Consider the following 288,358-nt stretch of genomic DNA (forward strand, 5'->3'; position numbering starts at 1 on the left):
CCATACTGATTTTACAGAGATGATTTTTACCTTTTTCTTTAATTAAAAGCCTTCTTTTTAAGAACCTGATTGATTTCTCCTTGTCTTAAGATCCAAGGGGGTTTGGATCTGTATTCACCAGGAGTTGGTGAAAGGAAGGAGGGGGGAAGGGTCAATTTCTCCTTGTTTAAGATCCAAGGAGTTTGGATCTGTATTCACCAGGGAATTGGTGAAAAGTTTCTAAAAGCTTCCCAGGGTAGGGAATGGTGGCAGCGGACCAGAACTAAGCTGGTAGTTAAGCTTAGAAGTCCTCATGCAGGCTCCTAAATTTGTACCCTAAAGTTCAAAGTGGGGATACAGCCTTGACAGTAGTACAGTAAGGAGCCCAATCTTTCTTTTCCTACATGGAAGAACAATACAAAACGTTATTGCCCTGTGGACTGCGCAGGTCACCTCAGAGCCCCCAGTGGGCTGTTCATATGGCTTCTCTGGCTGATCAGTCAGTGTTGCCAACTCTTATGATTGTACTGAGTCTCTCAATATTTGGTTTGTTTCTTAAAGCCCCAGCTCCTGGAATCCTTTGATTACATGAGAATCTCAACTTTCATTTTCTTTAAAAAGTGATTTTTTTCTAGCCCTCATGGTTGCAGAGAAAAGCCTGAAAACATGACTTGAAATCAAAAGGCAAATAAAAAGAACCCAAAATGTATTATTTTAAGCCAATCTCATGATTTTTTTTTGGGGGGGGGGGGGGGAGCCTGACTCATGATTTTTGAAAACTTGAGATTGGCAATACTGCAGTTCCATGGTAATGTCCCTAAAATGGAGCAATTTGCAACGGACACCACTTGCAGTCATAGGGTATGATGACTTGAGCTATCAGATACGGTAGAACAGTATTAGAGTTACGAATGCAGAGTTATGAACTGATCGGTCAACCACACAGCTCATTTGGCACTGGAAGTACAATCAGCTAAAAGCAGAGACAGAGAAAAAAAAAAAAAAAAAAAAAAAGGTAATACAGTACAATTCTGTTAAATGTAGACTACTTAAAAAAAAAAAAAAGGAAAGCAGAATTTTTCTTCTGCATAGTAAAGTTTCAAAGCTGTATTAAGTCAATGTTCAGTTGTAAACTTTTGAAAGAACAGCCATAACATTTTGTTCAGTTACATACATTTCAGAGTTACGAACAACCTTCATTCCTGAGGTGTTCATACCTCTGAAGTTCTACTGTAGTCAAAACATTGCAGTCATAGTTCATAAGTAGCTTTGCCTATTCTTTCCTTCTCTATGCCTAGTGGAGATGGACCCAATTGCCAACAAGTATTAGTGAAGAGTTTGCCTCTTGATGTTGTCATAGCCTGTTCAGATATCACAGTAACGGAGACTGATAGATACATAGATATCCTTAATTACAGAACGCTGACCCCTGTCCCTTGTAAGAAGGAAGAGATTAGTTAATACAGCATGAACACCACTAGAGACTGGTTAGTTGAAGGATGCACTGACCCAAGTGTAACAAACATAACACATGTGCCCTCAATACTGCCCAGGGCCTTTAGGCACTAGTGTAATACAAATAATAATCTCTTCCATAGTGGAGTAATACCTGCCCTAAAGCCATGGGACAAGAAAGTCCTTGGGTGTTGTGCACAATATGACCTTATTTCAAAGTCTATCTTCTCATTCCCTTTTGGATGGTAGAGATAAGTAAAAATGTGGCTAATTCCTATGGTTACCAGAACCACAAGGAGTCTGGTGGCACCTTAAAGACTAACAGATTTATTTGGGCATAAGCTTTCGTGGGTAAAAACCTCACTTCTTCGGATACCAGGTTTCTTCTAAAATGAGTAGCTGTGAACTGTGCTCAAGTCTGCTGATGGAAACAGTAGATAAATCGTTCATCAAGTATACATACAATAACCTTTCAAGTGAAAGTAGATGTATGTGTCAATGTCTAGCCAGAAATGATATCTTTGCAACACAGTAGGCTTGGTACAAGTCTAATGAAATCACCTATAAAGTGGGGAAATGGGAGCCTGAAAGATATAGAAAGAGACAGCCCTCCATCAGGAGAGCAGAAGACATTAGCTTGGTAAACTTCACTTAGGGTGACCAGATGTCCCGATTTTATAGGGACAGTCCTGATTTTTGTATCTTTTTCTTATATAGGCTCCTATTACCCCTCACCCCGTCCCGATTTTTCACACTTGTTGTCTGGTCACCCTAACTTCACTACTCACTCAAACATGGCAGTTCCTGGTTGCAGAAGGAATCTTTTTGATAGACCAGGATGTCAGAAATAGAAATCAAAATGGTCATGCACAGCTCCAAAAATGCCTGCGCTGTAAGAGATTTAGCCAAAGTATATATACACTAGAGCTGGTCAGAAAACAATTTCTGTTCTATGGGAAATTCTGACATTTGATTTAATTCCCAAACAGAACAAAAAGTCAAAATTTCATAATTTCTCACAGGACAGAAATTCTGAATAATTTTGATTGAGACATTAAAATATTTTGTTTTTAATATTTGAATCATTTTGCTTTGATAAGGTCAAAATGTAAAAACACTATAAAATTATACAAAAATAGATGAGTATAATCTATTACAATTGAGACTTTTATAGTATATTAAAATATTAATTAAATTTATCAAAATGATAGGAAAAAGTAAAAACAAATAGTTTTGACTATTGAAAATTTAATCGCAATTGACACATTTCCATTTTGATTTCAACGAAACTGCATTTTCTGACAGAAAACTATTTTGTTGAAAGTTTTTTGTCCTTTCATGAATCAGTTAGCTGTGGTGCCTCCCACAAGGGGTCTGCTGTTCTCATACTGCCAATGCATATGTAGGCAAAATACCCAGTATGCATAACAAGCATCTCTTTTCCTTATTTAGAAAGTGCATCAGGATTGCTTATTGACCATCATCTTCCCTGTTGTGGGCCCGCACAGGCTTCAACCATGGAATGGCTGAGCAAACACTCTGCAGCCGGGCCTAGTGTGCCAGCCTTGCTATCCTGAGTGTGTAGCACAGAGCTCCCATTGAGCAGCAGCCTCCATTCCTTTCTGATTTGGACCATAGAAGGAACAAGGAAGGAAGCTATGAATTATCATAGGGGGAGGTAAGCTATGTGTTTTATTGATGGCCCAAAGCCTTCTCTGCTCCTTGCCCCTCTGCTTAGCAGCCAGGTGGGATTAAGAAAGGGGGGAAGCTTTCCTATATAAAAGCATCTAGGAAGGGAAGCTGCCTGAGAAACCAGGCAAAGAGGGAGGGAACTAGGAATTTGTTGAACTAGTCTGACTGGGTGGAGAAGGGTGAACAAGTGTCCAGGGCTGGAGGAAGTGGGAAGCGCAGAAGGGGAAAGCATGACGTTCTTTTGAGAGGACTAGCTCTAGCTCATGCTAATTGCACCTTACATGCACAGAAGAAGTTGGTTATGTTTTTTGTACACAAAGAGCAAACATATATTTTTAGACTTTTTTTAGATTAGAAGAAACAGCACATAAAAAATAGAAGTTGAGTGTCCAGAATGGAGCACAGTTTGTCTCCTGTGTAACATGCTATCAATTCTGATGCACATAATGGCAACTACCCATGCAGACAGCAGATGCCTAGAAATTGTAAGGTGCATTATACAGAAATGCAACTGTTAATTATATAGCTACATTTATCACAGGTTATAGCCATGATTAACATAGCTGAAATGTGAACAGACTAAGAAAACTTCCTGAATCTCTGACGGGGCACAAGGGAAGTGTTTGTGTGTGTTTAGAGGGCACTGGAAGTGGGGAATTCCATTCCCAAACAAACAGCACTATAAATTGCCTTGGACAAAACTCCCTCTGGCCATTTTAGTTAACCAGGCAGAAATACGGAAGTGTCATTATGCAATCTTTCTGAATTCATATGGGAGGGGACAACATACAGATAAAGAAGGAAGGGGATGGCCCATCATGTTCTTCCAGTATGGCTACTAACACCCCCCTCACCCCTGGAAAAAGCTCATTACACCCATGACTAACACAGCAGAAATAGGAAGTGGCTTTTAAAAATCTTCCCCTTGCTTAATTTACCCTAGGGATTTCATGATTTAGTACAGAATACCACAGAGTGACCTACTTGAGAGCAAGTGGGTCATGATACAACTTTAAATCAGGAAGCCTAAAAACCACCCTTCTGTGCAAGCAAAGTTAGGTTTGAGTAAGAAACACTTTCTTCTTAGAGTGACACTTTGGCTTAAGTACAGAGAGATTTTTTGTAATGTGAACTGAACTGGTAGAGAGTTAAAGAGGTATGGGGCCTCAGGGGGATATTGCTCATTGTAGTTGCATTATTTCCCCCTCATACAGTCAAATTCAGTTGGGTCCAAGTGCTCTAGGTGTGTTTATTAAGCCTTTCAAAGGTTTTTAAATACTGACAGGTGACAAGGCTTATCAAGCTTTTTGCCTTTCCTGAAGCACTGCTAACACAGGCTAAAATGCAAAAGCCGTGCACAAGAAGTTAATCTTGCATGCTGATAATGTCAATACTTTTGATCTCTCTGCATAACAGCTGATCACTTCATCCATAGATTAAAACTAGTTCAAGGTTGTCTCAGCAGTGCAAACTTACTTCCAGTGTAGGTATTTTAAATTCCGAGCAATGTATGTGGGTCTTTTGAAACTGGCTTTATATACCAAGAGGCTCTCTGCCAGTGGTTCTCAAACTTTTGTACTGGTGACCCCTTTCACACAGCAAGCCTCTGAGTGTGACCCCCCCTTTATAAATTAATATATATATTTTTTAATATATTTAACACCATTATAAATGCTGGAGGCAAAGCGGGGTTTGGGGTGGAGGCTGACAGCTCGCGACCCCCCCCCCATGTAATAACCTTGTGACCCCCTGAGGGGTCCCAACCCCCAGTTTGAGAACCTCTGCTCTCTGCAGACACTAAAAACCCCATGGCACTGAGTTTGCCAAGTGTTTCTAGCTAATATTTCTCCTCATAATATTGTGCATTAGTTGGCTATTTCCCTCCACCCAGGGGTGAAAGTAAGGCGGTACGGGCTGGTATGGCGTATCGGTAAAAAGTGGTTGCCGCTCCCAGCCTGTACACAGCTGACATTTAAGGGCTGCCGTGGCAGTGCTTTAAGCAGGGTCCTTAAAGCGCTGCCATGGCAAAGGACCCTGCTTAAAGCGCTGCCATGGCAGCGCTTTAACATTGTTGTCCCTTTTGCCCCCCTGCCCCGGGGAAAGCAGTTACCCTGGGGCCAGCGATTTAAAAGGGCCTGGGGTTCCGGCTGCCGCTGCTGCAGTAGCAGTGGCCAGAGTCCCGGGCCCTTTAAATCGCCACTGAAGCCCTGGGTGGCGCGGGCCAGGCAACACAGATGGGCTGCCTGAGGCCCCACCTCTTCTGGGGCCCCAGAGCCAGTCCCCGTACCAGTAAGCGTTGAATGTTACTTTCACCCCTGCCTCCACCCCACAGGTGGCTGCATTTTTGTAATGCTATATGCATACAATACTGTCCCCAACACGAACTTCAGTTAGCTGAGCTGTGTGCTGGGAAGTTCCAGCCTGTGGAGTAGCAGTGAAGATGTTCCTGGTTAGTTAGGATTCTTCTAGTTACTAATGTTTTGTTTTGTTTTTCTCAGGCCAATCTAGCCCCTGATGCAACAAATCAACTATTCCATCTAGCTAATCTCCCTCAATCCTAAAACTTTAGATTGTAATACCAATGGCACTGAATCCCCTGCTAACTTTTGCATAGACATATGACACACAGCATCTTGAAACAAGCATATTTCTCAAGAATAACACAGTAATGAGGTGACAACAGAATGAGAATGATTCAAAAAAGGTCCGAGATGTTTGCATTATGTGATTTCAATGGAGTTCCAAATACTCCTGACTTACACCATTGGAAGAGAAGAATCAGGCCCTCAGTGTTAACAAATATGGGAGGTATCAATAAGGATATATAAGTGGGTGTGTTGGGGAGAGCAGAATGGGAGGAGTTAATCTGGGAAACTGTTGTTTATACTTAATATTGAACCAACATTTCTATTGAAAGGATAGCAAAAACGTTTAAATGTAAAAATGCAAACTTGGATAGAATGCAACTGAAAGGGCTGTTGAGAACCTAGGGGACATAGAGGCTGTTCAAAGAAAGTTCATTCTATACAGTTATGTGGCAAGAGTTAATTGGAAGGAGACTCTGCTTCCGATAAATCTAAAATTATTGTTTTTATTGAAATTATCTTCTTATCCACCCCACAATAAATGACTTTCTAAATACAAATAAGACAATGGAAAAAATTAAAAACAAGCAAACAAATCCAAACAAAAAGTAAAGAAACCCCAGGCACTCAAGTAAATCTGGAATTTGCTATTGTACCATATTTCCTAACTTTCATACAGACAAAGGACTGTCTTAAAAGGATAAACTGCAGGGAGCTGTAAGGATGTTTTGAAAAATTCATGGGTTATTGAACTCTGACCTATACTATACTTATGTTGACATATTAGATTGGCCTTTCATCTGCTATGAGATTTTTTTTAAAGCAAAACATGTCCACTGCTTCCCCCTGTTGATGCTCTGAGTTATTTCTGCATAACACTTTTACCATATTTACCATGAATCATCATCCTTTCATGACTCCTTGTTGATTACCTCTGTTCGTACTATATATTTTAAAGCCTTCCTCTTCTGTCTCTGACCAGGGTTTTGACTTTTGAGCTTTACTTAGTTTCTTAAATTACTGGCATTTTCTTTAGGCATTTAGTAGCTTCTTGGTTTCCAAGTAGCTTTTAAATATGTATTAGATTGGTGCTCCTGCCTCTTTAGAACGCAGAGCAACTGAAAAGTGATAAAAGTATCTAATTCTTCACCATCAGGACCCAATCCAGCAGCCACTATCGGAACAGTCCAATTGTCTTTAATCAATGCTTGTGTGAGTGAATGAGCTGTGAGGACTGGGCCCCAGTTCTGGTGTGAGCCTAAGTTCCGATTTCTCTTTCTTTTAAATTCATCGTTGTCCCTTCAACCTGGTGATGAAGTAGTGTAAGTATCACTCACTCTGGACTCATCATGATTAGGGGTATGGAACAGCTGCTATATGAGGAGAGATTAATAAAACTGTGATTTTTCAGCTTGGAAAAGAGACGACTAAGGGGGGATATAATAGAGGTTTATAAAGTCATGAGTGGTGTGGAGAAAGTAATATGGCAATAATAACAGGAGTACTTGTGGCACCTTAGAGACTAACAAATTTATTAGAGCATAAGCTTTCGTGGGCTACAACCCACTTCTTCGGATGCATTAGAGCATTTATTATTATGCTCTAATAAATTTGTTAGTCTCTAAGGTGCCACAAGTACTCCTGTTATTTTTGCGGATACAGACTAACACGGCTGCTACTCTGAAACCTGTTAATATGGCAATGTTATTTACTCTCTCTCATAACACAAGAACTAGGGGATACCAAATGAAATTAATAGGCAGCAGATTTAAAAAACAAAGGGAAGTATTTTTTCACACAACACAGTGTCAACCTGTGGAACTCCTTGCCAGAGGATGCTGTGAAGGACAAGCCTATAACAGGGTTCAAAAAAAACCTGGATAAGTTCATGGAGGATAGGTCCATCAGTGGCTATTAGCCAGGATGGACAGGGATGGTGTCCCTAGCCTCTGTTTGCCAGAAGCTGGGAATGGGCGACGGGATGGATCACTTGATGATTACCTGCTCTGTTCATTCCCTCTGGGGCACCTCACACTGGCCACTGTCGGAAGACAGGATACTGGGCTAGATGAACCTTTGGGGTGACCCAGTACAGAGCCGTTGTTATGTTATGTTCTTATCTAAAGTATCTGGTTTAAGCAACTGTAATTTTCTCTTTTCTGTGCAGGTTTACTTTGTTACATTGCCAACTACAAAATAAAACTGGGAAATTATTGAATACAATGTCCTGCATCCCTTTTAAATTATGACCAGTTCATCTATATTTTCTGCACTGTTATCCTCTTCTGTCCTTAAATTAGTTTTACATACGTTTTCACCCTTGAAGAAATGGTATAAACATATAGGACCCAATCTTATCCTTGGTTACCCAGTGACATCACTGAAGTCAGTTAGGTGTGTGGGGGGGGTGAAAGATGACAAAAACTGGCACACTAATTTCTATTATGCTCTTTTTTGTTTTTCTTACCCTTAATATGCTTTCCTATTTTTTTTTTTTTTTTGCATTAAGCACAAAGAAAGAGAGGGATCCTCTACAACCAGACTTCCCGGTAACTTTCGTACCTGGACAAGGCATCCTGTCTGAGCTTTTAATTTAGCAGGCCTTTATTGCCCTTAGTATTTTCTGTGCCCAAATGTCTTGGTGCAGAAAGACAGAGACTAAAAGCTGAACAGAAAATGCCCTTAAAGGTCTAACTAACCCCCCGGTGTATTAACACGACACTAGCCATAGCTTTGGGGACTGCTGGGGGCGGGGCTGCACTTTGGTACCGTCTGTGTCCTACAAGGAAAAGCTGCGGGGAGTCCGTGGATGTAGCGCTGGGGCTCACGGGCTAAGCTGGCGCACGCTGGGGCCCGTGTGCGCTCCCCGTGCTGCGCTGGGCGGCTCCGCCGGGGGGTGGCGCGGTGCGATGGGGCTCCTCTCGCTGCAGGACAACTCCGGGCTCGGCCTGGGAGCTGATGGGGAGCAGGAAATTCCCCACCGTGGAGGCCGGGCCCAGTGCCGCCCGAGGGCGTAAGCACCGTAAGGGCGGCTGGGGCTGGATCCCCGCCCCCGACACGCCTGTGGGGCAGAGGCGCGGCCCGCGGACCCCCAGCTCGTTGCTCCCCGGGCTCTGCCCCTCCCCTCCCGGATGTGTGCGTGCCCCGCGCGGAGCCCAGCGTCCCAGGCACAACCGCATGTTAACGTCCCCTGGCGCGGATCGGGGCCGGGAGGTGCCGCTCTAGTCCGGTCCCCAAAGCGCTCCCCCGCCTCGCCCCGCCTTTCCAGCCGCGCCTGCGCACTGGGACGAGTCTGTTTGGCTGGTTTCTATGGTAACGAAGCCGGCGCTTGGGCTTCGGCCTGTGGGAAGAAGATGAAGCTGAAGCGGCTCCTGCTGCGATATTACCCGCCGGGTGCGGAACGGGGCGGGGGGCAGAGAGGGGTGACTGGGGGGAAGGGCAGAGAGGGGTGACTGGGGGGAAAAGCCCCAGGATGGGGGGGGGGCAGAGAGGGGTGACTGGGGGGAAAAGCCCCAGGATGGGGGGGGGGAGGGCAGCGCAGAGAGGGGTGACTGGGGGGAAAAGCCCCAGGAAAGGGGGGGGGAGGGCAGAAAGGGGTGACTGGGGGGAAGAGCCCCAGAATGGGGGGGAGGGCAGAGAGGGGTGATTGGGGGGAAGAGCCGCAGGGTGGCGGGGGGAGGGCAGAGAGGGGTGATTGGGGGAAGAGCCGCAGGGTGGCGGGGGGAGGGCAGAGAAGGGTGACTGGGGGGAAGAGCCCCAGGATGGGGGGGAGGGCAGAGAGGGGTGATTGGGTGGAAGAGCCGCAGGGTGGCGGGGGGAGGGCAGAGAAGGGTGACTGGGGGGAAGAGCCGCAGGGTGGCGGGGGGAGGGCAGAGAAGGGTAACTGGAGGGAAGAGCCGCGGGGGGAGGGCAGAGAAGGGTGACTGGGGGGAAGAGCCGCAGCGTGGTGGGGGAAGGGCAGAGAGGGGTGACTGGGGGGAAGAGCCTCAGAGTGGCGGGGGAAGGGCAGAGAGGGGTGACTGGGGGGAAGAGCCGCAGGGTGGCGGGGGAAGGGCAGAGAAGGGTGACTGGGGGGAAGAGCCACAGGGTGGCGGGGGAAGGGCAGAGAGGGGTGACTGGGGGGAAGAGCCGCGGGAGGAGGGCAGAGAGGGGTGACTAGGGGGAAGAGCCGCAGGGTGGCGGGGGAAGGGCAGAGAGGGGTGACTGGGGAGAAGAGCCGCAGGGTGGCGGGGGGAGGGCAGAGAGGGGTGATTGGGGGAAACAGCCCCAGGATGGCGGAGGGAAGGGTAGAGAGGAGCTGACGGGGGGTGGGTCGGTGGGAACAGAGGAAGGGCTCAGTGTTTTTGGGATGGGAGGAGGAGATAGCAGATGGGAGAAGGAGTCAGGAATGAATGGGTAGCAGAGGAGGAGCACAGGACTGTGGCAGGGCTGTCCGGCTCCAGGCTGCCTTCACAGAAACCTTTGTACTTATCATCTCTCCTGCTATGAAGATGGTTTAGCTATTCCCTCTGCCTTTTATCTAAATCTCCTGAGCAATCATTTCTGTGCCTGTTCATGGGACTGTTATGTATTATTTGTATTGCTGTAGCAGTGGGACCCTTAGTCATGGACAAGGACCCCACTGTACATACGGAACAAAAGATGGTCCCTGCTCCTAAGAGCTTAGCCTGTCCTGTGTACCCTGACTCTCAGCAGCTTTGCTGTCTGATCATCTATTGCAAAATGTCTGAAGGGGAAAATCTTCTCAGTGCTGTTGGTTTTTTGCTTTTGCAATTAAAAATATTTGTATTACTGCAAATTTACATAATGTGCGGTTGGGGACATGTTTTCCCCCTTCCCTAAATATTTCCAATGACTGCATAACAATCCTGAAGAGATTTATTACCTTAGCTGCAGGAGGTTTTGAGTCATAACATAACTAAAGGGATGTTGTAGACTAAATACAACCCCCTGTTAATTCTGGTGTAAATATACCAGTATTAACTGGGGTTTATACCACTGAGCCCAGTGGAGTTACACCTGTGTCAAACTGATGTGAAAGAAGAACCAGCCCCCAGGGAAATGGCTGCAAAGTAAATGTAAACCTATTGTAGGAAATTCAATAATTACAAATTTTTGTGTGTCTTATCAAATGTAGTCATGACAGAAGCATTGAGGTAATATGCGGTTTACTATAGGAAACAATCTTGCCAGGAATTTGATAATAGAATAAAGTTTGGTGTCAGTCTGTTTAGGAACTTTCTTTCTTCTCTTTTTCTGGGATCAACTTTCTCTGATAAATAGTTAAAAATGAAAAATAGAGATAAGCGAGGAGGCTCAGAATGTCAGGAAAGGATAAATCCTTCTGCCAAATTAAACATTTGCTCGCAAACCTGGCAAAATGCCCAAGTAGATAAAAATTCATCTAGAATAGTCCTTCCTGCTGAATGCCAGACAGCAGCAGAATGCTCTAAATATCTTCTTTAAACAGGAAGTGATGTAGCCAAATATCTTAATTCTAAAGTTCAAAATACATCTTTTAAAAGTGCCAGAGTCTACCCAAACCTGGGTATGCAATTTTATATGCAGTTCTGCATGTAGACTTTTGCAAATAGAGAAGTTAACATAGCAGATTCACTCATGCACTCTGCCAATCCCAAAGAAATGATGTCATCCTGATTCTGATTTTGATAAGAATGATGTAAATCAGGAGTATCTCTATTGAAGTCAATGTGGTTATACCAATGTAAATGTCAAATAGTATGCACCCCCCCAAAAAAAAGCCAGCTGCCATGATGAACTTCTAATTTAGAATTGTTTATTGTTTCTTCAAAGGCATTATTTTGGAATATGTTCAAGGTGGTGAATTGAAGACCAAATCCATAGATTTACTTGATCTCAGTCCTGGGTAAGTATTATATTATTTTAGACAGCAGAAGTATACCTTATTTTACAGGACAACTTAATAGTAGGTTATGTACAACTCTGTTCAGTTGTTGTAAACGTGATTTGGGACAAACTTTTTATCTTATGGGTTAACTTTTGTTCTCTTAATATTTCTAATTATTTGAGGGCATTAAGAAATCCTACATTCTGACTGATCATTCTGCTGTTGCAATTCTTGGTGCAGTGTCAGGAGGTGGAGGTGGGAACTGCTTTTGTTTACAGACCTGTCACATCAAGGCACGTCCACAAACTGTGGTTACTAACCAGCAAAAATGCAGAATTTTCAGGTGGCACAAATTGTAATGTTGTAATTAATAACATTTAGCACTTCTGTACAGTAGCACCTTTTATCTTCAGAATGTTTCTCATCAATGGGCCTGATTCTGCTCTCAGTTACACTGCTTGAAATCAGCTGTACTGAAGACATTTGAATTACACTGGTATAAATGAGTTCAGATTCAGTCTCACTAATTAATTAATCCTCACAACAATACTGTGAGATAGGTAAGTAAAATACTATTAATAATCCCCATTTATCTAGATGGGTAAACTGAGTGCCTGCTCCTGTTGAAGTTAATAGGAGTTTAGCCAGTGGCAGTAGGTCCTATGGAAGAAAGATGTATGGCCTGATTTTCAGAAGTGCTGAGCACCCGCAACTCCCACAGAGGTCAGTAGGAGCTGTCAGTGCTCAGCATCTCTGAAAATAGGGCCATTGCTATGACTACAAAGGAAGTCTGTTTCACAGCCAAGTTTAGAGTGAAGATGGGGGGCTCTTGGGTAACACAGGGGACATGGATATCCTTATCAGAGGCCAAATGGAACCTAACTATGGGTAGACAGATCATCAGGAGCTGCAGCTCTGGTTCTCAAAAGGGTGGAAGACACCAGCCTGAAGATCTGTCTCTTCTGTGACGAATGTGACACATTCACCACAGTGATCAATTGAAGGAACATAATAGTCTGGCAAGGTATCAGTCTGCATTAGACGTCGTACTAACTGAGAGAGTTCTACTGGATGTGATTGTGAGGAGGTAGAAAGGTGCTCCACAAACCCATGTACGAGGGGCTATTCACCGTTCTGGTTGGTAGTTTTGCCCACTGACCTTCAGGTGATTTGTGCAATCTATGGTTGAGTGCTAGCACCTCTGTGTGCCATTGAGTCCTATAGAGAAGATAATCAGACTTCATGCTGATTTCAGCCATTTCCTCTCCCACCTGTTTCAGGTGCCTCAGATCATTGTTAAATCTGGTGGCTGCCAGGCACAAGAACTAATATATTATGAGAGCCAAGGGCCATATTACATTGCTGATGGTAGCTGTCAGTGAACTAACTGAAATCAGCTGACTCTGTCTGGAAGTGGTGCAGAGAGAGAAGTCAGATATGCCCCAGCACGAGTAAGGAGGACACCAAAATCCACAAGATTAATTAGATTTAGTCCACAAAGAAATAAGACATGACCAGTGCTGATATTGGTAGAATAGTGTCTCAATCGAAATACGTGAATTGATGGGTAGGGTAGCCTGCACATTCATAATTTTCACTCCAAACTCAAAGATAAGGCTGAGCAGATGACTGAACGTCTGGGAGCTTTTCTCAATACTCTGGATAAAATCCAACAAGTCCCATTGCTTACAGGAAGATATAGTTGTCTCATCTGAGCCAACATCAGCATACACATTGAATGGACAGTAGTCTAGAGAAACCCAGCTGCAAAATCTCCTGTAGAACCTGATGGTTTATACACCAAATACACCAACAGAACGTTAAGCCTACCCAGTAAGACTACCCATGGACATTTGGATTACTTACAGCAGTAAGAGCTGCAGAATTAGGCCTTAGATTTGTGAAAACATGTAAAAATAGTTAGATTTTATAAACATGATTTCTGTTTGTGAACTTTAATTTTTTGTTCATTTTGTTGCCCCTTTTTGACCTGAGTGACTAGTCAAAGTTTGGGGCCTTGTAGGTTATTCCAGATGAGAGAAGAAATTGATGATGGAGTCTGGTATTTTCTTTGGTGCAATCTTGTTTATTTACAAAGAATGTACAAAGTCCTTCTCCGAACACAGGAGGAATCAAACCCTAAAGGAATAGTTTCTTAGCATACAGGCCCAAGCTTCTTTCAGCCACCACCACCAAACCGGAATCTCTCCAGGCGTCTCCCAGGGCCTCAATGTGCTTAGAGACTGCTGCTTGGCATTTCTTGCTCTCAGAGATGGATTACAGTTTTGTGGGGCCCTGGGCCAGAGCAAGTCCCTCCCTACCACTTCTGCCTGCAGCCCCCTGCCCCCTTGAACCCCTCTTGTGCTTCTGCTGAGGAAATGGGGTTGGGGCGTGGGGTCTTGCCCCGCTCCGCCCACCTGGCGCTCCAATTGGCCGGGGCCCCTGGGCATGGGCTCCATTGGCTCAGTGGCTAATCTGCCACTGCTCTCTCTTCCTCTGAATCTCTCAGTTTCTTGTTGCACCCCAGCTAGTCTCTTCCACACCCACCCACAAACACTAAAACAATACCCAGTGGAACCCCGCACCCACATAGTGCTAGTTTCTGGTCAGGCTTCATATGCTTTGTTTTAGGTGTAGCCCTTTAGCTGTCTCTTACAGCTATCTTAAATGAAGGGCACACTCATATCCATCAGTTTCAAATGAGGATTTAACTCAGCCCATAACAAGGTTTAATCCTGTTCATAACAATATTGTTGCTGTTTGTTGGGCTTTTTACCTATCAAGAGGTTCTAGCTTCGATTTAAGACTAAATTAGTGTTAAAGGTTGAAAGTGTCATTTGGGTATTAGCTGTATTACACCCTCTGTGGAATCCTTTGAAAAGTGAAGGGTCTCTGCAAAACTACAGTTTTAAAAAGTCAAATGTAATTTTTTTTCTGAAAGATAAAAAATATATTAGAAACCAGTAAAACATATTTAAAAGTATTTATATTTTGGCTTTGCTTAAACTTATTCAGAATAAAATAGCAGTGTCGCATCTGACTGCTTATTTTCTCACTCTCTGTAAGTAAATAATGTGTTTACCATAACTGTTTGCCAGTGGATGATCATGTTTTTTCCATCCACTCTAGCACAGATGTAGGCGCCTTAGTAGAAGAAATCCGAAAAGCAGAACCTCTCATCACAGCTTCGCGCAAAGAGCAGGTCATACATTTAATACTAAGGTTACAAGAGAAGCTTGGGCAACAAGAGGACCACAAGTTCTACCTTTTTAAGGTACGAGGCATGTTGAAAATAATTTCTGGGTCTTTTCTGATCGCAGTTACACTGTTGTAAATCCAGAATAGCTGTGCATCAACATTAGCTTGAGGCCATGTCTACTCTGCAGCCTCTACAGCAGCATAGCTATGGCCCTGTACCTATGCTGCTGTAAGCCTGTGGTGTAGGTGTAGACTACAGTAATGGAAGGGGCTTTTCTGTCACTGTAGTGATTCCACCTCTCCAAATGAGTGGCAGCTATCTGACGGAAACATTCTTCTGTCGGTCTGGCTGTATTAATGCCAGGGGTTTGACTGGTGTAGGTATGGTACTCAGAGGTGTGGACTTTTCACATCCCTGAGTGCTGTAGCTATGTCATCTTAAGCTTTAAGTGTAGACCAGGTATAACTGGACAATTGAGAACAGAATTTAGCCCTACAGAATTCTCCACAACGTTTGCACTGCTCTGGCGGCGCAAACGGAACTGAATCTGGATCTGTCTTGCCTGCTGTGAGTTCTTAGAAATGATCTCAAAATTGTGATTATCCTGTTAACTTTCCCATTAATAATTAGTTTTAAATAATACCAGTATCTCCCAGCACTAGTGAAAATGTTATCTTTGCAGAAATCCTAAGGCTGGAGAGTAAACAGTTCTTAAGCTGCTCTTTCAGCCAGGTCTATTTTGAGGTACAAGAATTGTGGTTGCTAAGGCATAGGTCTTCTGTAGAAATTTAGTTTCTACGTCTCTCATGTTCCTCACCTCCACTTGGTCTTTTTTCTGAGTATTTGGAATTAGTAGTTTATTATTTTGATTTTTTTTTGGTATTGAATAACTTGTCACCTTTTAAATAGAAAAGGTTAGAACAATGTTTTTGTGCTTTTGCTACATACAGCACCTCGGTAAATTTGCTTTAAATAACCCAATGTTTTCCACAAGTCACAAGAAGAGGACTGATTTAGCTGTACTTTGTTGTCAATGAGAGTCAGTAATAGAATTTACTTCCCAAATGTTACATTTTTTCATCTGCAATAAGCTATAGTTGTATCTTCATCATATCAGCAGATGGCACTGTGCAACTACAAAAAGATGTTGGTCAGTCATATACTAGAGCAGGGGTCGGCAAACTTTTTGGCCCGAGGCCACATCGGGGTTGCGCAACTGTATGGAGGGCTGGGTAGGGAAGGCTGTGCCTCCCCAAACAACCTGCTCCCTGCCCCCTATCCACTCCCTCCCACTTCCCGCCCCCTGACTGCCCCCCTCAGAATCCCCAACCCATCCAACCCCCCCTGCTCTTGTCCCCTGACACCCCACAGAAAGAATGAATTTGGTCTTTGCTGGGGACAGATAGTGGTTGATTTCCCTTATTTAGCAATACAAGAGACAGGCAAATCTGATCAGCATTGGCTGATTTCCCATCTCTGTCTTCTTTGCTATTTCCTATAATTGTGATCATGACTTTGTGTTAGACAACCAGCAGAGTAGCATGCTACTTTAGCAGCTGGATAGGCATTTGAGATTGTTCTATGGCCGTGGCATGCTGCACTGTTCTGGAGATTTATCTCATGGACTGCTGTAGCCTATATTACAGTACTGATACACACATTCCCTGATATCACCTTAGGATTTGGCATTTTGCACAGGCAACTCTCATTGACTTCAGATAGGTTCTGCAGATGGAACAGTTACGTCTCTGGGCTTTTAACAAAAAAGGGCTTTGATACTTGAAAAAATGTTAGGATCTGAACTTGAACATAAATCTATCTAACATCCTCTCTCTCAGTTGCTAATTGTCAGATACATTTATGCTCTCACAAGGAGTTTATTTCTCACTACCAGTGCTGCCTGCATGGGGCCTTAAGAAAGCTTGAGATCAAATCTCCATATATTTCCATAATTATTTATGCTAATGTGCATATATTTATATACTTGCGGGTGTTTGAAAAAAAAAAATATTCTAATTTCCCACATCTTTATGGCCCATTTCCACTGCAGCAACTGTAGTGACAGCTCTCTCTACTTTCCCTGAAGGGCAAAATCTCTCTAACTTGTAAGTAGCCTCTCTCTCCCCCCTTGAGCAGTTCCAGAACTATTTCTCCTCCATTTCTGTCAGTTCCTCCTCTAAGATCTCTGAGCCCCCGTCTTCTCTGCTCTGTGACAATATTCTGCCCCGTCTTACACTGTTTTCATTTTTGCCCCTCTTTATCTCTGCCTCTCCATTTTCCCTCCTTAGCTGTTTGCAGTCAATGCTCTGCCCACAATTTCCTTATCCTGTTCCCTAATCTTCTTTTCTATATTGCTTCTCTTGGGGGCTCTCCCTTCTTCAGATGGCCCATTCATTCCCTGCAAGTGTCTATGCCATGGAAGGGGTGAGAGGGAATCCGATAACCAGCAGAGAAAAAGACTAGAGGCAACTGTGAGGAAAAGCTATTAAAAAACAAAGAAACCTATGGCTGGCTATTGAGATAGACAGAGGAGTTAGACAGAATCATAGGAAGCCAGAGATAACAGCAGGAAGCTGGAGGCTCTGCCTATATGCCAGAGATTAAGTAGCATTGCTTATTACGCATTTCTCCTCCTTGGTCCTGCAGTGACATTCTAATTGCTCATTTGTGACATCCCTTCATTTCAATGTCAACAAATGGTGTGGTTTTCACAAGTAAGGTTATGTGTAGACCCTACCTAATTCATGGTCCATTTTGGTCAATTTCATGGTCATAAGATTTTAAAAATAATAAATTTCATGATTTCAGCTATTTAAATCTGAATTTCATGGTGTTGTAATTTTAGGGGTCCTGGCCCACAAAGGAGTTGGGGGTTGCAAAGTTATTGTGGTGGTGGTGGTGGGGGGGGAAGAGGGGGTTGCGGTACTGCCACCCTTACTTCTGGGCAGCTGGAGAGTGGCGGCTGCTGGCCGGGAGCCCAGCTCTGAAGGCAGAAGTGAGGGTGGCAATGCCATACCATCCACCCTTACTTCTATGCTGCTGCCTAAAGAGCTGGAACCTCAGTCAACAGCTGCCACTCTCCGATCACCCAGCTCTGAAGGCAGCAGCATAGAAGTAAGGGTGGATGGTATAGTATTGCCACCCTTACTTCTGTGCTGCTGCTGGCAGATCACTACCTTCAGAGCTGGGCACCTGACTAACAGCCACTGCTTTTCAGCCATCCAGATGTGATGGCAGCACAGAAGTAAGGGTGGTAATACTGCGACCCCCCTAAAATAACCTTCTGACTCCCCTGCAACTTCCTTTTGGGTCAGGACCCCCAATTTGAGAAACGCTGGTCTCCCCTGCGAAATCTGTATAGTATAGGGTAAAGCACCCAAAAGACCTAATTTCATGGGGGGAGGCCAGATTTCATAGTCCATGATGAGTTTTTCATGGCCGTGAATTTGGTAGGGCCCTAGTTATGTTGGCACTATATAATAGGATCAAGCAGAAGCTGGCTTGTAAAGGATAAAAGTTTTATTGAAAGGTAAGTCATGTATAAGAATAGCCAGAGAAATGCAGAAAGTTGTTGGCAATGTAACTTAATTTATTCTTAAATATAGTGGCAGATTGATTTTAATTTGGCATTATTAATAATTAGGGCCCTACCAAATTCACGGCCATGAAAAATGCATCATGGAACGTGAAATCTGGTCTTTTTGTGTCCTTTTACTATATACTATACAGATTTCATGGGGGAGACCAGCCTTTCTCAAATTGGGGGTCCTGACCCAAAAGGGAGTTGTGTGGGGGGAGTCACAAGGTTATTTTAGGGGGATTGCGGTATTGCCACCCTTACTTCTGTGCTGCCTTCAGTGCTGGGTGACCAGAGAGTGGTGGCTGCTGACTAAGGGCCCAGCTCTGCAGGCAGCAGCGCAGAAGTAAGGGTGGCAATACCATACCATGCCTTCCTTACTTCTGTGCTGCTGCTGGCAGTGGCTCTGCCTTCAGAGCTGGGCTCCCAGCCAGCAGCCGCTGCTCTCCAGCTGCTCAGGTCTGAAGGCAGCACTACCGCCAGTAGCGGTGCAGAAGTAACGGTAGCAGTACCGCAACCTCCCATACAATAACCTTGCGACCCCCCCCACAACTCCTTATTGGGTCAGGACCCGTACAAGTACTACACTGTGAAATTTCAGAATTAAAGAGCTGAAATAATGAAATTCAAGATTTTAAAAATCCTATGACCGTGAAATTGATCAAAATGGACCGTGAATTTGATAGGGCCCTATTAATAATTATTACTTATTTAATAAATCTTTGCATATAGTGCCATAGGTATGTCTGACAGTTTATAGAAAGAATAAAGACAAATCGTCTCTGACCAAAAGATCTTACACGGTGTGTTTGAAAAGAGTTGGTTCCACAATCTAAATGATCCAGGCAGTGGTTATATTTGAAATCTCCTCTCTGAATTTCATCCTGATGAGTTTCTCCATTCTGACATCTGCTTTTTAGAGATTCCACCAGTGTATTTCAAATCAGCAGTGATAAGACTTTTATTGTGGTGAACCTTTGGGTGTGGAACTCTGGCATTGCCTCTCTCTCCCCATTTTTTTAAAACAATGTCTTACACTTGTTGAAAGCATCTCACAATGTAAAAGTTAAAATTATTTCTTGCAAGTGAATGCAGTGGTTTGTAGTATATGACTTAACAGCAAACACCAAAGAACAGTTGTTGGAGCACCTTTCAAGGAAGCCCTCACTCATGGTCCATAAGGGCCATTTATTTCTCCCACCCCTCCTGAAACTCTTAGGGTTCCTTCTCTGTTCTCAGAGAAGGCAGCACTCAATGAAATACAGAGAGAGGACAGCTCATTCAGGCCTTATGAACACTGAGGATCTGCTTCAATCACAGCCATTTGTGGCCAGTCAATCAGTAGCGTAGCTGCACCATTTCAATTCCTAGTGAAGACAGAAATTTTCTGCATGAATTCTACAGTGGTAATTGCTCACACATGCTTTCTTCTGGCTGGGGGTTAATGTATTACTGTCATAACTGCTCAGCTAGCATGACTAAAATGGGAAGAAAATATTGAGAAGAGTAGATATTAGGCTAATTCAAAAACTCCTAGTAATTTTATTTTATTTGAAAATGCACCAAATCTTAATTTTCCTGTATTTCAGGTGCTTAGGGCACATATATTGCCACTGACCAATGTAGCATTTAACAAATCTGGTTCCTGGTAAGTTTTCATTTTTAAATTCAAAATGCATAATTACTAATGGAAAATTTTTTTTAATGTGGAAATTAAATAGTGAATTTCAGTGCTCATATCTATCCTGCAAACAAAATCCTTTTGTGTTATGATTGTATCTAAGCAGATGTAAGCATTTCACGTACGTGGATTTCAGACTTCTAAGGAAAAACCCAGGGGGCTGCAAAAAATGGTGGTGTGATTCAATTGGTGGCACTCTCCCCTCTCACATATGTTGGTGATAGCTGCTGTATTCCAGCAGGATTAGCAGAAAGAAACACACATTATAGTAAAGTGAATGTACTGAAAGTGGGGTGAGGCTTCAATATAAGTGGAGTGCAAGTCCATTGAAATACATTTAAGCACTTTGGGACTTTCACTGTAAGTGAAGTTCAGTTGTAATTGACTTAATTGTTAGTTTATTAGGCTGTAACTATTTTTTCTCTGTAATCTCTTCTAAAGGAAAGCTTAGCTTTTTAGTAGCAGAGAATGCATTGAGCACTGGTAATGTTATCTTTTTAAAAATATAATATTTAGTAAAATTTTGGAAATTGCTTGATTTAGAATCTTTGCCATGATCAATAGTCTCATGGATGCCATGGAACGCGGGAAAAGCATTTAGGGCCTGATGCAAAGTCCACTGAAATCAATGGAAAGACTCCCCTTGACTTCACTAGGTTGTGGACCCAGGCCCTGAGAAAGTTTCTACTCTTCTGTAACTCATTTATCTTTCTTCATTTTAGCTTTATCACTGGAAGCTACGACAGAACATGCAAAATATGGGACACAGCATCAGGAGAGGAGCTACGTACATTGGAGGGACACAGAAATGTGGTCTATGCAATAGCTTTCAATAATCCCTATGGGTAAACAGGTTTTCAGAGTCTTTGAGACACCTTCTAATTGCCAACATTGCTATGTTGCAAATATAGTTATCCTATAAACTTTAAAATAAAATAGAGTAATGACAGCTTGTGTTGCTTTAGTTAGAATGATCAGCTTTTCCAGCATAACCACCTTTTTAAGTGGGTTAATCCATTTAGTACTACACATACATTATTATCAAGGGTCTGACTTAGAAACTGGTCAGAACTGGTGAGTAATTGATAGGAGATCTTGAGGGTGCTGCTATATCAGTGTCCAATGTGAATCTGCATATCTTTTATTTTCTACAGTCGTTGTCTGGGTTAGATCAGAGCTAGCAGCTGTAGTGTAAAGAGAATATGATGTCATGTACAGAGGTTTCAGAGGTTTACATTAGTCAAGAGCCGCCTTCTTTATGAGAGAGTTTTGTGCTTCAAAAAGTAAATTCTCTTCTCTGTTATGCTTTTGTCCACACTCTACAGAAGAAGGTAGAAAGAAATTCTTATTTCCATCATCAAATATATTTACAGTTAAAAGTACATATTAAAGATCTGTGTATATATCTATATCTATATATATGTTAAGGGCCCATTCTTAATGTGCTGAGCACTATTATTACTATTTCTATTACTTATTATCAGTTTGCATTGATCTGAATGAGAGTTGAGCCTACTGAGCACCTAGCAGTATTGTGATTTCTTACTTAAAACCACAAAGTGTAGGGTTATTTGATATTATCTATATGGACCAAAGTCTGATGCTAATCTTTGTAAAGAGTAATCAGTGACTGGATTCCAGATAGCACAAAACCAGATAATCAAGAAGTGGTAGATGGCAGATATTTTTTCATATTATAAGAGAAAACGAACCTGCTGATGACCTTGAGCTAGAGCTGAGCTAGAAATCTATTTCCAAAGAAAAATAACTAGTTTAACACCAATCATTAGGTTTCTATACTACGTCCATCACTGTGGTATGTGAGCACCTAATAGGATTCATTATGAGACTATTTTAACAATTATTTGTGGTGAGTAACTTCATTTGGGCAAAATGAATGGTTGTATAATTGCAAGTGGAAAAAGAAGGTTGAACAGACATCTAAAATATTTTACTCAGGAGAAGAGATTCCTGATCTCATAAGATATGTCTACACTGCAATTAAAAACCTGCAGCTGGCCAGTTCTAAGGAGCTCAAGCTAAGGGCTATTTAATTGTGGTGTAGACACTAGGGCTGGAGCCAGGGCTAGGATCCTGCATGGTGGGAGGATCCCAGAGCTCGGGCTGCAACCTGAGCCCAAAAATCTACACTGCGGTAAAACAGCCCCTTAGCCTGACCCCTGCAAGCCTGAGTTAGCTAGCACGGCCAGCTGCAGGTTTTTAATTGCAGTGTAGACATACCCATAGAGGTCAATGACAATACTCCCTTTGCCTTCAGTGGGAGGATAATTAGATACTTAATGTAACTTTGAGTGGTTTATCAAAGAAACAGACTTATATGGGGAGTTCCATGCTATTGGTCTTCCACTCTGTTAGGTTTAAATACAAATTGGGTATGGGATGAGTCCCAGGAAAGCCAGAGGGAGATGCTGTGTACACACATACCTACTATACCAGTCATCTAAGACAGCGTTTCCCAAACTTGGGACGCCGCTTGTGTAGGGAAAGCCCCTGGCGGGCCGGGCCGGTTTGTTTACCTGCCGCGTCCGCAGGTCCAGCCGATTGCGGCTCCTACTGGCCGCGGTTCGCTGCTCCAGGCCAATGGGGGCTGCGGGAAGCGGCGCGGGCCGAGGGACGTACTGGCCGCCGCTTCCCGCAGCCCCCATTGGCCTGGAGCAGCGAACCGCGGCCAGTGGGAGCCGCGATCAGCCGGACCTGCGGATGCAGCAGGTAAACAAACCGGCCCGGCCCGCCAGGGGCTTTCCCTACACAAGCGGCGTCCCAAGTTTGGGAAACACTGATCTAAGAGATCAGTGGTTGTTACTGAGGTGCAATGCCAATGTATATGAAACAACTTTGTAAGGCTGCACACATTTTGTGACTTTTAATAAGTCTGTTTGGATGTTCATCAGATAGTCTAGTCTGTGGTGTAAATTAGAGTGGTCAGCTTTGACAGCTTTGCATTGGTGGACAGGCACAAACCTGCCCCAATGTACTAGGGAATCTGGCTCTGTCTTTTTAATTTGAAAATTAAATAGGCTGCAAAGAAAGAATGGCGCACCAGCAAATTGTTTGTTTTTCCCTTAGTAAAACTTCAGTTTCTAAAAGGTGTGTTGCAAGATCAAATAATCTGGCAGAATGCATCTGCGTGCATTGAGGGAATTTACGCTAACACAGCTACTACATCATGTCCTCCCTCTCACATTGATTTTGGTCTGACGCCTGGTGTGGAAATGGGACAGAATGACTTTGTAGAGTGTTGTACAACTGACCCAAGGAATGCAAATCTCTACAGTGCCTGCCACAAATTTAGTCATAAAATATATTGCTAATCTCTAGGCTTGTTCATGAGATGATATGAAAAATATACTGCTTTGGTATATCAAGGATCATGTATTTTTGTGAATTCTTCAGTTTCTCCTTCTACTGCCTTTGAATTTTTTCTTCTTTTTTTCTAAATAAAAGTGACTATTTTTCCACTTAGTGACAAGATTGCCACTGGATCTTTTGATAAAACCTGCAAATTATGGAGTGCAGAAACAGGAAAATGTTATCATACCTTCAGGGGACACACAGCAGAAATAGTGAGTATCTGCATTACAATATTAAACCTTTGCATCCAATTGTATTTTCATATCCAGTACAATCTCGATTTTCCAGAACTTAATAAGTCAAACCACTACTACTTTATAAGAGGGTCGTTTCCTCTGATGTTTGTTAATTACACTGAAAAAAATTGCTTGATTATCCAAAAGTTCTCAGTGTCATCTAGGACCTTGGTATAATCAAGATTGTCTCATAATGGTGTGTCTTTACTAGGGTGGGGTGGGAGAGCTTCTGCTCTTGTATTCAAACTCCCATGATGCTAAAACTCTACTGTTTTAAAAACCTGCATCTAGATCTTTGTAATTAATAATGTTAACTTTCTCCCTATTCAACACAGTGTGTATGTAGCCTTTCTCTCTATGCAAGTTGTGGGTGTCTTGAGGCACTGGCTGCATGGGAGAATTGGATCCTAAGAGACTCTACTTATGTATGCTGGGGACTTATGGGACAGCTTGCAGCATAGAGAGCTAAAGCAAAGACGCACCCATCTCTTAGAAACATAGGAATTACCATGCTGGATCAGGTTTATGGTTTATCTAGTTCAATATCCTATCTCCAGCAGTGGCCAGTGCCAGATGCTTAAGAGGAAGATGCATGAAACCCAGCGATAGGTAGTTATGGGATAATCTGGCCCCCTGGGGAATCTCCTCTTAACCCCTATTATGTAAAGGTTGGCTAAAGCCAACCTAAAACTCTTGTTTAAAATATATTTACTACTATAATTTTGGGGGATATTCTCGATATCCAAGTAAATGTCCCATTGCTTTTTGAATCTTGCTAAATTCTTGGCTTCAACAACAATCTGTGGCAATGAGTGTCACAGTCTGATTATGAATTGTGTGAAAGTACCTCTTTATATCAGTTTTGAATTTTCAGTTTCATTGAATGTCCTCTTCTTTATGAGACAGGGAGAACAGAAGTTTCTGATCCACATTCTCTATACCATTCATTATCGGTACATTTTTTCCATCTTCTCTTGCATTCTGCTGTTGTCTGTTCTGGTCCTGTTGCTCTTCACTCCCTCTCTCCCATGACTCTAGCTATATCACTCTCCTAGTGGAGAGACAGATCAGGTCCTGCCTGGCCTAAGGACCTATTCTCTCTTTGTTCTACATGGCCCTTTAACATCATTCCTGCCTGAATGAATGTTTGCCCCTTTTGTCCCATTATTCCAGTGAACTGAAGTATCACATATCATGAATGCACTGCTTGATGTCTGTTATGCCTCCCATTGGAGAGCATTTCTTATGCCTTTGAATTCAGTGTAACCTCCAGGTATAGCTGTGTACTCTGGGAGGTCTGTAGAGCCTCCATGAACTAGCAACAACAGAGGCTACTTTTTTCCTGCACTGACCCATATTGATCAAACTATTTGAGCATGTACAAAAAGGCATGCCGTCAAGGAATAGAACAAAACACTTGGTATTCAATTAGCAGAATATAATTCAAATAATTTATTTTTATCTCTAATTGGTTACAGTTTCCCTCTTTTGCCAAATGTTAAGCATTATTTTTGACTATTTAAAATTTGATATTTTTAATTGATTGCATGTTAGAAAATTTCAGTTATGATTTCTCCCATAATTTGTTTACATTTTTGAAACAATACCCTTGTTTTTCTGGAGCATGATTTTTCTTTTTGATTCTTATGTTTGGCTTGTAAAATTATATGTACTAGAATACCACACTGAAACACTCAGATTATATTTTTCTATAAAAATTGCCTTTTGATTTGTCATTCAATAGAGTAAAAAAGTATAGAAACTATGTGTGCATTGTAGGTGCAGCAGTTTAATTTGTAAGTTGCAAAAGTGAAAACTGGGCCTGAGAAGTTGCTGCTTTGCATCAGTGTACAGTAGCATTGGTATGTCTTGAAGTGATTTGTTTGTTCTCTGAGTGTTTTGAAATGATTTCTCTTAACATGAACGATCTGATTTTTAAAAGTGTCTCAACTCTGTCTCTGTCTTTGTGCCTACAAATCAGGTAATTAGATGTCTTAGGGCTTGATCAGTTTCCACTGACTTCAGTAGTAGTTGGATCAGGCCCAAAGTGCTATGAACTGTACCTGCAAATAATTGATAAGAATTATACCTGCAATATCAGATGCTGTTTCTCAACTTCAGGCCCATAACCTTCAATAATTTCTAAAAGAGTAGATGTTTATTACACATGAACTGCTGCCACATGTCTATGCTATGTAGATTTGTTCAATAATGAAAAATGGAATATCATAATTGAAAATGCAACTAAGTTCCCAGCAAATGTTTTCCTTTTTCCAAAGACATTTGTGTTCCTCATTAGAAGAACAACCATATCATATAGTTACTGAGGACTGGAAGCTGGCTACATCAGTCATTAGTGTGAGGACTGAGTTGGGGACTTTGTTGCATTTTTGCTCAAATATATACCTGTAAAAAAATGAGGCTGTATGTAAAAAAAGCTGTTTGAATATAGGGTTGGCATATGTTCCAATAAGCCTTTTTTAACACACACAATCATTTTTAAAGCAACTAGTTAGTTCAGTCCAATAAGCTGTCCTCCAAAGCTTGTGTGGTAAGGATTTGTTGCTTCTCTAACGAAATGTCTAGAAGGCACTGCAGCTGTAACATTATTCAAGTGCCATGACTGTATTTGTAGGTCACAAACTGTTAAATTGTACTATTGCTGTGTTTTCAAATACAGATCCTGACCCCAGTTAGTTTTCAAAAAATTCATAGGAAGTTTATTGTTTTCCCAATGTTTGTGTTACAGGTTTGTTTATCATTTAATCTTCAAAGCACTCTGATAGCAACTGGAAGTATGGATACGACAGCCAAACTATGGGATATCCAGAATGGAGAGGAAGTGGTTATGTTAACTGTATGTTTGCATTCTTTATTGTTCTGAAGGTGTTTGGTGCTTTTTTAGTTTCTAATTGAATTAGATGGGGGTATAAATAGACTTCTTAATCATCCATTTCTGTATTTGCAGGCAAAGAATTTCTATTACTAGCTGAGTCACTTAGTGACTGTAGTTAAATAATTGATTAAGAAAACATAAAGGGAGTAAGAAAGCTATACTATTTTATTAAAATCATAAAAAACAGTTTAATCAAATGTCAGACTTTCCCAATTCAATGTCACTATTGTCCTAGGCCAGAAAATATTGCTGCTCTCATTAACATAGTTTATCATTATAAGTATTGAACTGTAATTCCTGTGCAACTCTGAGAGCTAATATAAAGTACTATAGTATAAAGTAACTTCAAAAGTGTTAATGCCTAGGATTATAGCTATAATAGCTGCATCATTCATCTTCTGCATGATGTATGTAGAGAATTCAGTTAAGTCACCAAGTGCATCAAGAGTGCGATTTCTATTCTCTGTATTTGGCTTGCTAGGATTCCACTGTTTAAATATTTCTGCCTAAATGTTTAAAGTCACATCCTCATCCCTTTCACAAAGACTAAGTAAGGGGCAGCGTGCAGGCTGCCTCTTTCGGTGTTCCTGGCCTATGGAGTAGACAAGGGACATTCTCCTCTTCACCCTTCTCTGCCTCTGAAGCATGCCTCAGGGTGGGGGAACACAGAGAGGGAGCAGTAGAGACTGCAGTTGTCCTTGGCCTATCAGCAAGAGGCTCCATATGCCTTTTCTCTCATGCACACACACAAGGAGAAGTGACAATTTGGCCCTTAGTTTATTGTAATGAAAGCATCCTCTCATTTAATGGTGAATAACTACTGTTCCATAGAAATTTGATATGAAAAAGACCTATTAGATCACAATTCTAATTCATTACCCTGTCATTGCAGGATTGTTCCCAGTGTTCTATTTGCTAGTACTGAAGTGGCATATGATATTAAATGTTATTGTAATATGGGCAGTGAGATTATACTGTGGAATAGTCAGTTATGCAAGACTAGACAAGAAACAAGAAAATTCACTACATTGTCAAGGAGGTGGACTATATGGCCTAATGGAAACAATCACTTCTGTGATTTTGTATTCCTACTGTACAAATTAGGTATTGGACCTAAATGTATCATTTATATTCTGAAGTACCTTTTTATTAATATTCTCTTAGGGACACGCAGCAGAAATTATTGCATTGTCATTTAATACCACAGGAGATAGGATCATCACTGGCTCCTTTGACCACACAGTTGCAGTGTGGGATGTTGGCACTGGCAGGTACTAAAGCATTCATAAGGTTGTTTTTGTATTGTGTGTTTTAATGACATCTTAAAGGGGCACTGTCAAATTCTAGGGCTTACAAATTCTAGACTTTCCAATTGGGCTTTGGTTTTTGGGCACACCTGACCTCACCTTTACTTTTTCTCCTGTGACCTTTGCTCTTCTAAGTAGCCAGGATACTGAAATATGCAAAAAACTTGCTCTCCAAATTCTTTAGTGTATAAGAGGCTTATATTTTTTTAAACTCCACCAGCTCACAAGAACTGAGCCATGCAGGCACAGTAAAGGGGCCCTATATTTGTTATTAATGAATCATCCAACCAGGAAAATATAATCTGTGTTGAAGCAATTGGTTTGGGAATTGCTACATTTTATAGAAGCAAGAGACAGTTTTAAAAAAGGAAAGGTGTTTTTAGGGCATGTTAAATTATGAGCAGTCAATCTTGCCAGTTTCTCCTTAATAAATATAGAGAGTGATTTTCTTCTCACTCTGGTTTTACACCAATGTAAATCTATTGACTTTCAAGGTCAGTTAAGTGAGAGGAGAATTTGACCCTCTAATTATGGAGTTCAAGATTTTAAGATTATCATGCCAGTAAGAAGGGTCACTTCTTCATTTAATAATGGCTAAAGTATTTGTGTAATTTAAATGTGAATGGCTGAATACTGGCTGGTTAATATTGTTCTCACAGGTCCTCTTGTTTTTTGAGCTGAGGACTCAGTATAAATAACATTATGAACCAGTTGTCCAGCTTACTGATAAAGGTGACTTGTTGTTAAGGTAAACATTCCATTCCATTTTCATGGGAGATTTCTCTCTCCATGAAGTTAGATGGAATATCTCTAAAATTAGCATGCTTTGGAATTATTAAAATGAAGGGCGAATGTGTACATCGTATGGATAGGGTTGAAATAACAAACATGATGATGTAACATCAAGAACACAAAGGCCATTTAATCTCTTCTGGGAGAAAAAATAATATGCATATACTAGATCATTTAAGGCCTGATCCTGCAAAGTGCTGAGTACCCTCTGCTCCCAATACTAAGAGTTGAGACTCAGTGCCTCAGGCTCAGATGCACTTAGCACCTCACCGGATTGGGCCCTTTGGCAGTAATGTTATTGTGTTCAGTTTGTTGTTATTGCAGATATTTTTTTGAACAGCTCTTTCTTCCATCTTCTTGTTTGATCCTGCACTGAAGTCAGAGTCTTAGTTTTTTAATGTTGCATTCTTTTTCTGCAGAAATGATTGAGATGTTACAGATTCAGCATTGTGACTTTACTTCAGGATCAAATAGCAGGAGATGGACTGTGAAGGAGGAAGCTCTTATTTAAACACCAGTAGTTCTGGTAATTAGTAGTGTGGAAAGAATTAAAAAATGTGAAAGTTAAATGGATTGTTTTAGTCTGATATGCTTGAAAAATTTCCCCAGGATATAAGTCACTTGTGAGCTTACTGAGTGCTCTCATATCTCTGAAACACATGCAGTCCCGCTGGATGTATCAGAGTAATTATTAACATTAATGATTGATCTCAATGGAATAACATCAGCAGAAAGCAGCTACAGAAGTGGAGTTGAACCTGCTAAGTGATTGATATATAACTTGTCATTAGGCTAGTGATAACTAGTGAAACATTCACCAGTGTGTGTAGTAGATTTATGACTTATGTCCTATGAATGCTGCAAGCACCAGAGAGTGGCATGATCACACAGCCTTTAGAGGTGTCAGCAGTAGCTGGAAGTATTCACTAGAGCATGTAGTATTATTAGTAGCAGCAGTGGTAATCTAGTTTATTTTGTGTGGGCTGCCGTCACTAGAGGGCAATATAGTCATGCCCTCCTGTCGAGGTCTGGTATCTTATCTATTAGAGGGCAGTGATGCATATGTATATTATTAAAGGAGGACAGGCACACACATTTAGAATACTGTTAGAGCTAAGCTAATAATTTAACTATGAATAATGAACTCAGCTAATTTTGCCTTTCTTTGTGCTTGAGGAATATTCATAAATAGATCACATTTTCTTCAAGGCTATTTTATTTGAATATGCTCTGGATTTTTTGTGGAGTTTGGTTTTTATTGTAGGGATCATGATGACGGTATGCTGTATTTGATACTTGATATTCTAAATTTCAGTTGTTCTGGCTAGTTGTGATTGGTCCCAATATTGCATGGTATTGTTTCTGCTATCTGACTAGCTGGGCATACTTTATTATCCTGGGAAAAATTTGAAGACGGAACTAGCATGTTGAATCCCTAAAGGAGACATAGCAGATAAACAGGATTAGGGAGTTTTAGAAAATGTTAAACCTTTAACTTTGGTCCCCATAGACCTTTTCCATGGGCAGATTCCTAGAAAAAAATCAAAATTTTAATTTAATTACATTTTTCTCTCATCATAGTCACGCAAATGTACTTGTGTGCATTGTCCTAGTTAGAGCCAGTTGAAAAATGCCAAATATTTTTTTTGTGGGAAATTTCAAAAATTTCTTTTTTTTTTTAATTTTCCTCTGAATATTTTTCAGTTTTCTGATGAAAAACTGAAACCAAAATGAAAATTACTATTTTTGGTTAAAAAAAAATGGTTTTCAAAAACAAAAATGGAAATTTTTTTCTGAAAATGAAAATTCTTACCAAAATTTAAAGATTTTTACTGAAAAAAATTTGGTTTTAATTTTTTTGTGGAAAAAATACAAACCCATTTTTTATCAAAAGAGTTTCAATGAAAAAATTTCAACCAGCTCTAGCCCTAGCTGAGAATGATACAGTCAGAAACTTGTCTGGCCCATTTAAATGCCTATAATTTGAGTTTGGTGAGGGACTATGAAATCATTGTGCAACTGCTATGTTAATAGTCAGTGTCCCATCATACAAAATATACCATTTCTGTTGTGAATACTTGAGCATCCAAGCTTAAAATTAACTGTCCAGGAGCATTTGTGCCAGTAAATGTGGCTCTAATGTTCATGAAAGGTGAGCACAAAATGGGTAAGAATGAAATTTGAATGAAAATGTTTTCATGCTATTTCGCCAACTCTGATTATTATATAGATTTTTCCTAATTGAATTGCTGACAAATTACAGTTTATGTGAAATATGTTCAAACATTCTGCTATTTAGGCATCGAATATATTGATGTATTACATGTCCATCCCATCTGGATATGTATACAAAAGTTTAAAGCAACCACCATTCTTCCTCTGTGTTTGTAAAGAGAGACCTTGACCCTGATTGGGGTTTCTGGGTGCTGCATAACAAAATAACAATAGTACAAATGGCCAAATAATATGTTCATAAAACCAAAGTACTCTCCACCATTTAGTTATTGTAAAAAGGTCAACATAATCACAACAGAACAGGAAACGCATAATTAGGAAATAAATAGAGTAATCTGTTAAAGGGACACCAATGTAATAGGTTTCTTTTGTTACAGTAAACAAAATTGGATTCAATTATTCAGAAGATTTGCTTTTGTGAACCTTTCATTTAGTGTATACAATAATAGAGGCCTCTCTCTTTCTTGTCTAATCATTTTTAAAAAAATGAGTATTCTGAATTACTTACTGGTAGTTTCATTTTGTTGCTTGTCTGGTCATTAACTTGATTAATTGTTAAACCTGTAGATGTTTTCTATTAACAATAACGTGATATATCCTCTGATTTACCGGCCCTCTAATATATTTATCAATAAATTTCTTCCAGCGCTCAGTGCTTTATAGCCCCCATTAATCTAGAATGGGCATTGATGACTAATTACTCAGCTCAGTTTAGCAAAGCTGTGTGAAGAGTTTAACAGATTACTAGTGTTGCCAATTTTATACATTTGATTAAATAATGGATGTTCTGGATCACTACAATGGTTGTTCTTTTAGTCAAAACAGGGTCTAAATACAGTGGAGTCCCCACTAGTATTTGGATTGTGTCATATAGAACCTGATCTTGCACTAATTACACTGGCAAAACTAACAATGATTTAAATGGGAGTTTTGTGCACAATTGGGCTCATAGTTGTGCACATTTTGGTATTAGAATGGCTTTTGGTTTTTATAGATTTTTGTTTCCTTCTTTGGGAATGTCATCTGCAGAGATTTATATTTATTTTGTTAATTAAAATATATATTAATAAATCAGCTATTTACTGTGGTGCTCTGAAGCATTATTTTTAAAATGATTTTTGGAGATATGAAAGTGACAGTGACCATACTAAATGTATATACACGATTACATTGTGTTCCTTTCACAATACTGTCTATTCTGAACATTACAGCTATTTTTATCAAACATTTTTAAATACAAAAACCTACCTCCATTTTTTTATCAAGGGGATTCTCAAAGAATCCCTTAACTCTTGATGTGACCTTTCTTCTGAAGCACATTTATTGAACTAGAGCATATTAAAGAATGACATAAACAGAGAAACTTAATGGCTCAGATGACTAGTGATGGGACATGGAGTTCTTTACCAATAGGTCACCAGCTGGAATCCAGCCCTGGTTACAAGTGATCAAAAATTGTGAAATGAGCCAGTGGGTTACACTTGAATTTATAACAGACATATCCATTTCACTAAATGTCTCCCTTATTGGTAGGCTCAACAGAGCAGCTCAGATTTATTAAGAGTTTGAAATCTATCAATTTGCTCCCAATTCATCAAGTACTTAAACACATTCTTAACTTTTATGTACTCCCTTAAATCCTGTTGACTTCAATAGCGCTTAAACAAGTGCTTAAAGTTAAGCATGTGCTTAAATTCCTTGCTGAATTGGGGTCTCACTGAGCTACTTCATTCAAGGTCATTGATGAGACATGTTGTCAGAGCAGTGAGGAGAAACTTGCTCTATTTCTGTCTGGGCTCTACTTGCACTGTGAATGAATAGAAGACTTCACTAGTGTTGCCAGTCTGCTACAATTCACTAGCTCCAAATTCATGTCAAAGATTTTTCTAAAGGAGAAAGTAGTACAAATGGGGCTTCTTTCCACAGTACTCCTAGCCACTTTTGGTATAAGTGAATGGAAATGGATGCTGATGTGCCACTAGAATGCTGAACCAGCCTCACTCTGTTTTAGACAAAGTCAGCCAAACCCTGCTCACCTAAAACCAGGAATTTCAGTGACTAGTGGATGAGGCAGAAAGGATTTGACCCATTAACTATACTATCATTCTAGCTTACTTATAAACATATACCTTTATACCTATCTCAGTTTTGATGCAAATGCACAAATATGAATTTTAATTCTCTTTTGCTAGGAAGTTGCATACTTTAATAGGTCATCGGGCAGAAATTAGTAGTGCACAATTCAACTGGGACTGCTCTCTAATTGTTACGGGATCGATGGACAAAACATGCATGGTAAGATAATTGGATCTTTACAGAAACCTCCTGTATAGTCTGTCTGTTGCTATTCATGTTACACAACAAATAATTCACTGTAAGATTTCATTTAGGACACAATGAATTCCTGTACTCTTTGTTATAGCTGCAGGAAATCTTTGTAACTTATTCAGAATCCATTTTGTATAATGAACCTTTTAACTGACTGCTGGTTTGTAGCAGTCTCCCAGTAAACTGGAAGGCAGGACTTGGTGCTCCATTACAGCTAATTTCCTCTAATTTGTTTGATAAAAAGAGAAAATATTGTCTTGGGGTTGAGGCCCTGGACTGTTACTCAGGAGATCTGTTCTCTGCTTCTGGCTCCAACTTCCTTGGTGACCTTGGGCAAATCACTAAGGGACAGATTTTCAAAACTGGCCTATAGTAATGAGTGCCTGTGATTTTCGATGCCAAATTTTAGAAATCAGTGGCCTGACTTTCAGAGGGGATGAGTAGCCACAACTCTGAACACTATAAAAAGCAATAAAGAGTCCTGTGGCACCTTTAAGACTAACAGATGTATTGGAGCATAAACTTTTGTGGGTGAATACCCACTTCGTCAGATGCATGTCTGAACACTATGTTGGTCTTAAACTTTCTGTATCACAGTTCTCCATCTGTAAAATGGGAATAAGGCTGTATCACTTCTTAAGGGTCAGCTGCTACCAGGAGAAGCAGAAATCATGCTGGTAATTAAGAGGGAGGCACAAGAGGCAGTGTGCAGAGTGATGTCCTCTTGATAGATCCTCAAAATCCATGTGATCTGGGTGCCAACCTACCTGCTTCTTTTGTGATAGGGGAACTTGCACCCTGGCAGAAGTTGAAGGAATCTCCACAAGAAAACCTTATGGAGCTTTCTTATCCCATGTGGATTTTTTTGTGTAGGTTCATGGTTTGTCCCATATTGAACACAGAACTAAAATGAACAGGGATTTTAGTACTGGCTATATTAAAACAGGAATACAAAAAGTAGCTTGGGCAGTATTATCAAAAGCCTGCCATTCTGTCTGACTGCTGAGAGCCTTTTTACTCCCTGCCTGAGAGGAACACATGTGCTAGGTGCAGAAGTGAACTAATTTGGTTAGATTCACTTACCAGATCCTGCACATTGTGTTCAGCAGATTGCATATTAGCTACCTTGATAATAAAATTCTCTTGATTAGCTGTAAATAGCCACAGATGTTCTGTCTCTCTTTAATGTTGCATATGCAGATTATAGCATTTCAGATGAAAATTGGTTCTTTCTCCACATATGAATTCTCTCTCTCATTCTTTTCTGCCAGTTTTTGGAATTCAGTGAACTTACTTACAGGTCCTTGGTGTAAGAATGCACTTTTTGTAAATGACACATTATTTAATTAGTACATATCATTCAGGAAAGATCTGACTATGGGTAGTGACACATATCAATTTGTAAGCAGGAACTTCCCTATTGATTTCAATAGAGAATTCTGCTTAAGTGATATCACATTAAACTTGTAGAAATGAAGCACAAAATTTATCAGACATGCAATATTTCCTGTGCATTACACTGGCTAAGCAAATACATTTCCTCTCCACTGGTTTAAATCCAGGGTAGTCATGCAATAATACATTTATTAAGGTATTACATTCTGTTACGCACTAAATCAGTGCATATATGATTTGTATGTAATCATTCACAATACTGATTGACTGACTATATACACATCCAGCAATTCAAGTCAAAATAAATAGTAAGACTGCTTATGATTGCCTGTAATTACTTGGATAGGGTTTTATTTATTGCTTTTTATCCACATGCAGCTGTGGAATGCTGTGACCGGGACACGTGTGGCAACTTTAACAGGTCATGATGATGAAGTATTAGATGTGTGTTTTGATTATACTGGCCAGCGTATTGCAACTTCCTCAGCTGATGGTAGGTGAATTGATCGGGGCTAGCACTGTGTTTTCATATACTGGCAGCTGAGTGAATGTTAGAGCAGCCCTTAGGCCTCTGGCTGACCCCAAGAACAGAGGAACGCAGTGGTAGCATAAACATTACTTTGCCCTTCCCCCCTGCTTCTGTGCTGGGTGCCGCTTGGCAAAACCCAGAAACTCTGGGCTAGAATATCTGGATCACGTTGTGTTTAAGGTATCTTTTTATATATATATATATATATATAGAGAGAGAGAGAGATTAAAAAGATTTCTCCCAAAGCGTACTTGTGGCATCTTAGAGACTAACAAATTTATTTGAGCATAAGCTTTCGTGGGCTAAAACCCACTTCATCGGATGCATGCCGTGGAAAATACAGTAGGAAGACATATATACACAGAGGACGTGAAAAAATGGGTGTTGCCATACTAACTATAATGAGAGTAATCAATTAAGGTGGGCTATTATCAGCAGGAGAAAAAAAAACGTTTGTAGTGATAATCAGGATGGCCCATTTCCAATAGTTGAAAAGACGGTGTGAGTAACAGTAGGGGAAAAAATTAGCATTGGGAAATAGATTTTACTTTGTGTAATGACCCATCCACTCCCAGTCTTTATTCAAGTCTAATTTAATGGTGTCCAGTTTGCAAATTAATTCCAATTCTGCAGTTTCTTGTTGGAGTCTGTTTTTGAAGTTTTTTTTATTGGAGTATTGCGACTTTGGGGTCTGTAATTGAGTGACCAGGGAGGTTGAAGTGTTCTCCGACTGGTTTTTGAATATTATAATTCTTGACGTCTGATTTGTGTCCATTTATTCTTTTGCGTAGAGACTGTCCGGTTTGGCCAGTGTACATGGCAGAGGGGCATTGCTGGCACATGATGGCATACATCATGCTGATACAGACTAACATGGCTACCACTCTGAAACCTCTCATCTTTCAGACTTTCATCTTCTTCAAGATGCCTTGTCCAGTCAACCTCAAGCTTTCTGGGGAAATAAATTCTCTTGTGGTTGAAAGTGCATGAGAGACTGCAGGGAGAAAATAGCTTTTGGATGAAGTTAGGTCTGAGTGGCACAAATTTGTGTTTAAGCGGAAAGCTAGTTAGAGTCTTAAAAATGAAACTATTACTATGGCTTCCTAGTATGTAATGAGAATACATAACAATGAGGGGGTGAAATAAACACTTTAGTTTCATGATTGTGTTCAGCAGATTGCACATTAGCTACCTTGATAATAAAATTGTCTCTTGATTAGCTTTAAATAGCCACAGATTTTCTCTCTCTCTTTTAGTCCGCTATGCAGATTATAGCATTTCAGGTGTTCTGCATGGTTCTTATTTCTCATGAGTCCAAATAAATAGTTTTCTGTATTCCAGCCCCCTTGTTTTTTTGTTTCAATATTAGCACATATTAATGATGCTATATGTTATTGCATGTTTATTCATTATGTGGGTGTTTTACATCTTCCTTTGAAGCGTTTGGTACCAACCACTGTCAGGGACAGGATATCAGACCACTGGTCTGATCTGGTTTGGGTAGTTCCTATGTTAGGAAGTAAAATAATGTAATTTATGACAAACACTTTATGACAATGTAGGCCTACAGAAGCCCAATCACTTGGGACACTTACTAGATTGGTCAAAACACTAGCAAACATGCAGTATTTGATTACACAAAGGTTATATACAAATTGTGGGTGTATATTTAGAGGTCGTACAGTGAAAGCCATTAAAAAGTCAATATTTTCCTACCAGAGCACAGATATTTCCTGACCTACTTTATGTATAAGGGAAACCTGTGGTGATTTCAAATATCACCATGTACTTAAATGTTGGCAAATCATGACTTTTTACAGGCAACCACTGCATGAATCCAATCCTGAAAATATGCGTGAGAGTCTGTGGGTTTCCTTGTGTGAGAAAAGTTACTCATGTTTGTATTTGAAGAATCAGGCCTTAAATTAGTTATTCCTAATACAGGACTTTCTTCTGCTTCCACTGAAGTCAGTGGCAAAACTTCCATTGACTTCAGTGGGTCCAAGCTGAGGAGTACTACCAATGAATGTAAATACTTTATATAGAGACTTAAGCAAAACAGTCACAAATGGTTTTTCTTCTAATACAGGATCATCAAGAGTTTACAATGCTGAAACAAAAAAATGCATTGCAAAGCTGGAAGGTCATGGAGGTGAAATCTCTAAGGTGAGTTGTGTAGTGGTTTCTGCCTCCTCTTTTTTTATTTCTAAGTGACATCATGCTAACCAGCAATTATCACATGTCATTGGCATAAGTTTCAAAATGAAATGTAAGCATGGATTTTTATAGCCCATTGGTGAGTGCTTACTTAGGATGCTGTCTTCCAAGACTTTTCAGCTTCCAGTTGGGATGGGGAACATGGCTCAGACAAGCTGCTTCCCTGATTTTGCCAATTTAGGGGCCTTTGAACCCCTCCTTACTCTGTTTTATTCCTCTGTGCAGCTGGGGTGGAGGCCCATGTCTCTATGGTGAAATACTAAGGGTAAAATTTTCCAAGTGCCTAAGTCCCATTTTCAAAAGAACATATTCATGTTGGAGCCTATGCCTCTTTGAAAGTCAGGTGCCCAAGTCAATTTTGAAAATAGAATGAAGGCTCCTAATTGACTTAGGTGCTTTTGAAATTTTACCCTAAAGGCAAAGATTGTTATTTAATTATTGCAATTCTTCCTGCTTGTCATTCAAGTGGATCATTATTTCATGATTTATGTGAGCACTCAAACTAGTGTGCAGGCCCATGATGCTTTAATTGTTTGGTGATTTCCAAGTTTGAAATATTAACTTTTTAGGAGCTAGGCTAGTTCTTGGCAAAAAAATGAAGTCTTGCTGTTTGTAGTCTGGTGGGTCTGTCCACCAGCTTGGGGACAAAACAATCAGCCACACCCAACTCTGTTTTTAGCACTTCAGAACAGGTGCTTTTATTCTTCTCTTACACAAAAACAAAAATATGAACAAGTAACAAAAGCGATAGTCCTGACCTGGACCAATACTGCAGAGTCCTCTACCATCCACTATTTCAAGGTTCACGGCCCTCCCTTACTCTCAGGGTGACCACAAGGCTTACCTGCCCTGTTGCTCAGGGAAGTGTTTGTATCTCCTCCTTCTCTTACAGACCTAGATCCTCACTTATATCTTCCATCTGGGAATCAGAGCCAATCATTAGCTGGATCAGCTGGCTGTTGGGCTTCTCCTTAGGCTAGGGCTTTCTGCTTCCTTGCTCTGTAGAACCTTAAAGGGGCAGACTGCTCTGTTACACCGTTTCCCTACATTCATTTGATTATTAAAATCCTGTAGTGAGAGAAAGTTGGATTGAGAAAGGATAGCCTTATCTTACCTACTATGTTCTATGCAATACTTTGTTTCCTCCGGTTTAAAAGAGAAGGGGCCAGTGGCAGGGCATTCTCCATCAAGGGCCCTAATTCTGGAACTAGCTTCTCTACCTGGGAGCCAGAATTTGCCTTTTGGGCACACTGAATGCTGCTCTGTCTTTGCATATATCACATGGAAGGATGTGATAATACGGGGAGTCTGTTGTTTTGCAAGTTCATTTTTTTCAGGGTGGGGGGGAAGAGGCACAATATGTTGGGCACTGTTACTAGCCAATAATTCACAAATAGTCTGTGTGATGACATTTTTAATTGTGTAATAAACCCAATATAGTGAGGTTATGCTCCTTAAATTATATATGAGGAGTTAAAAACATATGTAAACCTGGCAATGTAAAGTAAGTGGTCTTTAATGGGAGTTAAACTATTATAGGGAATTACTTCATTTAACATAAAACACTCTCAAATATACATACAGTGAAAGCTACAGTATATAAATCATGCTTTCTCTTCCAGTTATATAGGCTGGAATGCTAACTGGTGTCACTTTTCTTGTCACTGTTTTAAAGATCTGCTTCAATCCTCAAGGTAGTCGTATCCTAACAGCCAGCTCTGATAAAACTGCTCGACTTTGGGACCCTCATACAGGACAATGCATTCAAATATTAGAGGGACACACTGATGAGATATTCTCATGTGCTTTCAACTACAAAGGCGATATCATCATTACAGGTAACTATCTGGGATTTGTTTATACTGTTTTATATTTTGAAACAAAACATGTACTTGGACCATTCTACACATGTTGAGAGCACCAGTGACTTCCAACACATAGCCAAGGTAGAATGAGAAATGCACTGAAGAACTGTGGTTCAATTTCATACTGCTATGATCAAATTTGAATATAGGCATGGACAAAGCTTTAGGCTAAACCCTGCTACCTTTTCCATGTGCATGCCTTATCCACAAAACAGCTGATCCAGTCCAGTTCACACACTGCATGCACCGTGAGGGGATAGGACAGGGGTTGGCAACCTTTGGCACGCGGCTCGCCAGGGTAAGCACCCTGGCGGGCCGGGCCAGTTTGTTTACCTGCCGCGTCGGCAGGTTTGGCCGATCGCAGCTCCCAATGGCCGCAGTTCGCCGCTCCAGGCCAATGGGGGCCGCGGGAAGCGGCGCGGGCCGAGGGCTGTGCTGGCTGCGGCTTCCCGCCGCCCCCATTGACCTGGAGCGGTGAACCGTGGCCAGTGAGAGCCGTGATCGGCCGAACCTGCCGACGCAGCAGGTAAACAAACTGGCCCGGCCCGCCAGGGTGCTTACCCTGGTGAGCTGCGTGCCAGAGGTTGCCGACCCCTGGGATAGCAGATGGGCAGAATGCAGAGAACCTCTGTAATGGGACTGAACTGTCAGTGCCTCTGGAGCTGTTTTCTGTGCAAGCTCCATCCACTTTAGAACAGAGGGGGTCTTGTGAAAGGGTCAGGCATGAACAGTGGATCCACAACTGCTTGGACCCACTTTTTGAACTCCACACATGGGGGGCAGGAGGGCAGCAGCCATACAGAGTACTGCAGCTGCTGAAGCGCTCCAGTATCTCTTTGCAGACACAGGCAAGAGAAGTCTACTTACACAGATCTGTCTACAGCAGGGGTCGGCAACGTTGGCACGCGGCTCGCCAGGGTAAGCACCCTGGCGGGCCGGGCCAGTTTTATTTACCTGCTGACGCGGCAGGTTCGGCCGATCGCGGCCCCCACTGGCTGCGGTTCGCCGTCCTGGGCCAATGGGGGCGGCGAGAAGCCGCGGCCAGCGCATCGCTCGCCTGCGCCGCTTCTCGCCGCCCCCATTGGCCCAGGACGGCGAACCGCGGCCAGTGGGGGCCGCGATCGGCCGAACCTGCCGCGTCAGCAGGTAAATAAAACTGGCCCGGCCCGCCAGGGTGCTTACCCTGGCGAGCCGCGTGCCAACGTTGCCGACCCCTGGTCTACAGGCTAATTATTTAAGTATTAATTAAGAAGGAAAATATATACGGTAGGGACAAAAGTAATCGCCCATAATATGTGTTTATTACTAGGGAGCAAGGATAACACCTGTAGGATATGGCGCTGACTGAAGATGAGGTATGGCTCAATTTGCTCGAAGCTTTGATCAACATCATAAGAGTAGTCAAAAATCAGCAGTCTTTCAGAACTCTGTTTTCCTTTTGCCCTCTTTGATAGTTTTCAGTCTTGCTGAAGTAGAGCAGTTCCCTGGACTTTGAAAGGCTTGACTCTTTGGACTGCTGAATTCAGCTAGTTATCTGTATCATTAGCACTAATACAATAGGTTAGCTGCATGTTTTGACAGGCCACTGTTTGTTTTTACATGTAACATTTGTAATAAAAAATAGCATCATGGTACTATTAAATGCGTAAAGGGCATTATTTGCACATGTCCTGTGAGTGTTTCTATACTACATTTACTTTTTTGTATGTAATAAAATGTTGAGCAAAAGTGCTAAGTTGTATTAATTGTAGTGCAATGTTCTTACTGGGATATTTTGGGGAAAAACATGTATTAGTCATTGTTTATAAGTTACATTGTTATTACTAAATATGGCGCATGCAGCATTTAAAAAAACCCTTTTTTTCATTCACCTCTTCACCTGGGGTGGGTGAAGAACCTCTAGTGGGGGCTGCCTCTTCCTTCCCCCCACCTCCCAGAAAAGCTGCTCTTTCTATGGAGAGACAGTGGAGTCTAGGACCTAGCTGGACAGTTCAGTCACCAATAACTGTGAAGAGATGAGGAGGGCAGAATCAAAGTCATGAAAGGGGGAGGGGAGTTAGTGTGTCTGTGTGAGAGGGGGACAGAATCAAATGGAGGGTATTTGTGTGTGTCTGTGTGCAGTTTGTATTTTCCAAACAGTATAACATCTCACTGAGCCATGTCCATGTGTTCCCCTCCTATGCAACTCAAGGAAACAGGATCCAGCAATACAAGGACTCTGCAGCTTTAAAGCAGCTGCAGAGCCAATGCATTTGTTCCCACCCTGTCCAATAAGAAGTGTGAGTGTGAGAGAGAGAGAGAGATTCATGGGACAGCAGCGTCCCAGCCCTGCGGTCCCATCCAGCTATACCAGGGACTCTGTCTCCCCTCAACCTCCAGAACTCCAAACCAGTCATAGCACTACAGCTGACCAGTAGCAGGGTTATCATTGGCTGCCAGCCTCTATGGATGAGCTCTGACCTCTCAGAAGGGGTTGATGGATTATGCAGCAGGAATTAAAGCTTTGTGGGGAGAGGATGTGCTTATTATTTAGTGAGAGCCCCCTCTTCAACTCCTTGTGTCACTCCATGGTTATTCTCACTTTGGGGCCCCTCAGACCTTTTGTGGAGGGTTAGGAGGAGCACCCACTTAATCATCTTTTCTCTCTGTGCTGCTTTCCTGTGGCTTTCTCCACTCTCTCACTTTCCTCCTCAGCTGGTGGGAGGGTGGGGGTGCAGGAGCCTCACAAATAGCAGCCACTATCTTCCTATTAATCATTTTTAATTAGCCTGGTAGACCAGATGGCTCATTTAACTATTTGTCCTGCTAAATGCTAACATCTTTACAGCTGCAATCAAGTTATTTTCTAAGGGCCTATTCCCAATTATGACAATGGCTGCAGGACGGGATATATGAAACATTAAAACCAGTGGCATTATGAGTTCACTGGTAGTTGCCAAAGGCTTAGTATAGCCTCAGAGTAGTGGCTCTGCCTTGAATTAAATCTCTCCCTACACTGGCTGCTTTCCTTCTAAGCTAGAGATGATTTTTATTTATTAAATAGCTCTCATAGTCTCTAATCATATCCCTGACCAGTCTCCCTGACATTCTGAAAACTAGAATACATGATTCATGGTAACAGTCATTCTCTGCAGGTTATACAACCCTGTACTAAGGCCATGCAAGATAAACAGGCGGTGTCTGCAGCAAAACTTGCCTCTCTGGAAACAAATAAATCCTGAATTGAATAGGCTGACTGTAGGCAGATCATAATCATTCATACTTTGAACCACAGTAAAATGTTTTCAGCCTTGGTTAATTTAGCAAAGATTTGTGAGAAGACAATCTTTGATGTTAGCACAATGTATTAGGAAGAGTATGGGTTATCAGAAATTAATGATGCTAAACATAAAAAAACCAGACCCTACATATTAGTGAAAATTAAATTCCCATGCAAATGTTAGGACTACCAGTGCTGCAGCAAGATCTGGCTTAATTAAGAATTAAGTGCTTAATTCTGCCATCCTAACTTATGTTGAGGAGTTACTACTATACTCATACAGGGAGTACTATAAACTTCATTGAATTTTAGTGCAGGCCAGATTCTGCCTCCTCCTTTACGTGGGTGTGCAGTAGACTGAATGGAAGAGCTAACTATAAGAAGACTTCCTGCATCCTCCCCCTCGAACCTATGTACGGGTAAGGCAGAATTATTAGGCAGAGCCACATGCTGAGGAGCTATAGTGATCTCAGTCCAAGTGTAGGCTGCTGCTGGCATTATCTGAAGCTCCATAAAATATGGTGTTCTCCTTTCTGGTGAATTTCATCATTGCTCACTACATTTAAAATTCACTGTAATTTTGCAGCACACTTTTTGATAGTGGACTCCCCCTTCCCACCCACCCACCCCCAACCACCATTCTGATTTCCCAACCCAGTTAAGCCTGACCTTGGGTTTCCTTTTCTGTTCAGCAGTGGGAAAGGCTTTTTTTACACCTGACCATTAGGAGTATGCAGCATTTGTGACAATTAAATAAACTCAGGCATTTCTGCACTGCTTAACCAACGACAATAAGGAACCTGCTTTAGCTCTTGCATCCCTCCTGCACTGAGCAAAAAGGAGAGAGCGTAGCTGTGGTTATTCTGAGCCTAATCCTGAGACCCAATGAGCACTTACCTCCCATATATTTCAATGGAGGTGCAGGTGCTCAGCATTTCAGGATCAGGTCCCATGTGATCTGAATAAAACTTGGAACCTCAGCAAAGCCCCAGCTCTCTGAATGGAAATGAAAATGAACCCATTCTTAAATGAGAAGTTAAAGGTATAACATGAATATAACATTGCATAGACACGGGTCTCTAAGCATGTTAGAAACAATTACAAGTTAGTGACAGTTACTTAAGTTCACCCACTCTTAAGATTTTAATTTAAGGTTTAAACCGTTAATATTGCTCGCTAGTTTGTTGCCAGCCCATTGCTCAAGAGTTGTGTGGAGCTGGAGGAGTGAGGCTAATTACTCACTAAACTGAAATTTCAGGCAGAATTTAGACACTCTCTGTGGGTCTAACAGTTCCTTTTTTAGACTTGTGTGACCTTAGTCTAGACAAGGTGGGTGAGGTAATATCTTTACTGGCCCAACAGAAGAGAACAGAAGATCTCCTCTGTGTGGCTTGAAAGCTTGTCTCTCTCACCAACAGAAGTTGGTCCAATAAAAGATATTACCACCCCCACCTTGTCTCTCTAATATCTTGGAACTGCTATGGCTACAACTAACCTGCATATAACCTTAGTATAAACAGGTTAATGTTTTATCAGTAGGACAGTACCTCCAGCAGAACAGCGCCTTCTCACACTGTGCAGGGATATTGGTTTATTACTGATTCACTTCCTATTGCATCTGATCCTCTTACAAAAGTACACATCAATATAATGCCAAGTCTGACCCTGTTTGGCTTCTGATATCTGTTAAGATCTAATCACCCACTCCATCGCTTTTTAAAACAGAGCTACAAGTAGAGATATAAGTCGTGGCTTGATTTTCAGAGGTGCTGAGCAGCTACAAATCCCACTGAAGTCAGTGGGCACTAGAGATGAGCAGCACTTTCGAAAATTAGACCATAAATAAATAAAACTAGGGGCGTGAGCCTTTGAGGTGATGAGCGACCTCAACTTTGCATTCAGCAAAAGCAGGTTTGGGAAGGCTAAATGATTGTCATGAATATTGTTTAGTTGGTCAAATAAAATGTATTACACAGTTTCCATTTCCAATAGGCAATAAAAACACAGCAACACCTTTTAGAAAGGCAAAGGGGACACATACTGTAACACAAATTTATTTCTGATTAGATTGCAACATTAAGAACTACTGTACAGAAGTAACTTCATCACACTGTTACAACCCAGTCATGATAGTTGTGCTTTATAGGGTAAGTAAACATTTATTCTAGCACAGCAAAAGTTCGTATACTGACAACTAACTGGATTTGGTCTAAAAATAAATACCTTTCCCCATTTATTAGAACAAACAAAGTACTTTCAATCTGTAACACTCAATACTTACGTTATTAACAGTCAGCCTCTCAGAGATGCTGAGTACCCACAACTTCCACTGGCATCAATTGGAGCTGTGGAGCTTCAGCACTTCTCAGGAACAGGCCCAATAGCTGTACAGTTAAATTTAGTGTATATAGTAGATCAACCTTTATATTGGCAATAAAGTGACCTTTACTGTTTTGTGTATACTGTAGAGTAAATGTAGGGTTAGCCATGTACCTTTATCACATAGATATAAATATTGATTCACTGACAAATCTTTTCCCTAACAAATGAGTGTGAGAGGGTGGAAATGGATTTAATGATGGTAACACTGATAGTATGGCTCTTTTTCATAATTTATTTAAAACTATTTCAAAATTTTCAAAAATATTTAGTGCAAAAGGATAATTATTTCAGGAAAAATTACAGAAGCATATACTGATATAAGGAAAGTAAACTATCTCTTTCATATAATTTTATCAGGGAAATACAGGTAGAATTTCTCTTACATCATTTAGTGTAGGGGAAAACAAAAAATGAATGCTTGTGTTTTCAAAAAAGCAAATCACAGTATATGTGAAATTCAAACAATAGGAGCTTTGCTGCAATAAGCTGTTTTTTCCCCTTTAAATTCAAAACCAATCTCTTTGGCAGAGTCAAGAGAATTTATAATTACGTATATAATACTAACTGTTCTTCTCAACAGCAGTCTACTGTAGTTATATCAATGTTACTGTAATAACATGAACTATCATTTTTATTCCAAACATATATATCCAAAATGAGCAGGTAGCCCTAAGGTAAACAAATGCTTATAGGTGCTAAGAATCATTTTGTATTTTTGTAAGTAACAAAAACAAAATTAAAGTTTAGGTATGTGTATGACAATACAATCAGTTTTTCAGGTAGGACTATGCTCAGTTGATTTTTCTTTTTAATAATCAATTAAATTAGACTAACAATTATATAATCTCTTATATAGTGCTCTTTATCCATAGATCTTAAAACATAAGATACTTTCATAAGAAAGTAACTGTCATCACCCCATTTTCACAGATAGGGAAACTGAGGCACAAAGGTGCTGTGACTTTCTCAAGGTGACACAGCAGGTCAGAGCTGGGATAGAACCCATATCTTCTGATTATCCACTGGTCCAAACTGCCTCTGATTAAAATGGAAAGGAATCAGAATGTTTTTAAAGAGTAATATTTGAGAGTTCCTCCAGAAAAACACAAGAATGGTGAAAGGCTATGGAGAAGAAATAAGTGGTCTCACATGAGGAAATTATAATGCATTTTCAGCAGCTTGTTATTGTATCATCTACCTGTAAAGGTCTAATAGCTCAAAGTCTTCTACCCCTTTAGACACGGTGAGGATTTTAAAAAATACTTATATATCTATATCTATATTATTTATCTAAAGATGCACATCCTCCTATGCATTCATTTGGCTGTCCGTCTGGAAAACGCTAGTGTTCTAATAGTTAACCTGTACACATATTAGTGTTTTAAAAAGTGAATGTTGTTAGTGTATAATTCCATTTCAGTTGATTGAAATAATTAAAGGATATTAATAGAATATTTGATTATAGAAATATATCCTATTTTCATCCATCCTTCATATTATCCATTCACTTCAAAGGCAAAACACCCATCCTCTCCTAATACAGTACATCCGAAAGTACAATATGTCAAAGTTCTCCCACATGATATAACAGTATATGGTGCACCTTGATTTCACTTTGCTCAGTGTACAGTTATGTGCACTGTCTGCAGAGTTTCTATATCTCTGCTCGTTTTATGCACTGATGTTTGAAAATTAGAGCATTACACAAACCACTGCCACTTAAGCTGGATTAAAATGAAAATGCCAAACATTTACGAGGTTTCTTATCCCAATTCGAGAAGCCAGTCAAAGAGGCTAGGTGTCCTCTCCCTGCTTTCCTCATGTAGCTTGCAGTATTGTACCAGCGCATGAAAGATATCACCCACTTTCCAGGACTTCTGGTGAACTAACCGCATGACATCTAGAAACTAGATAAAATGGCACATTTAGGGTTTCATTCATTGTGTATTCTTAACCAGCTTTTGTTAAATAAACACATGCAAATAACTCTTCAGAGTATGATGACATTACTGAGCCCTGCCAGGGATCAGAACGCCACTGTTTCAGGCACTGCATACACACAATAGCACTGCAATATGCTGAGGGGTCTGTCTATAAAATATGGATCTGAAAGATGTCTACTTTTGGACATCTGGAAACTCTGCATTTCATTTCTGAAAGTCTATAATCTGTGAGAGCCAGATTCTGTTCTTAATGACACCAGTTAAATCAAGAGCAATTCTGCTGAAATTAGTGAAGTTATTCCTGTTTACAGCTGTGTGAGATCTTTAATCCTGATAAATAATTACAACCTTCCATGATATTGACAGCCCATTATCAAAATCTTAGGTACTGTATCTTGTACAACCCCAGGGATCTAACCTGAAGAGCTTAGATTTGAAGGAAAAATACTTTTCTCTTTCATTATCATAGTCAGTATTCTTGTTTGGTTACATTTCATTTATAGTCTTAAACAGCTGGAAAAAATCCTACATTGTATCCACTTTTGTGCTTTCCTATTTTAATAAAGGACTTCATAATGTCATGCATCTGGCCTATCTTTTTTCAGGCTTGGAAATGAAAATCAAAGCTTTTCATTTTCTTGAATTTCACAATCAATAACTAATTAGGCTCCTTTTTATACATCTTCCAGTTTAAAACCACACAAGAAAATATTGTGTATCTGTAGCTCATGTAGCTGTTTGCTATTTACATACCGAGTCCCAAACTTTTAATATGTATTTTAATTATATGTAATAAGCACGTGATTTCCAAGAGCAGCTTTGTAGGCAGGATGTACTTCATTATTCTCTAGTGCATTTTAGCAATTGAATTAACTGTTTGCAAAAGCACATGAGTAAAGCTGACAGCTGCTTCTTAAATAAGATGCAATTTGGACAGTTGCTGCTGAATGCATTTTAAATTATGTTTATGATTCCCAAATGCATGTACTCAAGAAATACCAAACAATATCTCTGCTACATAAAATGATCTTCCCAGAGATATTATTTTAAAATGCCAAAATATTGGCTGTAATATTTTTTCTTTCATTGATTTATTTAAATACCCTGACATTTTTGTAAACCTGGTGGCTGGATGGAACCTTTAATGCTGACCCTGGGAAAGGGACAGTTTTGGCAGTCATAAACTGTCTGAAATGGCATCCTGTGGTTATCATTAAGGGGGAGTAAGCAAGCCCTTGGAATATGAAACATCCTCCATGTAGCTGAGGGCCCACAGTGCTGGGGGCCATTTTGAGCTTGCATGCTTTGATGCTTTGGAAAAACCCCATAATGAAACTTGAAAAGGTTTAAAATCTGTCTGCTTCTCCATCTAAAGATAGTTATGCCTTCACAAAGATGGCTGGCAAAAGTGATGTTTAATTAGTAGCTAAAGCCCCAGTCCTGCAAGACTATCAGTTTTAACTGGGGTAGGTACCCTTGTGGAAAGCTGATTGTTGCAATTAAACACTCATATTCAGAGGAGAGGCTGTTATGGATTTTATAAAACAGTCTGAAAAGTCTTGAAAAAACCCTAATCATTGTGCAGAATAAACAATAAATGGAAGTTCTCTGAGTGTGTGTGGCTGTGGAAAAGGAGGTATGCTCAGCACACAGCTGTGCTCCAACTCTTCCCATCTGCAGGAATTGCTCCTTGGGTCTTTGGGCAACTAGTCACGAGCTCAGTCATGTCTGAGGTAGCTCTAATGTGTTGGGGCTGAAGCAGGGTGGCCCTGGAATAGGGGCGGTTCAGTGTTGGTGTAGAGCCACTATCGGGACCAATGCCAAGTGAAGCACTGGTAAACAAGGCCCTCTTTCAGTTTTTGGAAGTGAAATTTACCTCAATGTATGGGATCCCTGCAGAGTCTTATGCACTACTCTATGTCCCATATCAAATTCTGCTCCTATTGCCACTGACATCAGTGGGATCAGGATTTTCCCCAACTGGCTTAAGTGGGACCTAAGTGGAGACTAAGACCTTGCATGGTGCTTGTTAAACTCCATGTAACCACTTGGCACTGTCCAAGAACATCCTCATTAAGGGTCTTTTTTTGTTAACTCTGTCCTGATTTATGCAGCTGTCACTTTCATGCAATGGAATGGCTGACCTGAATAGGTGAAATCTGCTTCACTGGTGTATACTGTTCTCTATTTGAGGAGGTCTCATTTTAAGCTTATGCTCTAATAAATTTGTTAGTCTCTAAGGTGCCACAAGTACTCCTGTTCTTTTCATTTTAAGTGATTATTCTTTTGAGCTATATACAACAGCTGGGAAGCATTTTTGTTGTCATTACAAACTTTTGATTTACAGTTCAGAGGTTAAAGTACATTGATGTTATGCCCTAGACTGTAAATACTACCTTTTCAATTCTGTTTTCCTGAGATCTCTGAAAATAGATGGTTGGTATTCCAAGTTCAGAAGCTGCTATCCACTGAAGAGTGGTTCGTAGCTCTGCATCTGGGCACTCTGGCTCCAGGTCAAAGTTTATCACCAGTAGGTCTTTTTGACAATTGGCTGTTTCCACTGATAGTCCAGAAGTGCTTTCTGAAAAAGGAGTCACTATGCAATTATGTGTATTAACCTCAGAAGCCCTACATCAAGTCAAATTTCTATGTCACAACTGATACAATTCCACTTACCCTCTATGTTTTCTGGCTGTTCTTTAAGGAAAGCCTTTTCTTTTGCTAATTCACTTAGAAACAAAACAACAACAAAGCCTGTTAGTAATATTAGGAACAGTATAAAGCATTGTTTCATTAGAGTTGAGGTGATGAATTTGTCTTATAATGTAAAATTTTAATCTCTAATGTTGCAAAAATGATAAACAGTATGGGGAGAGATGCGAATCAGGGTACATGCTACACAATGTTATCCCCACAGTATGACATACTGCTTGCAGAGTGCCTTGTACATCACACTTCATGAAAATCAATATATCGTTACTGTTGCCCATTGTGTAATCAGGGTAAGAAACTACAAGTCTTGTGACATGTGCCACCCATGCTGCATCTTTTTAAATCTTGCCTTCTTTTTATACCTGTCTTAGCTGTATGTAACCATAGTGGCTTCAGGAACTGTCATTTTTTTAGCATATCAGCTCTGTTTTGATAACTGGGTTATTTCAATATCTTCCAAAAATGTCAAGGGGTCCTCATTTCATATGTACCACTATGCTTTCCTGGTAGACAGCAAGGGGAAAACTCCAGATTCAGTGTCACAGAACCCCGTGCTCCCCACCCTCCCTTTTGGAGGAGTGGGTCCCCACTATCTACATATTGCAGAAGGCTGTACATCTGGTAATAAAGTTACAGCCACTTGATATTTGCAGTGATAGTTGCAGAGGTATAGCATCCACTGCATAGATTTACATAGGATCCCATCCTCTACTTAATCAAGGGAAATTGTGCATGGGTAGCATTTGGCTGGAAGAACTACTATTATCCCCCTCAAAAAGACTGCAAAATCCCAGTCTTAAATGGAAAGTTACATGGAAGCAAGATCATATACATTTTTTTTGGTAGCCACTGCCATATATGAGGAAAAGGTTAAAATAGCAGCATTCACTGCATGGTTTATCATGAGTGTAAGGCAATTCCTTGGCATATGTACACCATTCATGAATCTACAATTAAAAATCTTCTTAGATCTTCTATTTCAATATCAAACTATTCTATGTCTGATCCTTGCTTTTGTAGTTACAGATTGCCTTATTTTTCTTGCCTTTCCTGACCTCTGTCTTCACAGAATCTCAAGTTTCTTGGCTGGTATCTGGTAAATTCACCAGTAGCTGGCTAGTGATTGAGAACACTTAGTTCTACAGGCACTTCATATGTAAGTGAAAGGCGTCAGTTTGAAGTGTCTGTGGGCAGCAATCAGCACTCCATGGTGTTGGCAGAAAGGTGTAAATGTTTTATTATGGCTATCATCCTCAGTTGAAACAGAATATTTACAATTCTACAGAAAGGTGATTGGCATATGTGTATATCAAAAAGGTCAGAATTTTTGGATAGCAGGAGAAGCTAAATCCTTAGTGATTTAAAATGGATTGTGATCCATTAGTAGATTGTGAGGAGTTTCTGGGGCTCACGGTGACTTTGCAAAGCGCCTATCTTCTCTGCATGATGTACAGTATACTAATTTCTACAATTATACCACTGCATTCTACCACTTACCAGTAGGTTATACCATGTTTCAGGGTACTAGAATCTTTAGGCAGGTACTTGTACATCTCTTTATAACTTTATTGCTCTTGAGCAAGCTTGGTAGAATCATGCCCAGAGACAGTGGATAAGGAGTGTCTTGGGCCAAATTATACATCTTCTTGTAAAGAAAGTTATGATTTCTCTTTCCTTGGCTTAAATTAATTGACTCTGCTATCCTGATCTTAACTGCTATTAGGAGAAGCCTTTGAGAAAGTTATTTTTTGAGGAGCGTTCACATAGTGGGAAGTGGATAACTTAGTTAATTCTATCTTTAAACAAAGCACATGGTGGATATATATCCTTCAAGGTGTCCACCAGGAACAGCCTAACCATAAGCTAGTACTGTCACTCTGCATAAGGGTACCTGCATGTGCATTTATCTAAGACTAATGACAGCTTAAACAGCATCTTAGAAGCACTGATAAGCAGGTGTTTGGCACGTTTTGGATGATATAAATGATTTTCAGCTGAAATTGGAATAGTACTTCTAAATATTAGACTTCATTTTAGTGGCTACTTACTTAATCATAGGAGAAGAGGGCATGTTTTCCTGATAAATTTCCAGGTCCATAATGCCAAGACTGCTAGTGGTACTGCTGTTGCCATTGCTGACAAAGCAAAAGTTTAAATATTAGTGCCAGTCTGCACTACCACAGATCCATACATTTTCTAATTAATGTGCAAAGAAAAGTGAATGTGATGTCCCCCTGGTATACAGAGTTACTGCTCTAAACCCAGGTTACATAAAACCAGGGCATATTACTCCAATCCTGCTCAATAAATGATTCCCAGGAACAAGGATACTGACATGTTTAAAATAATTCTAGATGAGTCAAGTATCCAGTGATACTCTGAACTGAAAAAAAATAATGGACCCAATCTTGTTAATGGCTTATGCAGTGATATGTGAATTTTAGTCCAACATCTAACCTTTGACAGAAAAACAAGCTGCATGAGTTTTTATACAGCATGACTATCAAGTAGTTAGAGATGTCCTGGGTACACCTGCGGAGATTCAAATACCTCTGAACATGGTGGGGTAAGGCAAGGTATCTCTCTGCCTGCCTCACTACTTACCTTCTGGGTAACTCCATACCCATAACACAGGCAGCTCTTTCAGTGCAGTAAATCATACCATCTGAACACTGCAGGGAATCTGATGGAATTTACAGGTATAATGGCAATCTGTCTTGTCTTGCTGTCCAGTATGAAATAGACTGAGATTTCAACCAGGGCCAATGTTTTCAGTGGGATCAATAATATTTGGAAGCATTCTCTTTGGTTACATTGCAAGAATGAATCTTTCCATCTCAGGATGTTTGATAAGATAATGCCTTTTTACTGTATGACACCATCATAAATTAGATTATCACTCTGTCCGCATAACTATACAACCAAGATGCTGTGTATTTACTGACCCCAGTGCATATTAACACCAACAATGGAGAATTTTTTATCCTATGTAGTAGGGGTGAAATTGAACCAGTCTATTTCAATTAAAACTCCTATAGTATTTTTCTCACACCAAAATAGTGACTATGCAGTACCTCTTGCCATCAACTTTTACAAAGTCAGAGTGTTAATGATTGGTGCACTCTAGCTTACTGCATTGATTTCTCAGTGGGAAGAGCCACGAGGCACAATATATTAGCTTTCTCACATTTAAGAATTTATTAAAGGCTGGGCCCATGTACATAATGAGATGCACATTCACACAAACTCATATACATAGCCCAGTTCAACATTCTTTCAACTAACCCAGCAGTGCTATATGACATTCAGAGACTCTCTGCTTTTCCCCGCCCCAATATAGTACTTTCCCCTTTGTCTTCACAATGCTGAGGAGAGTGATGTGGTTAACAGGCAAAAATGTTAGCTTTACCTAATAGTTCATGAGAAAAGCTTTTAGTAAATAGTAAATCTTTAAAGGGCTGAGGTCAGTCAGACTAACATAATTGTATATAAACTCTAAGGGCCAGATGACTTTTTTGACAAGTCTGGCCTTGAGAGGGATGCAAACTGTGGGGCACTGTAGTGGCAATCCCAAGAAAAAAATATGCCAAGTCAGCTACAATTGCACCTGCTAACTCAGAAAAGGGCACACTGTAACAGACATTCTGTCATCCTTTAAGAATTTGCTCCCACTGTGCTGGTCAGCTGTGTGGGTATAGAGGCTGGGAACTCTAATGCTACCAGTGATGCTGGCCTAGTCTAGACCCTCTACTCCCTGTAGCTACATCGAAGCTGTCCCTATATAGGGACTCTAGGGAAAGGAGAAACTTCTTGTGCTCCCATACAAGCCCAGTCACAAAATGGCTCTAATTTTTTACTCTGTGTTCATCCCAATCAACAGAGAGCTCTGTACAACATCCTAAAATGTAAATTACTCAGGAAGATGCCTGAATAAGCATGTTTGCAAGCAGCAGTAGATAAAACAATTCATAGTTTACAGTAATTAGTTTGTCCGGTGGTGCTTTCATTGTAGGGGCATGATGCAGTTGCTTGGGATTGAGTAGTTCTTTCTGTGTAGGATTCTAGCTACTAATGTATACAAAGACCTGGCTAAGAACCAGAACATGCACTGCAAAACAAAAGACACATTCTGTAGCTAGTTCTGTTTCTGTACATTCTGATTACACCTTGCACGTCTCTCACATTCCTGACACACAATCATCAAACCTTTAGCTTGGTGATTAGTCCCTATTGTACAACAAACACAAATAGAATGCAGATACCTCATGGATCTCTCACTGAGTTGCAAGTAGCTACTTGTATCATCAGGATTGTCCTCATCATTAACTAGCTGGGACCAGCTGCCTGTGCTTTCATCGCTGCTGTTGAGAGGGTTTGGAAAGTCTTCAGCTGGTTTTGTTTCCACCATGAGTTCAGCATCTGGCTTGCTTCTAGTATCAACACTGCAAGAAAAGGCATTATTGATATGGTTAGTGAAAAATGTAGGAGTTTAAACTAGAGTCTCCGACCTTCAGGCAGTGGAGAGCGTGATTTCCAAAGAGCCAAGTAGCAGCAGGACACTTTAGTCAGTTTCAAGTTTTGTATTACAATTTCTGGCTGTGCTATAGTGGAGATACTCGTGGGGACTGATTCCTTTCCCATTCAGTGTAAATCTAGGGTAAATCCACTGAAGTCAACATAAGAACGGCCATACTGGGTCAGACCAAAGGTCCATCTAGCTCAGTATCCTGTCTTCTGACAGTGGCCAATGCCAGGTACCCCAGAGGGAATGAACAGGCAATCATCAAGTGATCCATTCCCTGTTGCTCATTCCCAGCTTCTGGCAAACAGAGGCTAGGGACACCATCCCTACCATCCTGGCTAATAGCCATTGATGGACCTATCCTCCTCCATGAATTTATCACTGTAATGTTCAGCAGTATAAAATGGTGCAAGATCAGAATCTAGACCATTTCTTGTTAGACCAGATTTTTAACTGGAATTTGTGTAAGATTCTCTTTAAAAATGGCTTTTATTATTATAAAAACAAAATAAATGAGCCTTTTCATTACAGTAACTCCTCACTTAAAGTCGTCCTGGTTAACACTGTTACGTTGCTGATCAGTTAGGGAACATACTCGTTTAAAGTTGTGCAATGGTCCCTTCTAACGTCGTTTGGCAGCCGCCTGCTTTGTCCACTGCTTGCAGGAAGAGCAGCCCATTGCAGCTAGCTGGTGGGGGCTTGGAACCAGGGTGGACTGGCAGCCCCCCCATCAGCTCCCCGCTCCCCTAAGTTCCCTGTGCTGCAGCCGCCCAGCAGGCTAGCAATTGGCAGTTCAGCTGTCCCTCCCCCACTGCCATGTGCTGCTCTTGCCCTCTGCCTTGGAGCTGCTCCCAGAGACTCCTGCTTGCTGTGCATGGGGGGGGAAGGGAGGGGGCCAATGTCAGGGTCTCCCCCTCCCCCCTGCTCCTGCACCCCGCTTACCCCTTCTCCATATAGAGCAAGGAGGGGACACAGACGGAGAGAGACAGAGAGCGCTTGGGGCAGCAACTGCTGTCTCAACTTCCTGATCCACTTAAAAAGACAATGCACTTAAGAGTGGGTCAGCTTACTTAAAGGGGCAGTGTGCATCTCTCTCTCTCTCCCACACACAAGGTGTCTGTCTGTCTCTGTCTGCTATGCTGTCTCTCTTCCCTCGTGTTCGTGCTGCCTTGTGTGAGAGGCTATATTAACAACAATGTGTTAACCCTTGAGGGCTCAGTCAAGTGCTAGTTCATCATTTAGCAGCAAGGCATTCCCTGGGAAATATCCCTTCCTCTTCCACCCTCTAACTTCACCACCTCAACCAAGCTTCACAATCATCATAGCTGTGAACAGTATTCAATTGTTTGTTTAAAACTTATACTGTGTATATGTCTATATAATATATAGTTTTGTGTCTGGTGAAAAAAATTTCCCTGGAACCTAACCCCCCCATTTACATTAATTCGTATGGGGAAATTGGATTCGCTTAACATCGTTTCGCTTAAAGTCGCATTTTTCAGGAACATAACTACAACATTAAGCGAGGAGTTACTGTATTTTGGGAATGCCATGTCACATAAATGTTAAAACTACCAAATTATGGGCCTGTATCATGACCTATTCGTAATTGGATGTTTAAACCCACACATGTAAAAATATGTCTTTTGGTTGGGTAGGGATAGGGAAAGAGGTATCAGATAAAGTCCACTCCAGGCATCACCTGAGGAAAGGGACACATCTCTTTGTATGCCCTTAGAATAACAGATGTATTGGAGCATAAGCTTTCGTGGGTGAATACCCACTTCGTCAGACCCATGCGTCCACACGCGGCAGGCAGGCTCCCCGTCGACTCCGCGGTACTCCTCTCGCCGAGCTGGAGTACCGCAGTCGACGGCGAGCGCTTCCGGGATTGATATATCGCGTCCAGACCAGACGCGATAAATCGAACCCGGAAGTTCGATTGCCAGCTGTCGAACTACCGCGGTAGTGTAGACCTGGCCTTAGAATAACAGTAATTCTTAGCAATTATATGGGATAGCACTTAATGTTTGTACAGTGGTTTGAAAATATAAACAAATTAATCCTGTTGTCAGTAAGTATTTTAAGGATGCTTATTATCTTTGTATTTCCAGTTGCATAACAGAGGTGTTAAATTTCTTAAAGTGCAACAGTAAAAAATAAATTGTGTTAGACATCACAAAGTATTAAAAACAAGATACATATCTGAGTCAAATAAAAATCCCTGAAAAGAAGTGTAGTACATGCATGATAAAAAAAAAACACTATTAACATATTTAGAAGTGAAACATACCAAATTTATGCTCAAATGTCGGTCCCATTTCATCTTAAATGTCACTGGAGAACCTCTAATTGGAAAAGGAACGTGTTCTTATGTGATACATGCATTCTTTCCCTAATCCATTCCGCCACTGAAAGTACAGATGCTTTGTGCAAAGCCATCTCATACACATTCTAGCTACTGACTGTGCTACTCCCCAATGTTCTCTTTCATGTTTAATTAAAAAGTGTCTGAATTATTTACAATGCAAACATCCTGCTTAAAAAACTCAAAATGCAGCCAGCAAATTTTCAATAGCTTTTGACCAAAATTTGGCTATTTCAAAATGACATGCAAAAATCTAACATTCAACCTTTAAGGCAACATTAAATCTATTCAAAGGAAATGAAAAGGGGAAATAAAATAAACAATAGCACCTTTCATCATGAAGGATTACGAAGCGCTTCCCTAACTATTTATTCACACTACCATTGAAATCCAGCTATCTTTTGGTTGGACAGATGGGTTGACAGCACACTGCAAAACAGAAAGTAAGAGGAAAATTTTCCCAAGGATGCTGTGTCAGATCCTTAGGCCTGGTCTACACTGCGGGGTGGGGTGGGGAAGGGTATCGATCTAAGATACGCAACTTCAGCTACGAGAATAGCGTAGCTGAAGTTACGTATCTTAGATCGACTTAGAATCATTTACTTCACGTCCTCGTGGCGCGGAATTGACGGCCGCTGCTCCCCCGTTGACTCCGCTTCCGCCTCTCGCCGTGGTGGAGTTCCGGAGTCGACGGCAGAGCGATCGGGGATCGATTTATTGCGTCTACACGAGACACGATGAATCGATCCCCGATAGATCGATCACTACCCGCCAGTAGACGTACCCTTATTCTCAAAGTGCAGCTGTACTCTGAAACATGTCTTTGAAATGCTGCACCTTACAAAGCTGCTCCATGTGTGTATCTAGTCATATCTCCTTACTTTAAACAAGCTTTTGCTCCTTGTATTCCTGATAGCACTGCAGAGCCAACAGAATGTAGGGAGGATGAGTTGGGTAGTATACTGATTCATGCATCAATAGATTAATTATAAGGCAAAGATTTGGCCCTCACTTGCATAAGCATAACTCTATTAAAGACTATGTGGTTGCACAAGCCACTGTGAATATGTCCACACTGCATCAGGGATAAAGCCTCCCAGCCTGGGTCCCCAGACCTGTGCTAGCAGGGCTCATGCTAGTGCACTAAAAATAGCTGCGTAGACCTTGCAGCTCGGCTGGAGCTCGGGCTCTTACGCTTGGGGTGAACCTGAGAGCCCGAGTTCCAGCATCTACAACGTTCCAGTAGAACCTCAGGGCTATGAGCACCTTGGGAATGGAGGCTGTTCGTAACTCTGAACAAAACGTTACGGTGGTTCTTTCAAAAGTTTACAACTGAACATTGACTTAATACAGCTTTGAAACGTTACCATGCAGAAGAAAAATGTTGCTTTTAACCCTCTTAATTTAAATGAAACAAGCACAGAAAGTTTCCTTCCCTTCTCAAATCTTTTTTTAAACTTTCCCTTTATTTTTTTAATGGTTTACATTTAACGCACACTGTACAGTATTTGCTTTTTTTATTTGTCTCAGCTGCTGCTGATTGTGTACGTCCGGTTCCAAATGAGGTGTGTGGTTGGTCAGTTCGTAACTCTGGGGTTCTACTGTAGTTATTTTTAGCGCTCTAGTGCGAGCCCCACTAGGGCGAGTCTGTAGGCCCAGGCTGGGAGGCTTGCTTCCAGAGGCTGTGTAGACATACCCTGGAGGACTAATTAGGTATGCAGGACTTTTATTTTTTTGGTGATTGTACATGAGAAGGAATGAACGCAGCTTGACTCTCAGAACCCAAATTGAGCTTGGAGCACTGGTGATTAGAAAAAAATGTTTTTACTTAAAACTCTGCACACTTGATGTGGAGTTCCTAAGAAACAATAATGTGGACCCCCACAATGCCATTTTTAGGGACTCACTTTTCTGAGCAGAACTGAGCTTCAAGAGAATTGCCTTGGGGACTGTGGTATCTGCTCTGCATGGAGACTCTGTTTTATGTTTTGCGGATACAGACTAACACGGCTGCTACTCTGAAATCTGTTTTATGAGAATCCTAAAAGAGACCTCAAATGAATGCATAATAAGAAAGAGCTAATGAAATGGCTACAAGAACTGAATTACAATTAACCCAAGGTGAAACAGTAGCTTTCTGGCTTTATAACTTGGTGACTAGAAAATACAGAGCCTATTATTTTATCTTTATCTATGTTGGTACTATCGCCTTTCCAGATCACCGACAGATCTGGCTGAAGAACCCCTGCCTATTTGGAGTGAGGGTGAAAGATCACCCAGAAGTTCCTCTGCCTCAAAAGGGATTCACTATTTTTTTGGAGTGGGATGAAATAACAGTTTGGGGATCTGCTCCCGCCTTGCTCTGTCACTCAGGACAACTCCTGAGAAGTTACTGTATCAGTACCAGAGAAACCTCTGTGGCCTTGGAGGTTACCCAGTGGGAAAATGTCACAGGGTGGCTGTCCCCTTTAAGGGTAGTCAGAGATCAGTCTACTCGCGACAGGCTTCTTTAAGGAGAACTAATCATCTTGGCCTATTTGTAAGCAATTATCTGCCTCGGTGGCTGGTTGGCAGCTAACTGACTATTGAACACTTGGCCATAACAGGCTACCAGAACTCAGCTGGAGGGGTGTGCTCTTAGTGAGAGCAGGCCTTTAAGGAATGGAGCTCCCTGATCAGCTAACAAGAGGAGAAGCTGGCTGAGGACTACAGCTGAACTGAATCGTAACCCAGCCCTAGGAGGAGAGCTGTGGACTCCTTATCTGAAGAGGGTGAGTCTGTTGAACTATAACCCAGCCCTGGGAGGATGGCTCGGGACTCCTGAACTGGGGACAGGATGCCTATCAGTGTTGGACTGGAAGGAGTAAAGAGGGGGCTTTTGTACTCTATAAAAGAAATTAATAAGTGGGACCCCAAAAAGGGGTTATCTTGTTCTCAGTTCCCAGGTCTGAGTAAATGACTGGAAGCACCGAGAGAGCTGAGGACATTGTACCTGCAGGGCCACACGAGGGTGTGCTGTTGCTGGTAGGATGCGCAGGGGGCTGTACACTGAGAAATGGACCTCATTTTCATGCGGTTCCCCATGCCCACCAAGAAGTTTCACGCCTCTGTCCTCCTTTCAGCACAAAACCAATCACCATTATCATTCAGCATGCTGAGCAGCTAGATAATGTTGCAGCAAGGCATACCCTTTACTACCATGTCAGCTGCACTTGATATATAGCCCTAAACATATAATCCCCCATGTTTTTGTTATTAACAAGTGTTTAATTTTCTTTTAGAGCCATTAAGCAATTAGAAACTGCAAGTGCAATGTCCCAGTCTGGCCAGTCTTTCCATGTGGTCCTGATCCTCACACACAGAAAGTCCATTAGAATCACTCAGAGTTTTGTGTGTGGATCAGCATTGGGACCAATGTATTCCCTACAGAGGAGCTCCCCACCACTCCCAGCTTCTTATACGTTACATTTCTTTTCCAACTATTTTCTCTCTCCATTGCTGTATTAACTAACCAAAAGTGAAACAAGACATTATTAAAGAGTTATATCAAGTACTAAATGTTAGTGAAACAACAATGGCATCGTTTTAAGCAAAACAGAAGTAGACTTGAAAGAGGAATACTTCAGTAATGTAACCTCAGCTTTTCTATCTTTTCCTTCTGCAGAGGGTCATTCAAAGTCTGTACAGCTTGTATTTCTTGAGAATGAGAACATGCTGCTCGGTGTTCTGGTGGAGTATCTGGGCTGAAACGTGTGTATCAATCTGTTACTGAACCACTTTGTTTCATCAGTACCACTACAGTACATTTCACATGGCCACATCATGAATTGTTCACCAAAGGCACAGATGAACTAGGGTATATTTGTCTGACAATAGCGGATAAGTCAAGTCATCATTCAATTCACCTACCTACATGTAAACGTTCTGCACACAAACAGAATTCACCCCCAAGCATGTGTAAATTGTGCAGATGCATACAGCCTTGCTCTGTCATCTTCCTTTCCACAGCTCCAGTGGCATCTTCTCCCCACACCCTCTACACACCAAGAAAGAATAACATGGGGCCCACCTGCCTGTGTGGTGAGCCCTGCATGACCAATCCCTGTATCTCTATGCTTTGAAAGCTTACTGACCTCCTCTGCCTCCAGTGACAAGGAGTGAAATCCTGGTCTCACTGAAGTCAATGGGAGTTTTTTCATCGACTTCAATGGAGCCAGAATTTCAGCCAAGGTCTCTTATTCCTTCCTCCATTAACAAGTCATATTACAACCACAGATGAGCTACATAAGTCACAAAATCCCCACATCTGTCTTCACCCTTACAAAACTCAGGTTTCGCCCTGAGGAAAGAGCAAACAGTATCTTTAACCACACCAGAAGCAGGTACACATTTGCTGAGTGGATTGTCCACCAAGATATTCATAATAGTTCAGTGTCTAGTGCTTTAAACCTCTATACTATACAGAAGGAGCAGTTCAGATGGAGTTGGTCAAAACATAGGATTACCCATTGCAGAAAACTGGGTGGTCACACTATATAACAATAAATATAATGTAACTACATTCAGCCAGACCCTGAATTTACTCCATCTGAAATTAATCTCCAAAACTACAGGCTTCTGGGTATTCTGAGTTTCCTGAAATCCAGAGCCAACTCAGTGGAGGAAAAATCCCCTCTCTTCAGCAACTCTTGAGCACCCAATTCATCATTCAATTGTTACCTCAAGTTACATCAAGTCAGCCTTGCAAAATTCTACTCACTCATATGAGTGACTAGCTCTTTCTTTTGTTTCTGGACAGGCAAGAAAATAATTAGGCCTTCCATTGTAAAACTTTATTAAGGGCCAAGTTTGCAAAAACCAGGTCCTAAGTTGTGCTTTTGCAAACTATGCATTGGTAACTGAGTGAGTGCAACCCACATTTGTATACTGTCTCCACTCCTGCCACACAATCACTTGTTTGTTTGTTACTGGTTGTCACTTGTTTGTTACTGGTACAAGTATACAGCTGCTTTTTTGCCAGTGGAAATTAGGATCAACACACACTAAGGGTATGTCTACACTACGAGGGTAGTTCGATTTCACTTAAATCGAATATGTGGAATCGATATTGCAAAGTCGAACGTGTGTGTCCACACTAAGGACAGTAATTCGACTTTGTGAGTCCACACTAACGGGGCAAGCGTCGACATTGGAAGCGCTGCACTGTGGGCAGCTATCCCACAGTTTCCGCAGTCCCCGCTGCCCATTGGAATTCTGGGTCGAGCCGCCAATGCCTTCTGGGTAAAAAAAATGTGTCGAGGGTGCTTTTGGGTAATTGTCGTCATCCGTCCGTCACTACCGCCCTCCCTCCCTTCCTGAAAGCGCCGGCGGGAAATCAGTTCACGCACTTTTCTGGTCAGTGACAGCGCGGACGCCACAGCACTGCGAGCATGGATCCCGCTGCGACCATCGCTGCAGTTGTGGCCGTTGTCAACGCCTCGCAGCTTATCATCCACCTTTACCAGAGGCAGATGCAGATAAACCAGGCGAGGAGGCTACGGCACCGCGGTGAGGGCCTGAAGTCTGAGAGTAGCACAGGCCTGTCAGAAAGCACGGGACCCAGCGCCGAGGACATCACGGTGACAATGGGTCATGTGGATGTTGTGGAACGGCGATTCTGGGCACGGGAAACAAGCACGGACTGGTGGGACCGCATAGTGCTGCAGGTCTGGGATGAATCCCAGTGGCTGCGAAACTTTCGCATGCGGAAGGGGACTTTCCTTGAATTTTGTGAGTTGCTGTCCCCTGCCCTGAAGCGCAATGACACCCGGATGCGAGCAGCCCTGACTGTCCAGAAGCGAGTGGCCATAGCCCTCTGGAAGCTTGCAACGCCAGACAGCTACCGGTCAGTCGCGAACCACTTTGGCGTGGGCAAATCTACCATGGGGGTTGTTGTGATGCAAGTAGCCAACGCAATCGTTAAGGTACTGCTCTCAAAGGTAGTGACCCTGGGAAACGTGGAGGTCATCATAGATGGCTTCGCCGCGATGGGATTCCCAAACTGCGGTGGGGCTATAGATGGAACTCACATCCCTATCCTGGGACCGGACCACCAGGCCAGCCAGTACATCAACCGAAAGGGCTACTTTTCAATGGTGCTGCAAGCACTGGTGGACCACAGGGGACGTTTTACCAACATCAACGTTGGATGGCCGGGCAAGGTTCATGACGCTCGCGTCTTCAGGAACTCTGGTCTGTTTAGACGGCTGCAGGAAGGTATTTACTTCCCGGACCACAAAATAACTCTTGGGGATGTGGAGATGCCTACAGTGATCCTCGGGGACCCAGCCTACCCGCTAATGCCCTGGCTCATGAAGCCCTATACTGGCGCCCTGGACACTGAAAAAGAACTGTTCAACTACCGGCTGAGCAAGTGCAGAATGGTGGTGGAGTGTGCTTTTGGCCGTCTCAAGGGGAGATGGAGAAGCTTACTGACTCGCTGTGATCTCAGCGAAACCAATATCCCCATTGTTATAGCAGCTTGCTGTGTGCTCCACAATCTCTGTGAGAGCAAGGGGGAGACCTTTATGGCGGGGTGGGAGGTTGAGGCAAATAGCCTGGCTTCTGATTACGCCCAGCCAGACAGCCGGGAATTACTGTTTTCGCGGGAATGTTTTAAACCTGGGATGCAGACTGTGGTGGGGAGCGGGTGTAGTGTACTGATGCAAATGATGCTTCTAAACTCCAGGAATGACAGGATTCGCAGTGGTGGACTGGTTGTTTCAACGGAGCCTGCCAGCCCTCCTGAGCGGGACTGCGTGTATGTGGGGGCTATGTGACTTTATGGCAGGGGGAGGAGGGTTACAGATCCCCTGCTGCGTGGCTCTGTGATCCAGGAAAAGGACCGCTGCATAAGGTCTGTAACTGCCCTCCCCCGCCACAAAGTCACAGAGCAACCCCCCCGCCCCACAGAACATGAAAACCACCTCCCAGACTGACCAGGGTAACTAGTCACTGCACTGTGTATGTGCCCTCCTGCTGGACCTGCCCCCGCCTCTGTACCCTGCTAAAGGTGACTGTCCTGTCCAATTACCAAGCCCCTTCCCCCCCTTCAGACAGACTCTCCTCCAAAAGAACATGATGGAAACAGTAATGAACAGAAACGTATTTTTTATTAACAACCACACATGAAACTGGGGGGTGAAACTTGGACGGGGGCTTGGGTGAGGCAGGAAGGAAAGGACTTTTCAAATTTTGGGGAATGACAGCCTTCTGGTGCTTGAGCAGTCTGCAGGGGTGGAGTGAGAGTTTTCACGGACTCTGCCGCCCCTCCTTCTTTGGACTTTGGGCGAGGGGGGTATGGGACTTGGTGGCGGGGGAGGGCGGTTACTGATAGACTGCAGCGGGGCTCTGTCCTCCTGCCTCCGTTCCTGCAGAACATCAACAAGGCGCCGGAGCGTGTCCGTTTGCTCCCTCATAAGTCCAAGCAGCGTTTGAGTCGCCTGCTGGTCTTCCTGCCGCCACCTCTCCTCACGTTCCGTGTGTGTCCGGTGCATTTGGGACAAATTCTCCCTCCACTGGTTCTGCTGTGCTGCCTGGGCTCGGGAGCAGCCCATTAGTTCTGAGAACATGTCCTCTCGCGTCTTCTTCTTCCTCCGCCTAATCTGCGCTAGCCTCTGGGAGTGTGATGCCAGGCTGGGTTGGGAGACAGTCGCAGATGTGGCTGTGGGAATGAGAAAAAGGTAGTGAATTCCTCCGAAAGATAAATGTAGTTGTGAACAAAGAACATAGTCTTTCTCTGTGAACAAGACCGTGCACTGCACCTATCACATGCACACTCAGGAAAAGGTCGAATTTTCGGACCTCGCCTTCAGTGCCTGGGGTCTTGCACTGCCGATCTGGGAAGCGGGGCAGGACACTGGAATTTCTGTAGCAGGCAGACATGGTAAGCCGTAGACTTGTGGCTGCTTAAAACTTTAATAGTAGCACTGGCCTCCTTTCACATTGAAAGCAATGCCAGTCTCTGCTGCCAGCAATCGGCCAAGCATGAACTCTGCCCCTGTCCCACCCCCTCGCGGCTGTCCCAGGGAAAGATCCCTGTATGCTGCCCCTCTCCCGCCTCCACCGCGTGGCTGTAAACCGGCGGTTACAGTTCTGTAAAGGAACGGGCAAGCAGTCCCAATACTAACAGTCCCCTACCTAATTCAAAGCAGGTCATCATGAGCGACATCACAATCATGAGGATCTCAGACAGCGATAAAGAACGAATGCTTCGGGAAAGCCTGCAAAGACCAGGGCCGTATGCCGCCATGCTGTGCAAGGCTATGATCCCGGAGTACTTGAGGATCTCCTGGCGCGGAAACGTCTCCTACTTCGGAGGACCCAATAAGGCCGCTCTCCCCAGGAACCTGATGAACAGGCTTTCCAATTACCTCCAGGAGAGCTTCCTCGAGATGTCCCTGGAGGATTTCAGCTCTATCCCCGGACATATAGACCGCATTTTAATATAGCTGCACTGGCAGGGACTAAAGAGTGGAGCGGCTTGGGCAGCAGAATCATGCAAAACCGGACATTGTTAGATTTTTTTTAAATAGTTGGGACTGAATAGTTAAGCGCCTAGGGCAAACAAATCATGAAAAACACATTGTTGTTATTGTTAATATTCCAGTTCTGTTAAAAATAAATGTTTAGATGTTTAAAACACTTACTGCTTGATCCTTCCCCTGAATCTGTGTCCGGGTTAAATGCTGGGGACGGTTGGTAGGGGATCTCTGTAAGGGTGATGAAGAGATCCTGGCTGTCGGGGAAATCAGCTTGGTAAGCGCTGTCGACTGCCTCGTCCTCCTCATCTCCTTCCTCATCTTCCCTGTCCACTAACATGTCCGAGGAACCGGCCGTGGACAATATCCCATCCTCAGAGTCCACGGTCAGTGGTGGGGTAGTGGTGGCGGCCGCACCTAGGATGGAATGCAGTGCCTCGTAGAAACGGGATGTGTGGGGCTGGGATCCGGATCGTCCGTTTGCCTCTTTGGTCTTCTGGTAGCCTTGTCTCAGCTCCTTGATTTTCACGCGGCACTGCGTTGCATCCCGGCTGTATCCTCTCTCTGCCATGGCTTTAGAGATCTTCTCATAGATCTTTGCATTCCGTCTTTTGGAGCGCAGCTCAGAAAGCACGGACTCATCGCCCCACACAGCGATCAGATCCAAGACTTCCCGATCAGTCCATGCTGGGGCCCTCTTTCTATTCTGGGATTGCACGGCCATCTCTGCTGGAGAGCTCTGCATCGTTGTCAGTGCTGCTGAGCTCGCCACGATGTCCAAACAGGAAATGAGATTCAAACTGCCCAGACAGGAAAAGGAATTCAAATTTTCCCGGGGCTTTTCCTGTGTGGCTGGTCAGAGCATCCGAGCTCGGACTGCTGTCCAGAGCGTCAACAGAGTGGTGCACTGTGGGATAGCTCCCGGAGCTATTAGCGTCGATTTCCATCCACACCAAGCCTAATTCGATATGGCGATGTCGAATTTAGCGCTACTCCCCTCGTTGGGGAGGAGTACAGAAGTCGAATTTAAGAGACCTCTATGTCGAACTAAATAGCCTCGTGGTGTGGACGGGTGCAGGGTTAATTCGATGTAACGGCGCTAAATTCGACATAAACGCCTAGTGTAGACCAGGCCTAAAATTAGGCTCTCTACCTTTGGATTGTGCTACAAGATAGCAGGACTTGTATTTTTCCCAAACTGAGACAGTAGCAGATTTAGCATTCTTCAACAGAGGGAAATCCATGCTTTGAACCAAAGAAGCCAAGCTTTTCATTTCACTACAGAAGAGTAGCAGCTCAATGAGGCCTGTTTCCTGCCCAAGGTTTGTCAAGGTACCCATCCCTACAGATGTAATCACAGAGCTGACTACCAAGTTTTAAGAGGTCTAACTCTCCTTTCCAAGCACACAAGTAACTAGTTATGTGAATGAACAGAAGAGACAGTTCAAGGCCAAATTCTGCTGTCTTTGTTTTTACAAAAGCAGCATTCGTTTAAGCCTAGGTGTTAGCCAGCTGTGCATGCCCACATGGTTACCTGTGAAGATGATTTTTGCCAAGGCAGGATTAATCGGTGCAGGAGAGAAGGCAGAGTGGCATCAGGTGAACCAATAAGGTGCACACTAAAACACACGTTCCTAGATCTGGCCTTGCCTGTGACTCAAAGCATAGAGGACATGGACAATGCAGGGCAGTGCAAGCCAGGTTGAAATAGTTTAAGCCTTTTACTCCCTCCCACCTTTGGTTTTCAGGCATAAACCAGCTCACAGTCAGAATTCAGCTCCATGTGTCCCGTGGTGTTAGAAGTGCACCTCTGTAATATAATTACTGTCATTGTACACACAGGTCTTTTTTTTGGCAATTATTAGAATTTCCATTTGTTTCCTTCATTAGGGGGCTGTAATAGGAATTTAATTCCAATATATTTGAAAAGGCTAAGTACCTCCCACCATACCCCTCCTGGAAACCACTGTATACTGTTAAAGTTTAAAAACGAAGCAGTGTCTTGACTTGTCTTTTTCTGTCACTTACCTGGTATTTATCACGGAGCTTGAAACCATGTGCTTCCCAGAATATGCTGCTGGAGGTTTTTCTTTGTTTAGATGCTCCTTTGTTTCCCCAGCGGGGATGATACTAGAAGTTAAGGGCTCTAAGTCTTTATTCAGCTCTTCTCTTTGATCAGTTTCTATCTGAATCAAAGGCACTTCCTTTAGGAAAGCAGAGGAGCCTATATGGCTTCCCTGGAGGGATCCATGGGTTGTGAGTTGTTCTTTTTTTCCATCTAAATTTATTCTGTCCCTTGTGGGGTTAGACTGACTTTGAGTCACACTTGGGAGAGATCTGCCTTCTGCTACACGTTCCCGGTTTGTATAGTCAAAGGAATCTTGATGGACGACAATTAACGTTTTCCCACTTTCAACAATATTTGCAGCCAGTCTGTTTGCATATTGTTCTACATGCAGTGGGGAATCACTGGGGAATTGATCAGCATCTGTAACCTCTGCCTCATCCCCTATAATCTTGTTCTTACGCATTAGAGATTCAATTGAGCTTGCCCATGTCTCATGAATCAGCATGTCTGTTACCTGGTCAGTCCTACATCTTTGGTATAGGCATGAGTCCGACTTGCAAAGACCCAAAGAAGACACAGTGTTGACCTGCTGTATGCTTAAGGAATCCCGGTGGCTGTTGTGAGCAAAGCCATCTAATGATTTTGCTTTGACTGGTGCATTCACTGTTAGCCTGGAACCTGATGATCTGCTGTCAGGCATAGAGGATTGTCTAAAACAAAACGGTGATCGTGGAGAAGGTGGTAACAAGCTGCCACTCCACTCCCTTGAACTCCTGATGGAAGAAGCGTCATCTTTATTTTCCTTTTCTATTTCCCTTAGCATATACCTATAAAACTCTTCTGTGATGCTTTCTGTGCTAGACTGTTTGGATGGGCAGCTTGGTCTCACGTTGAGGTGGCCATTTTTCCTGGCAACCTGTTGCAAGGCAGAAGTTAGAATGCTGCTTGCGTTTTTTCCTGCATAGTAGTCCAGTAATAAATCAAACCCTCTTCCTTCATTTTCCATCTGGTTCACCATAAATCTTGAAAATTCATCTGTAATACTTTCACAACTAGACTGCTTAGAGACAGAACTAGTCTGGCTTCCCGGCTGACCTAAAATGTTCATTGGGCCCAAAGTATTTACAGACCCTTTGGAATCCGAATCCTCTTCTGGTATGCTCTCACAGCTGGACCCCTTTGCCCGGCCCCATCTTTCACAGTGCAATCTGTTTCTGGGATGGTTTGGACCCTGCCAGACATTATCAACCATGGATAGCTCGGTTAGGTTCATAATTTTAGCAGCCACTTCATTTGCAAAGATGCTGACAGACTCTGGAGTATCTTCAAGGTTGATGGATTCATCCACTACTCTGTTCATCAGTCTTTCCTTTAGTTCAGGATGCTCATCTGTTTTCCTTTTGATCTCACTAAGCCTAGGTGGCCTGTGCTTCCTAACAACTGAGCCATTGGGCTGTGATTCCTTCTTCCTTTTTATAGTTCTGCATGATAAACTCTGGGTCACCAGATATTCATTTCCTCTTTTCCATGCACAGAACCAGGGTTGCTTACCATTTGAGTTTTCAAGACAAATGGCAGCTATTTCTGTTGCCATAGAGACCACGGTTTCTGCTAATTCTTCTGCAAAATCTGTTACACAGTATGTATCCCTTGGATGTTTTACCTGTAGCACAGGCTGAGAAGGAAACAAGATGTGATTACCTAACAAAGACACACTAACTTGGACTTCATTATTTAGCAAAGCATCACACTTGTGTTTGCTTTGGTTTTCTGTGTTCACAATGGCATCAGAAGATAACTGCTCTTGAACACCATGTCTGCATTCATTGACTGTAAGTGTGTTTTCCCTGTCTGAAAAAGACCTGAGGTCTTTCTTGCTTTGATATGGGGATCTGTAGCAATCTCTTGTGGCTCTTTTCAGATATCTTTTCTTGGGGGATGTTTTTGCAACCAGTGAGTTATGCCCACTGACACTACACAGCAGGTCTGAACGCAGTGTGGCACTTTCCATGGTATTTGACACCCCTTCCTCCTTATTATCTTTCTTTGTATTTGTCAAATTTACAAGATTTTTGCCAGCATTAGCACTGTAAAAAGTACTAAATGGTTCATTAGTGTGATCTGGGGCTTGCTGTGATGGTTCAGTAGCTGTTGTCTGTGTTCCTTGGTTTTCTGTTTCGGTTACCCTCCATCTGTCTTTGTCCTCGGAGAAGAGAGGTGAACACTCCCCAACCTGTGCAATATCTCTCATCTTCTTGCAAGTGAAATATATCACGTTAAAAAGCAGTTCATTGGCAGTCTCCATAAACATGTCGTGTGTACTGAAGTCTGAGTTACTGTCTGAACCAGGGTGTAGCTGTCTTTTCTTCCTAACCTCTTCCACAGAATGCCGCAGAATAACATTTGATACATTTTGTGCGAGTTCATCGCAAATTACTTCATCCAAGGGTGAAATCCGGGGCCTTGTTGCTGTTTCAATAATTCTTCCATTTATGGATTCCATAAAGTCCCCTACATTTCTGTATGTATTGGGCTTTGTCAAAATCATGGATGCCTCTTTGAGCAATGTCTCTGCAATGCTTTTGTTCAACTTCTCCATGCTGCTTCCTATGGCTATACTACAATGAAGGGTAATAGCTGCAGAAGTCTCAGCTGCAGATAAGAGTCCACTTGAAGTTGCAGGGTATTTATCTTCCTTTGTTTCACCAAGACCACAGACTGCTACAGCACTTGCTACTTGAGTCATGCCACACAAAGCAGATGGAAATGAATATTCTGTATCTGCACAGTTATCAAGTACTTGTGAAGATTTTATCTGTTCCTCTTCATTATCAACTGTTTTGCTTTTAGAGTCCGTGGCTTCTTGTTCTCTTTTGAGTCTTTCTGCAGCGTGGGGGCTTGAAATGGTTCCAATAACTGTGGCTGCACAAGCCAAAGCTACTTCCAGTGCACTCTGGGTGTGTCCTTTGGAATTCTCTTCCTGCAGGTAATCTGAAATTTCAGCAGAACTTTCTGATTCAGACCAATGGCACAGATTTGGGAAACCAGACCCAGGCCATTCTGATGTATTTTCACAGCTGTCTGGGCTTTGAACTATGACAATTTTTGGAAGTTCATTCCATGATCGGGACGTTATGTCTTCTGTTGTACAAGTTGCTGAATTTAAGGAGTTTCCTACAGAGATGCTAATAGCAGCCTCCTTGGTAAAAGTGGGTTGAGATTGGGACAATCTAATAAATGCATCTTGCAGAACAGACTCTGCTAAATTTGTAGCATATTGACCTGTTGTTGCTTGTTCATTTTGCAAAGGAGGATGAGGTTTCCTTTCACTTGTACGCTCTTCTGTGTCTAGCTTATTGTTTTGTTTTGATATTGTGTCACACTGAGAAGCTAGTTCTTCCTTAGCCATTCTGGTCAAAGATACACCTTCTGAAGTGCACACTGGATAGGAATTTTCAGCCTTGTCTGTAAGGGATCTTTCCAGGCTATTAGTATTAGGGGATGACCTAACTCTTCCAGCTAAACCATTCTTCCACTGTAGTTGCTGGATGGACTTATCCACAGTTTGTAAGATGCTGTCTTCAGCCACGATATTCAGCGCTTCTTCTGAATCAGCAGAGTTTTTAGCAGAAGCTAAGTTTTCTTTATTAAAGCAGTTGTCATCAAGGGCAAATGGCAACGTGGTCTTCCTATAGTGTAGGTTCTCAAGTCCCTTTCCTTTATGCTTTCTGATATCTGATGCAGGTTCTGTGACATGTAAATTTTCATGACCTGTAAAAATAAAAATGACACATTAGCCTTTAGATATCCAGCTATCATTTTCTAAAAGGTGATTGTATTAAAGTAATGTGTAGTACTGTACAATTAGCATACAAATACCATGTACCCTAACTCTTGAACAAAGATTTAAAAAAATATAAATGATTTTTATCTCTCCAATTATCCCTCTTCTATACTGCAATTAAATATATGCATGAATTAATGTCAAGTGCAATTTATATGAGCATTGCAGAATGAACAATAACAAACTTACGGTCAGTTACATTGCTTTTACCATTTTTATATTCATCAGCCTCATTCTCATCTTCAAGGTGCTCAGATGCTGTGAGAAAATCTTCTTCTATTGAGGACACTGAACAGTTTGTATCATCCTCAGGCTTTAAGATATTAGTTTCTATCTGCAGCTGTCTCTCCTGCACAAGCTCCAGTCCAATCAGAAACTTGTTTATTTCAAAGATGATGCAGCCTATGCTGTTTTTTCTGTTTCCCCTTGCACACTGAACCAAACATACATCTGCCAGCCAAGGACACTAGAGGGGAAAATAATATCAAACAGTTATTTAATTGAAAAAGATTTTTTTTTCCGTTACTTTACCCTTAAAATTATATTAGGAACATTCTGTTGTAAAGAAGCAATAAAATCTGTGAATTAGATGTTTTCAACATACTGTGCAGCTACATTTATGCCAAATATGAGACTGTTTGGAATGACGTTTTCAGTTACAAAAGTGTTTTACGTAAATCGGGTGTAAGAAAGCACTCTGCTGTAGTACAACTACTTTTTTTTTAAGTTACCAAATAGCTTACTCTTAATTCAGTTTCTTGTCCTTTTAATGACATACTGTCCTATTTGCCTTTGGCTATGTTGAAGTTAGCCACCCTCTCCATTATTAAGATATAAGTGTTTCTGAATGTTATTAAGCTATTTAAGGAATGGTTTGCGTAGGTTCTAAATTCTTCTTCAAGACCATTTCTATTGTGATGCTTATAAGAAGTCAGCCTTGTGGATGATTAGTTTGCAGGGCAGTTAGGGATGGGGCTATTTACGTATTATAATATTAAAATACAATATTTTAAAATCGTATATGCTTTGTATTCCTTTCCCTCACCCTTAGCCTTATGCCTGTGCAAAGCACCATTATTAATTATTTATATTACAGTAGCACCTAGAGACCCCCAAATAAGATTGGGGTCCCATTGTGTTAAGTGCTACATAGTAAGAGACAGTGAAGAGCTTTACCATCTAAACAAAAGACAAGGGGTGGGAGAAAGGAAGTACTATTATTCCCATTTTACAATGGGGAACTAAGGCCCAGAGAGATTAAGGCCCAGATCCTCATAGGTATTTAGATGCTTAATGGGAGCTAAGTGCCAAAATAACGTTGAGGCTGTGGGTCTAACTGACTTGCCCAAGGTCATACACAGAGTTTGTGGCAGAGCTAAAATGTGAAGCCAGCTCTCAAGTCCACATCCAAGTGCCTTGACGACAAGACCTTCTGTCCTCTCTTTTGACTTCAGTTGGAGTGAATTATTCATGTGAGTGAAGGAGTCAGCTTGTGTAGCTCTGATTGCAGGATTGGGGCCTTAGACTGAAAGCTCTTCAGAGCTGTATCTGTGTCTTTCTATGGATTTGTACAGAACATTACAGCCCTGCCCTGACTCGCCTTTGGGTGCCACTGTAAGATAAGTATCTAAGTGTAAAAGTCTTGGGATTAGTGTTATACTGTAACAGCACATTTAACTGGTCTGTTTTTCCCTTCTAGCTACACAATATGTTTGAGTGGAAAATCTGCATGAATAAATCTGTTAGCAGCTGAGAGGGCACCAAAAGATTGACAGGCTTTGAGATTACTTGTCGCTAAGAAGCTACCATTGAATTCCAATTTAGTACAAAGAGTACTATGAAAAAATGCAAAATAATGAAGTAATGTGAAACAGTGAATGAGATTCAATTTGTATTACTTCAAAATATAAAAATATGAAGTAAAAAATTTACTTCAGTAGGACGCTGTCAGCTTAGATTGAAAATGTAAGTTTGGGGATTTTTTGTTTTGTTTATTTTTTATTTATGAAACCCAATAATATGTTTTCCTGAAATTTACACAACAAAAATCAATAAAACCAGATGTATGTTTAGACTTAAACATTCTTCTGCAAATGTCCCAGTACACAATTAGTGTTTAAGGGTCAGGAAATGAAACAGACTAGAACCAAAGAGAAAATGAGGGGTGTGTGTGTGACTTTAATGCATGTGAAAAGATTGACATCCCTGAAATCCTTTTTCTAGATAGACAGATATGACAAGGACCAAATTAGCACAATGCTTCCTGATGCCAATGCTATTTCACCTCATCCTGACATGGAGAGCACCTCTCAGGTGAGAAGTTTAGGTCAGCTTCCATTCCTGTTTCAGTCCTGACCTCCCAGCAAGGGTGCCAGCTGTGCTTTTTTGTGATGTGAACACTTGTTTACTGGGGTGCTGAAGAATGGACTGAGATCACCAAACTCACAGGCCACCAAACAGACATCCGATCTCCTGGGCCTTCTGCAGCTCCCATGAAGTGATGTGGCTGTTCATTGCTCCTTACTGGCGCAATGGAGCTCTTTGGTACTTAAAATGCACCATGCCATTATTTATGTTTTTTAAATGCAGCCATTAGGTATAAATAGCAAGTAAACTCAATAACCAACCAATTTTGTCTTTAAAAAGCAGCACATTAGTAGGACATAAAATGCAATGATCTTCGTAACAGAGATTCCGGGGCCAGTTTCACAAAGATTTATGTGCACAAATTAATTTCACAGGGGTGCACAGGCCCTGCTGCTAATTGCTAGTGAAGATAACCTGTTTTGATTTTAATCTTACTTACACAGGTTTTACACCTGCTGTGTAGCTCTATGGATTTAACGAAGTTGCTCCTGATTTACACATGGATAAATGAGATCAGAATCAGGCCCAATATAATGAGCTATTTTCATCCTTTCCCCTTGGCACAGGTCTGAATGTAAAGGCACAAAGTCTTATGAAATAACAGAGCCACAAAAAATCTGTCACTCTAATAAGTAGCTACACTTCTAAAATCTATGTTTAAAAAATGTTTTAATTTACCATTTACCATTTGCTTCCTTTCTATATGTGGTGCTGGAAGTTCAGAATTCTTGGCATGCAACTCATTGCTGCCAGTGGAGCATTCCAGAGCTATCAGAGTGAAGGGTTGGATGCTAATCTTTACTTTTGTATCTTAGTTGGAGAAACTAACCAATTAGTTTTACTGTTGCACACAGGCTAAAGCTGGGACAAGCGTTGATGGGGTTAATAGCTCTCAGACTCTTCCCTTCTGCAATTAAATGTACCCACAGGTAAGTGAATTCCCGACACAATTTAGCTCAAGGGATATTCCAGCACCATCATGAATTCCTTTCAAAGGTGCATAATGAGACAAGCATGGCCAGGGATGGAGACAGGGAGGATTGCTGGAGCAGGCTGGCTAGTGGGAAGAAGGAGCAAGACCTTACTTAAAAGGGAATCTGCAGCAGCTCCTCCCTAACACCTCCCCCCCCCAATGGATCTAAAGAATTAAATCCTCTCCCCTGCCCTGTCCATGCTGCCCTTCTGGCCCCCACGGTCTCTGGAAGCAGGATCCTGAATGAGCTATGCCATCATTGGTTGCCTTCTCAGGATGCTGCACAGAAGTAGCAAACTGAATGAGAGTTTGAGTTAATAGGCTTACCACAGTATTAACTCTCACCTAGATATTCATAGTCTCTGGAGGGGAACAGGCTGATCCCTAGCTCCACCCCTTCCTAGCTCAGCTCAGCCCCCAAGTCACCTCCCGTTTGGGCTTTTAACTATGTAGCTGCATAAATGGTGTTTAACCAGCTAAGCTTATTCTTTTTATGAGTACATATCTGTGTGGTTCTCAAGCTAGCATTTGGCTCTGTGCTTGCAGCTTCTTTTCTTTCAGATTGCGTACACTATCCTTGATGGCTGCGATGTGTTCCTAAAGATAAATGTGTAGTGCCTACCTGGGAAACTTCAAAATCAGCCTGAAGGTTTCCTGAAGTTAATCCGCTTAGCAGGACTATTTCGTTTTCTTTTGGTGGTTGTACATTCATAGAGCTGATAAGTTTTGGGAGATTTGGAGAGACACTGATCAATCTCTGCAATAGGAAAAATATGGTTGAGACAACACCACTCTATTTCACCCCGGTCAGAGTTACACTGTTGCATCCATAAACATTTAAAGGACACTTGGTAGGCATTCCTTTTAAATGCATTTTAAAATGAACTCAGTTCTCAGAACATACCGGAACTAAAATTGGCAGCACTGAAAATGCACATCCTCTATGTATGTACCAAACAATTACAGCAGTGGCAGTGCAAATGTCCCCACACTGCCCTAGAGATATGACAGCAGTAGGGATCAGAAGCCAGTTCAGTCTCCATGCCCATCAAAAGTCTTGGCCTTTATACTATGAATAGCTCCTAAGTGAATGGGAACACTGTGTTAATATGTAAAATACAAAAGGATTCAATAATTATTGGTATGGACCAAACCTTGTAGTTCCTACTCAGGCTTATGATTAACAAGAAATCAAAAGGAGTTTTACTGGGAAAAGATCTGCTGGATTTTGCCCTATGAAATTAATTCAGTTTTAAATCTATATTTACAATGATGTATTTAATACATCGTTTGAATTAAACATCCATTTCTTAGATTTAATATACTCTGTAGATACTTTGGTTTCATAACCTATCATTTGTGATGTGAAACCAGAGTAACTTTCTATATGGCATGTGTTTTACATATATGCACAGTACATTTAACAAAGATAAACTACTAATGATGATGATACTGTACTTTGCTCTGTTGTTATAATATTTGTATAGCAGGAGCGCCTGGGAGCTCCTGCCATGGATCAGGACCCTGCTGTGCTAGGCACTGTACAAATCAGAACAAAATAAGACTTCCTGCCCCAAAGAGCTTACCTAAAGCTCTTAATGTGCTGTATGAACAATAAGTAATTAAACATCACAGTATCTCTGAGACACATAACCATTATTATCTCCACTTTATACATGACAAAGTACAGCACATCAGTGGCATAGCCATGAAAAGAATCCAGAATCTTGACACCCAGACCTGTGCTTTAACTACAGTACAATTCAAAGATACTTCATTTCCCCACTCTTTATCTTCAAAGTGAAAGCTTACAGTACTGATATTTCTCCTTACACTGATTTAAATTAGACATAATACAAATGGCTGGCTTGGCAAACCTAATTCAGTTACGGGGAACAATCTACTTCTCAGTACACTGATCTGCAGATATGACTAAGTATTAATATTTGACATAAAACTTAAATTCAGTGCTTCAATTCATTTTGACATTTTTAGTCTAGTACAAAAAAAGTGCTTGTCTTTTTTTCAATGATCATTTTTCTGTTATCATAGTGTTTTTTCTATATTTTCTTTTACTTAAATTACCATATTTATCAGATTACTTAGATTGGAAAATCATGAAATTTTAAATATCTTTTTTTTCCTGCTTGGAATCAAATGGAAAGGTCTGGGAAGAATGTTCTTAAATTTGTAACCAAGAAACCCTTGTAACATATTCTATAGCATAGTATAGACTCTATTTTATAGGTGACAAAAGGATGATTTGAAATCGTAACAGACAGCACCAATATGTAACATATGGCACTGTACAACTTATATAAACATTTTTGTGCCCGACAGTTATGCCAAGATCTTTTATATACTTCTATTAAATATTTTCACTGTACTAGCATGTTGTTTAAATCCATACTGTCTAAAGTAGCTTTTGAAAAGTCATTGTAAATTATGCATAGAAATGCATACAGACTGATCTTCCTTTTAGAGGCTGATAGATAATATGCAAACCTTCATTTTGGTGGCACATATTTTAAAATGTTCATTAACCCTACAGGAAAAAACACTAGTTTCCACTTATACCTAAGAAACATTCAGATTACGTACTGGTAACTATTTCTAGAAGGCCAAATCCTGTGGCCTGCCGAAAGGCCACATATGTAGGGCCTCTGAGGTAGCAGACCTGGCATTTTTCAGCGCATGGGGAATCCTAGATGTAGAGGGGCCATGTAAGGAGGGAGGGAATGTTGCAAAGTAGGGTTCCACCCTCTCTGTACCACTGTACTGGAGGGGCCTGTGGACAGCTTAGGGACATGGCCAGCGAAGGCACCACTATGTGGATCTATGGGGTCAAATCCCATGTAGCTGTGGGGAGTCTCCAATGGTGATTTGTGCTTGTGGGAGAGGATTCTAACTCTAGCCCTTTGCAAAGATGTGCTGCGTGAAGCTCATTTACTTGGCTTTTGTGCAGGAGTCAGGATCTGGCCTTTATCAAGGCTCTCTTGCTCATTAATCAGTCCCCATGACCTGACACAGCATCAGTTCTTTAAAAAAATACCCCGAGGTTGTAAATAAATAAAAAAATGGCCTCTCCCTTCTCATTAATAAATAATCTAGTACTTCTTTGGATTCAGTGAAATTAAACTTCTCAATCTGGTATCCACACTTAACCAACTGATTCATCAGAAAAATCCATTTGCTTATGGAAACTGTATATATTTTTGATGTTTAAGTTTTCACAGCTTGAGGCTATCGAGAGCTGTTTGTAGAAAGACTTCCTGCTAGAGAATCACTAGCAGAAGGCAATTAGGAAAATAATGTGGCAGTCCTCAACTGAACTTAGAATGGCCCCAGCAAACAAATTCCAGTGTTTCACTGAGGAACTTTGAGTATGGCCAATAGACCCCTCTTTGACGTGTTCACTTGCCATGTATTTCTGATGCCAGCATGGGATGATGGAGGTTGGAGACAGTAAGGGAAGTCAAGTATCGGGGGTAGCCATGTTAGTCTGTATCCACAAAAACAACAAGGAGTCCGGTGGCACTTTAAAGACTAACAGATTTATTTGGGCATAAGCTTTCGTGGGTAAAAAACCCACTTCTTCAGAAGCTTAAGCTTCCATTCTGTGGCCCTATATAAAAGCTCATTTTGTGCCACGCTTTCAAAATGTCACTTCTTCCCATAACCACACGACTTGAGCATTTTAGGAGGATGCACATTTTCAGTTGTATGTCCAGTTGTGCCTCTGGTTTTATGAATTGCTGAAGAGTGTCCTGGTTTTCTGCTCAGTAAATAAGCGGAAATCCAATGAGTCAAATCCTTAGACCTTAAACATTTTTTTTAACCAGTCTCTATCCAAAAACCCACCCAATGAAATCATCTGGAGTTGGCCTGAGTAAGACTGAGCAGCTGAATAAAACCTAAATAAGTGAGTAAAAGGGCCTCAGGATTTGCTTGATGATAGGAGGAAAAGCTGCCATAAGACTATTTTATGTACTGCAGTGTCAAGATAAACTATTACAACTACAACACATGCACAAACACTTCTTTTATAAAACCAAGACTTAGCAGGAAGTCCACTTACAAAATAGGCATTGTGAATTTAGACCACAAAATTCTAGTAGCTGTCATCTGAGTTGGGCATAAAGCCACACGTTTAGAACAGGAGCCAAATCTGGATTTCAAACGTTGTTTGAGGAGTTTCAAATCCAGAGTTTTGATTCAGCCCATATTAAAAAGAGTGTCCATTTGTAAAATTTAGATCCATGTTTAGGTTTCAAAGTCCTGGCAAAGTTTGGGAGGGAACAAGAGAGAATTGGGCCTAGGAATATGGTTTGGGCCTCTCTCTAGTTCTCATCACACCGTCTTGTGAATAACATGAACATATGTATTGTGCACATTATTAGGCCTTTCTTAATTTGTTACCTGTTTTAAGTGCTCATCACTGCAATCATCTTTGTTTGCATCTAGATTCACAAAGCAAACCTGTAATAAAAAAGAGAGAAAAAAGGTAGTCTAAGGTTTCTTTAGAAATTTAGCAAACAATTTAAAGGTAATTAATATAAATACATTTCCTATACTTGTAGCTGGATATGGCACCTTTTCATCGCACAAGAAGAACTGTCATAAGGTCAAAAGGGAGTAATGTACTGGTTTGGCATTAAAATGGGAGAAGAAAAGGCAAGAAAATTAAGAGCAATCACTGTATCTGTTCCAACACAACTTCTCTTTGTCAAATTGCCAAATGTAGCCATTACACTAGAATGTAATGGATGTGGGAGAAGAGAGAGGAAATATGGAATGCCTCTGGCAATGGCTAGTGCGATGATGCACCTCCACATTGCCTGCCGCGTGACTTCCACTGCCACAACAAGGACACCTTGCACTACATAGCAACTATTATTAGGTAAGATATGATTCTTCCTATTACAGCATGTAGCTTCAGTCCATTTACTAGAAAGTTGGAAGGTTGGAAAAGGAAAACTAACAGAAATTAAACATTTGTAATTAACCAGCTGGGAACAGGTTAAATTTGTGGTGTATGGGTTTAAGATCACTTGGCTCAAAAGGATTCTAGCATGTCCAGATGAACCTAATAACTTTATGGAAACTGAATATTTTTATCTCGGGAAGAGGGTTCATAAACCAATAGTACTCAAGGGCCCTCTGTAGCCTTAACCAGGCACTGCAGCTGCCGGAATTAGGAAAACATCTGGTAATTTTAGACTTGGTTCTGTGGAAAGTGCCAGTTTCACCCAGAAAAGGGGTATTTTTCCATTGTCTGACCAGCTCTGATCATCATTTATTTAAGCAACAACAGTGCACTTGACACTGTAGAATACTAGAGATTGGCCAAAACGGGAACCTCAAATCCAACCCATTTTTAATTTGGGGTTTTTTTGTGGGGGAGAAGAGAGCCAGTTTTGAATCCTCTGCTTTGGTGCTAAGCTGGATTCAAGGCAAGAGCCCCAAAATTGGACTTGGTCCTATTTTTGGATGTGGCAGAAATCTCAGAAGAACAGTCTGTGAGATTTAGATGCTGACACATCTTGATGTAAACTCCACTCCAGGTTCAGGGTAGAGTCCAAATCCTACACTAACCTTCAATCAGGTTTAGCTCCAAACTTCATTTGCTCAGCCAATTGCTCTGTAATAATCAGAGGAGGAACAAATTTCCTGTCTGATTCAACTGAAGACCTGTGTGCCTCAACTTTTGTTGCAGTCAATGGGAGTAGCACCTCACAGGAAGACTGCTCAAACCTCATACAGCTCTTGCTCCTTGGACAAAAAAAATGCAGTAGCTGGCTGAACACTGACAGCTTTTGAGTGCTAATATGGCTGGATGTATTACAACAAACAAAACATTTTCTTTTTTCCAACAGAAGTCAAAGGACTTGATTATCCTAGTTCAGGAAGGACTCTTTGGGAAATGCTTTCTCAGCACCTGCTCATATCATTAGTCTTAGCCAATATTACCTCACTTCCATGAGCTGTAAAATTCACTTAGAAAGGTATAAAGTATATAAAAAAAGAAATAGTACATTTCACCAATATACTGAAGTTAGACATTCTGCTGCATATTATGTGTCAGTTTCACCCTAACGTAGCACTGATTTCAGCTTATATATGTACATACCGTATGTACAGAATATGACCATCTGTAGTAACAGCAAGCATAGCAGATGGAAAGATTCAGCCCTCCCAGTGTGAACCAAAAAAAGTGCAAAGAAGAATGATTTTTGCTCTTTAAAAAAGCTTATTTTATTTTAATAATGTAACTTCTTTACACCAATACAAAAACGTATTTTCCACCATTACAATTTAAAGAAAAATATTTCTCTGCTTGAGGATGTCCGCTAGAAGAATGTGTCACTGTCACTAGGGTTTTATGCACGGCTAACTTTTAAGATGTACTTATTATTAGGAAATGGAAATGTCAAAGCCATAAAGTAATAAAAATACCCTTTAGCAATACAGTACTATAGTTACATAATGTCCTGAGCCTGATATAGTTAATTGTACAGAGGAAGAAAATCTCCCTTTCTTTCAGTTGATTCTTAGGAGTTGTATATTATTGAGGCAGATGGTGTACACAACAAACCATTAGAAAATATTGGTGCCAGATTTTGTTTAGCAAATAAAACTTTGAACTTTGCAAGTGTCCACAATGATATGTTCCTAACCATATAAATGTGTGTGTATGTGTATGTTTATATGTACTGTATATATAAATATGTAGGTGACTGGCCATAATGAATTCAGCGTAGATGTCAGGAGACATTTTGAAAACCCGGTGGAAATGTATGCCTCCATTTTTTTATCTTCTCAAGCATGCTTCGGCTACTGTTCTGAGAGATAAGATGTGATTTGGGCTTTTAAGTGCCTGCACGTTAAGTGCTTTTGAAAATTTTACTCTAGGACTTATGGAAAAGGTGCTTTATTTCTTATTCTGTTTTGGCTCTATCCCAAAACTGGATTCAATGGGAGTTTTGTGTGCCAAAAAAAAAAAGAAAAAGGTCTGGCTCCTGCTCTCTCTATGTATGTATACACATACATACATACAGTATTACTCAAACACATTATTTTCCAATAATCCTTGTTTTTGTAATTTACCAAATGCCTGAATACTGATGTGGTGCTGCACACAATTGACCTGAAATATCTATTGTCTCTTGTAACAGTGACATCAGCTGCCAACCTAAGAGTACGCCTCTACCAAGCATGCGGTGAAACTGTCAGTTCCATTTCATGTGGAGTGGATGGTATATATTTAGCTCTTTTATGCATCAGTAGAAGAAGGAGAATCATGTGCAGGTATATGCATTACTTAAAGTCACAGCTTGTTTCCTTCATATTTTTTTAATTTGATAACCAAATGCATTTATTATATTTATGCCTAAAGCAGTACTGTATCCTATATATCTGAATACACTGAAAGGTGCAAATATTTGCACCTTTCAGTGTATTCAGATATATAGGATACAGTAGACACTGTATAGACACTGATTTATTACATTGCCTTATTACTGAAATCTCCTGCCATTCTGCACTTGAGTGGACTTTTCAGATGTGAAGCTATAGGCAACTATTGCACAGATAAATGTTGTGCCACAGTGGTTATTGAAATTTATTGCAGAATTTGCTTGATTTTTGCTATTTTAACTGGCCCCAAAGTACTGCCAGATTCTAGGAGACCCACTAAGAGTATATCTGTCCAGTTTAATGGACATGAAAGGAGAAAACTGAATCTAAAATCACTCGTGGTTTTTTGGCTTGCCTGATATTAATGAAATATATTAGGTGCAGTGACTTATATTGGTTGATAAGCATATGAGTGTTATCACTGAGAGACCTCAGTCATAATATAGTAAAAGGACACTGAGGTATAATTCATAATTTGAAAAAAATGTTTTAATTGTATAGATTAGGAAAAGAGGTTGAGGTTAGGTTGGTGTTAGCTAACCCCAATTTAACCATTAACTTTTCTCTAGTGTAGATGTAGGTTAATACCTTTAACTATAATTTAGCTGGACCTATAGCCTAACTCCAACTTCAGCTCAATGTGGGAGCACCCCAATATGTCTAGATGCCAAACAGCTCATGTGTGCACCTCCCTGACACACCATCCTTATTTCTGCCTCATTGCCAATTATTCCCATAGGCCAGTGTTTCTCAAACTGGGGTCACCTCTTGTGTAGGGAAAGCCCCTGGTGGGCCAGGCCGGTTTGTTTACCTGCCCCGTCTGCAGGTCCGGCCGATCGTGGCTCCCACTGGCTGCTCCAGGCCAATGGGAGCTGCTGGAAGCGGCGCGGGCCAAGGGACATACAGGTCGCCACTTCCAGCAGCTCCCATTGGCCTGTAGCGGCGAACCGCGGCCAGAGAGAGCCGCGATCGGCTGGACCTGCGGACGGGGCAGGTAAACAAACCGGCCTGGCCCGCCAGGGGCTTTCCCTACACAAGCGGCGACCCCAGTTTGAGAAACTCTGCCATAGGCCCTACCTCATGGTACCCTTTTATGATGTTTGTTGGGGCAGGTTCTTCAGACTGGTCCCTGTGTGCAGCATCTAACAGAATTGGCCCACTAGCATGCTAAACTTGACATTGAAGGGTTTTTAGTCTCCATGGGTCGCAGAAGAAATAAAATGAGGTAGACTTCATATCCTCTTTAATGATTATTACTGGAACTGCTGGGGGGGGGGGGGGGGAATGAAAGGAAAACATTTTAAAAGAAATTTTCAAGGAAAACAGTTTCAAGGATCCAGAAACTCCTGAATCTAATCCTGGCTCTTACACTGTAGCCTTTGGGCAAATGCCTTGATCTCCCCTCTCCTCCCAATCGGTAAAACAAGAATAACGATGCTTAGTAAACTTACATGTTATGACAATAATTTGTTAATGCTTATAAGTCCTTTGAAGAGCTAATGCATTATATAAATATTTCTACTTATTTTATTCATTAACAGATGGAACGCTAAACTCAGGGAATTGCTATTGTTGGACCATATCAGGGAATTTCTGTATTAGAACCATAAAGTGTATGTGTATAACAAGTCTGAGGCCAAGAGAGACAAGGGGTAAGGTTGAATTCAATTGAATTCCCCACAGCTTAGGCCTCTTGCTTTTTCCATTTCTGTGTCTCTCCCTCTGTGAGAAACATGCAAGGCCAAACTGCTAATTGTGTTAACACATCCTAAGACAGAAAGTCTGTTCTCGAAAACAACTGTAATTGTTCTTCCAAACAGAACACAGTTTAGTAGCTTTTAACTTTTGTTATGTATGTTAAAGTTTAAGTAAATTTGCAACATCCTGAGAGTTGCTAGAAGTTAAGAAATAGTAAAGTAATAAGTAATAAATGTATGTTAAAATAGAGGATGTATGTGAATGGACGCTTGATTTAGATAAAGGATAAATTGATTTAGATAAAGAATGAATGGTCAGGGAAGTGCCAGCCTAAGAATTACAACTCCAGTCTCGATTGGCTGAAGAATGCGCAGATAGACTAGAGATAACCGGATGACCCGCGGAGGGCAGGCCGGAATCCACACAAGTGTCCCCCCTCCCCCCATGGAGGGCTGAAAACTCCCGAAGAACAACATAACACTCATAATGACAGGTTTCAGAGTAGCAGCCGTGTTAGTCTGTATCCGCAAAAAGAACAGGAGTACTTGTGGCACCTTAGAGACTAACAAATTTATTAGAGCATAAGCTTTCGTGGGCTACAACCCACTTCTTCGGATGCATCCGAAGAAGTGGGTTGTAGCCCACGAAAGCTTATGCTCTAATAAATTTGTTAGTCTCTAAGGTGCCACAAGTACTCCTGTTCTTTTAACATAACACTCAGACATTCAGCCATCAGGGATGTGCCACCTGCTGATTGATAATTACCTCAAACATCAGCAGGATGAAGCAATTCCCATAGATTTGTATAAGGACAAAATCCTATAAGAACAGACTCTAAAGACTGAAAATTTTGAGTCTGGTTTTGCAACCACCCTCCAGGAGCATCAGATGCACATCTGACAAGGACTCGGCTCCACCCTCCACCCTCGTGTGCAGACTACCTGGCCAGTACTCTGCCATGAGCAACCTCTAGGCTGGTAACTATAACAACTCTGCAGAACTTGTATGAATGAGTGTGTGAATGAATAAGGAATGGTAGTGAAATAATATTGAACTGCATATCCTGATTTCTGTCTCTTTCTATGTATTTACAATAAACCTGGCATTTTTGCCTAATCCCTCTTATAAGATCCTGTTGGTATTATTTTATTAGTGTAACACTATAAGCATAACACTTTTTATTTTCACATTCAAACAATTTCAGAGTGTTTTATGGTGCTGACACTAATCAACAGCTTAGTAAATAAGAATCATATTAGTGCCTACATTTGCTTCATCGTTCTGCTACAGGGTATATAAACCAAAATTGACATAGACAGTACTTAATGCCCCCTAAAGAGAAAAGCTTAATGATTGATATTAACCAAGATATTGTACCAGACACTCTTCATCCTTCTACCTTGTACATTAATTCTTGTTTTCTCCCCTTGTTAAAATTATGTAACCTTTTCCTAATTATATACGATAGGGTGACCTAGTAGCAACCCCTATATTTAGGTTTCCTAGCACTTTACATTATAAGGTATTCTTGTGACCTTTTCTTTGAGAAGCTCTAATACCTCTATTGTTTGCAGCAGACCTTTGATATTTGGCAAGGGGAAATCCCTTGGGCTAAGGAAGTGCCTTTTTTTTGTCCCATGAAATGCTATTCAGCATTTTCTGAGATAAAAATTGTTAAAACTCACCATTTCCCTTCTGTTACTTGTGTTCCTAAGGAAAATTCTGGCAGCCTGCCAAAATAATAACTAAACACAATCATTCTAAGGTTAGGCTGATGCAATGACCAACATTGCAGCTGCTCTGGCTGCTGCTGACACTGTACTGGGAAAACCTGGGAGCTGCCTTAGCAGTTGTGGGGGAAAGGGGAAGAGAGAGGGGTTGGATTCCCCACTCCCATTAAATGGCCTTTTCAGGGTGACACATGGGGCTGAAGCTCTCCCAACCTATAGGGGAAGAGCAAGAGTTCACTGAGACAGGCTGAACTCCTCACCCCACCCACCTACCATCTTCAGCACACTGCACCCACCGGCCCAACCATTCTCTGGGATTACAGCCTTCTCTTGCGGCTAGCTAAAGTACTTAGTCCTGTAGCTTAAGTGGTAGCAGTCCATGCTGCCATCCTGAACATTCAGGATTCAAAACCTGCTGATGTTTCACAATGGAAATTGTTACAATTGCACACAAAGAGTATGTTTTTTTTTTTCCTTCTAAAACGCCAGAAAAATACATAAATAAAATCTTTAATACAAGAGTGTTATTTTGGTTGTAAAGGCAAGCACCTGAAAATTAGGAAATGCCTGATATACAGTTGCTTGTGCAACCTTAATTCAGCCCCCTTGTGGATATGCATTAAAATATAGTCGTTAATTACATGAACACATGCTTTTTCCCCCATGGGATCCCTGACTGTAAGAGTTAATAGCATATGATCATTTTTTAAAGCTTGTTAATGCACAAGGAGAGGTGGGACAGAGTTCCAGTTGCATGGAAAACCGTAACTTTGCTGTTCCATTGCTTTAGGGGCTTAACTATGCTGTCTTGATGTTCTCTTATGGTAATGTAGTTTTTTTGTATATTACTGTATATACAAGCCAGAGAGGTGATATACATGAATGCTACTGTGAGGTTCTTTTCAGTTACAGTAACTCCTCACTTAATGTCCTCCCACTTAACGTTGTTTCAAAGTTACATCGCTGCTCAATTAGGGAACATGCTCGTTTAAAGTTGTGCAATGCTCCCTTATAACGTTATTTGGCTGCCTGCTCTGTCCACTGCTTGTAAGATTCAGTGGAAGAGCAGCGACTTTACAAGGGAACATTGCACCAGTTCCTCTTCTCTGCCTCTTCCTCCTCCCTCCCAGCACTTCCCCCACTGTCAAACAGCTGTTTGGCGGTGCTTAGGACTTTCTGGGAGGGAGGGGGAGGAGTGGGGAAGCACCGGGTCTCCACTCCTCCCCCTCCCTCCCAGAAAGTCCTAAACACGAAGCGCCGAGAGGGAGGGGGAGGAACGGGGAAGCGCCACATCTCCAATCCTCCCCCCTCCCCTGAAAATCCTAAGTGCTGCTAAACAGCTGTTTGGCAGCGCTTAGGACTTTTGGGGGGGTGGGGGGAAGGAGCGGGGATGTGGCGTGCTCCGGAGAGGAGGTGGAGTGGGGGTGGGAAGAGGTGGGCCTGGAGTGGAGCGGGAACAGGAATAGCATTCCCCGCAAAGTCGGCACCTGTTCTTCTCCGGAGAAGCTGCCACTGCTGTTGCAAAGGTGCTTCCTAGCATCCTTGCCTGCATCGGGCTGTGCCTGTGTGGGGTAAGCCAGGGACACTTCCCAACCACAGTACAGTACTGTACAGTATATAATGCCTTTTTTCTGCCCCCCCAAAATTTCCTTGGAACCTAACCCCCCCACATTTACCTTAAATCTTATGGGAAAATTGGAGTTGTTTAACATCATTTCACTTAAAGTTGCATTTTTCAGGAACATAAGTACAACGTTAAGTGAGGAGTTACTGTATTTGTCACTTTTGGCAAAAAGATGTAGAGCTTCCTATGAAATAAAAATAATAATTAAAAAAACCCAGGTTGTATGTACCTTGGACTTTAACTATGTATTACCTTCCCAGCAGAGTGAAAGTCTCTCTCCAGGTGCAGTGTATTTATATTTTCACTGCCTCTAAGGACACTGTGCACAATGTGTAACTTATTGCAGCAGAGCCAGTATAGAAACTTATAAAACATATGAAATCTGAAATTCACCTGTGCAGAAGGTCAGCATGAAGCCTGTTAAGTTCCAATTAAGCCCTTAGTTAGGCTTAATTGATGCATATGACCTGTGGGCTCTCTCTATGCAGGTGATTTTCACCCATAGTACCAACCCACAAAGGGAGACTTTTATAAATATGCTTGACTGCTAATATGTAAATGCTGTCTCTAACAGAGTAAGCTGGGCCTTTAAGGGGTTAAAGTCCCAGCTCTGGCCTATGCCTGGTTCCCTCCCGCTCTCTTCCAATCACATGACTGAGAGCAGGTAACTAAGAGCCAGGCCCTCTGGGACATATAAAGGGCAGCCTTTCATCAGCCTAGGTGTGAAAACGGTGGGGGATTGCTGAGGAAAGGATCAACCCCCCCCCGAACTGATGTAAGGCTCTCCACCCAGGGAGGTGAGAGAAGCACTCAGCCCCAGACCCAGGAGGAGCTGTGGAAAAGGCCTAGGAGCAGATAGAACATAGACCCTGGGAGAAAGAGCTAGTTAAGCTATCTGAGCTGGGTAGGCCCATGACTGTTTGGTTTATGGGGGACTGATGGACTATTGAGCCTAGGGAAAGGCTGACGGTTGTTTTGTGTTTGGAATTTTGCTTACCCTGAAAGGGGAGGTCTCCTAATGCGTTTGGCCAAATAGTTAAACCCAAAATCACTCTACCAGCCTGGAAATGCCATTGAGAAAGGGGGAAATTAAGCCTGTGACTGCATCTCCATGGTGTGGAGCGGCCAGCTACTACTATGATGTCACTGGAGAACTCCTGTGCTGCTGGTAAGCAATTATTGTGTTCATTTTAAAGGTCTTCCAACTAGTGCTTTACTCTTCTAGAAGTCCAGCATATGGAGTGGGAAGGAAGTCTACATGGGTAACAGGATTAGAGAAGTATGGGTTGGACTTTTCAGCTGTGCCCTAGCCAGGATGATGCAATTATGACACCTTTTAATGTGCAATGAGTACATTGTTTGTACCTTTTCTTGCTCATTGTGCACTATGAAGCATGGACCTTGTGGTATGCATTAATGTTATTTTTTTCAGAGTAGCAGCCGTGTTAGTCTGTATCCGCAAAAAGAACAGGAGTACTTGTGGCACCTTAGAGACTAACAAATTTATTAGAGCATAAGCTTTCGTGGGCTACAACCCACTTCTTCGGATGCATATAGAGTGAAACATATATTGAGGAGATATATATATACACACACATACAGAGAGCATGAACAGGTGGGAGTTGTCTTACCAACTCTGAGAGGCCAATTAAGTAAGAGAAAAAAAAAAAACTTTTGAAGTGATAATCAAGATGGCTCAGTACAGACAGTTTGATAAGAAGCAAGTGTGAAAATACTTACAAGGGGAGATAGATTCAATGTTTGTAATGGCTCAGCCATTCCCAGTCTTTATTTAATCCTGTGTTGATTGTGTCTAGTTTGCATATCAATTCCAGCTCAGCAGTCTCTCGTTGGAGTCTGTTTTTGAAGTTTTTCTGTTTTAAGATAGCCACCCGCAGGTCTGTCATAGAATGGCCAGACAGGTTAAAGTGTTCTCCCACTGGTTTTTGAGTATTATGATTCCTGATGTCAGATTTGTGTCCATTAATTCTTTTGCGTAGAGACTGTCCGGTTTGGCCAATGTACATGGCAGAGGGGCATTGCTGGCACATGATGGCATATATCACATTGGTAGATGTGCAGGTGAACGAGCCCCTGATGGTATGGCTGATGTGATTAGGCCCTATGATGATGTCACTTGAATAGATATGTGGACAGAGTTGGCATCGGGCTTTGTTACAAGGATAGGTTCCTGGGTCAGTGTTTTTGTTCAGTGATGTGTGGTTGCTGGTGAGTATTTGCTTTAGGTTGGGGGGTTGTCTGTAAGCGAGGACAGGTCTGTCTCCCAAGATCTGTGAGAGTAAAGGATCATCTTTCAGGATAGGTTGTAGATCTCTGATGATGCGCTGGAGAGGTTTTAGTTGGGGGCTGAAGGTGACAGCTAGTGGTGTTCTGTTATTTTCTTTGTTGGCCCTGTCTTGTAGGAGGTGACTTCTGGGTACTCGTCTGGCTCTGTCAATCTGTTTTTTCACTTCAGCAGGTGGGTATTGTAGTTTTAAGAATGCTTGATAGAGATCTTGTAGGTGCTTTTCCCTATCTGAGGGATTGGAGCAAATGCGGTTATATCTTAGAGCTTGGCTGTAGACAATGGATCGTGTGGTGTGTCCTGGATGGAAGCTAGAGGCATGTAGGTAAGTGTAGCGGTCAGTAGGTTTCCGGTATAGGGTGGTATTTATGTGACCATCGCTTATTAGCACAGTAGTGTCCAGGAAATGGACCGCTTGTGTGGATTGATCTAGGCTGAGGTTGATGGTGGGATGGAAATTATTGAAATCATGGTGGAATTCCTCAAGGGCTTCTTGTAATTGTTCAGGGAAGCACGTCATGCTAAGATTATTAGTAACTGAAGACTACCCATGTCTATTCTCCCCATATTCTTCCATATTGTACTGTAAGGAGAATTGCTGATTCTAGAAAGCTTATTATGATTTCTGATGTGTTATGAAGTATTCTAGTGCTAACCACTAATGGTTTTATCTACTTGTAAAAGCAAAACTGTAAAGTTACGGTTGTAGGGAATATGTAATTCCATGATCACTTTAATTACTTGCAAAATCACTTGTAAAGATTTTTAATGGAGTCAAAAATATTTTAAAACAATCTCAGTGTCTCTCCTCATTCATTTTTGCCCTCAGGAATAACATTCTCATGTGATAGCAATTTTCAGAATATTGAACCACGTTCTGATCTGGTTTTGCTAGTGCAAATATGGAATAACAATGGACTTACTACCGATCAGAATCTCCATCTATCTTTAGGAAAGATGGTTTAAATCACCATAATTTCCCCATAGCACAATAACCAAATATAACTTCTCAAAGCCTTCACTCAGTAGGATGATATAAATATACAGCTGCATGTCAGTCTCCCGTGGGAGCTGAAGTCAGCTAAAGCCTAAGGGGAAAAAAATTCACTTTATATATCTTTGAGACAGAGCAAAATGTAACCCATAGGAAATATTAAAGGAAAAGCAATATGGCAAACTTTTCCCAGAAATTTTGTTTAAGCTTTGTGTCTTTGAAAATGGTCAACTACATCTACATATTTCTGACTTCTGTGAGACTAGAATAAAATGACTTTTTCAGCTGATTCTAACAATGCAGCCATCTGTTTTTTATGTCTCTATGGCAGGATCAGTTGTTTTGATGGCCATCAAAATGCTGATTCACAAAGCTTCCAAATAGAAACTTGCATTTTTTTACTTGAAAGATTTCTGCCAATTTAAAGTAAAATGTAGATGCCAAACACTCAGGGACCTAACAGACAGTACATGCCTTCCTGCATGGACCCCTAGGCAATGCTGCTAACTCTTGTGACTTTTTTAGAGTGATTCTTGTATTCGATGTATTTTCTTAAAGCTCCAGCTTCTGGAGACATGTGATTACATGGGAATTTCAGCTTTCATTACAAAACAAAATTCTAGCCTTCATGATTGTGGAGAAGAGCTTTAAAATGTAACATGAGTGTACTCTTAAGGCTTAAAAGAAAAAGAAAAAAGACAAATACAAAGAACCCCAAACCTAAAAGGTATGATTTTTAAGTTAATCTCCTGATTTTTTTTTTTTTTTTAACATTTGGGGTTGGCAATACTGACTGTGCCTATATGAACAGGCATAAGGGCCTACCCATATGGATCTTACTGGGGGATTTGTGGTCTTGCTCAGTTCACCACAACCTCCAACAAAAGCAAAGCTTTCAAAATTAATGCCTTATGTCGACATTACCACATAAATAAATCTAGGAATATGATTGAAACAGTTGCTCAGTATTGCCAAACTCAAGAGAGAGAAAATAACGAGATTTGACCCCCACCTAAAAAATATAAAAAAAAAAAACACTAAAAAACATTATTTGAATCTTTTGACTTTACAACTCCTCTCTGTTGTTGTAGGTGTGTGTGTGTGTGTGTGTGTGTGTGTGTGTGTGTGTGTGTGTGTGAGAGAGAGAGATAATTTCAGGTTGAAAAGTTGACCTTTAATGCACATAAAAATGCATGAATCTTCCTGGCTGCACCCCCCCCTCCAACCCCCCTTACTCTCTCCTTATCCCTGAAAAGGGGGAACTGTCATTCATTACCTATTACTGTCTTGACCCAACAGCAACACGTCTCAGCCTACTACTGCCCCAGGACCCTCTTTGTGCTCTAGGGCCATACATGAAGTCAGGGCTGATCTGTTTCCTCAGCCCCAAGGCTCTTGTACAGAGCTCTGCCCATGTACTGAAAACCAGGGGACTGGAGGAGCTTCTTCCATTATCACTAGAGCTCCTCCTACAGGTGCCAAAATCCCATGACTCATGATCAATTAATTAGAGTTGGCAACATTGCCTTCCCCTGGCTGCTCAGAGGGGACTCCCTGTATCTACCACTACCCCTAGGCTGGGGGAGATGCCATTCTATCCCCTCCATCTTCCACCCCTCAGCCTCCCTCCTGCCCTCCACATCCCTCTGCATCCCATTCCCTTGCAAATTCTAAATCTGCCTCCTGCTCACCCTCATTCTCCCCATCTGCTTTTCATAGCATCTCTGTTGCTCCTCTCAGTCCCTGGGTCCTGACTAGCCCTCCTCCCCATTATAGAGTGGCAGCCATTTTGCCTGTGGGCATGGCTTCAATCTCAGTGGAAACAGTGGGATGTGGCAGCCAACTTTATCAAGGGCAGCCTCACTTCCACATGCAGATAGATAGTAAGGGAATGGCGGCCTTGCTGGCTTCAGCCCCACTGACAGTAATAGGAGATGGTGACAATTTTGAATAAGGGAAACCTGGTGAGTTATCAGCCTTTCATCATGTTTTCATGAGACAGGTAAAAAATACTCCAAAAATCATAAAATCAGAGTTGGCAGTACTGGTTACTCATTGGTGCTGCTGGGCACAGAAATAATCAGGACTCCACTGTGAGTCAATGAGGCTCTGTGTCTCAGTCCATTCCTGTTCTAGAAGTTGTAGGATTGGAGTCCTAGCAACTTGAGGCTTGACTCAAAGCCCATTGATTTAAATTGGAGTGATTTCAAAGGGAGCGTTTCTAATTCAATGAGCTTTGGATGGATCATACCCATGGCAACTGCAAGAAACAACTTATTTTTTTATGTACTTCTGGCTAGCATTATAGAAGTAAAATGCTATCTAGGTCAGGCATGGACAGTCAAACACTGTTTTTTATTAAAATAATGCAGTCAGGAATGAAGACAAGAAAATTCTTACAGAAAACAATTGAAACCAAATGTACTATTCATTTGATAGGTCAGCTGGTGCTAATCTCCATATGTCTTCATGGGATGCTTCTGATAAGCTTTCAGTATTCAATTTTGTTTCTCCTTTTATTATTTCTGACTTATTACTGAAACTTGGTTATCATGTTATTATAATTCTTTATAAAAGCTTATGTCTATATTACCCATTTCTGCTCAAATGACTCAATTGCGGGCCTTCTACCTACTGACTTTCTTCTGTAACCATTTGAATGTCAAGTGCAGTCTCTGAAAACTAAATAATTTATCTATGATGTTTAACAAAACCAATACATCTCATTCCAAGGCCACTCTCAATATGATGGCTGAACTAAACCAATGCTGGCACAAAAGAAGATGTGACCACTTAACTTTAACATTAATTTTATCTCCAAACATCTTCCTCTTCCTAGTTATACAGAGGCTTACACTAAAAAAAGGGCCAGACTGTTGCCATGGAAAAACCCATGTGCTGGAAACTTTTTTGTCTTCCTCTGATTGTTTCATAGTGTGTTGAGGTCACAGAGGAGCTGGCTTCTCCACAGAATGAGCAGGAATAAGTTTAGATCTCAGATCCGTTGAGGGTCCTCTTGGCTCCCCTGATCTCTATGGCACTATGGTTCCCCCCTCATCCTACAACACAAACATTAAGACTCTTGGCAGATCTGATCTACAATAAGTTAACCATCCAGGGGACTTCATGCAAATGTGTCCAAAGTTTAAAATGCTTCCATATGGCTGAAAAAACAGCGGGAAGATTTTGTGGAAATTTTTGAAACTTCCCTCTTTGAGTTCAAATATATTATGAAAATGTCATACATTCTGACCTGTCAATGATTATATAGTGCTGCTCTAAACTATTATAAATAAATTGAACTATAATTTACTACAAATAAAAAAACATTAGCAACAGTCATGAAGAGGCAAAGGAAGATCATTAAAAATATAAGTATTTAAATCCATCCCCCTTATCTGTGCATGCTAAATAGTTTTACAGTGCACTAATGGCATTTTTAGAACTCAAAAGAATGACGGAATAAATGTTAAGCCTAATTTTCTGCAAACGATTTCACTAAACAAAGATGTCAAAAGAAAACATTCCATCACACTGGCAGGCAGGGATGTTGAATAACCTCAAGCTCCAACTCTTTTGGTTCTCCAGAGTGCATGAGTAAGTGGTAACAAAGCATAAGCACATACTTCAGCAGGATGGAAACATGAGGTGCTGCATTATACTTGTGCCTTTGCATCCAAAGTTAAAGTGTGACTATCTCAGAAAAGTTATTTTTTAAAATCAAAGCAAACAAGAGTCCCAGTTGCACTTCTGCTATATAGTAGTACTTCCCAGTGGTGTTCATGCAGTTACAAGTACACTTTAGACTTCCAGAACTGATACTCCAAGCTGCTTCTCCTTCCTAACATAACACTGATGTGCATCTCCTATTCAATTTTGTATTCTCTCACTCACTGTGAAGTTGGGATGCTCGGAAGCCTTGGCCACTGAGCTTAGAAGTAGGGCTGACAAGCGATTAAAAAAATGAATCGCATGATTAATGATAGAATACCATTTATTTAAATATTTTTGGATGTTTTCTACATTTTCAAATGTATTGATTTCAATTACAACACAGAATACAACCTATACAGTGCTCACTTAATATTTATTTTTGATTACAAATATTTGCACTGTAAAAAAACCAAAAGAAATCGAATGCCTGTTCTCACTTTCAGGTGACATTGTAATTAAGAAGTGGACAGCATTATCTCCCGTAAATGTAAACAAACTTGTTTCTTTTAGCGATGGGCTGAACAAGATGTATGAGTGGACTTGTAAGCTCTAAAGTTTTACGTTGTTTGATTTTTTTAGTGTGGTTATGTAACAAAAAATACTACATTTGTAAGTTGCACTTTCATGATAGAGATTGCACTACTGTACTTGTATGAGGTGAATTGAAAAATACTATTTCTTTTGTTTATCACTTTTACAGTGCAAATATTTGTAATAAAAAAATATTAAGTGAGCACTGTACTCTTTGTATTCTGTGTTGTAATTGAAATCAATATATTTGAAAATGTAGAAAACATCCAAAAATATTTAATACATTTCAATTGGTATTCTATTGTTTAACAGTGCGATTAATCACAATTAATTTTTTTAATCACTATTAATTTTTTTAAGTTAATCGTGTGAGTTAACTGCGATTAATCAACAGCCCTACTTAGAAGTCTTCATTGTGGGCTACAACATGTAGAAATGAATGGGAAATGGTAGTTGCAGTAGACTACACTGGTACAGTTCCCTAAAGGTTGAGAACCAATATTCCAGAGTATAATGTGGCAGTATGGGGACCACTGATGGCTTCCTGACACTAATGGTTTATATTCTACTTTCTTAATTTTTAGGGTGACACAGATTTGGAATAAGAGAATACGATGTGTAGGTGGCACCACAACATCTTTTCCTCCAGGAAAACCAAACAACATTTAACTCTTCAACTCACTCCTACAAGAATACAAATAAATAGATTTATCAGCTGCAGCTTTTCAGGGTCATATGCTGGGATTTCCAGTTAAGAGGGAAGAGCTGAAAACACAGGGAAGGAGCATCAACACTATTATGGGGCTACTGTGAGGCAAATTATTCAGCTTCCTACTCCAGGGAAAACAGGCTGCAGGACTGGGTCCTATGCATGCTTTGTTTAGGACAAGTCCTCTTTTTAAAGAAAATAAAAGATTGGCTAGAGTGTGAGCCTTGAATGGCAAGTGTATAAAAACAGGCGGGCTCCTTTCTCTGAGCGAATGGAGGCAGAAACCTAAAAAGGAAAAACCCATGGAAACCTGGAGGTCTGAGGGCTTTGTCTGGGTTCATTGTAAGATAAATGTTCACTATTACATACAAACAAGAATAAGGGTGCAAAATCAAGCACCCCAAAATTGGGAAAGCAGAATTAAGGTCCCTCACCCCAGCCTGTCCCTGGCTCTTCCTCATTCCTCTGTGCTGGGGCCAGGCTGCTTACTCCTGGGCACAAGAAGGGGGTATAGGAGAAACTGTCTCCCTATCCAATTGCCTGGAAAAGTCCTACTCTGCCCTAGGCTTTGGAACCCTGCTGAGCACAGATGGATTCTTTGGAGAATTTAGTAACAAACTTCTGCTAAGCATGGGCAAGCAGTGACTATTTCCAGAGGCTTATATTTTGGCCAGATTTCAGTGGATTTGCAAAGGAATGGAAAAAGGCACCTCTCTGATCCCATACATTTGTCTGAAAATGAAATAATGAATCACCAGCACTCCAATGCTCGTAGAACTCGTTGTTCAGCCGCATTAGAAAGATTCATCAATTCAGTTAATTTGACGTCTTAAATATATGCTCTCAAACCCCCAAATGCCACTGCATAATTAGGAAGGGAGGCATGGCTGCACTTTGAAATTAATTTTTTTTCTTTATCTGCAGTTCCCATTACTTAGATTTATTTTTGCACTGCTATAGCAAAAGCCTGAAATTATTAGGCCAAAACCATGGTGTTTACGTGAGGTAATATATTAATTGAATTCATATTTATCTGGAAGGAAGCGTATCTTCTTATTAATCTCTTATTGAGGTTTTCAAAACAAAGCACTTTTCAAGCACCTCTCTTGGTAGACGGTGATAGCTTCTTAATAAGATAAGCACGAGAGGTAGCTGAACTAGAAGATACTGTCTACATATAATACAGCCGTAAAACAGACAACGCGTGGATAGTAGTAATGAATCTCGTGTAAAATGACAAAAACAGCACTTTGCATATGCAAGATCTGTAGATGTTTAAAAGCTGGCTAGACCAAACAGGCCTGGATACAACGATCCAGATTTTGTATCAAGCTATGCATGCCCAGCTTCAAGCAGAGGCTATGTTGCTGACATCTGAGGCCAGGATCCATACTGTAAACATTTAAGCGGTTGGGGCAGAGGACTGCCCTGCACTCAGGGCCGGCTTTAGCAAGAGCGGGGCCCACCCCCAGGAATCGAGCCGAGCTCCGGCCGGGGTTGCCGGGCTTGGGTCCGGCCTGGAGCCGCGCCGCGGGGGCTGGGCCGGACCCGAGCCGCGCCGCGGGGGCCGGGCCGGACCCGAGCTGCGCCGCGCCGCGGGGGCCGGGCTGGAGCCGAGCCACGCCAGAGCCGCTGGGGCCTGCGTGCTCGGCCGGAACCGGGGCCGGACTGGGCTGCGCCTCCCCGGAGCCCTTCTCGCGCCCCCCGCCACCCCAGCTTACCTGGTGCTGCCTGCCCGCCCCTGCTTTTCAGACTTCCCGCGAAGATCTGTGGCGCGGGTCCCTCTTGGCGCGGGGCCCAATTCAGCCGAATCGGCTGAATCGGCCTAAAGCCGGCCCTGCCTGCACTAGTACAGCAAGAGGGATTAGATTCTCCAGGAAGTACTTTATGATTCTAGCACTTATGGTTTCAGGAAAGCAGTCTATATCTTTGTATTCCTGGCAAACCGTGTTCATTCATTTCCCCCATCTGAAAACTTTACATTTAATGATACCTAGCCCTTAAATATTTTTTCATCCAGAGATTTCAAGATGCTTTACAAAGAATGGTACCAGCCCCATTTTACAGAGGAGGGAATTGAAGTGCAGAAGTGAAATTACTTGCCTAATGTCCCACAGGTTGTCAGTATGAAAGCCAAGAAGAGAACTTGAGTCTACTAACTCCTAAGCTAGTGCCCTATCCACTAGTCAGAGCCACTATATACTGTTCTGTAGCAGTCCTCTGTCAATTGTAAACTAGATTGGGGTTATGAGCCAGCCAAAGCAATGCAAATTGTGATGGTTAGCTGGACATTATCTGGTAGATAGAGGACTCATTATAATTGACAGTATTGGAAGGGCGGCGACGGGAGTGGGCAGCCTACCCTAGTATTTTTAGAGAATGGATTGGGAGAACCAGGAGTTGTGGCTTCTGTTCCTAACTCTGCCAGTGACTTGCTGTAGTGACCTTTGGGCATCACTTCCATGTCTGTAAAATGGGAATGATAATAGCCAGCTTTGTAGAGTATGCTGATTCCTGACTGAAGGGTGCTATATTTGTTCTGAGCACTATTGTTATATGCACCTTTAGTTTACAGAGTGAGAAAAGCCCAGTTTTCTACCACCCTGAAATACTGCATTGGTTTATTTGAGGCACAGTCATGGGGAGAAGTTCTGCTGCTGGCTTTTTCTGTGGAGAGGCTGCTAGGTTTCAATAGTAACATCATCTTCCCCATTGTCCCACTTATACTGTATCTAAACCTCTTATTGGGCATGTGTACATATATGTTTGATTACAGACTGTTACCAGACAGAAGCTTATTTTTGCAGCCAATAGATCACTGAAGTACAGAACCAGAACAGAGTAACAGAATTGATATCTGTGTCATTATGTCTGGCTTCCCCCACCGCCACAGTTTGATAATGGTTAACACATTGCTCTCCCCCATTCAATTCTTCCTTTTCAAGGGATGATCTTTTTAACTTAATTTCTTATGAATGTCTTCATGCTGAGGAGGTCAGGCTTGTGACATTTCAGCAGGCTGGTATAAAGAAAAAGTACATTTCCCGTTGGTGTTTTGAGACAGACCTTGATTGTACCCGACATAAATTGCCAACTCAAATATATTCAGTGTAAAAGGAAATCTTTTGGGAAATTTTCACCTGATCTTGATTAATAATGTTTGCTTTTCCCATATGTCCATGCGGTTCCATCTCAGCAGTAGCACTGGATAGTATTCAAAGCATGAGGCTTGCATTCAGGAACTCTGGGTTCTGTTCCCTGCTCTACTACTGATTTGCTGAGCCATCTTGTGGCGTGTGTGTGTGTGTGTGTGTGTGTGTGTAAATCACATAATCTCTATGTGCCTCAGTGTTCCCATCTGTACCTAGAGATAATGCCTCCCTACTTCACCGGTTGTTATGAGGATTAACACAGTAATCTTTGTAAAGTGCTTGGAGATTCTTGGCAGAAGGCAACTCAGAAATGGAAAAATTATTTGCCTTTAGATGTATCATCTTTTGTCATAATCTTAATTTTGGCAGAATTTAGGCTGATTTTCCTGACATTGATACTCATCACTCCCATTAATGTCATTAAGAGTTATGACTATGTATTGATGACAGTAGCATTGTAGGGCCCAACTCCACTAAGCACCCCTGCTCACCCCACACATGGCAGAACTTGTTCCTTAATAGTTAATGATTAAAGGAGATGTGAAACTGAGTGTAGCAAGTGAGGTATTTGGAATAACATGCTATTTACACAGAATAAAAATGACTTGCTTTTGGAAGGTATTTGAACTAATTATCCATACAAATTTAAATGTAGTGCTGCTTGTGTTTAACCTCCATACTTGCCAGCATGCCTTTGGCAGAGAAACCAACTGTAAAATGTAGAAATGAGAACGTTGGGCAGAAGGTGTTTGATTTGCTAAAGAAGTGGATGCAGGATGAGATAAGTGGAAATATGAAGAAGAATGCTTTTGCCTTATCCATTGGGAGAAGTCATGGGGGAGAGAAGAGAGATGTGTGTCAATAGCCTGGAGGTCAGGGTGCTCACTGGGGATGTGAGAGACCCAGGTTCATGTTCCTACACTGCCTGATTCAGATCATGGACTTGCTCATGTGAGCACCCTAACAACCATGCAACTGACTATCCTTTCTCGCCTGGTTTTTCACCAATTTTGCAAAGGCCATAGTTTCATTTCAATGTGGAACAAAAAAATAATTCTGAAACCTCAATTTTTCACACAGTGGAATTCTTGCTTTTTGGCCATCTCTATGTCTAGTACATACTTGTAGTGGGTACTTCTCTGGCCTTACTTAGCTCTCACTTGTACTAATGTAAATCATGAGCATCTCCACTGTAGTCAATGGAGTTCACTAGTTTTCATGAAGGCTCCACTATCAACAGCAGAATTCAGTGTTGGCCTTAAGGTCCAAGCAATATCAGCAGAGATGCAGAGCCCTGTGGGGACACAGCAACTTCTAGGTTATCCTGATCCTTCCTTTTCTCCAGTCCTGTGGATAGCTGAGGAAAAAGTGACAATTGCCCTCTTCTGGGAGTGAGAGTGGAAGGTAATTAGACACTCACTTTCCCTCTCCTCTACCTCAATCTTTGTTAGCTTGGGGCCATATAAATAATCTGTTAGCCCCATCAGGTTCTCAAATACCCAGGCTGGTCTCATTCTGGTCAGTGTGCATGTATAACTCATTAATGCCAATGGACCGATCTTATTTCTCTGCCTCACTCATCTGATATACAGTCAGATTCATCTTGAGATGGGCAACTACTACTTGAATAATATCCTTCTGGTTTGGGCCAGGAGTGGAAAGGGGTTTTTGTTTGTTTTGTTGCTGATGTAAAAACAATACTTAGTGCTGTGTATCTTCAAGGTGAAACACAAACATGAACTAACTAATCCTCACGGTAGCCTGTGGGATAGGTATTATCTCCTTTGTACAAATGGAGAAACAGAGGTTAAGCATTGCGATTAGAACTAATGGTTTCCTGGCACCCTGTGCTGTGCTCACATTCTTGTGACAGAGGACTATTGCAAGGACAATAGATACAGGGAGCAAAAGAACAGTAAAGGACATTCTCTTTTCTTCATTTTGTATTTATCTTTTCACTTTAATTTCATTTAAAACATAACAACTATAGAAAAATAAACATCCCCACTGAGAAGAGAATAGCTCCCTCCTTCAGACACTTATATGGAGCTTGATCGGAGTGCTGTACGGTACAAACCATTTACCCTTGTAGTTTAGTAACTCACTGAGACATGATTCTATATTGCTAACAACCCCTTTCAAATTAATGCAAAATGTTTGAGTAAGGTTTTCAGTTCAGTGGCTTTTTAAAAATTCTCTACCCTCCCCCCAGTGTCCTATAACATGTACAGCTTTTGCACACCTCAGTAGTTTAGATCCTCAATAGTTGAGATCTCCAAAATGAACCACCACTTCTAACAACTCTGTGCAGGCTGTCAGTAGGGACTGAACCTGAAAGCACAAACCTCTACCATTTGAATTCAAGGAGTATCTTATCAGTTGGGAGCAGCTGCTGGTGGCTATCCTCTGCACCAACTACAGGGGAGCTGGACATACGTGGCCAGTATGTAACATAGTTACCACTTTTGTGTTCTTAATGTGGTATGTGTTGACTGAATGGGCCACATAGCCCAAAACAACCCACTCACCTGATAACTGTAAACGCTCAGCCAATCAGAAGCAAGAGGGTTGTCAGTTTGAATATTTGCTCTCTGCAATCAATCAATAGGAATGTGGAATAACCTCTCTCCCTGAAGGGAGATGGGGGAGGGTCTGCATATAGTGTTCAGGAAGCTCATTTACTTGAGATCCCCTCCCCCGACCCCATGTCGCTCCACAAGTGCTGCCAATGGAGCAGATGAAGGTTTCAGTGGTTCCCCTTGCAAACTGTAGCTGACTATCACCAGGAGCAGTCAGCCCAGAGCACAGACGACTTCCATGACCTCCTGATTCTCTCCAGTTCATGTGAACTGGGCCCAGGATATGGCCTTCAATAGCTGCTTTCTTCCCCTCAAACTTAAATCCCTTCAAAACATGTGTTTATGATACTAAGAGGGCTTAGTACACTTTGGCAAGAGCTGATGGAAAAAATACATCTGAAATTTGGTCCCAACTGAGTCCATAACTCAGATATTGTGGTGGGTTTATACATTTTGTTAAAGACTGCCCTTATTTTAATGGCATGGCTGCATCTGTGAATCAGCCAGAGTCCTCTCTCTCCATATTTCACAGCTTCAGCGACAGCTGTGACTGTTTTCTTCTCATTAAGGCTTATTCCTTTTGGTTTTGATGTAATTAATTGTCACTTATGATTTATACTTAAAGAAAATATGCCAATAAATATTTATGCCATGTGTGCCATCTGCTCCCTTTTGCTATCCTGTATATAAAATACGTTAATAATTAGTTTAACACATTTCTGTTCACCTCACGCTGTAATTTATGTTACCGTGAGCCCTGTGGTTATGACAGCAGCAAGTTATCATAGACCTGAGCAAGAGGTTTGTTTTGGAAGTAACATCAGGGTTCCCATTTCTTAAGGAACTAGATCTTGGTGCTTTATGAAAGTGACATCTTAAGATCCTGAGGGGGACACTGGCTGCACTGCTACACATAAACCTCCCAGCTCTATGGAGCAGTATTTATAGCATTGCCAGAGGCAGGCCACATGCCCAATTCTTCCACTGATAGGTATGCAAGAACTGATATTATTTTTACTGTGTGGTAAGTTATGTGGGTGGATCCCAGGGGATAAGAGAAGATGGCAGCTCCAGGAGGAAGATTAGCGGATAACCAAACCAGATGTTAAAACCCAAAGTTTAGTGTCAGTCTCTTCTTTCCCCACAAAAAAGATTACTAAAAGAATTCTGGGCTCTGTATAAGAATGAGTGTAGCACTGGTTAGAACGTGCTGACAAACAAATGTTTAGCAAGTGTACAAAGCTAATATAAAGACAGCAGTTAAATACGATGGTAGTTCCTTATGAAAGCAAATGCATGCAAGATCAGTACATAAAGGAAGATCTTGACTCATAGACTTTAAGGTCAGAAGGGACTATCATGATCATCTAGTCTGACCTCCTGCACATTGCAGGCCACAGAACCTCACCTACCCACTCCTGTATTAGACCTGTAACCTCTGGCTGAGTTACTTAAAGTTACAGAGAATCTGCCATTTACACTAGTTTATACCTGCAAGTGACCCGTGCCCCATCCTGCAGAAGAAGGGGGAAACCCCCAGGGTCTCCGCCAATCTGACCAGGGAGAAAATTCCTTCCTGGCCCAAAATATGGTGATCAGTTAGACCCTGAGCATGTGGGCAAGACCCACCAGCTAGACACCTGGGAAAGAATTCTCTGTAGTAACTCGGAGCCCTCCCCATCTAGTGTCCCGTCACCAGCGATTGGAGATATTTGCTGCTAGCAGTCACAGATTCACTACATGCCATTGTAGGCAGTCTCATCATACCATCCCCTCCATAAACTTATCAAGCTCAGTCTTTAAGCCAGTTAGGTTTTTTGCTCCCACTACTCCCCTTGGAAGTCTGTTCCAGAACTTCACTCCTCTGATGGTTAGAAACCTTTGTCTAATTTCAAGCCTAAATTTATTGATGGCCAGTTTATGTCGATTTATTCTTGTGTCCACATTGGTGCTTAACTTAAATAACGCCTCTTCCTCCCTGGTATTTATCTTTCTGGTATTTATAGAGAGCAATCATATCTCCCCGCAGCCTTCTTTTGGCTAGGCTAAACAAGCCAAGCTCTTTGAGTCTTCTCTCATAAAGTAGGTTTTCCATTCCTCGTAGCCCTTCTGTGCATCTGTTCCAGTTTGAATTAATCTTTCTTGAACATGGAAGACCAGAATTGCACACAGTATTCCAGATGAGTTCTTTACCAGTGTTTTGTATAATGGCATTAACACTTCCCTTTGTGCTGAAGATGTTTTTCCATATACTTTCAACACAAAGTATAACTGGACCAAGGGTAAAGAAACTCCAGAGATTTCAGTGAATCACTTAATCCTCATACAGCAAGTGATTCACTGGAATATCTGGTGTTTCTTTACACACCTGAAATTATATACACACATGATGATGTAGTGTATATATAAAGATTTTTTCAGCATCACTATTGGAGGGGTGTATTACTTCCGTTCCTAATGGCAAAAACTTGGATGAATTGAAAATTCACTCCCAAAAGAGTACTGCTAAACCACTTAAACTGCCTACACCATTATGTAGTCTGTGTACTCAGTATATGTTGCAGAAAAACTGTTTCAGGAATGGTTACATTTTTAAACATTGTACTGAAACTGTTCCCACAACCCGCTACCTATAAAGCCAGGTATCTGAGTGACCTGTCTGATCATATAGGTCTCTGAGGGAGCTATAAATACACTTAAAATTACCTTTAAAAGATCGGCGGAATCAGTGAGGAGGAATGATGGGATGGAATGGGATTGGTTGTCCTATCTTCCCACACCGATCATGGAAGGGTGTACCCTCACCTTGCACCCTATTTAAGAGTGGTCTGCTCCCTGGGCGATCTAGGAGGCACTTTGCTTCCCAGAGCTTCTACTGAGACAGTGTGACAACATCTTCCAAGACAGGACTGTGGTTTTATGCCACAACTGAGCCCTCAGCTGTTGATTCCTATTCCTTGTCAAGATATAATTAAGGTATTGTCAAACTGAATAGTAAGATAGGGTTTAGGACTAAAAATACCCCTAGTAATTACGGCTTAGGTCTGGAAAACTAAGGCTGGATTTCATTTTGTGAAAGATATAATGCTGCTCGGTAAGATGCTCAAATAACCATGGGAGTGAAAGGTAAACTAAACACACTCTCCTAATTCCCGGTCTAGATGCCAAATTGTAGGAGTAAAGCTGTACAAGTGCATAACATTTAGGGCTGCCTAAACAGAGCTGCATACTCTACAAATACACAAAGTGGATTTTTCCCATTTTACCAAACTGTTAATTTTCATTTAAAAATACCACAAGAAAATGGCTTCTTTAGCTATGAACAATATAGATTACACACAAGGATTTTTCTGAATGTTGCTGCCCGAAAGCATCCAGAATATCTTTTACCATTCACATGTGTCTATGTACACACCTGAAATTATATACACACATGATGATGTAGTGTATATATAAACATTTTTTTCAGCATCACTATTGGAGGGGTGTATTACTTCCGTTCCTAATGGCAAAAACTTGGATGAATTGAAAATTCACTCCCAAAAGAGTACTGCTAAACCACTTAAACTGTCTACACCATCATGTAGTCTGTGTATTCAGTATATGTTGCAGAAAAACTGTTTCAGGAATGGTTACATTTTTAAACATTGTACTGAAACTGTTCCCACAACCAGCCAGGTATCTGAGTGACCTGTCTGACCGTATAGGTCTCTGAGGGAGCCATAAATACACTTAAAATGACCTTAAAAAGAGCTTTTCTATACATTGTGTCATGACTTTAAAGTCTGTTACCTCTTTTTTCCAGGTTTAGAAATGAGTACTGGGGGATGGGGGGGGGGGGATTATAGGGAAGCTGGGAAATGTTTCCAACCCCTCTTTCCCAATGGTATACAGCTTCTGTTTCTAGTCCTGCCGGGCCAGAAAATACCTGACTTTAAATATAGAATGTTTTATGTATAGAAAAGTAGTCCCTGGTCCAGGGCTTAATTTTACCTATACTGGAATCCTCTCACCCGCCATTGGAAAAACACACTGGCCTATGCTTGGAAAGAGAAGGGGAATGTTTCTCTGGCAAGACAATTTAACGAATAAACAAATGGTAGCTGTAGAAAGCCTCATTACTTCAAGTGGGAAAATCATATGTGATTTATGCAGCTTATGATAAATGAGCACTGATTAATCCTTTGCACAATAGCATCATATATCTTGTTTTAGACCTCTATCTCCCTCTGTTTTTAAAAACATATTTAGAAATAATGTGGAGAGTTCTTAGAAATACTGTTGAGATTATTTTGTGTCCCTTTGGTAGTAAAGCCCTTAGATTCAGGAATCTAACTGTTCAGGCCTTGAATGTAGGAGAAAAATTCCATCTAATGGTTTAGAAACCTCCAACAAGTTTCCTAAAATATCTTTCCTCAACATAATGTTATGATATTAAGGTCCTATGTTTCAGGAGCTTCCAGGGCTAGAAGCAGCTTGCTTCCTTCTTAAAGATATAACAAACCAATTGCAGGTTCAGCACTGAAAATTATCCATCCCAGGTCTGCAGTCAGTGTAATTTACGTCATGGAGGCGGGAGAGGGAGGGAGAGTGGGAAACCCTTCAAGTTTTTGTCTCTAAACAGGGTTTGTTTGGAAGCTGTTCCAAGGTTGGTAATATTAGATGTAGTCCTGCAGAGGAAGATGGTAGAGTGGTCAAAGGTGTTTTGACAAATGCCCTTTATCAGATCGATATCACCACCACACAGAGGGAAAGAGGTGTGTGGTTAAACAGAGCTCATTAATCTTTTCAAGTCAGCAACATTATAGACATTCTCATTAAAGTTCAGTATATTTGTATAGTATTGTGAGCTGCTCATTCACAAGATGCACCCAATGAATCCATATATTTTATTGTATGATGGCTTTTGATTAGATCTTCATTCCTTGCCCAAAAAAGGGCTTTCTGTAATTAGTTACTTTCTAATTTACACTGCTAAAATTCAACATTATGGCAAGGCTACATATTACTTTATTTCTAATCCATTTGGAAACCACTACAAAACAAATCACTATTGATCAAGCTAGGTTTAATTTAGTGTCAGTGGTATTGTTCAAATTTTCTTTAAAGATGAAAGATTTTATATCCAGGGTGGGCAAACTTTTTGGCCTAAGGGCCATATCTGGGTGGGGAAATTGCATGCAGGGCCATGAACGTAGGGCTGGGGCAGCAGGTTGGGGGGCAGGAGGGGGTGCAGAGTGTGGGAGGGGGCTCAGGGCAGGGCGTTGGGGTGCAGCAGGGGGTTAGGGGGCTCAGGGCAGGGGGCTTGGGGTGTGGGCTCTGGCCTGGCATCACATACCTCAAGTGGCTCCGGGGTGGCAGTGGCGTGCAGTGGGGCTAAGGCAGGCTCCCTGCCCTGGCCCCGTGCTCCTCCCGCAAGTGGCCGGCATGTCCGGCTGTGGCTCCTGGGGGTGGGGTGGGGCGGGGCAGGGCAGGCTGCTCTGCCGTGCATTGCCATTGCCTGTGTGTACCACCCCCGAAGCTCCCATTGGCTGCAGTTTCCCGTTCCTGGCCAATGGGAGCTGTGGCAGGTGGTGCCTGCAGGCGAGGGCAGTGCACGGAGCCCTCTGCCCCCCTGTTCCAGGAGCAGCGCGCGGCCAGGGCAGGCAGGGAGCCTGCCTTAGCCCCGCTGCGCCACAGGGCTGGCAATCCTGTGGGCCGGATCCAGCCCACGGACTGTAGTTTGCCCTCCCCCGTTTTCTATGAACTGCCACTACATCCTATTCTACAGGACCACAACAATGGACTTTAGCAAGTTATGTGAAGTAATTTAAGTCCATTGGTTGTCTAGCTTTCAGCTGAAGGAAAAGTCGCCATATAACCAGAGAATGGACAGCAGTGATTTACTTCTAGCTGTGATTCTTGTACACACCAACCATTGTAGATGATCAAAGCGAACAGATTCTCCAATGGCTATCTACACACCTTGCTTTCTCACAGATGTTTCGACCACTTATGCAAGGTTCAAGTTAGGCAAGCCTGGATTTAGACTTGCAGCCTGCAGGGTTCCATTTATTTTGCAATTGCATAAGCCTCCTACACAAATTTTCAAAGCAAATGATAGCTTGATGGAAACAAGCTTAAACAAGGGTACCTGGTACAGAGTACTCTAGGAATCAGCAGACCTCCTAGTGTTTACAACACTGGTTCACAGAAGAGTTCGCGATCTCTCATATAGAGTAAGGAAGAAAAACCTTTGTGTGAAAGTTTTGAGGTGGATCTGCATCATAGTGATGGTCAGTTTATGGGTGGAAGCAGATTAATGAAGCACGTGAAAGAGCCTTTGAATCCCTGAGAGAACCTTTGAATCCATGTTCAGAACAGACATAAGCCATAAAGAAAGGAGTATTAGACACTGTCTTTTGATCTTAGAGAGCCATTCAGGTTATGAACAACCCTATATGCCTAGAACCAAAAGGAAGCTCCAGCAGCATGTTATGTAGTGTGGTCTGCTAAGGAGATCATATTGCAGAAGGGGGTCTCTGTGTATTTGTGAATGAATCCTTGAACAGTTCATTCCCTGATGCCCTTGACCTAAATAAAGTAAATACACAACAGTCCAGGTGTGTCAACAGCATTGTCTCATATTACAATTCAGTTAGTTGGTTGAGAGTAGACCAGTTTCTACATAGGGAAGATGTACATTTCTGCTTTAAATAATCTAGAGATGTGGTGTGTTGCATAAAGGTTTTATAGATGTAGTGTACGAAGGCTTCTGGAGCGGACGATCTCACTTGGGTTCTGTAGCTGAAGCTCCAAAACGCCAGCTTCTTATTTATATAACCTTTTGATATGTATCTCTTTTCCATGCAGCATTAGATACAATTCTCTGGAACAGTTCTTGGTAAAGTCACTTTTCAATTACACTAATTACATATTTAATTACTACATTAGAATTGAAAATACATATTGCTACATTAGCAATGACTATGTTGGGTTTCTGAGCCTCAGAAATGCTGGGCGTAGGCTACTCCTATTACACTCAGTCAAGATTGTGAGTGCTTGGATTTGAAGCACATATCTAGTAAAGGAGAAATGTAAGCTGTAATTTCAAATCTTTAGATTGCAGACTAGATTCTTATACAATTCAAAAATCTTGAAAATATGTCCATAACAGAGCTGAACATGAAGTGTTGGGATTTTATAAAAATTATTCCACATTTAAATATTCTTTTGTGGATGAAAGCTCTGAGCTAGCTACATATACATGTGAATATGGTCAGGGCTGGATCACAATTTTAGGTAGGATACGAGCAATTATTTCCACAACATAATGGCCTTTTTTTAACCCACTTTAAAAAGTAATGGGGTCCCACATATATCAGAAAGACCAATTCTGTTTAATCATTCTCGTTGCCTCTCTATGAGCAGGAAGCCTGTCACAGTTTAGTTAAAAAGATTAATGTTAATGTACTTGCCAGCATATGTAGGGCAGCCACACATCTATTTTTATTTGTACTAACTGTGCTAATCCATAGTGGGATGTAATGACAGCAACAAATATTCATGGAAGACAATTTTGATATGAACTGTGGGTATTAACAACCACCAGTCACCAGAGACCACATACACCTAAAATGGAAACGCATTCATTCAAAGGAAAGTTGAATCCTCAATAGGTAAAAATATTACTGGCTGCCTTTGGTAAAAGCAAACAATAATAAGAGTGTATTAAATGCAAAAGACCATAGTGGTTTTACAGACACAAGCTGCATTCAGTGGGACATTGCCCTAGTGGGAGCTTCCAAAGGCTGTGTGCTTAAAGCAGACACAGTACCTCTTGGAGCACTGGGAAGAGCAGCTTCTCCTCCCCCCTTTGAAATAGGGTAGTATGTACTCTCTCCTAAGTAGGATCTGCTCCACTGATTAATGGAGGACATGGAGGAGGGCATCCTCATGTCTCTGTTCCACTCCCCAAGTCCTCCACTATTTTTGGAATGTCTACTATGCCAGTGGCACAAGGCGAGATTCTTTGCACTTCTTTGGCATGTGCGCTGGGATCATGCTCAGTCCTTGCATGCAAGTGCAGTTTTGTTGTGTTCCCTCATCACCCTGGTGCACCTCTGTAGGACCAAACACAATCTTGCCGAGGTAACTCAGTGGTGAGGGCACCTTAAACAAACACAATGAATTCTCTGCCCCGCTTCAAAGTTTTAAGACTAAGACAAAAACTTTGGAAAATGGTTACCTAAAGGTATCAGAGTAGCAGCCGTGTTAGTCTGTATCCGCAAAAATAACAGGAGTACTTGTGGCACCTTAGAGACTAACAAATTTATTAGAGCATAAGCTTTCGTGGGCTACAACCCACTTCTTCGGATGCATATACCTAAAGGTAGATACCCATACGTGGGCACCTAAATTGGTTGCCTAACTTTAGGCACCCACGTTTGAAACTCTGGCCTATGCTTTTTTAGGATTATGTCAATCAGGTATATGAACAAAACTTCAATTCTGCTTATATCAGCATCATAACTAAAACATTTCAGTAGCAAGATTTAATGCCACCTTCTAAGCTGACCTAAGATTCTGGGCCATCACAGAAGCAAGCTTTTGCTTTCTAGCATTAACTATTGTATTTGAAAGAGCTTCTAAAATTGGGTATATACAATTGGTCCCTCATGAGTATAAAATTGTTTCCATGTCTAATAATTAGAAGAATAATGAGGATTATTTAAAGGGTAGCTGTTTTAAACAATCAAACCACAACTCAGTGGAATTGCTTTCCCCCCCCCTTCTCCATTTTTCTTGTACAATGAATATCAGCTAGCCACCCAGATTCTACTTTGCAAGCTGCAAAAGCTTCTTCTGTGCAGAGATGGGAGGGAAGGGGGCAAGGATTATGCCTCTGTTCTCTAGGGGACCTGTCATGCAGGGTGGGCGAGAGTTTGCCATAAGAGGAGCAGGGCAGGGCTGAAGGATCCTAACAGCCTCTTCCCAAGAAAGGAGGGGTTGGGCCCTTGCAGGGTATTGCAGCTTCAAGGCTGCAGTAGCAACTCTGGTGCAGTTGCATGTTTACACGAGAGCTTTGATGGAGTGTCCCCCCCTCCCCCCCAGAACAGCAGAATTGCAATGAATTTCTATTACTCCAAAGGGACAGCTGCAAAGCAAAACAAAACAAAAAATGCAGCAGAGAGTCTCAGAGGCTGGGTCAACTGACTCAGGCTTGCACAGTGAAGAAGATGGTCTCAGAGTCCAGGCTCCTGCCCGAGTGGGAAAGTCTACACTGCTATTTTTAGCCCTCTAGTGCGATCCCCAGTCAGCTGCCCCAGACTTTGAGACTCGCTGCTGCAGGGCTTTTTTTGCAGTGTGGACTTATCCTAAAATGGTGTGTTTCTTAGGGGCCAGTTCTGAGAGATGCTGAAAGCCCAACTCCCCTTGACTGAAATGGGAGTTGAGGGAACTCAGTACCTTGCAGGATCAGACCCTTAGCATGGAATGGTCTTCAGTGCAAGTTGTGGGCATTCAGCACCTGACAGGATTGGGCCTGGGACTGAGAACCATGAATTACTGATCTGTAACTCTGGTTCTGACACAGGACCTCTAAACAAATGTCCCTTAATCTCTCTGCTTCTGCTTTCTCATTTGTAAACTGGGGACAGGAATGCTTACTTCCCTTACAGCTGATTGATCAGGATTAAATAAAATATTATTTTCATTTGCAGATCAAAAGTGCTTTTATAGCGCACAGCATTATGATGGCATGTGTGTCAAGCAACCATGTGGTTGCTATTTTCCTACATCATATCTCTTAATCTGGCTAGGAAAAAGAAAATCGTGCAGTGAAAAGATATAGTATCTATTCTTCTCACTCAGGCCTAGCAAAGATAAATATTGGACAACTCTTCTTCCACAGAAATAGTTGAAAAGAAGTTACCTGAAGAAAAATGTCAAAACTAGAAATGTGAAGAACCAAGCATTTAACAGCTTTATTTAAGTAGCAGGAGTGTTCAACAACATTTACTGCTTTGGGACTGTAGAGGAGTGGACTCACCCCTGCAGCGCCTCCTGCTTGTCATCTCTGGGAATTAGCTCTTCCAGCATCCTAGAGTGCCCCCTGCAGGCCGGTGATCCGCCTGTCCTCCCCGTGTCCCTCCCTGGACCCTGGTGCCCTGTTGTCTAGGGTGCTGCCCCCTGACAGTAACCCCAGTCTTAGGGTCTCCCCTCCCCAGGGAACCCCCACCCACTATCCCTACCTTGCCTCAGAATAAGGCCACTGCCAGTCACCAACTAGCCCCCGCTCCCTGGGGCAGACTGCAGTATAGGCCACTCATCACAGGTAAGGTTGGGTTTGGACCTGCTGCCTTGGCCTACCCATTGGCTGCCCTCTGCAACCCCCAGTACCCCTTGGCCTCCTACTAGGCCGCAGCCTGGGGCTATCCAGGCTGGAGCTCTCCAGCCCTGCTCCACTCAGGTACCCTACCTCTAGATCCCTGCAGCCAGGCCCTTCTCCCTCTGAACACAGAGAGAGACTGCTGAGCTCCTAGCTCCCAGCCTCTTATATAGGGCTAGCTGAGGCCTGATTGGGGCGTGGCCCAGCTGTGGCTACTTCCCCAATCAGCCCAGCTTTTAGAGCTGCAGCCCTCTGCCAGGGCTGTTTTAAGCCCTTCCAGGCAGGAGTGGGGTAACCACCCCGCTACAGGGACCATAAGTCATATTTTTAGAACGCTTCTTGTAATACCAAGTGCTCATGATAAATCAAGAACCCTTTGCATTAAAGGTGAATGTACTGAACGTATCTGACAAAGAAGAGGATGGTTTTGATCTTCCTAAAAAAAGAACAGGAGTACTTGTGGCACCTTAGAAACTAACAAATTTATTAGAGCATAAGCTTTCGTGGGCTACAGCCCACTTCTTCGGATGCATATAGAATGGAACATATATTGAGGAGATATATATATATATATACACACATACAGAGAGCATGAACAGGTGGGAGTTATCTTACCAACTCTGAGAGGCCAATTAAGTAAGAGGAAAAAAAACTTTTGAAGTGATAATCAAGATAGCCCAGTACAGACAGTTTGATAAGAAGTGTGAGAATACTTACAAGGGGAGATAAATTCAACGTTTGTAATGGCTCAGCCATTCCCAGTCCTTATTCAATCCTAAATTGATTGTATCTAGTTTGCATATGCAAAGTACTCCTGTTCTTTTTGCGGATACAGACTAACACGGCTGCTACTCTGAAACCTTTGATCTTCCTGCACTTATAGATGATAAAGATCATAAGAGGTAAGCATGTTTAGTGTTCCATTCAGTCAATGGCACTCAGGCTGCAATTCTAAAATTTAATATGCCTCCAAAGACTGTGAGACAAGGTGGGTGAGGTAATATCTTTTATTGAACCAATTTCTGTTGGTGAGAGAGACAAGCTTTCGAGCCACACAGAGCTCTTCTTCAAAATCTCTGTGGCTTGAAAGCTTGTCTCCCGCACCTTGCCTCTCTAATATCCTGGGACTGACAGCTACAACTACACCCCAAATCCTATGACATTCTTGCTTGCGGAAGGGTGTGAAGGACAGGGAATATGGCTGTATGAATCTGGGAATTTTGGTACCCAACCTCACTGAAAATCAGTCATTAACATCTCCAAAGCAGATTCAAAGGGACCAATTCACTGGTACCCTACACCTAATGCATTCTGATTGGTAGTGTTAGGCTGATTTTGCACTGGTATGAATGATAGCTTAAGTTGCAGGGCAACAGTGAACTGGGCCTTGAGTTCTCTGACCTGAACACTATCTTAAATTACCTCTTGCCGAGCCTAAAAGCACATATCCCATGGACTCCATCTTAGGCCCTCTCTTTTTTTTCCAGGGATTCTCCTCTGCAAGATGCACCCTATAAATAAGTATAGAGAGCACCCAAAAGGCTGCGGCTAGTACTGAGCATAAGAGGGTCAGCCAGAGTGCTGGTGTGCCTACACACTCCTCAGATCAGGTGCACTGCAGGGGATGGCCAGGCCCTGTTTCCCGCTCTGCACTTGCTGCTGGGGGGAAGTGTCCCTGCAATTTTAGAATATAATAAGTGCAGCTCCTCAGTATGCTGCATTTGCTCTATACAAGCAAAAAAGCCTCCAGTCACCACCTCTGAGGCACTATGCTTCAGCTCACCTCCCTGCCCCGCCTTTTGTCTGCATCTGATGTAACAAGCTACAATGAGATCTCTGCACCCGAGTGTGAATTCCAGTACGTTCTCATTACCATCCCTGAACTAGTCTTTAGTTTCTATCGGAGGACCAGTAGCCCCATTGTTCTGTTCTGTTCTGTTGCAAAACCTTTTGGCTCATTGGAACATAGCTGACAATGTTCAAATTGCATTTTCAATATAGATAAACAACCCTTCTGGGTACCATTTGATACCAAAAGTAACTATTGCAATTACATCAAAGTACCTACATTTGAGTACATATAGCATGAAAAGCCACAAACAACTCTGATTTATTCATACACACTTTTAACCAAAAGGCACTTGTGACTTGTTAATTGCATTAGCACCTACAATAGTGAGATGGAAATTTCATTTAAAACATGGAAGAATTCTCTGTATGCTTACTTTTTATCCTTATCTTTCTGCTGCGGACTATATGAGTCAATACTGATGGGCCTAAGTCTGTAGGCAAACTTCCAAAGTGATCTTTTCAGTGTCTACTGTATAAAAATCTATACCTGTATTGCTTTGCCTGTTTGTTTAACTGTCTTAATCCAGATTGAAATTTAGGATTTCCAGTTTTAGGTTAAGTAACTGATTACATTTTTTTTTCTGCTACCATGCAGTGACTTTTTTTAAATGGCTGATTAATTTGTGTCTTCATTGAGACAACTCCCTTCCCTCACTTTTCCCCGCATAAGTGTAAAGCTTCTGTGTACTTACTGAAGCACATTTGTTTTCTGATTTGTCTTCCACAAAGCCAATTCGGCATGGTGTCCTCTGATTCTGTAGCCAGTAGTCAGTTGACTCTAGTAGACTGTTGCTGCAGAGAACCTGTTAAAATAGATGAATTTACTTAGCTCTAATTCGCTTGAAATAATGGCCTGGACTTGCACCCCTTTAAGTCAATGGGAGTCTTGCTAGTGAGTTTCATTTGGGACAATATTGAGACTTTTGTTCCATTTGGAAAAAATGTATACTTAATCAAAATGAGATTATAGAAATTTACACCTCCCTCAATGTCCTATCATGTTCACTTCAGAAGTGAAAGGCCTTGAAGATATTTGAAGATATTTTTTGACTATCAAAAACCCACATTTTTATTGGAATACAGATGCGGGGGCTTTAAACTGGTGGACATAAATAGCAAAAAATGAATTTGGTAAAAAGGCCTTTACAGGGAAGTAACATACCATTTTAATTCTACCGGCAGTCTCAGGGTTGGAGGCTGCCAGAAGCATGCATATCATTTTCATATCTGAGTGCTCACTTGAGAAGTTGGAAGTAGTTAGGTATCATTTTCGTCAGTATTGAACTCACTCCTGTGTCTGTTGAAGTCAGTGAGGGTTTTGCCATTGACTCCAATAAGACTAAGAGTTCCCCTTATGAGTTCAACACTGCAGCCCTTACTCAGACCCATGGTCTCCATTAGGAGTTTTGGCAAAGTAAAGACCAAGTGATTGTGCCTCTTCTGCCTATCTTTGCCCCGTCACTAAAGGCCACTTACAATGTTTGTAGACTGGAAAGAGTCAAAGCCAGTCTTACAAGGTGGGTGGTGCAGCCTCTAGAATTAATTTAATCCCTTATGTTGATATTCCTTGACAAATATGGAACACAATGTCCAACAGAGCCAAATAATCTTTTTGATAAAGAAATCTCTGCTATATTATGTATTTTCATTACTAAAACAAATTTGCAAGCTATTTTCTTTCTGAATGTGGCATGACATATTTTATTGAAATGCCTCAAATTTGTAAGACTGAAATTGTTTTGAAACTGTGACTCACATTACACATGCTGATTGCGCCAAAGAATTGTACCAGTATGTGTTTAGGAGTATGTTCTCATTTGCTTCACAATTTGCGTGGGCCAAAATAGCTATATTTGAAAATAGGTGGACTGATACTGCAGTAAGCTTATTGGCCAGCTGCAGAAAGTGTCCTAACATAAACTGGGGGGAGTGGCTGAAAATGTGTGGGATCTCCAGTCACCCTTCCATGGGAAGGGAACAGAACAAACCACATGATACATGCTCCATCTAGGGAGAAAGAACGGTCCTGTAGCATGGGTAGTAGCCTGGGATGCAGGAGACCTGAGTCCTATTTCTCACTCTGCCATAGGAAGTCTATGTTATCTTGGACAAGTCAATTAGTCATTCTGTGCCTCAGTTCCCAATCTGTAAAATGGGGATTATAGCACTTTCCTACCTCCCAGAGGTGTGGAGAGAATAAATACATTGAAGACTGAGGCATTCAGAAATTGCAGTAATAGCAGACATAGAACTTCCTTGGGAAGATTGATCTCATACTAGAGATACTGCATTCCTTATGCATACAATACCTATGAGAACTTCCTGGCAACATAATAAAACTCTGTTTAGCAGGAAGGGTTGGGATAACTGTTGTGAGCACTTGTTTTACATGAATACTCTGGATTTTATAGGTGAAATATAGGAGGAAACAGACACAAAACAACCTAAAATTCATTAGCAAGAACACAAAGATATCACATGCACTGGAGAATTATCTCATGACAATTTTTCATATGTTCGTCATCTATGCACAGACTATACCATAAGCTGCCTGGCTCCATTTCTCCCACAGCACAGGAGGGTGGTGGTGGCTTCTATCTGTGTAAACACTTTATTACTATTTAAAATAGGCTAGGATTTCTGAGTAGCAGGATGGATTATTCTTTTGCCCATGCTTTAAATGTGGCCAGCCTTGCATATAATAATGAGAGAGCAGACTTTTCAATTACCTTTAAAATACGGCTGAATTGTTATTCTAGGCCACCACCACATTTCTGTTGTTCTCAGTCCTGGAGGTACAGCACACAATACACAGCCCAGGTAGAGTTGGGGCAAAGGTGGCTCTAAAATGCCTTTGCACCCTCTGGATTTGGGGCTGTTGCCTGCACTGCTAGTGCTGCTCCACAAGATGGAGCTGTCAATCATCCTGGTGACATGACCTATGGGAACTCTCCTTTCATCTCTAGCTACACTCCTACAATGGTGCTTTTGAGGAGCCTGAGTACAGCTGTCTACAGCAGTTTTGCACACTGCTTGCACCAAGGAGTTCTCCCCAGCTGGCTGAGGTCCTTCCTCATCCTTTATATAATGCTGCAGCAGAATACAGGGGCATAGTGTGGGAAGAATCCTTCACACAGAAAATGCCTATTCTAGAGCATGCATGTAGAGCAACTGGTACACTTCCCCATCTGCAGATTCTTCCATGGAAAAGGGTGATTTGGCCTTAATACTTTAAAAAGGATTAGACAATTGCAGGAATAAGAATAGCAAGAGCAGTAACACTAGCTATAAACCACCTTGTGTGGTTAATCGTCTTCACCCTGTAGGGATATCGGAAAGCATATCTGTGAAATGGATTTATGTTTCATTCTGATTTCTTACAATTCTTGCATAACATGAACTATTGAACTATGCACTAACTTCTCCTCACTCTTGTTTATGAAATAATAAAGTGCCATGTTTTAAAACCATACATTTACTACCAAAATGCAAGTAGCTTGCTTTATCACTGTGCTGGAATAAAATTATAAAACAGTGCTTGACTCTCAATCTTATTGTGTATGAACCTTGCGAATTCTGCTCTAATAATACACTTTAAGTGGCAAACAAGAGCTATCTCTGAGCTCTAATAGCTTCTGTCACTGTTGCGCAGCCTTTTATACTGACGTCCCACTAAAGACAAAAAGAAGGTAGTAGGCAGGTACTGTACTACTGGATATGGTGAGTAGGCTGTATGTTTGTTTACAAAAAGTCACCCTGGAGAGAGTCAAAAGCAAGATCCTTCTCTGTGATGCACTGTGCTTATCTGTATTGCAAATAAATCAATAATTCCATTACAAAAATGACTTGGTAACAAGCAATTCCAAATGACACTCAACTGACAACATTCACTGAGTAGCAACTAGAAGGTGGTCTCCATGTAGGTTGGGAGGTTTTCAGGACTATGCTTTGCTTAAGTAAAATTTACCCTCCATATGTTGTGAATGGTCCCTGGAATGCTTCCCATGTGTCCGCAACAGCCTCACTGAAATATTCTTGGGCAGTATGACACCACACTACCAGAACTCCTACCTGTGGCCAATATCATGCACTTGTTAGAAAGCAGGCAGCCTGTTGCACACACATGGAGCCCTAGTGACTTCAGGGGGGCTCTGCATGGGTGCAGCATGGAGGCCACATGCTCTTAATTGATATGGGCCTATAGTAGCTGCTGTCCACTGAGGAGGCTCCATTGACTTGTTTGACTTGGGGCAGATAGAGGGGAGGAACGAATACAAAACTGCCTTTGATAACTAGACTCTGAGAGCCAAATTCAGTCCTTTATGTGAGCAGGTGCAACCCTGTTGAGATTGTTATTATTCACCTCCATTTTATCGAAGAGAGTAGTAGTGTTCCTTGTGCTCAGTGCTGTACACTGTGGCTATGATGTGGTCACAATCTGAAAGATGTTACAATTTAAATTAGATGATAAAATTAAAATCCTCTGAGCCTGATTCACCACTGCTTTTCTTGCACTCTTGATAGTCACTTGCATACACGTAGCACATGCTTAACAGGTGTAAAATGCTCCCATTCTGAATTTGGTAACAGTCTGTCTCCTTCACACAGCTGTAAATGATTAGACTACGTGTAAGGCATTGAGGAGTCAGACCCAGTGAGCTGGGGGTATGTACAGGCTTTATGGACTGCTCCTCCAAGGTGCAAATGCTGATTTTACATATGAATACTGGACACTATATTTAGCAATCCATTCAAGTTCTTCAGGAAAAAATATATTTACATAAAAGGTTCCTGGCTACCAAAACACAGGGATATTAACTTCATCCTTTCCATTTGATATTGGTTTATGAAAACAACAGCTAACACTTCCTAATGTTTATAGTAGAGAGAAGAAGGTAAACTAAGAGCTACCTCTATGTCAAAAGAGGCCAAATAGTTGGTCTGTCCAGGAAAGGGGAAAGAAGAAGTAAGTGTGTCTAAACTTCACAACAAATCCTGGCCTTCAAAATACTTGTTCCTAAAGTTTAAGGAACCTTAAATCCATAGAGAAACTTTCCTTGTGCCCTCTAAGGCCAGTTTTTCTGTGATAAAGTCACAGAAAGCAGATATCCTTTCCTAAGATCAAAAAGTGGTCTGTCTGCTTTTCCAAAATACAAATTTCTTCAGAAAAGCAAAGAAAATAAATTGGATAAAAGAATAATTAATACAAGCAGCAGAATATGGGTGAGATTAGGAAAATGCAAGGGGGAGGTCGGGATAAGAGGGTAAAAAAAGTTTAACTACATTTAGGGGCAATTACTAATGGTCCAGTAATTAACTAGGAACATAGGAACTGCCATTCTGGATCAGATCCAAGGTTCATTTAGTCCACTACCCTGTCTCTGACAGTGGCCAACACCAGATGATTCAGAGGAAGATATGAAAACCCAGTGGTAGGCATTTGTGAAATAATTTTCTCCCACATTAGGTTTCATCCTGATTTCTAATAGAGATTGGCTTAAAGCCTCAAGCACCAGGCTTAATGTCCTTCCAAAATGTGATATAATTAATTACGACAACTTTGGATAGTCTTTATCCATATAAATGTCCAATCCTTTTTCTGAATCTTAAATTCTTGGCCTCAACAATTCCTGTGGCAATAAGCACCACAGTTCAATTACAAGATGTAACTAGAAACAGAGTGAGGATGGTGGGACTAAGCAAAGGAAAGGAACATGTTAATCTGCCTAAAGCCCAGCACTACTATTCTATGGCAGAAGTGAGAATTCACTCCATCAAAATATTTACTGAGAAAAGCAAATTGTGCAAACCACAAAATGAGCCCAGATCATCTTTCTAGGGGACAACCCATTAGAAGCGGATAAGGGGAAAACTGTGCAACGATTCCTTCACAGAACCAAGCTACCACTGGCTAGGTCCCGATGAAGCTGCAGAGGGAAGTCAGAAGACTATTTATTATTACCCTATGGGGACTGGGCCCATAACCTTTACTACCATAAGCCAGCAATCATAATACTGACCTATGCAGCCAGCTAATATAGCTATCTATATTAGCTCCCACGTAAATCTCCACACAGAAACCATAGTGCCATGAAGTACAGTGCCTTCCGCAAGGCCTCTTGTCTACAGACACCTATGGAGGGGCATTCACGTTGGGCCAGATAGAGTGGAATGGTACCTTTGAAGTATTGGTCCTTCTCTCTACCATGCAGAAAAGGGGAATAACTAGTTTGTGGAGGGGGCCCTCCACATGCTAATCTCTAGAAGGCTATCCATTCCCTGGAATACAGATCTATGACAAATACCTTCAAACCACAAGTGTGTTTAGTGATCACAAATATGCCAATGTGACCAAAGACTTTGTACCGAGAATGGCAAAGCCTTGAATTTTAAAACAGTCCTTTCCTTGGGGGAATGCTGCCTACTCTTGTTTACCAGTTCATTGACTCTGCACTCAATAAATACCATACCTTCTGCCTCAGTGAAAATAGAGTCCTGCTACCATAATTAACTCAGACTAGATGCATAAACTAAAACATCATGCATGCCACAGAAGCATGTCTCCTCTTGCCTTTGCAAAGTGTTAGTCATTTTTTGATATATTTGTGCTGAAATCTTGAAATAAAGAGATCTTATTGCTGTTGAAAGAATGTTTCTGCCCCCTGGAACCTCTTTATTTTAAAACTATCACCACTCTAGATCTTAGACTGTTACCAATACAGAGTAACCCAAGGGAACTCTATGATCCTGCTCAAAGCTAGAAGTAGTTGGGAAAAGGACACTATCTTTATCTATAAATTACTCAGTAAAATCTAAGGCAAAGTCAATCATATTCTCCTTTGCAGAGACATCAGAAATTACAGCAATTAATGGGTATGTGCACACTGCAATTAAACACCCGTGGCTGGCCTGTGTCAGCTCGAGCTCCAAATGATCCCAACTGTCTACACTGCAAATGTACAGCCCCACAGCCCGAGCCCTACAAGCCCAAATCAGCTGACATGGGCCAGCTGTAGGTGTTTAATTGCAGTGTACACATACCTGACTTTCTATTCCTATTTTCTAAGTCTTTCTTCAAGATACATTGTTTTAAATTTTTTTGTATCTTATGTAATAGGTCATAGAATTCTTCCACTTCCACAACTTCTAGTCCTCAGGAACTAAAGTTCTAACTCCTGTCAGAGATACTCTCCTGTGCATCTGAAATTGCCTCTTTGAGCTTAAACATCCCAGCAAGAGGTAAACTGACAGGCTTTCTTTTTGAATTTCCTTTAAAATCATGGCTAATGCTATTTCAGATTTAATCACTTTGGGTCTTTCTTCCCCATAACACAGCCCCTCTTTCAGAACCTAGGGGACAGTGTGTGGAACTTAGAGTCAGAAGGCCTGACAGTGCCCTGCCACAGACTTGGTGAGTGATCTTGGGCCAGTTATTTCAACTTTCCATACATCAGTACCCCCATCTGTATATACATAAGCACTGGATAAGATCTATTCTTATTCTTTAACAGCTAGTGCTCCCCTGACTTGCCTTCTAACAAGGTTCTAATTAGGGCTTTAGGATATACTCCTCCTCCTCCCCCACCTGCCCCCCCCCCCCAAATCCCCCAAGGGTGGCTTCCCACCTTTATTGACAAAATAGTTGTGGCTTGTGGCAACATTTATTAATTTAATGACCCAAAAAAGTTAGTTGGGGACCCAAAGCTCCACTCATACCCAACCCTCTGCTACTGGGTCACCACATGGTTCTTCCATCCCCTTTTAGGGAACTGTTTTAAGTGAAAGCACATGCTGATCGTAGGTAATGCTCCTGAATTAATGTTTGAAAAGGTCACATGTTAGGCCTGAGGGTATGGACAGGATGGCTCAGGATGAGTTGATAGTTCAGGTGTCTATTGAAATTGTCTATTCAAGGAGTCTATTCAAGTACATTCAACTTGTTTGTTTTTATAATTCTTTTCATGACAGAATTTGGGGATGAGGCTGTGTAATGGGTGTTCCCCCCTCTCCCCCAAGGCAGAGCAGGTTATTAGGACAATTAACTTGATAGGCTGCACCTGTGGGAGAACCAAATGAAGCCCATATGCGCAGGGGCAGGCTGAGTTTGTATACAGCCAGTAAGCTGAGAACAGAAGAGGGTTGTAGGGAAAATAGTCTGTAGTTTCTTTTTGGAAGAAGGGCCTTGCTCTTGGTTACAGAGCCTGGCAAGAAACCAAAGAATAATTTACAGTGACTCCCTAGGAGGAGGGTGTTTTGGCTTGTAAACCCAGAGAAGGGAAGGAGTCTGGGGAAATAGCTGGAACCCAGAATAGTGGCATAGGACTTGGCCTGGAAGTAGAAGACTAGAACAGCATAAAGACAGCTGACCCAGTGGGATTCTGATACCCCCGAAGGAGAAAACTATAGTGACCTGGCTGGAGGGACCTCCATGACTCCTGGAGAGTGAGAAGGGAGGTATCTGACCTGAATGGAGAGTCCCCAGAAGCAGCCACAAGGAGGCACCCAGCAGTGAGTGAACTCTGACAGGGTAGAACGAAGACACCATCACACGGGAGGTTGGTTTGAAAGTAAGCTCAGGACTCTATCTCCTCAGGCTGGCTATGAGCAAATAGCATCAGTGGGATGATCTCACTTAGCCAGATTCTGCCCTCTGATATGCATAGCTCCCACTGGAGTTGTATGCATGTATCTAAGCGCAGAATTTAGCCCAGGCTTTGGAAGTGCAGAGAAGGGTACAACATGCAGGTGCTTTTGCCCACTTCTAGAACTAGTCTCAAAGATTAAGTCTCCTTGCTGTTGTAGGAGGAGGCCTGAGATCACAGCTGTTAGTGAGGCAGTTTGGATTGCATGAGGGTGAGGGGAAGAGGCTGACCAGAATAAAGTTTTGGGTGAAATACTGATAAACGGCTTGAGGTTGCTTCTCATTTGCTACAGATCATGATGCTAGCTGGCCTCCCTTACAAATGACATTTTCAGCATACATGCTTCTCATCTGATTCTTTCCTCCTTGCTTTTTGTCTATTACAAGATTTGCTGTTCCTTTTGGTTTCAATGGTTTGCTCTTGTTTTGTTGTATAACGCTATGCCTCCAATTCACAGGTGCAGCCTAACTGTTTGGTACTGCATCTGGGGAAGTGGACAAAGGTGGCTTTAAGCTATGGGGGAGGGATAGCTCAGTGGTTTGAGCATTGGCCTGCTAAACCCAGGGTTGTGAGTTCAATCCTTGAGGGGGCCACTTAGGGATCTAGGGCAAAAATCAGTACTTGGTCCTGCTAGTGAAGGCAGAGGGCTGGACTCGATGACCTTTCAGGGTCCCTTCCAGCTCCATATATTGGGGGGAGGGATAGCTCAGTGGTTTGAGCATTGGCCTGCTAAACCCAGGGTTGTGAGTTCAATCCTTGAGGGGGCCACTTAGGGAACTGGGGCAAAAATCAGTACTTGGTCCTGCTAGTGAAGGCAGGGGGCTGGACTTGATGACCTCTCAAGGTCCCTTCCAGTTCTAGGAGATAGGATATCTCCATTAATTTATTATATATTTATTTATTTATTACCTTTTTGCTTCCTGGATTCTTGAGTCATCTGATGACGAGTTCAGCCCCCAGTGCAGTTGACAGCAGCCTCATGGCTGTTCTAAGCTATACTTGACATTAGTGGTCTCAAAGGCCTGTTCTGGCAGCTGAGCACAGCTAAGGTGCAGTAGCATTCTGGCTACGCTCCCAGGGCTGGCCCACAACATTTTGGCACCGGAGGCGGGGAGCTCAAATGATGCCCCCATGCCTCCTCGCTTGGGCCAAAACTTTGAAAGGTCTCAATTCTGCCTTCTTCCTGTTCTACTCCTCTTGTGGTACTGCTCTGCTACCTACCCCAATAAAGGAGAACTAACAACTTAAAATGCCATACTTAAAATTTTGGAGCAAGGCATTTTAAGAACACTTACATTTGCTGTTCAGGCGTTTTGAAAGTTAACTTTTCTTGTCTGCATAGTAAACACTGGCATTTTTATCTGTTTGAATAATCAAAGTGGTGCTTTCTGTGCCTTCTTGGTTGCAAAGATTTGAACTGGTTCCTGCTGAAGGTCCACAGTCTGGGCCAGCTCATGTTCTATTGAGATGGTTGCAGGGCCGACCAGCCTCTCCTGTGTCATTGTGGAGTGTAGATGTGTTTTTATTAACTTCACCTTGGAGAAGCTGCGTTCTCCACTGGCAACTGTTACAGGAAGTGTTAGAAGTATGCGCAGAGCACCAAAAGCATTTGGAAAGAGGGTGGTCATCTTATTTGTGCACATATATTCCAGAACAGCCTTTGGAGTTGATCCTGCTGAAATGTATCTTGAAAGGGCTTTCAGTTCATCACCTTAATCGCTCACATCAATATTGTGCATGTCGTCATGTGTCAACACTGTCTCTAGTGCCCTGCATTGCTGGTGTAGGTCATCTTCAGGTATAGTAAGGAGTTTTGGAATATCCTACAACATCCCAAATATACTGCTGTGTTCCTTGAGCTGCATGAAACGTTCTTCAACTGACTGTATTGCACAATCAGCACCTGGTTAAAGAATTCAACTTTGAGTTGTTGTTTGGGGATCTCTTATGGGATTATCCCGTGCCTCATAATCAAAGTGTCGTCTTCTTCGGTGACTCTTGTATTCTTGGATGGGTGGGAAAATAGCTTCAGTGTGAAGTTCCTCTGCCAACCTCTGTGCACTCTTCAGAACGTTTTGAAATCCCTCATCTGACCGGTAAGACTGTAGGTATGACTTTGCTTTGTCCAGTTGTTCCATTGCTCCAGATATATCAAGGTCAACACCTTGGAGTCTCTTGCTTACAACATTTATTTCAAACAGTATGTCATGCCACAACACTAAGCCACACAGAAATTTGAAGTTCTGTATGTTTCTGGTGATTCCATTTCCCTCTGCCACTGTTCTCCCACAAACCGTTCCTGTCCTAGCATTATCCTCGATAATGGCAACTATGGCATCATCTATCTCCCCAATCTGGTGTTTGATAGGCTTTATCGCCTCCACTCGACTTTCCCATCATGTGGCACTCAGTGGTTTCAGTGTCAGAGAGGATGTTCCCAGATGTTGCTTCAAAATTTGCCATCAATGAGTTGATGCAGAGAAAAATACATAGATGCTTTGAATTACATTAAAAAATTCAGCAGCCTCACTAGAAGCTGATGCTGCATCACTGACCACCAAGTTCAATGAATGAGAACTGCATGGGACAAAAAAAGCGTAAGGGTTTAACTCTCGGATCCAAGTCTGCACTCCTCTGTTCTTCCCTCTCATGTTGGCACAATTATCGTAGCCCTGACCTCTCATGTCAGCTATCGCAATTCCCGTATCTTCCAGCTTTTTAAGAAGCACATTTGTCCTACCAGCTCCTGTAGTATCATCATCAATAAATTCTAGAAAATGCTCTCTGACAGTCACCATTGCAGGGACATTTTCACTAGGTTCTGTTATTACAAAACACACCATTAAAGTCATTTGTTTCGTATGGCTGATATCAGGTGTGCAGTCCAGAATAACAGAGTAAAATCTTGCCGACTTCAGACCTGCCACAATCTTCTTTTTGACTTTTGTTGCCAGTAACTCTATGATCTCATTTTGAATTGTTTTACCAAGGTAATGGTGTGTGTACATGTCTTGGGTGGTGACTCTTCTTAGATGCTCCTGGAGTACAGCATCAAACTCTGCCATCAGCTCCATAATTTTAAGGAAGTTTCTATTGTTTGGCGCACACAGCTGATCTGAAGTGCCACGCAGTGCTAGGTTTTGGGTAGCAAGCATTCTCACAATGGCAATGAGCCTTTTCAGAACATTTTGCCAGTAAAGAGACTCTGATGCAATCTTCTCTTGATGCTGATCATCTATGGTGGCCTTTAACCTTAGTCTCATCTCAAGCTCTTTCCACCTATGGAATGCTCTCTGGTGATTTGCTGCCTTCTCATGGCATGCCAGATTTCTAGCCAGATTTTTCCAGTCCTTTGTTCCTGTAGAACCCAATGTGGCTGGAACATTAGACTGGAAGAGTTTGCAACAAAAACAGTATGCAGCATTCTGGGTTTTTGAGTACATAAGCCATGGCCTCTCCACTTTGTCACCACTGGGGATTTCACGCCAGTAATGTGTTGGATGGAAACTTCTGTTTTTCATTGTCTTTGGGGAACATGAAGTTTTTTCACTTGCTGTGGCCCATGCAGTACAAGGAAGTCCCTCAGGCTACTGCTCAAGTGGGTCCACAGTCCTGGATCATCTAGACTTAAGGAACTAAAGTCAGCAGCAGCTGTTTCTTACGCCTCCACCACACTCTTCTCTGATTTACACTTTTCTTCAGGAACGTGCATGGTTACATCCATTTGAGATGAAGATATGGATGCTGCAGTAGCTGCCAGGCCACCTGCACTCTGACTAACTGGAAGATCAGGCATCTCCTCACCACTCACATCCTCACTGGGGCCGGAAGGCTCACCGTGAACTTTTGTGTCTATGCATCTCAGGAGATCTCCTTCCTGCTTGAATAGAAAAGCTTCCTTTGCTTGCTTTCTTTTTCTGAATGCTGCCCCAGAGGGGTGTTTTCTTCTTTCACTCATGACTGCTGTTCTGTGCCAGCTATAGTGGCTCTCTTCACTCAATTGAAGGGGACAAGTAAGCAGGCTGGTAGCAGGGCCTGAGTGAGGGAAGATATCAGCGTCTTAAGGGCCTAAGTGGCTCCTACTACTTCAGTTGACTGCCTGTTCTCCTCAAGTGGGTTCAGGGAAGCAGCAGGAAACAGGAAGCTCCCTGAGAAGCTGGTGTTAATCAGTCCAGGCTCCTGGGAGTGCTAGAGGAGTATATAAGAGGCTCCCCCTCCTCTCTCTCCCTGCAGCTCCTGCTGCTTTCTCTTTTTCCCTCTCTCACCTTTTCTTCTGCCTGCCTGTTATGTCTCGTGCCCTCCTTCCTCCAGCACAGCACTCCACCATCTCTGTGCATCTAGAGCAGAGAGAATACATATGCACCAGCAGCAGACACAATTTTCTACACTCTGGGTCCTAGTGCGCGCCCCCCACCTCACCCCCCAGTCTGGCACCTGAGGTGGCCGCCTCCGTTTGCTTCATGGTAAGGCCAGCCCTGTACACTCCCAACATAGCTGCTATGGCTTGGATCCGGCCAGCATACTGCTCATTTGTTGTCACCCTCAAGCAGTAAAAAGGTCTATTTTTTGTGCCACCCATGCCTGCTTGCTGTAGCACTCTGCTCCTCTTTAATGGTGGCTAGGGCAGCTAGAGATTGTTGAGCCTGATACAGCTTGGCTAACAGATGTCTTTGAGTTCAGGCAATAGAGGCTCATGCATTAAGCTCCAGAGGTCCCGGGTTTGATCCCAGCTGACGACCGGGGTCTGTCAGCCTTACACATGCATGACCTCAGTGTTGTGATTTTATCATTTAATGAATGGGTAGTTTGGTTCAAGTGTGTGTGTGTGTGGGGGGGGATTTTGCCATTTAAAAAGTGAGAATGTTAATAGTTTCTCCATAAGAAATAACCATGTGGTCTGAAGTACCACAAGCTCAGTTCATCCTGTTTCTCCCCTCCCACTCCAAATCCATGCCTGGATGTTCCCTGTTCTACATGGAAGGGGTCTCTGCCATTTTTTATGGCATCCCCTGTTGGTCCAGGCACTCTGGAAGCTTTTCCAGAGTCAATGTTGAGGAAAGGGGTGGAGACTGGGTAGGCCAGGGTAAGGAGTGGGCCCATCGTCCCCTCTGCAACCTATGGAAATTAGTAGCAAAGAGAGTGGAGTGGGGCTATGTTATCTCTTCCAAGGAGATGAAAGAACTAGGGGGTCAGAGTTGATGTGGAGGCACAGGGGGCCTCTATGCAGATGCCCTGAGACTCCCACAGATCTGAATGATGTGGGAGTAGGAGAAGATGCCAGTCTGTGGGGGGGGGCGGGGGGGGGGGGATCATGGAAGTTGCTAGAGACACTTCCTTGGGGTTGGGGCAAACTATGCCACATAAGAACAATATGGGGGAATCTTGGCAACAGAATCCTTGTGGATATCTTCTCACTCAGAACCCCCCTCCTATTGTTTTTTCTGTGCAAAGGGATAATCTGGGCCATTGTGTGGTATCGAAGGGTAATGTTGACTAACGGTAACTAGTACATATCTACATACACACTATGTAGAGAGAGAAAATGCATGAACAGTTGGACTTCTTGATATCTAGAAGTTAACATCATGTGATGACCTCTATTGGAAAGGCCACTTTCCCTTCATTTGCAAGGAATTATCGCAGGTTTGTCCTAGGATGTCAATGTCCCAAGATAATTATCTCTATGCTGACAATATAGGGTCAAAATCTCTTATATTTACTAGAATCTTATCTAATTTTTGAGGATATAATCTTCTCCCTGCGAACATGTGGCTGTGAGGATAAAGAATCTCAGCCACTCGTGTATTAATTTGCAGGATCAGATCCTACATGGCACTAGTTAGGTTTTTCAAACGTAATTTGGACACATCTGCTTCTCAAACTGATAGCTCCAGCAGTGTATTTGAATATATGTTTGTGAAGAAGCACCAATTCATTATATCCGTTGCAAAGTACATTTAGTTGCAATATAGCAAACTTACACACCTGTAATGAGTAATGTGAACTTGTACAATGTTACCAGTCATTCAATACATTCTATACTGTCCATTTCAAAATAGGTTCTCCCTTCTCTAAAATCTTGTAGACTTCTTCATACTCAGAATGATTACATATTGAACCAAATTTTGCTCAAGTTCCTCTGACGTACATCCATAATAATATTTTGCTGAGGTCCGTGAAGTTACTTTAGACTTAAAATTGTGTAACTGGAAGCAGAATTTGATTCATACAGCATACTTATGTGTAGCAGCTGCGTGCACCACACTGTTGTATATTAGGTGCTCAGTGGAAATCATACTTTAAATAATTCAGGATGAATCTGCATCATGCATTAAATGTGAAATCAGCAGTAATTCATGGTTGTAAAAAAAGTTTTCCACTTGCAACCAGACTTAACTGTCAGCATTACTCAGTGTGTGGTGAATCAATGAACTAAATCACCTTTTAGCACAATGTGGCATGGAAAAGTCACTCCTTCCCAAAGGAAGAAACACTGAACTTGTGTGAAGTTAACAGTTTCCTGCTCTCTGAGATATTTAATATATAGTAAATCTATCTACAATAGATACAACATTGAGGTTCTGCTCTACAAACAAGACATCTGCATGTTTATGCCTAATCGTCTTAATTGCTTTGGTTAATTACCACCTTTCAAAAAGATATGAAAGAGGTACATGCAGAATAAGATGAGACATCAAGGGGCACATCTCTTGCATTCATTCAGATTGGTCTGTGAAGTAATAGGCAGCATGAGAGATGCTGCCTAACAGTAGCTGTACATGATAGAAATAGCTCTTCAAACTTGCAAGTGAATCAGCTGGAATGCTTAAATCATTCCCTGCCAGTGGGAGACCAAGGAGGCTCTAATCCAACAGCAATTATAAATCTTAATTAAACTTACTTTTAACAAACATAATATAAAAGAGAAGGTGGTAGACTGAGCTGATGTTTTTGTGTGGCTAAAAGCATACAGAAAGAATGTTAAAGTATCCTGTAACAATTCCTCAAATGTGCCCAAAATGTTCTGCTGTTGGCAAAATGCAGAAGTGAACTGCTTGATTTTGATTGTACAGATGTATTAGAAGTTGATTCTCATATTTTACTATTAAAATCTTAACTGTAAGGGTCCAGGCAGCTGGAACAGCTCTGAGTTACTGGTGTGGTGTCCTCCTTTAAAACTCTTTAAAGTTAGCCTGGTGTTTTGTAAAGGTGCCAGGTTGACCCACCCCAAGGGTGAAGTCTTCTGTATAGGTACAATTGGCTACATGATCTTCCTCTCACTAACCTGCCAGCGTGCCACAACCTGATATGAAGCAGCTGCCTCTGGCAGGAGTAAATAGAGAATCATGGGGGACCAATGTCACTGAACATTTTTCTCTTAATATTTTCATTGAAATGAGGAGAAATATAGGGAGTACCTGTCAGGTTCCAGTTATGTGTCCTTTTCTTTTCTTAAAAGCAAATAAGCACTCTCCTGACTAAACAAAACATTTCAGTTCACTCTTAAGTGTGGCTTTTAGCTACTGCCTCCAGCTGAAGTGAGCTAGAACTTCCCCAGTGAAAGCAATGGCTAGGGGGTAGGGCTAGTTGAGCTTTTTGACCAAAATAGAATTTGACAAATGAAATTTTTTCAGTAAATTTCAGTTTGGGGTCAAAAATTATAATAGTTTTTGGTTTTTCAAAAAAAAAAAAAGTGACCTTTTTGAGGTGGGGGTTCATTTAAAAAAAAAAAAAAAATCTGAGAATTTTGCTAAATTTCCTGTGGGGGAAAAATATTTTTTTTTTTTTTTTGGACTGGCTCTAATATTGTGCCTCTGCTTAGCACAGTTTCTCGTAGAGCTTCCCAGAGCACTCCTGCCTGTTGCAAAATGGGAGCAGAGCTGTGACCCTCCCTCTCCCGCACCTCTTCAAAGCTTCTGCTAGTTCTCCCCCTTTTCTGCTCCTACACAAGAGACCGCCACAACCTGGCCCTGTAGGACACGGAATGTATGCTACTAAGGTTTGAAGTTCTTTAGCGGCATATTCTCAGTCACAGTGAAATAAGTGTACATATAAATGTTTGTCCTGCCTTGCTCCTAATAGGTGTGCACGCGCACACACGCACACTGTTCTAGTCCAAACTTACCCTTAACTTATATAATTAAACATAAACCTTAGTCTAAGCTTTTCCCTGACCTTAGCGGTTCCTAAGGTTGTCGGCCGTGTCCCATTTGCCTCAAAATAACACTTACTCTTTTATGATCTTGGACTGATAAAGTCCAACTAAGTCAGACACCAGAATAGGCAGAAGAGCTCTGGACCCCTATGCAAGGTCCTAGAACCTGACAACCTATTATAACACAGTTCTGGGACTGTTCACACACTGTCTACTGCTTTGGTAAGAAGGGAAAAGTGGAAAACTGCCTATGAAAGTGATCACTGCTACACTTAACATGTATTGTCAAATCATTGGCAAACATAGTCTAACCAAATAAAACTGCAAAATACCCAGACCATTCAGATTTTAATATTAATGTTTCCATATCATTGACTTTGTTTTGTGCATCAATTGATTTTTATAATCCCCATTAAGGCATGAGTTAAAGCAGAGCTTCACTGTTGGTTAGATCTGCCTTGGAAAATAAAGTAAGCTTAGAGAGATGTTACCTTCTTACATGCTGTGACAGAGCTCCCCAAACTGCTTTCTGAACTGTCTGTGCCGCTGACTTGGTGCTCTGAGACTTCATACATCAGTGGGGATTCAAAGTTGCTGAAGAAAGAGAACAACAACAACAACAAAAATCCTTCCAATGACTCATCTACATAAATACATGAAACGATGCCAAAAATACAGCTCAATTTAAAGAAATGCATCTTAACTCAAATTGCACCAACCTCTCTGCACTTTCCCTGGCTGATGTTACCATTCTGTTGATTACCCCAATTTTCCCATTTTTGGAGGACTATCCTATAATGAATACAAAATAGCAGACTGCTGCCTTTTAAGGACTAGAATATAGCACTTAGCTGGACCTACTTATGTCTGCCTGTCTTTAATAATATACTAAAATGTGGTGCTAGCATCTTTTCTTAAGTAACCAGTCTTGAGCAGTAAATGGCATCCTCACTATGTTAATTGAGCTTGGTAGACACTAGTATAAAAGAAAATTCATACTATACTTCATCCTCACTATTACCTGCCTGGGATCTGAGACGTGAGTTGAATAATAGTCATTAAAGCAAAAAGAAAACAGTGGGAGTGACTGAACTCAAAAGCCCAGGTAGAGTAGCTTTATAATTGCAGACTAAGACAATGCACACATATTCTATATTGCATGTTGTGTGCGTGCTGATGAATTGTACTTATTCTTCACATCTGCATCTTGTGAAGTCATGCAAATCAGACTTCCAGTCACAGTATTTATACATGCAGCTGATACCAATCCTAAACCATTGCTTTTGGATTAGCTTAATTATTTCTTGTAGAACAAAGACTCCTAACTAAATAATTCATAATCAAATTATAGCAAGGTAAATTCAGTTAAATAAGCCTGCCTCTCTCTTTATGCACGACTTCAGAGTCCCTAAAGATCGTACAGCACCAAGGGCCCATTCCTGCAAACATTACTCGCCATAGTAAGCATTACACCTTCTATTAAGTGTCCCATTCCACCTGGTTATAAGTGTGTGTTTGCAGAACTAGGCCCTAAATTATCATTATTTCAGTATTAATTATAAACTTAATCTGAGTGTCATATGTTTTCAGGTTATTGCCTAGTGAATTCAGCACAGTTCTCAGTACCCTTTAAGAGCTGTGCATCCAATTTCCTGAGAAGCAAGCTGAAAGTTTATCCCATATAAAATATAGAAAATCTTCAAAATAGAGAACTTGATCCTGCATTCCTTACACATCCAAAACTCTGAACTAAGTCAAGACACAGTCAAATGGTGTGCCACGAATGTAGGATTTGCACTATCTCATAGGTTAAAGAGAGTCCTGAGTTTGTTTTCTCAGAATAATATTTACATGTTTTACTTTATATTGTGTAGGGCCAGATGCTGCTGCTACTCAGTATGAGTAAGTACAGGTAACTTATTCTGCAAATAGGGACTTGCAGTCAGTAGGACTATTTGTTGAGTGAGGTCCTGGACCTACTCAGTTAGTGTAAGGATATCAGAAGCTGATCCATAATTAATAAAAAATGTATTGTCTAAATACAGTGAATTTAAAATAGCTAATTAAGAAAATTTAAGGCTAAAGTAACTTTTAATAAATGTATTTATTGCATGAAAGTACAGTGCATTAATAGAGATGCAGTAAAGGCACAAATATCCTTTAAGAGCTAGGTTTACCTGACATGCATGATCACTACACCTGTGATGGGGAAGACTGACTACTTAAGGATAGTGGTGCGTGGGGGGAGCCCACCCCTCATCACGTGGCATGGCCCTTTAAGATTTTTGGGAGGCTCTGATGTACACAAACACTTAAGAAATAAGAGGTACTTTTGGAGAGGAAGTGGTCCTGGGAATAAGTAGTGTTTGGGAGAAAGTCGGTTACTGTTTCTTTAAGGGACTGGACCAGGAGCCTTGCATAGTGGACAGGACAAGGCTTCCCCTCTCACCCGAGCAATTGTGGATGAGCTGGGAGAAGAGAACTAGCAGATATGCTGCCTCCTCCCACATAGCAGGGCAGTCACCTGCAGGAGAAGGCTGTTTGCTGAACCCACCGAGGACTAACTGAGGAGAAGGGACTACCTGAAAGAGAAGCTAGCTGAGGCCTTACAGCTGGCATAAGTTACAACCCAGCTCCAAGGAGGAGAGCTGGGGACTCCCAGCTGGCGGAGGGAACAGAGTGACTGTTTAGTAAATCCCAGCTCCAGGAAGGGGGCTGGGCGGCATCCTGAACAGGGACAAGAAAGTTGACCAGGACTCTCTTATATGGACTCAGTGGATATGAACTAGGGCGACTAATGAAGCGAGTTTCACTCTATAGCAAGACTTAATAAATGAGACCTCATGAAGTGGATGCATGTTTTGAACCAGTGTAGTCTGGGAAATTGAGAAGAACATGAGGAGGTGCTGAGCACAATGCTCTTGCTGGGGTGTGCTGGAGGAAAATGCCCCTTTCCCTTCTTACACCACCATTTAATGTTTTCAATCTTCAGCCTTTTCTTCACCTGTCTAATCTATGCAAAGGACCAATAGCTGTAAACACTCCAACATCTGTAGTCAACTTCCTGGGAATTTAGCAAGGAAAAATTACATTATTATAGGGGATGTCTATGTAACTCAAGACAAAGTATGGGGTGGATTCTGATCTTACTCCAGTTTTACACCTGTGGATCCCCATTAGTCAGTGGCGTCACTCTGGCTTCTCAGTTTTGTTAGTTAAATCAGTGAGATTCTGATCACTATCTCAGGCCCAAATAATGGTTAATTAAAGCCACACTTGTACCATACTTGTACAATGTTCATTTTGACTTTCCATTTTACATCTCATGTCCTATTGTTGGCAAACCAAATGTATGTGGATATGACTTTCTCCAAATCTTCAAATGGATAGAGAATGTGCATTTAATGCTATTTTAATTCCTTTATTCTTAATTTAACTGTATAACCTCATTCTTCAGTTCTGTAAAGAATTTTGGGGTGAAGTTTGGATAAAAGACTTTACTAAACCAGGTTTTCTGTGCATGTATATATGGGCATATTTGTGCAGGTAAATTGGTCTCTACTCTTAAATCCTGATCTTAATCCTCAGTTTATCTAGTATGTTTGCAGCTGTATTGCCCCTTATTATAGGCTATGTGCCATTTTCACAGTCTAGAACTAAGGTTCAAGTCAAAGTCTGAACTTCAGGTAGGAGTGCAAGAGCATCTATATGCTCACCTTTTTAACTGAGGAGATAACTGTGAGGCTTATGTACAGCTTAACACTAGAGGGAGCTGATGCACTGATATCATCTGTTATGTATGTTCTACATGTAATCAGGCACATTGTGGTGGGTTCATGTTAGGAGTCTAAAAATCAACAATCAACGTGACCAGAAACCAAAGAGTTTATTGGTCTTGATGTTCTACTTCTCCATTTGTAAAATGTATAGGTGGAAAACTAGTCCTGGAGTTATATTTATGGCATACTAACAAATCTGTTCCCTTTGAATATATGATCAGGTCATAGTCATATATAGTACACAACACCAGTCTTTTCAACCACATAAGGCAAAAGATCTCCAGCATTTTCCAGAAGAAAACAGGGTTAAAGTGAAAGGGAAAATATCTTCATGTACAAATATGGAAAGGCTTGCTGGAGCTGTGTTGAGTGAAATAGAATGCCACTGTGTGTTATGAATTATATCAAACAGAACAGGCTACACCACAGACTGAAGTTCAATGACTTGGAGCACTTGTCATTGAGGTCACTGGAGACTGATAAGAGCTAAATTCTAATGTCAGACACTCAGAAGCTTATAGCTGTGAATCTTGTAAGACTGGCTACTTTGTGCACATGGGACAGCATAGCAGTGATTTTAGAAGACATCTGACAGTATATGTGGGAGTACTTGAGAATGAACATGAAGCTGAAAGTGTTGAAGAGTCTATGTTCTTGGTCTCCAGAGGTATTAGAGCAGAACACTTACTCCTATGTTGTATATGGCATGCAGCTCGATTCTAAAGTTGTGTAAGTGTTAGGCATAAGTAGGGCCCTACCAAATTCATGCTCCATTTTGGTCAATTACAATTTTTAAAATCTTATGACTGTGAAAATTTCATAATTTCAGCTATTGAAATATGAAACGTCATGACGTTGTAACTAGGGGTCCTGACTCAAGAGGCAGTATAAGGGGTTGCAAGACTATTGTAGGGGAGGTCCAGGTATCGCCACCCTTACTTCTGTGCTACTACTGGCAGCAGTGCTGCCTTCAGAATTGGGTGCCTGGAGAGCAGCGGCTGCTGGCCAGGAGCCCAGCTCTGAAGGCAGCACCATTGCCAGCAGCAGCACAGAAGTAAGGGTGGCATGGTATGGTATTGCAACCCTTACTTCTGCTCTGCTACCTGCAGAGCTGGGCCCTTTCTGGCCCAGCAGCTGCCACTCTCTGGCTGCCCAGGTCTGAAGGCAGCAGTGCAGAAGGTGGCATGGTATGGTATTGCCACCCTTACTTCTGCACTGCTACTGGTGGGGCACTGCCTTCAGAGCTGGGCGCCTGGCCAGCAACTGCCGCTCTCCAGCCACCCAGCTCTGAAGGCAGCACAGAAGGGTGGCAATACCACGAACCCCTTACAATAACTTTGCTACCTCCCCTCCCCACCCCCCTGTGATCCTTTTGTGTCAGGACTCCCAGTTTGAGAAACGCTGGTGAAATCTGTATAGTGTAGGGTAAAAGTACACACAAGACCAGATATCACAGTCCATGATGCATTTTTCATGGTCCTGAATTTGGTAGGGCCCTAGGTATAAGTAACTCTACTGAATCACTCATCTGGATTGGTCCGTTGCTGGAAAGGGGGATTGACTTATTTAAAGTGTGATCAAACATGGCAGCTACAACAAAGAAGGTTTGGCAAAAACTTCACAGGATTCCAATGCCTAGTTTTCAGTAAACTTGTGAACGTGACTTTTGCATAAGGAAAACAATGATGACTAACTTTGTCCGTGCACTACTGGATGCACAGTTCACATCCCCACATTGGCTACAGTATTTGGCCCCCATTTAGCCATGTGTGCACCTTCAGTGCAGTGTGCATGTGAAGCAGGTGCACATTAGCACATGCACATGTGAGGGCTCATTTTCAGTAAGCTGCTTCAGGTTAGGGCATCCCATGTCAAAAAAGATCTAGAGCTGAAAAGAGAAATCAAAGTAAGTAAAACTTGCAAGAGTTCAGATTTTGCTGAAACTCAGCCTCTGTTTCCTGAGGTTCACAAATCTTTCTTTCAATATGAGGTCAGATTGAGACTACCCCACCTCTTCTGTAAGATCTCCTCATCCCTCAAAATTCTGAGTGGTTTTTTTTTTTTGTTTTGTTTTGGTTCTTCTTTTAATCCTATGGGCTCCCTTGTGAGCTTTATATCCCAACACACATCTGATGTCTTAAGGAAGCAGATGGCTGACACCCTCCTCAGGCTCTTCAGCTCTCCCACCTTAATTCTGTGGCAAAACCAGCAGGACAGACCTATGTCTTTCCAGGAAAAATCTTCTGGGGCATGTGTAGCTTGTCTGCCCTTCTCAGTTCTTCAGCAGTGGGATCCAAAAGGGTTCTAAAAGGTTCTTCTGCAGCAGCACAGTCACATTACCCCAGTTGGCCTTTCTATTCCATTCCCACTCTCATACTGTGCTCATCAATGTGGCATTTGAGAGTTTAATTGAGGCCTTGAAAATGATGGCACCTTTAAATGACCTCCTGTGCAGGATTTAAACCAGGGCCTGTTGCACTCGGTCACAGGATGAGCTGGGTTGTTAAGCGGTTCAAATCCTAGCTCTAACATGTGTATGGTTTCTCTCCTTCTGCACTGGAATCATATGCCCAAGAGGTGGTGCCTGAGAGCAGGCCTGCTGGGAAATACGAGGCAACCATGTCTCAACGAAAGGGATAGCTGGTAGGAGCAGTACTGTGCTGGGAAGCTTTCTGGGATCAGTGGAAATATCAAAAGTGGTTCCCTGTTAAGAGGGAGCTGGACAAGGAACCTAGGAAAGGCTGTGTGAGGAAGAAGCCAAGAAAGGAGCAAGAGTAGCAGGCATTGTAGGATACTGAGCACAATGGCCATGGGTTTAGTGCAGAGAGCTGCCCACAACTTAAGGTTTCAATTCTGGGATTTTCAACAGAAGGGGGGCATGGGCCATCCTATGGAGCCATCTAGAGAGGTGGTGCAGGAGGGCTGAAGAAAGAATACTGAGCCCACAAAAGGGGCTAAAAGGTTGGGTTTGTTTGGACACTCGCAGTATTGTCAATCCCAAGCATTCAAAAATCATAGGTTTGGCTTATGTCAGGAGACTCTAAACAATTTTATGATTTATTTTGTTTGCCTTCTGCTTTGACCCAGTAGGGTACACTTGTCACATTTTCCAAGCTTTTTTCTCTGCAAGCATGAGGGCTAGAATTTGTTTAATGAAAGCTGAGATTCTCATGGTACTACAAGAATCAGAAACTGGTGTTTGAGGGGAAAATGCCAATTATCATGAAACTTGTGATTAAAATCACAAGCTGGTATCAGTGTTTTGTCCCCTCCTTCCAATAGGAAACTCTCTTGCTTTGGCTGGGTGACCATGTTACCAGCAAACTGCAAGTCTGCTAAACAGCCTGAGTAAAACTGAGGCAGCACCTGTATCTTGATGCCTCCTGGAGTAAGCTGCTGCTACACACTTGGATTTAGAGCCCTTTTGGTCTATGATGACACACCCCAGACTATGCAGTGTTAGAATTCCTTTTCCAGGAATTCTGCTGACATGAAGTATGCTCACTGCTTACTGAACTGAAGCTGAAGTGCAACAATAAAATCTAATAGGTGTCTTGGGTCCTGTTGTGGAAGAATATGGGGGAGGAGAAGGATGTGTCAACCACTTTCCCACAACGAACCTTCCTTTGATTTTGATGCTGGTGAAACTGCCTTCCTTGCAAGCTACCTCTAAAAATGAAGATAGGGGATTAACCCAAAGACACTAGAGGTGAAAAGAGGGAAGTCATATGATACTTCTCTCTTTGGAAGACATAAGGCGTATACCAGGGGCTGCTTGTCTGCCACAAAACCTTGCCCTATTTACAACGAATAATACTGTTATAAACACCATAATGCTTCCACTGAGAAGGCAAGTAAACATCTCAGAAGTTATAACTACCTCCAGGACAGCACAGGAAGCAATTGCAAGGAATCAAAGTGCTAGCTGTAATAAAGTACATTCTTTTTTAAATAATGGGCCAAAATGTGAAATGATTGCTTCTATTTTGCTGTATTGAATATGTCAAAAATAGTGACCTTGATGACTCAAGGCTTAATCAAAAAACACATCTGCTCCTAAAAATAATTGTCTTCCTTGCAGATCGGGCAGATGGTGCTACACATCACACAAGAGGTAATTTAAAGAATTCCCCAAGTTATTGCTAAAGAAAATTAATCTTGTGAAACAGTATCAACAAACTTCAATTTTCTAACATCTTGAGCTTTCAAAAACTCTCTGATGATCAGTAATTGTCCCTATTGAAGGAACATGTTCAATAAATACTAAGTGCTCATTACAGTTCTTAATAGGATTAGTTCAATAAAAGCCTACTGCTTTCATCTTTTCGTTATGATCCTTAATCTCAACACTTTGAACGTACAAAAATGCTGATCCATGAAAGAAGATAATCTTTGTTAAAGTAAGTGAACTGAATAAATGCAGTGAAGCTTTTTAGTGCAATTAAATTCCAGCTATGGCATACAACATTCCTAATGTTCTGTTGATGATGAAACTGAAAACTAGCAAAAATAGACAGTAAAAGAATCTTGAATTAGAATTCCAAGCCAAGTAACTGTACCACACTAGAGGGCCAGCAGCCTCAAAATTCTGAGAAATGCGTATCAAAGTTTAGGTAGTGTTTTGCAAACACTTTTTGGAGGACAGGATTAGAATTCAAAATGATCTTGACAAACTGGAGAAATGATCTGAAATAGGATGAAATTCAATATGGACAGATGCAAAACACTTAGGAAGGAATAATCAATTTCACAATTACAAACTAGGAAATAACTGCATAGGAAGGAGTACGGTAGAAAAGGATCTGGGGGTTATAGTGGATCACGAACTAGATGAGTCAACAATGTAATACTGTTGCAAAAGAAGTGAATATCATCCTCAGATGTATTAGCAGGAGTGTTGTAAGCAAGACACAAGAAGTAATTCTTCCACTCTACTAAGCACTGATAAGACCTCAATTGGAGTATTGTGTCCAGTTCTGGGCACTACACTTCAGGAAAAACATGGACAAATTGGAGAAAGTCCACAGGAGAGCAACAACAATGATGAACAGTCTAGGAAACATGACCTACAAAAGAAAAAACAATTTTTTTAAAATTGGGTTTGTTTAGTCTGGAGAAGAGAAGACTAAGGGAGGACAGGATAACAGTCTTGAAGACTGTAAAAGGTTGTTATAAAGAGGAGGGTGATCAACTGTTGTCCTGTCCTCAGTGGCTAAGGAGAAATAGTAATTGGCTCAAATTGCAGCAAGGGAGATTTAAGTTGGATATTAGGAAAAACTTCCTAATTGTAAGAATAGTTGAGTACTAGAACAAATTACTTAAGGAGGCTGTGGAATCTGTCATTGGAGGTTTGAAGAACAGGTTAGACAAACACCTATCAGAGGTGGTCAAGATAATATTTAGCTCTGCCTCAGTGCAGGGGACTACATTAGATATATCGAGGTCCCTCCCAATCCTACATTTCTGATTTCTACACTTAATCCAAAATTCATCAAAACATTGGAAGCTTTTGTCCACTGTTTTACTCATCATCCTACCTCTCCTCCTAACCTAAACTTCCCCTGAGCCCTGCCTCCTGATCAGCTCTCTGGCTGACTTCATTTCTCACTCTCACTCTCTCACACACACACACACACACACATACACACACACACACACACAACCCCCTGCCCTCAACCCCAATGACTCCCATTAGCCTTTTATGCTTCCTTATGCCTGTCTTTTCTTTCCTGACACCAACATTTGCTGCATATGTTCTGTGGTTTCAATTTGTTTTCTAGTCTACGTTGGGTAAGTCTTCAAAATCTCACCGCTCTTCCTTGGCAAGGTAGGAGAAAACTCAGGTTGCATTGTCTCCCTCTGTGTCTAGGGTAGAGATGGAGACCACCAGCAACTGAGAAGAGACTTCCACACCTGTTTAAACCCTTTCTTGAATTTGGCAGAGTAGAGACAGAGGCATTATTACAAGTCAGAGTGGTATTTCCCTAAATCCAGGCAACAGTTGAGCATAATTTAGTGTTTGACCTAGTTGTCCCCCCACCCCCATGCCCCTAATCAATGTGTGCCTATCGCTACCTGGAACTTTGGGATATTTAAAGTTTAATTACTTTCAAAGTGACAATATGAACAGATTCAAGTTTATTTAACTTAAATCCATTACTAAGTCTGTTAGTGTTAACGTAAGCCAGGCTCAATTTGTCCCTCTGACTTCATTTTGGGGCACCAGATGTCAAAGGATAGTGATCTTACTTTCACTTTGCATCCAGAAGGACCCCAAAGCACATTACAAACTCTCCTACAAATTTTGAACAGGGATCACTTCATCCACCATCTTCTAGAGTGCAGTATAGTAGCTGTTCAGTAGTATATAGCAACTCTAGACAAGTTTTGCACAGGAAGTGAACGATATCTCTTCTTATCAAAACTGCAGGAAGATCTTGGAGAAGTATAATACAATACAACTTGGACTTTAGGTATGACACCAATGTTAATATACCTATACTTACGGAGAATACCATAGAAACTATAATGAACATAAGTAGCCATAAGAACCCAGGCAAGGAGACACACATCATGGCGATGAATACTTGCCTGCTCAAATGGTGTGGACAGGAGGGTTTTGACTTCCTTGCCCAGCGGATGTTCTGAGAAGAAGGGATGCTGGGAAGATGGGGACCACCTGACCAAGAAAATGAAGAACACCTATGCACACCAACGTCCAACCTAGTGAGGAGGGCTTAAACTAGGTTCAAAGGGGGCAGATACTAAAAGCACACAGATAGGTATACAAAAGGTGACCTGAACAGAGGGCTAGATGTTGAGGTGAAGGCTCACAATAGGATCACAAGAACAACAAGAGGGAAATCAGTGGGGTAATCCGATCAACATCTTCAATATCTACACACAAACATAGAGTATGGGGGGGGAAACAGGAAGTGCTGAAAGTATTCATCCCTAAGCTAAATTATGACTTAATTGCCATAGAAACGTGGTGGGCTAAGTCTCATGACTGGAATATTGGTATAAAGGGGTACAGTTTGTTCAGGAAGGACAGGCAGGGTAAAAAGGGAAGAGGTGTTGCATTATTCACCCATAATATTTATACTTGTTTTGAGCTCCAGCAGAAGGTGAGAGGCAGACCAGTTGGGAGTCTCTGGGTAAAGATAAAAAACTTAACAAAATAAAAAGGGATGATATAATGAAGGTGATCTACTATAGACCATCAAATCAGGAAAAGGAGGTAGATGAGGCAGTTCCAGAAGAAATAACAGAAATATCCAACACAAGAGCTGGTACTAATAGGGGACTTTTTAACTACCTAGATGTCTGTTGAAAGAGTAATACAGCAAACCACAAAACTTCCATTAAGTTCTTGGAATTTATTGGGTCGACTTTTTGTTCCAGAAAGTGGAGGAAGTAATATGGGGACAACCATTTTAGACTTGCATCTGGCTAACAAGGAGGAATGGGTAGTGAATCTGAAGGTGGAAGGCAATTTGGGTGAAAGTGATCATGACACAATAGATTTTAAGATTCTAAGAGAAAGAAAGAGTGAGAGCAGCAGAATAAAGACCGGGGCTTCAGATATGTAGACTTTGTCTACCAGTTCTCTGAGTTTAAGGTCCCATGGGAAGCAAATCTAAGAGTAAATGTAGTCAAGAAGACTACACTAAAGGCCCAACTACAAACTATTCTGGAAAGCTTGGAAGAATAGTAAGAGGCCAATATGGTTCCATACAGAGCTCTTCAATGACCCAAATCCTACAAAAAGTGGAAGCATAGACAAATTGCTAGGGAGGAGAATAAAAAATTAGCCTTAGCATGTAGGAATCGACTCAGAAAGGTTAAGACACAAAATGAGATACCTCTAGGAAGGGATATAAAAGGCAAGAAGAAGAGGTTCTTTAAATATATAAGGACCAAGAGAAAGAAGGACAGTGTAGGTAAAAAAAAAAAATCTAGTAAGTGATTACTGAAAGCTGAGGTGTTTAATGCATATTTTGCTTCAGTCTTAACTAAAAGGGTTAAGGGTGACCAAATACTCAACACAATAAACATGAACACAAGGGGAAGGAACACAAGCCAAAATAGGGAAAAAACTGGTTAAAGAATATTTAGATAAGTTAAATATATGCAAATCAGTAGGGGCTAATGAAATTCACCCTATGGTACTTAAGGAAGTAGCTGAAGCAATCTAAGAACCATTAACAATTATCTTTGAGAACCTCATGGAGGACAAATGATGTTCCAGAGGACTGGAGAAGGGCAAACATGGTAATTGCTTTTAAAAAGAGGAACAAAAAGGTCCTAGGGCATTCCAGACCAACTAGTCTAACTTTGATACCTGAAAAGATACTGAACAAATTATTAAACAATCTATTTGTATGCACCTAGAGAATAATAGAATTATAAGGAATAGCCCCCATGGATTTGTTAAGAACAAATCATGCCAAACCAAACTACTTTCCTTTTTGATAGGGTTACTGGCCTAGTAGATGGGAACTGGGGGTTGGGGAGGGAGGAGTAGATGTAATATATCTTGATTTTAGTAAGGCTTTTGATATAGTCCCCTATTCTCATAAGCAAGCTAGGGAAATATGATCTAGATAAAATTACTATAAAGTGGGTGAACAACTGGTTGAAAAACTGTACTCAAAGAGTCATCAGTGGCTTGCTGTCAAACTGGAAGGGTGTATCTAGTGGGGTCTCATAGGGGTCAATCCCAGGTCAGGTACTAGTCAATGTTTTCATTAATCATTTGGATGGCGTAAACAGTTTGCTTATAAAATTTGCATACGACACCAAGCTGAGAGGGGTTGCAAGTGCTTTGAAGGACAGGCTTAGACTTCAAAATGATCTTAACCAATTGGAGAATTGGTCTGAATTCAACAAGATGAATTCAATAAAGACAAGTGCAAAGTACTTCACTAAGGAAGGGGAAAAACAAATGCACAATCACAAAATGGGGAGTAACTAGCTGGGGCTAGTACTGCTGAAAATGATCGGGAGGTTATAGTGGATTGTAAATTGAATATGAGTCAACAATGTGATGCAGCTGTGAAAAAGACTAATATCATTCTCAGGTGTATTAACAAGTGTGTCATATGTAATACATAGGAGGTAATTGTCCTGCTCTACTTGGCAATGGTAAGGCTTCAGCTGGAGTACTGTGTCCAATTCTGGCTGCCACGCTTTAGGAGAGATGTTGACAAATTGGAGAGAGTCTAGAGGAAAGCAACAAAAATGACAAAAAGTTTAGAAAACCTGACTGTGATGGGGTGTTCACCCCACATCACCCCTGAAAGGGTTAAAGTGACTCAGAAGGGGATAATTAACCTGGCAGGCTGCACCTGGGGGTAGATTTAGGCTTCACTGACAACCCTAATTGAAGATGGAGCTCATCTGGGCTGGAGTAGGTGGGGGCTTTTATAAAGCCAGGAAGCAAGAGAAGAAGGGGCTTGTAGCATAGAAGCCGACAGTTGCTCTCTAGGCTTAGAGAAACCATCGAGACGATCCCGAGGGTGAGTAGAAGACCTGGGATCCTGGCTCAGAAGAAGTAGTTCCTTTACTAGCCACTAGCATAGTAGAGGAGCATAGCTTTGAACTGGGGGACTGCCAGAATATCTAGTAAGCTAGTCCAGTGACTTATACTCTGGAAGGAGAAAACTATAGTGACCTGGCTAGAAGGCCAAGTACAAAAAAGGAGCATCCTAACAAAGAGGAAGAACTGCAATTCTAGAAGTGTGAGAGTGGGTCACAGAATGAATGGGAGGCAGAAGCGGGTGTCAGACAGGGTACAACAATTTCCCAGATGTAGCCACAAGGAGATGCCCCAAGGGTAAGTAGAGAGCAAATGTGTGTGTGTGTTGGTTGGTTGTTTCTTTTTTTGTTTTGTTTGTTTGTTTTAAACTGGCCATGTTTCTTCTTGAGGAAAGAAGACTGAGGGGTGGACCTGATAACAGTCTTCAAATATGTTAAGTGCTGTTATAAAGAGGACAATTGTTTTCCATGTCAACTTATTATAAGAAATAATGGTCTAGATATTAGGAAGAACTTTCTAACAATAAGGGTTGGTAGCCTTAAGAATAGTCTTCCAAGGGAGGCCAGGGAATTTGCATCACTGGAGGTTTTTAGAAAATGGGTTGGACAAACAACTGTCAGGGATGATCCAAGTTTACTTGGTCCTGCCACAGCATAAGGGGCTAAACCTGATGACTTCTAGAGGTCCCTTACAGTCCTACATTTCTATGATTCTATCACCTCAGTTTCCTGTATCAGGGAAAAGTTGGCATTTCCAGTAGCACAGTCCTCCCTAACCCAAAACTCTCTTTATTTATTTACTTTATTTGCCAGCAGTGATTCAGAGGGAAGGCTGCCAGCTACTAAATTGCCAACCTGCATTTGTAGCATCTAAGTGTTCCTCCGATATCTCGTATGCCTGGGTGTAGACAACTAGGGGTTTTAGCCCCTCCCAAAAATTAGTTATTGCATTAATAAATATAGGAAACTTTGGGAATAAAGGAAACTACCTCACAGGGTCCTAGAACTGGGCTCCAGCCAAGCCTGAACATCTACGCCACACTAGCCCAAATCAGCTGGCATAGGCCAGCCATGGGCTTTTAATTGCAGCGTAGACATACCCAGAGAGACCTAAGTTCCTTTGACCTCCTGTGATGATACATCATTTCTTAGTTTTTCAGCATCCTTTAGTAGTAATTCTAATTTTATTTTCTTTGGGTCAGACTGTGACCAGACCCTGCACAGGTACACAAGAGAAGGATTTAAGCCACTTTATATCTCTAGAACAGGGGCTGACCATAGTCTTTGTCCTTTTATTTTCCTAAGGACAGAGACTGTTCTGTGCTAGTGTTTTGGGGGACACTTTCCATTCCAAAGGAATTGGATGGACATGCAAATGAGTGTATGCTACACATCTGAAGAGGTGCAGCAGTGGGTGCATTCCCACTGCACACCTGGGAGCTCTGAGAGGCAATATTTCCTGTTGCTTCCAGTAGGAGGTGTAGCTCCACAATGCAGTGTCACAACAGAGACCACTGGCTTTGTGCCAATGCCTTATTTGCAACTTTAGAATATTAATACTTAAATTACTGGGTTTCATTATAAAAGTGCAATGTACAAGAAGAAAATAGTACCCCATGGGATACATTTATTCCTGAGAGAGGAATAAATGAGCTGTTGCCATCATTAACAGTATGCCAAAATGCATCATCACGAGCAATCCTTCACCTTTACCATCCCATTGCTACTGCTACATTCAAGATCTATAATGGCCCCATCTATGTGTGGTTTTTTCATTCATTCTTTTTAATGAACCCAAACACTATGGTATCTTGTGCCCAGAGCGTCATTTAAGCTTCATCTATCTGGCAAAAAGTTGCTAACTATCAATTATTTAAAACATGTACGTATTGAAGTATACAAAGAGGGGTAATTAAATGCCTTTTTAAAGACTTTAAGCTTTGCAAAAAATCTCAATAAACAGTATTTAAGAATTAACTGTCATTTGTAAAAAGCTTTTAGCATCCCTGGGATAATTTAAAAACCGTTACATGGAATTTTCAAGTTCCTGTAGCTGTCTCTTCAATAGAAGGAACATAGTTTAGGGGTAGATAATCACAGCTGTTGTTCAACCATCCAGGGAAGTAAGGTCCTACCTCACTTCATCAATCTTTTTTGAACCACAACCTAAGAAACAGACTATTCCTGCTCTCTTTCCAATGCTGCTGGTATCTGCTGAATTTTGTACCCTCTTTTAAAATTTAACTTTGCATGTAAAAGGGTCAATATAGTCCTTGTACAGTGACGGCTTTAGATTTGATGCCATTGAAATTACTATTCTAACACAATTCGTTTTGATAAGTCTTGATGTGTGTACTTCAATCAGAGCACAGATGGTTAGTCAAACAGACAATCTATAAATACCTTGAACAAATGTGATTTGTTGGTGGGGTTTTTTTTCCCATTTTTTAAATGGATGTGGGACCCATGCATAATGTAACGGGACAGCATCTAGGCCTGAACCTTTATAGCGCTAAGGGCCTTTCAAAGCTATGCAGCTCCCTCCACTCCTATTGATTTCACTGGGAATTGAGGGTTCTGACTACCTCCCCTCAATCTAGTCTGGAGGCTGATATGAGCTATAAAGTAAATGAGTAAAAGATGTATTGCTAGTTTTTTGCACTTTTAAAAAAGCAAAGTTCCCTAAGCACCTGCTTTATTTTCAGCTCTCACATGCCACCACTCTGTTGGGGTGCACATTTTGTTGTTTTGCAGAGAATTTGCATTTCAGAATAATAAAGCTGCAGAAATGCCAGGCCTTCTGCTAGATGTCTTCCTAGATGTCACACAGAGAAAAGGCAAACTGAGCTACAGTAATTTTAACTTTAAAAGGACCTTTCTTTCTATAGTCATTGGGACCTAAATGCAATTATTCTATTCATCTCAGTCCCACCGATAGGGGATTGGCTTTTAAAGTTCTCCAAATGCAATTATTCTATTCAAAATCAGGAAGCCTTTATTGTTGGCATTAATGATGTTCAACCTTATTTGTAAACAGGATTTAAAAAAAAATACTGGAGAACAGCCCACTTAACTGCAAGTTGCACTGAAACAATTTTCATGCTGTATCCTTGGAAATCTCATCTTTTATTTGGTGATTATTCCTAAAATAAGGATAACCACGTTTACATACATAGGGCCTGATTCTGATATAAATCAGAAGCAGCTGTTAGGGGCCTAATGCGGTTATACCAGTGTACAACTGGTTGAAGGGAGACCAGATTCAAGAAGTTCTTGAGCAATCGCTACCAAGAAGCAACTTTGTTTTAAGCTTTCCTGTCTAATAGTGGACTTCACAAAACACCAGTGTTGTCGCTGAGAGATGGGAGAGTTAAAAGTAGGGGGGCATGGTGCCAGGGATGGACTATGCAGACTTTATTATAAATTTAAGACCTGATCCTGCAAACACTTAGTTACATGTTAAACTACTCATGTGAGTAAAGTTTAAGTGTGTGGGTAGCCCCACTGATTTTAATTTAAAGTTAAGCATGTGCATAAATATTTGCAGGATCAGGGCCTGAATCCTCCACTTCATATAGTGAAACCTCACACACAGCATGGAATTGATCCAAAATGAGGATCTGGGCTCAATGTTAAATAAAATAACCATAGGAAAGCAAATATGGAAAATGTACAAGTGAAAATAATCATGTAATGATGAGCAGATTGCTTGCAGAAATCCTAAATGAAACTCTACTAATACTACACCTCTACCTCAATATAACGTTGTTCTCAGGAGCCAAAAAATCTTACCGCATTATAGGTGAAACTGCGTTATATTGAACTTGCTTTGATCCGCCGGAGTGCGCAGCCCCCCGCCCCCCAGAGCACTGCTTTACCGTATTATATCCGAATTTGTGTTCTATCAGGTCATGTTATATCGAGGTAGCAGTGTACTACTAGAGCTACGACAAGGCAGATGAAGGAGCAATGCCTGGTAACAATTTGTTGACCTGTCCCTCCCCATTATCCCAAACATCTTAAATACTGAACAAATCTTATGCCCCTGAATGTGTCTGTCTGGCATGGCATAGCATATGGTAAATGGTGCACATTGTATCCACTTTTTTAATATTTTTGAAGTCGTCTATTCTGAGGTGTTAACTTAAAACCATAATGCATCTAGCTAATTCCCCATTCTCTTGCCTTTGTAAACTGTAGGCTCTTCAAAGAAGGAAGCACTCTGCACAGTGCCTAGCACAATCTGCCACTGATCTCAGCTGGAGCCTGTAGTTGCTCCTGTAAGACTGTTAATAGTAACTGACACATCTGGGCCTGCTCCTGGAGTTGCTGACCATCCAAAATCCCACCTGCCTTGACTTCAATGAGTCTGGAGTCCACAAGATTCCTATTGTATTATGGATGCATCTGGCCCAACCATGTCTTTTCCCCTCCCCTCCCCACCTCACCCCACCCCTGCAATGTATGGTCTAGGCCAGGGGTCGGCAATGTTCGGCACGCGGCTCGCCAGGGTAAGCACCCTGGCGGGCCGGGCCAATTTTATTTACCTGCTGACGCGGCAGGTAAATAAAACTGGCCCGGCCCGCCAGGGTGCTTACCCTGGCGAGCTGCGTGCCGAACGTTGCCGACCCCTGGTCTAGGCTTATACCTTACAACAATTTATACTTGGAGTTCCAAGATCTTTTTATCGGCAGGCTTCTGCTCTGCTTCTTCTGACCTAGATTGGTGCACACCCTCTGAAATTAGCTACAACTGCCCATTCTGCTAAAACAAGTTCAGATGACCAGTTGCCTAGAATTCTATCAGGCTTTAATTCTGCTGGATTTTAAGCAAGCTTTTTCCCCCTCCTTTCCAGAAATCAGTACTATCAGTGCAAAATTAAGTGTGGAAAAAATCTCTCACAAGCTTATTGAGACTTCATTCATAATCTTCGGTAGCATTCAGTTCCCTATATCAGAGGTCACTATATGGGTTGGTTTTTGCAATTCACTTAAATCTTCACAAAACAATTGGTTGAACTTACTATCTAGTTACAAGACCTGATACTGATCTCCTGCATAGCAAATCTGTACCTGATTAACATTAAAAATGGAAGTTGCCACAGTTCCTGTTTTGATCAAACCTCTCTATGATGTAGTGCAATTTGCTACATGATGCAGAGCATCAGTGTAATTAATCAGAGGGACAGAAGGCTAGAACAGTGGTTTTCAAACTTCTTTTCTGGCGACCCAGTTGAGGAAAACTGATGCCCATGACCCAAAGGAGCTGGGGATGAGGGGTTTGGGGTGTGGGAGGGGGCTCTGGGCTGGGGCAGGGGGTTGGGGTGCAGGAGGGGGTCAGGACTCTGGGCTGGAGGTGCAGGCTTTTGGGTGGGGCTGTGGATGAGGGGTTTGGGGTGCAGGAAGGGGCTCCAGGTTTGATGGGGGGGCTGGGGCAGGGGATTGGGGTGCAGGCTTACTTCAGGTGGCGCGCAGGGGGGGTGCAAGGCAGACTTCCTGCCTGTCCTGGCAGCGCGGACTGCGCTTCACCCCGGAAGTGGCCAACAGCAGGTCCCTCTCCTAGGCAGAGGCACACAAGTGGCTCTGCATGGCTCTCAGCCACAGGCACCACCCCCAGCTCCCATCGGCTGGGAACCGGCCAATGGGAGTGCGGAGCCAGTGCTTGGGTTAGAGGCAGCATGCGGAGCCCCCCCACCTGGGAGCCGGATCTGCTGCTGCTGGCTGCTTCTGGGACGCAGTGCAGTGTCAGAACAGGTAGGGACTAGCCTGCCTTAGCTGGGCAGCACCGCCGCCAGGACTCTTTACGGCCTGGTCGGCAGAGCTGACCAGAGCCGCTGCAACCCAGTGCTTTACATTCATGACCCAGTACTGGGTCACAACCTGCAGTTTGAAAACCACTGTTCTAGAAAATGCTATCTGCTAAATTAATTTATTTGCTCTACCCACTTCTGGATCTTGGTCCCTTTATTAAAAGACAGAAAATAAGTTTGACTCCTATTAAGATATCAGAAATAGTGCCTGAATTGACTCTGGTTTTAACACAGTTTCCATAGCTTTCAAATTTTAAAAGCTGATTTACACGGCAAACTTATAGTGAAGTCGTTTTTGTCACAGGATGACTCTAACATTTGTAGAGAGGTTCACTGTGATTGAAACTGAAAACAACTTTAATTCTACTCCAGTCACTATATCCAATTACACTGGAATTAACTTTCGGGCATGTATATGGTAAGATAATATCCTATACACTAATATTTTCACATCAATTAAGTTACTGATAACATCCCAGTTTCTATACACAGGGCTTGATCCCCTTTCTCTTAGTGGCATAAAGTCAGCAGTAACTCCACTGAAGTAAATGGAATCACACAAATATAAAATTGGTGAGAGATCCAAATCCTTAACAGCAGATGCCATTTGAAGGGGGGAGGGGAAAGATAAGTCAAGTTACTAATGGTAAATAAAACCACCTATTCTGATCAGGTACAACCTTAAAAGTTGATCACATCAGCCAACACACACTGATTAAACTGTATCTAACTCTGTTACAAATCTAAGGCTGGAGGGAGCAGATTAGCTGTAAGATTTTGTTTCAGTGTTACACTTAATTAAGCAATAGCCACTAATCTTGATTCCACAGAAAGCCAAATTCCATGGGTGCAATTCTCACTGAAGATGTAACAGCACATTTGGCCCTAAGGAAGGACAACCTGACTCTCAAGCAGTGGAGGGATGCCTTTCATAGTATTTGTGATTATGAACTGACATGAGCTGATATGATTTCTGATCTAAGTGAATGATGACAAAGTAAAATGGTCTAAACTGAATGTTTGCATCTAATTTATATTCCGAAGTTCCACATGCTCTAATGAGACAGTGTCTATGACCACGTGGAGATCTGCTCCTAAACTATACTAAGCTATTAGTTAAATTGTATAGGAACAATCAGTTTGATGCTAAAGACTATAGTCTATCATCACTTGCTCACAGAAAATCTTATTTTAAAAATTTACATGAGATTGGTGCGCTTAGTTCCTCTGTAAGAATAAAGCTCCATTTCCCTTTTGATATCCCAGAAAAACACAAATTCAATCATTTTCATTGACAATATGAAGTTAATTATTCATTGATCAAAAATCTGTGATGCTTTCTATAGCAAACAAGGCTCTAAAATCACTTCTGAAAAACTTTTACTCACCCTGTTAGGGCAGCTCAGTACTATTCATCCCTTTGGTAACATACTATCATTCAACCATGTGATCATCTTCGCTTCCTTTACACCAGACCACACATATCCAGAGCAAGAGCCCAGCAATACTGGCTTTCCTTCTCTAATGCTTTGCTTGTATTGGGGTTCCCCTTCATCTATGGACTGATCCTCTACTGCCTTGCTGTTTATTTCATATCAGAGCAAAGTTGGCGTGAAAACACTAGCAGCCTGATTTTATGGTGATTTACACTAATTTTGCACAGCTGTACAAGACTATAGAGGGCAGGAGGCAGTGGAGACCTGGGCCAACAAACCATTGGTAAGAGCGATCCTCCATTTCGCTCCTAAAACACTAAAATTCACTGTTCCTAACTGTACAGGTCACTAAACCCAACAGTACATAGTCAGATCATTGAGATCTTGAATTTATTATTAAAGATTATGGGGAAAATTTGGTGTCCTCAAAGGCCCAGTAGTAGTAGAAGAAACCACTTGCTTCTGTGGTATAAAGAGGGAAGTGTGCATGGAGCTCTACTTCCTGGAACCCAGCTGAAAATGAACTTTCTGGGTAGCGTGCACAGCATGAATTGGGAGCAGAGCAAGGTGAAGGGGGAGCTAAAGATCCTCGCTTTCTCTCCTCATGCCAGAGCATGAGCTTGTTATGATAACTGCAGTTATTCCAGCCACTAGGCTGCAGTATGTTTCATGAAGCAGCTGTGAAACTGGTTTTTGTTGTGTTTTGTTTTGTGCTTGGTTGGTGGATATTTGCACCTTTTGTCTCCGGCATACCTGAGCCTGGCTATTCAGGCTGATTGGGCAAAGGATCTGCTCTCATACCTTAAAGGAATGACTCAGGTACTCAGTGAGTTACAAGAACACTATTCTACTCTAACAGAGGAGAATATAATTTGTATATTAAGATGAATGTCAACTAGAATTCTTAGGTAGTAAGAGGTTATGGGGCAATCAGGTGGGAATTTTGGCTGCATAAGAATTACAGGGGTCAGAACCTAGAGCCCAATTCTTCTTCCTTACTTCTGTTCTGTGGTACTTGCACAAGTAGTCCCATTGCACTCTTGCATAGCCAAGTCATAACAAGAACTCCTGACTATAATTCACTGCTTACTTATGAAATGCCCTGTTAATATACCAACTAGTGAGCATCAGCCTGAGACATTTTAACAGCCTTTTTAGGGTTTCTAGGCAGTATTTTGGAGCCCATGGGAGCAGGCATCCCAGCCTGGGTTGACTGACTTGGGTTAGTGGGGCTGGTGCTAGTGCTCTAACATTAGCTATGTAGCCAGTGCTTTGAAGTTGCAGCCTGAGCTGTGAAGCCTGAGGGGGAGGGGCTGGTGGTTCAGAGCCCAAGCTCCAGCCTAAGTCACAACTTCAAAGTTATGTGTATACAGCTCTTGTTAGAGCATGAGCATGAGCCCCTGCTAGCTGAAGTCTATCCACTGGCCTGGGAGGCTTCTTGGCTGGCTCAGAAATGCTATGTAGCTGTGACCTTAATGACGAACATATTGCTTCCTTTTTTTTTTTCTTCTTTCTTTTTTAACCAGATGAAATGGAGCGGGGGGGGGGGGGGGGGGGGGAGAAATGCCTCAGTTAGGAAGGTCCTCCTTGGGCCAGATCCCAATATCCTTATTCACAACTAGTATTACCTTACTCCATGAATAACCTTCACTCCCTGACCGCCCAACTTCACTGGGACTCTACCTGTGGACTAACCCACCACTCAGTGGGAAAGGGTATTGGAATCTGGCCTCTTTAGAAGAAATGTATTCTTTAATTACAAAGTCTCTTTTAAATAGTCAAACTCTTGTATAGATTATAATTAGACCCTATGTAAAATATACTGTATTTTAAGCACCCCATCCTAAGGTGCTCACAAGTCATGTCTTCTAAGAGCAAAAAACAGCCCTTTTATTCAGTTACAAATATAAATATCTTTAGACTACATAATATGATTTTACTTAAAATCCATCTCCATTACTTTAAACCAAAACAAACTGATAATAGAATGCAAACCCATGTCTTAGTATTGTTTAACATGTAACAACCCATAACACACACTGGATGGCTTGATTAATCTCCGCTACTATGGCTGTACTTCTTTAAAATGCTAATCAATTTCACATCAAGTAGATTGAAACCCCACTCAAACTGCTGGCATAGTTCAAACATGGTACTTGCTTTTGAAAACAAATGAACAACATTGCATTGAATTTCACTTGATTTATGATCTGTGAGTGTGCAAAAGCTCTTAATTACCAGAGTATATAATGTGAGGTAAAGATTATATGACCTTTTAATCTAACTCCATAACAATTACACTGTTACTACTTTGTAGTTCCTGATAATCTAAGAAACAACTTTTTATGGGCTGGTGGGATGGCTGTGTTGTATTTCAGAGTTCTTTGCAAAGACTGCAAGCTTTCTATCCAGATGTTACTAGCAGAGCAGTCTTTTCCTTTAATAAACATTAGAACAATTTATTCTGAGGAGGTAAACATCGGTAGTACAATTAACTTTCTTACATCAGCACTAAGAGGGTGGCACATCTACAAGACAATAGTAGCATAAAACTGTGTGGGTGTATCTACAAGCTGATTTCTAGGCATGTTAGACCATTTCCCCACTAATCTGATGCCTTTCCACTAGGAATTGAAATAGTATAGACCATGTAAAATTGAAAGAGAGATTCAGACCTATTCTGAATATACTGCAGAACTGTTTAGTTTCTTTTCTAATATAAAATTTCCCTCTGATCTTCTGTGCAACTACTCTATACACAACCTATGAAGATTATTTTTACACTACCAATGAAACAAAGCAGTTGGCTTACAACATTTGAAGTCATAATTATGACTAAAAATGTTCAAAAAGTGCATCTTCAAAGCACGGGCACATTCTGGGCCTGCTCAGTGCCTGGAACACCCTTTGACTTCATAGATTCTAGGACTGGAAGGGACCTCGAGAGGTCATCGAGTCCAGTCCCCTGCCCGCATGGCAGGACCAAATACTGTCTAGACTATCCCTGATAGACATTTATCTAACCTACTCTTAAATATCTCCAGAGATGGAGATTCCACAACCTCCCTAGGCAATTTATTCCAGTGTTTAACCACCCTGACAGTTAGTTAGGAACTTTTTCCTAATGTCCAACCTAGACCTCCCTTGCTGCAGTTTAAGCCCATTGCTTCTTACTCTCACCTTAGAGGCTAAGGTGAACAAGTTTTCTCCCTCCTCCTTATGACACCCTTTTAGATACCTGAAAACTGCTATCATGTCCCCTCTCAGTCTTCTCTTTTCCAAACTAAACAAACCCAATTCTTTCAGCCTTCCTTCATAGGTCATGTTCTCAAGACCTTTAATCATTCTTGTTGCTCTTCTCTGGACCCTTTCCAATTTCTCCACATCTTTCTTGAAATGCGGTGCCCAAAACTGGACACAATACTCCAGCTGAGGCCTAACCAGAGCAGAGTAGAGCGGAAGAATGACTTCTCGTGTCTTGCTCACAACACACCTGTTAATACATCCCAGAATCATGTTTGCTTTTTTTGCAACAGCATCACACTGTTGACTCATATTTAGCTTGTGGTCCACTATAACCCCTAGATCCCTTTCTGCCGAACTCCTTCCTAGACAGTCTCTTCCCATTCTGTATGTGTGAAACTGATTTTTTCTTCCTAAGAGGAGCACTTTGCATTTGTCTTTGTTAAACTTCATCCTGTTTAACTCAGACCATTTCTCCAATTTGTCCAGATCATTTTGAATTATGACCCTGTCCTCAAAAGCAGTTGCAATCCCTCCCAGTTTGGTATCATCCGCAAACTTAATAAGCGTACTTTCTATGCCAATATCTAAGTCGTTAATGAAGATATTGAACAGATCCGGTCCCAAAACAGACCCCTGCGGAACCCCACTCGTTATGCCTTTCCAGCAGGATTGGGAACCATTAATAACAACTCTCTGAGTACGGTTATCCAGCCAGTTATGCACCCACCTTATCGTAGCCCCATCTAAATTGTATTTGCCTAGTTTATCGATAAGAATATCATGCGAGACCGTATCAAATGCCTTACTAAAGTCTAGGTATACCACATCCACAGCTTCTCCCTTATCCACAAGACTCATTATCCTATCAAAGAAAGCTATCAGATTGCTTTGACATGATTTGTTCTTTACAAATCCATGCTGGCTGTTCCCTATCACCTTACCACCTTCCAAGTGTTTGCAGATGATTTCCTTAATTACTTGCTCCATTATCTTCCCTGGCACAGAAGTTAAACTAACTGGTCTGTAGTTTCCTGGGTTGTTTTTATTTCCCAGGAATGGGAGGGACATGAATGGGGTGAAAGTCATGCTTCTGTTGAGGGCCAGCACAGTTACTTGCATTTTCCAGACCTGAGTGGAGCACACAGGCCCTATGCTGACTCCCTGCATGGAGAATTTCACTGATGAAGCAGCTAAAGGATTGAGCCCACAGGCTAACTAATCCCCACAACACCCTTGTGACACAGATACCTATTATAACCTAAATGCTTCTGTTCTCCCTGGATATGTGGTCATTCAAGTACATGCAGTATAAATCCTCTGTCCTTCTGATTAAGAAGCTTTACTTGCAGTACAAAGTGTGCTAGGTTCAATTATCTCAACTGTCCTGCAAGTTTAAAAAAAAAAAAAAAACTAGTAAAAAATAATTCTAAACAAAAACTGTTGGAATAGTCTCCTACTAGCCAGTGTAAATGCATGAGTGAGCTTAAGCACACCCAAACTCTACTTAACCACTATTTTGAAGACTTGTGGGACAGCTTAAGAGTGCACAGGTCTTGTGCTGTGTCTCTGCACAGTAGTGAATTTCACCAGCTGGGAATTTGCCTGCTTATGGACTACAGCAGCTGGTTCTAAATGACTTTACCACAATGTGTTTTGTGTGTGGTTTTTTTTATTAAAGTACATTTCTTAACTCCATTTTTAAACTCCATTTCTTAAGCTTTATCAAACATTTGAAAGGATGAATCTTTATTCTTTTTCAATCATTAGATAGAGACATGAGGATGAAAATTAGGAGCTTTTTAAGAAGAGTTTATTAGATGGCCAAAAAGGCACAATTCCACAATCAAGCAAGAGGACAAATGTGGCTAAAAGCCCATCCAGGTTCAGTGGTGAAATGAAGGCAGCAAGTGGGGGGAGGAAGCAACATACAACAAATGGGGTGGGGTGGGGGGAATGAAACCAATAGCAAGCCATTTAAATTAGAAATAATGTATAGAAAATTTATAAGAGAATCTAAAGACATGGGGGGGGGGAGGGAACGCAGGGCTACGGACAATAAGGAATTTCAGTATGTTTGGAACAAAATATTCTATCACAGTATAGGCCCATTAGTAGATGGAGATGGTAAAACTAGTAATGATGCAGAAAAGACATAGTGTTCAACATATTTCTGTTCTGTATTTGGAAAGAAACAAGATGAAAGACTTGTATCACGTTATGATGAAGTACCTTCCAGTCCAGTAGTAACCAAGGATGGTGTTAATACTTATCCCTGGTAGATATTGTTTTTTTTTTTTTAAATCAGCAGCCTGGATAATGCACATCCAAGAGCTCAAAAGAACTGGTGTAGGAGGTCGCTGGCATACTGATGTTCATTTTTATTAAATCTTGGAATACTGGGGAAATTCTAGAAGACTGTTTGTTGTGCCAGTATTCATATAGGTCAGGTGAGATGACCCAGATAACCAGAGTTATTAGCTTGATCTCAACACTGGGTAAAATAATGGAATAGCTGTTAGGAGTATAATTATTTAAATCTCATATCCTTTCATTCTTTAATGTTTGTCAACATGATTTTATGATTATGATTTTGACTTTTTGGTTAATAACGATAACTGCATTGATTGTAATATAGTTAAACTTTTGTAAGGTCTTTGACTTAGTACCAAACGATGTTCTGATTAAAAACATTGGAACTATACAGTATCAAAGCACACATTAAATGGTGTAAGAAGTGGCTGTTTTCAAGTAGTTATTAATGTGGAATCCTCTTCAAATGGGGGTGTTCCTAGTACTGATCCTTTGGAGCCCTACTAAAGCCAATACTAATTATCACTTATATCAATTACACTACCTGATAGTAAATATAAAATTTGTGGATGACGCAAGCTTGGTGAAATAATGACAAGGCAGCCATACAAAGCAATTTGGATCACTTGGTAAGATGGGGCCCATTCAAACAATGAGTTTTAATTCAACCAAATGCAAGGTCATACATCTAGGAATAAGGGGTGCTTGCAATGCCTACAGAAAGGGGAACTACATCCTGGAAAGCAGTGATTCTGAAAAAGATCTAGCAGTCATAGTAGACAAATAAATGAACATGAACTCTGTGTGATGCTGTAGCTAAAAGGTCTAATAATGCGATCCTTGTACATATAAACAGGGCAATAGTGAGTTGGAGCAGAGTGGTGAAAATCACCTCTGCATATGGGTCTGGTGATATTGATATTGTAATACTGCTTACAACTCCAGTGTCAAAATTTTAAAAAGGTTGTTTGAAAAACTGGAGAGGGTGCAGAAAAGAGCCACAACTGATTTCAGGGCTGGAGAAAACCTCTTTAGAGTGAGAGTCTTAAAGCTCAATCTACTTCATCAAAAAGATGTCAAGAGGTGACTTGTTTATGGTGTAGAAATATCTTCATGGGCAGAATATATTGGGTACTAAAGGGCTCCTTAATCTAGATGACACAGGCATAACAAGAACCAGTGGTTGGAAGCTGAAGCCAGACAAATTCAAATTGGAAATTAAGCACAAGTTTTTTTTAAATAGTGAGGGTGACTAACCTTTAGAACAACCTACCAAGGGAAGTAAGTGGTAGATTCTACATCGTAGTCTTCAGATCAAGACTGGATTCCTTTCTGGAAGATGTGCTTTAGTTAAACGTAAGTTAATAGACTCAATACAGGGGTAATTGGTGAAATTTAATGGCCTCTGATACACAAGAGGTCAGAGTAACTGATCTAACGCTCCTTTCTGGCCATTAGAATGAATCCCTTGCAATTTAAGACAGATTTTGGTTATGAGGGTAGACTGTAAACATCTCAGTTAATGTTTGAAAACTTAGATTTTTTTTTTTTTTTTAATTTCACGTGTGTATTTTAGGATCTGATCCTGCAACTGCATCCTCACGGAGGAGAGGAAGGGCTATATCTTCAGGGCAGCCAAGTCACAGGCTTAAAAAAATGCAGCAGGGATGTTACTCATAAGGTGGGGGGAGGGGAGATTGAATAATTTGCCAGGAAATCGTATGTTGCCAAGCAAAGCAGCACCCTTCTTTTGGGGTTTGTTATAAGAAACACATGAGCAAGTTGTTTTTTCTTCAGGCTTCCCTGATAAAATAAAGGCAAAAGCCCTGATTTTGCAACTACTATTCACCAAGTGTTTTCATTAAAGTCACTGGAAGCTGAGATAACTCAGCACCTTCCACATGTCCGTTATCACCATGTATTTCCCCTCTTTTAACTGTAGGCACTCTTAACATCAGCATTCATTTTACTTACCTTTAGAGCTCCTTACTAGAGCCAAAAAAACCCCACTGTATCCATTGCTAAAACATAAGAGGAGTTTGTAGTAGTATGTACCTTACACCATTTAAACAAAATATGTCTGTATGTTGTAGTCAAGAAGCAAAAGTAAACTGCATTTTGAAAATTACCCTGAGAAGCCTGTTGTAACAACCCTTAATGTTTTCCTTTTGTGCATCAATTCTCAGTGTAAATGAGAGAATTTCCTTTTTATCAGCTGTTCAAAAATGCCTTATCTACAAAACACTCTATAGAACTGAGACAGCCAAGAAGTGTTGTACTTGCATTTTGTTCTATTACTATAAAATGAGTGTAGTTGACACACACACACACACACACACACACATATACTGTCCAGTGAGAAGTGATGAAAGAGCCTCTAGAATATCATATTTTTTTATTGCTTTCCTGAGAAACCCCCTAACCTTATTCTGATTTTTGTCATGTTTATTTTCTGTTCAGTGTTTAAGCCCCCTAAAACATTAGAAATAAAAAAGCATTTAACTTAAATCCAAAACCACTAAAATTACAGCTTTTTTTAAAAAGCCCTTTTATCTTTCTAATCTCTAGACTTCATTTGTATATACACAAATGTATTCAGATAATCAGAAAAATTTAAAAGTACATTCTGTTAGATACTAAATACAGTGTTAAAATACAATTTTAATAACATTTTTGCATACAGTGATTTCTGCCCATATTTTGCTCTTCCTAAATTATGCATCATCTGGTCTATCTCTTTAAAGCCCTAGACACCATTGTTTTACTTCAACAGTTTTCACAATATACAAAATGATTATTTGTTCAAAAAAGCATACTTCTGCAGTGCCTTTCTGACTGATGTGTACTAGTAAAATAAATGCAGAAAGCTCCACATCTGAGAATATTACTAGTTTAAAAAAACAAATCCCCAAATGTAACTATTGCTGCTTCATATAGTTACACTTAGTACATTCATATGCATGATTAATATTCAGTGCTATATGCTACACTTTTTTACTGTTTTTACCCCAACCTGTTATTTTCTTAAATAACCAGTATGAAAGCCATGCTAGAATCTGCTGCCATTTCCTTTTATAGCACTTAGTTTACACTACTGCTATAGAAATGATATTGTGCCAAAGTGAAATCAACACTATGTTAGAAGGGGCTGAAAATCATGTTCTAAGGGAGAGATAATTTGCTGGAAAGCATCTATTAAAAGCAAACAACTGCTAGTTAAACAATCCTACATCTCACTAAATATTTAGGGTGAAATGTAATTTTCTAATGTCCCACTCTACGTTCCTCGGAAATCCCACTTTCTCTACCACCCGGTAAGATTTTTCTCTGCTAGAAAGCCATCCTACTACCCTATCCTTGCTTTAGAGTTAATAATTTTCAATATCTGTATTACTATTTTTATAGAGGCAGTGTTGCGCTGGCAAAGAGGGGAGAGATTTTAAATCCTCCATGAATCAGAGCTCCCTCACGGCTTTGCTATTAATAATTATTAAGGTTACTGGGACCCTTCACAGCAAAAGTTTTTGAAAGGCACTGAGCACCTGACAGCCGTTCTGCTGGGCTCTTTGGAGAGAGTCACCGGCGGGAGGGTGGTTACAGGTCCTATGAACAATTACACGCATAGCCTCCTTCGTGCTGGAGGTAAGGAAGCGCCACAAGCGAAGGGGGCTGAGTGTTGGGCAGTACTTAACGGGGCATCTAACAGCCCTCTGGGCACCCCGCTCCTCCTCGTTCACTGTCTGACTAGCCTGCTCCCAGTGCCCTTGCCCCGGCAGCCCGTTTACACCGGCGCTCCCCGAGCGCTTCGCTCCGCAGTGTCCTCACCGAAGGCTGCTCCGCCGCTGGCAGGAGGGGAGCCTGCCCCGGGGCTCTCTGCGCCCCAAGCCGCCTGCCCGGGCTCCCCCTCCGCACCCGGCTCGCTCCTCGCCCGCGGTCCCACCACCCCTCCCGCTGCCCCCCGGAGCCGGCTAGCTCCCAGGAACGCCTTTGGCTCGGGGGCTGGAGCCCTGAGGGGCGGGGGCAGCCCGGCTCCTACCTGGGAACGGTCAGCAGAGAATGGCCGGCCATGGCGAGGAGACGAGCCCCGGACTCTGGCGGTGTCAGGGGAAGAGCGAGGGCGCAGGGCGCTCCGCTGCTGCCGGCGCACTGCTCCAGCCCGGCTACGCGCCGCGCGCCGCCCTCTGCCTCGCTCCTCCCCCCGCTCCCTCCCCGCCAGCCTCGGGAGAAGGGCGCAGGCCGGAGCCGCTGCAGCCCGCTGAGTTTGGACCCCGGCCGGCCCCCTGAATTCCACCCCGACGGCCCCCTAAATTCCGAGCCCTGGTGCCACGGAAACCGGAATCCGGCACCGGCACCCTGCTGATCCTTGGCCCTGCTGCTGCCCCAACTTTCACGGCAAGGTCAGAGAGTCCATGGAGTTGCTCTCACTGCACCAAAAGATTCCGGACCTCCATGCATCCTGGCATGCCAGTGCCACAAAAATCCTAGCTCTGGCACATGGATCTTTCCCCCAGCCCCAAGCTGTACAATCTAAGTGAAAACAGGAGTAGCTGTTCCTCCTCCTGTAGATAAATCTGCCCCCGATACATCTCAGGACAGTAGCACTGGAAAAAACACCTCTGAAGCTTGCCAATTTTTAACTCCAGTTCCCCCCAAATTCTACTAAATAAACAGTAGCTCCTGATGTACCAAAATATCCAAACTCTGTTGTAAGCTGGCACTGCAAAAATGGGTATTTGGTACGAGGATCCTCTGCAATCCAGCTAATTTTTCTGAGCACAAACTCAAACATGGGAAATAGACTTAAAAAGGGAAGTGCAGGTACTGCAGTTTTAGGACATCAATGCATCCCTGTTGGAAACACCATAAAAACACTGATCCTTCTGGATCCTACCACCTTTCGGTCCCCTATCTTCTCAAAGAGTACAATCAAAATAGACAACAGATGCTACTACTCCTACATGACCAGAAGAATCCAGGCTTCAACATGTCCCAGTGCAAGAGCATTTGAGTCTTGGCAGAGTAAACTGGGCCACCGACTCCTGAATTCTACTGTGTAGAGTCCAAATGTGGCTGCTCTTAGTCTGTTATAAAAATCTGAACACTCGTGCATCCTGGCACAGAGCACTATCCAAATACAAGTATAAATCCCTTAGATTGCTTTGAAGATCTCAGTCATTAGATCATAGAATCAGAAATGTAGGGCTGGAAGGGACCAAATAAACCTAGACAATTCCTGTTCTTAAAAACCTCCAATGACTGGGATTCCACAACCTCCCTTGAAAGCCAATTCCAGTGCTTAACTGTCCTTATCGTTAGAAAGTTTTCCCAACTATCTAACCTAAATCTCTCTTGCTGCAGATTAAGCCCATTAGTTCTTGTCCTATCTTCAATGGACATATAGAACAATTGATCACTGTCCTCTTTCTAACAGCCCTTATATTTGAAGACTATCAGATCCTTCCTTCAGTCTTCTTTTCTCAAGACTAAACCTGCCCAGTTTTTTTAACCTTTCCTCATAGGTTTAGAAAACCTGGCCTTTTATCATTGTTGCTGCTCTCCTCTGGATTATTCCAGTTTGTCCGCCTCTTTCCCAAAAATTTGGTGCCCAGAACTGGATACAATACTCCATCTGAGGCCTCACCAGTGCCAAGTTCAGGGCCGGCTCCAGGCATCAGCAAACCAAGCATGTGCTTGGGGCAGCACATTTTCAGGGGTGGCATTCCAGCCATCCTTTTTTTTTTTTTTGCTTGGGGCGGCAAAGACCTAGAGCTGGCCCTGGCAGCAGCAGCGCGTCCTGCACGGGGGGGGCGCCCTGAGGCCGCTGCGGTTCGCATCGGGGAGCAGCGCCTGCACCTTATGGCCGGGCGGGCTCCAAGCGCGGGACACTTGGGCTGGGGGCCGCCCCGCGGGGCGCACGGAGCCGCCTGCAGGTGCCGCAGGGGGCTGTCCCCCAGCGCCGCAGCCAGGGCTGGGTGAAGTGGCTTGAGCCACCCAGGGACTGCGGCAGGGCGGCCAGGAGCAGCAGCAGCAGCGGGGCCATAGAGGGGACCGGTGCCCGGGGCGCTGCCGTGCGGGGCCCGCATCCCACTCTCTGGGGCTCCGCTCTCTCTGGGGCTGCCCTGCCCCTGCTCCTCAGCCCTCTGCTGGGCAGTCCCTCGGCTCTGCCCTCCTGGGTCCCGGCTGGTCCTGGAGGCGGGAGCCCCGGCTGGAGGGAACCTGGGCGGAGGCGCGGCCCGGGAGCCCCGCTGCTTACCCTGACCCTGCCAGCACCGGACCGGCTGGAGGCGAGGGGGGAGCGGGTGGAGTCAGCACTGGTGGGGGGGAGCCCAGGGCTGGGGCGGCAGGGGGTGCGGGTGGGGTGAGGGGGAGAGCCCAGCACTGGGGTGGCAGAGGGTGTGGGTGGGGTGGGGGGGGAGAGCCCAGCGCTGGGGCGGCAGGTGGGGTGCGGGGGGGAGCCCAGGGCTGGGGTGGGGGGCAGCCAAAATTTTTTTTGCTTGGGGTGGCAAAAAATCTAGAGCCGGCCCTGGCCAAGTGGAACAGGACAATTCCTGTGTCTTATATAAAACATTCCTGTTAATACCTCCCAGAATATTAGCCTTTTTTCAACTGTCTCACATTGTTAAGAGACAAGGTGGGTGAGCTAATATCTTTTAGTGGACCAACCTCTGTTGGTAAGAGAAACAAGCTTTCAAGTTACACAAAGCTCTTCCTCAGGTCTGGGCAGGTCTGACTTGCCCTGACTTCTGTATAGCTCAAAAGCTTATTTCTCCCACCAACAGAAGTTAGTCCAATAAAAGATATTACCAGGATATTGTCTCTCTAATATCCTGGGAACGACACAGCTACAGCAACACTGCATATCACATTGTTGACTTGCATTCAATTTGTGATCCACTGTAATCCCCAAATCCCTTTCAACAGTATTACTGCCAAGCCAGTTATTCCCCATTTTGTAGTTGTGCATTTGTTTTTTTCTTCCTAAGTGCAGTACTTTGTATTTGTCTTTGTTGAATTTCATCTGGTTGATTTCAGACCGATTCTCCAATTGTTCAATGTCATTTTGAATTCTAATCCTGTCTTTCAAAGTGCTAGCAACCACTCTGAGCTTGGTGTCATATGCAACTTTTATAAGCATACTGTCCACTGCATTATCTAAGTCATGAATGAAAATATTGAATAGTACTGGACCCAGGACAGACCCCTGTGGAATATCACCAGACACGTTCTCCCAGTTTGACGGGAAACCATCGATGACTACTTTTTGAGTACAGTCTTTCAACCAGTTGTGCACTCACCCAATGGTAATATCTAGACCACATTTCCCTAGTTTGCTTATGAGAATGTCATGTGGGGCTTCATCAAAAGCCTTACTAAAATGAAGATCTATCACCTCTACTCTTTCACCTCTATCCACTAAGCTAGTAACCCTATAAAAAAAGAAATTAAGTTGGTTCGGTATGATTTGTTCTTAACAAATCTGTGCTTGGTATTCCTTAAAACTCTGTTATCCTCTTGGAACTTACCAATTGTTTAATAATTTGTTCCATTATCTTTCCAGCTATTGAAGTTAGGCTGACTGATCTATAATTCCCCAGGTCCTCTTTATTCCCTTTATTTATCTTTATTTTAATGATAGGTACTATGTTTGCCCATCTCCAGTCTGCTGGGCTCTCACCCATCCTCCATGAGTTCTCAAAGACAATTACTACTGGTTCTTGGATTGCTTCAGGTAGTTCCTTGAGTACACTAGGGTGAATTCCTTTAGGCACTGCTGACTTGAGTACATCTAACTCATCTAAATATTCTTTAACCTGTTCTTTTCCTATTTTGGCCTGCGGTCCTTCCCCCTGTTAATATTCATTGTGTTTGAGTATCAGGTCAAATGTATCTTTTAATTGAAGGCTGAAGCAAAATAGACATTTAACATCTTAACCTTCTTGATGGCATCTGTTTTTAGCTTTCCTTCCCTGCTAAGCAGAGGACCTACACTTTCCTTTGTTGTTCTCTTGCTCCTAATATATTTATAGACCCTCTTTTTATTGTCTTTTATGTTCCTAGCTGGGTGGAACTCATTTTGTGTCTTAGCCTTTCTGATTTTTGTCCCTACATGTCTGTGCTATTCTTTTGGACTCATCCCTAGTAATTTGCCCATGTTTCTACTTTTAGTAGGATTCCTTTTGGATTTTTAGTTAACTGAAGAGCTCCTGATGGAGCCCTATTGGCCACTTACTATTCTTTCTATCTTTCCGACTCATCAGAATAGTTTGCTGTTGTGCCTTTAGTATTGTCTCTTTGAGAAACTGCCAGCTCTCCTGAACTCCTGTTTCCATTAGATTTTCTTCCCATGGAACCTTATTTACCAGTTCTCTGAGTTTCTTAAAGTCTGCTTTTTTTAAAAGTCCATTCTCATTAATCACTCCTTCCTTTCCTTGGCTGAATAAAATCTATAATTTCATGATCACTTTCACCCAAATTGGCTTCAACCTTCCGATTCACAACCAATTCCTGAGCCTGTTAGTTAGAATCAAGTCTGTAATAGTTATCCCCATGGTTACCTCCTCTAATTTCTGAAACAAAAAAGTTGTCCCCGATGTATTCCAAGAACTTATTGGAAATTGGGTTTTGCCATATTATTTTTCCAACAGATGTCTGGGTAGTTAAAGTCCCCTGTTAATACCATCTCTTGTGTTTTTGATATTTCTGTTATTGTTTCTGTGCTTCATGCACCAATTCCTCCTGATCAGCTAAAAGCTGCACAATGTGATAATTCACATCTACTAAACCACTTCTACTGCAAAAGTTCAGTGTTATGATATGAAATTTAGCTGTATTTAAAAAATCAAGACACAGATCTGGATTACTGTGGATTCCCTGAAACAGTGTATTGGTTGCAGATTTATCTGATGTAAAAGGATCACTACATCAGGGTCCACATTTTAGGTACACTAGGTGCTGCAATACTTGTTCTGTGTTCATGCCATGGAATTTGGAGGTGAAGGCTAAACACTGTGTGGTTCCAACAGGATCCATGTAGCATTGCCAACTCACAACTTTATTGTGAATCACACAATATTTTAGTGTGTCTTCTTGAAGTCCCAACTCCTGGAATTATGAGATTGAAGTAAGTATTTTTTTTAAAAGAAGGTTTCTAGCCCTCATATATAAGGAGATATTTTTGAAAATGTGAACTCTAAAGTCTCAAAATTCAAAATGTTGAAAAAGAACCCAACTTTTTTTTTAATCTCATGTTTTTATGACAATATTATCGTGGGTTTTTTTGTTTTTTGAATGCTTGGCTTTGACAATACTGAATGTGTTGAATCCAGGGTTTTGTTGCACTCATGCATGAGGTCCAGAATTTTTTGGTGCAGTAGGAATGGCTAGACTTTGTCTGTACTTTGGCATTAAGAAGATAGGGACTCGATCTTTCCAGAAGGATCCAGGTGCAGGAACCATGTGTTTGCAGTGCTCATGTTCTGAGGTGCATTGGGTCTTTGATGCAGTGGGAGCAGCTGGCGTTCTCTAGTTAGGTGCTGGAATTTGCAGGGTTGGAATTAAATTTGGCATGATCCAATAGTTTTTGACAAGATCCAGATTTTGCTCCCATTGCCTTCAGCACTTCATGTCCTCCTGCATTCTCCTACAAGCCCTTTCTCACTTCCCCAAGACCACCTCATGGTCTTCTTCTGAGCCCCTTCAGCACTCTCTCACTTCATTCCCCCAAGTCACTTCAAACAAGCCCCTCCCCTATATGTCCCTCCTGATTCTCCACACACACTCCCTGCTTCCAGTGCTGACACCCAGCCCCAGTGTCTCTCCTTGCCTCAATATTTCTTCAACTCCTCTCCAACATTCACTCTCACCCCACAAATCTTCCCCATAACTCCTGCCTCCGACTCTCATATCTCCCATCAACTGCATCCCTCCCTCTAAGTCCTCTTTAAGTCTCCTATTTTTTGACTTTGCATCACCGATCCTGCTCTGTATTTTAAGTTTCCCCTAATCCTGTCTTCCCTGCCTCTGAGCTTCTCCTATCACCAGCTGTACTCCTTAACCTTTCCTACACTCTTCTGCACTCAGTATCTCTCCTGTTCCTGCATCTCTCTAACTTTCTCATTCTTTCCCTTCCTTCTCTCTCTACTTTCCTTCTGTCCCCAAGACCCCTTCTGTAATCCCAAAATTTGAGTCCTCCATGCTTTGACTCTTCCACAAACTGATATTATCCCCATCTGTCTCTTTTATTTTCCAAACATCCTCTGCTTACAAACAGTGATCATCTGTAAAACTCCTCCTTAATACTCTCCCAAACTTCCAGTGGCGCAAACTTCCTGGTACACTCTCTCTCAGACACATACTTATGTCTACGCTATGAAATTAGGTCGAATTTATCGAAGTTGTTTTTTAGGAAGTGATTTTATACAGTCGATTGTGTGTGTCCCCACTAAATGCATTAAGTTGGGGAATGCATCCACAGTACCGTGGCTAGCGTCGACTTTCGGAGCGTTGCACTGTGGGTAGCTATCCCATAGTTCCCGCAGTCTCTGCTGCCCATTGGAATTCTGGGTTGAGCTCCCAATGCCTGATGGGGCAAAAACATTGTCGCGGGTGGTTTGGGATACATGTCGTCAGTCGCCCCTCCCTCCGTGAAAGCAACGGCAGACAATCATTTTGCGCCTTTTTTCCATGCAAACGCCATACCACGGCAAGCGTGCAGCCCGCTCAGCTCACCACACCAACACCGCTGCTGTTGTGTCCTGGGAGCTGCTGTCAGCAAACGGTGCAGTAGGACAGGTAATCGTCGTCATACACCGCTCCTGCTGCAACTCTGCTCTGCTGCTCTTGTCTCAATAGCGAATTTCTCCTTGTTGTTTCTCATGTGCTCCGGGTACGTGTGTTCTTCCTCGGGAAATGTGCGCGGTGCTTACTGTCATCCTCCATCGCTTCCACTGCAACTCTGCTCTCCTGGTGCCATGAATCCACCTCGCAGGTCCTCTCGTTGTTCTGTATAAATATCTATTCTCGTGGCATCCGTCATCATCCACCGCTTCCGCAGCAACTCTGCCATGGTATAGTGTCTGCAGGAGAGCAAGCGTGGAGCCCGGTCAGCTCACCGCTGCTGTCGTGAGCATTGTAAACACCTCACGCTTTATCCTGCAATATGTGCAGAACCTGAAAAAGCAGGCAAGGAGGCGACGACAGCGCAATCACAATGGTGATGAGGACATAGACACAGACTTCTCTCAAAGCAAGGACCCTGGCAATTTGGACATCATGGTGGTAATGGGGCAGGTTCCTACCATGTAACGCCAATTCTGGGCCTAGGAAACAAACAGACTGGTGGGACCACATAATGTTGCAGGTCTGGGATGATTTCCAGTGGCTGTGAAACTTTCGCATGCTTAAGAGCACTTTCATGGAGCTTAGTGACTTGCTTTCCCCTGCCCTGAAGTGCAAGAATGAGAGCAGCCCTCACAGTTGAGAAGCGAGTGGCAATAGCCCTCTGGAAGCTTGCAATGCCAGACAGCTACCGGTCAGTCGGGAATCAATTTGGAGTGGGTAAATCTATTGTGGGGGCTGCTGTGATCCAAGTAGCCAATGCAATCACTGAGCTGCTGCTATCAAGGGTAGTGCCTCTGGGAAATATGCAGGTCATAGTGGAGGGCTTTGTTGCAATGGGGTTCCCTAACTGTGGTGGGGCGATAGACGGAACGCATATCCCTGTCTTGGGACCGGACCACCTTGGCAGCCAGTACGTAAACCGCAAGCGGTACTTTTCAATGGTGCTGCAAGCACTGGTGGATCACAAGGGATGTTTCACCGACATCAACGTGGGATGGCTGGGAAAGGTGCACGACGTTCGCATCCTCAGGAACTCTGGTCTGTTTGAACAGCTGCAGGAAGGAACTTACTTCCCAGACCAGAAAATTACTGTTGGGGATGTTGAAATGCCTATAGTTATCCTTGGGGATCCAGCCTACCCCTTAATGCCATGGTTCATGAAGCCATACACAGGCACCCTGGACAGTAGTAAGGAGCAGTTCAACTATAGGCTGAGCAGGTGCAGAATGGTGGTAAAATGTGTATTTGGACATTTAAAAGCTCGCTGGTGCAGTTTACTGACCTCAGCAAGCAGCAATAACAATGCGGTTTCGCTATGTGCTCCACAATCTCTGTGAGAGTAAGGGGGAGACGTTTATGGCGAGGTGGGAGGTTGAGACAAATCATCTAGCGGCTGATTACGCACAGCCAGACACCAGGGCGATTAGAAGAGCACAGCTGGGTGCCCTGTGCATCAGAGAAGCTTTGAAAACCAGTTTCATGACTGGCCAGGCTACGGTGTGACAGTTCTCTTTGTTTCTCCTTGATGAAAACCTGCCCCCTTGGTTGACTCTTCTTCCCTGTAAGCTAACCGACCGCCCCACTTCGATCACTGCTTTCAAAGGCAATAAAGTCATTATTGTTTCCAAATCATGCATTCTTTATTAATTCATCACACAAAAAAGGGGGAAAACTTGCAAGGTAGCCTGGGAGGAGTGGGTGAGGAGGGAAGCACTGGGTGGGGTGGTGGATGAGGGGAGGAGGGAAGGACAAGGCCACACTACAGTTCAAAACTTATTGAATGCCAGCCTTCTGTTGCTTGGGCAATCCTCTGGGGTGGAGTGGCTGGGTGCCCGTAGCCTCCCCCGCGTTCTTGGGCGTCTGGGTGAGGAGGATATGGAGGAGGGCAGGCGGTTATATAGGGGCTGCAGCAGCGGTCTGTGCTCATGCTGCCTTTCCTGCAGCTCCACCAGATGCCTGAGCATGTCAGTTTGCTCCCCCATTAGCCTCAGCATTGCATCCTGCCTCCTCTCAGCATGCTCCTTCCTCCTCTCATCGCATTCATTTAAAGTTTTCCTGGACTCTGCCATTGTTTGCCTCCACTCATTCTGCTGAGCTCTTTCAGTGCAGAAGGACTGCATGAGCTCTGAGAACATGTCATCGCGAGTGCATTTTTTTTCGCCTTCTAATCTGCGCTAGCCTCTGAGACGGAGATGATAGGGGGAGCGTAGAAACATTTGCAGCTGCGGGAAGGAAAAAAAGGGAGAGTAGTATTTAAAAAGATACATTTTAAGAACAAAGGGAAGACTATTTCACACTGAATCAAGCGATTCACATTACATAGCACATGTCCTTTTGGTACGAGCTCGCATTTTGGTTTGAGACATCACACGCGCTCGGCTGGGCAACAGAATTCGGCTTTCAGGCAGCCATGGTAAGGCAAAGGGTTTTAGCTTCTTCAACCTTCATAACATGTGAAAATGGTTTCAAACAGCAGCACCCTCCTTTCCCATACCAAGCAAAGCCCGTTGGGTTGGCCATTTAAAAGGAGGGGCTGTGGTTTTAGGGTGAATGTGCAGCAAACTCCAACCCCCCCCCCACAATTCTCTGGGATGATCGCTTCACACACAACCATCACACCGCATGGCTAGTATCAGGGAAGATCCCTGTCAGCCAAATGCGAACAGCTCAACATGAACGGGCCTCCCCCCACCGCGTGGCTAACAGCGGGGATGATTTCTTTTCAGCCAAAGGCAAACAGCCCAGCAGGAACGGGCATCTCTGAATGTCCCCTTAAACAAATTTCCCGTATTTCAAGCAGGTGACCATGAATGATATCACTGTCCTGAGGCGAACATAGAGATAAAGAACGGATGTTGCTTGAATGCCACCAAAGCCTGGGCTCATTTGCTGCAATGTTTTGTTCTGCAATGATTCCAGACTACTTGCTACTGGCTTGGCATAGTAAAGTGTCCTACCATGGAGAATGGAATAGGGCTGCCCTCTCCAGAAACCTTCTGCAAAGGCTTTTAGAGTACCTCCAGGAGAGCTTCATGGAGATGTCCCTGGAGGATTTCTGCTCCATCCCCAGACACGTTAACAGACTTTTCCAGTAGCTATACTGGCCGCGAATGCAACCCAAGTCTTCAGGGCAAATTAATCATTAAACACGCTTGCTTTTAAACCCTGTATTATATTTACAAAGGTACACTCACCAGAGGTGCCTTCTCTGGCTTCATGGTCCGGGAGCCCACCTTGGGAGGGTTGCGAGGGTATTTGCTCCAGGATGATGAACAGTTCCTGGCTGCCGGGGAGAAGGGATTCTCCGCTTGCCTGCTGTGCACTATCCTCCTCCTCCTCCTCCTCCACAAAATCCTCATCCCTGTTGCGTGAGGCTCCCCCCTTGCAGGTGTCCACGGACAGTGGTGGGGTAGTGGTAGGGCCCCCCCCTAGAATTGCATGCAGCTCATCATAAAACCGGCATGTATGGGGCTCTGACCCGGAGCGACCGTTTGCATCCTTTGTTTTTTGGTAGGCTTGCCTCAGCTCCTTAACTTTCATGAGGCACTGCTTGTGTCCCTGTTGTAGCCTCTGTCCATCATGCCCTTGGAGATTTTGGCAAATATATTGGCATTTCATCTTTTGGAACGGAGTTCTGTCTGCACGGATTCTTCTCCCCATACAGCGATCAGTACCTCCCGTTTGGTCCATGCTGGAGCTCTTTTGCGATTCTGGGACTTCATGGTCACCTGTGCTGATGAGCTCTGCATGGTCACCTGTGCTGATCAGATCGCCACGCTGGCCAAACAGGAAATGAAATTCAAAAGTTCCCGGGGCTTTTCTTGTCTACCTGGACAGTGCATCTGAGTTAAGACCGCTGTCCAGAGCGGTCACAATGGAACACTCTGGGATAGCTCCCGGAGGCCAATACCGTCAAATTGCGTCCACACTACCCCAAATTCGACACAGCGAGGTCGATTTTAGTGGTAAACCCCTCGCTGGGGAGGAGTACAGAAATCGATTTTAAGAGCCCTTTAAGTCAACAAAACAGGCTTGATCGTGTGGATGGGTGCAGGGTTAAATCGACCTAACTCTGCTAAATTCGACCTAAACTCATAGTGTAGACCAGGGCTATGACTCTTGTATTCTTCCTTCTATTTGTCCCTCATTCACTTCCTTGACATTATGTACAATAATCACTTTTAAGCCTCTCTGATTTTCTTAAAATAATACCTTAAACATTCACTTATCTCACTGGGCTGCCAGGATGCTATGAATTATATTTTATACACCCTTCCTCTCATTTTACATGTAAGCAGAGTCAGGATGAGCTCTACCCTGACATCTGGTGGTGAATTATGGCGAGTGTGGAAAAGAACTTCAGGGGCTGATCTTGTTTGCATAGGCACACCCACCCCGCCTAGCATGAGCCCACGGCAGCCCAAAATGGTCACTTTGGCAGCTGTGGGATCCCCAGTTTCTCTGTCATTGGGGCAGGAGGAATAAAGTGTTGTTACCCTGATTATGTGAATCAAGGACAATGAAACTGTTTTATGACAGAGGGTCTCACCATCACCTAAGTAGCACTCGCTAGACAAGGGACATGGGTTCCCAAACCCAGTGAATAGAGAGAGAGGTTGGGGACAGGTATGTGTACCTGATGGTATGGGCCCCCTTTGAGGGCCTGGAGCACCAATTGCACCACCTTCTCTCTCCACTGTTGAATAGCAAAGCTAATTTTGTTTCCATTAGGAGTCTAGCTAGAGGCTGCTGAACTGGATTCACTTTGGGCCAATGGTGCACTAGCACTGGGGCTCCCCTACTATAAGCTAAAATCACTAAAAGAGCTAACATTACTGAGCTGAGACCACTGAGTGCTGTGTTAACTAGTGGGGGAGCCTGAATATATATTGCTAAGCGGCTGGCAGAGCGGAGCAGTTTGCGGGATGGTTGGAGCGGCCCACAGAACAGTGAGTGGAGCGGAGCAGTTTGCGGGGACAGCTGGAGCGGTTCATGGGATGGCTGGTGGAGTGGAGCGGCTGGCAGAGCGGAGCAGTTTGTGGGACGGTTGGAGTGGCCCACGGAACAGCGAGCGGAGCAGAGCGGCTCACGGGACGGCTGGAGGAGCGGAGCAGAACAGCGCAGAGCGGCTGGTAGAGCGGAGCCGTTCGTGGTGAGAGCTGCACGGAGAGGCGGGGCAGTCGGCCTCGGACCACGTAAGGTGCCCCTTAACACCCCATGTGCCCCTCCCCCCATTTCCACCGAGGCTGGGGGGTAAAACTCTGCAGATAAACTTTTGAACTCTGGGGTGGCACTGACAAGGGGGCAGAGACTTTTGGGTTGTTGGACTTTGGGGTGATTGGTCTTAAGAGGGGAAAAGGACACTGCCAAACTTACTTGGAGGTGGGTCTTTTGCTCATGGTTTGTGTTATGAATCCTGTTTGTGGTGTTTCCCCAACAAAATGCCGCATTGTTTCCCTCCTTTATTAAAAGGCTTTTGCTACACTCAGACTCCGTGCTTGCGAGAGGGGAAGTATTGCCTCCTAGAGGCGCCCGGGGGGTGGTATGTGATTGTCCCAGGTCACTGGGTGGGGGCTCAAGCCGGTTTTGCATTGCGTTATTGAAACGGAACCCCTAGATACTGAACCCGGCCCTTGTTGCTGCCAACTCAGAGGGGCAGAAGGGTTACATACAGATTTGGGGGTGGCTGGGAAATAAGACTCAAACTTGCCTAAGGCCATTCTCAATCTGTTTGATTATTTCAGACGGTCTCCCTCTTAAGTCCATCCATCATGCTCTCCTTTCCATAAATAAATGTGTATTGCTTTCCTCAGTCCTTGTACCTCTACCATGCTCTTTTGCCTCTCTCTTTACTCCTTCTTGCATCTCTCTCTGTCATTCCCACTCCTTCAGCTTTTCTACTGTCATTCTTTCACCTCTCAGAAGTCATGAATTTTTATCTGCAACTTCCACCTTCCTGCGTCAGGGCTTCATGGATCAGCAGGGAGGTTTTGCCTATCCGCCTGGTTGGGGGAGGGAGACTCAGCAGAGGGACAAATCTTCCTATTGCCATCCTTTTTACTGCCAGTCATGTGGGGCTGCTGTGGCTCCATCAACTCACCTGAAAGCTGGGGGCACCAGAAGTTCCTCAGCCAGTTTCTCCTGCTTCTTTTATTTCAGAGTCTCTGCCCTGGTGTGTCATCACTGGTGAGCCAGGGAGGAGTGAGAGCTCTGGAGCAGCAAAGCTCCTCTAAATTAGAGAGAGGGGGGAGAATTCTTCCTCTGCTCTCATCAGAGGAGGAGGAGCTGTGCCCAGGCTCCCCTGTATTTTAGCCTCTGTTCCAGAAGATGTCATCTCAAATGCTGTTTTTCTATCACACAGACTGCCGCTCATCCCTCTCTTACTCTAGTAGATTGCTTTGAGATTACACTATTTATTTGATTTTTATCACATCCTAAGAACCAATTTCAAATCCTCTCATTCCTAACCTATAATTTGATTTTCTTCTTCTTTTTCTTATTCCATTAGACAGCAGTTTGTACAACTCTTATTATTTGGCTTTGTCACCCTGTGAAAACACTGCTTCAAGATTCTGACTGGCACAATCACTGGTTCCATCTCCCCATCATCCATCCCTGCCAGCATCTCTCTCTCTCACACTCATTCCCTCCATTAGAGCACCATTTACTTATTCTCTCTCTCTCTCAATCTATTATTGACTTATTTTTTTATTGTGCAGGTAGCCAAATCAACTACTCTCTGAACTCTATATTCTAAAGCAGGTAGCAGTGCCTGGCTTGTCCCTTTGCCTTTTTCTCTCCAGTAGTTTGAGAGTGCTAGTAAGCAAGCTAAAATCTTTTCCTTTCCTTGGTCCCCACATGACAGCACAAAACTGATTACTGTCACTCATTGCCTTTTCATTCAGAGCTGTATGTCATCCATAGCATATTTTTCCCATAGCTTCCAGATATGAATAGGCAACAGCAAAAACATTGTTATGCCAGGATAGCTGGCTCCATCTGCATTTAACACATCAGTCTAGGACACAGTAATCATTAGGGATAATGGAAATTCATGGGCATAGAAAGTATTCATATTCTGTGGATTTAGAATATCCAGTGGATTGCTTCCAGATTTCGCCAGTTTATACAATATCTAAGCTTTCATTAAAAAAAAAAAATTCTAGCCCTTCTGGTTGGAAAGATAGGCTTGATAGAGTAAGCTGCTGCAATGTTATCAGTTCGAGCTGGCAAAGAAAGACTGAAACAACAGCATCAAAAGAGGTGTAAATGACCCTTTCCCAGTAGCTGCCATATCAGAAAATTTGGCAATGATTCTTGAAAGGCAGAGGGAGTAAGGCTTACATCAAGGGCTTGACTTGATACCAAAGCCTTGCCCACTCTGGGCAAAGAACTATCTTTGAAAGCTGTGCTTAAGCATGACTCCAGTTCAGTTGGACATGTCTTGACAGGCCTATCTAGATGGGGACTAGTCCATGTTGGTCCCAATACTGGATGGTGTTTTCAAAATGAGGTCCCCTTGCTTGTCTTCTGAGCAGCTCTGTTACAGAACCGTTTTACTAAATGAGACTACTGCACGGTGTAATGTTAAGCAGATGGTAAGTGTTTGCAAGCTTGGGGCCTAAAAAAGGAAGAGCTTAGACAAGTTCTTAGCAAGACAAGAGCTTAGCATTGTATTTAATAGTACTGTATAAAGTCAAGGTTGTGCATAATGTTTCCAGAAGCAGACCTTACTTTGTAAAATCTTTGGGTCAGGGACTATATACATAATATACAATGTCTAGCACAATGAAACACTAATCCTGATCAGGGCCTTTGGCCACTACCATGATTTAAATAATAATGAATCTGTGTACACTTTTGCAGATGCAATTTTTTGCCTACATTTTGATTGTGCTATTACCATAAATGTGCATGCAAATTACTAACTTGATGCTTATCTAGCAAATTCCAGACAACTGCAATAATTAAACTTTCAAATGAAACTGCAAAAAAATGCACCAGAGGGGCTATACAAATTTAAAATATAAAAGTCCGTTTAAAAAATGGACCGGAAGAAGAGCTCCATGTAGCTCGAAAGCTTGTCTCTTTCACCAACAGAAGTTGGTCCCATAAAAGATATTACCTTACCCACTTAATTTTAATTAAAATTATTTTAAATTAAGTGGACAAAGTTCATCCAGGTCCATATTATAGCTTACTTGTTCAGTATTCATTAAATGTTTGATTACTGCTGCAGATATTGTAGTTTAGTGTTTGCATATGTAGTTGATTACCAGGCATAATTTATTACTTCAGATGTTTGCAGAATTTATTAATCAGGTTGTGTAATTTCCCTTTATTTAGTTGCATGCTACAGTTGTTGAACTCTGACATGCTATAGACAGATATGCATATTTTACCAATCTTTTAAGTGTATGTTACTAGTGAAGTTACACCAGGGCCTGCTCCAGCTTTTTTGCTGCCCCAAGCAGCGAACCTCCCCCCCCCCACCAAAAAAAAACCCCCGATTGAGCTGCCGCCGAAGAGGAAGAGAGGGACTGAAGGACCTGCCGCCGAATTGCCGCCGAAGACCCGGATGTGCCGCTCCAATAACGGACGGAGTGCCGCCCCTTTCTATTGGCCGCCCCAGGCACTTGCTTCCTTCGCTGGTGCCTGGAGCTGGCCCTGAGTTACACTCTGCTGGTTAAGGTTAAGTATGTAGGACAAGAGTTAGTTTTAGTTTTGATATGTTTAGTATACTCCAGATGTAGACAGACAGACACACACTATATAATTGTGCTTATCCCATTTCATACAGTTATTGGCGTCTGATTCAAAATTCAGTTGAAATCACTGGAAGCCTTTAGTTTGACTTCATTTGGTTGTGGATTTTGCCCATAGTGAATACTTTGTACATTCATGAATAGGAATTAAACTGTGTCATCAAATTAATATTACTAAAGGAAGCAAGTGTTACGTAAGGCAATCCCCGTGGGAATAGATCAGTTAACCATCTAGTCTAGTATCTGGTCACTGATAGTGGCATCTTCAGAAGAAAGTGATCTGGAACAGATGGGTAGAGTCAAAGGAGACAGATTTATCTATCTACATTTATTTATCACATACATCTGCAATGCATCATATGGTTCCACAATTTAATACACACAGATCACTACTCTGTCCATGGTGTGTTTGTGTACATGTAGTTCTCTCTTACACTCATCTGTACCTATATTGATAGATATTTCAACTTCTCCTAAAATAAGATCTTCCAAATCTCTGGGTGAATGTATAAAATTTTAATGACAGGTTTCAGAATAGCAGCCGTGTTAGTCTGTATCCGCAAAAAGAACAGGAGTACGTGTGGCACCTTAGAGACTAACAAATTTATTTGAGCATAAGCTTTCATGGGCTACAGCCCAATTCATCGGATGCATGGAGTGGAACACACAGAAAGAAGATATTTATACATACAGAGAACATGAACCTTTTCTTTCTGTATGTTCCATTCTATGCATCTGAAGAAGTGGGCTGTAGCCCACGAAAGCTTATGCTCAAATAAATTTGTTAGTCTCTAAAATTTTAATATTAAACATACAAAATTAGGACCAATGAAAAAAATCCTCCCAAACTAGTATTCTACCCTCAGCCTATCCACATTCCCCAGAAGAGGCCTGGGGAAAAAGCTGAACTTTGCAGCTAGAACTTAAAGTTGGACTCCAGCAGACCAACCAAGCCATTTCCAGGGTTGAGGACTCTTCACTGGAAATGCTCTGCCTCCACTGCCTTCCTGACTAAACAGGGGTCTGGTACATTGAGTCCCTCAGCTGATCTCAACTGCTGTAGTATTCCACAGGGACAGAAACTTCTTAGAGGAAAGCTTTTTTGGGCAGAGACTCTCTTTTTGTTCTGTGTTTGTACAGCACCTAGGACAACATGGTTCTGGTCCATGTTTCTACAGTAATACAAATAATGATAGTATTTCTGAAGTAAAGAGGAATTAAACCATTTATTAGGATCTTATAGGTCAAAAGCAACACATTAAATTGCACCTAGAATTGAACTGGAAGACAGTGCAGATCAGGGAGTGCTGGTGTAATGTGCTGCCCCGCAAAAGAGCTGCATTAGTGGCAAGTGCTGCAGTAGCTGAAATGTCTAAGGGGTCGTAAGGTGCCACCCCATGTAGCGCATATGGCAATAATCCAGACGGGAGGTGACAAAGGCATGAATTTGTGGTGAGTTCTGCATCTTAAAGAAAAGATTGCAATCTCCTGGCAAAGCATATGTGATTAAAAAGCATTTTTGGCTACCACTGTCCTCTGAGCCACCAAGCTTACAACAAGTATTTGCTTGCCCTATAAGCAGAGCCGGATTAAGCATTAGTTGGCCCTAGGCAAAATACATGTATGGGCCCCTACTTTCTCATGAATAATGACAAAGAGCTGTACAGTACACTCGTCACTGCCATGCTATGGATCCTTCTGAACCAGCTCCTCAGCCTGCTGCTGCTCAGGGCACTGCTCATAGTCCTAAAATCTATAATTGCCAGCAGTAACAAGTTACCACAAAGCTCTTTCTAAGTAAGCACATTTATGCTTAAGATGAAAGCATTACAGAGAAAACATATTAAAAAACAATAAAGAACCTAGATGCATGATAATAAGCTTACCAAAAATCGCCCCCCAACTCGGGCTCTGGTAGGAATCATTCCTTCAACTGGGGTTTTTCTGTGGTTATAAAGTCACAATTAGCACAACCATGAATAGTTCAGTCTTTCCTTATACAGTTTAGGCCTTTGATCTTGAGACTTTAAGAACAGGTAGTCAGCAGAAAAAGGTCCTTTCCTCAGGGTGTAGCTTCAAAAGGCTGAGGTTTTGCATAACCAGAGGTGGGGAATATAGGGATTCCCAGGAAAACCACTCAACATGGTTTGTTCCAAAAGTCCATTCACGTCTGGCCCATTGTTCAAAATAGTCCTTTGACATTCACAAAACTTCTCAGGGTTCACAGTACTACATAAATTTTGCATTCAATACAATGGACTCCAAAGATAATTAAACTTAATTCAATAAGGTTTTTCAAGGAAATTACATGAAGTTGCTGTATATCACACCTAGTTTGTCTAGGCCTTAATCCGGTCCTGTTTATGAGCAGTGAGAACACATCACACAGGTGCTCTACATGCTCCGTTTGCCTTCTGTCTGATTCTAGGGATGTACCTGAGCTAGATTTGATCTAGCTAGCTCAGATGATGATAGCATTGAAGCTGTGGCGGCGCAGGATCTGCAAGCCTGCCCAGGACCCTGGTTATGTACTCAAGCAGCTAGCTTGTGTTTACTGATGCTGCCAGAGCTTCATTGATATTCTTATTCAAGCTAGCTAGATAAAATCTAGCTCAGGTATGTCCATATGTGTTACAGTCACAACTCTGATCGCAGTGTAAATGTACCTTAGATCTAGTTCAAGGTGTTGGTCCTTATCAATAAGGGGGTTCTGGTCTGTCTATATTAGGAAAGTTTTATCTGTAGTCTCCAATCACTTTTGAAAATGGGATTTAGGCACTTGTAATCCTAAATCTCGTCGAAAAACATTGGGACTTTGGCTCTTAAGTTACTTAGCAGCGCTTGCAAGTTTTATCCTTAGTCTCCATCTGTGATCCTCCAAAATAGCTGCCTTCATCAGGGATGGTAATTTTGACTGTTCTCTGGGGTGAAATGTCTAGATGCTGGAGGCAAATTATTCTCTGTAGAAGGGCTTCAATTATGAAGCTCATTAGAAGAAAAGATCAGATGGAATCTATCCACTAACACAGGGGCGGGCAAACTTTTTGGCCTGAGGGCCGCATTGGGTTTTGGAAATTGTATGGAAGGACAGTTAGGGGAGGCTGTGCCTCCACAAACAACCAGGCATGGCCCGTCCCCCGTCCCCTATTCCCCCACTGCTTCTTGCCCCCGATGGCCCCCCTGGGACTCCTGCCCCATCCAACCCCCCCTGTTCCCTGATGGCCTCCCCAGAACCCCTGCCCCATCCCCCCCCCCCACTCCCTGTCCCCTGATCGCTCCCAGAACCCCCACCAACCCTCCTCTCATTCCTGAATGCCCCCTGCCCCATCCAACCACCCCTTCTCCCTGATCACTCCTGGAACCCCTGCCCCTGACTGCCCTCCACTGCCCCATCCAACACCCCCTCCTTCCTGACTGCCCCCCCCCCCCGGGACCCTGCACCCATTCAACCCCCCGTTCCCTGCCCTCTGACTGCCCTGATCCCTATCCACTCCCCCGCCCCCTGACCACTCCCCCGAACTCCCCTGTCCTCTATCCAACCCCCCTGCTCCCTGCCCCCTTACCTTGCTGCTTGGAGCATCGGTGGCTGGCAGCACGGCTGTGGCTGGAGCCAGTCACGCCACTGCGCAGCACAGAGCACCGGGTCAGGACGCGGCTCAGCAGCTGCGCTGCCCAGCCGCCCAGAGCATTGCGCCGGCGGCACAGCGCGCTGAGGCTGCGAGGGAGGGGGAACAGCAGGAGAGGGGTTGGGGGCTAGGCTCCTGGGCCAGGAGCTCAGGGGCCGGGCAGGAGGGTCCCGCGGGTCGGATGTAGCCTGTGGGCCATAGTTTGCCCACCTCTGCACTAACAAGTTCAGAGCATGCATCAAAATACGTCAATTTGTGAACATCGACTGAGTTGAACAACTACCCAGCCCTCCTCATTTCTAGAACTAAGTAGAAAGAAGAGAAGAGAAGGAGGAGAGAAAAAAGTAGATGAGGAAATGTAGGAACAGTGGCTATTTGAAGCACAGAGAGGAGAGTCCAATTTGACCATTTCTTTGCAGTCCTAAAAACATGTATTCTGTGCCTTCTTAAGATGGTGATTGAGGCATTATAAATACCTAGATAGACAGAACATACTATTAAAGTTGAAAGGAAATTGCTTTAATTTTTTATAGTATTACAAGCCCATATTTAATGTTATGTGTTTATTTTCCAGGTACGTTATGTGTTCATGAGTTGAGATGACTAAGGGGTTGCTAATGAAATCTGTTTGTATAATAGAATATACTGGAAGTCAACTCCTGATGTGTGAAAAGATCAAGGGCAGGAGTTACTCACATTTTTAATTCTTTTCTTGAGTGTACAATGCCTTTCAGTGGAAACTACATGCTCTTTGATCTAATTTTGGACTTATCTTGCGAAACTCTCAAGGAAACAATGAAAAGCCAGCAACATGTATGCAAGTCAAAAGGGTTTAATTGCATGTGGAAGCAATTACTTTTCTTGTTCTGAGTTCATCAACTCAGTAGCTGTAGGAAGGTCTTCACAAACTGGCAAGTTTTGATACATGCTTTTGGTGCTTTCTGCAGGTAAATTACAAATGAAAACCTGTGGAAATGGGGGCACAGCTCTCTCTCTCTCTCTCTCTCTCTCTGTGTGTGTGTGTGTATGTATGTAAAAGAGGTCGATGGATGATGGTATATACAAAAACCTATGGAGTTTGAGGGTTGTTTCAAAATGGCTATGAAATCAGTTTCTAATACCATAGTATTTAATGGAATTGTCCTGAAATAATAAAAGCCAGTTTTCAATTGAAATATGTTTCTACCTAACAGGTAGAGCCCAGCCAGCAGCCATGCAATCTTCTCTACACTGCTACTCTAATGTAGCTGAACTCTGTATCGTTTTATTGAACTTTATATCTGCTCAGGATGCCAATAAGGTTGTCAGTTGTGAAAATCCCTTTTTGTGATGTCCATTGCAGATGGACTGAGTCCAGCAGGGAACAAACCGAGGACAATTCATGTAATAAATCACCCAATAGTCATCAGACAGTAAGCACTTGTAGTGCCTACCAACCCAGGCTTGGATTCAACTTACCGTCCCCCTCTTGCTACTGTTTCATATGTGGAAGTCCCAGTGATTTCAGTGGGATTTCACAGCATGGAGCTCTTACAAGACTGGGTTCTAAAGATGGAAGACCATGAGACAATATCACAGTGCAAAAGTTCAGATAAATGTTTCCTAAAACTAAACTGAGCAAGGAGTTGGAAATATATTCTCCTCTCACACTTGACGAGGGTCTTCCTTGTACATATTTCACCTGGAAAAATTCTGGGCCTGATAGATGGTATAAATTGGCATAAATTCATTGACCTCCATGAAATTATATTGACTTACTCCATGGTAGGCTCTGGCCCACAGGCCTTCTCAACAAAACAAGGTGCTTTGCTTTTGAGCAACTCCATTTGGTAAAAGCCACAATGAGCTGAATTCAGTGCTTGCTTACACTCTATTCTACTCCATTAGTTTCAGAGGAATTCATTGGGATTTTGGTTCTGGAATTGGCCAAATGCTTTTCTTTTTAAAGTGTTATTGTTAGTTATTATGATTATATATTTAAGCAAGGCTCCAATCCTGTAAACCTTTATTCCCGTAAGAAATCCTTAGTTCACAGGACTACTCATGCATGTAAGAGTTTGAAGGATTAAAACCATCGATATTAATATTATTACTAATTTTTCACCACCTATCTCTCTGTTGCATCATAATTGAATATACTGAAACATTCCAGTGAACAATGTGGCTACATTTATCACTAGAGAAAATCATTTTCAAAATCCAGTTTGCCATTTTTAGAACCTTTCCACTCAGAACTACATACTGCTTGGGTCTAGAAAGGTGATTGTTGTTATTGACCAAGTGCCTGATATGCTGCTGTCATTGTGAGGAAGCTCTGTGAAGCGAGTTTTCATTTACACTAGTGTGAGAGGAGAATCAGTTCCAAAAATGCTCATGATGGGCTGCAGTGGATCTAGCAACCAATAGTGCTGCTATTCTATTGTAAGACTGTAATATCATCCACAATCTTAAATCAGTTAGCTAGATAATCTATTTCTGTACAAGTTAGATTTTGTTTAAGCAACTGTATTAGTTTTGTAGTTGCTGTGAATTTATTGTGTTCTTGCCCAATCAACATCGTAAAAGTTATTCAGTCTAAACACTTAATGAAAGTTTATAATCTGTAAAGCAAACTTAAAACAAAAACAGATTTATGGTTTTAATAACATGACACATTTGTGAAGGTGTCAAGGGGACAAAGACAGGATTAGTGTCAAAACAAGAGCAGAGCTGTAAGGCTCTTTTCCTCATGTGAAAACAGCTTATGCATAGCATTGGAGGATCATGCAATTGTAGACTTCAGATTATATCAATATCGGGAGGAGGGGGTTGTTTGTGTATATAGAATTTAGTGTTCACAAGATTGAGGCACTGATAACACTAGCTAATTTTCCCCATAAAATGGGATTGCTTTATAACTGTACACTTTTTTTCTGAAATACCAAGGTAGGCGCTTCTCTTTAAAAAAAACTCTGCTCTTTTATATCCCTCTTGAAATTCTAAAGCTTGGCTACTATTTTGAGATGGGACTGCTAGTTGTGTCAAATGGTGATGTAGATTAATAAGAACTAAAGCTGTTGTTAGTAAACTCATTTCAAGTGGGATCTAAGGTCTGAATTGAACTGAGGACTCCACAGGTGAAAGGCAAGTGTCCTAATCCACTGTCATCTATTCTACCTTTTTACCATTCTCCTCTTAGAATTTTCACATTGAACAGTAGCCGTTTTGCGCAAAAAAAAAAAAAAGGTTTTGGAGCCTGTCTTTATATTGAGAATAGACAAAATATATCAGCAAATAAGTTCAATGTTAGCTTTTTCATGTGAATAAGAATAGTGTAAAACATGCAGTTATAAAACAAATTAATTCTTCCAAGAAACATTACAAGAGTGATAGGACATAATTAACCTACTCTAGAACATCACAGGAAAAGAAAGTCACTGTTTCTTAACAGTAAGATCACTAAGTATAACAGTGCCAGTTTCAAAAGAATCTTATGATTATTGACACATTATTGTAATTTATAAGCTACAGCACTTGTTACTACTTTTATTTTCTTCATAGTGTGATGATCTAGTGCAGTGGTTCCCAAACTTGTTCTTCCACTTGGGCAGGGAAAGCCCCTGGCGGGCCGGGCCACTTGTGCAGGGAAAGCCCCTGGCGGGCCGGGCCGGTTTGTTTACCTGCCGCGTCCGCGGGTTCAGCTGATCGCGGCTCCCAGTGGCTGCGGTTCGCTGCTCCAGGCCAATGGGAGCTGCTGGAAGCGTCGGCCAGTACGTCCCTCGGCCCGTGCCACTTCCAGCAGCTCCCATTGGCCTGGAGCAGCGAACCGCGGCTACTGGAAGCCGCGATCGGCCGAACCTGCTGACGCAGCAGGCAAACAACCTGGCCCGGCCCACCAGGGGCTTTCCCTGCACAAGTGGCGGAACAAGTTTGGGAACCACTGATCTAGTGATTTATCTACATTGTTACACAACCATGCTATATGTTTTTTTCAAACCTGTACTTGAACTGAAGGTATTTATAGTGCATTATATGCTAGGTAAGTATGAGTGAATGATTCATGCAGAAGTTCAATCCCACCTCAGCTGAGTCTGCTGAACAGAACCTAGCCTTGCAAGTTTTGATTTGGCGGGGTCTGTACTCTTGAGGCTCATCCCCAGAAGCAGTGCTGGCGATTTGCCCATAGATGGTCAAGAGAAATGTGAACTCCAGAATCTCACTCCTAAAGCAAAATGACAGGAAGGAGGATGGAATGGCCCAACTCTAGGGCACCATTCCTGGAACACAGACAAAAATAGGAGGCCAGGATTGGACTTTTTCAAGTTTGTATTGGCACTTGGTATGTCACCAGAATCTATTGGGCTCAGATATGTTGAAAATGCAATTTGTCAAACAATTACAATTAATGAATGATGAAATGATGAGAGCCGAAAAGTATTCTTAATCAGCTGCACCATAGTAAGTGGCACGGCAAGATCAGAAATAAGCTGTTTGAAGCTGAACCCAGCAATTGCCTCTATCACCACTGGTTCAATTTCAGCAGCTTCCTTGAGATGGAGATAGAATGGAAGGTCAACAAATTCCAAAGTGTGTTTACCAGGAAATGCCACGGCATGGCCAGCAATCACATGGGCTCCAAAAGATTTGTTGGCACAATAAGATGTTTAGAGATGGACATAGACTGAACATCCAGCCAGATCACCTTAAAGACCTAGCCAGAGACCGAGCAGGTGCTTGATTTTCAAATGTCCTTTTGGGATTTGCCATCATCCTTATGATTGTGATTAACTAACAAACACATTCAAAATCTTTGATCAGTTCCTGGGCAACTTGTGAACAGAAAAAAAATAGACAGAATCAGACCTTTTTTATTGGGAAGATTCCTGCCATCTCTAGGCATTCCCAGAAACTAGTAAATCATGAATATTCTTCCACAATAGTTTGAACAGTCTGATGTCTGTGTGGCTTTTTCTTTAAAAAAAAAAAAAGCCTTAAAATTTCCCAAAGGCTTTCTTCTTGGGGATTGATAATGCTCCCATGAGAGTGCTGTGTCCGTCACAACTTCCACTGAAATGGAGGACAGTAGGATTTTGGGTGCTCAGCACCTTATGGTATCTGGCCCTCAGTGAAGCCTGAAAGTCAAAGCATCTACAAATAGATCTTGTACGTGTTTGAAATAATTATATTAGTATAATCGTTAACACCAAGAATAGCACAACATAGTTTATTAAAATGTGGTTTCTTCTCTTAACTAACAGTCTTAAGAGATTACCCTCACACTGGTGTAAATTATGAGCAATGCCATTGAAGCCAATGGAGTTAAGAGATTGTAAAACTGGTGTAGGGAGAAATCAGCCCTTGGTGGTTAGATGTCATAGGAACCGACTCCATGGGTGTTCCGGCGCTGGAGCACCCCTGGAGGAAAAATGTTGCAGTCCCTCTCAGCTCCCTCCTCTCCCCCCCCAGCTCCTCCTGCCCTTCAGCAGCCCTGCGGATCAGCGCCTCCCCCCTCCCTCCCTGCGCCTCCTGCCCGCCACGAACAGCTGTTTGGCAGCATTCAGGGGGGCTGGGAGGGAGGAAGCAGGAGCGGGATGTGGCGGCTCAGGGGAGGAACTGGGCAGGAAGGGGTGGAGTGGGAGTGGGAAGAGGTGGGACAGGGGGCGGGTCCTTGGGGGAAGAGGTGTGGGGGTGGGGTCTGGGGAGTGGAGTGGGGGCAGGGCCTGGGGCAGAGCCGGGGCTCGAGCACCCCCCGGCAATTTGAAAAGGGGGCGCCTGTGCTAGCTGTTACTACATTCAAAAATGGGTCCAGCTGTGAAGTGTCATTAAATCAACAGGATCCCTGCCACTAAACCAGTGGTTCTCAAGCTGCGCCTGTGGACCACTTGCGGCCCAATCAGCACAGAGCTGCGGCCCATGTGACATCCCTCAGGGCCATACGGATAGTATTGGATGCGGCTCACATAATACATTGTGGGCCACATATGCAGCCCACAATGGTAAATAGGTTGAAAACCACTATACTAAACTTTAAGCAGTGGCATGCCGTGACAGTTCTATTAGGCATGCAACAACTCACCTGCATGCCTTGATCATCCAAAATGACATCCTCCCTGTGGTGTGACCTCACACATAGTATGTGCAAGGTCACTCATGCTGTGCACAAAATAGCATCCTTCCCGGGGGCCGGATGAATCCAGCTTGCAGGCTACCAGCTGAACAACACATAGCCAGTCAGGCATGCAGGGCATGAAACTCATACCTGGCATACATAGACGGCATGCTATTGACTGTAAGATTATACCAATTATACTACAAGTATTTGAAATTTAAGATTATGACATTCTGATGTAAACCTCTATGACTTAAAGAATAAATTTATTTTTTTTCTATTGCAAACCATTCCTAGCCTTATGGTGAATTACGAAAATATCATCAGCAAGACCCTGATTAAGAAAAGCAAAACTATTCTACATGCTTAAATGCTTTTCTGAATTGTTGCCCAAGGGAATTGCAGTTATTTTTCCAGTGTCTCCCCAAAACGTCTAGTTGATATCTTATAATTTTAAAAACATTTTTGTAAAATTCAAAACAATTATAGAATTTTTCAAAATAAAGATTTAAAATGTATTGGTTCATTACTTAAATAACCCACAGAAACAATATGGTAGCGTCACAGGAGGCATTGACTAACACTTTCTCATGAATCCCAGCTACCCGCTGCCTAGCTCTCCATAAAGAGAACTATGGTAAATTTGTGAAACTCTTCTAAAGTTTGCATCAGGCTCATCTAGATGGAGAGGTAGTATGTGGGGAGCTCACTAGTATGCTGTATGCTGACAGGCCATATGGACCCTGCTGTACTAAAAATTTCCATTTCAAATGGGAGGAGGTCAAAGCCCACTAAGGAGCATTTGGTGTGTGGCAGTAGGGTCCACATGGACAGTTAGCGCATGGCACTCTAGTGCACTGTAGTTTTACACCTCAGCTTGCCGTCCACTAACTCTCTGTCTAGATAAGCAGGGCCGGCTCCAGCATTTCTGCTGCCCCAAGCAAAAAAAAAAAAAAAAAAAAAAGCCGCGATTGGCAGCAGTTCAGCGGCAGGTCCTTCGCTCCTAGAGGGAGTGAGGGACCTGCCGCCACCGAATTGCCGCAGGTGCCGCCCCTCTCCCTTGGCCACCCCAAGCCCCTGCTTGTTAAGCTGGTGCCTGGAGCCGGCCCTGTAGATAAGCCCATTGTTAAATATGATGGGGTAGATTCTTATGCTGGTACCTGATCAGTGGAGTTACTCCCGCTATATACGGGAGGAGAATTTGAATCTGTCTCTGTCAATTAAATCAATGTTGACAAATGGCATCATTACCCTGGGGTGGGAAGGAATGATTTTTATCTGAAATCGGAAGAGCAAAAGCTTTTCCTTGCTGGAGACGTGCTGACATGGTTACTTCTTTTCAAAAACCCGTCAGGGTAAATAAAACATTTGAAAGGAAGTAGTGATAATGTGTTAATTTTCTAAAAAAGATGTAGGATATAAAATTTTTGCACAAAATCAATATTCATCTCTTACTTCTCAGTAGTAAAACTGCTAATTCTTTGAAGACAGTTGTAATTTATCATTCCTTAGGTCATGACTTCTAATCTGTAAATGAAATTCTTGCGGTTATACTTATATGCCATCAGTTTAAGTGACTAATTTAACAGGCAAATTCAGGAATCTGCTTTTTATTTTTACTGGTGTAAATTCAGAGTACTGCCAATGAATTCATCACCTTCTCAGCAGAAGCTCCAGGAAGTATAGAGATCATGGCCATTGTGCAATGTGGGAACGGAGATGTCTGCTCCTTTCTGTGCCTGGATATGAACTGTCTACGCTGCAATTAAAAACAAATGGCCAGCCTGTGCCAGCTGAGTTGGGCTCGCGGGGTTGGGCTAAGGGGCTGTTTAATTGTGATGTAGACATTTGGGCTCGGGCTGGGGCCCAGGCTCTAGGACACTGTGAGATGGTCCCAGAGCTTGGGCTGCAGTCCAAGCCTGAATGTTGACACCACAATTAAACAGGCCTTAGCCTGAGCCCCACGACCCTGAGTCAGCTGCCATGGGCCAGCCGTGGGTGTCTAATTGCAGTGTAGACATATCCTCAATGTACCTTATCCTGAAGCAGTCCATGTGTAATCCACATTAGGAAAGTGAATCTGTCTCCTTAAAAGATTTGAGTCTGCTACTGCTTCTAGGTAGAAGACAGGCCCAGATGCACAAAGGATTAATTTAAATGGAAGTTTGCAGCCTAAATACCTTTGTGAATCTGGGCAGTAGTCTTTTAGCATCATAGGCGGACTCATGCTTTTAGCTCTGAAGGTACTGGGTTCAGACTCCACACTTGGCCCAGGGAGTGTTGATTGTATTTGCACTCCTTGAATGCAAGGATTGACATTGTGTCAAGTATCAGGGGGTAGCCGTGTTAGTCTGTATCCACAAAAACAACGGGGAGTGCGGTGGCACCTTAAAGACTAACAGATTTATTTGGGCATAAGCTTTCGTGGGTAAAAAACCCACTTCTTCAGATGCATGGAGGGAAAATTACAGATGCAGGCATTATTATACTGACACATGAAGGGAAGGGAGTTGGCTGGCTCACTATGAAAGCAACTTTTCCTCTCCTGGAACTGACACCTCCTTGTCGATTATTAGGAGTGGACTACATCCACCCTGGTTGAATTGGCCCTGTCAACACTGGTTCTGTGTTTGTGAGGTAACTCCCTTCCCTTCATGTGTCAGTATAATAATGCCTGCATCTGTAATTTTCTGAAGAAGTGGGTTTTTTACCCACAAAAGCTTATGCCCAAATAAATCTGTTAGTCATCAAGGTGCCACCGGACTCCTTGTTGTTTCTGAGGATTGACATTGTGTCCAGCCTCTGTCTGGAGGATCACTTGTGCACTAGCATTCTGCACAACTGGATTCATAGTTTTTTCTTTTTCGTCACATTCCCATTTTGGAAAAATGGATTGGAGAAAGACAAATATTTCAAGTCTTCAGAATGGAGAACAAGAAAAGCTTTAACCAGTTGCTCTGATTTCAGTAGCAGGCAGAATCTTGCAGTGAATAATAAGGAAACCTGCAGTTTATAAGGAATAGTGGGAAAAGATTCTGAGAGAAGACATTTGGATTCATGAAACAGATCATATAATATAAAGATGGTAGAAGTCTTCTGAAGAAATTTCAGGTTTGGGAGCTAAAGAAAATATAACAAGTGTAATATTTATTGGACTCGAGTAGGCCAGAGAGTGGTGGGTTCCTTGAGAGCACTGTGTGGGACCCAGAAGAGTTACAAGCAGTTTGCATATTTAGCGTTATTGGCAGAGACTCAAACTGCCATGTTTTCATTTTGGAGGGAGAAGCCTTTCCAACTATATAGCTACTGGTCATCTGTATTTCTTTAGCAGTTAAGTTGTCTTTAAAAGGTAGATGGGTTTGTCAGTAATTGATAGCCCCTGGGGACTACTAATGCCTTTGGCTCACTACCAGAGTAACCATGTCATTAAACTTTAATCAGCCCACAATAATTTAGTGACAGTAAAAGAGCACATTGAGGTCAGGAATAAGCTTTCAGTCTGGACAGCTGGAGTCCAGCTCTGCTAGCGGAACTAGAGAGAATTCAGAGATTATTTTAAAGACGTGTCTTGTTACATCCTGGTGTATTAGTTTCTAAAAGTATGTAGTTTTATGTAATTTGGACCTGACATAAAATATTGTTTAATTGTATTGACATTAGCTTCTTATACAGATTAAATTTCATAGTGGCTATAAAAGGATATTATTTACTTTTCCTAAATTCAGTGAGGTTTTATCTTTTTTTTCCATATAGGTGAAACAAATTATTTATTCTTGCTTATTGTGGAATAAGAACAATAGCAATAGCTCTGTCATGTTGCTAATAAACTGTCAAATGTAACTGGTCACCTTTTTGTTCTTGAAATGATGATAGTATTGTGTGCAGAGAGGACTCTAGTTCTAGAACAGGAATCAAGATTGTAAATATTATTCTATATGCATGTATTAACTCTGTCAATAAAATATATTTATTTTAAGATATCCTAAAGTGGAGAGGTTTTTTGATGCTTCTATACAAATTAGTTTTAAATGAAAGTTGGCAACTTTTATTCTCTTACAACTGTCAAATAACATTAATGGTGTCTGTTTTCTCTGCACTGGCATATTGAAGTTGGGACAAGTTATTCTCATAACTTTTGAGAAAATAACTGTTTGAAATTTGAGATCAATCCAAGCCTGTTTTTTTTTTAATGTTGTCTTTGGGCACAGATCCATGAAATAGACATTACTTGCCTTTCCTTTGGTAATTTATTTAATTTATACCTTTGCTTTGACAGACATGCTCTCAATGTCCTTTTTCTTACATTTCCAGTGTATGCTTGCATTTCCACTGGATGGTTAGGCCTTCTAAGTGGGGTTTTCAAAAGCAATCAGCCAGTTGACTTCCATAGGGGCATAATTAAGCCAACGCTGAACAACTTTCAAAAAGTCTGTCTTGTGTTTTCCTTGTATCCAACCAGCCACATTTCTGCCCAGAGAATTCAATACAAAGTTTTTTTGTATGTTTCATTTTTCCCCATGGGAATTTTTTTCTTTGCCACTTCTTGTACCACTTCTTCCACTACTTGCTTACTGAATGACTTGCATTTTTCATTAGTTCAGTGGCCATGCCAGTTGCACTGCCTGTTCCAAAGTGAGCTCAGACAGTAATTTTAACTCTTCTGAAAGTTCCTTGTTTAAAATGTCAACTACTGGATGATCCCTTATGTGTTCATTCTTACTGATGGCAAAGTCACAATACCCTCCAATGCAATGTGAATGATAATTGGGAATTGTTTAAGAATGCTTTACTAGATGCCCAAAAAGCCATACTTGAGGAAGGAGTCTGTATTGATTTAAACACCAAGCAGGTTTAGAGGGGAAGTGAAGGCAGCCATTACATATATAACAAATGGAATATATAACCCCCAGTGTAGACACTGCTAGGTCGATGTAAGAATGCTTCTGTCCACCTAGCTACTGTCACTCAGGTTCCTACAGCAATGGAAACTCCTACAGGAGTTCCTACAGTGATGGAAAAACCCCTTCCATCACAGTGGTATGTGTCTACTCAGTGAGGTTACGGCACCATAGCTATGCCACTGTAGCACCCATAGTGCAGACATGGCTTCAGTTCTATGTCTGCAGAATTAGCACCTGTGCAATCAAATGCTTGTGTTTAAACTGCATTTGAAAGTGGCAAAGGAATAGCTGGACAATGGCCCAATTTACACTCATAAATGTGGGTTTTGACCTTTTAAACAGGACAATAAATTCATTTCTTTGTTAGCAGCAAGACTTTCTGTTGCACATTATTGGAAAAATCTGACTTCTCCTCCTAATGAAGTGTGGTATAGTAAAATATGGAATCCCCTTGCAATGAAAAAGCTGTCACACCAAGTATGTACACAAAAGGAGAGCCAAAAAGAGGATAGATACTTATAAAATTGGTCACTGTTTTTAGCATTCTCAGCCAGGGGCAGCTCTATGTATTTTGCCGCCCCAAGCATGGCAGTCAGGCGGCTTTTGGTGGCGTGCCTGCAGGAGGTCTGCCGGTCCCGCGGCTTTGGCGTACCCACCGCCGAATTGCCACCGAAGCCGCGGGACCGGCGGACCTCCCGCAGGCATGCCGCCAAAGGCTCCCTGACTGCCACCCCCACAGCGACTGGCAGGCCGCCCCAGGCACGCGCTTGGTGCGCTGGTGCCTGGAGCCGCCCCCTGTTCTCAGTGGAGGAAGGCTCTCTAGCAGCAGAGTCAGAATTTTAGCCAGGTTTTTTGAATATTAATCTGTTTCTGAATAAGTAATGTATGATGTCATATATTAAGGCAAAGGTGCAATAAAATGTTGTTAAAGTTTTTTTTAAATGTGGGTTTTGTACATGTAAATTATTCATAAAAAGACAATTATGGAACTTCATTTTGAAATTGTAAATCCCAAGAGACCTTCTGAAGGAAAATGTGATTTACAATCATTGATGGTCTGGCATAGGTTGATATGGGTTGTGTCATATAAAGCCTTCTGCTATTCACCTTTATCCTGGAAAAGCATATTTGGAATTCTTTCAGAATTATTGACAAAGTACTGAAGATTACAATGACGTTCTTAAATCTTGTAGCAACTGCACCTTTGCAATAATTCTGGACCAGATTTTCAAAAGTGCTTAGCTCCCAGAATTGAGGCCAGAATTTCCAAAGAACTCAACTCCCTTTCATTCACTTAAATTGATTGGTCAGATTTTCATAATTGCTGCTGGTGGGGACCTTTGAAAATCTGCCTGCTTCATTTTAGCTGCCTACATGGGAGCTGTTGGGTGCTGAGCTTACTTGACCGGTTAAGTGAAAGCCATGAGTGCATAACTTGCTTTTCTAAACTAAGCAATCTTTTGGTTTTTTTTTTCTCTTTATTACCAAAAAGATCAGGAGGGGGTAGTTTTAAATTTGTGAACAAATAGCCTTTACAACTATACTACAACTATGTTGTACATGTGAAGCAGTTTGGGAAGGTAGAAGAGCCTAAAATGGCATTCTAGAGCCATACAACCTCTAGGAGATCTTTCTCTCTCACTATTACTTACAAACAAAATTAGCCACACTGGGGAAAAGTCTTCTGAAACTTTGATCAGTTCAGATTTAAATTTTATAGATGAATAATTATAGAGCACTAAAAATGGACTTGAAACACTGGCTGTTCCTTAACTACAGCAGAGCTGGTGGATGATTCTATAATTACAAGAAAATTGTACCTTGCCATTTTGAAAGGTAATCGTGTGTGATTTTTTTTTTGTAACCCATGACCTAGTCCTTCCACCTTCATTCACTGTAACTACTTTGAAATCATATAAAGATTTCTCCTTCTACATTTAGTAGTGTCAGACTACAGCATACAGGAAAGTCATTTTATAGCGAGATGAAATGGTCTTTGGGGAAAGAATTCTCTGTTTTTGCATATTGTACATAATCAAGCCTGCTCTTGGTGCTAAACCAATAATAAATAACAATATTGAAGTTTGTGGTTCTTGTTGGAAGAATGGGTCTGTTTTGCTTAAAAAAATTAGAATCAGAAACTCCTGTGTTGTAACTAAAGTTTACTGTCAAGATCATTGTAGCAAAAAACAAAAATAAAACAAAACAAACAATGACCAAAGAAAACAAAAATTTCCCAAGGAGAATCTGTTGGATTTAGAACTGATGGATCAGATGCTCAGCTGTTGTACGTCTGTAACTACTCTGAAATCAGTGGAGCTGTGCCAGTTTATATCAGAATCAGGCCCATCTGCATAAAATTAACAAATAGAAAATAAAATAAAATGCTCATTTTAACTCTCATATGTCAATATTGCCAAATGGAAACTTCTATCTTAACTCTAGACCCTATTACTGAATTGTTTGCCTGAGGAACAAAGGCAGCTACCGGCATAGGTTATGCAAACTCCTGGGAAGTAGCAAAGTTGAGAGAGCTGTTTTAATGAAAATTTCTTTTTTAAAAACAGTCCTAGAAACGTGTAAAATCAAGAATATAACCTTGCATGATCACAAAGTAGAGATGCAGTTGGGTTAACCTGCTGAGTACTGGAAAGGAAGTACTAGAATTAAAATTTTCGTGCTGCTCAAGGAAAGTAAGACATCTCATCACTTGTAGAAACAGCTATGAATGGATTGGCAGGAAAATAAACAACAAAAAATCATTGTAAATATTTTCAAATTGCTCTGTATTTAAGTGAGAGTAATAATGTTGTCAACATAAACCAGAGTCAGGACATGTAAATCCAGGCTCCCCGGAATTCCATTCAATTGTAGCCTCTGTTTGCTTTTAAAAGATCAGTCTTATTGCTTAATGCCAGCATGTTTTGAGTTGAGATCACCATGGCCACAGTCTGTCTGTCTCTCCTGTCCTAATCAAATCAGCTGAACAAATTGTGAAAGGGTTACCATATGTATGAGATTAAACAACTAAGAAATCACTGCAAATGTTGAGGACAGGAGTCCAGGCTGGAAAGGACTGAAGTCCCATCCCTCCACCCATTACTTGCCACAAGATAAAAGGATGTGCCAGTCTTTGCTTAATCTGCTTGTCAGCTGAAATGACTTCAGAAATTAGCTTCTGTAGTGTTTGTATTTTAGCAGAGTAAAGAGAACCACCAAGAGAAGTAAGATCTTCATCCCACTTGGCTCTGGAATGAAATCCTTCAGTTTAAATGGAATAGATTCCATTCACCTGTAAGACTTCTTCTGAACAAGTTGGAAGAAGAAAACATTGTGGTGGAAGAGCTGCTAACACCATGCTTCATTTGAGGATTTAAATAAAATTTGTTTTACCACGAAGAGATGATATCAACACACAAAGTGCACAAACCCAAAGAAAGACAGCAATGTGGCTATTTGTATGAGTGATAAAAGGGTTGCAGGATTGGACCTAAATGTCACTTGGTCTTAAGGACAAAGGCCTGATCCTCCTATCATTGAACTCAGCAGCAATACTCCCAATGACTTCTATGGATGTAGAAGCAAGCCACTACAGCTAGTCTTCTGCACCCCAATGCTTGAAGCCAATCCTAAACCTACTTCCCCCTCCAAATGGATTACAGGTCCCAATCATGCAAGTCACTAATCCATGGCTTATGCCCAGCTAAAATCACTTTTGTACATCATTCAGGTAAACTGGCTATTCTGCCATGTGGACATTGGTCAGTCCTCTCCAAACTCTGTTGCTACTATGCAGTGGAGTTATTTTGGTTTACAAGGGTAAGCGAAATCTGAATCAAGCCCACATGTCTGTTTTAATAATTTAGAATTACTGGTTTAATTTTAAGTATGTGCTTAAATCCTTCCATATTTAAGCATGTGCTTAGGTCCCATTGAAATCAATGGGATATGAGCATATGCTTAAAATTAAGCACATGATTAAGTAATTTACTGAACTGAGGCCTTAATTCCTGGAAAGGTTTCTGTTAACTTTTTTCCATCAATGTCATTTTAGATGAATTTGGTACTTTTCAAAACAAAAATAGATATTCAAAATGCTTCACATTTTTAAAGAAAAAGCCAAGTTGGAACACCAATTCAGTCATATAAAAACAGCCTTGTTAGAACAGTCAGCTGTTTAAATGGTCTAATTAAACAAAGTTAAAATTAGATTCAGCTGATCCTCTCTCCCCATTTCAGAGCTCCCATGGGTAACTTTATGAAACTAAGGAAGGGGCCAAGTTAGCTGTAATTATGTCTTATTTAGGTTATTTGAATGTCTAAACTTTTAGTACTACCACAGCTAGTTGAATCATTTTTTTTATATATGAAATATACATTTATACACAAACCTCTATGGAGATACATACACACAGTTCAAATACCTCTTAACAGAACTCTCTCCCCAGCAAACCTACATGCAGTCATTCCTATTATTCCTCTATACTGCTGACTACTAGGTAACGTTATAAGGACAGAACTCTGTTTGTGGATAATTGCAAATCTTGCAGGTATTATTTTCCTGTTGTTGGATGTAAGGGCCGAATTCTGTTCCTATTGAAGTCCTAGCCGAACTCCCATTAGCTTCAATGGGAGAAGGAGCTGACCCTTTGAAAGAAGATACTACCGTTCAAGAACTAGTAAGCAACTGCTTTGTTAATTGACAAGGACATGCACACCATTTTTACTTCAGGGGCTGCAGGCAAGTACATTGAACTAGAAAGGGGGAAATAGTTTGCATCAGAACAAACTTGAATCTGCAACCCAAATTAGAACCAGAAACCAAGAATTTTTAATGGTTACCTTTCACTTTGTGAATTTCAACACTTCTTGGTTCGTAGTGAGATTGGAAGTAGAAGTGTCAAATATCTCACACACAAAAACATATTTCACATTATTTCCATCACAATTTTGTACGTTCAAGATGCTCAGCTAAGCAATGAGGCATCTAATTTTTGGGTTCTTAAAAAAATAAAATAAAGTGTGTTTCTGTCTATGCACATCCCATATATATGGAGGCAATAGCGCTATGATTATTTGCAGACTTCTGGTAGGGGAGATATTGGATCTGATTTCTGTCTAGTAATCCATTTCCCTGGGACTCATTTTAGCACTTTCAAACAGCTGCTCTTAATTAATTTTTTTTAATCTGCCACAGAAGTGTTTGCTACTTTTCTCCAATATTTTTTTAAACTCTAAAACTTTCTGTCAATAGTTTTTATATATCATTTGTTGTATACACAATATATGTGTGACATTTTTTTTGTTTTACATGATCGTGTTCCTCCAGGAATTACCTAAAAATGTATTTTACTCCAGGTATCCTATGCTTTTCTATGGCATATGATTCAGAACTAGGTATATTGCTAGGCGTAGAATAATTTCTTAGAATTGTGGGAAACTGAAATGTCCATTTGCAGGGTGTCTGATACTCTGGGGTGTGTTTTGGTTTTTGAGTTTCACTTCTGAGTTTGGGAGGCTGGGAAAAAGAGAGAGCATCAAAAGAAGCTACCAAGTTTCACATGATTTTGAATGAACCCATATCTTCCTCCCTAGAACCTATGAAGACAGAGCAGGTTCACTCAAAACTCTCTGAACCTGTTGTTGAACTTAGGCCAGTTTTGGGTTGGCAACAAAGCTCAAAGCCAGCTGGGATTTGTAGGGTTTGCACAGTCCTAATCACTTCCCATGCCAGCCTCATTTCTTTAGCATTTCCAAATCCCATCCACTATAAGGAGCTAAAAAGGAAAAATAATAGCAAGGAGCAAAAATGAAGCATGCAACTGCCTTCGTCCAACTTTTCTCTCTGGAAATATCACGTATTTCATCCCAGACTTTTAAAAAAATTGGACTAGAATTACAGTTTCAATAGGATTCTTAGCATAATTGTCATTTTGTCTGTCACCAGAAGCAAACTCTAAATGTTCAGCTTCTTATGACATCATGAAGGCTATTATTCTCATTAGAAAATCTTTACTAAGAAGCACATTCTACAGCAAGAAAAAAATTACACTGTGTGGGCTTATAACATACCATAAATACATGTAAATTACACCATTTATCAAACGCTCATTTATACCAGTCAGATTATAACATTAGTTTTACTGAAGATTGAACTCAAAAATGTTTTTATCTGACTATAGGGTTATAATTTGTCTTTAGCTTGCCTTTTTTTTTGAGTGGAGATCTTAGAGAGCCAACTTACCATGTCACATAATCATATCCACCATATAATAGAAAAAGAATTTACTGTATCAAAGTTGCCTAATTATGGAAAAGTTTTATTAGCTATATTAGGTAACCAGTTATTTTAACTACAAGATTAAAATTCAGACTGATATTTTTCAATGTTCCTAATGTACATATATAAATATAGGTCCAGATGAGGAGATTTTTAAAAGAATAAATGTGCATGAATCTTAAACCAATATAGGAATCCATTGAAGCCATTTTCTGATTCAAAATGTATTGACTTCAAGAGCAAAAGAGAGCAGATGAAAGAAACAGGGGTGGAATTTAAACAGAAATATAATCGAGAAAGAAACAGATGACGATGTAATGTGTATGTATATATACTCAGACAGATTAGGAGAGTTTATTGTGTATATTTGGGATTCCTTATACTGTATGCAAAGAATCTAAAACATATACAGCAAACACTCCTTACCTTTATGCTTTATGAAGTCTACATTGACTTTTTTTAAATCACCAGTAGTAAGAGAGATGCTGCCCATAAAGATGCTGAGTGCCCCAGCTTCCATTGACTTCGGTGGGAGTTAAGGGTACTCAGTAATATTGGCTTCCTGACTCTGTGTATTCAACAAATCTCTTAGCAAGGCACCATTCAGCTTGGTTAGCTTTCTTGGCAACTTTCCTGGATTTTAATACAAATTTAATTTTCTAATGCTTGGAAAGCCATCAAGATCACAAAGGCTGTGATCCTACAACCCCTTATACTTATGCAGGTAGCTGTTACTTCTACAGGACAAGTAATTTCAGTAGTCTTTTTAAGAGTCCTTAGTACAACTTCAGTAGCCCTTTTCTTTAATAGGGCTACTTACATGAGTAAGTGCTGTTTGTGTGACTAAATGTATGCTTACCATTTTGTGGCCATAGGCTAAATCAGTGTTTAGAATCCTACCAGACCTTTGCATTGTCACCTTCCATAGAGAATATAGGAACAAAAAGTCAATCTGACCCAACATGTCTTTCCTTTTTGGTTTATTTTTTTGAAATTCAATATTATATCTCCAGAAAGAAATCTTCTGCTGATTCATTTGAAGACATTTGTACTCTTCTGATTTTCCTTGGTGATTATCAATTTTTTGTGTTATCAATTAATAACTACATTAATAGAACAGCCAAACAGTCCAAAGCACTGTATAAAGTGTGTGTGTGTGTGTGTGCTGTGTGTGGAGAGCGAGAGATCACTTCACCCACCACTAAAAAGCTGCTACCCTGGGGTAGAAGGCATTGGCAGTTTAACAGTACAAAGTAGCACTACTCAACAGTTCAGGACTAAGTGACGAATACTTTATCCAGTTGAAACTACAGGGGAGATTTAGGTAGGCAGAACGTAATTATGCTTAATAGCTTTTATTATCTGGTACAAGAAATAATCCTGTTTATGTTCCCTAAAACCCTTAAGATAGGTTTTGTTGTTTATACCTTGGTTGGAACTATTTTCATTATATATGAGTCACAAGCTGGTATTTAGATGGTGGAATGTTTCAACTGGAATTGTCTAAATCAAGTTTTATTGATGGATAATGAAAAACATAGACAAGGCTTGAGTGGTAAACAACTAGATGAAGTCCCTTTCTCTAATTGTCCAAGTATAAATCAAAGCAAGTGCTTTAGGAAAGGGAATTGTGTAGAGTTGCATGAAATGTTTGCATCGACCCTAACACCAGTCTTGGGTTCAAGCTATGTGGTGTTCAAATCTCAGTCCATTCTTGTGACAGTTACGTAACCGTGAGCTGAGATAGTTATACAACTGGGAATCCAGCAAACTTCACACAGACATGCATCTTACTTAAGATAAGAAGATGACTATGCTGTGGCTTGCTAGACTGAGGGAAAGCTGGGAGAATATTCCTGTGGAGGTTAGAATTTGTCTAGCTTAAATTTGCAAGTGAACCAGCAAAGAGCTGGTTTGCTTCCAACCCTCACAAATAAAACTGCAGGGTTCAGAACATTAACCCCCTCCACAAACAAGCTTTGCAAAGCCCTAGAGATGTGTGCCCTTATTTACACTCTGTGCTAAGTTCTTTGGGGTTACCTTCCCTGCTAAAAACTGAAGAGAGGAACTTAATTACTGTAGCAAAAGAGATTTGCGATGTAAATGCTACCTCAGGCCATTTACTGAAATAGTCTATTAAAGTGATGGCATAACGGCAGTCAATTGGAGCAGTATCAAAGGGTCCTACAATGTCAATCACCACTTTTTCCCATGCAGATTCAGGAAGAGGAACAGGCTGTAATGGAGGGGTACATGTCACTGCTGTCTTATCATGCATTTGGCAAATGACACAGGATCTTATGAGTGCTTCAGTTTGAGTCCATCCCTGGCCACCAATACAGATCCCATAGTCGTTTGGTTCTGACAATTCCTTGATGAGTATCATGTGCCAGGTGTATGAGTTTTGACTGTAATTCTTCTGGAACAAGTAGCCGGTGTGTACCTCGTAGCACACAACCATCGAGCAAAGAAAGTTCATCCTGAACTCTAAAATAAGGCAGCAAAACTGGGTCAAGGTTTTTAGGGTTACTGGCCCATCTCTTTGTCAGAAATTCCCATAGTTTTTGTTGAATTGGGCATGCTGAACAAGCAGCTTGAAATTGTTCTCTTGTAACTGCAGTAAGAGTGCTTGTAATAAGCACAACTACTACATCCTCATCCTCCGGTGGACCATCTGGTGAAGGCAAAGGCAGGCGAGAAAGGCAATCAGCTACCACATTTTTGTTTCCAGGCTTATATTCCAGTTCATAATTGAAAGAGAATAGTCTTGCAGACCATCTAGCAATACGATATCCTGCTCTTCCCAGTCCTTTCGTGGTGAGCAACGTCGTCAAAGGGCTGTGGTCTGTGCGAAACTTGAACGTGTGGCCCCACAGGTAAGTTCTCCATTTTTCAGTAGCCCAGACACAAGCAAGTGCTTCTTTTTCGACTGTAGAATATTTTCTCTCAGCATTACTCAGTGTCCTTGAAGCAAATGCAACAGTCCTCTCTGTGTTGTTCTCATGAAGTTGTGTGAGGACAGCCCCAAGTCCATAATCAGAAGCATCAGTAGTTACAATTGTGGGCAATGCGGGACTGAATAGTGCAAGTACCGGACTATGTATAATCAAGTCTTTCACCATTTCGAAACTAGCTTGTGCAGCCATTGTCCACACTAAGGTTGAACTTCTCCGTAGTAATTCCTGTAATGGTTCAATGACAGAAGCATAATTGGGAATGAATTTTGCATACCAGGAGGTAAGACCCAAGAAATAATGTAAGGTTTGCAAATCTGTTGGAGGAGGAGCATTTGAAATTGCCAGGATATGATCTGGATCAGGTTTTAGTCCAACCTGTGAAATTGTATGCCCCAGAAAGGAGAGTTCAGTTTGTCTAAATTTGCATTTGGACCTATTGAGCTTGAGGCCTGCTTTGCTGATGCAGTTTAGTACAGACTGCAGGTTATTGTCATGCTCCTCAGTAGTATTTCCAAACACGATAATATCATCCAAATAGCACTGAACTCCATGTTGATGCTTCAGAATCAATGACATCATTTTTTGGAAGGCACTTGGGGCTGATATGAGACCGTATGGAACACGTTTAAAACGAAATAGTCCCTCATGTGCAATAAATGCTGTGAGGTCTCTGCTGTCTTCATGCAACATAACCTGGTGGTTTGTGCTCTGCAAATCAAGAGTAGAAAACATCTTTGCTCCACGGGGTTCTGCAAATACTTCTTCTATGTGAGGAAGAGGATGGCTGTCAATCACAATAGCTTTATTTGGCTTCCTTAAGTCCACACAAAGGCGAATGCCTCCTCCCTTCTTCTGTGTCACTACTATAGGTGAAACCCATTCCGAGGGTTGACATAATGTCATTTTGAACAAGTTTTCTAAGTTCCTCTGAAACAGCTTCCCTGACTGAAAATGGTAAGCGCCGTAATTTCTGTCGTACAGGCATCACATTATTCTGCATTTTAACTTTATGCAGAAACCCATAAGCACAGCCGAGTTTCTCCTCAACCTGGTGTTGGGTCCCGGCTGAAACTGGTGTGTGTACCGCAAGAGTGCTTTGCTCAGGAAGATCAATTCGTCCATTAACTACCCTGAGATTTAAAGCAGCCAATAAATCTCTGCCAATGATAGGAGTGCCTTTGTGGACAATGTAGAACTCTGCAGTTACACAGCAATCACTAAAAGTTACTATTGCTGGCAGGCAGCCATGTACTGGAATATGGTTTTTCAAATAGCACACCAACTGAAGTTTGGGTTCAGTAAGAGGCACATCTTTAAAGTAATGCAAATAGATAGAATCAGGTAGTATAGATACTGCTGAGCCAGTGTCCAACATTAGCTGAATAGAGTGTGATTTGCCTGAGGGTATGGCGGAAACGTTTATATAATGTATTTTCCCCTCACCTCCTTCTCAGAAATGATAGAACTGTTTTGCCTAAAATTTTCTTACACACACACACACACACACACACGGAAAATTTCAGTCCAAACAGTTTAAAGTTTGGCAAAGTTATAAGCAACTAAAAACAGAGTCCTGTAATGGGAAGTGTTGGGCAACCTTAATAATAGGTGGAGCTATTTGCTCCGCCTATACCTTATTATACTTGATTCTCTAATCTTTAAATTCTGAGCAGCCATTAAGGAGGAGGAATCTGTTGCATTTTTCTTCTAATCAGCTCCTTACCCTTATCACCCCATTTATTTTTAGAGTACAGGATAAAAAGAGGGCAAAATCCTTTCCACACTAGCAGGAGCCATACATGAGTGTGGGAACCAGAACAGTGCTGTGGGCTAGATGTATGGCCCAAGAGGCTTCCTACTGGCTCACAGCCAACAATGGGATGAGACACAGTGCCAGGAGCACCTTACTGCTACCCTGAAAGAGAGCAGCGTGCATTACAGGTCGTGATGTGTGCCACCAAATGCAGTCTTTGTGTGCTAGCAGTCATTGAATCATAGAAGATAAGGGTTGGAAGAGACCTCAGGAAGTCATCTAGTCCAATCCCCTGCTCAAAACAGGACCAACACCAACTAAATCATCCCATCTAGGGCTTTGTCAAACCGGGCCTTAAAAACCTCTAAGAATGGAGATTCCACCACCTCCCTAGGTAACCCATCCCAGTGCTTCACCACCCTGCTAGTGAAATAGTGTTTACTAATATCCAACCTGGACCTCCCCCACTGCAACTTGAAACCATTGCTTCTTGTTCTGTCATCTGCCACCACTGAGAACAGCCAAGCTCCATTCTCTTTGGAACCCTCCTTCAGGTAGTTGAAGGCTGCTATCAAATCCCCCCCTCCACTCTTCTCTTCTGCAGACTAAACAAGCCCAATTCCCTCAGCCTCTCCTCATAAGTCATGTGCCCCAGCCCCCTGATCATTTTCGTTGCCCTCCACTGGACTCTCTCCAATTTGTCCACATCCTTTCTGTAGTGGGGGGGCGCCCAAAATTGGATGCAATACTCCAGATGTAGCCTCACCAGTGCCGAATAGAGGGGAATAATCACTTTCCTCGATCTGCTGGCAATGCTCCTACTAATTCAGCCCAATATGCCGTTAGCCTTCTTGGCAACAAGGGCACACTGTTGACTCATATCCAGCTTCTCATCCACTGTAATCCCCAGGTCCTTTTCTGCAGAACTGCTGCTTAGTCAGTTGGTCCCCAGCCTGTAGTGGTGCATGGGATTCTTTCATCCTAAGTGCAGGACTCTGCACTTGTTCTCGTTGATTTCTTTTGGCCCAATCCTCCAATTTGTCTAGGCCACTCTGGACCCTATCCCTACCCTCCAGTGTATTTACCTCTCCCCCCAGCTTATTGTCGTCCGCGAACTTGCTGAGGGTGCAATCCAGCCCATCGTCCAGATCATTAATAAAGATGTTGAACAAAACCGGCCCCAGGACCGACCCCTGGGGTACTCCGCTTGATACCGGCTGCCAACTAGACATTGAGCCATTGATCACTACCCGTTGAGCCCAACAATCTAGTCAGCTTTCTATCCATCTTATAGTCCATTCATCCAATCCATACTTTTTTAACTTGCTGGCAAGAATACTGTGGGACACCTTATCAAAAGCTTTGTTAAAGTCAAGATATATCATGTCCACCACTTTCCCCATATCCATAGAGCCAGTTATCTCATCATAGAAGGCAATCAGGTTGGTCAGGCATGACTTGCCCTTGGTGAATCCATGTTGACTGTTCCTAAGCACCTTCCTCTCCTCCAAGTGCTTCAAAATGATTTTCTTGAGGACCTGCTCCATGATTTTTCCATGGGGCCATGCTTGCATGGTTGTGCTGCTCTGCTCCTGGCTTGTTTGGTGGGCAGGGAGGTGGAGAGTTCTCTTCAGCACATTCATGCCTCACAGGTCAGGATTTGATTCCACACTTGTATTTTAATATTAAATGATATTTCAGACTCATCTGACCTAATGCAAATTAGAGCTGAACCTGGATTCTTTTGCTGCATTTGAAATTTGCTGCAGTGGGGCCTATCCGCATGGAAGGTTCCCATGTAATCTGTGGAGCTCAGGGACCAGCCCATGCTGCAGGGGCCACCCTCTGCCCCCAGGACCTGGGGGAATCCTTAGGGAGTTTTCCTCTCTCTTAACCCACTGCAGTAGGTTTCATTTCTGGAGGAGGCAATCTACCTACATGAGCTTACTTTGCTGTAGAAAAGTCCACTGGCCTGAATTTACACGTGTCCTATGGAAACAGCTGTAGAGCAGTAAATCCTATTATGGGCTTTTAAAAGCCAGAGCAAGGAACTGACAAAAAGATGGCTCTGTTCAACTAATTGGCTTTTTATAGCAAGTATTAACATCTCATCCAGCTAAGATGACCTAGAATGATAAGCTGTCTAACGGTGTTCCACAGAAAATAAAAGACATGCATGCAGGAGAGTGGAGTTCTTTCAGTGGAACAAAGTTCCCATCCGCATCTCAGAATGCTAGGCATGGGGGATGGATGCAATGATTGTACAACTCATGTATATGGATACACTCACATCTTACTACATATTGTGACTGAAATGTACATGCTTCCCCCACAGGGTTTTGCCCAGTAATCTTCCTGCAGAGGTTGTGTGTGAAAAATGACTAATAGAAATATCAGTTGTTGACAGCTGAATATCTGCTGTTTTAATTGTAACCAGCACAGCAAAAGTATTTAGCTGCTATTATGCTCTCTGGGCTGGTTTTAATATAAGATTATACATAATAGGTAAAAAGAACGGGGAGTACTTGTGGCACCTTAGAGACTAATAAATTTATTTGAGCATAAGCTTTTGTGGGCTAAAACCCACTTCATCGGATGCATGCAGTGGAAAATACAGTAGGAAGATATATATACACAGAGGACATGAACAAATGGGTGTTGCCATACTAACTATAACAAGAGTAATCAGTTAAGGTGGGATATTATTAGCAGGAGAAAAAAAACTTCTGTAGTGATAATCAGGATGGCCCATTTCCAACAGTTGACAAGAAGGTGTGAGTAACAGTAGGGGGAAAATTAGCATGGGGAAATAGGTTTTACTTTGTGTAATGACCCTTCCACTCCCAGTCTTTATTCAAGCCTAATTTAATGGTGTCAAGTTTGCAAATTAATTCCAATTCTGCAGTTTATCGTTGGAGTCTGTTTTTGAAATTTTTTTGTTGGAGTATTGTGACTTTGAGGTTTGTAATCGAGTGACCAGGGAGGTTGAAATATTCTCCGACTGTTTTTTGAATGTTATAATTCTTGACATCTGATTTGTGTCCATTTATTCTTCTGCGTAGAGACTGTTCGGTTTGGCCAATGTACATGGCAGAGGGGCATTTCTGGCACATGATGGCATATATCACATTGGTAGATGTGCAGGTGAATGAGCCTCTGATATTGTGGCTGATGTGGTTAGGTCCTATGATGGTGTCCCCTGAATAGATATGTGGACAGAGTTGGAAATGGGCTTTGTTGCAAGGATAGCTTCCTGAGTTAGTGTTTTTGTTGTGTGGTGTGTGGTTGCTGGTGAGTATTTGCTTCAGGTTGGGGGGCTGTCTGTAAGCAAGGACTGGCCTGTCTCCCAAGATCTGTGAGAGTGAGGGATCGTCCTTCAGGATAGGTTGTAGATCCTTGATGATGCACTGGAGAGGTTTTAGTTGGGGGCTGAAGGTGACGGCTAGTGACATTCTGTTACTTTCTTTGTTGGGCCTGTCCTGTAGTAGGTGACTTCTGGGTACTCTTCTGGCTCTGTCAATCTGTTTCTTCACTTCAGCAGGTGGGTATTGTAGTTGTAAGAATGCTTGATAGAGATCTTATAGGTGTTTGTCTCTGTCTGAGGGGTTGGAGCAAATGCGGTTGTATCTTAGAGCTTGGCTGTAGACAATGGATCGTGTGGTGTGTCCTGGATGAAAGCTGGAGGCATGTAGGTAAGTATAGCGGTCAGTAGGTTTCCAATATAGGGTGGTGTTTATGTGACCATCGCTTATTAGCACTGTAGTGTCCAAGAAGTGGATCTCCTGTGTGGACTGGTCCAAGCTGAGGTTGATGGTGGGATGGAAATTGTTGAAATCATGGTGGAATTCCTCAAGGGCTTCTTTTCCATGGGTCCAGATGATGAAGATGTCATCAATGTAGCGCAAGTAGAGTAGAGGTGTTAGGGGATGAGAGCTGAGGAAGTGTTGTTCTAAGTCAGCCATAAAAATGTTGGCAAACTGTGGGGCCATGCGGGTACCCATAGCAGTGCCTCTGACTTGAAGGTATACAGTGTCCCCAAATGTGAAATAGTTGTGGGTGAGGACAAAGTCACAAAGTTCAGTCACCAGGTTTGCCGTGACATTATTGGGGATACTGTTCCTGATGGCTTGTAGTCCATCTTTGTGTGGAATGTTGGTGTAGAGGGCTTCTACATCCATAGTGGCCAGGATGGTGTTTTCTGGAAGATCACCAATGCTGATACAGACTAACATGGCTACCACTCTGAAACCTGTCACCAGATAATAGGTATTGGCACTTTAGCCACTGTGTCATCTAGACCTGCTCTGAGCAAGATGAGGTGACATAGTCGCTGATCCCACAAAGATTTACAGGTGCCTAATTTTACGCATGATGAGTAATCCTATTGAAGTCAATGGAACTATTCACAGTGTGCAAAGTTCGTGAGTGCATAAGTCTTTGAAGGATTGGGGCCTTTGTGGTTAAAGAACAGGTGACCTGATTCCCAGTCTACCACTTTAACATCTGGAGCACACTGCCTACCCAAGTTGCTGCCCTCAAATTAAAACATTGATTTATTGGGTCAGTTGGGCCAAAAATAAAATGAAAACACTAATGTAAACTAAAGAAGGTAAATATGTCCTCTGGCCTTAGGAAAAGAGGAGCATTAAGGGTTAATGAAAAAAGGCTGTTTCTTAAAAGCAGTAGGTGTTTTGTAGCTGTACCATGCTAGTCATTAGAGAGAGAAAGTTCCCGGGGGCTTAAATTGGCCTGCTGCGGGGGGGATGATTTACTAGTTCAGAGAAAGCAAGAGGTACTGCTGCTAATGTAAACAGAGAGCTTCCAAAGGAATTCTGAGTGCATAGTGAAGTTGTTACATATTATTTGTCTATTGCCAATAAAGTACTCGGGTTTTACATCCATGATCTTTGTCCCATTATCTAGAACCAGATAAAACCACAAGGCAAAGTTGAATGGGAGAAGGTGACAAGCAGTGACTAAGCAGTAAATCTGAGAATGAATCATGTGAGTCACACACTTTTTTAAAAAAAGTTTCATGCTGCTTTTTTCTTTGGGGGTGAGGTGATTACACTTTACTTAGATATTTTTAATTTTCATGCTTTGAATTTTGAACTTTCAAACAGTTGATGCCTTCCACTGCAGCGGGTGTCTGTTTAATAAGCATTTTGGAAGAGGGCTACCTTAAAGGTGGCATGGGTAGAGAGGCACAGTACACAAGGTCAGGTAGGGAATACCAAAGCCATGTTGGAAAAAGGCATTGGGCTAGATTCACAAAAGAATTTAGGTGTCTACCTTCCAGAGCCAGACCCCACTGGGATTCACAAAACCCTTGCTCAGCTGCTACCTATCGGTGCCTAAGCTCACTTGGTGCCTAAATGTTTGCAATAAAAATTCCATAGGTGCCTGTGTTTCTGCCTCTGAGCATGCATGCTCCAGTGCCCCACACCAGGCATCCGAATTGATGCCAGCCCCAGAGCGATGCACAAACCTAGGGAAGGTAGGCGTTCATCCTCCTAACTCACCTGCAGGTAAGTGCGCTCAGAGCTCTCCCACTGGATCAACCCTTTATAGGTGAGGTTATGCAAAACCACTGGGGGGAGGAGGATGTCCCTTATAACTTTTAGCTCAGTGGGTAGAGTACTCATGAAGGATTTGGAGACCTCTGCTTCAAGACACTCCTCCCCCCCCGCATAAAGGAGAGAAGGGATTTGAACAGGGCTGTGCCTCCTCTCAGGTGAGGGCCACGACCACTGGGCTCTAGGATATTCTGATGTGAGGCTCCCTCAGTTTCTGCTGTTGAATTAAAAAAAAGAAGAAGAAATCATTGGATGAGAGAGAGTGCACACAAGTATGAGAATGACTCTATCGGTTGGTGGTTAGAGCACTCACCTGGGAGGTGAGAGACTAAGGAAATGAATTCTTAAAATTATTCATCCACAGTGGAACAGCTTCAACAGGAGAAACTGAAGGAGCTTTGTGTCAGAATATTCCATAGTCAAGTGGTCAGGGCCCTCACCTGTCAGCTAGTAGATGCCTCTTCAAATCCCTTCTCCTACTTAGGCAGAGGGGGCACTTCAATTGGGATTTGTCCCACATCCCAGGTGAGTACCTAATCCACTGGGCTAAAAGTTATAACCCACCCCCTCTTGTCAAAATGGCACAGGCACCCTGATGCCAAGAGAGAATTTTGCAGGTGAGAATTGCAAACAGAAGGAGGCACTTCTCTCCTGCCTAGACTTAGGTGCCTATCTCAGAGAGAGGTGGGGATTAGCACACACCCCTGGGCTTGGCTTTTCCTACTGGCTAGTTTAGGTGGGGCATGTCTGGTGAGCCTCATTCTGAAGCAGCTATCTCTCCCTATTCATTGTATAGGGAGCTTAGGCACTGAACTCAGGCTTTGTGAATCCCAGTGATTTTCTAGGTTTCAGAGTAGCAGCTGTGTTAGTCTGTATCCACAAAAAGAACAGGAGTACTTGTGGCACCTTAGAGACTAACAAATTTATTTGAGCATAAGCTTTCATGGGCTACAGCCTATTTAATCAGATGCATGTAGTGGAAAATACAGTAGGAAGATATATATATATATATACACACACACAGAGAACATGAAACAATGGGTGTTACTATACACACTATAAGGAGAGTGATCAGTTAAGGTGAGCTTTTATCAGCAGGAGAGAAAAAAAACTATTTGTAGTGGTAATGAAAATGGCCCATTTCCAGCAATTGACAAGGAGATATAAGGAACTGTGTCGGGGGGGGGGGGGGAATAAGCATGGGGAAATAGTTTTACTTTGTGTAATGGCCCATCCACTCCCAGTCTTTGTTCAGGCCTAATTTAATGGTGTCCAATTTTCAAATTAATTCCAATTCAGCAGTCTCTCGTTGGAGTCTGTTTTTGAAGTTTTTTTGTTGTAATATTGCGACTTTTAGGTCTGTAATCAAATGGCCAGGGAGATTGAAGTGTTCTCCAACTGGTTTTTGAATGTTATAATTCTTGACGTCTGATTTGTGTCCATTTATTCTTTTACATAGAGACTTTCCGGTTTGGCCAATGTACATGGTAGAGGGGCATTGCTGGCTATTTCCTCATGCTTATTTCCCCCCCACACACACAGTTCCTCATATCTCCTTGTCAATTGCTGGAAATGGGCCATTTTCATTACCACTACAAACAGTTTTTTTTCTCTCCTGCTGATAAAAGCTCACCTTAACTGATCACTCTCCTTATAGTGTGTATAGTAACACCCATTGTTTCATGTTCTCTGTATCTTACTATCTATCTATCTATCTATCTATCTATCTATCTATCTATCTATCTTCCTACTGTATTTTCCACTACATGCATTCGATGAAATAGGCTGTAGCCCACGAAAGCTTATGTTCAAATAAATTTGTTAGTCTCTAAGGTGCCACAAGTACTCCTGTTCTTTTAGTGATTTTCTAGGCAAAGTTAGGCATGGCAATGCTCAATGTCACCGCACCTGAGTTCCTTTGTGAATTTAGCCCACTACGATGAGTGAAGAACATGAATGGAGTGATTCCAGGTATGGTGCTCTGCAATAGCTAGTTTCTGTGCTGCTTGGGCAGGGGACTGAAAGGGGCTAGAGCAGAGAGGAAAAGGAAGCTACTGATTATGCAGGGCCTTGTAGATTAGCAAAGAACAAGGTTAGGTGCTCCACCAAACCCAATTTAAGATCAATAATTACAGAGCTCTGTGTCTGGGGAAAACCTGCTGAAGGACAGATATTTCTATGGTCAGTAGGAAAAAGTTTCCTTCTGTAGGAGAAGCTTGGTTATAGTTGGAATGCATAATGTGCTCACTGAAGAGCATGAATGGCAGCCATATTTGACAAGGTGAATACTAATAGGAAAACATGAACCTACTGGAAATTTGGGATGTATATGGTCAAAATGAGATTACAGGCAGAACAACATATTTTTCCTCTAATCTCATTTCCAGAAATGGCTGATCTGTTTTTGCTTGAACTTGCTAAACAGGGGGGGGGGGGGGGAATCAGCCCTGAAGCAGTTGCCTAGCCTGGGAAATTGCAGCCAGATGATTTAAGTGTAACAAAGTTCTAAGCAACTGAAACTGGGTCTCATAATGGGAAGTATCATGCACCTTAACTGCAAGTGGCACTAGCAGCTATAGAGTGTGTGTGTGTTTACCTCCAATCTATTTCTATTATAAGTTTTCCTGAATATTTCTCAAGTAACCTGCCCTGTGAATATACACCATTTCATCCTTTCCTTGGCAACACTGTTCCTTATTGACAAGGCTACTTGTACTGGAGTGGAAAGGCTAGAGGTCAGCATTCACATGCAGCATATGAGATGGGCTGAGCACTGCTGGAACATAAATTTTGTGGGACAGTACTTTGTCATGGCTTGGTAAGATCTATTTAAATATATGATCCTATTTAGATACATGCTTATTAGGAACTGTTTGCTTACTGTCAATAGGGATCTCAAGAGGACTGTTTCTGATTTGCGTGTTTAGAATCACAAACTTTGGTAACAGCGAATATTGTCATGTTCCATCTTACATTTCTGTGGACGTAAATTTCTTTGTGTATATTACTGTATGGCAGCTTATTTGGTGAAGGGAAAATGAGATTTTCTTAATGTTCCCATGAACATTAGGCTAAAAATAACCGATACGTGACTGTGCATGGAGTCTTGTTTTGTTTGTCTTTTACGGCAAGCTGTTATTTTTGGCAAGTTAAGGAAATTGCCTCATGAACCCACTTTTGGGGAACTTCTGACATCTGTCACATCTGCAACGATCGAAGTATTAGAACTTCTGAAACTGAATGAAACTCTGAATCTTCTAAGGCATGGTCATCAGCTATACCAAGCATGCGTAACTGTATTATTTTCAGTTTTGTTGGAACAGGTCTGCATTAGAATTCTTAGGTGCGAAGTTCATTATTGTCCCAAACATTTAAAAAACCTGATTCAAGCCCACAAAACTTTTGAGGCTGTCTTAAAAATCATGAGACTTTTAAAATTTGGGGTTCTCTTTATATTTGCCCTCTGGCTTTAGAGTCTTTAGGGTTCACACACACAAGCTTTTCTCCACTACTATGGGGGGAGTAGAAACTTCTTCTTTTTTATTTTTAAATGAAAGGCTGAGATTCTCAAATAGCCATCTGACTATCATGAGACTTGTGATTAAAATCATGAGAGTTGATAACACTTAAATGATGCATGGAAATATCTGGAAAATGATGTATTATCCTTTCCTTGTTATTTATTACTAGGAACATTTGGATGGAAATGGGATATCTGTTTCTTAAGAGTTCATCTGCTCATGATATTTCCCCCCCTGAGTCACAAAAATCTTATTTGCCTCAAACAATTCTGTCACAAACACAGTATTGCAAACTCAGATGGGGAAGGAACAGCAGAAATAGAGAAACTTTTAAGAAACAAAGATGCTGCTTCCATGCATAGGCTGTCTTTAATAATAAGAATGAGATGACAAGACATGCATACACACAAGCAGAATTATTATTAAATAGAATGTAGTGTTTCAAGGTTTGAAAATTGGCATCCCTTTAAGACTATTTTTCAGTAGATGTACTTGGTATTTTTTCAGCTACTTAATCTTGGTTTTAAGGTTACTCATTCCCACCTACATAGAGATTGTGTAGTGCCAACCTGGGTACTCCTGCTTTTCAGGGGCTTGCAGAACATTTTCAATCTGTGTGAGTGTTTGTCTTCTAGTTTCATGCGGAATTTGAGCATCCTCCAACTTCATGAAAAATCTTATTTGATGCTCAGGGGAAACCATCAAGTTTCATGTCTGTCACATGAACCCACAAACATCATGTGATTTCAACACATGACCATAAATATTTCTAGTTAATCTTTCTAGGATCGTGGTCTGAGTCTTGAACTTTCAGCTGAGCCTGATCCCACGTAACTTTTCACCTGGTCTTAGGTTTATTGCAAATATTCTTGAGAACTGTAAGGGTTAATATCGGTACTCATTGTAACCAATGGCAAAGGTTTCACTGACCAGCCTCAATGCTGCAAAATCAGGCCCTGGAAGTGTCAATATTTGCGAGAGCTGTAACTTTTCTGAAAACCACATGGGGCTGAGAATGGGATAAAACAGCCCTTAGCTGAATGCGAGAAACTGTCATTTGTCTGTTAACTAAGCAATTCTATTTACCTAGGGCCAAATGTGACTCTCCCAAGCCCTCTGGATGGGCAAGACATGAAGCCAGCATGGTTCTGCCTTGGGAGGGGCAGGATGTGCTGGGGAAACCTGAATCCTGGTGGCAAGGTGGCTGAATGCTTTAAGAGGCTGCCTGGGTTTCTTCCTCTTTGCTTCCCCAGGGCCCCTTTTAAGGTCTGTGTGATCATAGCCAAATACATGCACCTGGGAAATTGGTGTGGTTTACCAAGGGCTACTAATGCCTGGGAACTGAGCAAGTTTCAGTTAACAACTTAACCTAGTCATTCAACAGGTCCCTATATAAAGAGGAAAACAGAAGTCTTGGGGATTTAACCTCTGAGGACTGTCCTAGACCAGGCTATACAGACTGTTGTTGACAATGATGCATATGTCTTTGTATTGCTTATCTTATCTGGGGGCACTTGTATAACAACATATGAAACAGTCCAGTTGTTTCCCTTCGTACCATGGTCATACAGACTGATCAAGATGTGGTCAGTGAAGTCTGTGAAATGTATATGGATTACAGTCCAAAGCTCCACGTATGTGCCAGGACCTCAGCTGTAGATGTCTGAAACTCTACCACTGGGCTGGAAGATTCTTCCTTTCCCACTCCACTACTACAAGCCACACTTTCCCCTTAAGTTAGGCCTGTTTACTTGTGCTTTGCAGGGGGGACCAGCCTTTAGGAGTAGAAAGAAATTAGAGGGGAAAAAAGGGTTGGAAACATTTTAGCACTGCAGCTGTGTGCATCATGCATAATCTTTAAAAAAAAAAAAAAACAGCTTTGTCCCATTAGCAGTGAGGTGTCTTTAAAGTATTCTGCCCACATAGTGCTCAGCACAGCAGTCTGACAGTTCACATGCTGAGATGTGCTTCTTAGCAAGTATGGACTGTGAAATGTATTTTAAAAGAGTTTTCAATTAAAATGATCATTTCAGGGCCTACTGCTGGTTGGACCCCTCTGGTGCTGAAGACAAAATAATTACTACAACAATTTCCAGATCTGATGCAGGGAACTTATCATATGTTCCTACTTATAGTCTGGACCTGTAAAAGAGTAGTACTGTATTACAATATGATAAAGATAATATTTGCTAAAATAAATGAACATACTGGTACACTAATGGATAAACCTAATGCTCCCAGCAGTCGTGTTCTGGGTGTTCTACATAGAACACGTTCCTTTTTCCATACTCTTTCCTCAGAAGTTTCTTAAAGTAGGAACAAGCTATTTCCCATCAGCATCCCAAAGCAATGGAGGGAGCTGGTCCTGCTCTCACTGATGTCAATGAGGGTTATTAATCACTTATTTCACTGGAAGCAGAACTGGGCCCTAAAGTAGTATTTATGTATTTAGTTAAAAATTGGACTTAAAAAGATATTTCAAGAAAAAAGTACATGTGGGACATAAATATCCTATTGGATTATGTGAAGAGATGCAAAAAATCACACATCTATGTAGACTACTCTTTAACCTTTGCAAGACAATCAGATACCATGCTGAACCCCAGACTCTTTCGTGTTATTGTTTTCGTGTTATTGCTGCACCTGGCTGCCTTCTAATACTTGAATGTTTAAAATTCTAGTACTCTAGATTTTGTTTTTTGCACAGATACATGGTGCTCCCATCACTGAGGAGATCAACAAGATTCACAGATAGATCTTGTAGCCTTACATCTGTGGTATTGGTTGGCATGCTCAAATTGTGGGATTTGCAATGATCTTCTACATAAAATTCCCAAAGGTTTAATGACAGGATTTAGCCATAAATTCTACTCCCATTTACGTTGGCTTTACCCAGTGTATCTTTACTGACTTGAATGGAATTAGCCCAAGGTAGGTGAGAGGAGAATCTAGCCTAAAATTTGTTTTTAACTTATACATATCTGGGCATCTCCATAAACTGCATCCGCTCTTGAATTCTAACTTTCACTGAAGAAGAAAGATCCAAGCTTCAACATTTAATTAGTGGTGTCCCAGAAATGAAGATGCTATTTTTTGTGACCTCTAGAATTTCATATGTACTGGTAAGATTAATCTTAAAGGGAGAAATACCATTGCTGTTCTTCCATATAGTCAATGGGATTTAAGTATGCTGATACACAGTATAATATGGTTTATGGGTATGTCTGTGTCTAGTATGTCACAGGCTAGGGGTACCCTGGCATATGGAGCACAGTACCGTACTACAATACTTTTTGGAGCAAAATCATGCAATACCTTTAATCATAAACAAATTATTTGGAAATTTTTTTTGCTGAGGTGATATAGGAAGATGTGTGCAGATATATATATAATTTGCACACAGATTTGTGTGTGTGCATAGGGAAAAACAGCATGTGGGGAAAGACTTAGGCTGCATATATTTGAAGCAGAGAACTAATTTGCTAGTCACTGCCTTAAGCATAGAAATAGCACCCTTGTCAGTGGGGCATGGGGAGCACGCGTGTTCAGATGTATCACCAAAACACCTCAACAAAAATAAAGGTAGACAAGTTGTAGGTAATAGGTTAAATCCTAAATTGCATATTGTAAAACTAACATTCTGCAGGGACTTAAAAGAGGCTTCCTGAAAAAATGCCATTTTGTTATCAAGTGAATTACCCATTTGTGAGTATGGAAATGTATGTACATTGCATCAGAAAAAAAGCCAAGTGCTGACCTTGTTGAACAACTTGTAGATAAAGGCACTAAAGAGCCTGTACAGTATTAGTATTTAATATTATCATTTAAAAAACAAAACATTAAGTTGAGGACACTGGGGATCTCTATTCCCCTTTTCAGAAAACAAAAAGCTCAAAGCAATGACTTGCATTCTGCTATATATAGATGAATGGCAAATAGAGTATGAATACTGCTAAAAACCAAGTCTTAAATAACTGCATGATGTGATTATAATCTAGGCAGCAGCCTCCTATAGAGAATTCACAGTAGAAGGGGGAAAAATAAATAGCCTTTTCTGTTCATTGTCAAAGTAAACAGAGCACGTCAACTGGAGATTTAGAAATGTGTCAAGCAGTGGACTGAGAAATTTGGAACAGAATTAGGCTAAAAATGACAGCATTGACCTGTACCCCTTACAGACTGCCATACACGTTCTCTTCTTTAATAACCATTAAGGCACTAATGGCAAAAGCAGTTTAAAATTTGGGTAGAAAAGATTATCTGGAGGTTTTGTTTTTACAGTGGCTGAATTGTGAAGTGTGGTACATGCCAAAAGTTCCCAATCCTCCACCCCAGTGCCATTTTCATTTGCACGTCCCATCCTGGTTGCGACCATTTATTTTGCTTGTTGGCCTTACCTGATTGATGTCTCTAACCTCTGGACTGGATTACTGTGGTGTGCTCTGCAGACAGCTACCCTTAGAGAGTACCTGGAAACGTCAGTTGGAGCCTGGCTGCTTGGGGAGATTGGCTGTTGAGACCACATTACATAGGGGCCCCATAGGCTGTAGTGATGCACCCATGTGCAACTAAAGGCTGTCTTATTCTTTAGGAGCTGGATCTTACTCGTATTGAGCTCAGTGGGGGTTTTGCCAGTGAGCAGCATGGGATCTTGCATATAGCTGGTTGAGATTCAGATGGAGAAAATCTTATTTAAAAAACAAAACAAAATAAAACCTTTTTTTCTACAATTTTTTTTTGTAAAACGTTGTAGTTTTCCCTCCTTTCTTTTATTTTTGCCCGAATCCTCCACTCCTCCCAACCTCCTCCATGGAAAAGGAGGTTCTATCATTCCGCTGGGATGCAACCACAAATGTTGGGTTTGGGTCAGGTCTGAAAACAACCTGACCCTCTTGGGGTTGGGTCATCTCTGATCACCTTCTCCTGCTGTGGGATTGGCTTGGTGGCAGTTGCGTGGCCTGCTCTCATTGGCTGCTACCATCTCACGACACTGTGTGTTTAATGAGGAGTGAGTGTGCCAATGAGTCATGGCACCTCTTGCTCCATACTGCACACAGCAGATTGAGGAGGTGGCAGCCAGCAGGAGGGCAGCATGTAGCTGCTGCCATGCCAACCCCACAGACAGGAGGTGGCTAGAGATGGTTCGCAGGCATGGAGGAATGAGAAGCCCCCACCAAGCTGAGACCTAAGGGTGAGGTGGATGCAGCTGTGTTGGGGCGCGGGGGGGGACGAGGGGAGGAGAGGAGTATTAGGTCAGGTCTGAAAACAACTTGGCTCAGGTCAGCAAAAACAACGAGGAGTCCTTGTGGCACCTTAGAGACTAACAAATTTATTCGGGCAAATTTGTTAGTCTCTAAGGTGCCCCAAGGACGACTCATTGTTTTTGCTGATGCAGACTAACAGGGCTACCACTCTGAAACCTGACTCAGGTCAGGTTCAGGTCTGAGTTACTACAGAGAATTCTTTCCTGGATGCTGGCTGGTGAGTCTTGCCCACATGCTCAGGGTTTAACTGATCGCCATATTTGGGGTTGGGAAGGAATTTTCCTCCAGGGCAGATTGGCAGAGGCCCTGGAGTTTTTCGCCTTCCTCTGCAGCGTGGGGCACGGGGCACTTGCTGGAGGATTCTCTGCACCTTGAGGTCTTTAAATAACAATTTGAGGACTTCAGTAACTCAGACATAGGTTGGGGGTTTGTTACAGGAGTGGGTGGGTGAGATTCTGTGGCCTGCGTTGTGCAGGAGTTCAGACTAGATGATCATAATGGTCCCTTCTGACCTTAAAGTCTATGAGTCTATGAGCTGTGCTCAGGTCAGGCTTGTGTCCCATTGGGCTTTAAGATTAGGCCAGAGCAAGCCTCTAGGTTCTATTACTTATGTATTTGTCACTGGTGCGACTGCTACTGGAATACAGTGTCTGGAGGGGGAAGGAGTTTGAGGGAAGAGCAAAAAAGGGAGAGAACAGGGAGAGAAAACTCCCTGAAATTCAAAACAAAACAAATCTTAATTTTATCATGAATGCTTTCAATGACAAAATTACTGAAGTTTCAAATAAAACAAAATTTCACTTTCAAAAGTTTTCACGTAGATGATGATGTTATTTGACCATCTATATTCTTGTCTGTATATGTGACTTGAATTGTGCTTTTGGGAACAACTATCTCTCCCACTGAGCATTGCCACAGAGCGTGAGGTCAGCTAGTGATGTCTTCTTAGCAGGGCCTGGCACTGAGATTCTTGGGGCTGATGGCTGGGCATTCTTGGTGGAGGGTCCTTCACTCTGGAGCTCACTTCCATCACCAGTTCAGCAGAACAGTGATAGTGTTCATGGTATGATCTGCTTAAGCTGGGCTTTGTCTTGAGGATGGAGAAGGGTATATTTGCATTTCTTTATGGTTTTGTAGGTAATCCTACCGTTTAACTTTTATAATGTCCTATGTATCTGCACCCAGGCACTCCGTGGTGCTGGGTGCATTTTAAAAGTTAAGAATTGATTGTCTTCCTACATGTGGGTCATACAGTTGAGTTGAGATTGTTCAGGAGACAAAATTAGATTGGTAGGACAGTGAGCAGTTCTGTACTCTCTGATTTCACAAAAGTGAGATCAGACACTTATAAATACATAACAAAAGGGAGATATTCTTTATTTATCTTTAAAACCAAACACAAACATTTTCAAAAAAAACAAAGCAAGGACGCTCTTGAAATAAAAGAAGAGTTTGTAGATGTTCTCAGAATCAAAAGCTATGAATAGTAAGATACATTATAAATGTAGCACAGACTAGTATAAACAATACATTTTTAAAAAGTCACCTGTGAGACTTGCCTACCAATTTCCCTTAGAAACTTGGAATGAAATCTGCCCATACTCTAGTGGGTCACAAATGTGTTTGGTGTGTAGGTGAAAGCCTTTCTTTACAGAAGAGCTTTTACAAATAATGATTTACTCTGTTAATTACAAGGCTAAAAGCCATGTAGGTGTTTTGTAAATAGTCTTTGCTTATGTGTAATGCTGCACTATAAGGAATGGTTTAAAGTCTGTGGGGCTTTACCATTTAAAGAAACATAGATAAAAATAAATGCATTAAAATGGATGTCAATAAGCAGATTTTAATATGCTGCTCTTCTCTGTTACAATGAACTTGAAAATAGCAGTATAATTAAGAAATAGCAAGAAACCAGCTATGGTAGGTTACTCAGCAGCTGATAATACACAGTAGAAAAAATGAAGATATTCACTTAGCAATTAGCTATGGCCCAGCATATCCCGTATCATAGGAATACCCCCCTGAGAGTGCCTGTGGGAAGGAAATCTCTGCAGATTGGTGTGGAATTTCTCTCACACCTTGCTAAGAGTTGGGGGCTGGATCTCCAGCTCCTAAAATGAGCCATAGTTGTGCCCTTATAATCACAGGTAGGAAGAGCTGTCTGCATTGAATCTTATGCCTTTCAACTGGCTCTGGGGGCCCTTGACAATCCACCCAGCTTTACAGCAGGGCAGCACCTGTCCAGAAACACCGGAACAATTGAGTTGGCTGATAAATCAGCCTCCGAGACTAAGGATGTGATCCTGCCAAGGCACTTGTATCCTTAAGTCCCAGGGGAATTGCAGGCTCACAGAGTGTTGTAGGAAGTGCTCCTCACCTTGAAGATTAGGCCCCGTGGAATTGTATTTACAGGTTCAGTGGCCTGCAGAATCGTGAGTAAACTGGTCAGCTACTCATAACGTATGGTTATATTTACGGGTGTGGAATGTTGACTACATTTCAAGCTTACACACTATTTTGTAAATTATTATTAGCATGAGGACCACATTTCTGAAGGCAGGAGAGGCCTATACAAAAGTAATGTTAAAGATAAAATAGTTTTCTGTTATTGGAGGCTTTACTGATACCAAGCAGTAGAAGGTGCTGTTATTTAGTAGAGTACAGCAGCAGGATCACTTCCCCTAATGACAAGCAGGAACTCCTAGAGCTTCATTTTCCAGTTTGGTTTCTGCATTAGAGCAAGGGTCACTTGCACCAGCTCTTTGGTTCTGCGAGCTGTTCAAGTAAACCTTGGTGCTGATCAGGAGCCTGGAGCCTGCATATCACTGCCACGCTTATGTAGCCATTCTACAAACATCAATCTATCACAGAGATTCACCATCTATTCTCAATTCTCACAAAGTAACCATTTTAATACCTTCTTTTATTGTGACTTTTCATATTTTTTTTCTTATGAAGTCACTTAATTCCTTGGCCTAATGTCTCATTTATTAGTAACCCAGATCTCTTAGTAATCTCTCCTTCCTCTTCTGACAAATTCATACCTAGTTATTTTCCACCCACATTTGCTCACTACTCTTTAAATCTCTTTAATATTTTAAACTAAATTCTTTATGGGGCGGAAAAACAATGAACAGAGACGCATTATTCTTTCAAGGTAATGCACTTGCTCTTTTTTTGTTTAATGCGAAAGGTTTTTCCCTGTCTTTTCAGAATACAGTTGTAATAACAATGCCACCTACTGAACGGCCTCTTGAGCACTCAATTAATTGTACGTGGATTTACTCCATAGACCTTCCTTACTTTACAGGAGGGGAGTAGCTCATTAAAATGTTACCTTCCCTACAACTCCTTTAAAATATAAATGTTACAATTTTATTCTGAATGTATTTTATGTGATTTTAAAATAAAATATAAAACTTGTTTTTTTTCTTCTGATTGATGTGTTCTGTTCTGCAAACAACTTTTTGGAAATCACTGTCCCAATCCCGCACTCAGATGCGCATGGACATATTATATTAAATGGCTTATTAAGGATTTTTATGGGACATAAAAATTAATGGCTTAGGTTATAATACCCTTACTCACAGTGAGTAATTACTTTATAAAAAATGGACATATTGGAGACCAGTTGACCAGGACATATCTTAGTCTTATTCTGGGATACTAGCATAAGGTAGCAGGTTGCATCTGAAATCCCTATTTAGTTTTTGCTATGCTGCATAACTCAAATCATATTGTTCACTACTATTATTCCGTTCAGCTTGAAAGTCCAGTGAGCCCCTCTGACTGCAGGAAGAATCCTTCTTTAGTAGTGTAATGATGCTGGCTTTGGTGGGACACTTCTGAGAGTGCCAATTCAGGAAAAATTGCGTAGAGCAGGGCAGTTACAGCCCAAGGCTGGAGTTCTTTTACTATTAAGGCACCAAACCAGCCAAACAGAGAGGACTTCAGTTTTGCCCCACTGGCTAACCACAAGTAACACAAACAATTCCCTTAGACACTCCCAGTTTCCCAGTATCACCACTAGTGCCACTTGTTATGGGAACGAATGGTTATGAAAACCAATGCCCCAGTCAAAGAAAAAAGGTTCCCCTGAGCCCAAAGGACCAAGCCCCAGATCCAGGTCAATATACAAATCAGATTTTACCCACAAATCACGCTGTTGCCAATCCTTTAGAATCTAAAATCTAAAGGTTTATTCATAAAAGGCAAAAGATATAAATGAGAGCTAGAATTGGTTAAATGGAATCAATTACATACAGTAATGGCAAGGTTCTTGGTTCAGGCTTCTAGCAATGATGGAATAAGCTGCAGGTTCAAATCAAGTCTCTGGAGTACATCCATAGCTGGGATGGGTCATTCAGTCCTTTGTTCAAAGCTTCAGTTTGTAGCAAAGTCCCTTCAGAGGTCAAAAGCAGGATTGAAGACGAGATGGAATTGAGGCATCAGCCTTTTATAGTCTCTTCCAGGTGTAAGAACACCTCTTTGTTCTTACTGTGGAAAATTACAGCAAAATGGAGTATGGCGTCACATGGGCAAGTTCCTGCATACTTTGCTGAGTCACAAGGTGTATCTGCCTTCTCTCAATGGGTCAATTGTATAGCTGATGGTCCTTAATGGGCCATCAAGCAGGCTAGGCAGAGCTGACACCAGCTTGTTTGGGGTATCACCCAGAAGCATAGCCCAAGTTTGAACTACAGCCAGTACAGAGCCAATACTTATAACTTTAAATACAAAAATGATACATGCAGATAGCATAATCATAACCTTTCCATAGACACCTCACACGACAACCTTTGTACAATATTTGCAGCAAATATATAACAATGGTTGCAACCATGCTTTATACAGTCACAGGTTATGTCAGTAACGTGACAAGTAGTAACATTCATGACTTACCTACATTTTACAATAAAGATTTGTCTCTGTACTATTGCATTCTAGCTAGAATGCTCCCAGTCAGTTGCTGAGATGAAAATCTCGTTCCTCTCCATAGATAGACACTGTATCTATATTACTGCTTCAGCCCCCACTGAGAATCAAACAAGCTAATTGTATTCCAGCATGCTTAAATGAAATAATCAAAGTGCATGTTGGAAGAAATTGTATTAGGGATATATCTCAGAAAATACTATTGGACTTGTGTGTGCAGTTCTGGTCACCTTTCTAGAAAATAGACTTGCTAGGTAAGGAGAGACAGCAGCCACAGCCTAATGCAATCAAAACAAGAGGGATTGAACATATTTGCAAAGGCTGGCCAAGCCATGGGTCATCTATATTTATTTAGAATGGAGGTGGCTTAGAGAGACTATTACTGGTATCCGAAGTGCTGTTATGAGGCTCTTTCAGTAAGTAGAGCAACTACTGTGAATGCTTCTTAAAATAGAAGTTTAACAACAATTGCCAGAGGAAGGGAAGATGATGAAACTGCTAATTCAGAGGAGGAGGAGGCTAGACCTCCGTAAAAGCTAGTAACTTTCACTCTTTATGCAATGCATGTTAAGATCATAACATATTTCCCAGCAATTTTATTTCTTTATCCTGTATGAGTTAACAGACTGAAATATTCAGGTTGAAGAGTGCACTGTAAAGGTACATTATTAAATTATCTGTCCCATAAAGAAAACTGAGTAGGACAAAAAGAACAGGAGTACTTGTGGCACCTTAGAGACTGGTGCCACAAGTACTCCTGTTCTTTTTGCGGATACAGACTAACACGGCTGCTACTCTGAAACCTGAGTAGGACAAAGGGTTTCAGCATGAACTTTTAGTGGTGCGACCAGGTCTCTGGTTATCCAAGGGGAATAATTCATGAGAGTATGGAACCCCCACCACCTCCTCAAAAATGTCTGTCACCCACTGGATTTTTGCATGAGTTTGGACTGTAAACTCTCTGGCAGCAAAGGGAGGACTGCTGGGGAGGTAATTTCCCCAAGCACATAAGGCAGCTTTTGATGCTAAAAGAGCAGGGTATTTTAAAGGGATTTGACAGGCAGTCTTGTAAGCGGTACATTCAGACTTGCACTCTTTGCTTGGAAAGAAGTTACAAACAGAGGAAACCATAAGGAAGTCCTTGGTGTCTCTCACTAGAGGACGATGCATGTAAACTCCTCAGGTGGAAATCAGGCCATGGTTTAAGGATGAATGACTATATTTTTATTAAACTTATCTCCATGTTTCTTCTCCGATAATGTAGCATGGAGCGTTAAGCTTTCTGTACCTGCTATTTATTTATTTATTTTTCAGATCAGTTTCTCAAGTGAAGTGGTGAAAATCATGGGTCAGGACTGAACTATTGATTTCATTTCAGTATTATCTGATTTAGAGCCCAGAGCTGCATCATAAGGAAGACAAATTTTTCTTAATGTCTCAAATTGTTTTGTTCTGTTTTTTTTTTAAAATAAAAATTAGAATGGGCCAAATTTGGCCCTGTTGTAATTATTCTGAAGCCAGTGGAGTAATGCCAGGCAAGAATCTTCCTTAGTTTTATTTATTTTTTTAACACAGGTAAACTCTTAGCTAATCAGCTCACCCAATAATTCTCAGATTATACTACTTGGCTTTCAGTTTTCAATATGACTCATGTTTCTTCTCACTATTACTTGGAAATTAGTCTGTATGTGACTTTGTGTGTCAGCTTTAGATATTTCCTTGTAAAGCAACAAGTCCACAGGGCATTTAATTTTTGCCAGAGTGCAACAAGTAATGTAATGTGTGACACCTTTAATATCAAATCACTACTCTGGCATTTTAATATTATCAAATTTTACTGAATGACACAATACAATTTCTAACAAGAATAATTACCGGTACATCGCTTGCCTTAGGCCAAAAGGCAACACATTTTATATCTACCTCTGTCAGCTGTAGGAGGACTTGGGTACAGCTCCATAAAGTCAACTCAAAGATTACATATTCCCTCCATTTCAAGAAGGCTCTTCCTCAACTGTTTAAAGTCCCTTTTTTATTGAATGTTAAGACCCAAGTTCTCATCTTCTTTAGATGCATCAACACCTCCTGACTGAGTTCATAAAGCACAGTTTGCTGCAAGTTGAGGCTAGATGAATCCAGGCTGGAAATAAGGTGTACGTTTTCAATAGTGGGAGTAATTAACCGTGGAACAATTTACCAAGAGTTGTAGTGGATTTTCCATCCCTGACAATTTTTAAGTCAAGATCGAATGTTTTTCTAAGATATGCTGTAGGAAATATTTTGAGGAAGTTCTATGGACTATGTTCTAGGGGGAAGGCGGGGGAAGGCAGGGGCAGTCAGACTAAATGATCACAGGAGGTCCCTTCTGGCCTTGGAATCTGTGAAATACTGTTATTGAACCTCAAATGTGCAGTAGGGAGCAGATATTCCAAAGTGACTCTGTTCACACATTGTCTGCCTCTCACTCATGCCTCTTGTACTGTTCAAAAAAGCTTGTAGCAAGGCATCAGAAAGATTGTCTGCAATTTTTAAACATAAATGTTTAAATGTATGCACCCAAATCTGTATTTAGATTGTTCTTAGAGGCCTTTCCATTCACCCCTCTCTCCTGGTTCTTGTCACGCAGACAGAAAGCAGAAGACCAGAAGTCTGAAGTGCAGGCAATGCAATGTTTATTGGGGTGAGTTTCCAGCAAGCATGTGTACCATAACTCTGATGCTGCAGAACCTTGTTTCCCAGTGTCTCCCCCCCAACCAGCAGGCATAATTATACCTGAAATGCACACCCACAGTCCTACCCCTTACAGCTTATGGTCATGTTCCATTTTGGGGAATCATGGGTCTGGGGTCTTCGTCTCACCTCTTTTGTACCCCATGGGAGGGGTAAGGAGTAAGGTTGTGCTACGGTCAGGGGCAGGCATTTCTTTGGCCTTTTAGTGTTTTACCTTTTCCCCCAATTCCCCCTTGCCTCTCCCGACTGGTTGCTTGACCTTGCCTTGAGATAGGAGTTGAGGCAGCCTTTCAGTATATGCTCATATATTACACTCCCGTAACACTTTAACTGCTCTATCTCTTATCTCTTCCCATTATCCTAACAAATCCATCTGGGCAGGCAGAAGCAACACATACAAAGTGTCTTTGTCCTTTGTTCACACATATTTGTATAAGTTATAAGAGTATCAAAAAGTCAGACCCAAAATTCTATCTCAGGCTGACAAACAAGCCTATATACTAACAATTGTAAGCTCTGCAGAGTCATCTTTTATATGTGGAAAGCATCTAGCAAGGGGTGGGTGGTGCTGGAAATAAATAATAAATGACCTGATTTTTTTCACAGTTGTGGAGGATCCACTGCTTTCAATTGGCTTCATTTAGACATGTGTAGAGTTAGGCACCCAAGCTTGAAAACTTTGTTCAAATTCATACCATAAGCCAGTGGAGGAGTCAGTCATAGAAAAACAATGTCCTGGCTCCAGTCCTATGCCTTAACCATTAGACTAGGAACAGACCAATGGTGCTGTTGCTCTGGTGTAATTACAGAATATAACACAGAGCTTTAGGAATAACTTGTGTATGCCCCACCTGAGCACGGGGAGGCTGAGAAGGTGCTAAATGCCTTGGAATGCAGGAGCCTACAGGTGGGCAAAGGTAGCCTACAGGAGGGGCATACAGGCACATTACATAGGAGAGGTAGAAGTACTGCACGTTGTGTTATATACAGTGGAAACATTTGTACATTTAAGAGCTGCCACAAGGACTTTGCATATGCAGATTATTTTTTATTTTATTACATCAAATAGTGTTCCTTAATATAGGGGGAGGGCATATCCACCTTTTCTGTTGGTAACAACCGGTCATCTTACTTTTTTTTTAGACAAGCCCATTGACCCCCCCCCCCACCTGCCATGAATCCCAAAGCCTTCACAATGAACTAGTGCAGGGGTCGGCAACCTATGGCACGCATGCCAAAGACGGCCAAACCCCGGCAGCGGGCTGAGTGGGACCCTGGCAGGCAGCAGCGTCCCATTAAAAATCCTGCCCGACCCAGCCCGCTCTTCTCCACCCCCCGCCTACTGCTCTCTCTGGCGGGGGCAGGGGCAGAAGCAAGCTTGCTCTTGCCGGTTGCTGCTGTACAGCAGGCTCCGCCGGCAGCCAAGCTTCCCCCTCCCCCGCCTCTTTCCCCAGCATGCTGCGTGGAGCCCTGTGGGGACTCCTGCACCCTCCCCACACCCCCATGCCCTGACTCCCTCCAGCCCCCTGCCATGAGCCGCTCAGGGCAGGGGGCTGGGAGCACCCCCCTGATCCCAGCCCTCTGCGCTGACCCCTGCACCCCCTTGCATCTCAGCCCCCTGCATCCCCCTCCACGACCCCATCCCTGATTCCTGCACCCTCCACACATACCCAGCCCCCTCACACTCCATGCCCTGACTCCTGCACCCCTCACATACCCCCAGCCCTCTGCCCTGACCCTTGCACCCCCCACATCCCCACCCTGAGCACCAGGTTGGCAGCGGGCTGAGCAGGGCCGGCGGCTGGGGACCCAGCTGGCAAGGGGCTGGCAGCCAGAACCCCAGACCGGCAGCGGGCTGAGCGGGGCTGGCAGCCAGGACCCTGGCTGTCAGGAGCCAGCGGACGGAACCCCAGACCGGTAACAGGCTGAGCTGCTTGGCCCGCTGATGGTCTGGGGTGCTGGCCCCGCTCAGCCCGCTGCCAGTCTGGGGTTCTGGCTGCCGGCCCCTTGCCAGTTGGGGTCCCAGCCGCCGGCCCCGCTCAGCCCGCTGCCAACCTGGGTTCTGGCTGCCGGCCCCTTGCCAGCTGGGGTTCCGGCTGCAGACCCCGCTCAGCCCACTGCCGGCCTAGGTGAACGGCCCACAGCGGGCTGAGCAGGCCAGCGGCTTAAGATCAGCATTTTAATTTAATTTTAAAAGAAGCTTCTTAAACATTTTGAAAACCTTGTTTACTTTACATACAACAGTAGTTTAGTTATATTATATATAGATTTATAGAGAGACACCTTCTAAAAAACGTTAAAATGTATTACCGGCACATGAAATCTTAAATTAAAGTGAATAAATGAAGACTCGGCACACCACTTCTGAAAGGTTGCCGACCCCTGAACTAGTGTTTCTTGGGAACCTGGCCCAGCCCATTTCTGTCCCCACAGCTCCATGCTGGAGAGGCTCAGTTTTGTTCATCTCTAGAGCAATAGTCACCCCTTTCCCCTCCAGCTGGGGCAGAAAGTGTGGGGGAAGTTATCTTGCTCTTATCCCATAGAGTAGGTGGTGTTTACTCCATCTAGGGTGACCAGATGTCCTTTTTTTATAGGGACAGTCCATTTTTTAGGACTTTCTTATATAGGCGCTTATTACCCCCACCCCCTGTCCCATTTTTTCACAGTTGCTATCTGGTCACCCTACCTCCATCCCTATCCCAAGCAGTAGGCTGGCTGTCTCTTAGCTTAGCCAGTTTATGTGGCCAATTGGGGTTAGTGGATCCCAACCAGCTATTCAAATTGGGCTCAGGATCTGGTCCTTAATAACTAAATGCTAGGTAATATTGGTTCAGTTTCCTGAGTTTCTGATAATTACTGAATACAGATTTGTTCTGAACTTGCATCTAAATTGCCCCGCTCATTGAATTCCTGATATATTTTTATGTTTGGGAGCTTGTCTCCTTTATGCATTGCCAATGGTACTATTCCAAAGGTTGGACATAAAGGGGCACATGCAACTGTTAACTTCCTGCTGATTGAGTTTTCTATTTGAAATAGAATTTTATTTCATACCCTACTTTCCATCTCTGCTAATTGAAAGCACCATTATACCAAGAGAGAGAGACAACTGGCTGGAAATGTAAGTGGGTACTAGTATCAAGTGATAAAAATAACTTACCAGCTAATGAACTTTATCTAGCAAGACTTTGAGAACTTCTCTCACTTTTGCCTTTCATTCTGACATTGTGTGATGTTGCTTAGCCAGATGACTTGAACACGGACGTGTCATGTATATGGGAATCCGGAAAATAGCATCACAATGAAGTTGAAACTATTAGATTAAATCAAGAGGGAAAACTGTAATACTGCGTTGTGATACATATTTTGGACCAGAAGTTAGTGGAGTTACAGATTCACATCAACTGAAGTTCTCGCCCTTTGTTTCTGGTAAACAAGAGGATCTTTGGAAATTGCAAGATCTCTAAACTAATTTTACAAATGATTGGGTAAGCTATGTCAGGTGCAAAACTCCAGTTTTATATTACTGGGGCATAGACTCCTGACTGACTCTTGTTTTAACATAACTTTCAGTTGAATAAAGAAGCCACAATAAGCAGTGTGTGTTAGCAGTTCCTCGGCTTCTGGTCCTTTAGGATTTTACAGTATGTACTATACTGCAGTATAACCCTAGTCAAATCACTTAAAATGCTTTGCCCTCATTCCTCCCTTGCCCCGCCACCACAGCATAACTGGAAGGTGGGGGAGGGGTGTTTTTACATAAAGTTCTATCTTAACAGATTTTCTCCTGTTAATTTATTTTAAAAAGCAAATCACTGAAAGATGACCCGCCTCTGTCACTGAAACATCTCACTTGCCTGCACTGCAACCTATGACTCCAGTGATGTTTAAAGGAAGGCTGGGGGAAGAAGGAAAATTCTGTTAATTTACACTGGCATAAATCCAGATTTAGTCAATAGAGAGAATGAATGAAAAGATTTAAAAAACGAAAAGATCTGATGAAGCACTGGTGGAAAATCATGGCCCAATAGGTAGGGCACTAAGTGGGACTTGAGAGACCTGGGTTCTGTACCTTACTCTGCCACTGATTTGTGACCTTGGGGATGTCACTTTACCTTTGTCCCCGTTTCCCTGCCCTCTCTCTCTTCTATTTAGAAAAGGGACTGTCTCTCACTATGCATTTCTCTAGTGTCTAGCGCAATGGAGCTCCTCCATTGTTACTGTCATAAAGAAAAACTGCTAGTGCTAGATCAGGGCTCTGCATTACTTCAGACTACTCCAATTTTACACTGGTTTGTAGTAACACAGTGGTGAATCAGGCCCAATGAACAGTTACAGCAGCTACACCCAAACCCATATCATTGAGTGCTGATCTCATGTGGGCCGTGCGTTGCATCAGAGACGAGAAGGATAAATAGTCCCCCTCTTTCTCCCTCCCCTCCTACCCAGATCTTGTAGTTTCTTAATTTGGCATTCATTGGAAGTCTCAGCTGAAAGACTTGTGGATCAATGGGTATGGAGATTGCCCATTCAGCAAATTTTCTGTGGATAAATAGGATGCTCTCAAGTATAGCCACATGAACAGCCAATTTTTTCAGTTCAGTGGCCTAAACAAAAGTCTACAAAATTTCAGTTTGAGTCAAACAAAATATCATGTTTAACCCAAAGTGTTGTTGAGTTTTTAGCCTGCTTAAAATTTAATAAAACTGAAGTAAAATTTGAATGAGTCATTTCAAATCAGTCAAAATATTTTGTTTCAACTTTTACAATTTTGGGTGTGGGGTGGGCCAAAATGATTAGGCCAATTTGCAATATGTTTTGGTTGACTTGCATCTGCATTTTTCAGCAAAAAACTCCCAATCTCCTCCCCCCCCCCGCCAAAAAAAACAAAAACAAAAAACCTGTGTGTGAAGACTCTTGCCCTGTTCTGTTATCAAGTGCTGTCAGTACAGCAGCTTTCACCAGCATTTGTGAAGTAAGGACTGCATCTGCACAAGACTATTTAAGTTATTTTGGTGCTTTAGGTTGGAAAAAAATATTTCAAGTCAGCGGGCCTGCCTGACTCTGTGGTCCTTACTCAGACAGAGCTCCCATAACTTCACTGGGAGTTCTGCTGTTCTAAATAAGGACAGCAGAACCAGACACTGTTGCACATTGTAGATCAGTAATCTATATCCGTGGTTCTCAACCAGGGGTACACGTACCCTGAGGATAAGCAGAGGTCTTCCAGGGGGTACATGAGCTCATCTAGATATTTACCAACAGTCTACATGAAAAAGCACTAGCAAAGTCAGTACAAACTAAAATTTCATACAGACAATGACTTGTTTAAAGTGCTCTATATACTATACACTGAAATGTAAGTACAGTATTTATATTCCAATTGATTTATTTTATAATTATATGGTAAAAATAAGAAAATAAGCAATTTTTCAATAATAGTGTGCTGTGACATTTGTAATTTTATGTCTGATTTAGTAAGCAAGTAGTTTTTAGGTGAGGTGAAACTTGGGGGTACTCAAGACAAATCAGACTCCGGAAAGGGGTATAGTAGTCTGGAAAGGTTGAGAACCAGTGATCTATATCACTTCTCTACCAGTATATGAAACCAGGAAATGTCTGGGTATTCATAACAGAGGGTTTGGGGACCTGCAAATAAGTCATATCTTTTAGCAAAGGAAAAATTGATTGGGGGAGAAATTGATTAAAAAGAGAGGATTTAAATTTGAGGGCTACATAAACTGGGTTCCAAGCAGACACCAGAATCTGTGGAGTGCAGGCTCTGAACAAAGTGGTTAAGCATATGAAAGATCATTAGACATCTTTGTCTCTTCACTGGGCTGTCCGTTCGAGAATGCAACGGCTCCCCAAGCCTTGTTGTGAGTGTAGCTAACTTGGGAGGAGGGGTAGGGTGGATGGTTTGGAAAGTAAAGGAGTAGCTGCCCTGCATCAAGGACAGCTTACAAGGTTGAATGAGGGAATTTTTGCTACTGGATTGTGTGATACCGATAGGTGTTTAGGGTATGTCTATACTTACTTCCTGGTCCGGATGTAAGCGATTGATCTTCTGGGATCGATTTATCGCGTCTTGTCTAGACGCGATAAATCGATCCCGGATCGATCCCGGAAGTGCTTGCCGTCGACGCCGGTACTCCAGCTCAGCGAGAGGAGTACGCGGCATCGACGGGGGAGCCTGCCTGCAGCGTCTGGACCCGCGGTAAGTTCGGACTAAGGGACTTCGAATTCAGCTATGTTATTAACGTAGCTGAATTTGCGTACCTTAGTCCGAAGTGGGGGGTTAGTGTGGACCAGGCCTTAGAGATGGGAAGGGGGAGAGATTGCTTAAGTCTCTGGAAAGCAATTTTCCTTTGTCTTTGTAACTAAGCTGAAAAGGCCTTATCTAATTTAGCTTACATGAAGTGTAACTCTAGATCTGCAGAGCCATCTAGTTCTTTTTTTCCCCATTTGCTCTTTTTAATATTTTTGTTGATTACTATTTTCTTGGCAGAAAGCCTAAAGAAAGGAGAATCACAACTTCTGAAGAGAGGTGCTGAAGGGTAAAGTTTCTGCAATCCACATTCCCCTTCCCCCCCCAACTCAGTCTCCGTCAAAGGGTCATGGACAAAAATGTCCCCTCCCAGTGAGGAGGAGTTGTCGTCATTCAGAGGAGGTGGCAGAGCCAAAAGATCGAGGAGATGAGTGGGTAGTGCCACTGTATTCCTCAACCCTTTTCCTACTTAACCTGGCTGATCTGATTCTTTTCATCATTTTCCAGAGAACCTCCCAGTCTGGGCTGAACCCTTATGCTGAAATTTGAAGTGCAAAGTTATGGATACTGTGTGTGTGTGAGAAATATAAAACTTCCATCCATTCCTGCACCCCACCTTTCATTTGGAATTACAATGGAAACTTTGCTGCCCTCCTATAGCACCACTGGTAGGTTTCTCTCTCAGAAATTCTTAAAAAAAAATATTCCTTTTTACTTAGTGTAATAAACAACCTTTTGGAGGACTGTTAAGCAAGGTGGTCACAATTTTCTTAATGGAAAATTGCAGATGCAGCTTATAAAGATTTGTTTGTTGTTCAGCAGTTCTGAGCTTCTGCAGTGTTATGTACCTTGGGTTGACAAGGAGCACTCTGTGGCTTTGTACTTGAATGCCACCAGCATTAGGAATGACAGTGAAAGAATGTGTTTCTCCAAGTCAGCAATTAGCTCGTAGTGAAGATGATGGCACTGAAACTTCACTACAGATATACCTCTTACTAGCCTGTTCTGAAATATTCCCTTGGTAGCAATCCAGTGACAGCCATTTCAATAATAATACCACTCTTAAGCATCCAGTGTGGGTTTCCCCCTCCCTGTTGTATCTGTATTTAAAAGAAGTGGGTTGCTCTGAAAATATTCATTGTGCCAGATGCTCTGCTGCATTCTGGCCCCTCTGTGCTGCTCTGATGGCACAACAAAGCTGGCAAATAGTTGAATCCTTCTCCAGATTTCCCCTGGCAAGGGGGGCGGAGGGGGGGGGGGGGCTCAGCTGGTGCAGAGTCAACATAGCTGCATCATGTATCACCTTCCCCTTTTCTACCCAGCCCTAAGGGAGAAAGGGGTTATGGCTGAATAGGCAAATGGTCCCTTTAGGTCTGTTGCCAACTTGTGTAGATTAGAGTCACTCCCAGACTGCTCTAACTTATGCTGGGGCTGCGAGTGGTTAAAGATCTACTATGTGAATGATGATCCATAGCAGGCTCTCTTATGCTGTCCCACCCTCTGCACACCAATATGGGCTACAGTGGCAGTGGCCTGTCACCACTTAGTGTATTTAAGAATGGGTCATGTCTGAATGGGTCATGTTAGTCTGTCTCCACAAAAACAACAAGGAGTCTGGTGGCACCTTAAAGACTAACAGATTTATTTGGGCATAAGCTTTTGTGGGTAAAAAACCCCACTTCTTCAGATGCATGGAGTGAAAATTACAGATGCAGGCATACGTATACTGACACAAGTGGAGAACCAGTGTTGACAGGGCCAATTCAGTCAGACTGGATGCGGTCCACTCCCAATAACTGATGAGGAGGTGTCAATACCAAGAGAGGGAAAATTGCTTTTGTAGTGATACAGCCACTCCCAGTCCCCATTCAAACCCAAATTAACGGTGTTAAGTTTGCAAATGAATTGCAGCTCTGCCGTTTCTCTTTGAAGTCTGTTTTTGAAGTTTTTTTGTCGAAGTATGGCTACTTTTAAATCTGTTATAGAATGTCCAGGGGGACTGAAGTGTTCTCCTACTGGCTTTTGTAGGTTACCATTCCTAATTTCTGATTTGTGTCCATTTATTCTCTTACATAGAGACTGTCCGGTTTGGCGAATGTACATGGCACAGGGACATTGCCGGCACATGATGGCATATATCACATTAGTAGATGTGCAGGTGAATGAGCCCCTGATGGTGTGGCTTATGTGGTTGGGTCCTCTAATGGTGTCGCTAGAGTAGATATGGGGACAGAGTAGGCAATGGGGTTTGATCTGGCTTGTAGGTAAGATCTTGTAGGTGGCCAGATCTTGTAGGTACTCAGAAGTCACCTACTACAGGCCAGTCCTCGCTTACAGACAGCCCCCCCCCCAAATACTCACCAGCAACTACACACCACATCACAGAAACACTAGCCCAGGAACCAATCCCCGTAACAAACCCCAGGAGGAATAAATCAAGCAAATCCATTTTTAGATATAGTACAATACTGCTTTCTTACACTGTCCCCAAATGGGTAGTAGAATGGGGGCAGATCTTGATTTAGGACCAAATGCTGCCCTCAGATATTCCCATCAAAATTAAAGGGAGCTGTGCCAACTTGGGTAAAAATGTTCAAACAAAGTTAAGCTCTTAAATCCCTAGTCTGGCATCTAAAATAAGGTTTTTCAGATCTGCTGAGCACCTACAAATCTTCAAAATGAACTGGCATATGAGATGCTTGTCAACTTTGAAAATTCTGCCATTTTTAATTTAGGGGCCTAAATATGGCTTTAAGAGCCTAACTTAGGCAACCAGGTTTGAAAAATTTGGACTTGGTTTTTAATTCTTAGAAGCAGATATGAGAAACTAGTGCTATGAAAACAAGAGCGCATTAAGGCAGTAGATAACACTGACCATGAAATAATGTATTTTTCTTCAGCAGGTTAAATTATGGTCCTATTGCCATCAATAGGAGTTTCTCTATTGATCTCAGCAGGACAGAGATTTGGCTGGAAAAGCTGCATAATATTTCAGCCACTTGATAAGTATTAATGTCATTGAGTTTGGCCAAAAGCCTTTGCAGAACTTCAAAATTGATGGGCTTGATTAACCCATGAGTTGAATCAGCTTCCACCAGCATAACGGAGGATGAGGACCCATTCCGGCAGCAGGTCTGCCAGTAACTCTTGCTCTGCTGGAGGCACACAACAGTCCAGGGCTGTCCCCTGCCCCCAAATGGGCAGTATTGGAAGGAAGAGTATGTGGTGGGGATAGGCATGCAACCTCTGCCTCTTGGCTTCCAACAGTACCCTGACTGCAAGCTAAAAAAAAAAACTTACCCCTGCAGGAGGCCAGCAGTACAAGAATCCTCTATCCTCCCCTGGGGAATAATTCACTCCAGGATGAAGTGGTGCCCACTTGATTCAAGGGAATGCAATCAAGCCTGTGTGTTGGTCTCTATTGTATTGCATTGGGTACTGTATTGCATTATGTATTTAAGTGGGAACATAATTAAGTAACAGGGCGAGGACTCACCGCTGCGGCGCCTCCTGTCGTTCATCCTGGGAATTAGCTCTTTTGACCCAGAGGGCCCTCTACAAGGCGGTGTCCCCCTTGCCGCTGGCCTCTGTGTCCCTCCTGGACCCCAGAGCCCCTTTCCCTTGTGGGGCTGCCCCCAGCAGTACCCCACAGTTTCTGGGTCTCCCCAACCAGGGGAACCCCCACCCACTACCCCCACCTCGCCTCAGTATCAGGCTACTGCCAGTCACCATTTAGCCCCCGTTCCCTGGGGCCGACTGCAGTGTATAAGCCACTCATCACAGGCAAGGGGGGTTTGGACCTGCTGCCTTGATCTACTCCTGGGCTGCCCTCTGCTACTCCAGTACCCTTCTGGGCCTTTAACAAGGCCTGCAGCCTGGGGGGTTTCCAGGCCGGAGCTCCCCAGCTCCTCTGGCCTTCCCCCAGCCCTGCTCCACTCCAGGTACCCTGTGAGCTCCTAAGCAGCCAGGCCCTTCCCTCTCTAGAGGCAGAGAGAGACTGTCTCTGTGCTCCTGGCCCACTGCCCTCTTATAAGGGTCAGCTGAGCCCTGACTGGGGCCTGGCCACAGCTGAGCCTGCTTCCCCAGTCAGGTTGGGAACTGCTGCTCCCAGCCACAGCCCTTTAAGGCTGGAGCGGGTGATCACCCCGCTACAGTAAGCTTTTAACAGCTTTTAACACCCCGGGCTGGGAGTGGGCGGGGAGGAGTCACGTGAAGGGTCACGTGAAGAGGTCATGGTCATCGTTCCCTTTACCAGTAAGAAATGGATTCCACTTGTACCACTGGCTTTTAATATCCAATAAATAAGACTGCTTCATAAATGAATATCGTAATTTAACTTACATCCCTAAATCCTGATCTGTATGAGCTTAAGTGTTATTCCCCCCAATTAATGTTTTAAAATGTAGATGTCTTGTCCATGTCAATTTTCCTTTACCTAGTATTCTTGACCTTTTATTTTAATAATATACTTCCAGCTTCATACCCACATTGTGTGTGCTCCCACAGTTTGTATTTCCATTGTCTTTAATGCCCTTTCATTCTCTTGAGTCTCAGTATAGAATTGATTCATCCCAAATTGATAGAAAAGAAAACAGATATTGTTTGTTCAAATTTGAACAAGGGAATGGCAAATAGAACTTTAAAGCCATGAGCAAAATGTATGAATCTCTCTTCTGGCTCCTGAACAGCGATTGTCAGAGAAGAGTGCAGCAGACAGCAGAATCTGGACCCTAAAGCAGGAGCGGATTTACCATGAAACAAACCATGTGGTGGCACGGGGCCCCCAATAACAGGGGGGCCCCCAAAATACAGGATAAATATCTGACAACCTGCCCCCAAGTCCTGGCCAGCAGTGCAGCCGGGCTCAGGCAGGTAGGCTGCCTGCATACCATGGCGGGTGGCCCCTCACTGCTCCCGGAAGTGGCCGGCAGCTGGCATGTCTCTGCGTGCCCCTTGCAAGGGGGGGGGAGGTGGCTCTACACACTGCCCCTGCCCTGGGCAGCACACAGAGACCCGCTGCTCCCCCCACCCTCAAAGGGCATGCAGAGACGTGCCAGCAGCAGGGCTAAGGCAGCTCCCTGCCCGGTCTGCCTCCCTCAGGGCCGGCTCTAACTTTTTTGCCGCCCCAGGCAAAAAAGAAGAGTGCCGCCCCGCCGTACCCCCCCCGTGAGCGACGCACAGCTGAACCCGCCCCCACCAGCGCCGCCGAAATCCCCGCCCCCTCTAGCACCACGCTGCCCGAAGCCCCGCCCCCCGAGCGCCGTGCAAGCCCCCGCCCCCCAGCGCCGCACCGCCCGAAGCCCCGCCCCCTCCAAGCGCCGTGCCGCGCCCCCGCCCCCACTCCAAGCGACGCGCCCCCGCCCCCCCTCCGAGCACCACGCCAAGCCCCCGCCCCTACGAGTGCCGTGCCGCCTGAAGCCCCACCCCCCGAGCGCCGCGCAAGCCCCCGCCCCTCCAGCGCCGCACTGCCTGAAGCCACGCCCCCTCCAAGCACCGTGCCGCGCCCCCGTCCCCCCTCCGAGCACCGCGCCAAGCCCCCGCCCCTCCGAGCGCCGTGCCGCCCGAAGCCCCACCCCCCGTGCGCCGCGCAAGCCCCCGCCCCCCCGGCGCCGCACCGCCCGAAGCCATGCCCCCTCCAAGCGCCACGCCGCCCGAAGCCCCCGCCCCCCAGAGCGCCCTGCCGCCGAACCAAAATAAATAAATAAATAAATAAATAGAAATCCTAGCGCCGTCCCGCTCCAAGGTGCCACCCCAAGCATGTGTTTGGTCGGCTGGTGCCTGGAGCCGTCCCTGGCCTCCCTCGCTTCGCTCCCTGAAGCAGCTGGCATGTCCCTGCAGCCCCTGTGTGTGTGTGTGTGTGTGTGTGTGTGTGTGTGTGTGTGTGTGTGTGTCCGTCCAATGGGCAGGGCCGGCTCCAGGCACCAGCTTAACAAGCAGGTGCTTGGGGCGGCCAAGGGAGAGGGGCAGCACCTGCGGCAATTCGGGGGCGGCAGGTCCCTCACTCCCTCTAGGAGCGAAGGACCTGCCGCTGAACTGCCGCCGCCGATCGCGGGGTTTTTTTTGTTTTGTTTTTGTTTTTGCTTGGGGCGGCAGAAATGCTGGAGCCGGCCCTGCCAATGGGAACTGCAGGGGCAGCACCTGAGGGCAGCAGTGCGCAGAGACGCCCTGGCCCCCCCGCCTACCAGCCGCTGCCGGAGGGGTGTGTGTGCCAGTCGCTTTGGGAGCTGCGCCGCCCGAGGTAAGCACCACCCCACTGTCTCCCTCCTGCACCCCAACCCCTTGCTCCAGCCTAGAATCTGCGCCCCGCACCCAAACTTCCTCCCAGACCCCGCACCCCTCCCACACCCCAACCCCCTGCCCCAGCCCAGAGCCTGCAACCTGCACTCAAGCTTCCTCCCAGAGCCCACCCCCTGCACCTCCTCCTGCCCCCTTACCCCCTGCCCCAATCAAGGTACCACACTTTATTTTCATTTACTTCCCATTACTTATAATATAGGAGGAGGATTAATAAAAAAAGAATAAAAACGTTCTTTTTCTTGGCTGGGTCCCGAGGCGGGGGCCCAAAAATGAAGCTGCACACAATGCCCCACTAACTCTAAATCTACCACTGCCCTAAAGTCTATCTCTTGTTCCTGTGGGGAAAATAAGGCTTTTGAAAGAAATTCTGTTGGAATCCAAATTCTGTTGGAAAGAAATTCTGTTGGGAGTATGTTAAGTTGCCATTATATAGTATATGGGGGTCTAGTTTTAAACCACAACTCGGGTCCTGGGATGGTGGAAGAAACACAGAGGATGAAACATTCTGTCACCAGAGAGAACAACTTACACTATTGTTCCACAGTGTGTTCTAATATTTTAACAAGGGGTTACCTCAAATTTTCCAACTTGGAAAATTCCAATTTTGCAACATTTCTTTGGTAAAGTGCTATTCCTTTCTTCCCCCCAAAACCCGAATTCCATGGCTTTGTGAACAGGGCTGCTAACAGGGAATTTCGCAAGGGAGTTCTCCAGGTGAAGGAGGAGCAAGTACGGGACCCTTGGGGTAAGTGTCTGTCTGTAGTGTGTGTTTGTGGGTTACTTGCTGTGTGCTGAGCTTGTCTGTCTGTCTGTCTGTTTGTTTGTTTGAAGGACCATGTGCTGTGGCTGGCAGCTGGAAGCTGTGAGCTTCCAAGTAAGGTTTGAAAGCTAGAAGCCTCTGTTAATTGGCTGAGCCTTAGCAGGTGGGGCTATCAAGAAGGCCGGGGCTTTATAAAGCAGTGAGCAAGCGATCAGGGCTGCTAATAGGGAGTTTCGCAAGGGAGCTTGGAAGGGGAGTGGGAAGGGGGCAAGGTTCACTTGCTGTCCTTTTAAACCTGTAAACTAAACTATATTCAAAATGTTTTGATTTAAACAAAACCCTTTCATTAATCTAGGTGGCATTCTCAGAAATGCTTCCAGTTCCACACGCAGGGCTAGGTAGGCAGGCAGAGCTTCAGAGTCTCAATGGATGGATGAGACGATGGTGTAGAGAGGAGGGGTTTAGATTTATTAGGAACTGGGGAAACTTTTGGGATAGGGGGAGCCTATACTGGAGGGATGGGCTCCACCTAAACCAAAGTGGAACCAGACTGCTGGCACTAAACAGTAAAAAGGTTGTAGAGCAGTTTTTAAACTAGGAGATGGGGGAAAGCCAACTGCTGCAGAGGAGCACGGGGATCGGACAGAGACTTCTCTTAGAGGAGAGTCTATTGATAGAGATTCTCTAGGTTACAGTCAGGAGCAGAGGATGGAAGAGGATAAAGTAGGGGCCAGATCAGACAAGAAACATTCACATAAAAAAGAATCTGACACATCAGAAAAGGGCAGACAAATAAACAGTGACAAGTTTTTAAAGTGCTTGTACACAAATGCTAGAAGTCTAAATAATAAGATGGGTGAACTAGAGTGCCTTGTGATAAAGGAGGATATTGATATAACAGGCATCACAGAAACCTGGTGGAGTGAGGACAATCAATGGGACACAATCATTCTGGGGTACAAAATATGTTGGAAGGACAGAACAGGTTGTGCGGGGTCGGGGTGGGAGTGGCACTATATGTGAAAGAAAATGTAGAATCAAATGAAGTAAAAATCTTAAGTGAATCCACATGTTCCATAGAATCTCTATGGATAGTAATTTCATGCTCAAATAAGAATATAACATTAGGGATCTATTATTGACCACCTGACCAGGACAGTAATAGTGATGATGAAATGCTAAGGGAGATTAGAGAGGCTATCAAAATAAAGAACTCAATAATAGTGGGGGATTTCAATTATCCCCATATTGCCTGGGAACATGTCACCTCAGGATGAAATGCAGAGACAAAATTTCTCGATACTTTAAATGACTGCTTCTTGGAGCAGCTGGTACAGGAACCCACAAGGGGAGAGGCAATTCTTGATTTAGTCCTGAGTGGAGCGCAGGATCTGGTCCAAGAGGTAACTATAACAGGACCGCTTGGAAATAGCGACCATAATATAATAACTTTTAACATTCCTGTGGTGGGAAGAACACCTCAACAGCCCAACACTATGGCATTTAACTTCAGAAAGGGGAACTATGCAAAAATGAGGAGGTTAGTTAAACAGAAATTAAAAGGTACAGTGACTAGAGTGAAATCCCTGCAAGTTGCATGGACACTTTTCAAAGACACCATAATAGAGGCCCAACTTAAATGTATACCTCAAATTAAAAAACACAGTAAAAGAACTAAAAAAGAGCCACCGTGGCTTAACAACTATGTAAAAGAAGCAGTGTGAGATAAAAAGGCATCTTTTAAAAACTGGAAGTCAAATTCTAGTGAGGTAAATAGAAAGGAGCATAAACACTGCCAAATTAAGTGTAAAAATGTAATAAGAAAAGCCAAAAAAGAGTTTGAAGAACAGCTAGCCAAAAACTCAAAAGGTAATAACAAAATGTTTTTTAAGTACATCAGAAGCAGGAAGCCTGCTAAACAACCAGTGGGGCCCCTGGACGATCGAGATACAAAAGGAGCACTTAGAGACGATAAAGTCATTGCGGAGAAAGTAAATGAATTCTTTGCTTCAGTTTTCACGGCTGAGGATATTAGGGAGATTCCCAAACCTGAGCTGGCTTTTGTAGGTGACAGATCTGAGGAATTGTCACAGATTGAGGTGTCACTAGAGGAGATTTTGGAATTAATTGATAAACTTAACAGTATCAACTCACTGGGACCAGATGGCATTCACCCAAGAGTTCTGAAAGAACTCAAATGTGAAATTGCGGAACTACTAACTATGGTTTGTAACCTGTCCTTTAAATCGGCTTCTGTACCCAATGACTGGAAGATAGCTAATGTAACGCCAATATTTAAAAAGGGCTCTAGAGGTGATCCCAGCAATCACAGACCGGTAAATCTAACGTCAGTACCGGGCAAATTAGTTGAAACAATCGTAAAGAATAAAATTGTCAGACACATAGAAGAACATAAATTGTTGGGCAAAAGTCAACATGGTTTCTGTAAAGGGAAATCATGTCTTACTAATCTATTAGAGTTCTTTGAAGGGGTCAACAAACATTTGGACAAGGGGGATCCAGTGGACATAATGTACTTAGATTTCCAGAAAGCCTTTTGACAAGGCCACTCACCAAAGGCTCTTACGTAAATTAAGTTGTCATGGGATAAGAGGGAAGATTCTTTCATGGATTGAGAACTGGTTAAAAGACCAGGAATAAAGGGTAGGAATAAATGGTAAATTTTCAGAATGGAGAGGGGTAACTAGTGGTGTTCCCAAAGGGTCAGTCCTAGGACCAATCCTATTCAACTTATTTATAAATGATCCCGAGAAAGGAGTAAAAAGTGAGGTGGCAAAGTTTGCAGATGATACTAAACTGCTTAAGATAGTTAAGACCAAAGCAGACTGTGAAGAACTTCAAAAAGATCTCACAAAACGACAAATGAAATTTACTGTGGATAAATGTAAAGTAATGCACATTGGGAAAAATAACTATACATACAATATGATGGGGGCTAATTTAGCTACAACTAATCATGAAAAAGATCTTGGAGTCATCATGGATAGGTCTCTGAAGACCTATCCGCCGCAGTGTGCAGCGGCAGTCAAAAAAGCAAACAGGATGTTAGGAATCATTAAAAAGGGGATAGAGAATAAGACGGAGAATATTTTATTGCCCTTATAGAAATCCATGGTACACCCACATCTTGAATACTGCGTACAGATGTGGTCTCCTTATCTCAAAAAAGATATACTGGCATTAGAAAAGGTTCAGAGAAGGACAACTAAAATGATTAGGGGGTTGGAACTGGTTCCATATGAGAAGAGAGTAAAGAGGCTAGGACTTTTCAGCTTGGAAAAGAGGAGACTAAGGGGGGATATGATAGAGTTATATAAAATCATGAGTGATGTAGAGAAAGTGAATAAGGAAAAGTTATTTACTTGTTCCCATAATATAAGAACTAGGGGCCACCAAATGAAATTAATGGGCAGCAGGTTTAAAACAAATAAAAGGAAGTTCTTCTTCACACAGTGCACAGTCAACTTGTGGAACTCCTTGCCTGAGGAGGTTGTGAAGGCTAGGACTATAATAGGGTTTAAAAGAGAACTGGATAAATTCATGGAGGTTAAGTCCAGTAATGGCTATTAGCCAGGATGGGTAAGGAATGGTGTCCCTAGCCTCTGTTTGTCAGAGGGTGGTGATGGATGGCAGGAGAGAGTTCACTTGATCATTACCTGTTAGGTTCACTCCCTCTGGGGCACCTGGCATTGGCCACTGTCGGTAGACAGTATACTGGGCTGGATGGACCTTTGGTCTGGCCCAGTATGGCCATTCTTATGTTCTTATGCTTTCCCTGTCTTCCAAAAAACTATTAATGTCCTTCAAAAATTTATTGGTTCCAAACAACTCCCTTCAAGACTTATCCCAGCTGGTGTGGGGAGTTGTGGGTAAGACAGTATCCCTTGGTTGGTGGAGGGTTGATGTGAAATAGCTGCCCCGTGGCTAATGGGTACTGGATGAACAAAGTGTGTGTGGGAGGTGATCCTAGGTATTCCTCAGCCTCCTGCTGAACAAGTGGAGCCCAGCTGCTTATTCTTTTCAACCCTACCCACATGTTTGTTTTCAAGGTGATCTTCACAATGAAAAGCACCAGAAACTTAATTTTAAAACAAATAAAAGCTGAGATTCTCCTCTATGGGGCTTGGCCAGCTCTGTTAACAAGGGGTTTATGCAACGCCCCTCTGGCTCATCAGTCCATTCTTCAGTGTTGCCTTTTTTGGGTGGAAATCTTCTTCACCGTGTTTGAAGTCTTGTGTTTTATATTGATTTTTCACAGGTAATTGGGCTAGTAGTAAGATTTTTGTTATTGCACTCTAAATTGTATAGCATGCAGAGGGGATTAGGTTAACCGGAGCAAGAAGACAGACAAAACCTATTCTATAACGTTTTATGTGAAAGCATAATTTAAAACTAGGTTTTTCCATTTCAGTGACTTGTGATAACTGCCATTAAGATACCCTTTGTGAGCATACAATTTAAAATGTGCCAGCACCTACACGCATAGACACTTGCAGGCTTGTAAAATCTATGACTCTAAACTTACCCCATCTTTCTGAATTGAGTGGTACTATACAACCAACTTTAAGTATCCTTTACTTATGAATGATTCATATCAATGTAATAAAAATGCAAAGAGAATACCGCACTGACATCTCCATAAGGAACACTCCAAGTTCTTAATACTCAGACTTTCAACACTGGCCTTGGCAACCCACCTCATCTCCATAGTTATGTGTTTCTACTGTGAATAATCCAACCATGCTAAACCTGTTATAACGAATGATTTATCACTGGTGTGAAGTGATTGCTGTGATTTTTTTTTCTAAATAAATTTTGGTTACTGACCTGTGAACATTCATCTTAAGCTGGAAGAAATGTAGCACTTGTTGCAATGGGCAAGTAGGTGATTTTTTTAAAAAAGAGACAAATTAATGAAGTATTTGAGGTGAGGTAGGAGGGAAGAGAGAGTTACCTGAACCTCATTCAAATGAAACCTCTTTTCTACGTCTCTATGTGGAACAGCAGGATATGTTGTCAAGGAAATAATTTTCACTATCAAGATTTTATGAATAAAGTGCATGTGGATGTTGGCATTTGAATATGTTTCAGAACCTGTAAGAGGTGGGTATTTTTTCCAGCAGTAAAGAAACAAATTGGTGGATTAAAACATATTCAAGGGCACATTTGACAATCAGTTCTGATAGAATGCTGATATAATGTTTTATATAAATAAAGCGGCTTACAGGTCCCTGGTTGTACTGGCTTTCAGTGTTTAAGTGGGCAAAAGTTCACTTTGAACCAAAGAATATTAGACTATTTAACAAATGCAAATCAAAATTCATGTTTCCGGAGAGTTGACAGCAAAGTGATTGCTAACAGTTTTGTTCAATGAACCCAGTCTGATGAGAATGAACATGTCACACAGCCATTATTTTAAAATAGCTAAATAAATGATAGTCTTTATTCACATGTTTATAGTCTGCCAAAATTTACTTAACTTATTTAGATGTGGCAGTATAAATCCCCTATTAGAATTTTCTGTCTACTTTGTTCAAAACATGCTTCTTGCTTATTTGCAAATTTGCGGCCTGGTCCTGAAGTGTCTGTTCAGGAAAACTCCCATTAATGATTTTCCTGGAATATAGTTAAGCACCTAGATAAATTTAAGTGCATGCGTAGTTGCTTTGATTGCAATGGGCCTATTCATCTGCTTAAGTGTCTTCCTGAATAGGGAACTGTTAGAATTTAATTCCTGAGTGTGTGGTGGGGGTGTCTGTGCTGTTTGGAATTATTTATCTTAAGTATACTACATATAGTGCCTTTTACCTTCAAAGCACATACATTATCTACTTCCCATTGTAGATTGAACTGTGATATAAGAGTGCATACATAAAGGATCCAAACCTGTGGGGGTATATTTAGGGATATTCCTTGGGTGTCTTCTGTAGCAGTTTGTTTGTGCACAACTTCCTGTGCACCAGCTGGCTACGCATGGGCAGCCATAGCTATGGACTGTCATAGATGTAGTCAAGCTCCCCTTGTCGGACTCTCAGCAGACTACTATGAGAAAGATCTGAATGCTGAATCCCACATGCCCTTAGCTTTCTGGAGCTGTACAGAGTTTAGGTACTGTTCCTAAGCTTAAGCCTCTAGGCATGCATTTCAGATGCAGACCTCATGTCTGCTGCATGGGTGATTTAGATAAGATATTATGAGGAAATTTCTAACTATAAGGATACTTTAAGCTCTGGAATAGGGTTCCGAGGGTGGTAGTGGAATCGCCATCACCAGGGGCGGTTCCAGGCACCAGTGCAGCAAGCGCGTGCCTGGGGCGGCAAGCCGCGGGGGGTGGCCTGCCGGTTGCTGTGCGGGCTGCAGTCAGGCGGCTTTCGGCGGCATGCCTGCGGGAGGTCCGCTGGTCCCGCGGTTTCGTCGGCAATTCGGCAGCGGGTACACCGAAGCTGCGGGACCGCAGACCGCCCGCAGGCATGCCACCGAAGCCCGCCTGACTGCCGTGCTTCGGGTGGCAAAAAACATAGAGCCGCCCCTGACCATCACTGGAGGTTTTTAGAACAGGTTGGACAAATATCTATCAGGGATGGTCTAGATTTACTTGGTTCTGCCTCAGAGTTGATGACCTCTCGATCACATCCAACCCTACATGTCTATGATTCTATGACACACACCTTCCCCCTCCCCATCCCACCTAGGTCCTGAGACTAGTGTAGTCTCCCTCAAGCCTCTCCAGCAGCTCTTACAAACTCCCAGAATCCCACTGAAAGTGAGTGTCTCCTGGCTTAGATTGACCTCTTCGGAGTACATAACAGTGAGAGCCAAAAGAGAGACAGACTACCCAGGATTTTAAAACAACATTATGCTTTATTTAGTATCATGAAAAATGCACAGACTGATACAAAATAATAAATGTACCTATATGCATTTTGCTGCCTCAGTTCCTAAAGCCTCTGGAAAGTTCTTTGGGCTTGGGAAGAGCCCTTAGAAGGATATCAAGGATCCTTCCCCTTTTAGCTCATGACTTCACTTCAGAATCATGGAGCCTTTCTAGCTGAGCTATCTTGCTCTGACCTTGGATGACACTACAATCAAACCAGGCACACACCCCTAGGCTATGAAAGCATAGCTTTTTCTTTCACTCTCTTGTCCAAAGCTTCCTGTCCTTCCATAGCCCTTCCCCTTTCTTTCTCCTGTGAGTCCTCTTAAAACCCCAGCTTTGTCACCTCTGTCTCTTGGTCCTGTTTCCTGTCTGGGAATTCTCTACTCTCCACTTCCCCCTCCCAGCAGACCAGCTGGAGAAAGTAGGTTCTCCCAGCTGCAGCCAACCTACTTATTATACCCATTGTTCAGGCAGATTACAGTTGTTAAGCTTAATTCTTCTCTGTCTTTTACATGGTATGTACATGCTTCAGGCCCTGTCAGCAAATAGTGGATTCCACAGGGACATAGAGGCATTCCTTGATGTAAGAATTTCATAACATTGGCCAGAATTCATTATTTGTACATAGATTCCCCAAATCATCATCTACCCATTCTGCACTGAGTTGAACAGGGAGTAAAAAAGAGCAGAAAAAAGGGACCATGCACAGGTTTTGATAGCTATTATTTCTAGAAATATATTTGTAATTATAGCTCAGAAAATAATTCATTAATTTATAGCCCCTTTTTCCTCTCAAATATTTGCAAGTAGATTGCATTTTCTACATAAGAACATAACATAGGAATTGCCCTACTGGGTCAGACCAAAGGTCCATCTAGCCCAGTATCCTGTCTTTCAACAATGGCCAGTGCCAGTGCCAGGTACCCCAGAAGGAATGACCAAAAGGAGATAATCATTAAGTGATCCATCCCCGGTTGCTCATTCCCAGTTTATGGCAAACAGAGGCTAGAGACACCATCCCTGCCCATCCTGGCTAATAGTCATTGATGGATCTATCCTCCATGAATTTATCTAGTTCTTTTTTGAACCCTGTTATGGTCTAGGCCTTCACAACATCCTCTGGCAAGGAGTTCCACAGGTTGACTGTGCGTTGTGTGAAGAAATACTTCCTCTTATTTGTTTTAAACCTGCTGCCTATTAATTTCATTTGGTGATCCCTAGTTCTTGTGTTCTGAGAAGTAGTAAACAACACTTCCTTATCTACTTTCTCTACACCAGTCATGATTTTACAGACATGATATTATAGATTTTGTAGATCATATCTTCCCTTCTCTTTTCCAAGCTGAAAAGTCCCAGTCTTATTAATCTCTCCTCATATGGAAACCGTTCCATACCCCTAATAATTTTTGTTGCCCTTTTCTGAACCTTTTCCAATTCTAATATATCTTTTTTGAGATGGGGCAACCACATGTGCATACAGTATTCAAGATGTGGGCATACCATGGATTTATATAGAGGCAACATGATATTTTCTGTCCTATTATCTACCCCTTTCTTAATTATTCCTGGCATTCTGTTCGCTTTTTTGACTGCCGCTGCACATTGAGTGGATGTTTCCAAGATCTCTTTCTTGAGTGGTAACAGCTAATTTAGACCCCATCATTTTATATGTATAGTTGGGATTACGCTTTCCAATGTACATTACTTTGCATTTATCAACATTAAATTTCATCTGACATTTTGTTGCTCAGTCACCCAGTTCTGAGATCCTTTTGTAGCTCTTCGCAGTCTGCCTGGGTCTTAACTATCTTTAGTAATTGTGTATCATCTGCACATTTTGCCACCTCGCTGTTTACCCCTTTTTCTAGACCATTTATGAATACGTTGAATAGGACTGGTCATTATTCAAATGTAGTCAATTAATAGTTCTTCACACACACCCCTTACTCTAGGCGCTAACAAATATTTGACTGGTCAGACAAGTTGCATGGTATTGTTTCTCCTCTCTGATTAAACACTTCTGGTGCAGATACTTGTGAACGCACATTTTTAAAAATTGATTTCCACATTCTCTTGCATGCAACTTTGAAATGTACTTCCCATCAATTTTTGATGCCAATAAAACCTGAAGCACCAGAATATTAATGAGAATTAAACACGCAAGGTGTGAGCACACAAAGCAAATACTCTTCGTTTAGGTCTAATTTTAATTGAGATTTTCTGTTAGCAATTATTCTAATGTAGGAATTAAGATCTAATGGCGAGGAATTAGTCATGTCAGAAATAAGGAGATGTCTGTAAAACAGTCCTGAAACTGACTTTCCCCCCAATTAAATATTCTATACAACCACAAGAGAACCTTTTATTGGAACTGTATTGTCTAGTCACTTGCTGACCCACATAACTAGGTCTTGGTACTGACTTTAGTGGGACTAGATATGTGCTTTAAATGTTGAACACATGCTTATATGCTTTACTGGATCAGGAGCAGAATATTTAAAACCTTCCAGCACTGAAATGATTGAGAAATGGGTCAAAATTTATTCATCTCTTTTACTGAAATTAAAAATGTTGTCAACATTTTTTAACCAGCTGTCCCCTAGAGAAAGCTTCATAAGAGTCCCCATTCAGTGATGACGTACAGTATATGCATCTTTAATGTTCTTGCACCTGAGGCTTGAAATACGATCAGTTATAAAAGGAAGTTTTATGTTCTGCTATTGTCTCAGTGGTGTGTCACCTTTCTCATATTACAGGGAGCACAATAAAGAAATGCTCTTGTAGAATGAGAGGTTATATCTCCAATGGAAGCCTATCGTACACACCTTTGCTGCTCATAGCAAATGTAATGTGATCTATAGCTTATAAATAAGAATTTCCAGTTAACACTTTGAGGGTAGACAGGTTCTTGTCCCAAGATCAGGCCCAGTATTATGAAAATTATTATATAGTTGGGAACCCCAATGTGCACAGGTGCAACACTCACACTATGGGAACTTTTTTTTATTTACAAATAAATAATTTATTAATACATTTAGCAATGTCACACACACTCTAACACAGTAAGGTAGATAGAAATAATATAGAAAGTACATCTGAACATCCATACTCTCACCATCCCTTGCAGAACGATCTGAAATGTTAGCCATTATCTTCCTCATCACTATCACCTGCCTCATCATTCTAGTCCCTGCCAAGGGCTACATCTCTCTCTCCTACTGCCCACAGGCTGGGATGCCACTTTTATAATATGTTATGCTGACGTTACCATGTCTAATGCATATTCAGTAGGGGTTTCTCCCCTCTTCCTTATTTGTATTTCCTCCCCTTACTAATGTTAAAATATCCTTTTTCTATAGGTTAGTAGTTTTATGATTTCACCGCATTATCATATATGTCAATTCATTGCCAAGGCACTCTTGTGGTTGGATGCTCCATTCAAAACCTTCCAGAAGCTGGCGTGTGTTCATGTTTCTGTGGTTGGCTGATGTCATTATGGACAAAATTCCCCCTTACATTCTACTTCGAGTTCCTCAAAACTTATGGGTTACCTAAGTTTATCTATGCCAAAATTCATAGCCTCAAGCCTAATGCTAACTGCTGGAGCCAGTGTCTTACAGGATACAAGCCTGTAGGTTCCTTGCATTACTGCAGAATATAATGCAAAGCACAGAATGTAATAGAGGTAAGTTAGCCCACCGGGCTATGCAAAAGTTTGATATACAATCCACCCGTAGTAAGAGTATCTAAAATATAAGTTGGGAGATGGATTTTTCCCTGGCACCTGCTTACATTTCCCCCACAGAAAGCCTGGTTATGCACACTTTATGCAGGCAAAATGAATTGCACTCTATGTGAATTTTGGGAATGGGCCCAGGAAATTGATAACATTTGTCTTCCTTCTGAGGTCATAATACAGGTCTTAAATTGTGAACAACAATACTTACTTGCTGGTAAGCTATCAAATACCTGGCCTCTAGTTCCTGAGGAAGGTCAAGTTGGTCAGTTTTGTGGGTTAGAGACTTTTTAAAAAACTAGCTAGAATGAGATTCTTTGATTAAGAAGTTTCTAGCTATAGATTTTGGTCTATTTAAAGAAGTGTTTGAAGTAGACGTACTCTCTAAATAGCATCAGAACCTTAACATTGACCCTCCTCTGAATGGCACTTTCTATGCCAATATCTGACTCACTCAGAAGGTAATGTGTCCTACCTAGTTTAAGATACATTGGTTATTTTGCTAACCCAAGCTATGTGTAGACCTCTAAATTGAGCAACTCAGTTTCAGCCTTGGGTAGCTTACATGCAGGGCCGGCTCCAGGTTTTCTGCCGCCCCAAGCGGTTAAAAAAAAAAAAAAAAAAAAGCCGCGGCAGTGCAATCACGCCACTTCCACTCTTTGGCGGGTCCTTCACACCCTCTCTTCCTCTTCGGCGGCACTCAAAGAGGAAGAGAGGGACTGAGGGAGTCGTTGCCGAATTCCCGCCGAAGACCCGGACGTGCCGCCCCAATAGCGGGGAGTGCCGCCCTTTTGTATTGGCTGCCCCAAGCACCTGCTTCTTTAGCTGGTGCCTGGAGTCGGCCCTGCTTACATGGTACCATAGCCTGGGCAAATTCCACAACAAAATCAGGGCATCATAATAGAGAACATAGTCCCTTTTGCCACGGCAGAGTCTTTTCAAGTGTTATCAATCTCTTTTGTTTTTCCATACATAAAGAGCAACTATATACTTCCGGTCAGAATGACCTTTACTTTAAGCAAACAACAAAACAAGAAAGAACTAAAGTAAAATCAGTATGCATCTCTCCTCTGTTAGGCTGCAGTGCACACAAAGTAGGGGCTGTCTTCAGCTGGGAGGGAGGTGGACGTCTCTGCATTTAATCGTGAAGTACGTAGAAAAAGTCATGACAAATACAAGATATGGGTATCATGTCGCATGCTTAGATTGTAATCTCTTTGGTGTTTTCATGATGCGTGCCTCACACAATAAGGCCCAAAGCCCTGACTGAGGCCTCTAAGCACTTCTGCAATATAAATAGCACTAGTAATCTCTACTGCAGAGGATACCTTTATGCTGACTTCAGATACATCAATGGATATGTTTCTTAAAAAAATAAAAAATACAAAGCCAGACAAAAATTGGTCTAAAATGCTTGTGTTCTGAAAGATTCAGCAAAATTAAATCTGAGTTGCTATGAGAAATCTGTTGTGATCAGACCAATTTCCAACAGTATCAGTAAAATAGACTTTCCCAAGCTATTGGTAATTCAGTAATTGTAATTCAGTAAAAAAGTAATTCAGTTTGACATGTGATGAAAAGACTTACTAAGCCTTTCTTTAGAGTGTAAAGGTGCTTCCTATTTTAAAGAGCACAGATAATGAAATGCCTTTTCAATTGTTTGCTTCCCCCTTGTTTGACTTGAAGCCAGTCTGCTCAGTCAGCACAGAACCTATTTGGGAGACCTGGACCTGCAATTATAAAGCAGTGGTGTATACTGCTGTCCCTTTAAACCAGAGTCAGGTGGTGCTTTTCTTACGCAATGACCTGTCACAGTCTGTTCTCCAACGTCCCTGCAGAGCACAAACTGGAATGACAAATTTACCTCCACACTTGCATCAGAGCTGTCCTCCATTGTCATGTCTGATTCCATCATTTTAATGCCCTGAAATAGGAGGGGCTCTTTATGTATTCTAAGTCTTGAAGGGCGAAATGCTGCACAGATGCTGAAATAATTGGGAGGGTAACAGATTTGCTAGGCCAGAATGACAAAAATAGGTATTTTCATTCTTCTGTAGTCTGTTACTAAAGGTTCATTCAGCTTTTAATCTTGGATTATCCTATGCTGTTTAGTTATTTATAAATTTGAAATGAACATAACTGCCAATCTGTGTTTTTTAAAATACTTTTACCAGTGAAAGGTGATATAACAGGCAAAAAATATTAAGGGGACATGGGAATTCTAAGTGCAAAAAATAAAAGCTTCAGTGGTATTATTAATATCTGCTCAGGCCCCATTTTGATCTCATTTGAGCTGGTATAGACAAGATTAGAAAATGAACTCTGAGACTACTACTGATATAAAGATTGCCATACCAGATCAGACCATTACTTTATCTCATCAAGTGTCCTGTCTCTGACTGGAAAGGGCCTTTTCAGCATGGAGCCAAAGCAGTCTTTCGTTGATGGACTTTACATAGACTCAGTCTTCTTGTTTTAATGAATGGCAGGGCTGCTAGGGTTTTTGGGTAGCACTTCTTTTATCTGTGAGAAAAGAAACCTAACACATTTTATTAATGCCTGGCAGTGTTTTGCAGATATTATAGTTGTTGGGCACATTTAGGCCCCCCCTTTTTTTGGCTGTTAGCCAAGTCTTAGCTGTGGGTAGTATTCTTGGATGGGGCCAACGTTTTATTTTTGGACTGAGCTTGCTAGCTATTTTTTTTTTAGTTAACTTTTTTTTTTTTTTTTTTTTTTTTTGGCTTTTTTTAACCTACAAAGGAAACTTTTACTTTTTACTTATACATTTTTTTAACAATGAACACATACACATTGCCATTATACAGTATATTAGTTTTATTATTTAATGTATGCCATGTACACCCTTTTAGTAAAATAATTTTATTACAGAGCTTTGGAGCAACAAACCAGGACAAGCACACCCACTTTTGAGGAGTTTACTTGGTACAACCTTAGGTGTCCAATAGCTTTCCTCCCTCCCCAGCCCTCTGGCTAGAAATTTGAGGTAGCCAGAAGGATTCCATGGGCAATATGGGGAGTGGGTTAACCTTCCATGTTTTTGCTTTTAAAGACTGTTGGGATGCAAATTTTAACAACCATTTTTTTTAATTAAAAGTCTGGCCAATGAAGTTTTTTTTTTTTTACTTAAGCAAATATATTAGACTTTAGTATATTACATTTTTTTGATTTATTTAAATACTTTTTGTATTTCAAGTTGAGTAAAACAAGTATTTGCTTTCTGATTTAACCTTTTTATTTAATTTTGAACTAGACTGTCTTATGAAATTATTAAACCCAATAATTCTGGCCACAAGACAAACACCACAAGACAGGACAAAGAACACAAAAATAATTCCTATTGTACCAGTAAATGCATGGTACATTGAATGCTGTTCAGCTGGCATCCGTTTTTTTTGATGATCTGAAAGACAAAAGAACAGAGGTCTACCCCTTTTGGGTAGTCAGTTATTGCTTAAAATATTTTCTTTATATACACATACTTTTGTTGATTTTAGACAAAACAGAGGAATTACTCCATATTTTTTTGTATTTGTTTTATAGGCAGCCCAGGTTTCAGTGGCTTTTACCTTATTAGTTAGAAAATTGCATTAATACAGATGCTTTTTGGCTTGCTTCCAGATCCAAAGCTATTCACAGCTTAAAGATTCTTACTTTAAAAAGGGACACAATTAACTTTTTTAGACTTTTGATTGCTTTTTACTTTTAGCTTTTGCTTTCAAACACTCAGTGATTTGAAAAAGACAACACAACCCATATTGGTAGGTTTGCATTTTTTTTACTTTTGCTACAATATACACTGCACATGTTTTGGGGAAAATGCACATTTTCACCACAATTTAATTTTTACAACACTAGCCACATTCATTTTTACACAAGGTGTAACTGTTTTTTTTGTGCTTACAAAATTTCCATGCACCCCTAGTAAAGTGACAGCTCGACCACACAGAGCCAGGGGCACTGTTCTTCTTTATTTTTTTACCAGATTTTTTATTTGCTATTTTGTTACCCAAAAACAAATTCAAATTTTTTATTTTTTTGGCTTTGACTACCCTGCTGCAGCCACAACCTTTGGTCTTTAGTTAAAACATTTTAAATTTTGTAAAGCATTAAGTCACCTTAAGGATTAAATGCTAAACACCATATTAAACAATACTAGTTTCCTGTGTCTGGCAAAAGTATTTTTGGTTTTTGCAACTTTAAAACAATACCAATTTATTTCAAACTTATAAAACACAGATTGTACACAGCAGGAGTGTTTTTCAGCACATTTGACTAACTTATTCATAGTTGAATAATTTCACTTAAATAACTTTTTGCTTGAATTACTTACAGACATTTTTACCAAGTTTTACTGCTTGATTTCCTTTAGCAACTACAGAGTTAACTTTTTACTTTTTTTTTTTAAATTACTTGCTTGTTTTTCAAAACGACACCCAACTCAACTTAGATTTTATTATTCCAATTATTGTTCTGGGGATTTGAAATTCCCATGCTTATAATTACTTACTTTTTTTTTTTTATTATGCCCTTAAAGTTTCCAACCTGTTTTTCAATTTTTCTATTTATTGCCTGCCCGCTTGGGCCCAATTCTGCTTTTTTTGCTGAACCGTCCCTTTCATGGGCACCGGCTTTTTCACTACCAATTTAGATAGGAGGGTGGGCTTTTCAACTAGCCCCCACCCTTCCTGGTCTTTTTTTTTAAACATTTTTACTCACAAGGCTACCCGAGTCCTTTCTTGTGAGGCTTGCCACTTGGGCAAAACGCATGGCCCATTGGCGTTTAACTATTCAATTTTTTTTTGTGGCAAACACACTGCTGTTACAGCATATGCAACTCACAAATGGTTAAATTTTGACAAGTCCCTGAAGGACCGGTACTTGCTTAGCCAGTGCTTCCTTTTCTGCCTGGAAGTCCTGTCTCAAGGCTTGCAACTTGCCCTGGGCATAGGTTTGAGTTGCTGCCTGGTTCATGATTTATGCTTTTAATTGCTCAATTCTAGTTATTAAGTACACAACTTTTTTTATTACTTCAACTTTTTTATTGCCCAGTCCTGCTACGACTGGGGTAGATCCACCTGACACCCTTTTCGGTCAACCGGGGTGGAGAGAGGAATGCTAAATTCCTCTTCGGTTCTCAGATTTACTGCGGCTGAGAGTAGGCACACTTTTATACTCACACACGTATGTCCAGACTGGCCACGTCTGTGTATAACGTTCAGAGAAGGTGCTGTGCAATTTCCAACTTGCTTCCTCTTTTGGGAGGGCAGTTCTTTTACACCCTGAGGTCTCCTGGGGCGTCTTTTCAGTGATTCCAGTCCAGGCCGGCTGCCTGTGGCTTCTTCAGCGTCCCCAAACCACGCCGGCTCCAGGGTCGCAAAGGCAGACTGTTGGATCTCACTGGACAGTTAAGCTTTGCAAATGTATTTTTTTACAGCCAGCCGGGGCCGAAAGCAGTTTTTTTTTGTACTTAGCCTGGTCTGCATTGATTCTTGACCTTGAACGCAGATTAACTTTCTTTTTATTTTTGGACCAAGCTGAATTTCAAATTAACCCGTTTCTTTTCTTAATAGACAAATTGCTCCCATTGTGTGTCAGAGGCTTTCTTTTTTGGTGATTAAAAGCTCCTCTGAGATGTATGATCTTATCTAGATTGAAGGTACCTTCTAGTGGGCATTGTTTAGATGAGTTTTTACGCGTGTAATGATTCCAATTCTTTAAATACCTGCAGGTTGATGGACCATAATGTACGTACATGAAATAAGCTGGGGTACCTTTAGGGGGTGAGAGGGAATCCTTAGACTGTCCCCCACCCATTTTCCAATCACACACACAGGGAGGAGGATGCCCTGTCCGCGCTAGCGGCATATAAACTAAGGATCTTTTTCTACAGGGTACTCACACAGGAGAGAATAACGAGGATAGCCATGACCTCCTACACCTCCCTTCAGCAAAGAGCGTCGGCTAATTTCAGAGAGACGGCGCCGCTTACTCTGTTGCATTCAGTGAGATGGTCCGACTGTCAGTGGCTCACACGGAGAGGAAAAGGGGAGGGAAGATGGGTTCACACACTCCTAGACCCAGGCAGCCTCTTCGCCGGACGATGCCAGGCCGAGTTAGCGTACCGTGGGTCGGATCTCCTAAAAGATCCTCTAGTTACCGGGCTTGCGTTAGAGTAGTTCTGGTCACGAGCCAAAAGACTTCGCAGAGTACTTTGGGCGTCTTCCGGTAACACTCAATTCACACTGGTGTACACACACACACACACACACACACACACACCAAGGCCTTACTCCAGGTACTATTTCCAAGTACCTCAGGTACTATTTCCAAGTACCTCGATGCATTACTCGAGGCGGTAAAAACCCCTCTTGAGGCGGTAAACAACCCCTCTGTTCGGACTATGAGGCGGTAAAAACCCCTCCTGCTGAGGCGGTAACAACCCCTCAACACAGGTGCAATCCTATGCACCTTGCATATGCATACAGGGGGCGGCAAACAATTCCCCTACGCCGCTCAGCATCTGACCTTGCTGCACAGTCAATAAGTTCGGATGGCGTGAGCCCAACAGGGACAGACGGCCCCACGGACAGTCCTTTTCCGACACCCCAATAGAGATTTCAAAAGGTCTCCTACCTCTATTGTGGCGCCATGGGGTTCGAAGGGGAACGATCCGTAGTAACTGCCGGTGCCTCTGAGGGCGTTGCCATCCCGGACGAGCCCCCAAATTGTCGGAGAAAAACTGAGTTTTCACTTTTTTGTTTGGGTACAGCAAGTCAGAAGCTTTATTCACTTTTACAATTGTGCAGAGGGAGAGAGCCAAGCAGGTCTTTTTCACTGATACCTAATTACAACAAGCATTTATACCTTTCAATAATGAGGGACAGCTGCATTTTGTTATACATAAGCCATTTTGATATTTTATTTTTTAATTGTTTTGACTTTTGCCAACATACAATATTTTTTATACTTTATTTACACAAGGTCTTTTACACCTTATTTATACAAGGTTACAATAACTTTTTACACAGTACTTTTTTACCCGCTTTACACAATCCTTGCTTTTACAAATTTTGCGTTATTAGGGCTACAGTTAGCCTGACTCTTGCTAACAAACTGTCATGCATTGCAGTTCTTTTTTGACAGTTTTTTTTTTGCTTCCACAAAAAACACTCGCTCTGCTAAAACCACCAAAGTCCAAAAATTCCTAACTACAAAAAACATTAAGAACTGGCCCTGGTGAAAAAAACGGAGCATCGTTTATTGGCAAAAAGGGAACTGTGGGGACCGTTCCTGGAAATGCGGGGTCCAGTGGTGGGGTGGATTCTTTCCAGAATCAGGACTTTGTGCTTATAAACAGGTACCTTCAGGGTGCACTGCCCTTCCTAATTGGCTTTCAAAAAATAAATATCAAAACCGCCTTGCCACCACTAGGACTACACCCACTAGTCCCTTGACCCCTGCCACCACCACTGTAACTTACCCAAATACAAACCGTACTGTATATTCCAATAAAACCCATTGGCCAAGGCTTTCACATCCTAGTGATTTACTGAAATTTTGTTCAAAAAAATTATTCTTTAAAGTTCAAAATAATGTATATAAGCAAACAATTAAATAAAAAACAAATAAATCAGTAAAAATAAAAATACATAATATCACTACCAGCGAACCCCAAGAATTAATAATTGCAATTAATGGGTTCTATAATAAAGTAAATATAATGGTTGTTCCTGGAACTTGTACTGTGTTAAATAAAAAAGGCCCTTATTGTTATTTGGTCACCCAATTAGTGAATAATCAAACAAATACCCAAATTGTTCACAGGGGGCTGCCATTAAATTAGCACAACAAAAAGCTTGGGTTATTTCCTCTAAAAAAAAAAAAGACTTAACCGAATCCCTGTGGGATGGGGCCAATAGTGCAGCAGCAGTGTAAAATATTTTTAAAAACCAAAAACATAATAAAAAATTGGGCCAACTAAAAAAGGCCATTGGCCTTATTTCTGGAGCACAACTAACCCAGGTACAGGCTGGAGTTGGTAAGTTACATGTTATTTCCGCCCTTAGTTCTATGACCCAAAAGTTGCTAACAAAAATGGTATTAAATATCACTAAGGCTGAAAAGGCATTGCAGTAAAATCTAGCATGTTCAAAAACTCAGGATTTCCTGAATGACCAGCTAATGTCCATTCAAAATAATCTAGAACATCAGCCTTGGCCCACTGCCCTTACAGACACATCAAAAGTACCATCTAATCTGTGGCCATAAAGACTTACTTGGAAACTTTCTAAATGAAAGTGCGAACGTTCTCAGTGCTCCTTCCAAGCATATGGACCGGTAAAGGGGGTGTGGGCTCCCACATACCGTATCCTGCCGGGTCCATAAAAAAAATGCATGTGGAATTAAATAATTCACCAAAACATCTAAAAAATTAGACCACCTAATATGCCCAATCGATTTTTAGTCAGTGCTCCTGAAATTACACCTCACATTTAAATAGGGTTAAAAAGTCAGTGGACATTTTAGCCATTAAAACCCCACAGCTTCAGTGTAACCGTAAACTAAAGCCAAAAAAAGTTGTCACTGTTTATAACTACGTTTGCTGAAAAAGTAAAAAACAAAAAACTACCCTAACAGGACACTTACTTTTTCAAGCTAACAATAGCTGTGTGTATGTTAATAATACCACATTACAAAACATACATTTTAATCTCACTACCACTGCAAGCAATCATATTATTTACTGGCCTGCAAATAAAGCTTTCCAAGTAGCCCTTAGGTTCCAAATACCCTTTAATTGGACTAGTTTAGTACCTAATAAATTTCAAAATTTGTTTTCACTGTTACCAAAAATTCAGAAAATCTCTAAAGTACAAGGGCAAATTCACATGCTTCAAAACATATATCAAGTTAAAAAGTATGCCTTTCAAACAGCTTATAAAGTATCCACTTTATGTACTAAGTATAATGTATTGTGCTTTGTAACTAAGGCTGTACAACAACCCCATTATAGTATTGCTATAAAAATGTTATTGCTTATATTATTATTAGTTAGCTTAAAATTATGTTATTGTTGTTGTAAAAAACGTAATAATAGTAATACCTTTCATGTTCATGCTAATCATGCATTGTCATTACATCCAATCAGAACCGCTAAAATTAAAACATCTAATATAAAATCTAAAGTCCAGGACTTAATGCAAATAAAGGTTTAAAAATGTTTGTTGTACTAGAAGTACAAAAGGGGGGGTTGTGGAAGCAAAAAAAAAACTGTCAAAAAAGAACTGCAATGCATGACAGTTTGTTAGCAAGAGTCAGGCTAACTGTAGCCCTAATAACGCAAAATTTGTAAAAGCAAGGATTGTGTAAAGCGGGTAAAAAAGTACTGTGTAAAAAGTTATTGTAACCTTGTATAAATAAGGTGTAAAAGACCTTGTGTAAATAAAGTATAAAAAATATTGTATGTTGGCAAAAGTCAAAACAATTAAAAAATAAAATATCAAAATGGCTTATGTATAACAAAATGCAGCTGTCCCTCATTATTGAAAGGTATAAATGCTTGTTGTAATTAGGTATCAGTAAAAAAGACCTGCTTGGCTCTCTCCCTCTGCACAATTGTAAAAGTGAATAAAGCTTCTGACTTGCTGTACCCAAACAAAAAAGTGAAAACTCAGTTTTTCTCCGACAGTGACCATTACCAGATACTAAAACCCCACAAGATGGGAAATTAGGTGAGTTTCTTACCAACGGCAGGCAAATAGTGATTGTCTCTGATCCGGAAACATGAGGGTTGATGTGCTTCATACATCTTTCTCTTAGCTAGTATAACTGCAAACATTCTTATTCATATACATTTCTAAATATCTTTTGAATCCTACTGTTGTCGGTGAATCACCACATGGCAGTGAGTTTCCTTGGTTGGTTGATTGTGTGTGTCAATGCCTCATGGGAAAGAATCTCTCCTGTTTTGCTTTCACAGAACCTGACCCTATGAATTTCAAGGCTTTTAGTTAATTGAAGCAAGATGCTCAATTAAGTTTTTCTTTATAGCTTTAATGGTATGATTACAACATCCTCTATTTTAGTACTGTAGAATCAGGGCTCAGATCACTTCTTACTATTTGACCAGGTGTGTGTGTGTGTTTGCTAGACTCTGACAATTGGACGTGAGTAGTAATGTGTTGGACCACACCAACAAAAATATTCTAAATGCCGCGGGAGCTAGAGCCTGTTGTAAGGGAGTGGAATTATTTTGAAAGAGGAGGAATGTTATGAAATCTGAGGTGTTTGTTTTGGGTGGGGTAGGTGGTATCTAAAGTTTGGATAATGTGAATGAGCTTCAGGAGGGTTATGTGAATGGAACACCAATAGACATAGCTGTACTCCACAAGCTGTGCATTACATTGTCCTCTGTTACCTGTATGATGTATTTTTATGCGGTGTACGCACTTCTCATGCTACCTTTATTTTAAAGTGCTGCTTTCTGACACTGACACATGTCTGGCAAGGTGGTTGCAGCAACTGTTTTTGGCTCCACGTACAAGTGGTTCATTGATAACTACGTTGTTTCCATCAAAGGTTGGCCTTTGTCCCCCTGCAGGATGATGATTCTTTGCTGTTTCTGTTTGATAATGTACAAAACCAAGAGGATAACCAAGCAGTATAATATTTGTATTACCATAGGGCCTAGAGTCCCTGACCGAGATTGGAGACCCACTGTGCTAGGAGCTGTACATATATCTAATAAGAAACAATTCAAGCCCTGACAGACTTACAAACTAAATAAACAAGTCAGAATGTGGAGGGAAAGAAGTACTACTAGTCCCATTTTACAGATAGGAGAACGAAAATACACGGATTAAGTAATTTTCCTGATGTGTCACAGGAAATGTGGAACAGAACTGGGAAAGGAATCCACATCTTTGAATCTCAGACCTGTGTTTTAACCAAGGACCATCTTCCTCTCAATTTAACTTCTCAGGTATTGTGGTTCCTGCTACTAGATGCTGTAAGAGCAGAATTGTGGCTGCATACCAATAGCTGAGTGAAAATGTTGTCATGTGAAGCAGATTTTTTTTGTTAGCGTTTGCAGAACAGCAATTTTTAAAACCTCCCTTTTCACAGGTTCACTTTCACACATCCTCCCCTCCTTCCCCCTCCCCTCCCCCCCCCGGCATCTGTGACATGTACTGCAGTTTTTGCCAATGAAAACTGTGTTGCAAAACAATAAAATATTGGGAGAATGACTGTGTATAGTGACAAACTATTCTAACCAGATGTGTTCAACAGAAATAGGTTAGGCTGGCTGGTGTAATTATTCTCATATGAAAATATTTGGATACTCCAGAGAAATATATGAAGGAATTAATGTACAGTTTGTGTTTTTATAAAGCAGTGTATTTTAACTATATAAACTCAAAGTGGAGATGTCACACCAGATGGAAACTTTACTGGGAGAAACTACCATACAAATACTTCTGTCAGCACCACCAGCTGTCATTATAATTGTGACACTTGTTTTGGATCAGTTTACAGAATTTACAGTCCCAATTAAGGGTAAAATAAAATACAGCCCACTAAAAACTTTGCCTTTATTTAAAAAAGAAAACACAAACAAAAACCCCAAGGCTCAAAATTTCTTTTTACACCAATAGAACCACTGAGGTCAGTGGCTTTGCCTGGATGTAACTGAGTGTAGGATTTGACCTCTCTGGCCCCGTCTATGCTAAAGCGGCTTATTTTAGTAGGACTCATTTGGTTCTCTTAGAACACCACACATTATAAAACACCACACGTTCCCACACAAGTGGTTCAAACAGTCTTTATGAATTCTGATAATTGCTTTCTATAGGTCTATAAACCATTTGGTTTTCAATTGGTTTAACAGCTTCATCTATTCCCCAGCATAGCCTACCTTTATTGCTATGGACACCCTAACTTTTCTTCGCTTTGCACAACACCATGGAGCATACTATCAGCGCTCAATAAATTCTAATAACAATGAATCCTGAGAATGTCCAGTGCATCAATCCATTACTACTATGAGAGGGGATTAAATATATATTCCATGGACAACACAAAGTCTAACTATTGTAAAGCAATGGGTCTTAAACAACCCTGGCTCTTTTCATGACATTTTGTATATATTCTATATTTGGTGAGACAAGAACTCCTTGGCTTCCTTTCATGCTCTTTTATTTTGCCCCAAATTCACCCAGCTAACCATCTACAATCTAATATGGAAAAACCCATTATTTTGGAACAGTTACTAATAGAGATGGAAAACAAAAGAGCAATAAACACAAACAGACAACAGGTTAAAAAACACTTTCCCCCCCAAATACAGAGGGGGTGTGAGTGAGGGGGTGGGAGAGAGCGTGCAAAGGAATAATTTTGTTTTCTTAATAATTCAAAGATCTAGAGCAACTCTTCCACAGCTGTCAATATTTGGCCAGAGTATAGACCTTGGGGACTGATGCTTTATTCAGATGCACTCTCTTGAATGTAGCCTGTGTAGGGGAGCCTGGGTCTTCATAGGCCTGTCCCTAGGGTGAAATTGAGGGTCAGAACTACCTGAGTTTCCTTAAACCAGGGTTTCCTGTATGGTAGTGTCTAATGCTGCTGCTGCTTCACTAAAAGATGGATTCTCCAGTGGATTCCTTGCAACTTTTGTGCTAACCTGATGGTTCCCATGTGTACATTTAGGACTGAATAGGACACTAAAATCCAATCCAGAACACATTACCTGTTGAAAGCAACAAAACTCATTTCAGTAAAAAACAACAACAAAACAATATAAATATTCTGTTAAACAATGGGCACAGAGGGAATTGGTCCTAGTCTAGTGATGACTGAGGTAAGATTCAGAGTAATCTATTTTAAGTTACAAATAAATAATTTATTAAGTAAACACAGTGTTGCTGCTGTCTAGACTGGCTTCAATATTGTTTCTCTCTCTGCCTCTGCAGATCATCTCTTGCTTTCTCTGTTAGGCAACAGGAAGCGTGGCAACTTTAAACTTCCTGTTCAGTTCTAACCTTTTATTGCACAGGATACAGTAGCCCTTATTTCCCTGAATCCTTACCTTGTGCTATTTGTTCCATTCATAATCTGTCACTCCCTGCCCTGTGCCCCTATAGTATGTTTTATATCCCTCAGCAATGCATGCCCAGATCATGCAATACATTTTAGGTACTGCTGAATCAGAAGTGCACATTCTGCTCCCACTGAAGTCAATGGGATTTTTGCCAGTGATTTCAGTGGGCACAGGACCCAACTCCAGAGTGTGGATAGCAATGCAGAGGACCAAGGCAGACACTATAGTGACAGGCTGGAGCTGAAATCTAACCATATTGTAGAATTGATACTTTTCTTTCCAGAACACCCCAAAAATTTCTACTGGAAAAAGATCATAAGACCTGACTGTTGGACTCTCCAAGTATGGGGGAGGAAAGATCTGAGAGTGGAGCAATGCAGCAACAGGGGTGGCAAGAAGATTAACTAGGCAACTATTACTAGAAAGATTTAAATTTGGGCGTGGCAGCTAGATAGGTTTTCAAGAACTGACCTAAGGGTTTACGTACCAAGAAAAGAGTCATGGTAAAGACAATAAATCTCATCTACTTCTGATACTATACCCGAAGTGATCCCCCGATCCAAGGATCAGTGAACTGTGATGTTCCAGAAATCCAAACAGACTCAGCACTTATAGCTTTAACTCACAAGACCAGATAAAAGTTAAAGGGGTGAGGGCATATGTGAATCTGAGGCCTTGGCTACACTTGCCGATGTACAGCGCTGTGAGTTAAACCTGACTTCGTGCAGCTGAGTAGGGAAAGCGCTGCACTCTGTCCACACTGACAGCTGCCCAGCGCACTGTCGTGGCCACATTTGCGGCAATTGCAGCGCTGTTGGGAGCGGTGCATTATGGGCAGCTATCCCACAGAGCACCTTTTCCCATTCTGGCGCCGTGGGTTGTGGGAAGGGGGCGTGGGTGCGGGGGATTCTGGGTCCTGTCCCAATGCCCCGTGATGCATCGCTTCGCATCCCAGAAATCCCTTTGTTTCCGTCCACCTTTGGTGCCATCTTTCAACGGTTTCAGAGTGCAGCGCGATCTGTCTGCGGGAAATGGAGTCCGAACTGCTGAGGCGTATGCTGACGAGTCTCGCCAGCACGTCACGTTTGGCTGTCGAACTATTCCTTAAGATCCAAAGTGACAGTGAGAGTGAGGGTGAGGAGTCCGACGATGCTATCGAGCCGCGTAACGGGTACGATACGAAATTGCTTGTGGCATTCACGGACATGCTCAGCACATGGAACGCCGCTTTGGGGCTCGGGAAACAAGCACTGAGTGGTGGGATCACATCGTCATGGAAGTCTGGGATGATGAGCAGTGGCTGCAGAACTTTCGGATGAGAAAAGCCACTTTCATGGGTCTGTGTGAGGAGCTCGCCCCCACCCTGCGGCGCAAGGACACGAGATTGAGAGCTGCCCTGCCAGTGGAGAAGCGGGTGGCTATTGCAATCTGGAAGCTGGCAACTCCAGACAGCTACCGGTCGGTCGCAAACCAGTTTGGAGTGGGAAAGTCGACCGTTGGAATCGTGTTGATGCAAGTTTGCAAGGCCATTAATCGCATCCTACTCAGAAGAACCGTGACTCTGGGTAACATGGAGGAAATAGTGGATGGCTTTGCACAAATGGGGTTCCCTAACTCTGGAGGGGCGATAGATGGGACGCACATTCCTATTCTGGCACCACCCCACCTAGGATCCGAGTACGTTAATCGGAAGGGGTATTTCTCTATGGTTCTCCAGGCGCTTGTGGATCACCGTGGGCGTTTCATTGACATTAACACAGGCTGGCCCGGAAAGGTGCATGACGCACGCATCTTTCGGAACACTTGGCTGTTCAGGAAGATGCAGGCCGGGACTTATTTCCCAGAGCGGAATATCATGGTAGGGGAAGTTGAAATGCCCATTGTGATCCTTGGAGATCCCGCTTACCCGTTAATGCCGTGGCTCATGAAACCCTACACAGGGAGACTTGACAGCAGCAAGGAACAGTTCAACTACAGGCTGAGCCGGTGCCGAATGACTGTGGAGTGTGCCTTTGGCCGTTTAAAGGGCCGCTGGCGATCTCTGTATGGGAAGCTGGACTTGGCTGAAAACAGCATCCCCGCGGTTATATCTGCGTGCTGTGCCCTCCATAATATTTGTGAAGGGAAGGGTGAAAGCTTCACTCAGGCATGGACCTCCGAGGTTCAACACCTGGAGGCTGAATTTGCACAGCCAGAGAGCAGGGCTATTACAGGGGCCCAGCGCGGGGCTGCAAGGATTAGGGATGCCTTGAGGGAGCAATTTGAGGCTGAAAACCAGCAGTGATATCTGGTGCCCTGCACAGGAGTGAAGTGCAGTAGTTCCAATCTTTAGGAATCAGTGTCTGCTTAGCAGACAAGCAGACTTGCAGTGCCTGTTTAGTTCCTGGGCTAAGGAGTCTTTTACTTTATGCAATAATAAAGAATGTTTTCAAAGCCAAAGAATCCATTTATTGAAAAGAAAAAAAAATTATTTATTGAAAAGAAACAAGGGGGTGGAGTGGGGAACAGTACAATCACAGATTCGCATATGTCCTGTCTGGTATGCTGTGCAGTGAGTGCTGCACTTCAGGATAGCTATACTGCATGGTGATGGGGGTTGAGTGCAGAGGGTAAGGGTCGTGGTTTTCAGGGCTGGGTGGTGAAGATACTGGTGTTGGAGGCAGCGGGTGGCGTGAAGAACACGGAAGTTGGGGAAAGTGGGTTGGAGGTGACAGTGGGGCACAACGGAAAGAGTTTTGGGACAAGGGCTGTAGGGGGGGGTGGCGTTTGCGTTTGTGGTACTGCTCCTCTTTCTGCATGGCTACCAGCTCCTGGATAGCATCTGCTTGGCGCTCCAGGATGCTTATGAGCCTATCAGTGCTTTGCTGCCGGTGCGCGGTGCTTTGCCGCCGGTGCGCTGCATTTTCCTGGCGGATCCTGCTTTCTCTCTCCCTCCAGTCCTGTGCTTTCTCATTCTCTTTAATAGATTGCCGCATCACTTCTTGCAGCATGTCTTCTTTGCTTTTTCGCGGTCTCTTCCTGAGTCTTTGCAGTCTCTGAGCAGGCGATAAGAGGGACGGCTGGGGTCTCAAGGTTGATGCAGCTGTATAGGCAAAATGCAACATTTAACAGAGGCAGCATTGTTCATACCAGACAGAGTAATGATCCCCCCCGCACTTAAGGAGTAGAAAACACACAGGGTCTACACAATAGCATAATTTTCCCGTCCGAAACAGAGCACACATATCCCACGGGAGCCTCACAATGGTGAGTAAGGGGGACTGATTGTTTCAGGGCTGCACTGTCCTCTGGGTTTCTGTGCCTTGGGGAGAGCCAACAGCTTCAGGGGGCACCTACACTGAACACTGTCCCAACATTTTCCACAGGAGTTCGTCCTGGATGATATCTCGCTGCTGAGGGTGACCTGGGAAGCAAGGGAGGGTATTCTACTGCAATGTTGCTTCCGCCCTGGCCCATATGCAGCTTGTCTGTGTGCAGCAATGGTCCCCCCTCCCCTCGCGGCACAGTGGCGCGGACACGTTAGCCTGGCTGGGACAAGGACCACGGCGGCTCTCCCAATAAACCTGCGCAAACGCATTGCACACGTTCTGGATGAGACATTCGAGGAGATTACCGAGGCCGATTACCGCGATGTGATAAACTACATCAATGCACTATTCTGCATCTAGGCATGCATGCCTAACCCTCCTCTCCCAAAGAGCCCGCACCGAAAAAATTCCTTCCCAAAAAAAAAAACTGCTTACCGGGAACCTGCTCTTCCGTTTGTCCTCCACCAAGTACCGGCCGCTGCGACTGGCTACCTTCCTCCTGGCTCGAGAAGAGCTCCTGGCTGCATGGCTCCAGGGATTCCGGGGTGTCTCCATCAGGCCCACCACCATCACTCCCGTTTTCCTCCTCCTCCTCCTCTTCCTCCTCCCCCCCCCCACACCGGCTCTGAAGTGTCCATGGTGGTGCTCGGAGTGGAGGTGGGGTTAACCCCAAGTATCGCATCCAGCTCTTTGTAGAATCGGCAGGTCGTGGGGGGAGCACCCGAGCGGCTGTTTGCGTCGCGGGCTTTGTGGTAGGCACTCCGCAGCTCCTTCACTTTAATCCTGCACTGCAGGGCGTCCCGGTCATGGCCCCTTTCCATCATGTCCTTTGATACCTTCCCGAAGGTATCGTAATTCCTACGGCTGGAGCGCAGCTGGGACTGTACAGCTTCCTCCCCCCAAACACTGATGAGGTCCAGCAACTCGCCATTGCTCCATGCTGGGGCTCGCTTGGCGCGTGGAGGCATGGTTACCTGGAAAGATTCGCTGATAGCACTCCACGCCACGCCGGGCTGAGCAAACAGGAAGGGGATTTTTAAAATTCCCGGGGAATGTAAAGGGTCGGTCACATGGTTGGTTACCTGAGGCCAGGGCAGTAGAGTTTGAACTGATGACCAGAGTGGCTAGAACAGGCATTGTGGGATACTGCCGAATAATTCTGGAGGCCATTCACAGCGCATTGGATGGCCACACTGGCGCCGCAGCGCTGCAGCGGCAGCGCTGCACTCGCTATTCCTCTCGGAGAGGTGAAGTACATGCAGCGCTGCAACCACGGAGATACAGCGCTGCAAATGCCTTGCCAGTGTGGACGGGGAGTGAGTTACAGTGCTGGGGGCGGCTTTACAGCGCTGCAACTCGCAAATGTAGCCAAGGCCTGAGGCTCTTCCGATGTTAACCTATTTCTAATTGCCACATCAGCTTAAGCTACAACATGTGGGAAACTTTCCAACACCCCCCCCACACACACACACACATTAGATAACATGCAGCAAATACTTTGGGCAAGTTCTTTTTTCTGACTAGATGCATTAAAGACTAGTATCCTCTATTGTAACAGAATCAGCAGATTGATTAGACTGAGCAGCAGGAACCCCCCTATCACTGTCTTTCTGTGTGACCTTGGACAATCCCTTTAACCCTCTGTTTCCCAGTTGATGAATGGCAATAATGTATATTGTAAGATCACACAGAAATGTTGTGCGAATTAATGTTTGTAATGCACTATGAAGATCCTAGGAGAGTTCGCTAACCACTAAACATGGATGTATTCTCTCTCTCTCTCTCTCTCACTCTCAAAGCTCAGATTTTAATCTGAAAAAGGATTTTGACAACTCTGTTTCAATGAAAACATTTGAAAGGTTTTGTTTTTGCTGTCATGAAAAACTAAAACAAATTTAGAAACCTCAAAAGCTGCTGTGAAATGGAATTGTTGTCCTCCAATCAGCTCTAACTAAAATTCTAAGGCCTGTGATATACAGGAGGTCAGATTAGATGATGATAAAATGGTTCATTCTGGCTTTAAAAAAAATCTATGAAAATTCTTCAAAGTTCATCCTTTTCATCACTAACTTACCCCTTACTTACACCTCTCTCCTCAAGTCCCCACCAAAGCCCCATACTTGCCAAGCTTAAGAACCTAAATTTAATAATATTGAGAAGCAGGTTAATTTCATTTCTGATCAAAACTGGTTTAGAACTAAGCACATAAACTGAAACTCCATAAAAAATCAAAATTGCCAAGTCTATAGTTCTTGTCAATAAAGTAGGGCATCTTATTTTTCCTCACCTTGAGACTAACGTTAGAGGTTAAATTTTATCCACTTCTACATGTTGCCATAGAAACAGGCACTTGAAACTTTAGTGGAATAATCTTTGTCCCTTTTGTCCAGTCAGATTTAACATAAATGTGTATGTTACTATCAGTGTCAGTTTCATTACCATCAGGGAAATAAACACTATGGAGTTGAAGAAAATCAGCACATCGGGTATGAAAAAGCAGGTTAAGCTCCCTAGGGGAACAAAGCTGAAAAATTCAAGGGAATCAACCTTTTGAATTTTAATAATACAAATGTGTGATCTGAGTTTGTATAACAGTGTTGTGGAAATAAATGGACCATCAACTAATGAAGTTTGTTTACTTGTATATCTGGCCTTTTCCCTCTAGGGAGTCAAATCTTATAAATAATTAAAAAAAAAACATGTAAAAAGTTACCTGACATGAGTATTATAGCTGCAGATGAATTTATAGGTTCCATTGTAAAGAAATTAGAGATGAGAAGATGGAGTTGGAAAAGGAAATTGTGAGCTAACAGGTGTCTGCCCTTTTATATTTGATTGCATAGTTCTTCCACAATGACTGCTGCAAAGGCGAAGTTGAATGAGCAAAATTGTGGAGCCTGACTCATAAAAACCGTGCGGCTATTAATAGAACAGTATCTTAAGAATGCACAGAATACTACAGGTTAAGGACAGGAGGTAAAGAGAAATCCTGTATCCAGTTGAAAGTGTAGGGAGAATTTATATAAATCAGAAGAAAATTACCCAACCTGTACCCAAAACACCAGGGGCAATATCTTTGCTCTTGCAAAATCTGCAAGGGGATCCTGTAATTATCACAAGCAGTCTGGACCTCCATTTTCTATCTTCTCCAAGAAGCACATGAGTTGTTTTATGAGAAAAGATGATAAAATCCAAATATTGGGAGCCATGTTTGCCTCAGTTACACTGGTCTGACTCTCTAGAGTCACTGAGCAGCATTTGGCCCTGTGGGATGTAACTGTTCCAATTTCTGGAATTGCTGAGTCCCAGGAATCTGGTCTGAATCACTTCTTGGTGATGAATTCTCCTTTACAAATATATCTGGATACGTTATTACTATTGTTATTGAGAACACTATAAGTTTGCAGAAAATGCACTTTACAAAATACAAAAGCATGTTGGTACCTGTGAGCTCTTACTGCTGAAACCTGTGACCAGCAGCTGATTAAGGCTACTCAAAAACTGCTTCTTCAAAACAAATAACTTCTTCATTCACCCAAAGATACATAGTAATCAGGCAGCTGTTTAAGACAATAAAGGCCTATATGCCTAGGTCAGTTTTGTTCTTTCCTTGCCAGTGTTGGGTAAGGTCCACTAAGCCCTGATGTTCCTTCTCCGGGCTAGGAATGACAGACAGTATCTTTTGTGCTTCTTGGTCAGAGATTCCTCTCTAGCCACTACTGACCACACACACCCTTCCTGCCTTAGCCAGTCTCTCAAAAGTTTTCCCGTTTGATCCTAGGGTTTGGGTCTGGGAAGAATAAACACTGCTAGCCTAGCTGAAGCTAGGCAGGGGCTAGGGGACATTCCCCGATGTAATAGCTTCCCTGTTTCCTGTCAGACCCTTGACTTTCTTATCTTTACCATTGTTTTGTTTCCTATTGGTTTCTCTCAACAGCCTCCTTTCATTTAACTCTGTGCAGTCAGGCTGGATAACATCAAGTAGGAAAACTCAAGTACACATATTTTATTGGAGGGTGTTGGGGAAGATTGTCTTCATTCTCTACATCTGTTATGCACCTGTATCCCTACCAAATGGCAAAATATTCTTGTAGAAATTAGTGACTCCAAAAACAACCAGCTTGTTTTAAAATGTCCAAAAGATTAAAATTATATTAAAATATCATACACCCCTTTCATCAGGAGATCTATCATTAAAAAGGAAAGGTAATGTCTGCATATACTCTGAAACATTCTAGCTATTATGTAGCCTCAACGACTTCAGTGTGGGAAATACCTTAGAATAGAATTTTGTCTACATGTTTGTCTTGAGCTCTGAATGTTAAGGTAGGGAGTACTGCAGAACTACATAACTTATGACCCCCATCACTGCAAGAGGCACATGGTCAGGGAGCTTTGGGATGAAAGTAATTGCAAATCCCTTTATTATTGGAGTAAGGAGCCCTCTGGGCAGGCATGATTGTAATGAAAATGCAGTTATCTTTCAAGCCAACATGAATTAATATGCTCCTAGGGCATCCACCTGTTTTTGTTTTTCAATTCAATTTTTTTAGCGAACTGTCTGCTATTTCTAACTAAGCAGCAAATGTCGAGTTCTCCTGATTCTTTTCCAATGTTCTGTCTGGTGTTCCAGTCCCAGCAGGTCATTTTATCTGTCACAGTGCTTTAATCCCTCACCATGCTAAACTGGTTTTGTTAGAAGTGTGACTTCTTGTTAGTTACTGAAAAGAATAGCTGCCCCCGGAAGGTTACGGTACATGGTAGTGCAGGAGAGGCAAAAGAACTGGCAGCAGGACAGCTCAGTTCTGGAAGGTGTGTGCGCTTTAAAAATAGACTGAGTCAAGGAAAGGAGAAGAGAGGGAAGAGTGTGGTGTAAGATGGGAAGCAGCCCCTCCTCCCCTGATGTAAATCTCATGCCAGGTCAAGGTGAAAAATTTAAACAGGCACTCCTTTATGTTCGGTCTTGTAATTTACTTACAATACACTGTGACAGGTTGGATCACAGAAACCCCCTAGGGAGCTGCCACCCGATGTGCAAAGACTACCCCTGCTTCTGTTTTCCCTGCCAGCTCAGGACTCCAGCACCCTGTCTTGCTGAGCCAGACACTCCTGTCTGGCTCCAACACAGACCCAGGGTCTGAATCACTTGTCCCAAAGCTGCAAGTTTACCTGAAAACAGCTCACAGAAGTGTGCTTGTCTTTAGCACTCAGATGCCCAACTCCCAATGGGGTCTAAACCCAGATAAATCCGTTTTACCCTGCATAAAGCTTATGCAGTTCAGGTGACATGATCACATGTCACTGCAAGACTTCATTGCTCACTTGCCAGCACACACATATACAGGAAGACTAACAGGTAAACACAACCATCTGCAGACAATGGTCCTGGTTAATGGGAGTCATCAAGATTCCAAACCATCATTAATGGCCCACACTTTACATAATTACAATAGACCCTCAGAGTTACATTTTATATTTCTAGTTTTAGATACAAGAGTGGTACATTTATACAAATCAGATGGTCATACTCAGTAGATTATAAGCTTTGTAATCATACCTTACAAGAGACCTTTTGCATGAAGCATATCCCAGTTACGTTATATTCACTTATTACCATATTTTCTCTAAAACTATCCCAGTTACATTATATTGACTTATTATCAAGTTTTTATAAAACCATATGGAGTGCACAACGTCACATACACCCTACCTTTTCTTGCAATTCCTAGGATCAGCAGTGCAAATTACACACTCTGGAGTCTGCTTCCGGTGTTTATAGACTCAAATATTCAGAGAAGTCTTGGGGCCTCTGTTCCCACCTCCTGAAATGTCTAACACACTTATCTTCCTCTTAGCTAAATCGTGTACACATGCATTTGAGCTTCAGGCTTCAGTGGTGGGCTCTGCTGGAAGAGGGAAAGGCTGTTTACTTGGTTGGTGGGTCAAGTTGCCTTAACTGTGTGTGTTTTAATGGAAGTTGACTGGTTTACACAGGTTCTTCCCAGGACTGCAGGTTTTGCAATGTGAGCTTCCAAGTCCAATACTGAGCATCTGTCTTCTCTAAAGCCATCAGACTTCAGCAGAGGCAGCATTTGTGTTTGGAATGCTGCTACTGTGTGGTACTGCAGACAAATATGTCAGCAAAACTCACCTAGTTTCCAAATATACTGTGATCTTCCCCACTTCTAGTTTGACAGTTATTTCATACTCACTACACAAGCTGCCTAACAATCCACAACTTTACATTGCAGCTGCCCCATCTTCTTGAAACTATCCCCAAGTAAACAGCCCCCTCCCCTCTTACCAGCTCTAAGGCAGATAAACTTGTGGGGCTGTTCCCTTCTCAGAGAGAGCCAAATCCTGCTGGTGATGTTTTTTTTTTTTTATGCAAACTCTCATGCTGTTTGTTTCAAGTTTTGTTTATGTGGCCGAATTCCACTTTTAACCTCATTTTGGAACTCTTGTTTGTGCATTGAAACGTGGGAAAATGCAACAAGCCACTTTAACTCATTTCATGTGGGAGTGATTTCTGTTGTTCAGTGGAATTTCTGATGAGGTAAGAGTGAAGTGTACAAAACTGAGTATGCTGCAGGGCTGGATTCAGGTATAAATACAGCAGGCCCATGCCTATAGCCCCAGCTCCTGGAGCCATTTTGGTTACATCAAAATAACAGCTTACTCTTCCCCTCTCCCCAACACCCCAAGGGCTTGTCTAAACAGGATGTAACTATAGCTGCTTAACTTAGCTGATATCAGCATGACTTTCCCATGTAGACAAGCCCTAAATGAAAATTTCTAGACCTTGTGCTTGCAGAGAAATCTTGAGACCAGAGTGTAGCAAGTGCAGTGGTGTCTGCCTAAGTCTAAAGAGAGCCTGAAATGGTAGATTTTGAGGGTGTAAACTCCTCTGCATCTCAATGGGAGTTAACTCCAAGAGCCCTTTGCCCTGTGAATGTCATTCCAACAGACGTCTGTGGCAGGCTGGGAAGAGCACAGTGGGTCTGCCAAGTATTGCACCCTGCTTCTCTGTAGGCATGGGGAAGGGGACCCCGCTACCACTCCTGAGATGGAGGAGGAGCCCTGTTTCATTACCCTGCTGCTTGGGGAGTGGAGGGTGGACCTCACTGTAGATGGAATCAAGGTCACAGTGCAGAATGGTGAGGGGGAGTCACAAGCTAGTGGCGTATGTTACATTGGCCGTTAACCTGGGGCCAGGGGGAAGCTGGTCACCTACTCATCTGATGACTCTCCTCTCTCAGTATGTGTAAAAATATATATGTATTTTTGAAACTACCCAGGTAGAGTGTGGCATCCACCTGCAGGCTGCTTCTGCAGCTTGGTGCCCCCTCCTCTATTTCTGTCCAAACATTCACCATCAAAATTAGCCCCTGGGTGGGCACTCACGTAATGTCAGCAGTCTAACTAGTCCATGTGTCTGCCATGACTACAAGAAATCCCCACCCAAACCTCCTAAAAGTAAAATGGGACCATTGTGTGCCACCATTCTTGCCAATGTGGCATTAACCAAGAGGGTTGTGAGCTTGGGTATGCTGGAATTCATGGCAGGCAGGCAGGACACAGATCAACAGCACCAGTCTGCAGCAAACACCAATAGCGGCAGTGTCCAAAGAGCAGGCAGAGTTTAGAAGAGTATGCACAATTGTGCACACAGAACTGCCCTAGACTCCAGCCTTTGTTCCCACACAAAACCATTGTTTCAGTCTGAATCTGACCTGTCCCCTCCAATGACCTGTCATAGTACAACGGGGTGTAGCGGGTTCCCCTCCGTGCACACAGACAACTCCTGGCCATGCTGTATTATCACACCTCACCTTTACTCTCCCGCTCCTTGTCTCATCATTATCACTCAAGCTCCATAATCGCCTGTCAGCTCTGATGTGTCAATTCAACTGGAGATAGAAGATTCCTTCTCTCCAAATTTACTGACATCAGCAGCAATGTGCCTGCCTCCCTGGCCCCCAATTTGGATAAGTACCTTGTCAGTTGCTTGGGTCTCCCAGATATATCAGACTTAAATGTTGTAGTTAGCCAGTTGCTAAGAACTGTCTGGGGAGGTAAGTCAAAAATGAGAGAGCTATTCTGCTACCCCAAGGTCTGGCTTCCCACACGCCTCTTCCTAATAACTAGTTAGGATCACTTGATAATGGGGCCTCTTTAAGATCAACACACTTTTCTTTTGGGAATGTAGAACAGCGTCTCCTGCTCCCAGTGCCCCGGAAACGCCTCTTGTGAGAAATACCTTTCAGGCTGCAACATTGGAGTACTGTGAAGTTTCTCCCTAGTTAAATGGTGTTTACTGATAAGTGTGACGTTTATTTAGCATCTCTAATACTGAGTAAATAACATGCTAGAATCCCACTTGTGCCCACATTTATGGAGGTGCAAGTGGCATGGGAATCACAATCCCCAAGTAAATAAGGGCAGCAAATGAATTCCGTGTTTTTTTTCTCTGAATACTGCAAAGGCAGCATGTTCTCCCACTGAGAAAAGGAGTCCCCAAGGGTTTCTGTTGAGCCTCCTGAGCACATTCATTGATTCAAGGCCAGAATGGACCATAATGATCATCTAGTCTGGCCCCTCTGTATGCCACTCCCCAGGATTGAGGGAAGCTTCCTAAAAGTGAGGGGGCCACTGGTGCCTGAACCATGGCCCCACCCCCCATGCTGCCCCTTCTCCCTGAGGCCCCGCCCTCGCACCACCTCTTCCCCCCAAGACCCTGCCCCCTGCTCACTCCTCTCCGGCCCTCCCTACTGTCGCTTGCCTTTATGGCTGGTAAAAGGTGGGGCCATTGCCCCCTGGCTCCCCCCATTCCAGCGTCCTGACACAGGCCATAGCATTTCCCCTCAAATTAATCCCTAGATTATACTTTTTAGAAAGTAGACTGCTTTTAGAAAGTAGACTGGAGACTGCTCTTCTTGCTCTACATTAGCAGAATTTTAATTATATTTATTTCTACCACTCATTGACTGATATGCAATCTTTTATCTTCACTCCTACCTCTAGTGTTAGTTGCATAGGGTTACCATATCTATTAAATAAAAAAAGAGGACCCTCCACGGGCCCTGGCCCCGCCCATTTCCCCACCACCAGCCCCGCCCAAACTCCACCCCTTCCCGCCCTAACTCCGCCCCTCCTCCCTCCCACTCCCAGCCACGGGGAAAGGGCTGCCGGAGCGCTACCGGCTTCACGGTTTGCCGGGCAGCCCCCAGACCCTGCGCCCCCGGCCGGCGCTTGCCCAGCGCAGCTGGAGCCAGGGAGGGGAAACTTCTCCTACCTGGCTCCAGCTGCTCTGCTCCGGCGGCTCGGGGTCCGGAGGCAGGGGGGGCTGCCCGAAGCCGGTAGCGCTGGCTCGGGCAGCTCGGCTCTTAAAGTCTGAGAGGGGAGGAGCGGAGCAGCTCAGCTGGAGCCCGGGAAGGGAAGTGCCTGGCCGGCGGCTCGGGGTCCGGAGGCAGGGGGGGCTGCCCGAAGCCGGTAGCGCTGGCTCGGGCAGCTCAGCTCTGAAAGTCTGAGAGGGGAGGAGCGGAGCAGAGCAGCCGCGGGAGAGGAAGTGCCCGGCCGGCATTTTCCCGGACATGTTTGGCTTTTCGGCAATTCCCCCCGGACGGGGGTTTGATTGCCGAAAAGCCGGACATGTCCGGGAAAAACCGGACGTATGGTAACCCTATAGTTGCAGCTTTTACAAAAAGAGCTACTACTTCAGAATGCCTCTTTCCACACACCCCCAACATGCATAAACTTAATCTCATTTGTACATCAGAAACTGTACTTTCGTGATGTTATGATAATGAAAAATGGATTATGGTTTCAGAACAATGTTTAAAAAAGGGAGCTAGAGGAGAAAACTTCTGCTTTTGTCCAGACTCCTTTTTGAAAAGTAAATTCTCTCGAGGAAAATTCTAATCAGGGGAATATGATCTGAAAAGTTTTTTTCAGTTCATGGGTGACTTTCTGATGAGTGCCTGATGGGAATAAACAGATACCTAGATAGGAATGCCTATTTTCATGACTTAACAAATGAAAGTATTTCTTATATTGCAATCACCACCAGAATGGCAGTGTGATCTATTAGGCAGATCACAGGACTAGGAGTGAGTGAGAATTCCTGGGTTCTTTGTCGTGTAATCTGTCTCAATTTCCCCATCTGTAATGAGATAAGAGTAATACTAACCTACCTCTCAGGGGAACTATATGGTTTCATCAAGCTGTATTGAGTCAGCATACTGCAAGTCACTCAAACTGTTTGGATTTGCAAAGCTACCTGCAGTGTGAATGTGCAATGCTTTAATCACTTGTCATTCAACACAAAAACAGACATGTTTTTCTAGCTAAAAGGAATCCTCTGCTTGAGTTAAAAAAAAATGCCAGTGATGAAGAATCCACCAATACCCTTCATAAATTGTTCCAATGGCTAATTACAATGGTTAACATTGGATAGGCTCAAACAAAAAGAGGTCACGACTTCAGTGTATGATAAACCTGAAATAAGCTTGTTTGATACTTGAAAGTGCAGGCACAGTGCTGCATTGAAATGTTTGCTGACCTCTAGCTAGTCCAAATAAATTTAATGCACAACCTTTAATTTTTTGATACCAAATATTTGCTGGAACCAAACACTGTTTTCATTAAGCACCACAGACTTTAAAAGAGGGCATATTTTTAGTATGTTCAGCTCCGAGACAAATATTTTGCATAGCTCTAATCATCCTTCTTTGAATTCCTTCACATTTAATGAACATCTTTTAATAAAATACAGACTACAAAATTACACTGTACTGTATTCTGGATCCTTGTCTTTATCACTTCTCCTTAATATACAATTCCAAGGTGAGTAGGGAATTGAATGGGTAAACTGTAATACCATATAGAGTTGCCAGAGTATTTCCTTCTTTTTTCCTATGCAAGACTTGAGAGTTCAAAAATGCTGGAGACCGCTCTTCTTGCTCTACATTAGCAGAATTTTAATTATATTTATTTCTACCACTCATTGACTGATATGCAATCTTTTATCTTCACTCCTACCACTAGTGTTAGTTGCAGCTTTTACAAGTAGATTAGATTCAATTTCAGAAAGTTTGAATTGCTTTGAACTCTGTAAGGCTAAAGCTAAACTATCACTTTTTGTGAGGATTTCCCCATCATGCTATTAAATGTTCTTGTGTTGAGAAGAGATTAAAGAGCTCTCTTACTGAAACTCACTAACAGGCTGCAATTGTTGAGTAACAACACAGTTGATAACAAGAGAAGCCTTCTGCAAAAGGGATGGATTGACTCAAGTTTGCAGCTCAGGAATTTGCAACATTTTAAATACATTAGTTCCGTGCATAGCTAAATTTCAAATCAGTAGTATTGTCTCGATAGTTATGTCTTGATTTGCAAGTAAATTAAGTAAATAAATAACTTGGGTCCAAAACTAGCTTTTTTTTTTATCCCAATTCTCTGGGAAAGGTTAAATTGATGGGACCGGATTCTCATCTGCTTTAGGGCTTGTCTTCACTACCCGCCTGGATCGACGGGTAGAAATCGATCTCTCAGGGATCGAATTATCGTGTCTCGTCGGGACGCGACAATCGATCCCCGAATCGACGCGCGTACTCCACCAGCCCAGGTAGGAGTAAGCGCCGTCGACGGGGGAGCCGCAGCGGTCGATTTGCCGCCATCCTCACAGCGGGGTAAGTTGGATCAGATACGTTGAATTCAGCTACGCGAAATAGCTGAATTTGCGTATCTTAAATCGATTCCCCCCTCCCCCCCCCCTGAGTGTGGACCTAGCCTTATGCTGGTGTAAATCGGGAATAACGTCCTTGGCTTCAGTGGAGTTACATCAGTATAAAACTGGTGTTAGAGCAGAATTAGACCCAGAGGATTTTATTTTCAATCCCTTGCAGAAGGGGAGCTTCTAAATTTGATAACAGGCAACATAAAGATTGTAATGTTTCTAGTAGAACATAAGCATGGGAGAATTCTGATTCCTAGGGGTTAAGACAGCAAGGAAAAGCATGGAAATACAAAGAGAAATGAAAGGCCCAATCCTACTGTCACAGAAGTCAATGGGAATTTTGCCATTTTGTTCATCAGGTGCAGTATTAAGCCCTAAGTTAAAAGCAATTAACTTTAAAATTACCTGTTCATTTTTTGTCTATTTTAATAAAATATGAGGTAGCATTTAAAGCATTTTTACGCTTTGTTAAGAATAATAGTGCAATAATCTTGACAAAAGCTAACACCACGAGCCAAGCTCAGGAAAGCATGAAATTGAATAGGATGGAAAAGAATAGCATTCCATATGTGGAATTGTTAGTCTCTTAGCAGCCTGGATCACATCTACAGTAAACCTGTCTAGCGGATTTATCAACCCTACTATATATCTCTAGTAGCAGGGGAGGGACAAGAAACACAGAGCAGAGTCCACCAGAAAAGCCTTGCTTTATGTTAGGATGCTTTTTCAGAAGAGACATATATAATCAAGTAAACATATACAGTAGAAGTATCCTGGATGTAAAATACTTATCTAGAAAAATAGGCTTTTATCCTACAATCCTTACTCACACTAGTAGTCTCATTGTAGACAATGTAACTGATCATGAACCACTTGCCTGAGTAAGGTTTTCAGTGTTTAATTTGCTGTCCATCTTACCTATTATATTTCATATATAATATATCAAAAACTCCGACCAAGCTTGCTCAGACAGGACCCTGTTTTCTGCAAAAACTGAAATAGGAAAAATGTCCTGAAAAGTACAGTCTTTGACACTTCTTTACAGAATAGCATGTCTGGATTTTTACAGTTTTTTATCTTTGATTGAAGGGTAACTGTAGTGCTCAAGACAGCTAGTGGATTGACATCCTGGAGACGGAGTCTTCAATCTATCCACAAAGCCCACTCTTCCGTCTTATGATTTTTTCCCCCATATAGGGGATGATTGGAAGAGGGTCAGCATAGAGGATTTCAGTTTCCCATTGCAGGTAGGCTTGCCTCCATCTCAAGGTAGACCAGTGTTCAGTGGCTTGTATTGTCACTGCCTGTGCTGTACGTGTGCTGTATATAATAGAGTAAGATTTGCTAGTGAAATGAATGCAGTCTCTTCTTGCTGGATATTATTTAGATGATATTCAATAGGAGTTACTTCTTTTCATACAGTGCTAATGGATGCTGTTTTAAAAAACAAACACAAATGAATAGTCATATATTTAGCAGACAACACACAGGAGAGATTATAATTGTAATTACGTCTAGACAGCAGATATATATCTCATACACACACACACACACACACACACACACACACACACACACACATTAGTTTGTATATAATGTTGCTGTAGTAAAGCCAATAGTTACTCCTTAAGAAAATAGAAAAGTGGCACACAGTAAACAAAGAAAATCATCATGCTGAATTCTGTGCCCCTGGTAGTTTATTTCTGAGCAATATTTGTTCATTAGCTGGAAGGTATGCATTCAGCTTTCATCAAAGTCAGGCTGTTGCTACAAGGATGTTTGCATATGTTGTACGAAAAGCTGACGTGTAAAGAGGTCAACTTCTGCATTGCCTTTAAGCTATAGCCTCAGCCTTTGGGTAAAGCAAATGCCTTTTAATCCTTTTCTGTAATGATCATTTGTTCATTACAATGTAATTATGCTTGCACTGTATGTTTATACTGTGTGGGTGAATGATAGTACAGTATGTATGTACTGGCAGCTCACCTCCTATCTGCTCTGATTTTTATTGTAAAGCTTCCACTGCTCTGTACTCAAGGTTCAGAATAGATTCCTTCCCTACTGGGTGATTGGTATTAAAATACCAAACCAAAACAAAAGCCAACCAAACAAGACTAAAAGAACACTTCAGTAAGGTGGACTAGCCCTTGCTGATCTACGGACATTTGTCGGTCTTAAGTTAAATTTAGTTCCCTTTTCTAGTCAAATAGAAAGAGATGTGTGTGTGTGAACATCAGAGGCGGGGCTAGCCCATTGGGGGCCCTAAGCAGGAATATTTTTGCCCCTCCCCAAAGCAATTAGGGGCCCCATTGAGCTGCTCAGGGCCCTAAGCAATTGCTTATGCCTAGCACCAGCTCTGGTGAACATCTTCCGACAGCTCATAGCATTTCTCAAAAGAATGTATATCTTCTATTTTAGTAGATGTTTAAAGGAGTTTACGGCATTCTCTGTTGAAATCTCAGCCAGCCATCTTTGACCTTGTGCAGAGGTTTTTGAAGGAGATCCTGGCAAAGGCAACATACTAAAGTAAAGACTCTAGCACCAAGGTTTTCAAAATAACTAGTGATTTTTGCTTTCCTTTTTTGGGTGGTGGTTGTTTGTTTTTCCAGTGTCCAGCTCAAGACCATTTAAAAGGGCCTGATTTTTAGACCGTGGCTGCTCAGCATTTTCTGAATACCGGGCTGCTTTAATGTGCACTTAAAAATTGAGAAACCCCAAATCACTAGTCACTTTTGAAAATCTTGCTCTAACCCCATGTGATCAGTTCCTTCCCTGGCTCCTTTTTTGTCTTCCTCGGAGTTAAACTCTGCTCTAGAAATTCAGCAGAACGTGAATGTCAACGTCATTGAGTTCTTATTCTGTTTAGGAGAGACTGTGGGAAGAAAAAGAGCAGAGACAACAGAGGATTGGATTTGTTTTCAGTTTTCCCTCTCTCTACTCCTTTTCCCCCCCTCATTCTGAGAGAGTGAGAAACAGGCCTAATAAAAATAAATAAAAAGTATATACCATGTATCATACACAGTGCTATAGCATAGAGGAGTTGGGTAGAGTTGCTTTAAATAATTTGTGAGTCTTCCTGTAGTATTCACTGTGTTCTATGTTTTAGAAACCGGACAGAAAAGCTGTGCATATATTAGCACTGGTTGGGAATTTTCCATTTGAATGATTTTCTGATGGAAAATGCCCTGTTTGCAAAATAGAAATTTTCCCCATGGAAAATTTTAGTTTTACAAGAAAACTTTTTTTTTTTTTTTTTTTTTTTAATGGAGAACATTGAAATGGCGGCTCCCTGGTTGTCTACCTGAAAGACTCTTGTCAATTTAGCTGCAGGCAGGAAGTAAAATTGACAGGTGCCCAGACCTGAAGAAAGAGCTCTATGTAAGCTCGAAAGCTTGTCTCTCTCACCGACAGAAGTTGGTCCAATAAAAGATATTGCCTCACGCACCTTGTCTTTCTAAATTCCTTCCAGGTGGCCATACAGCAATCCAAAACATTCTGTTTCGGTTCTCTTGAAACGGAATTCTTCTGAAAAAAATTAGCATTCTTGCCTTTTCATCCTGAGTTGGGATGATTTTTTCCCCAAAAAAGTTAAAAGTATATTTGCAGGAAGCGACTTCCATTTTCTGGCTAGCTAGTCTATTTGTAAGTAAGCCATGCATGTAATGTACATTGTTGTTTGGATCCCACCATGCCCCTTTGGTTTCTTCATAATACTATTGTTGTCTATAAGGCAAAAGATACAACAGATGCCCTGTGTGCTATTTTATGGCGGATTATTCTTTCCTTTTTTACCTAGCAGAGGATTCCTTTTAGCTAGAAAAACATGTCTGTTTTTGTGTTGAATGACAAGTGATTAAAGCACTTCACATTCACACTACAGGTAGCTTTGCAAATCCAAACAGTTTGAGTGACTTGCAGTATGCTGACTCAATACATCTTAATGAAACCATATAGTTCCCCTGAGAGGTAGGTTAGTATCACTCTTATCCCATTACCGATGGGGAAACTGAGACAGATTACAAGACAAAGAACCCAGGAATTTCTCACTCCTAGTTTTGTCATCTGCCTAATAGATCACACTGCTGTTCTGGTGGTGATTGCAATATTAGAAATACTTTCATTTGTTAAGTCATGAAAATAGGCATTCCTGTCTATGTATCTGTTTATTCCCACCAGGCACTCATCAGAAAGTCATCCATGAACTGAAACCATAATCTATTTTTCATGATCATAACATCACGAAAATACAGTTTCTGATGTAGAAATGAGATTCAATTTGCACGTTAGGGGAGGGAAAAGAGGCATTCTGAAGTGGTAGCTCTACCTTCTAAAAAGTATAATCTAGGGATTATTTTGGGGGGAAATGCTATGGCCTGTGTCAGGACGCCGGAATGGGGGGAGCCAAGAGGCCATGGCCCCACTTTTTACTTGTCAGATCATATTCCCCAGATTAGAATTTTCCTCTTGAGAGAATTTACTTCTTAAAAAGGAGTCTGGACAAAAGCAGAAATTTCCCCCTCTAGCTCTCTTATTAAACATTGTTCTGAAACTATAATCCATTTTTCATGCTCATAACATCAGGAAAGTACAGTTTCTGATGTACAAATGATATTCAATTTACGCATATTGGTGTGGGGGAGAGGGAAAGAGGCATTCTGAAGTAATAGCTCTAATCAGTGTTTAGCATTCCAACTTTATATGATGCTTCACTTGAATAGAGCAAAAACTTCATTAAACATTTTAAGTATATGCTTCACTGGGCATATCCAAGAAGAGAGAAGAATGATCTCCTAAGGTGACTTGCACTGTAACATAGGAGCGCATGAAGCATTGCTTTTGGACAAGGTATACGTAGCTCACATATCTCAGGATGTCGTCTTTTTCCGAGTGCTGACAGCAGGCGCAGAACTGTAGTTAAACTGGTGTCACAGCTTTTACAAAATGAAAGTGATAATTTACCAAATTGATTTCTGTACCCACCTTCCCGAAGAGAATTGACAAAAAATATACCTCTTAGATCCAAGTAGGAGGCTGAAGCATTAAGAAGTCAGATGACTTTCCCACCCCCCAATCCTCCATCACTAGATAGAAACAACATACAATAGCAAGTGAAAGTGTTTCCAGCCTGTTTTTCTACTTAACTCATGGTTCATTCAGCCTGATGCATCTCAAGCCACAAACTGCAGTAAGCAGCAATCCAGGAGTTGCAGCCTTTCTGATTCAGTTGTTGAGAATGGAAAGGATGATCCTTACTATGAATTTAAGGGGTGGGAAGCTCGGGGGACCTCATTGAGAGACCTCTGAAGACTCCAGATATTAAGAATGGGACATTCCGCTCCCCCCATTTACTTCACTGGCCATTCCTAGGTGGGTTGGTATAGGGGTACAATCTCTACTAAGTAATGTGTGTTCTGAAAAAATTCAGCGTGCACCTGCATATTCACAAACTGCAGCCAGCACATATCCACAGCTCCTAAACAAAAGAGTCCCGTTAAATTCCAGTCCAACTGTCCCTGTTGAAATACCATTCCAGCTTGCTCAGAGTTTAACTACACCTCTACCCCGATATAACGCGATCTGATATAACACGAATTCGGATATAACACAGTAAAGCAGTGTTCCGGGGGGGCGGGGGGGGGCGGAGCTGCGCACTCCGGTGGATCAAAGCAAGTTCGATATAACACGGTTTCACCTATAACTCAGTAAGATTTTTTGGCTCCTGAGGACAGCATTATATCGGGGTAGAGGTGTATTTTCTAATACACTAAGAATCCCCACTTGTGCTATATGTCCATGTGCTCTCAACATAGATTAAAGTTGGTGAATACTGTTCCACTTTGCCTTCAGTCAGTTTACTGCATGAAAGTGAGTCTCCCAAATCTATAAGTACCTGCTGATAGCACCCTATCAGCTTGGATCTTTTTGCAAAACAGTTTCAATCTTAATTATCCTAATTGCTTACTCTTGAGTTCACTTGATAGTGCATAGGCACTTGAATGGAACTCAGGAGACCCGGGTTCTATTCCCAGCTCTGTAGCTGGCCTGTTGGATGATCTTAAAAGCAAGTCATGTCCCTTGCCTGTGCCTCAGTTTCCCCATCCATAAAATGGGGATAATGTTACTGCGCTCCTATTGTAAAGCATTTTGAGATGTATGGCTGGAAAGTGCCTTGTAAAGAGCTGGGTATTTTTATTTACTTTATTTTTAGTTGGCTGTCTGCAATTATAGGGAAGCTTCTTCCTACCATAGGTATAATTTTATTTAACACCTATATATTTTTATGATCTTTTCATTTGAATGATGTTTGCAAACTTGTTGAACTAGATATTCAGTGTAACTTGTGCACTGCATTTTTAAAAGTGGAGCCTGCTTTATTATGGAGCCTGGAAATGTTTAGAATGTGTAAATGGAAATACTCTGAGAATATGTTTCAGGATGTTTGCTGAAATTATTCACTTGGCCCTCTGCCAATTCTGTAGAAAGGCGTGAGTTCTACAAGCTGGAAGGTGATGTTTTAATTTCTAATTTAGTGTGTGCATCCCAAGAGGTTCCAGCAGTGTCCCAAGCTCAAAAATCAATTCACAATTTTTGTATGTGGTTATTTCACAGTATGTGTGCTGTAGCTGTCCATATTAACTACTAATGGCACCTCAGACTGTGTGACATGCATTACTGCTAGAGAATACATAGTGCAAAGAAACAAAGCAGGAATGTTGTGCTAAGCTTGTCCTGGTACTTCTCAGGACAAAGATTGATTTAAAAACAAGCCCAGAGAGAGAGAGAGAGAGTGTAACAGCAGCCCAAAATTCAGCTTAAGACATGGAAACAAGCCCCCTCCAATTTATTTGGAACTGCCTCTGGAAGCTTTTCAATACAGGCAGGTTTTTATGTTGTTGGGATATGTCTGAAAGGCAGCGTGCCCTCTGTGTGGCAACATGACAAAGTTTGTGAGTTTCCTCAGTTTGGTTTTCTACCAGGTTAGACCACAAAGACTTGTTAAGGAAGCAGATTTTACACATTAGCTTCCTCAAGAGAGAGAGCGCGTGGATGTCACTAAGGAAGCGTTCTGCCCATCCTGAAGCAATATGGTTTGGCTTTCAACTCCTAAGGGGAGTGGAGGTGTTTGTGGGCATTTGCAAGCCTTTCTAGGAGCAAGAGGACTTGCAGTCAGAAGTGGCATGTCCCCAGGCTGAGTTGAATCCAATATTGTTGATGAATGTAAACTGTTCTAAGAAATCAGACTCAGAACCTAGTACAAAGAGAATGGATTATGTCATTTGCTTATACTACCTTAACCGATTATACATGGGGACCATTCCTGCCTTATGTCTAACAAGTAGAGTTTCTCCTTTTTGCTACTAAGGTAAAGTAAGTGTTATTTTTGCTACGCTTACACCCACTACTTCTTTCTTTACTTACATTTTATGTATGTTTTATGAAAAAAATCCAGTAGAAGAAATACTTTCCTTACAATTGGTAATAGACAGTGATCAATGCCAATAGTAATAATAATCCCAAGAAGTGCCATTCTTAGTTACAATTGTCTCTTTTCCTTTCACAGAAGTTTTAATCATTTTGTCATTCTCACTGTGAGGCTTGGGGGTGTTCTGTGTAACCACTCTGCCTCCTTTCCTGGATGAGTAAAATGGGGACCATGATACTTAACTTTTAAAAAGTGCTGTAGGATCTCTGTCGAATTATGCCAAGGTTTGCTGACATAGCCTTGCAGTAAGACACGGAAACAGATGTACTGTAATGTGAGATCCATACTGTATACTAGAAAAGCTGGCTAAAAAGTGATAATCTTGTAATTCTGGACTGGATACTGCATTGCAAAACTCACATGACTCTCATATTCAACTGTATAGTTACTATAATATTAGTAAATCAAAACAGCCTTCCTGTATCTCTCTCTACTTCACCAACTCCATTTCTTTTCATATCACTCTTGGATACCTATCTTGTTTCCCTTGGGCATGTCTCTAAATTCCTTTCCCCCTTTACTACTCTGTAACTGTACTTTACACAGATGTTTGTTTTACATAGAACCATAGAAATGTGAGGCTAGAAGGAATCTCAAGAGGTTATCTAGTCCATCCCTTTGCACTGAGGCAAGAGCAAGTAAACCTAGACAATCCCTGACTGGTTTTGTCTAACCTGTCTTAAAAATCCAATGACTTGGATTCTATAATCTCTTTAGGCAACTTTTTCCACTAAACTATCCTTATAGTGTGAGGGTTTATTTCCTAATATCTAACCTGAATCTGCCTTATATTTCCATTATTTCTTAATGCTGTGACAAATTGTATAGAATAAAAGGTGCTACTTGAATATATATTATTTATGGTAGGTGGATGGATGGATTGAAGCTTCAGGTTAGAAAGGTCTATGGCTTAATCCTCCCCTGCTCCTGAGCTTTGTTTTATGGAAGAGACAGGGATCCAGGCTATGGCTCCTTCGTTCTGTGCTAGCATAAGGATTGTTTTAACTAGCAACATTGTTTTAGGGGTCCTATAGGAACTTTGTAGCAATGAATAATCAGTGAAGTGGAGCTGCTACACCTTTTCTAGCCCTCCTCGTCTGCGACAGTTCTCCTCCATCCCCAGTCCTGTCCCACATACTGGTTTAAGGTGGGGGGCCACTGGCATAAGAGCTTGCTTTGTTGGTTTTGCCAGAGGAATTATCCACTGATGAGTTATACCCACAATCCAGTCCCTTTGTGTCAGGTGATGTGGAATCTGGCTGAATGCAAACATCTGTCTTGGAGAAAGGGGACTCCACTCCTGTTGAAGTCATTCAGAGTAGCATTTGCTTACTCCACATCTGTATTTGTTCTCTAGAACAACAAAATTCCTGGCAAGCTTGGTTCAGCCCAGTGGTGGGCAACCTGTGGCCCTCGGGCCGCACATGGCCCATCAGGCTAATCCACTGGTGGGCCGCGAGATGGTTTGTTTACACTGACCATCCGCAGGCACAGCGGCCCGCAGCTCCCAGTGTCCGCAGTTCGCCATTCCCGGCCAATGGGAACTACGGGAAGTGGCGCGGGCCGGTCAATGTAAACAAATTGTTTCGCAGCCCACCAGCAGATTACCCTGACAGGCCGCAGGTTGCCCACCACTGGTTCAGCCCTTTCATGATTTTGAAATAGCGAATATTAGTAACACACTCAGAGGAAACTGCATATCTGGCAGATAAGCCTTTAAAAACTGAATTCCTATCTGCTTTAACTGAACTCTAGGACTGTTTTTGTCAGTATCCTTGGGCATAATATCCCTCCCCTCCAGTGATGTGCAACACAATCTTTTTCTGCCCCCTTCTACTCCAGAGAAGTCTGCATTCCAGTAGTGCTTTCTGCATCAAGTGGTGAAGCGCTTTGGATTTCTTAAGGCGAATAGGTGCCCCATACAGTCAGGTATTAATATCAAAAACACATTAGCAATCATCTTGGTGTTTAGTGTCTTTATATGAAAAACAAATTGGTACAAAAGGTACATTTTAATTTATATATCACACATAACAGTCCAATTTTGCGGTCCTTAGGGCTTATCCAAGCAAAACTCTCACTTAAGTCAATGGCAGATTTGCCTGGGAAAGAACTAAGTATAGGGTTTGACCCAGTCTGATCATCAACAAAGCCACAAGTTCTTATTAACCTAATATGACAGCACACACACCAGTGCTGGTTTTGCCCTTGTATAACTTGGTCCCATCACTTTAACTATCCTTGCCCACTTAGTTAATACTACTAACTGAAATTTTTCTCAAAATAGGCTCCAGGAATGGTAGCGTTGGTGCAAACAGAAAATTGTTCTCCTATCCAAAGAGCAACTGTGTATTTCTCTTCTTCCCCTTTCCATACTTATAGCCTCTGTACTTTATCCCTGTGTTGTTCCATCAAGGCAACAGACTGTGCTTTCTTTTTCATAAGAGCTATGGAGGCAGCACAAGGAAACAAGAATGACTTTCATTAATTCTCATTTGTGTCTTGAAGTGTCAAATTTTTCTCTATCCGTTAATATTTGCAAAATCCCAGTTATTGAGCTGCTCATGTCTGATTTATTCTTTTTCTATTAACTGTTTTTTCCTCACCTGAAACATCCTGGAATAACACAGATGAAACACAAAATACTTATCTTCATCTGATCCTTTAAAAATTTTTTGGGGGTGGCAGGTGGGGAATGTCATACTTTGATTCTCCAGAAGAGAATCCAGCAAAAGAGACTGATATGAAGTGAAGACTAGAATTTTGCAGTTGAAGGAACATGAAGGAAAATTCATTATTTATGTTAGTCATGCTTTCCCCAAACTAATTTCACCAAAAATTATCCAAAGCCTACACAATTACCTACTTGATCTGTTTTAAATCTGCATAGTTTTGTTAGCTTAATAAACATCTGTTATAACTAGTTTAGGGCCAAAATTATGGATGAATGGTTTATTTGCTGAAAAATGCAGTGTTGGTCAACCTGAAATTACTTGACACATTTGTTGAATTGTATGGGCCAATTATTGGGGAAGGGGGTGGCACATAGATACTGGTCACAAAATGGGAGGGGCAGAAGGCAGTGTGGAACTATCATTTTTAGCCCTGTGGTTAGAGCACTCACCTGGGTTCAATTCCCCCCTGCTGCCCCAGTGTGGAGAAGGGATTTGTACTTTGGTCTACTACATTGCTGGAGAGTACCCACTGGGCTATGGGATGCTCTCTCTCATTTCATCTGTCCTACTGAAGCTGTTCCACTTTTTATAAATAACTAAATAGTAATTGGAGCAGTGACTTGAAATTAAGTCTCCCAAATCTTAGATGAGTGCCCTAACCATCACACTATCGAGTCACGCTCACTTTTTCACTGGCTCAGTGACTATTCCTTATAATTCATGATGACTATTTTATTAACAGATATTTTCCCCAATTTGATTATATTTTTGCAATTTTCAAATTAGGTTCAAACCAAAACAAATTTTTGCAGCAAACCAAAAAATCATTTATTTGCCCACCTCTATTTAACATCTATGCTATGCATTTTTTATATTTGTAGAGCATGGTACACACAACAAATACAATAATAAATTCTCACAACATACCGCGAGGTAGGTAGATAACGTTTATTATTCCCAGTTTACAAAGGGGGAACTTTAGACCTAGAGATTGAGGCTTCTGAAGTCAGTGGGAGTAGAGATAGCCCAGTGCTGTGTATTTCTGAAAATCCCACTCAGCCAGGTTAAGAGACTTGTACAAGACTACCTAGGAAGTTAGTGGGAGAGCCAGGACTAGAACTCAGGAGTGGATAGCTCGGATAAAACACTCTGTTGTTTTATATATAGGAATAAAGAATTTGCACACTGGTTTATTGTTCAAGTCCATTATTGAACTTAAATTGTACTACGCCATATGAGTTGTATGGTAATCTATTGTTGGCAGGAAATGAAGTGGTATAGACTGAAAACCAGCTTGTGTGTGTATGTGAATACATGGCATATGAGCGGTGATAACCATGTGATAAAAGTGCATGATAAATACAATTTAGCATCGCTCCTACACTCTGCCCATCAGTCTATCTTTGCTGGAGTGACTTCCAAGGTCCTAAATTTCAGAACACCTTCAAACTGCCACTTTTTAAAAATTAACCTCAAACTAAAATATTACTCTGCCTTCTGAAGGTGAAATTTCCCATCCAAAATTATCCTCTGGCAACATACAGCTGAAGGGTTGAGATCTCAGCCTTACAAAGCTCGAAGCTGAGGGCTTTATTTAACTTCAGCAGGGTGCCCCTAACTCCTGGTAAAGCAGATTATCAGTGAACTGTTGGATGTGTCAGGGTGCTGTCTGTGGCCTGTGTGTGGAGTGAAGCAGACTTGCAGCTTTCTGAGGGGACTTGCTTCTCCTGGCAGGGTGGCTGGCTGTGCAGGGAGATACAAGGGAGAAATTAAGGCCTGTGGTTAAATTTATAATAATATATAAATAATAATAATAATTAATGGAGATATCCCATCTCCTAGAACTGGAAGGGACCTTGAAAGGTCATCGAGTCCAGCCCCCTGCCTTCACTAGCAGGACCAAGTACTGATTTTTGCCCCAGATCCCTAAGTGGCCCCCTCAAGGATTGAACTCACAACCCTGGGTTTAGCAGGCCAATGCTCAAACCACTGAGCTATCCCTCCCCCAATTTCCACATACAGATGCTAGAACAAATGGAGTGGAGGGAGCACACAGCTCTCCCTCTTCCCATCTGGTGTGGGAAGTACTCCCCCTTCTGTTTCAATCTACTTTACTCACTGTCCACATCTTCTATAGTGTGGCTGTGACGTGTCATTCCATATTCTTTATGAAAATATACTTCTGATTTGAATGATATAACTGATATAATGTTAAATGATATAACTTTATGCAAGATGGCTCATGTAAGGTATCATTGGAAAGATTATGATTTACTGAATATGATTATCCCATTTGTATGAATGTATCATTTCTGTATCTGAAATTAGGAATATTGACTATGTTACTTTGGGTAACACCCCCTGCTAACACAGGTACAACAATGAAAAGCCCGACAGTGCTGATGGCCCATCAGCTAGAGACAATGGACTGTAAAAGAGCTTAGTCTTCTTGTGAACATGTGGGTCAGCCTGTGAAGAATGGCTACAGGGGCCCTGCAGAGGCATGTGACCATGTCACCTGATACTGGGACCCATCTTGAATTCTGTACTTTTCCACGAGAAGCTAGGGGGTGGTCAAACTAGAAAACAAAGGACTCCCGCAAATCCTATTGAAGGGTGGGGAGTGAGGTAATCCAGGTCATCAGTTCTCCCCTCCTACCCCATCCAAGATAACTGCTGGAAACAACTAAGACTGAACTGGGGGAAAGAACTGGACCCAGGCTGGAAGGGCATCTGGGCTGTGAAGAAGATTATTAGAACCACATTTAGGTTGAGAACTTACATGTAACCAGTTTCTTTAGCGTATTAAGCTTAGTTTGCGTACTCTTTTTTATTTTCTTAGCAATCTGCCTTGTTCTGTCTGCTACCTCCTTAACTACTTAAAATACACCTGTTATAGTTAATAAATTTATTTCTGATTTACAATATTACCCAGTTTATGTGATTTCCAATGGAGATAGGGGGCGTGAGAAGTTGTGCATACCCTCCTCCACATTGAGGGAAGAGTCAAATTTCATATAATTTTGGGTTTGTACTCCAAGAGGGGGTGGACATCTGGGTGCTGTGGCAAACCCCTTAAGCTGAGCCTT

At 42.2% G+C, this 288,358-nt stretch overlaps 2 protein-coding genes across 2 annotated transcripts; one reads left to right on the forward strand and one right to left on the reverse strand.

Annotated features, from left to right (window-relative positions):
- The first annotated feature begins 8,842 nt into the window (after nucleotides 1-8,842).
- DAW1 (dynein assembly factor with WD repeats 1) lies at nucleotides 8,843-40,553 on the forward strand. The gene is made up of 13 exons (XM_065411132.1): nucleotides 8,843-9,104; nucleotides 11,526-11,598; nucleotides 14,710-14,854; nucleotides 19,946-20,004; nucleotides 20,760-20,882; nucleotides 23,522-23,621; nucleotides 26,395-26,502; nucleotides 27,706-27,812; nucleotides 33,068-33,170; nucleotides 34,977-35,091; nucleotides 37,217-37,293; nucleotides 39,020-39,182; nucleotides 40,519-40,553. Exons 1-13 carry the CDS (start codon nucleotides 8,843-8,845, stop codon nucleotides 40,551-40,553), a joined length of 1,470 nt encoding a protein of 489 aa, XP_065267204.1.
- Nucleotides 40,554-46,613: 6,060 nt separating this feature from the next.
- SPHKAP (SPHK1 interactor, AKAP domain containing) lies at nucleotides 46,614-166,560 on the reverse strand. The gene is made up of 13 exons (XM_065411414.1): nucleotides 166,484-166,560; nucleotides 163,051-163,182; nucleotides 130,127-130,229; nucleotides 113,531-113,641; nucleotides 78,586-78,645; nucleotides 74,789-74,923; nucleotides 71,037-71,292; nucleotides 66,943-70,753; nucleotides 53,768-53,947; nucleotides 51,554-51,640; nucleotides 49,470-49,522; nucleotides 49,190-49,389; nucleotides 46,614-46,757 (listed from the first exon to the last, which is right to left on the reverse strand). The coding sequence occupies exons 1-13, from the start codon at nucleotides 166,558-166,560 to the stop codon at nucleotides 46,614-46,616; spliced, it is 5,349 nt and encodes a 1,782-aa protein (XP_065267486.1).
- Between the last annotated feature and the right edge of the window lie 121,798 nt (nucleotides 166,561-288,358).

This window comes from Emys orbicularis, chromosome 9, assembly GCF_028017835.1.
Source record: "Emys orbicularis isolate rEmyOrb1 chromosome 9, rEmyOrb1.hap1, whole genome shotgun sequence".
NCBI lineage: Eukaryota > Metazoa > Chordata > Testudines > Emydidae > Emys > Emys orbicularis.

Bases quoted from the DNA above. Each gene is read 5' to 3' on its own strand.
- DAW1 (XM_065411132.1), top strand. From the start codon at position 8,843: ATGTGTGCGTGCCCCGCGCGGAGCCCAGCGTCCCAGGCACAACCGCAT. The intron at 11,599-14,709 runs GTAAGTATTATA...CATCCACTCTAG, and splicing joins TTACTTGATCTCAGTCCTGG to CACAGATGTAGGCGCCTTAG. The intron at 14,855-19,945 runs GTACGAGGCATG...CCTGTATTTCAG, and splicing joins ACAAGTTCTACCTTTTTAAG to GTGCTTAGGGCACATATATT.
- SPHKAP (XM_065411414.1), bottom strand. From the start codon at position 166,560: ATGACGACGATTACCTGTCCTACTGCACCGTTTGCTGACAGCAGCTCC. The intron at 130,230-163,050 runs GTGAGTGCACAA...CTCTTTCTTCAG, and splicing joins GGTCTAGATATTACCATTGG to CAACTTTGAATCCCCACTGA. The intron at 49,390-49,469 runs GTAAGTGGAATT...ATAATTGCATAG, and splicing joins ACAGCCAGAAAACATAGAGG to TGACTCCTTTTTCAGAAAGC.